Genomic DNA, 288358 nt, shown 5'->3' on the forward strand with positions numbered 1-288358 from the left:
GTTGTTCTTTTTATTGAAAGAAATCCATGGCTCCACTGAATCTGGAACAGAAACTCACCTAAGGCCAGTGTGGCTTAGAGATACCTGCTCTGGATAGGAATGCACTGACACACGGCACTGCTTGAATATGGGCTGGGCCTCCGTGGCTGTCGGCCAAATAGCTGCCAGCATAATTCACCTTTTTTTCCCTTTGAAGCTGTCAGGGTATAAGTACCTTAAGCATCTCCTGTCAAACTCATTCTCATTTGGCTCTGAAGGACAGGTGTAAGCAGGACCATCAAAAGTAAGTGATATTATATATATATATTTTTTTATTTCAGCTGTTATTGGTCTGTTTTATGCACAGAAGGAGCAATGGAAGAAGTGAAATGTTCCTGGTTTTGCAATGATTTGGTTTTTTTTCCCCATTTATTTGATATAATCCTCAACCATTCTAAGGAAATAAATCTGCAACCCAAGCCGACAACACAATATATGGACTGATTTTTTTATAAGGACCACATTCAATACAAAATAATAACAGCAATTTTTTTTTAATGGAAGACAAATTTAAACAAGGTTATATCACCTTGCAAAAAATGTTCCTCACCGTGGATATGTTGTAGAAATCAGGGCCATTAATGGATAATGCTTGGTGCCTTGTTTCAGATATTTTATTGATTCTTTATTAACTTGAATCATTTGCAGCAAGTTTGTTGCATTTCCCTTTGTTCCTTGGATGGAAAGGAAGCAATAAAATGTAGGATTGTCTCACGTTTTAGAATATATTTTGGAGTTTTGTTGGTGAATTTTGTTGGTGAATTTTGTTTTTAATTATATTCTTCTTGTTCTAATTTATTGATTAACCTTAAGGGTAATGGATAATCTGAGATACATGGGTGGAAAGGGTCAAATCTGCACTTTTCTATGAAAGCTTTGTAAATCACCTTTATTTACTTTTTGGTTGTAAGGGCAGAATGCAACTCTGCAGTTGCATTGTAGATGATAAGTCTCGGGGAAGGGACTGGGGCTGTGGGATAGCAGGTATAGTAGGGAGAGATGGTGCCTATAGTAGCAGTGGGATAATAGCCTCCGGGAAGGGACTGGGGCTGTGGGATAGCAGGTATAGTAGGGGGAGATGGTGCCTATAGTAGCAGTGGGGGGATAATAGCCTCTGGGAAGGGACTGGGGCTGTGGGATAGCAGGTATAGTAGGGAGAGATGGTGCCTATAGTAGCAGTGGGGGGATAATAGCCTCTGGGAAGGGACTGTGGCTGTGGGATAGCAGGTATAGTAGGGAGAGATGGTGCCTATAGTAGCAGTGGGGGGATAATAGCCTCTGGGAAGGGACTGGGGCTGTGGGATAGCAGGTATAGTAGGGAGAGATGGTGCCTATAGTAGCAGTGGGGGATAATAGCCTCTGGGAAGGGACTGTGGCTGTGGGATAGCAGGTATAGTAGGGAGAGATGGTGCCTATAGTAGCAGTGGGGGGATAATAGCCTCTGGGAAGGGACTGGGGCTGTGGGATAGCAGGTATAGTAGGGAGAGATGGTGCCTATAGTAGCAGTGGGGGGATAATAGCCTCTGGGAAGGGACTGTGGCTGTGGGATAGCAGGTATAGTAGGGAGAGATGGTGCCTATAGTAGCAGTGGGGGGATAATAGCCTCTGGGAAGGGACTGGGGCTGTGGGATAGCAGGTATAGTAGGGAGAGATGGTGCCTATAGTAGCAGTAGGGGGATAATAGCCTCTGGGAAGGGACTGGGGCTGTGGGATAGCAGGTATAGTAGGGAGAGATGGTGCCTATAGTAGCAGTGGGATAATAGCCTCTGGGAAGGGACTGGGGCTGTGGGATAGCAGGTATAGTAGGGAGAGATGGTGCCTATAGTAGCAGTGGGATAATAGCCTCTGGGAAGGGACTGGGGCTGTGGGATAGCAGGTATAGTAGGGAGAGATGGTGCCTATAGTAGCAGTGGGGGGATAATAGCCTCTGGGAAGGGACTGTGGCTGTGGGATAGCAGGTATAGTAGGGAGAGATGGTGCCTATAGTAGCAGTGGGGGGATAATAGCCTCTGGGAAGGGACTGTGGCTGTGGGATAACAGGTATAGTAGGGAGAGATGGTGCATATAGTAGCAGTGGGATAATAGCCTCTGGGAAGGGACTGGGGCTGTGGGATAGCAGATATAGTAGGGGGAGATGGTGCCTATAGTAGCAGTGGGGGATAATAGCCTCTAGGAAGGGACTGGGGCTGTGGGATAGCAGGTATAGTAGGGAGAGATGGTGCCTATAGTAGCAGTGGGGGGATAATAGCCTCTGGGAAGGGACTGGGGCTGTGGGATAGCAGGTATAGTAGGGAGAGATGGTGCCTATAGTAGCAGTGGGGGGATAATAGCCTCTGGGAAGGGACTGGGGCTCTGGGATAGCAGGTATAGTAGGGGGGGTGGTGCCTATAGTAGCAGTGGGGGGATAATAGCCTCTAGGAAGGGACTGGGGCTGTGGGATAGCAGGTATAGTAGGGAGAGATGGTGCCTATAGTAGCAGTGGGGGGATAATAGCCTCTGGGAAGGGACTGGGGCTGTGGGATAGCAGGTATAGTAGGGAGAGATGGTGCCTATAGTAGCAGTGGGGGGATAATAGCCTCTGGGAAGGGACTGGGGCTGTGGGATAGCAGGTATAGTAGGGAGAGATGGTGCCTATAGTAGCAGTGGGATAATAGCCTCTGGGAAGGGACTGGGGCTGTGGGATAGCAGGTATAGTAGGGAGAGATGGTGCCTATAGTAGCAGTGGGGGGATAATAGCCTCTGGGAAGGGACTGGGGCTGTGGGATAGCAGGTATAGTAGGGAGAGATTTTTTTCAAGTGTTGATGAATTACCACCTTCTGACGTCCACTAATGCTCTGAGGAGATTCTCAGATTTATAGTTCAACAACAGCTGAAGGGCCATAACCTGAAAATTCTTTAATATTTAAATAATGGGACTTTTGGCCCCCAGCAACACTAAAGACAGTCGTCCTAGACATTCTCTTATATTTACAAAGCTTTGCAACTGTTGTGTCCACCCAACAACAGCAGGTATTCCATGTGCAAAAAGGTACATTTGTTAGCGCCATAACTGCACTTATCAGATGACGGAATCCCCATTTGCAGACGCACTAATACATTTACTAATGTTGGATACATTGTATTTGTTTAATGTATTTACAGAGTGGGCCACAACTTACACCCAGACCACAGAGAGTCTGGAATGATGAAGACGAGGGACGCTGTGCCTATCTTATTTGCCTTAACAGGGTTACTGCTTTCGTGTAAGTTACTGTGTACACATGTTATCACCTGTAGCTGTATTTGCACCATTGTTACTAAATGACTTTTCTGCATAGTTACCTTTGCCTCCATACATGAGCAGTCTTGTGTCTCAAGGTTGCCATGTTGCTTGCTGTCTTGGAAATCAGTAGAGTTTTGTTATATATTTCTGTGCTCTAGATGGCGCTGCAACCAATATGGGAACAGAAATATGCTTAAGCATCGAAAATAATGATAAACAGCAAAATATTCTTCATGTTTGATTTTTTTTTATTTGCAGATCAATATGTGGGGGCCCAGCAGATGACATTTGTAAGTATTACTTTATACTCTTATCACGGGTATTTCCAGTACAGGTATGGGACCCGTTATCCAGAATGCTCGGGACCAAGGGGATTCCAGATAAGGGGTCTTTCCGTAATTTGGATCTCCATACCTTAAGTCTACTAAAAAATCAATAAAACATCAATTAAACCCAAGGGGATTGTTTTGCATCCAATAAGTATTATTTATATCTTAGTTGGGATCAAGTACAGGTACTGTTTTATTATTACAGAGAAAAGGGAATCATTTAACCATTAAATAAACCCAATAGGGCTGTTCTGCCCCAATAAGGGGTAATTATATCTTAGTTGGGATCAAGTACAGGTACTGTTTTATTATTACAGAGAAAAGGGAATCATTTAACCATGAAATAAACCCAATAGGGCTGTTCTGCCCCCAATAAGGGGTAATTATATCTTAGTTGGGATCAAGTACAGGTACTGTTTTATTATTACAGAGAAAAGGGAATCATTTAACCATGAAATAAACCCAATAGGGCTGTTCTGCCCCCAATAAGGGGTAATTATATCTTAGTTGGGATCAAGTACAGGTACTGTTTTATTATTACAGAGAAAAGGGAATCATTTAACCATTAAATAAACCCAATAGGGCTGTTCTGCCCCCAATAAGGGGTAATTATATCTTAGTTGGGATCAAGTACAGATACTGTTTTATTATTACAGAGAAAAGGGAATCATTTAACCATTAAATAAACCCAATAGGGCTGTTCTGCCCCAATAAGGGGTAATTATATCTTAGTTGGGATCAAGTACAGGTACTGTTTTATTATTACAGAGAAAAAGGAAATCATTTTTAAAATTCTGAATTATTTTATTAAAATGGAGTCTATGGGAGATAGCCTTTATATAATTCGGAGCTTTCTGGATAATGGGTTTCTGGATATCCCATACCTGTACTATAAACCGAAATAAGATCATTAGAAGGGGGGTTATTTATTAACATTGGACATAATTGCCTACTAATTGCCTACCATAGCAACCAATCAGAGAACTGCTTTCAGTATTCTGTTTGCAGCAGACTGCTCCAAGCTATTTGCTAAATGGTTCCTATAGCAAATATAGCCCCCCCCCCCCCCCCATGCATGGCTATTGGTACAGTCGATGACAATACCCATTTATTTCTGTCATTGTATAAAATTTCTTCAATAGAATTCAATAAACTAGGGTCCCAGAAGTTCTTGTACGCGGCCTATCAGTGCTAAGGTTCCCTCCACAGCTTTTAGGTGAAAAGCAGCGAAGTAGGTCTTTCAAGCTATAGCAACCAATCAGGTGTTTGCTTTCATTGTTCAAGTTAAGCTTCCCATACATGGGCCGATCCGCTCGCTTGGCGATCTTCTCCCGATATCCCCACCTACGGGTGGGCGATATCGGGAGAATCCAGGCTAATTCGATCGTTTGGCCCTGGGGCCAAATGATAGAATTATAACAACGGGTATAGGCAATAGATTTTTTAACCTGCCCAATCGAGATCTGCCCAATTTCAGGCCAGATATCGGTCGGGCAGGCCCATCGGGAGTGCCCATACATGGGCCGATTAGCTGCCGAATCAGTCTAAGGGACCGATATCGGCAGCTAGAATCGGCCGGTGTATGGGGACCTTTACGGGAGACCAATAAATAGTAACAGCGGATTGGCTGCTGGAGGTTTCAAGATCTGGGACAAACTTGGAATGTGTGGGAAGGGCAAGTAATATGTCCAAAAAGCTTTATTTCCAGTGGATAAGTATATATCCAATATGGCTACCTTGGGTTTCCCAGCCTACTCTTTTGCTTTAACTCTGTTGCACTGGGGGTAACTGCAGTGCCAAACTGCCATACAACTGACATATGTAGACGAAGGGACAAATACATCAATTATGCTGTTTTGAAGGAAAAGAATGTGAAGACGCTTTCCAGGCAGGGTGAGGCAGATTCCGCCAATACCATCTGTCTCATACTGCCTTGGGCAAGGAGGAATGGGAGTTCAAATTGATTTACTTTAAACATGTTAGAAAAAAGGCCATATTTTGGTAACACTTTCAAGGGGTCTGACATAGGTTTTTATCTAATATGACTTATCCTACCAATGAGAGTCTCTGCTTTTTTTGCCAACAAATCAAATCTGGTGGTATTAAATCCTCCCTAATTCTCCATCCTTGTCCACCCCTTCTACCATCAGTTATCTCAACCCACCCCATTTGTGGCCCTTCCTGATCCCTCGTCTTTCTCGGAACTGCATTCTCTAAAAGAAAAATGTCATCGATATAACTGCCCCCTTTGATTAGAATACTATAATATATATGTATGTAGTTTATAGGTTCAAGACACCTGTTTACTTTGCTTCTTGAATCTGTTATATTCTTATCTTTAAATTAGCTACAAATCAGATACAGTATTCCAGGCAGCAGCTCCTGAAGGAGCCAATCAGAAAAAGGAACTTTGATTTTGGGATAGTGGCTCTGATTTTATGGTTTATTTAGTATACAGACAGCCTGCCATAAATTACTGTTGCCAAAAGGGACATAGAAATAGTCACATGGGTGCCAGTAAATTCCTCCACGCAACCCGTTAAACAGCCAATAGATGGGCGTGGACCTATCAGCTGCCCAAGAGTTGATTCACATACTCACAAGGTGATAGGTTAACCAAGAACACCCTGATGCCCAACCTAACACGTCAGATTTTTTTAATTTTATTTGAGCCCTTTACATGTTTTACCAAATTGGGGTTTATGGGTTGATTTCCTAAAATTTCATTGGCCCATATCCGACTGGACTCATAGCAAAACATGTTTATGAAAACTAGAATAATCATCATGGCTACCGTCATCCACTTCATCATTTTTTAGAAATAAATGGCAATTAAAAAAACAGGCATTTATAAAGCAATCCCTAAATATTATTTTTGTGTAATTTGCAGAGTTTTGAAAGTAGTCAAACAACGCAGGTCCAATCAACAATCTTTGACAATGTTTTTCAAACGTCGGCGGAATTATTGGTGTCGAGCAACCAAGAGCCAGTAAGCCTCCTTACCCTTTATTGTTGTGCTTTTCTTTTGGCAGAATTTTTCAGCCCCGTTGTTTCAAAGAGTTGGAAAATGGGACAAAGGGGGGCATTTACTAAATACATTATACCCTATTTATAAATAGCCAATAAAGTATAAGCCATAGGTTATTTCCTGTATATTTAATTGTATATCAGTTGTTTAGCTTTCTTTTTTGCTTGTCTTGGCTGGAGTTCTTCTCCATCCACCTTGACAAAGGAAGATCAATCCTCTTCATCACTAGTGGTACCATTTTATGGATATCTTTGCAGTATGTCAAACCAATCAATATGACCATTCCCGCTCATGGGTATAAACATATATATGAGCAGAGAGTAAACTATTCTCTCATCATGTTGTGTTCTCCTTACAATAAAATAGATGGGGCAATACTGGTGCCCATTGAAGTACCTGGAGATATATCTATAATATGCCATGTTTTCCCAAGATACCTACTGGGTAATTACTTCATTTAGAGACAATGAAGAATGTGGGCGGAGCTTTATAATAGTACATTACCTATGATACAAAAAAAGGAAACCCCCCCCCACAATAAAAAGTCTTAGAAACCCTAATTTGTCAGATACTTTTCCTTAGACATTGAGCATTTCATTTATTTATGCTTTTATTTCTCATTCTAGTGCGTCTCCTATGCCGTCAGTCGTAAGTATACTTGACAGTGGTATGTTTACTATGTGGGTTAAAAGTAAGAGTGATGGCGTGACAAGGCACTAACTGCTGTTCCTGTGATTTACAGCTGACCAGTACTGCTCAGGAGTAGCTGGAATGTAAGTAGCCTTTTGACTTCCATTGGTCATAATCCTTCTGTAATTAAAATACTATTTAAACAAACAAATCTCCATTTTGTAATAATTAACTCTGTATTAACCAAACAGCTCCTTAACATGATGTTAAGTAGTGCATGGTACTCTAAAATACAGGAAGACCTCTTATATGGAAAGCCTCTGTGTCCTAAGCATTTCAGACAATGGGGCGGAGTCTATTCTTTGAGTAGAACAAAACTTCATGGTTTATCTCAAGGAAACTGAATTGAGGTCTACAGGGAATTTTGGAACTGATGTAGGAGAAGGTTTTTCTCATCCAACCAAATTTGGGCCAATGGATCCAATACCTTTATAGAGACAGTGTCATGGATTTTCAATACACATAGCTCCCATAGCCGTAGGGGGTAATAAAGAAAAGAATAGAGTTAGCTACTGGTTGGTAGGTAGCATTTACAGTCCAGCTGTTCTATGGTTGCTTGTTATTGGTTAATAGACCTGGTATATAGTTCCTTATCCTTTTTATTCCATTACTTGGAGGCTACTCTAGAACGTTAGAACATAAACTGGAAATATTGGTGGACCAGTAATGGTGTAAACCCTACAATTTTTCTTTGGCCACTTTCTGGTTCTTTTTTTAAAAGAATACATTTCCCAGAAGGCTCCAACTCAACCAGTTGAAACCAGTGCATAGTCTGTTAGTTCTGCACATTCAAGAACATATTTAAAAACATGTTCACGAAGCCTCAACTTTTCCTGAACACACTTGAGGCTTTGACTAGAACAGGGTTTAGAATCTCACTGTAAGAAAGTTGGGGGTTGAGACTGACTTTCTTTCCTGTTGACCCCAAATATTATTTATTATTATTTATTTATTATTTTAGCCAAGACTTGAACCTCCTCTTGGAAAGTGGTTTGACCAATGAAACTGCCTGTGAAAATACCCTGAGACAATATGCGTGTGCGTCGGTAAGTCTGGGCTTTTGTTGTTCGTTCTACAGAACCGTCGTCTACAGTAGTATCTACCTTGTTACTGTAGGTACTGTAGTTAGGGGCAGATCTATCAAAATGTGAGTTTAGAGTTTAATACATAAAAACTCCACCATGTTCTATTCATTCACATAAGATTTTTAGAAGGGTATTTATCAGTGGTTGAAAGTTAGAACTTCTCAATTGATAAATACACTTCTAAAAATCCAATAGGAATGAATAGAACATAGGGGGGTTTTTATGTATTAAGCTAAACTAACACTACTACTAACTACACTAACTACTAAACTCACATTTTGATAAATCTCCCCTTAGCCTAAGTACAGTAGAGATTATTATCAACTCCCTTTTCCAGGAAGGAATATATGTTCATTGCATACTTGCATTGCTATGGATATGGGAGTCGCCATATTGCTCACAATAATTCGCTGTAGACGTCAATAGAAAAGTCTAATTTATATATGACCTTGTTTTACTGAAACCTATGTATATGAGACTCCTGGCTCTACCTAAGCTGATCAGAAAACCCTGCACTACACTGATGAGCCCCAAGAAGGGCGAAACCGGTCTGTAGTTGGGAATCTGATCAGCTATTATCCCGGCTTTTGCTTTAAAAACCCAGTGGAAGAGCTTTAGCCTATAGGATAAACCCATGTAAATGGAATTTTTCTAAGAACCTTAAGGACTTTGTTCCCAGAATCCCTTTGACTTATTTGCATACGTATGAGTCGGTCTCCTCAATGCTTTTAGCTTGTTTATGTATTTGAGACAAACAATGGTGCATCCCAACTTCTACCAAATGTTGAGACTAAAAAACTTCACGGCCAGGTAAATTAGGGAAAATAGCCAATAAGCTCTGCTTATACATTTTTACTAAGCTCCCTTCAGATATGGCTGCCTTCTCGGATTAATAGGAAGAGATTCTTTGCTATTATGGCACCAATCTCTCATTAGTCAGGTGGTGCAGTGGTTATATATGGGGAAGTGATACATAAAAACCAATCAGCAGGTAGCTTTGACCAATCTAGAGCGCATACAATGGTAGAAGCAAATGTTAGAAGTCCATTATTGTGCCAAAAATGCCATTGAAACCTGCTCTTTAGGTAAGTATTGGGCAACTGAATGCTGAAGGTGGGCTATATTGAGTATTTAGAAGATACGTATTCATTTCTCTTTTATTCCAATCCCAGGTGGACAAGGCTTCCAACAGTACCGTTTTCTCCATAATGAAATGTTACATCACTGACTCTTCAAGCTCAACAGCCTTTGTCAGCCAACAATCCTTCTCCCTCTTCATCTCCAAACTGAGCCTGGATACACTCACAGATCTCTTGTATCAAATCGATGCTCAGGTAAGTAAGGGATCGGCAATAGCAAGGCTAAAACTATTATGAAGTGCAGCAGAAGCATAGAGTTGCACCAGAACATTCCCTTGCTTTGAACCAACGTACTCACTGTCCTTCACAAGGTGGAGTAATGTACCTCCCCAAGTGTCCTTCTGCCTAGACTGGGCTGTTCTGTGTCCCAGTTGTCCCAGGATCGCTCACATTTTCAACTGCTGTAGAAATGCCAAAATGTCCTAGATTTGACTTGTGTCCAGTTTCCTAGATATATTCTTTATTTTATAGTCTATATGATGACATAATATGTTATTATATGTTCATTTTTAGATCCCCACCTCATCAATTTCCCCAACTGTCAAGCTGTACTTGCTGAACGCCGTATGGGACAGAATCAGACAAGATCCTGATTGTGCTTGCTCAGTATTCCCTGGCTCTTGGTTCCAAAGGCTGTCTTCATTCCTCTCTGTTATTCACCCTGACATTCTGAACTGCATGATAAACATCCCTCTGACATGTGATGGCTTCCAGACAGTGTAAGTCTAGCATGGTGGGGCACCACTGAACTTAGTTTTTTGTGCAATTTACATAAATGAAAAAATATGCAGCCTTTTCATGATTTGTTAGGTAATAATATGGTTTCCCTAAGCCCCGCCCCCTGTTCCCCTGCTGATCTGGCTGGCTACTTTGAGACTCAAATAAAATGTAACAGTAGTCGACTGTCCTCAGCCTGCCTTCAGCCTGCCTCCTCCCAATCCCACAATTCCCTGCACACGTGATGTCAATAAGGAAAGGAACATCACAGTGCAATGCATTGTGGGTTATGTAGTTCCTGACTGTAAGCTGTGGAGAAATTGGTACAATTTGTAACATCAGTGTTTTAGTCCCTCCTCCCTAGCCAGCATTTCAAATGATGCAAAAAGAGAACTGTTTGGTAGCTGGATTTCGGCATATATAAATTGTATTTATTCATACTTTTTTTTTTAAAGATTACAGTGATAGGAATATTAGGGGTTTCCGTGTTTTGAGGAGCTCTATAACAAATTTTGGTTCTCCTTTACGAATGTTCTCTAATAATTATTGTCTGGTGTTTTTTTTCTCTCTCTCTATTACAGTGTTGATGCTTTAGAACTGGCATACCCCACCCTTAGCAACAGTACGAGAGAAATGGTGGGACACTGGATTTCACAGTTCCTGAGGAGATACAGTAAGTTATGAGGAGATTCTGGACAACATGGCTTCATGCACTGCTGGAACACACCAGTAATAACAAAAGTCCCTTCCATTTCTAGTAAATCAAGGCAACCAATAAGCAGGTAGTGTGTGAGTCCTGCTATTGGAAAGCCAACATCTGCCCATGTCTCCTTGGGTTACAAGACATGCAGCATACATGGTGCTTGTTATTCATTAACCCTTATGGTTTTCAAGCACAGTGGGTGCCTACTTGGTACTGGGTTAGTCATATAATCACTGAGCCAGCCCAAACTGGAATAGACTTGGCCAATACCTCATAACAAACCACAGTGACCAGTTTCAATACTCTAGGGCACGTGTCAAACACAAGGCCAAATCCGGCCCACCTGGCAAAAAGCCACCCCTGGTAAATATAAGAGCCGAATTTCCTTTTTTTAAAATGGAAATTCAGCTATTGCACTCTCTCCACTAGCAATGGGCCCCCCCCCAGATGGTTTGGAACAGTTCCCTAAGCCCCCCCCCCCTGTTCCCCTGCTGATCTGGTTGGCTACTTTGAGATTTAAATAAAATGTACTAGTAGTCGCCTGTCCTCAGCCTGCCTTCAGCCTGCATCCTCCCAATCCCACAATCCCCTGCACATGTGATGTCAATAAGGAAAGGAACATCACAGTGCAATGCATTGTGGGTTATGTAGTTCCTGCATGCTGTCTGTAAGCTGTGGAGAATTTGTTACTATTTGTAACATCAATGTTTTAGTCCCTCCTCCCCTACCAGGGTATTAAATAATGCAGAAAGAGACAAATATATCCAAGATGGGCAAGTTGCACAGAACTAAGTGTTTTGTTTCTACTTTATACAGTAAAGTACTTGCATCCATTTTGAGTGACATTAAATATTACTTTGTTTTCTTAGCGTGCCCAAAACCATCGGTCGCTGACTGGATTAACTCCAACTACCGGAGCTTTAAGAACAACGTTAACTATGCTGATTATGTCATTGCCTGGCCAACCATTGATGTGGTAAGTCTGAATTGGAATAAATGTTGGTAAGGATGACTGACATGTTTAGGCAATTATGGGAGCAATTTTTTAGTTATTGTCCAGCTGAAGGCCAACATCTCCCAGGGTTCCCTTTGCCTCATAGCAAGGTTGTAGATACAAGGAAACATTGTCATAACAATTTCTTTGCTATTATTCTAGAAGTAGAAGGGAAACAAAAAACACTCAGCTCTAATAGAAAGTCAAGTTTTCCCTTTGGCTGGGCTTCCAAAAATATTTAGCAACAGCAAATAAGTTGTGCCCCCCAATATTGGTCTTAAGGATTAGTCTACAGTGTTCCCCAACCAGTGGCTCGTGAGCAACATGTTGCTCACCAGCCCCTTGGATGTTGCTCCCAGTGGCCTCAAAGCAGGTGCTTATTTTTGAATTTCTGGTAAGGAGGCAAGTTTTGGTTATTATTATTATTAACATTTATTTATAAAGCACCAACATATTCCGCAGCGCTGTTCAATAAGTGGGTTTCATACAGAGTAACATATAAAGCAATCAATAACCGATACAAGAGGGGAAGAGAGCCCTGCCCAAAAGAGCTTACAATCTACAAGTTTATTATTATTAACATTTATTTATAAAGCACCAACATATTCCGCAGCGCTGTACAATAAGTGGGTTTCATACAGAGTAACATATAAAGCAATCAATAACCGATACAAGAGGTGAAGAGAGCCCTGCCCAAAAGAGCTTACAATCTACAAGTTTATTATTATTAACATTTATTTATAAAGCACCAACATATTCCTCAGCGCTGTACAATAAGTGGGTTTCATACAGAGTAACATATAAAGGAATCAATAACCGATACAAGAGGTGAAGAGAGCCCTGCCCAAAAGAGCTTACAATCTACAAGAGAGCTTACAATCTACAAGCTTGCATAAAAACCAAGTATAATGCCAAACAGAACCTCTGTAGGCTGCTAGTACACATAGGGGCTATTAAGTAGGCAATCATTGCTCTTATTTGGCACCCCCAGGAACCTTTTTCATGTGGCTCACGGGTCTAAAAGGTTGGGGATCCCTGGTCTACAGGATGCATTGGGAAAAAGAGTGCCAAGTTGGCCAAACTTGCCTTCAGTAGATACTTGTTATAGACAATGGCAGACAGGGACTTTGTTGGGTGGGTAACAAGGTAATCGGACCCCCTTACTCGAGCTATGGTCATTCAGTAACCCTATTGTATGTTCTTTTCCAGAGTTCGGCACTAGGTGTGCTGACTGATTTCCAAGTAGCCCAGTACTGCCTTCAAACCAACCTGTTCAGCAGCCCCGATAAATCTGCCGCAGTGTTGGACTTTCTGCAAAACAAGGACATTTTTTATCTTGTCACCTTCCTGGATACCATTTCACAGCTTTCTGCCTCAGCGCCCTTAGACAATGACTTACTCTTCTCTCTTCTGAGGATTACCTTGATCACGTTAGAATCTCCCGAATCACAGCTATGCAAACCCAGCTTTAAGGAGATCTTCCAAGTCAAAATTAAATTCCTGCTGGCGGCTGTCAATGCAACTGTCTTAGATCTCTTCCCTACCAACACTGACTGTTCTGATTACCAAGACATGTAAGTGACTGCTACTCTCCATTCAACTCAATATACATAGTTATAGGCTACTAGACTATACATATATATTAAAATAGCTAGGGTTATGCCTTACCCAATTGATGCATATTGTATATCCTATGGTGACTGATCTCTATAAAGTGATCATTAAATTTAAGCCTTCAGCTAGAGATACAGGTATAGGACCCATTATCCATAATGCTCGGGACCAAGGGTATTCCGGATAAGGGGTCTTTCTGTAATTTGGATCTTCATACCTTAAGTCTACTAAAAAATCAATAAAACTTTAATTAAACCCAATAGGATTGTTTAGCATCCAATAAGGATTAATTATATCTTAGTTGGGATCAAGTACAGGTACTGTTTTATTATTACAGAGAAAAGGGAATCATTTAACCATGAAATAAACCCAATAGGGCTGTTCTGCCCCCAATAAGGGGTAATTATATCTTAGTTGGGATCAAGTACAGGTACTGTTTTATTATTACAGAGAAAAGGGAATCATTTAACCATGAAATAAACCCAATAGGGCTGTTCTGCCCCCAATAAGGGGTAATTATATCTTAGTTGGGATCAAGTACAGGTACTGTTTTATTATTACAGAGAAAAGGGAATCATTTAACCATTAAATAAACCCAATAGGACTGTTCTGCCCCCAATAAGGGGTAATTATATCTTAGTTGGGATCAAGTACAGGCACTGTTTTATTATTACGTGATGGACGTATGTCTTTTTTCAACCCAACTTACTATGTTACTATGTAAAAGGGAATAATTTAACCATGAAATAAACCCAATAGGGCTGTTCTGCCCCCAATAAGGGGTAATTATATCTTAGTTGGGATCAAGTACAGATACTGTTTTATTATTACAGAGAAAAGGGAATCATTTAACCATGAAATAAACCCAATAGGACTGTTCTGCCCCCAATAAGGGGTAATTATATCTTAGTTGGGATCAATTACAGGTACTGTTTTATTATTACAGAGAAAAAGGAAATCAGTTTTAAAATTCTGAATAATTTGATTAAAGTGGAGTCTATGGGAGACGGGCTTTCCGTAATTCGGAGCTTTCTGGATAATGGGTTTCCGGATAAGGGGTCCTATACCTGTATTAGAGTTGACACAAACCTCAGAGCAGCCTTTTTAGATGCCCTTGGTTCCTTACTTTATGTTTTTCCCCAAATCTACAGGTCACAAGCATTAGACAGTTCCTACAGTAACTACACAGATGCCGTGAAATATGATGTGTTCCAATACAAGCTCAACTACATTACTAAAGAAACCCATACAGCAGGTAAAGCGAAACCATTTTTTTTTATTCCAAGATATAGGATTTGAAACAAGACAATCTTGCCAGGACTCATTTCTTTCTTGAGTGTAAGGCAGCAAGCTTTGATCAATATATGGAAACAGTCTAAGTCTAATCACCCAAAACAACATAGAATGATGGGAATATCACAATATCTATTGCATTTAGATGGTTTGTAACGTTGTATGTGGTTTCTACAGGATCTGGATGCACATATGGACTTACCAGCGCTACGTGGCTGACCTATAATTTTGGAATTTATAGCCGTTATCTCACCTTCGCAGATATGATCAAGCTGGACCCTACTTTCAATGGAGTAAGTCCTTTATCAAATATATTACCACTCTGTAGGGCAGTGATCCCCAACCAGTGGCTCAGGGGCAACATGTTGCTCTCCAACCCCTTGGGTGTTGCTCCCAGTGGTCTCAAAGTAGGTATTTTTTACATTTCAGGCTTTGGAGGCATAAAAACCAGATGTACTGCCAAACAGAACCTTCTATAGGCTGCCAGTCCATATAGGGGCTATCAAATAGCCATATTTGGCACCCCAGGAACATGTTTCATGCTTGTTTCGTTGTGCTCCCCAAGTCTTTTTTACATGTGGCTCATGGGTAAAAAAGTTTGGGGACCCCAGCTATAGGGGATAGCTCCCTAATAAATAGCATTTTTTGCTTAAAAACTCAAGTATCACTCTTCTTTCTCTCAACTAATGATTTCCCTGTTTTATTTCCATCCCAGTTTGACGCTATTGATCTTCTGACCGTTAATCAGACAATCGATCTGATCATATACTCCAACTTACTAACACTGGAAGCTCCTGACAAATATGCATTCGACATTACAGCTCTAGTAACTACATGGAGAACTAAAGGCTATGACTACATTCTACAATTCCTCACTGAATTTAGTACAACTCTACAGCAGGTGAGTTATTAATTAAGAGATACAATAGGCTGCAATGTAATTTAGAAGACTCTCATAGGGTGAAGACACACTGGGCTACTAGTAGCAGCTACTTTTTCAGGGCTAGGGTCGGACTGGGGGGTGAAGGGCCCACCGGGGCTCCCGACCCAGGTGCCCTGCAGGTGCCCCCGCCGGCCACAGCCCCTAATTGCCTTCCCAACCCCCCCACAGGGCCCCCCTGACCCCACTCGCAGGGCCCCCCACCCAACGTCCTCCCCCGAGCGTGTGTAATTTAACGTGTCAGGGGAGGACAGGTCCGGGCAGGAGGAGCACAGGCAAGGGTAGGGTATGGGCCGCTGGGGCCGAGGCCCACCGGGATTTTTCCCAGTGTCCCGGCAGCTCAGTCCGACCCTGTTCATGGCTACTAAACTCCAGAAAATCCCCTGCCATAGACAATAGCCTCTGCTAAAACACACATACACAGACAATAATCAGTAAATGATCAGCACTGTCTACACAAGTAGCTGCTAACAGTAGCTCTGTGGGTCTTCAACCTTAAGGCTGTCACATATGTCATAACTTTTTGCATTTGTCCAACAAAAAGTAAATACCCACAACATATACATCCCCAAAATGATATTATGTAGTCGTTAATGGTACAAGTCCCAATTCCATGCGATGCATATGTACCTTTGGAGTCTTTGAAATGTAATGCACTGGTACAATTACTCTACACAACGGGCTATGATAGTATGGTTAGTGGGATTTTGTGTATTTGGTCGTTACTCTAAGCAAGCAAATAATTAGAAAGCTCACGTAGATGACTTGGGAAGAATTCATGGAGTCATGGAAGCTGATTAAAATGAAAAGGTAGCCAATGATTACAGCCTGGAATGCTAAACATAATATTGCTCTATTGATCACATAGTGTGGTTTATTCATTTCTACCTTTACCTCTAACTTTTCTTCTATAGCACAACATACTTGTTATAAGGAACGCCGATGTACGTTGTTTACTTCTGGACGGTATCTGGCCAATACTGAGTGCCAGCTTCCCTCAATTCACCTTCAGTGACTGGGAAACCTGGTTCAATATTAATCTGCCCATCTTTCTGCCATGCATCAAGCCATCTCAACTCTCACTGCTGACTATTGGTCTGATAAAGGACTGCTCAAGCTTCCAAACCATGTAAGTCAGGGGGCTCAAACTCAATTTACCTGGGGGCCGCAGGAGGCAAAGTCAGGATGAGGCTGGGCCGCATAAGGGATTTCACAAAAAATTGGCTTTCAAGGGATAATGCAAGGCACGGCGGGCGGGAGCTGCTGATTGCGGAAATGACGTTATGCCATCATAACAGTTATTATGGGAAGACGTTCTGTGTGCACAATTAGCTCCTTAGCAGCTAATTGTGCACACAGAACGTCTTCCCATAATAACTGTTATGATGGCATAACGTCATTTCCGCAATCAGCAGCTCCCGCCCGCCGTGCCTTGCATTATCCCTTGAATCGCAATAAAAATCGCGATCCATTCATTGCTTTTAAGAAGGCGTTGGTGGGGGCCACAAAATATTGTACCGAGGGCCGCAAATGGCCCGCGGGCCGCGAGTTTGAGACCCCTGATGTAAGTAAAGGTGCAGGACAACATACGTGTCTAAAGGTGCCCATACACGGGCCGATTCTAGCTGTTGATATCAGTCCCTTAGACCGATTCGGCAGCTAATCGGCCCGTGTATGGGCACTAACGATGGGCCTGCCCGACCGATATCTGGCCTGAAATCGGCCAGATATCGATCGGGCAGGTTAGAAAATCTAGTCGGATCGGGGACCGAATCAGCTCGTTGATGCGGTCCCCGAACTGACTTTGCCTATACCCTTCGTTATAATTCGATCATTTGGCCCCAGGACCAAATGATCGAATTAGCCTGGATTCTCCCGATATCGCCCACCTGTAGGTGGGGGATATCGGGAGAAGATCCGCTCTCTTGGCGACATCACCAAGCGAGCGGATCTGAAGGTGTATGGCCACCTTAAGATGGCTGTCATTGTTTCCAGAACTATGATTAGATAACCTATCATACGTTTTAAACCACTAGATCTATTATATACTCTTTATATATTTTTTTGCTTATACGGAAATATGGGGAGGGCATCTACAGGTCTGAGCCATTTTCATCTATATCTCTTTTCTTGCTACTACAGCATTGCAGGACTTAATAAAGCATATACTTATATGAGCTCTGACACCCAACAGCAAGTTGCAGACTGGATTGGCACATTCTTGAGCACCACAAGTAAGTTTCCCGAATTTCTCCAAAGCACTGACCTATACAACTGATAATTAAAAAGCGAGCAATATCAGAATTTTTTTTTTTAAAGGCTTCATATTGATCAAATACCTGTTATTATCATCCAGTAATTCTAAAACATAGTTTTCTGGAGCAGAGATTGAAATTCTAATAACGTTTTTCTTTCTATTTTTGTATCCGTTGTTTTCAAGCTAACAATTTGTTCTGTCTTAGAATTAAATAAAGTTCAGGTTTTCTATTATTCCTAAACATAAACAGGTGCCTAAAAGGCCCATTTTCATTTTTTCAAGAGTGACCTTACATGGGTTGAGTTGCTCCTCCCACCAAGCGGAATGGTCCAATGTTGTGTGATTTATCCATCCACACTGATGCCAAACAAGCTTCCATTTGCCCAGGGCTCTAGGCCAACAACCCAAAGAGGTTGATCTATAGAGTTACAGGGAGGCGTAGCTTCTATTACTTGTACAGTATATTTGCAGATTCCCTGTTCACCTTCCCTACTCCCACCAATAGGTGACAATCATGGCCACACAAGGAAACTGAAGAAGGATACATGGATTAATTCAGCTACATACACAGATCAATTAACAAAATGTTCTTTCTTTTTTAGAATGTGACAGCCAGGACTGGTTAGTTGTCAACTGGCAACAGTTTAGGGCAGAGACCAACCTGTCCGTCATTTTACAGCTCAATCCAGACTTTAAACCAGTAAGTATATATAAAACATTTCTTAAAAAATACAACGGCTCACATTTGAGCTCACTAAGTTAGGGGCTCACTAAGTGGCCAATACAAAATGGGTTTAGCAACCTTTTTTGTATAATCGCGAAACATTGGAATAATCAGTTGCGGCTATTATTGGATCATTATCCATCATTTCTCCCTCTTATTTTCAAGCTTGATGTCCTAACTAAGCTCACAGCAAATCAAATTGGCGAGGTGGTCATATATGAGGATTCGGCTCGCACTAATGTAGATGTTATAGAAAGTGTCTTTAATGTGCTCGTGGATGTTCCGGCCCAAAAAGTAGTGAAGAACCTTGGCTCTTTCTGGGATACCTTCAATATCGTCTCAGAAAAGGTAAGTTAGGTGACTATGAAGATTTTCATTCATCCAGGTCATGGTATATCTAGTATAAATAAATCTAAAGCAACTGGACTTGTTAAGTAATCATTTAAGACGTTTCGCTACTCATCCGAGCAGTTCAACTGACTGGTATGGGAAGCCCTCAGCATATATACTCTTCCACTAATCCAATCACAAGTTAGGTGTTTAGCTTAGTATTGTCCCAAGTAGTTTTTTTTTATTTTTGCCCATAGATATATATTATCCTGTTCTAATTCAATGATGGAATTTACTACTTTTCAAATGACTTTAGCTCTATAGGCAAAAGTCCTTCAAAGATAAGCTGAAATATCTTTATAGGCTTGACATAGGCATGCACTTTTTCTCCGTGGGAGCTTATTAAGCCCCCATAAAAACTTATAATTAACTCTAGTATGATTAGAGACAATTTCAAGACTATTGGCAGTTTGTTTTCATTCATTGCCTTCATTCTAGCAACCAGGCAGTGGTTTAGACCACAGAATGAGAAATAAAAAAGAGAGGGTTTGGATAGAAAAATAATTTTGGTAATCAAAATCTACAGGGACATCTATTCCCAGGCCCCTTCTTGTAGGTATAGAAGATCTTTTAGATGGTTATATTGGGCTGCCTAGTTAGTAGCATAAAACTGTTTATTAAGAGCTGGATGACTTGAAACAGTAATATCTACATTTCTTGCCTCTATTTCTCCACAAAAGAGCCCTACATTTACTGTGACAGAAGAAGTAGAATACACCATGCTGAACCTTACCACCACGCAGCTGGTAAACTATTACCCCACCTTCACAGCGGAAGACTTTAATGTCTGGTTTGTGAAGAGACTGGGCTATGTGCTGCCCACTGTTAATACACACATCCTTGATGAGATTCCTCTTACCATCAACTGTGCATCTTATGAAACTTTGTGAGTAATTTATGGTATTATTCCTAGTCCGACGTACAAACAATCTACAGAGATACCTAAGATGCTCATTTTTACCAGGTTACAAAAGTTAAGGTCCCCATACACGGGCCGATTGTAGCTGCTGATATGAGTCCCTCGGACCGATTCGGCAGCTTATCGGCCCATGTAGGGGTAGAAACGAAGGCCATACCCTGAAATTGGCCAGATATCGATTGGGCAGGTTAAAAGATTCAGTCGGATCGGGGGCCGCATCGGCTCGTTGAACCGACTGCCCTATTGCCGCCATTATAATTCGATCGTTTGGCCCCAGGATCGAATTAGCCTACATGTTCCCCCGATATCGCCCACCCGTAGGTGGGGATATCGGGTGAAGATCCGCTCGCTTGGCTACCTCACCAAGCAAGCGAATCTTCACGTGTATGGGGACCTTTAGGCCTTGGAAATGTAGATAAAGTCTCATTTGATCATGCATACGATTACATTGAGATAAGATTTTAAAAAGGAATAAAAGAAAGAAGGATTGGTATGTGGAAATCCACTCAACATCAAGTGAGGTCTAAGGGTGAAGACACACAGAGCTACTAGTAGCAGCTACTTGTCGTGGCTACTAAAATAGACAATGCTGATCATTTACTGATAATTGTCTCTACGTGTGTTTTAGCAAAAGGAAATTCTCAGTATTGTCTATAGCAGGGTATTTTCTGGAGTTTAGTAGCCATGACAAGTAGCTGCTACTAGTAGCTCTGTGTGTCTTCACCCTAAAAAGTATAAGAAGACAATGAGAGCATGAGAAAACCTGACAAGTATATGACGAGTATAGCTATGGGTTCCAGATACTATAATTGTGCCTCCTTCACTTATAGCTGGTTGCCAAGTATATTAGGAGAAACACTGTTGGAAGTAGAACAGAGTAGAAGGAGAAAAGACAGACAGAGGTTTAAAGGAGAAGGAAAGGCTAATAAAGAGTTAATCTCAAGCTGCAGGCATACCTTCAGTTCTCTCAATAGTGCCCTTAAGTCTCCCCATATTTCTCCTGTTCAGATGTTAGAAGCCTCATAGGAAAAAAAAACACTGAGCTGTGTAAAGAAAGTTCCCATAATGCCTCACTCCTGCACCAAGACCAAGACAGGTGTATGCTCAGTTAGTAAGACTATGGGGCTGATTTACTAATCCACGAATCCGAATCCCGAATGGGAAAAAAACGGATTGGAAACGAACATTTTGTGACTTTTTCGTATTTTTTGCGATTTTTTCATCACCGTCGCGACTTTTTCGTAGCCGTTACGACTTGTGCGAATTGTCGCGACTTTTTCATAGCCATTACAAATTTCGTGAATTGTCGCAACTTTTTCATAGCCATGATGACTTTCGTGAATTGTCGCGACTTTTTCATAGCCATTATGACTTTCGTGAGTTGTCGCGACTTTTTCATAGCCATTATGACTTTCGTGAGTTGTTGCGACTTTTTCATAGCCATTATGACTTTCGTGAGTTGTCGCGACTTTTTCATAGCCATTATGACTTTCATGAGTTGTTGCGACTTTTTCATAGCCATGATGACTTTCGTGAATTGTCGCGACTTTTTCATTGCCATTATGACTTTCATGAGTTGTCGCGACTTTTTCATAGCCATGATGACTTTCATGAGTTGTCGCGACTTTTTCATAGCCATTATGACTTTCGTGAGTTGTCGCGACTTTTTCATAGCCATTATGACTTTCGAAAAAAAGTCGCAAAATACCGATCATTACGAAAAAAACGCATTCAGACGCTTTTCGGACGTTCGTGGATTAGTAAATGTGCCCCTATGAGTCAGCTTCCTGCTGATTGGCTCAGATCCACATTCGTAAGGGGGGAGTGAGTTCTTGGCATTCTTGAGAGGGGGGGGAGAGAGGAGAGAGCTGCGTGTCTCTGGCAGAGCAAAACAGACACAACAAATCTTTTGACAGAGGACTCAGTGCAGCGTTTCTGTGAGTGCTTATGGCTGTATTTACATAGACCTTTCTGATAAAGCTTACTGAGTTTTTACCTTTCCTTCTGCTTTAAGAACAATAGAGGGTTAGGAATTCATATAACAAGAGGCAGATTCATTATAATGGAAAAGATCTTTTTGTGTATTTGCAAAGTAAGACAGTTTATTTTTGTTTGCTCTACAGAGTCAATGCTTTCAACTTGAACTTCGCCAAGACTGCAACTAATAACAGGAGGGACATCTTCAACTTTTTTGCAAACTACAATGTAAAAGGTAAGAGAAGCTCTGTATTCATATAACATTCCACTACCATTTAGCTCATGTTAGGCGTCTTGGTATGAACAAAGTTGGGTGCCTTCTTCTCCAATAACGACATATATTATTATGTCCTTACTAACAGGTAGCGGTTGTGGCACCACATTGACCTCCTTCGAGTGGGTTCAAAAGACCTTAGCGAGTTTTTCCACCTTGGCAACCTATGAACAGATTATATCGTACAGATCTGATTTCAACCCTGTAAGTAATTGATGCTACTGAACATGTAGTGCAAAATAAAGGTAGGATAATAAAGTGAGCGTACCTGGGAGTTATAAACATGGAAAATGCCACAATGTGGTGTGTATGGGTCAGTGTATGGGGCAGTGTATGGGGCAGTGTATGGGTCAGTGTATGGGTCAGTGTATGGGTCAGTGTATGGGTCAGTGTATGGGGCAGTGTATGGGGCAGTGTATGGGGCAGTGTATGGGGCAGTGTATGAGGCAGTGTATGGGCAGTGTATGGGGCAGTGTATGGGGCAGTGTATGGGGCAGTGTATGAGGCAGTGTATGGGGCAGTGTATGGGGCAGTGTATGAGGCAGTGTATGGGGCAGTGTATGGGGCAGTGTATGGGGCAGTGTATGGGGCAGTGTATGGGGCAGTGTATGGGGCAGTGTATGGGGCAGTGTATGGGGCAGTGTATGGGTCAGTGTATGGGGCAGTGTATGAGGCAGTGTATGGGGCAGTGTATGGGGCAGTGTATGGGGCAGTGTATGGGTCAGTGTATGGGGCAGTGTATGAGGCAGTGTATGGGGCAGTGTATGGGTCAGTGTATGGGTCAGTGTATGGGGCAGTGTATGAGGCAGTGTATGGGGCAGTGTATGAGGCAGTGTATGGGGCAGTGTATGGGTCAGTGTATGGGTCAGTGTATGGGGCAGTGTATGAGGGCAGTGTATGGGGCAGTGTATGGGCAGTGTATGGGGCAGTGTATGGGGCAGTGTATGGGCAGTGTATGGGGCAGTGTATGGGGCAGTGTATGAGGCAGTGTATGGGGCAGTGTATGGGGCAGTGTATGGGGCAGTGTATGGGGCAGTGTATGGGGCAGTGTATGGGGCAGTGTATGGGGCAGTGTATGGGGCAGTGTATGGGGCAGTGTATGGGGCAGTGTATGGGGCAGTGTATGGGGCAGTGTATGGGGCAGTGTATGGGGCAGTGTATGAGGCAGTGTATGGGGCAGTGTATGGGGCAGTGTATGGGGCAGTGTATGGGGCAGTGTATGGGGCAGTGTATGGGTCAGTGTATGGGGCAGTGTATGGGTCAGTGTATGGGGCAGTGTATGGGGCAGTGTTGGGATCTGGCAGAGATACTTCATAGGTGGAAAACAAGATGGAAGAAAGTTCTTCCTAAAACCACTTCTACAAGGAGTAGCTGAACTTTGTGAGTGGGGCTCTCTGTTGTGACATTGGTCACTCCCATTGGACCACTAGACCAGATCCCTTATGGCTTTTTGAAAGAAAAATATGGGAGGTTAACACTTTCACAGAAACTATAGTAGAATTAGAAAAACCAAAAAATAATTGCAAACTGACCATTTATACAACCCTTTACCGAGGCAATTTATTAGTAAGTGTAACACTTGTTTGGCTATGAAAGGGTTAAAACCAGACTAGTAGTTGTATGGAGAGCATGTGTTACATGCGACTCCCTTTCTTAGGATTGGCCTTCGCTTAGGCGGAAGAGACCTGACCAGACATGAGGGTGTAGTTGGACTACGACTCACTGGAGCTGTGTAGTGCAGTTGGTCAAAATGGATGCCAGAAAGGTTCTTGTAGTGAACTATTAACAAGTTTATTGTCCAAGACAATGCAATGATGATGCAGGGTTATCATATACTCACAGATAGGCAGATATAGATGGTAAAGGGTAGCAGAGGAACAAGAGAGGATGCACACCGGTTTACCCCAAATCTGTTGGGAGTCTGGGCAGGGTAAATGCACCTGTCAGCTTGGCACCCCTTAGGAAACAGTCTGGATACCTTGTTCCTCAGGTTGATAACCCCTAGCGTGAGAGTCCTCCGTGTGAGTAGGGATCAGGGTTTGTTCTGGCCTGTCTCCTATCTCTACTCCATGGCCCTACGCGGAGGGTACTTTCAAATCTATTATCCTGGTGGAGCTGAGCTGCTCTTGCTAAATAAGCCTGACTACCTCACTCTTTGTGCTATGACAAACCTGCTGTTTCTGCCTAAACCTGGTTCACGGGGCCCTGTCCCCGACTTTCTCCAGAGGGATGATGTCCTTGGAGGCAAAAATGGCTTTACTGGGGCCTAAGGTCTGCTCCCAGGCTCGATGGAGCTCTGCTTGGAAGGCAGACTGCAGCCAAAGAGGAAGCCACTCCTTCTTGCAAGACACTATATCAGCCTGCAGGGGGCATGAACAACTTGACTAACCTATAGGGAATACAGTTACATAACTGAAACCTGAGTATAAGGGCTTCTGCCCAATAACAGTAAAGGTGTGAAGAGGTAGGGTATAATATAAAGCCATAGGGAACTTAACCCTATGGGTCCCTACACACATTTCATATATTTTTTCTTCTTTCATAGTACGAACCTGGGGTGATCAAAATTTTGACAATGGACCAAATCGGAGACATGATTGTAAATTCCAACACGCTGCAAAGCCCGGACGACAGTGTTTTACTATTTAATTACCTAAAAACACAGACAGTCACCGAGGTCGACATCGTTATGACGAGGTTTACAGCGACAGCGACACAGGTAAGCAGAGACTATTGAGTATTATTGCAGAATCAGGGTAATATTTACCACTAGTGACGAGCGAATCTGTCCCTTTTCTATTCTGAATCTATTCTGAAACCCAGGGGCACATTTACTAATCCACGAACGTCCGAAAAGCGTCCGAATGCGTTTTTTTTCGTAATGATCGGTATTTTGCGAATTTTTCGAGCTCAATACGAAAAGTCGCGACAATGCACGAAAGTCGTAATGGCTATGAAAAAGTCGCGACAACTCACGAAAGTCATAACGGCTATGAAAAAGTCGCGACAATGCACAAAATTTGTAATGGCTATGAAAAAGTCGCGACAATTCGCGCAAGTCGTAACGGCTACGAAAAAGTTGCGAAAAAATCGCAAAATGTTCGTTTCCAATCCGATTTTTTCCCATTCGGGATTCGGATTCGTGGATTAGTAAATCAGCCCCCTAATGTGCAACTTTTTCAAAATTGAGAACAATTTAAAAAAAAAAAAAAATTACCATCTGTAGTGATGAGCGAATCTATCCCGTTTCGCTTCGCCGAAAAACCCATGAATCTTTCAAAAGATTTGTGAAACAGCAAAAATGTTGCGTGGCAATTCTGTGCCAAAAAACGAGAATGCGTCAATTTTTTTTTTGTACATGCGCAACAATTTCTTTTTTTCCGCAGCAAATTTTGCCGCCCGTTTCGGGAAAAAAATAACCAATGGTGTAACGTAGAAATTCGCAGCGAATCCATGCCTGCCAGATTATTTCGCCCATCACTAACCATCTGTGAAATTCTAACTTCTATTGTTAAGAGCTGTCGTTACATAAATTTCAGGGGGTAATTTATCAACACTCAAATTCTAATTTTTCAAAAAAAATTGGCGCAAAAACTCCCAAATTCGAATTATGGTTTTCAGAACTCGAGTGTTAGAAATTCATTAAGCACAAAAAATTCCCCAAACTAGAATTTAAAACTTCACTATTTAAAAGCTTGCGAGTCTACTTAGAAGTCAATGGGGGTCATTTATCAACAGTGGGCAAATTTGCCCGTGGGCAGTAACCCATGGCAACCAATCAAATTGTTATACTCATTGTTCTGCCTACAGCTGGCTGAAAAAAAGATAATCACTGATTGGTTGGTATGGGTTACTGCCCATGGGCAAATGTGCCCACTGTTGATAAATGAGCCCCAATGAGAGTTGTACAGGTATGGGACCTATTATCCAGAATGCTCGGGACCTGGGGTTTTCTGGATAAGGAATCCCATCAATTTTTTTTTTTGAGAATTAGTTAGACCCATTGAAAATGAATATGAATTAGACGCACTGGAGTATTTATGGTTTTAGCCAAGCAAACATTGTATTTTTTAATATATAGTGATAGGCGAAAAAATTTGCCAGGCATGGATCTGCTGAGAAATTTCCGTATTTTGCCATTGGTGAAAATTCGCCGTAGAAAAATTTGCAGTGCGTCCAAAAATTGTTGTGTGCATCATAATAATTGGCGCTCGTCAAAAAGAATTAACAAAAACATTTTTTTTGACAAGTGACAGTTTTGCTGTATCGCAAATTTTTCGCGAATCTTTTGAAAAAAAATCGCAAATTCGCGAACCGGGACAGATTCGATCACTATTATTATATACAAAAACAAATAAGCCTTCCCGGCTTTGGCCGAATTCCCAATCCTTTGACGTGGAATTCGGCCGAATCTCCAGATATATATTTGATTTAGGGCATGAATAAATAATACATATAAATTCATTGTCCGTCTTTCACTTCCAGAAAAAGATTAACATTGAAAATGTGGAGGTGGGAAGTTACATCCTTCTGAATTATTTGCAAATTGAGGCTCCGCAGATGCAAAGCTTCACCACTGTGCAACTTGTGGAGATGTTTGAGCAACGGATCTACTTCTTTATCCAGTTCTTCACCCCCCAAACCCTTAATCTCATCCCTGTCCAAGACTGTAACACTCTCACTTCCATGTAAGTGTTGGCTGGGGGTAAAGTTGAGTGTAATGGCATCACCTGGAATTCACTAGAAATCACACAAGAAGCCTGTATTAGTGGCCCTACTATGTATTTGGGGTGTCTATGGGGCACATTTACTTACTCACGAACGGGCCGAATGCGTCCGATTGGGTTTTTTTCGTAATGATCGGTATTTTGCGATTTTTCGGAAAATTGTCGCGACTTTTTCGTAGCCATTCCGAAAGTTGCGCAAAATCTGGCGATTTTTTCGTAGCGTTAAAACTTGCGCAAAAAGTCGCGCCTTTTTCGTCGCCATTCCGAAAGTTGCGCAAAATGTTGAGATTTTTTCGTAGCGTTAAAACTTGCGCGAAAAGTCGCGCCTTTTAAGTTTTAAAGCTACGAAAAAAATTGCTTGATTTTGCGCAACTTTCGGAATGACTACGAAAAAGTCGCGTTTTTTCGTGCAAGTCGTAATGGCTACGAAAAACTCGCGTTTTTTCGCGCAGATCGTATTGGTAACGAAAAAGTCGCGACAATTTCCGTAAAGGCGCCAAAAAAAACCCGCAAAAAATACGAAAAAGTCGCAAAATGTTCGTTTTCCAATCGGAATTTTTCCAATTCGGATTTGGATTCGTGGGTTAGTAAATGTGCCCCTAAGCCTGTATTAGTGGCCCTACTATGTATTTGGGGTGTCTATGTGTAGAAGTCTTTATTTCCTTAAGAAGGAATCTTCACATACACTGTGAGATGGTATGGAAGGTTTTACAACATCTTTCAAGGGACACTCAACCCAACCATAAAGCTGTCCCACTGCGCCCCCCATAGTTCTCTATAGAAATTGATGAAAAACATAATTACACATGGAAACCAGTTCACCAATAAGAATTTTACTGACCAGAAACTGACCAATGAGAATGCTGATTCCCAGCACTGTGTCAGGCCCCTTGCTGGTACCTTACATATAGAGATAATTATGTCATTATTTCCCCTCATTATATGACACAGGAATCAGACATGGGGATAAAGGGACAGACTTGTTCAGTGCTGGGAAACTGGGCTTAATGCTCCCAACTCCAATTGCAGGAACAGAGAACAGGGAGCCGGATTTACACAGATCAGCTGGGATTCTCATTGGAGAGCCTGAAAAGTTTTATTGGGCAATACTGCTTTAAAAATACAACCCTGATGTTGCTGGACTACAGCTCCCAGCATGCCTCTGCCTCTATATGTTACATTATTCTGGGATTTCTAGTCCAGCAAAGTTTGGTTGAGCAGTGCAGCATATATCTTCCATATCTTCCATTACATTGCTGTCATACCCAGTTTCTCCCGTGCTTCAGCTCCCAGTATTTTGCTGCATATTATCGAAGTGTTTATGCAATCATAGAGATAGATCGTTACAGCAACAAGGCATTCACCAAGTCCTCCAGAGTTCCAACCAATTATTGCAGAAAGTGTTAAAATAGTGTTAAGCTCTGAACACCAAAAAATGCCCTTCTGAAGATCATTACATGACAGGTTGCCCCAGGGACTGGTCCCATTGCCATCTTGGAGTCAGGGAGGATTTTTTTCCCGTCTGCGGCAAATTAGAGAGGCTTCAGATGGGGGTTTTTGCCTTCCTCTGGCTCAACTAGTAGTTAGGCAAGTTATATATAGGCATTATGGTTGAACGTGATGGACGTACGTCTTTTTTCAACCTAACTTACTATGTTACAGAGTAACAGAGTAAAGGGTGAGGAGGGTAAAAAAGGCAAGTTTATAAGAATATATAACATGGTATAGTATATCAGGCATCCTAATAGGGACTCCCCATACTCATTGTCCAAAGCTACGTTTTATCGAAAGCCTTTATAAATCAAATAGTATTTACGTTACCTGTTAACCAGCATGTCTGCAATTTATGTATTACAGTGTGGCCATTTTTAACCAAGCATATGGCATCATGTCATCGGATACCAGGACGTACATTGTAAACTGGATTGTCAGTAGTCTGAAGAGCACAGAATTGCAAGGTAATTTCACAATAAGTATAGTATGGCCCAGTCAGTTGGACAGTACCAAGGCAGAATGATACAAGGAAGATGCTTGCAGTCTTCATTGTATGAAGGTGTTTATTACCAGCAGCAAAGTTAGCGTGTCCTATCTAACATCCATCTTGGTGGACCCTTGTGGCAGAGGATACCTAGTTTTAACCACATTATGCTACCCAAGGTGTAGGTCATGAAACGTGAATATCTTAATCCACATTACTGAAACAGAGCATAACCACTTTGGCCTTCGGCAATGGTTCTCAACCTACCATCACAGAAATCATGGCCTCAACCATTAAGTCGCTACTATAGTTTTGAAAACTAGACTTGGACTTCAAGTTGCTTGATGATGCCTTCCAGGAGGTTGTTATGGCCCCTAGGCTAAACATAGTAACATGACCAGCCAACCTAACATCTAATATGGAAGAGAAACTGCCCACTGTAGGGAAAACATGGGCAAACACAGCAATTACTCCATGTATGAGGAGCAAGATGTCCACTTGAGCCTCAGCAGATTTGCAAATTAGCCTCATAGTTATGGCTAAACACATATATCGACTGACCTCTTTGTGATAACCATAATATCTATTAATGTGTATGAAGATTTTCATTCATCCAGGTCATAGTATATCTAGTATAAATCTAAAGCAACTGGACTTGTTTGGTAATCATTGAAGACGTTTCACTACTCATCCGAGCAGCTTCTGAAGAAGCTGCTCGGATGAGTAGTGAAACGTCTTCAATGATTACCAAACAAGTCCAGTTGCTTTAGATTTATTTATACTAGAAATATCTATTAATGATAACATTTGTCTGATGAAGGTTGTTCCTTATCACTTATTTGTTTCCTTTCTCCGCCAGGCTGTTATAGTCCCGACCAGCCCCAGTTAGAGTGGATAGACATCACATGGAAAAGTTTCTTCTCAAATGTTCTCCTGGTAGATGTGCTTCAAGTGAACCCAAGCTTTAATATAGTAAGTTCTGGATACTGGAACTTCAAAGGGAACATGTAAAGGTCAGATGTTGTTAGATGCCCAGGAATGTGGGGATGAGCATTGATATTTTTCTTCCAGATTGCATCCATCCAGAATACCACCATTGAACAGAAAGTTGAAGCCATCATGATCTCCGATGCTTTGGTTAATGTAACTACAATGGAAATTGTGCTGCAAAGTCTAAAGGGGAGCTGCGTCCCTCTGAATTCCATCTTTGAATTTTTGCGTTATTTCAACATTGCATTCCAAAAGGTAACTATAGTATCAATCTTTCATTTCCTATTTCATAGGCGGAGCTTGCAGAACTGTAATGTCCCATGGCTCCAGGTTGTTTATTGGTGCTTGTTAATCAGAAATGTGGGGCCACAATAAGAACAAGGGACACTGGTAATGAAAGAAGGTCCCTATATGAGAGGTGGTATTAGTACAGGTATGGGACCTGTTATCCAGAATGCTTGGGACCTGGGGTTTTCCGGATAAGAGATCTTTCCGTAATTTGGATCTCCGTAACTTCAGTCTGCTAAAAATCATTTGCATATTGAATAAACCTAATAGGATTTTTTTTGCCCCCCAATAAGGGGTAATTATATCTTAGTTGGGATCAAGTACAGGTACTGTTTTATTATTACAGAGAAAAGGGAATCATTTAACCATGAAATAAACCCAATAGGGCTGTTCTGTCCCCAATAAGGGGTAATTATATCTTAGTTGGGATCAAGTACAGGTACTGTTTTATTATTACAGAGAAAAGGGAATCATTTAACCATTAAATAAACCCAATAGGACTGTTCTGCCCCAATAAGGGGTAATTATATCTTAGTTGGGATCAAGTACAGGTACTGTTTTATTATTACAGAGAAAAGGGAATCATTTAACCATTAAATAAACCCAATAGGGCTGTTCTGCCCCAATAAGGGGTAATTATATCTTAGTTGGGATCAAGTACAGGTACTGTTTTATTATTACAAAGAAAAGGGAATCATTTAACCAATAAATAAACCCAATAGGGCTGTTCTGCCCCCAATAAGGGGTAATTATATCTTAGTTGGGATCAAGTACAGGTACTGTTTTATTATTACAGAGAAAAGGGAATCATTTAACCATGAAATAAACCCAATAGGGCTGTTCTGCCCCCAATAAGGGGTAATTATATCTTAGTTGGGATCAAGTACAAGGTTTTGTTTTATTATTACAGAGAAAAGGGAAATCATTTTGTAAAAATAAAATAAGGGATCCTATACCTGTACTGTATATCAAGCTTGCCCATTGAAGTGGCTTCCTGATGATGTTGAGTTACAACTTTACACATCCCCCAATAGCCCCAAAGGCCCCTTCCAATACCTGATTGGGGGGTAAAAGAGCAAATGTTGAGATGTTCCTTTCTTTCTTGGGCAGCTTACAGTTCAGACCATGTCAGCAGATGTACGGCAACTGGTCATGGTCTTCCTCTTCGACAATATGGCAGTAAATTTCAAATTCATCACAGCGGAACAGATGGCAACTATTTCCGTTAGCTTCCAATACTTCCTCCCTGGCATTACCGCAGAGGTGCTGAATCTGATCCCACTGGATATCAGCTGCAGTTATTTTTCTGATTTGTGAGTAATTATTCATTGCTGAAAGAGTTAATTTAATGCCACAACGTTCACTTTTAGTATCATTCGGCCTCTATGCGATATTCTATGATCATTTGGGTTGGGTATGTTAATTCTCATGCTGGAAACGTTCTAGTAGCTGTACTGAAAAATAACGTATGATTACGTTACCAGGTTTATTACATGTAGTAACCAGGCATTTATTTATGGAGTTAAGGTAATGTAATAAATATAATAATATATAGCCTCCTTTCTGGTTGACTGGTTCAGTGAGTCTAGGAACTGGAAAACATTTCAAATTTCAGTTGGGAGAGAGGTAAAAATAACATAGGTTGGTTCCTTGCTCATTCATATAGAAATAAAGGCCACACCCCCTTCTTCTTTTGTATATACCCCCATGTCTGACACCTTCCTGGTTGCCTGGGTCAGTGCCCTTAGGTCAATCCACACTCACCAGCACACCCTGGCCTTTCCACTCTGTTCCACCTGGTGCACAGAACTTTTAGAGACGTCGGTACTCTCCACCACGATCCAAAATTGCACAAAATACCGGCACAACAGGATTTGTTTTAGCGGGATAAACCCTGCTGATTTTAATAGTAGCAAACCATGTAACGTTTCTGACGAAGGGGCGTGCCCCCGAAACGTTACATGGTTTGCTACTATTAAAATCAGCAGGGTTTATCCCGCTAAAACAAATCCTGTTGTGCCGGTATTTTGTGCAATTTTGGATCAGTGCCCTTAGGTACCATAAGGCAATTTAAGTGTCAGTTTGCAGAGAGGCTCCATATACATGCCTCGCAGGGACCCATTTAGACATAATTTGAGCTTCCAAGTTCCTCATTAAATGGAAGTCCTTCCTTGAATTCTGAATGTAACCCTTTTTCTAATCATTTTCTTCAGATTCTCTGCTTTCAGTGGAGTTTTTAGCCTCCTGAGCGATGACCTCAGGAATCAGGTATTCAACAGAATTATCAGTTACTTGAACTACAATTCTGCCCTCGCCAGCACCACAGGTACGGTTATACCTCCATCTGCCCAATAAACAATGCCATTTATTGCTTTAATTGGAACATGAATTACATGCTATTTCAGTAGTCTGTAGCTACTAATTAGATGTTTGCTTTTAAGGAACCAATGCAGTTAGACTAATGAAAGCAAACTGCTTATTGGTCATCAAAAACATTGGAAATCTTTATTCAGTTTTTGCATAATTAAATATATATATATATATATAGTGAATAAAGTACCCCCTATTGTAAAATATAGGGATTTTATAAGTCATTGAGGAGTTCCATGTGCCTATAAAGGCACAAGGCTGCAGGGTGAGTTATTCAGGGAACTCTGAGTATCACTCATGTATTATAAGGGATAATGTACCCCCTACTGTAAATGATAAGGATATTAGCAGTCACTGAGGGGTTCTGTGCCCATATAAAGGCACAAGGCTGCAGGCTGAGTTATACAGGGAACTCTGAGTATCACTCATGTATTATAAGGGATAATGTACCCCCTACTGTAAATGATAAGGATATTAGCAGTCACTGAGGGGTTATGTGCCCATATAAAGGCACAAGGCTGCAGGCTGAGTTATACAGGGAACTCTGAGTATCACTCATGTATTATAAGGGATAATGTACCCCCTACTGTAAATGATAAGGATATTAGCAGTCACTGAGGGGTTCTGTGCCCATATAAAGGCACAAGGCTGCAGGCTGAGTTATACAGGGAACTCTGAGTATCACTCATGTATTATAAGGGATAATGTACCCCCTACTGTAAATGATAAGGATATTAGAAGTCACTGAGGGGTTCTGTGCCCATATAAAGGCACAAGGCTGCAGGCTGAGTGCTTTTATACAGGTTATGGAGCTCAGCGGTGATATCCTCATATTTTACATGAGGGTTTACATTTTAACAGGGGTTACTTTATTTATTATAATATACAAGTTTCAGTGAGTCATGTGACAGAAATGACATCACTAAGCCCCAATTATAACTGATGACATCACCAAGCACCGTTTATAAGGATATAATTTACAGTTTGGTCCCATAGGGAAATGACCAAACTGTTCATGATATAAATAATCTATAATATAATAGTAATTATAATACAAGTATATAAAGTGTCTCTTGCTCTCCTTCCAGGCACAGTCTGCAGTAGCTTATACACAAACAGTGAAACTTACATGAACAACATTTTCTTCAACTTTTCCTATTACGCCACGATTTATCAACTGGACTTGTACTACGTTAATTTCAATGCGGTAAGCTTCTGTCTATGCTGTATGCCTAGCAACATGTTATTTTGCCTACCTAATGGGGACATAGACACCTAAATATACAATATAGAACTCAAGGGCTGATCCCACTCTCTCATTGCTGTAGCCATTGAAGGGATGGAAAGGCACTAGGGGGCACATTTACTAACCCACGAACGGGCCGAATGCGTCCGATTGCGTTTTTTTTCGCAATGATCGGTAATTTTGCGTTTTTTTCGGCGTCTTTACAATTTTTGCGTAAAAACGCGAGTTTTTCGGCGTCTTTACGATTTTTGTGTAAAAACGCGAGTTTTTCGTAGCCATTACAAAAGTTGCGCAAAGTCGCGATTTTTTCGTAGCATTAAAACTTGCGCGAAACGTCGCGCCTTTTAAGTTTTAACGCTACGAAAAAGGCGCGACTTTGCGCGCAAGTGTTAACGCTACAAAAAAATCGCGACTTTGCGCAACTTTCGTAAAGACGCCGAAAAACTCGCGTTTTTACGCAAAAATCGTAAAGACGCCGAAAAACTCGCGTTTTTACGCAAAAATCGCAAAGACGCCGAAAAAAAATCACAAAAAATACGAAAAAGTCGCAAAATGTTCGTTTCCAATCGGAATTTTTCCAATTCGGATTCGAAATCGTGTCTTAGTAAATCAGCCCCTAGGAGTTTTACCTTCCAAAGGATGTAAAATTCCTCTATTTTGAGCATTTTCCCCCCCTGTTTGTAGCTTTAATATCTTTGCTATTTAGACTTTTGGTATCTTTTACAGTATGACGTTCTGGAGGTGCTTTCTGCCACCCAACTGGCCAACCTGCTAATGAACACCACAGCCATTAGGAATCAGATGCAGGCTGTACCCATTCTGGTCGAGCTATCGAAACGCAACAGCTACAAAGACGTTTCTGCTTTCATGGTGGAGTGTAACAGAGTGGCACAAGAGGTTAGTATTCCAATATTCAGTGCTCCACCCAAAGACACATAAACCAGGAGAAGATTAAAGGAGAAGGAAAGGCTAATAAAGAGTTAATCTCAAGCTGCAGGCATACCTTCAGTTGTCTCAATAGTGCCCTTAAGTCTCCCCATATCTCTCCCGTTCAGATGATCAGAAGCTTCATAGGAAAAAAAAACACTGAGCTGTGTAAAGAAAGTTCCCATAATGCCTCACTCCTGCACCGAAACAGAGACCCCTGTACATGCTCAGTTAGTTAGACTAAGGGGCCCATTTACTTACTCACGAACGGGTCGAAATGAGTCCGATTGCGTTTTTTTCGTAATGATCGGTATTTTGCGATTTTTTTCGTATTTTTTGCGATTTTTTCGGCGTCTTTACGAATTTTTCGTTACCAATACGATTTTTGCGTAAAAACGCGAGTTTTTCGTAGCCATTGCGAAAGTTGCGTAAAATCTGGCGATTTTTCGTAGCGTTAAAACTTGCGCAAAAAGTTGCGCTTTTTTCGTAGCGTTAAAACTTACGCGAAACTTCGCACCTTTAAAGTTTTAACGCTACGAAAAAGGCGCAACTTTTCGTGTAAGTTTTAACGCTACGGAAAAATCGGGCGATTTTACGCAACTTTCGTAATGGCTACGAAAAACTCGCGTTTTTACGCAAAAATCGTATTGGTAACGAAAAATTCGTAAAGACGCCGAAAAAATCGCAAAAAATACAAAAAAAAGTCGCAAAATGTTCGTTTTCAAGTCGGAACTTTTCCAATTCGGGTCGGATTCGTGGGTTAGTAAATCAGCCCCCAAGAGTCAGCTTCCTGCTGCTTGGCTCAGATCCACATTCCTAAGGGGGGAGAGGGAGTTCTTAGCATTCTTGAGGGAGGGGGGAGCAGGAGAGGGGAGAGAGGAGAGAGCTGTGTGTCTCTGGCACAGGAAAACAGACACAACTAATCTTTTGACAGAGAACTCAGTGCAGCGTTTCTGTGAGTGCTTATGGCTGTATTTACATAGACCTTTCTGATAAAGCTTACTTACCTTTAAAGGCCCATGTAAAGGCTGAACTGGGCTTAGTGTAGAAGGATATCTATACATCTGTAGATTTATGGTATCTCTCAGCAAAATGAAGGGAAGCCATCTTGCAAGGGTATTGTAACACAGAAGAAGGGCTATGGGAGGTAATGACCAGATTAAGAAACAATAGCAGCTAAGGAAAGGCTAAAACTGCAATGTAGTTAAGTGAAAACAAAAAAGAAAACAAACTTTTTAATATTCCCATTACACAAAAGCGGAAAATAAGATAAAACATGATAGATGCCTGTATTGTTCTGTTTCATTGCAGAGGAACATTGTGGTGCTTCCAGACGCTAACGTTCAGTATCTGATATACCAAACAGTCTGGAGTGTCGTCTCTCTGAATCTGCAAACACCCGCGGATTATACCGCTTGGTTTGGCAAGAAGTTGGACCTTTTGCTGCCCAGTATGGCTGTACAGGAAATCAACCTCCTTCCTTTGAACGTCGACTGCACCGCCCAGTCCGCCATGTAAGGCTTCCCCCTTTGTAACCATTGCAGATAATTCTAAAATAAAATATGAATTCCTTATCAAACGCAGGTGCATATTCTAGCACAGTGTATCTAATATAATCATAATATACAGTTGGGTCATTTCCCTATGGGACCAAACTATAATTTAAATCCTTATAAATGGTGCTTAGTGATGTCATCAGTTATAATCGGAGCTTAGTGATGTAATTTCTGTCACATGACTCACTAAAACTTGTATATTATAATAAATAAAGTACCCCTATTGTAAAATATGAGGATATTAGAAGTCACCTCGGAGTTCCATAACCTGTATAAAAGAAAGAGGCCTTCGGCCTTGTGCTTTTATAGGGTCATAGAACTCTAAGGTGACTTATAATATCCCTATATGTTACAATAGGGGGTACTTTATTCACTATATATTATAAGGAACTCCTCGGGGGCTTATAATATCCCTATATGTTACAATAGGGGGTACTTTATTTACTATATATTATAAGGAACTCCTCGGGGGCTTATAATATCCCTATATGTTACAATAGGGGGCACTTTATTCACTATATATTATAAGGAACTCCTTGGTGACTTATAATATCCCTATATGTTACAATAGGGGGTACTTTATTCACTATATATTATAAGGAACTCCTCGGGGACTTATAATATCCCTATATGTTACAATAGGGGGTACTTTATTCACTATATATTATAAGGAACTCCTCGGGGGCTTATAATATCCCTATATGTTACAATAGGGGGCACTTTATTCACTATATATTATAAGGAACTCCTCGGGGGCTTATAATATCCCTATATGTTACAATAGGGGGCACTTTATTCACTATATATTATAAGGAACTCCTTGGTGACTTATAATATCCCTATACGTTACAATAGGGGGTACTTTATTCACTATATATTATAAGGAGCTCCTCGGGGGCTTATAATATCTCTATATGTTACAATAGGGGGCACTTTATTCACTATATATTATAAGGAACTCCTCGGGGGCTTATAATATCCCTATATGTTACAATAGGGGGCACTTTATTCACTATATATTATAAGGAACTCCTCGGGGGCTTATAATATCCCTATATGTTACAATAGGGGGCACTTTATTCACTATATATTATAAGGAACTCCTTGGTGACTTATAATATCCCTATATGTTACAATAGGGGGTACTTTATTCACTATATATTATAAGGAACTCCTCGGGGACTTATAATATCCCTATATGTTACAATAGGGGGTACTTTATTCACTATATATTATAAGGAACTCCTCGGGGGCTTATAATATCCCTATATGTTACAATAGGGGGCACTTTATTCACTATATATTATAAGGAACTCCTCGGGGGCTTATAATATCCCTATATGTTACAATAGGGGGCACTTTATTCACTATATATTATAAGGAACTCCTTGGTGACTTATAATATCCCTATATGTTACAATAGGGGGTACTTTATTCACTATATATTATAAGGAACTCCTCGGGGACTTATAATATCCCTATATGTTACAATAGGGGGTACTTTATTCACTATATATTATAAGGAACTCCTCGGGGGCTTATAATATCCCTATATGTTACAATAGGGGGCACTTTATTCACTATATATTATAAGGAACTCCTTGGTGACTTATAATATCCCTATATGTTACAATAGGGGGTACTTTATTCACTATATATTATAAGGAACTCCTCGGGGACTTATAATATCCCTATATGTTACAATAGGGGGTACTTTATTCACTATATATTATAAGGAACTCCTCGGGGGCTTATAATATCCCTATATGTTACAATAGGGGGCACTTTATTCACTATATATTATAAGGAACTCCTCGGGGGCTTATAATATCCCTATATGTTACAATAGGGGGCACTTTATTCACTATATATTATAAGGAACTCCTTGGTGACTTATAATATCCCTATATGTTACAATAGGGGGTACTTTATTCACTATATATTATAAGGAACTCCTCGGGGACTTATAATATCCCTATATGTTACAATAGGGGGTACTTTATTCACTATATATTATAAGGAACTCCTCGGGGGCTTATAATATCCCTATATGTTACAATAGGGGGCACTTTATTCACTATATATTATAAGGAACTCCTCGGGGGCTTATAATATCCCTATATGTTACAATAGGGGGCACTTTATTCACTATATATTATAAGGAACTCCTCGGTGACTTATAATATCCCTATACGTTACAATAGGGGGTACTTTATTCACTATATATTATAAGGAACTCCTCGGGGGCTTATAATATCTCTATATGTTACAATAGGGGGCACTTTATTCACTATATATTATAAGGAACTCCTCGGGGGCTTATAATATCCCTATATGTTACAATAGGGGGCACTTTATTCACTATATATTATAAGGAACTCCTTGGTGACTTATAATATCCCTATATGTTACAATAGGGGGTACTTTATTCACTATATATTATAAGGAACTCCTCGGGGGCTTATAATATCTCTATATGTTACAATAGGGGGTACTTTATTCACTATATATTATAAGGAACTCCTCGGGGGCTTATAATATCCCTATATGTTACAATAGGGGGTACTTTATTCACTATATATTATAAGGAACTCCTCGGGGGCTTATAATATCCCTATATGTTACAATAGGGGGTACTTTATTCACTATATATTATAAGGAACTCCTCGGTGACTTATAATATCCCTACATTTTACAATAGGGGGTACTTTATTCACTGTATAATATACAGTTGGGTCATTTCCCTATTGGACCAAACTATAAATGATATCCTTATAAATGGTGCTTAGTGATGTCATCAGTTATAATCGAAGCTTAGTGATGTAATATCTGTCACATGACTCACTAAAACTTGTATACTATAATAAACAAATGACCCCCCTGTTGTACTTTATAGAAGTCACCTTGGAGTTCCATAACCTGTATAAAAGCACTCGGCCTTCGGGCTTGTGCCTTTATATGGCCATGGAACTCCTCGGTGACTTATAATATCCGTATATTTTACAATAGGGGGTACTTTATTCACTATATACATATATACACTTCCTTCCTTCAGATCCTACTGATCTTCTGTCTTTCTTACCAAGATGTATCCAACTAAACATCTCAAGTCTGATGATGGTTTAGAGAAGGGATTGATAACATCTTGCCAACTCCTACTCTAAACCACCAGAAGGAATTCTGCATAGTGACTGAGGCAGCCTTTGCTTGTTGATTCCCCTAACCAACCGTCTCTACTCTTTCTATGTTGGCTACAGGGTAGAAGGCTTCAGTAGTGCATTCAGTAGACTCTCCGTGGATCAACGTATGGCTTTTCATACAAGAATCAAGACTTATCTCAGTGATATCAAGGCCTCTTCAGGTAATGTCATATGTAATAAAAGGCACAAGTTTGCCCAGGAGCAGTAACCCGCAGCAACCAATAGGATGCTTTCTTTTAAACAGGTGACCAGTAAATTCTACCTGCTGATTGGTTGCTATGGGTTACTGCACTTGGGCAAACTCAGTGCCTATATAGCACAAGTAATCTAAGACGAACTAAGCAAAGGCCAACTGGGTTGATGGCTTTGTGGGAAATAGTAATAGCCTGATCCTATTGATCCTAGTGGAGTTGTGGCCAATCTATACATATAACTGAAAAGGCATCATATATGGGCTTATAGCCCATTGCTTGTATAGAAAGACACTATAAAGCTATGTCTAACATAGGTATAATCTCATATTAACAGAGAAAATGTTTAGTGGGTCTATAAAATTGCTTTTTTTTTGGGGGGGGGGGGGTAATATTCCATCATTACATGTATAAGAAATAGTATTGCTTTGTCTTCCCGGCAGGCTCTACTTGTAACTCAGGGAAAAGCAGCAGTACGTGGATTGAAAGCAACTACGGGCAGTTTAGCAGCTACGCCTCCCTGCAGGAGTTCCAAAGCTTAGATGTAAACTTCAACACGGTAAGGAATAAGCCTTCTGATGTGTTGGAAAGATTTGTACAGCAGATACGCGAGAAATAATGTTGGTACAAACTGCAAGACCAAGACACTTTATAATACACAAAAGCTTAGAATAGCTGGTAAACAAACTATTATATCATAGATGTGATGTCTTTGGTTCTAATCAGTGCTTATTGATGGCACCAATGTCATGTGAGATATAGAAACTATTATAATGTGACTTCTAATATCCTTATCATTTACAGTAGGGGGTACATTATCCCTTATAATACATGAGTGATACTCAGAGTTCCCTGTATAACTCAGCCTGCAGCCTTGTGCCTTTATATGGGCACAGAACCCCTCAGTGACTGCTAATATCCTTATCATTTACAGTAGGGGGTACATTATCCCTTATAATACATGAGTGATACTCAGAGTTCCCTGTATAACTCAGCCTGCAGCCTTGTGCTTTTATATGGGCACAGAACCCCTCAGTGATACTAATATCCTTATCATTTACAGTAGGGGGTACATTATCCCTTATAATACATGAGTGATACTCAGAGTTCCCTGTATAACTCAGCCTGCAGCCTTGTGCCTTTATATGGGCACAGAACCCCTCAGTGACTGCTAATATCCTTATCATTTACAGTAGGGGGTACATTATCCCTTATAATACATGAGTGATACTCAGAGTTCCCTGTATAACTCAGCCTGCAGCCTTGTGCCTTTATATGGGCACAGAACCCCCGAGTGACTTCTAATATCCTTATCATTTACAGTAGGGGGTACATTATCCCTTTAATACATGTGATACCTAACCAACACACACTGAGTACAGCCTTCATGCAGATTTTATTTGGAAACTAAATTAGCAAATTTTGTTTCTAGATACCTAATGTTTCTTATTCCTTATTACCAGGAGGAGGCGCTGTCGGTATGCACAGGCACTCAGATTGCTGACTTCGTTACCACTTCAGGAGGTTTGAGGGATGAAAAGACCGTCACAACTGTCCTGGAATATCTGGATACCACCCAGGAGTTCCTTACTTTCTACACACAGATAAACACTGTTGCTCCGGTAATTCTACTTCTTATATTCAAGAAATATGGTCAGGCCAGATATGGGTCGGGCAGGCCCGTCGGTAGTGCCCATACACTGGTCTAAGGGACTGATATCGTCAGCTAGAATCGGCCCGTGTATGGGGACCTTTAGTTGAGATGTTTGCTCTCCTAGAGACACCTGAAAGCCCAACTTGAAGGTCATTTAGAGTGAGATTTGGGATGGACATTTATTCCCTGAACCAAACAATGGAGTAGAGAAGTGATCCCCAACCAGTGGCTCAGGGGCCACATATTGTTCACCAACCCCTTGGATGTTGCTCCTAGTGGCCTCAACGTAGGGGCTTAATTTTGAATTTCTGGCTTGGTGACAAGTTTTGGTTGCAAAAAACCAGCCGTGCCGACAAGTAAAACTTCCTGTAGGCTGCCAGTCTGTATAGAGGCTACCAAATAGCCAATCACAGCCCTTACTTGGTCCCCCAAGGAACTTTGTTTATGCTTGTTTTGCTCCCCAACTCTTTTTAAATCTGAATGTGGCAGAGTTTGGGAACCCCCAGACTGCACAAAAAGCTACTGTATGTGCCGTAATTTACTGCCCATTTATGGGGGTACAAATAAGCTTGGGTTCCCCATATCCAGATGCACCACAAGGGGTATAATGTACTAATACCTGCAATAATATATTTTATTACAGAATGACCTGAGGAACAGCCCAGCGATAGACTTGATTGTGCAGGACACCTTTCAGACCATCTCAGTCGATTTTAATAAATTCACCATGGACCAGTGGACACAATGGTTCCAAGTGACCCTTGTAAATGTCCTGTTTGCTGTCAACGTCACAGAAGTATCATTGATCCCATACCCCCTGCCTTGTGATTCCTTCCAGAAAATGTAAGTGCCCCAAATGTAACTGTGAGTCTGATGGATCTAAATGAATTCACACTTTTGCACTTTTACATTGCTCAGTACCAATATAGACCTGTCAATGAAGTGCTCTCTGTACAGAAAGTATCTGGGCGATAAGTAGCCATTTAGCATTTCAGGGGCAATTTTTAAGGTCAATCCTTAGGGTCAATCCTTGAATTAACAGTTCAGTTTCAAAATGCAACCAGGTAAAATGGATAAACTGCGCAAAATAAAAAACATTTCTAATATAGTTAGTTAGGCAAAAATGTAATCTATAAAGGCTGGAGTGCTCAGATGTCTAACATAATAGCCAGAACACTACTTCTTGCTTTCAGCTCTAGTGTTGGGCAACATTTTTTCGCCAGGCATGGATTTGTGGAGAATTTCCGCGTTTCGCCATTGGCGGATTTTTTCACAACAGTCATCACCCATTGGTGCTGTGGGCATAACGGCTTAGAGTTTAGACCATTATTAAGCCTAGGACAAGACTTATCCTATGTTGTACCCCTCCCCATTTTGACTTCTGAGAAGCCCAGCCCCATACCCAGTCATTTTACTGACTAGTTTCTGTACTATCTACAATTAAATATAGGGTTAAACTGATTTGCAAATCATCTCAATCTCTTTTTATTTACACTTCACACAGTGCCCCAGCTTTTTTTTTTTAAACTCACTTGGCTCTCTGGTTTAGAGCAGTTGTTGGACTTTTTCAGTTCAAGCCCCCTTTGAAGGTCCAACTATGGTTCAGGTCCCCATTAGATAATGACAAAATTACTGATATAGGAGATATATTTTACAGTGTCCCAATTGTTTTGGAAATGGGGATGTCTATCCCCTCTACTATCACCTTCCCAGGTCTTAAAACCCTTCTCCTTCTTCATTTGTGCTAATACATTTTCTATTATTCACAGAATTCAGGGTTTCAGCAATGCCGCACAGTATATGACAGAGGAAACCAAACAGATGATATATAACATATTAATCAAAAGACAATTTGACGCCACCCTTGCAGTCTCAGGTAAGCAGGGAATAGTGATGCATTTATGGATAAATGTAAAGTATTTACATTAAAGAATCCATTGTGTCTAAAGGGATTCTGTCATGACTTGGCTGAGCAGGACTTGGATTTTTACTATTGGGTGCTGTTCTCATATTCACCACCAGGCGGGGCACGGGAGCATATTTAGCAATAGAGGTGCAGGGTGTTATCTTGCTACCTTCCCATTGCTCGACTGATGGGCTACTGGGGGGTAAAGGGGGGCTAAAGTTTATCAGAGCACAAGTCACATGACTCAGGGCACCTGGGAAACTAAGAGTATGTCTATCAAAATGAAATATTCTTTTTCCCTTTTGAAAAATGGATTTAAGTGCAGGATTCTGTTGGCGAAGTGATACAATTTTGTAAACACATAATAAGGTAATCATGCTTAAGTCTTTTCTGCTTGTTTGTTTTCATATTCTTTAGGTGTTATCTGCGGTGACAACATCAAGAGATCACAGGAATGGCTGGACATAAACTTTGGGGTTTTTGCTGCCTATGCTGACTATACAGATATCATGAAATGGGACACAAACTTTGCTGTTGTGAGTATACAAAAAACACACATAGGTTTAAGTGCAAATTGAGCAGTCTTTATTGGTGCACCCAGTCTCTTTAATGTACACTGCACCATACTGATTTTAACAGGAAAAGGCCTTCATCTGGTCTCAACCCAACTTAACTTTGTGCATTGGGGATTGGTTGGAAGGGTTGAACTTGATCAGTGTCGGACTGGGACCCCAGGGGCCCACCAGAAAACCTTAGACCATAGGCCCCACTCTCCAAACGTTTTTCTCCAAGTCTCTTTTATTTACATGCTAGCTTATATCCTTCCATCTATTTCTCCTCTTTGTACCCATTCAGAAATAGGGAATGACCATGAAGTAGGCCAAATGGTCAGGAGCAGGAGGGCCCACTTACACCTGGCCCCCCCGGGAGTTTTCCTGGTATCCTGATAGGCCAGTCCGACACTGAACTTGATGGACTTTGGTCTTTTTTCAACCCAACTATGTAACCATTCTTTGACGAGGAAAAGAGTTGCCCAAAGACTAAGAAATGCTTTTGATTTCTTCTAGACGGAAGTCATCACGACGCTGAGTGTCCCTCAACTAGCAGAAGTTGCTCTCCAGAATGGGAACATCAACAATGAGGAATTCGCCTGTCAGATTGTGGGAAGGCTCGAGGGGGTTCAGATTAGTGATGTATATTCGTTCTTGGACCAGTTCAACACATTGTTCCAACAGGTATCTATGCAGCCATTCTCAATTGGGTTTCGCAAGGGGAACTAGAATTGCTTTGAGCCCCAGTAGAATGTCTTTGCAACACATACATAGTATTGTTACATGTAAGTGGTCCGGATTATCTATATCCCCCGTAGACTTACAGGCACTTACAAGTCACATGTTCTTCTGGAGGCAAGCTACAGTTAGCCAGAGCTAGCACATACAGCCTGTCTGGCTTTGGAACCATCCAAATACCTATTGTGCATACCCACCATGGAAGCATCCATATATATAATAAACAAGCGCACAAAGACGCTAAGTTGAGAATATTTACACACACTCAGCACAATCGATCCTCTTTTAGTTGAAAACACCAGCAGAGATGATAAAGTTACTACAATACACACAATCAAACAAAAAAATACCCCCAAACAAGATGGGATTTGAGGTTAATGGAAGTTAATAAAGGATCTTTCTCTTTCAGATGAACATTGGTCAAATAACAAAAGCTGACGTCCAACTGAAATACCTCTCTGGCAGCATAGACATACTCAAGAGTCAGCTGGCCGCCTATTCTACCAGCCAATGGGATTTGCTGTTTTCATCCAGGCTAAAACCTTTCCTCCCCTCCATAAATGCTGACCTATTAGGCACCCTACTTAACTCAGCCAACTGTAACAGCTACCCAATCATGTAAGTGTATAAAACCCAATGATCATCATCATCATTTATTTATATAGCACCTGCAAATCGCGCAGAGCTTTACATTAATATCCAATGAACAGAGACTTTACATAAATTTAACAAAGGGTTTACAGCGTAACAATAAGATCAGAAGGCCCTAGTTGCAAGAGCTTACAATCTAAAGAGGTTTGTCAAAACATGTATTGTTCAAATGCACAAGCCTTCAAACCTTTAGCTATGTCCAACTACTTGTGCCCATTCTCCTGAACTTACCCACATATTTGCTTATAGTTAGAAATTTAGTTTGGGGCCCATTTTGTTTGTGCTAGTCTTTTTCTGGGACTGGGCCCATTTCTCAATATTCTCATTTTCATGGATGTAGAAAAAAAACTCAATTTCTCCAGATGCCAAGTTTTAAAAATGACACTTGCCATTGACTTCTACATGACTTTAGGTGGTATTTTTACTTTTGGATTTTCATTAGATTGATTGCCATGGTGGGACATGTTCAGGAACTCATTTTGAAAGTCCATACTGTACTGCCATATCATTCCCTCCTGAAATGTTGGTTTGTCTCCTTATACAGTGTGAAATATTTGAATGGCGTATATGATGTCCTATCACCTGACACCCGCAGAAGCCTTTATAACACCCTATACGCATTCCTAAATGCCAAAGTCACTTCTACAGGTAGGAGCCCCCTCAACATCATTGCTTAAACAACTAGGGTGCTCAAATCAGCCTTTTGTATTACCCTATACTGCATGATTGAGCTACGGTACTCAAGAGCCTTGACTTAAACTCATTCCTCCCTTAATATTGCAGGAAATGCTTGTGTGGCAACTGGTGAGACTAATGAGAACTGGCTCATACAATCCTTCGGCAAATTTAGTGTGTATGCCTCATATAATGCCCTTGTTACCATCCAATCCAACTTTAATGGGGTAAGTTAACTCTTTTGAAACCATTATGTTCTTCAACATCAAGAGCAGGGTAACATTTGTGAGGAGCCTTGCTAAAGGGAAAGCACCTATTCTTTTCTGCTTACAGATGGATCTGCTCAGTAACCTGTCTCCCGACCAACTTGCTGGTCTACTGCTCAGTGGAAGTGTCATGTCCAATGAGAGTAACATCAACAGTATTGCTCTGGTTCTGCAAGGGATGAGCTTCAGTCAGCTGGACTCCTTCCTAAGTAGCCTCCAGTCCTTTGCAGCTACGGTAAGTAAATGCCCATCACTTCAAATGATGAAGAAAGTGGGGATGTCTCACAAACCACAATGAGTGCTTAATACACCCACTTTGGAACAGTTTGAAAATAATGTCTATCTTGATTTATCCACAGAACAATATCGTGTCCATTGCTAATGGCCAGAGTGTTTTACTGGATGCAGTCTTTGGCACCATTGCAAACCAATTTGCCGTCTTCACCAATGAACAGTACACAGACTATTTTGGATCCAAGCTCAGCCTGTTACTTGGTGGCCTCACCGAAAGTGACATTAATCTCATTCCTAACACCATCAGCTGCCAGAATTTACAAACCATGTAAGCAGAAATAAAAAGGTGTTTGTTCTCAAATTGTCAAGTCAATGGTTCCCAAACTTTGGGGCTGGCCGCTAAGTATTTGCTTTCTTATATCTGTACCCTTTGTATGAGCTAAGGCAGTGCTGTCCAACTTCTGTGGTGTGGATAATTTAAGCCAGTTTTGACCACTCCCCTTTTTAAACCACACCCACTTGAAACCACACCCCTGTTATCACATGACCATACCCATATTAATTGTTGTAGTACAGCAAAAACCTGCCATACTCTGCCTTCCCTACCCTGCCTTTGTGTGCTTTACTCTGCCTGCCCTATGCTGCCTGTGTGCCATACTCTGCCTGCCCTACCCTGCCTGTGTGTGCCATACTCTGCCTGCCCTACCCTGCCTGTATGCCATACTCTGCCTTCCCTACCCTGCCTGTGTGCCATACTCTGCCTGCCCTATGCTGCCTGTGTGCCATACTCTGCCTGCCCTACCCTGCCTGTGTGTGCCATACTCTGCCTGCCCTACCCTGCCTGTGTATGCCATACTCTGCCTGCCCTTCCCTGCCTGTGTGTGCCATAATCTGCCTGCCCTACCCTGCCTGTGTGTGCCATAATCTGCCTGCCCTACCCTGCCTGTGTATGCCATACTCTGCCTGCCCTACCCTGCCTGTGTGTGCCATACTCTGCCTGCCCTACCCTGCCTGTGTGCGCCATACTCTGCCTGCCCTATGTTGCCTGTGTGTACCATAGTCTGTCTTTCCTACCCTGCCCTGTCCAAAGGTTAGACTTTCATGGGGAGGTCTGAACTTTAAGAGGTGCTTAAACCAGGGGTGCTCCTGCCACAAGGCAAAGTGAGAACCATGCTTCAGACGGGAGCATCTCTTACCAGATGAGGCAAAAAGCCACTCTTGGTAACTTTAAGAGAGGAATTTCTAATGACTAAACCAGAAACTTGGCTCTTCTAGTGCAGAGAGTGCAATTGTCCTCTCTGCACTAACGACGGGGACCCCCACTGGACCCCCTCTGCTGCAGGAAAGGCAAGTGCCGGGTGGTAAGGGGGGTGTCATTGCCTAAGGATGGATCACCCCTGGCTTAAGCTGAGAAAGTTTGACAACCATTGCTTTATGTCAGAATCATGCAAAACAATTGTACAGGCATAACTAGATACAACAAACAAGCTCAAATACCACTAAGAAATGAAAAAATATACAAATATATTTCAATCCATTAAAAAACTTCAGTAACCCATTAGATGTATGGCCTGATGCGTTTCATGCTTCCCCAGCACTTAATCATAGGCTCATATCGCAGGTGAAGGTGCTGATTCTGTTTAAGTCTGAGAATTATAAGTGTAAGAGACAGCAAATTGAATTTCCTAAATAGAATAACATCCCCTTTCCATCTAACCAATACAGAGTCAATAATCTGAACAACCACCGCAATGAATATCTATCCAGCATCCAACAAGAAATCTACCTGAAAATAAAGAATATACTCTTGATTCAGCAGAGAAGCAGTGGTAAGAGAGACTTCATTTTGTGCAGCTTGTTCAGATATGTTTTCCCATGGTGTATCTCAATGTTTTATTTGTCTGTCATTTTACTCTTAGGCTCAGCCTGCAGTGTTGGTGCAGCTGGGAGTGCCGGGTGGCTCCAGAACAACTTCGCTTCCTTTAGTGCCTTTGCCTCATATAATGACATTGTCACGCTTAATCCAAACTTCATCTTTGTACGTATCATGGTGAAAAATGAAAAGTTTTTGTGATGTTTATGTTAAGTCTGAAGGCCAACTACACCTCTATAGCTTAAAGGGGTTCTGTCGTGTAGTTTTTATTACTAACTTACACCGTATACATTGAAAATAAGTTAATCTACCATTTAAAGATGTATTCTTGAACCATTCTTGTAATATTGATGTGTAGGCAGTCATCTTAGGTCATTGTGCCGGATTCTGAGCTTTCAGAAGGAGCCAGCACTACACAATAGAACTGCTTTCAGATAAGCTACTGTTTCTCCTGCTTAATGTAACTGGAGAGGTCATGACTTGGGAGAGCCGGACTTGGATTTTTACTATTGAGTGTTATTCTCATATCCACCACTAGGTGGGGGCATTGGAGCATTTCTAGCAATGCAGGTGTCAGGGAGCTGCTGCCTTGCTATGTTCCCATTGTTCAGCTGAGGGGGATTGGCGGAGGTGATATCACTCAAACTTGCAGCACAGTAGTAAAGAGAGACTAAAGTTTATCAGAGCACAAGTCACATGGCTGAGGGCATTTGGGAAATTAAGAATAAAACCACCTGACTCTATTGTTAGTATAAACTGTTTGAGAGACTACTGAAATGATTGTTACTGACGTGTTCTCACTTTCTTAACAGACGGATGCCATAACTTCTCTCACAGCCGACCAGCTTGGATGGTACGCTATAATGGGAGATGCCATCAGAGACAGGGATAAGATTGCAAAGGTCATGACTGGAATTAATGCGCAGAGTCTTGGTGCATTCTTGGATGCATTTAATACGGCAGCAAAACAGGTAAAATGGTTTTCCAGAATGTGCTTGTTCTTTGAGGGACCCACCAGCAGAGCAAACATTAACGGCACATTATATACTAAGATGGTGACAAATGCTGCCCAGGAGCATTGGACAGAGGGTGTGACATGTTACATGTATATATATATATTCCAGTTTACTATGATTCTTTAATAGGCCACTTGATATGATATAAACTGTCTGATGGTTAAATATTCATTCTGGAGCTATAGTTTTCATTTAAGAGTCCCAGAGGCATCCATTTTGTATCACACCTTTGATATTTGGTAGTAGTCCCCCTTACAGTGGATGTATTTCTGATGCTGTTTTGACCAATCCTTATGAATTGTTTTTTTTTCAGAACAATATTGCTCAGCTGCCAAATGCAGAGGTCCGAAAGTTCCTCGCTGGTGAGATCTTCTGCCTCCTTGGGCCTGTTTTCTCCAAGTTCACTCTGAACGACTACAGCATCTGGTTCACAGACCGACTGGCATTTTTCATTAGCAGCCTGGATGCAAAGTCCCTTGGCTCTATCCCTACGGACATTTCCTGTGATACACTCGCCCTCCTGTAAGAACACAAATACCTTGAATTTTTATAGATATATATACAATATTGTGTTACATAGACTGAATAGTAAATGTCATACTGCATAAGGAGATGCTGCTTTTCTGTAATGTTAGGTAAACCAAACCCAGGGTGTGCTCAAGGAACCTGTATATTAATTATTGCTATATTTTCCTTTGAGAGGGGCCCAATGGTACTCATCTGCCACAAGGTTACGCCACAAGGTTCCAAGACCAGCCACAAGGGAGTTAAATTTAGTATAGACAATTCAGTATAGATTGGACAGAACAGGGATAAACATAATAGAAATATAAGCTATAATGATCTCGGTGGCTAGAATAGTGCCAACAACAAGGCGTAAACATTAGTAGTTCAAGCGATGGACATCTGGGTGGATAGAACAGTACCAACAAGGCATAAATATTAGTAGTTCAAGCAATGGACAGAACAGTACCAACAAGGCGTAAATATTAGTAGTTCAAGCGATGGACATCTGGGTGGATAGAACAGTACTAACAAGGCATAAACATTAGTAGTTCAAGTGATGGACATCTGGGTGGATAGAACAGTACCAACAAGGCATAAACATTAGTAGTTCAAGTGATGGACATCTGGGTGGATAGAACAGTACCAACAAGGCATAAATATTAGTAGTTCAAGCAATGGACAGAACAGTACCAACAAGGCGTAAATATTAGTAGTTCAAGCGATGGACATCTGGGTGGATAGAACAGTACTAACAAGGCGTAAACATTAGTAGTTCAAGTGATGGACATCTGGGTGGATAGAACAGTACCAACAAGGCATAAACATTAGTAGTTCAAGTGATGGACATCTGGGTGGATAGAACAGTACCAACAAGGCATAAACATTAGTAGTTCAAGTGATGGACATCTGGGTGGATAGAACAGTACCAACAAGGCATAAACATTAGTAGTTCAAGTGATCGACATCTGGGTGGATAGAACAGTACCAACAAGGCATAAACATTAGTAGATCAAGCAATGGACATCTGGGTGGATAGAACAATACCAACAAGACGTAAATATTAGTAGATCAAGCAATGGACATCTGGGTGGATAGAACAGTACCAACAAGGCATAAATATTAGTAGTTCAAGTGATGGACATCTGGGTGGATAGAACAGTACCAACAAGGCATAAATATTAGTAGTTCAAGTGATGGTCATATAAGTGGATAGAACAGTATCAACAAGAAATTTCCATTACTTACACAAGCCATAATCATCTAGATGGAGAGAATAGTATTAACAAGGCATAAAAATTAATAGTTCAAGCCATGGTCATCTAGATGGCCAACAGTGCCAACAAGGGACCTACTTTAGTAATACAACCCATAATCATATATATTTGCCAGGCCAATCAAGTATCATTTCCCGGTCTTCATTCATGAGGATTTGCATTTATAGCACCTTCACCCCTGCATATATGTAGGAGAAAAATACAAGGAAAATTTCAACTTTTATATAAATAGTTTAGAATGAATTTAACCTAACTTCTTCCTTGTAATGTAAAGCAGATGTCCCCAACCTTATTTACCTGTGAGCCACATTTAAATATAAAAAAAAGTTGGGGAGCAACACAAGCATGAAAAAAAAAAGTTCCTAGGGGGGTGCCGATAAGAGCTGTGATTGGTTAGTTGGTAGCCCCATGTGGAATGGCAGCCTACAGAAGGCCTTCTTTAATACTTTATTGACATTTCCAGTCCAACATTGACTAATAGTTTCCCATTCCCCCAGATGAAAAGTCCCAGAAACTTTAATCGCAGGCAATTCTGAATATGACTTGGGTCCACTTTCATCATTTTTAAAAATGGTCAGAAAACCAACAAAAATATCTTCTTGTCTTCCTTATAGGGTGGAAGTCTTTACTAACACCTCGTACATACAGAATTATGGAGCCATATATGATTTCCAGCTTTCAGTTCTTCAACAACAGAAACAAATGTCTGGTAAGATTAATACCTTGATGGACGTATGTCTTTTTTCAACCCAAGTTACTATGTTACCTTGTGTTGGAAAAGTTGGACATCAAGACAGTAATAGAATAACAGGTGTAACATGGTCTAGTTATTGTAACCCATAGCAACCAAGAAGCAGGTATGACATAACCTCCATTTTTACTCAGATGACTTCTCAAAATTACTTTTGAGGTAGAGATAGAGGTAGAATAAGGAAGAGGTAGATGTAGAATAAGGTCCTTTCAATAGTAATTATCTTGGCATTAGGGATCATTAACCTTAAGTCTTTCTCTCTAGGATTTGCTTGTACCAGCCCTGATCTGTCCAGTAGAGACTGGCTTCTTAAATACTTTGGAAAATTCACTAAAGAAGTACAATGGGATCCACTGGTGGCTTTATACCCAACATTTGATATTGTAAGTAAACGTTTTTAACCAAGGAGTCTGTGCAAAGTGGCCTACAAAATGTTGTTAAGGATACTCTAGACCAGGAAACCCCAAGCATTTTTACTTGTGACACAGATGAAATAGTGTTGGGGAGCCACACAAGTATGAAAAAAAGCTCCTTGGGGGGGCAAATAAAGGACTGTGATTGGCTATTTGGTAGCCCCATGTGGATGGTTAACCTGCAGGAGGCTCTGTCTGGAGTAAAACTGTGCTTCTATTCTTCCAAAACGTGTCTCCAAGCCAGACATTTCAAAATGGGCACCTACTTTGAGGCCACCAACATCAAAGGGGCAGTTAGCGATATGTTTCTAACGAGCCACAGGTTGGGGATCACTGCTATAGATGCTGTATTTACCAAGAGGCCAACCTACAAGAAATACTTTAGAAATAGAGGGGAGCAACTTTGGAGTTGGGGATCAAACATTCTATTGATCTGCAACTTAATTGCTTTGACCATTTTAAGTTACTTTTGGATAGGTTATCTTGGATAACTGCAAATTAAAATCACCTTTCTGCCCACAAGAGTAAGAAGTTTGTCTTCTAATCTTCCTGTTTCATTCAACTTTGCTTGTAAGGAAGGGTTTACAAATAGTTATTTTGCTAAAGAATACATCTATGGCCAACGTGTGCTCATCTAGCCTTGAGAACTGAACACAGTCAATTGGTCTATACGTATATCTATAAGTGTATCTATACAGCTAAGACTATACGCTTCCAGCTAAGCACTTCTTTTACGTGTTCTTTTCTGCAGGCCAGTGGTTTGACGCTCCTCAGTGGAAACGAGGCTGGCACGGCCATTGCATCCACCTCCATCATTAACAGTGTTTTAGGCATCAACACCGTCTACAACAATGTTGGGTCCGATATTGCCTTCCTGGATAACATGACTGAATCCATAGCATGCTTTCTAATGAAGGTAAGTGAAATTTCAGGAAAGCCTCTTTCTGAAATTGGGAGGGAGTTTATTATATTCCCACTGGAAGAAGTTCTTATGGATCCATATTGGTACAAAACCAAGCCAAATGAATAGAGTAAAGATGGAGGAAAACAAATGCACTGTTGACAAATTGGCCCAGGCTCATTGGTGACCAGGGGTACATAGTGATTAGAGCTCTCTTTAATGGACAGGAATCACTTCTGAGCCCCAAATATAATGGGGCACCACAGAAGAGAATTTAAAACAAGGTGGAATAATGTAGAGCAAGATGATGGCAGTAGAACTTCATATCTTTCTTGCCCAGCCTTGCGTGCAAAATGCAGATTTCTGTGCTTGATTTGCTCCAGATAGTTACATAGTTACATAGGGTTGAAAAAAAGACCAGAGTTCATCAAGTTCAACCCTTCCAAGTAAACCCAGCACACACAACCCACACCTACCAATCTATACACTCACATACACAAACTATATATACAACCAGTAATACTAACTGTAGATATTAGTATCACAATAGTCATAACTCATCCAGGCCCCTCTTATAGGCATTAACAGAATCTGCCATTACCCCATCACTAGGAAGGGCATTCCCCAACCTCACTGCCCTCACCGTGAGGAACCCCCTACCCAACATCCCCCGGCAGGGCATTCCCCAACCTCACTGCCCTCACCGTGAAAACCCCCTACCCAACATCCCCCGGCAGGGCATTCCCCAACCTCACTGCCCTCACCGTGAGGAACCCCCTACCCAACATCCCCCGGCAGGGCATTTCCCAACCTCACTGCCCTCACCGTGAGGAACCCCCTACGCTGCTTCAAATGGAAGCTCCATTCCTCTAATCTAAAGGGGGGGCCTCTGGTGCGTTGATCGCTTTTATGGGACATGATAGCTTAAACCAGGTACAAAACATGTAACTGGAAGGAACCAGCCAATTTTAATGACTCAATAATGGGCAGACTAGATGGACCAACCAGTTCAGTCCGTTCAGTGTTCCTGCCACTATAGGCGCTATACAAGCCTGCTTCCTATCTGCTGAGTGCCCTAAGCTTATTGTGGTGCGTTGATTGTTTTTATAGGAAAAAAGAACCCCCCCATCTGTCTATAATCCCCCCTAATGTACTTGTACAGAGTAATCATGTCCCCTCGCAAGCGCCTCTTTTCCAGAGAAAACAACCCCAACCTCGACAGTCTCACCTCATAGTTTAACCCTTCCATCCCCTTTACCAGTTTAGTTGCAGTCTCTGCACTCTCTCCATCTCATTAATATCCTTCTTAAGGGCTGGAGCCCAAAACTGCACTGCATACTCAAGGTGAGGCCTTACCAGGGACCTATAAAGGGGCAAAATTATGTTCTCATCCCTTGAGTCAATGCCCTTTTTATACAAGACAGCACTTTATTTGCTTTAGTAGCCACAGAATGACACTGCCTGGCATTAGACAACTTGCTATCTACAAAAACCCCTAGATCCTTCTCCATTAAGGATCCCCCCAACACACTACCATTTAGTAGATAGTTCACATCTATATATTCTCATTTTCTTGTCTTTTTTTTGTAGCAAGGAGCATCACTGTCAAACAATGTGAGAGATGCCATATTGATGAGAACGTTTGAAGCTCTCTTTAGTAATCCAGACACCCTCTCCGTAAGCGGCGCTCAGAGGTGGATGAATCAGATTGCCTTCTTGCTTCCCGGAATTAATGGGACCATGCTGGAAACTATTTCCATGGACATTAGCTGTCAAGTCTACGAAGTTATGTAAGTAGTCAAATACGATTTGTTGTCCAGTCTTCGACTATTCTGCCATGTCTTTTATACAAGTCCAAGGATAATCATCAACATGGCAATCAGGAGTTCAATAAATAACTTAATACCAAGCTTTAAAGGAGACATATGGGATAAAGGGAAAACCCCTAATCCTGTAGGCAATTATGAAAAATATACTGTGTTGGAGCCCCCTATAGATCCTATCACTGTGTTTGAAATGAAGAGTGGGCGTGTCCTAACGGTCCCTGCCAGAAGCACAGTAGGAGGGGGACAGCCAATCACAGCCCTGCACTCACACAAGCCAAGGCAGGCTTCAGTTCCCTATCAGGTCAGCCTAGCTGCTGATTGGTTCCTATCCTACAGAGCTGATTACGGAGGGCCGCCGGCCCCCTAGCTCATCCAGAGAATTCAGCCAGCAGGAAGTGGCACAGATGGGCGGGACTAGTGGGGGTTTTGGTGGAATTTCTCAATAAATCAGTCTGAAACACAACTTTTTTAAGCACAATCCTTCTATATCTAGAGGAGTATAATTCACTGGTACATTCATAATTTTTATAGGATGTGTCTCCTTTAAAACACACTTTTACAAAATCCATGTATAACCAGTAAAATATATGTAGGGAACAATGTACCCCCATTTTAGAATAAATAACAAGGAGTTGACTTTTTGATTTCTACCACAAGTTGGGTCAGTCGCTTCATGCCCCATAAACAGGCAAGTTGTGTGAGGTCTGTAGGGAGAGACAATGACATCTGTATGTGTTTGCAGTATTGCCTCGCTGGACAACATATACACTGTTCTGTCACCACAAAGAAGAATAGACGTGTATAATTTCGAGAAGAGTTTCCTGACAAATAAATTCACAGGAAGTGGTAAGTCAACAAAAACAGGGGAAATATCAAAAAAATCTGTGGGGTTGTGTATTACGCCTTGAGAGTTATTGTGTCTCACTTGCCTGACTAATATTCATGGTTTTGGAGGAGAAACAATTGCTGTGCCACAATAAAATGGCTTCCGAAGAAACCTATGTGGGTAATGCCATCCTTAGCAAAATGTCTGCAGAGGTTCTAGGCACCCATAGCAACCAATCAGAAGGTAGCATTGAATGGTATGCTGTAAACCGGATTGGTTGCTATACATTACTAGACCCTGGGTATAATTTTTGCTTGGTATTATTAAAGGGGAACTCCACTCAAACACAACTTGAACTTTTTGAATAGTAAACATAGTTTCAAGCAACTTTGCAATATACGTCAATTAAAAATATGCAGCCTTTTCTTGGTTTTTCATGTAATAATATGGTTTGGAACAGTTCCCTAAGCCCCGCCTCCTGTTCCCCTGCTGATATGACTGGCTATTTTGAGACTCAAATAAAATGTAACAGTAGTGGCCTGTCCTCAGCCTGCCTTCAGCCTCCATCCTCCCAATCCCACAATCCCCTGCACACGTGATGTCAGTAAGGAAAAGATCCCAGTGCAATGCATTGTGGGTTATGTAGTTCCTGCATGCTGTCTGTAAACTGTGGAGAAGTTGTTACAATTTGTAACATCAATGTTTTAGTCCCTCCTCCCCTGCCAGGATTTCAAATGATGCAGAAAGAGAAGAACTGTTTTGCAGCTGGATTTCAGCATATAAAAATGGTATTTATTCCTACTTTTTGAAGGAACAGATTACAGGGATAGGTATATTAGGGGTTTTCTGGGGCTCAACTTTTGATTCGGAGGCCGGAGTTCCCCTTTATATTAACCAATCCCATATTGGCCTGAATAACTGAGTAAGCTGGGGGCTGATTTATCGATAGTTGAGAGAGTTATTATCCATTATTATCCAATAACAAACAGCATTTCTCTTGTAGATCAAGATTTTTTATATATTTTCATCAGTATTTTTTCAGTCAGAAAATTGTATGAGCTCAGGATCTGCTGAGATCCATTGCAACCAAATCATCATTGGTTTGAGTGAAATTCTTTCTATCACTCAATTTAATTCTCCAATAGCAAATTATTTCCATGACTGGGGGGGAAAAAACAACTTTGGGGGACACAATGCTTGGTGAGACTAAAGCAAACCTTCTATGGCTCTATGAAAGTGAGCTGTTTTAAAGGATAAGTAAACCTTTTCAATAAGTAAAAATGAGTGAGAGTGCTATTCTAAGCACTTTTGCAATTTACATTCATTATTTATTTTTTATTATAAGATATTAAGGGTTAATGTATTGTTAATATGAATGCATTTTGATAGAACAGCGCCGCCTGCTGGTCACTTTGAACTGACGTAGTCAAGGAAGTAGTCGAGGAGAAAGAAAGAGGGACGATCTGATGTTCTTCTGGGTAGGGAAATCATTAGAAACCTCAGACAACTTTTCTCATATCTACCGAACCAGAAGAACATCAGACCAGCCCTCTTTCTTTCTCCTCGACTACTTCCTCGACTACGTCCTCGACTACTTCATGTTGGGAAAGTGACCAGCAGGTGGCGCTGTTGTAACCAAATGCATTCATATTAACTGCACTTTAACCCTTAATATCTTGGAATTCTGAAGCATTCTAAATCCGCTATGACAAGTAGGACCATATATTATACTATATATATATATATATTTCTCTTGCCAGATATTCCATGCTCCTCCGGTTCACCAGACCAGTACAAATGGCTGCTTTCAAATATGGGCCGATTCTGCGAACAATCAACCTATAATGACACTCTATTATATTATCCAAATCTCGATGAAGTAAGTTACAACAGATATTGCGTCCTGTCCTAGGACCTGACCTGATTGTGGATTGAAAGGTCCTAATGGAAGACATTTACTTTCTTTTGTTCATTTGTTTTCTCATTTCTCTTTTTTCCTGATAATAATGTATGGGGGTCTAAATGTGATGAACTCACCCACCTTACTTGTCTCTGGGTATGATATAGTAGGAATGGCTCAGTGGATCTGATATGAGAGTTGCATCTAGACCCTGAAAACCTTGCACCATTTGTAACTATATTCACCCCATATTCACCCCATTTCCCCCCCAGTCTTGGTCCCGCTGGTCCCTTTGGCATCTCTTTGTTTGCATGATGGAATGTTCTTTATGCTGATAGAAGTATTCCTTACCTTCTCCTATGTAACTCATCAAGCTCAGCTAATACTATATAATATTGTACAGGTATAGGACCCCTTATCCAGAATGCTCGGGACCAAGGGTATTCCGGATAAGAGGTCTTTCCGTAATTTGGATCCCCCATACCTTAAGTCTACTAAAAAATCAATAAAACATTAATTAAACCTAATAGGATTGTTCTGCCCCAATAAGGGGTAATTATATCTTAGTTGGGATCAAGTACAGGTACTGTTTTATTATTACAGAGAAAAGGGAATCATTTAACCATGAAATAAACCCAATAGGGCTGTTCTGCCCCCAATAAGGGGTAATTATATCTTAGTTGGGATCAAGTACAGGTACTGTTTTATTATTACAGAGAAAAGGGAATCATTTAACCATGAAATAAACCCAATAGGGCTGTTCTGCCCCCAATAAGGGGTAATTATATCTTAGTTGGGATCAAGTACAGGTACTGTTTTATTATTACAGAGAAAAGGGAATCATTTAACCATGAAATAAACCCAATAGGGCTGTTCTGCCCCCAATAAGGGGTAATTATATCTTAGTTGGGATCAAGTACAGGTACTGTTTTATTATTACAGAGAAAAGGGAATCATTTAACCATGAAATAAACCCAATAGGGCTGTTCTGCCCCCAATAAGGGGTAATTATATCTTAGTTGGGATCAAGTACAGGTACTGTTTTATTATTACAGAGAAAAGGGAATCATTTAACCATTAAATAAACCCAATAGGGCTGTTCTGCCCCCAATAAGGGGTAATTATATCTTAGTTGGGATCAAGTACAGGTACTGTTTTATTACTACAGAGAAAAAGGAAATCAGTTTAAAAATTCTGAATTATTCGATTAAAATGGAGTCTATGGGAGATGGCCTTTCCGTAACCTGGAGCTTTCTGGATAACGGGTTTCTGGATAAGGGATCCCATACCTGTACAGTATGTTAAACTTTCTAGAACATTCCAACACCCTCTTATAAAATTTTTATACGCTAGAGAAAGGGTGTTGAGGGGCTTTCAATGGGACTATTGAGCTCACCTTAAACATTTTTATATGAAGAGAACGATAAAGTGGGGGTGCATAATTAATAGAGACAAAAAAATAGGTGCACTCCCCTCATGTCCCCCTGTTAATGAAAAGGACCCATACATTTGGTATTAAAATGTCATTTACAAATAGAAGAGACTGGGTTGTAATTGTGTGCGCCAGATGCATCCATTGAGTCTACTTTCTCTATATCATTTATTCTTACTTGTATCCATAACTGTTTACACCCTCTTGGTATTATACATGTTTCATTGGCCCCTCCCCACGCATACCTATGCAAACAGATTAAGCCAACCAAATCAAGTTATTACCTTCTATTTCTGTCTGTGCAATATGACAAATTTCTATATGAAACGCAATCATTACGCTGATTAAAACAACTGCTGACACAACAAAAAGAGAATTTATAGATTATATTAATGTCCGGTACCGACACTTTTGGCTGCAAGCTTCAATGCCTTCTGTTAATACAGACATGTTTAAAAGGAAAGCAGGGGGTATAATTAACAGAGACAGGAAAAAACAGATCCATAGCAAAATAAAAAAAAAATGCCCTCCTCCTTAAACAAAAGACTGGTCCTGAAAAATGACCCTAAACCCATTCATTTGCTATGAAAAAATGTATTTACAAATGGAAAAGACTGGGGTGTGGTTGTGTGTACCAGATGCATCAGCTGACTCTGCTTTTTCTATATCGTTTAATATTAGTAACTGTTCACCTCCTATTACTACAGTACAAACACATTGAAAGTTAAGGTTCTAAAGTGTCCCAGTCCATCCTTCTTCTCCTAAGAGCAGTGGTTCTCAACCTCCCTAATGCCGCGACCCTTTAATACAGTTCCTCATGTTGTGGTGACCCCCAACCATAAAATGATTCCTAAGACCATCAGAAATACGATGGTCTTAGGTGACCCCTGTCCCCCAAAGGGGTCCCGACCCACAGGTTGAGAACCGCTGCCTTAGAGATATAGGTTATTGTTAAGATTATTTTTATATCAAATTATATTATGGGTAACAATGACTTTAAGATCCATGTAGGAATCATCATCAGGGTCAACTGATGAAGATCCCTGTGTGGATCAAAATGTTATACAGATGATTGTATTCACACGGTTGAGAGTCTGTGATTGTTATTTAATTTACTGCTCTGGTTCTGTGCTGATACTCTTCATAATTGCACATCTGGATGTATATATATGGTCATTATTTATGAGCGGGCCCACTTATATTTTGAGTTCAGGTTTGGGAGAAACAACAGTCTAGATCAGGGATCCTCAACCTTTTTTACTTGTGAGCCGCACTCAGATGTAGAAAGTGTTGGGGAGCCACAAAAGCATGAAAAAAGTTCTTTGGGGATGCCAAATAAGGGCTGTGATTGGCTGTTTGGTAGCCCCATGTGAACTGCTGGCCTACAGGAGGCTCTGCTTTGAGTAAAACTGTGCCCCAGTGCTTCCAAAACTTGTCTCCAAGCCAGACATGTAAAAATAGGCACCTACTGGGGAGCAACATCAAAGTGTGTGGTGTGGAACATGATCCTTACAAGCCCCTCGTTGGGTATCACTGTTCTAGATCATGAAGGATGTTGGAACATCTTGGGTATTGCTTCTAAAATAATGGTTCATATTCACCAGTTGACTGTATTTATATATTTACATTGCTGTATGAAGAGAGGACCAGCACACCAGGATCGCAGTTGAAATAGGTCAGTCGCCACAAACTCAACCAGAAAACACAGATTCAACCATGTTTAGTTTGATCAGTAGCAAGACTTTCTTTGTTCCTTGATAGTGAAGAACTATTTAAATGTTTAATGTCTAAAAAATGTTGGGCTTGTTTGGGAGCCACCCGTTGACTACCTGATGAAGACAACATGCTGGCTTAGACGCCTAAAGCACCTTTGTTTACAAGCCAAAGACTTCAAGTTCTTCTGCTTGCCTACAGTAAAGCAGATAGGAATCTGGAATCACATGATATCTACTTCATTGGTAGAGCCAAGCTCTTTAAAACTGGAACTAATCCAGACTATTGTGAAGTGCCTATGATATAAAACATTTAAACCCCGCCCCCCCGTAAGAACCCTAGCATCAAAAGACCTTGCAACCCCCATTCTGAAGATATATACGTGCTTTGGCATTTATTTGATGGTAATATTTATGTAGTGTATTTGTTCTGTAATATTTTATTTACCTGTATGTAAAGTTGGAAATCTGAGCCAGTTGGTCATAGACATGTTTGTCTTGTAACGGTGCACAAGGTTCTTTCAAGGTCAAAGCACCTTTCCTACCTGTGTCTTTATTTGCTTTCAATAAATATTCATTTGAAACCCTATTGTTTTGTGGGCTTTTGAAGTTTTTAAGCCTTTCATTTCTGGCTTTTTTTTTTTTTATTTTGGTACTAATTTATGTTAGGGGCAAAAAAATAACTAACAGGACTGCTACTGGTTGGACTAAACTGTATATACATGTACATAACTAACACCACTCACTTCCACTCATAATATTGTACTATTTACAAGACACTGAAACGGTTCTTGTCCATTTAATCTTTTCAAGTCTATTTTCTGCACAAGGTTTAAAGGAAAACTAAACCCCTAAACAATGTAAGTCTCAATAAAAATATATATTGCATAAACCAGCTCATATGTAAAACCCTGCTTCATCTAAACAAACCATTTTCATAAAAATATACTTTATCTAGTAGTATGTGCCATTGGGTAATCCTAAATAGAAAGCTGCCATTTTAAGTACTAAGGGCCACCCCCTGGGATCATAGGATTCACAGTGCACACAAACAAGCCAAGGCACACATACATACTGGGCCCCATCAGCCAATGAATGGACAAAGTTCTGTTTTTGACTCCCACACTACTTCCTGTTACAGTTAGAGCTGCATTATTTCCTGTCAGGTGATCTCTGAGGGAGCACACAGACCAAAATGGTGGCTCAAGGTAAACAATGTAAATAGGCAATATTTACTGATATATATATATATAGGAGTCTTTAATAGGGTTAAAGAAAAACTATATCCCCAGCATAAATACCAACAGATAGTTTGTATATGTATATTAATACATATACAAACTATCTGTTGGTATTTAGCTGGGGATATATTTTTTCTTTAACCCTATATCTTAGTATATAGTATAACCCTAATCAAGGAGCTAATAATTTTCTTATAGCACTGTAAGAACAATGTGCTATAAGGCACATTACTACATTGAGAGGAACAGAAATAGGCTGTTCTAAAATAAAATAATACATTATATATATATATATATATATAACGTCTAAAAAAATGATGTTTGAACACTAGTACTGGTAAAATGAGTTGTCTAATGGATCACAGAAGAGATAAGGCCTACTCTATGCAAAGCAACTGTGAATATCAAAAGCAATGTTACTAAAGGCAATTTATAGACTGCCTGAACAACAGACTTTACCCAGAAAGCACCGAGAGCAGGGGAGCAGTAGGTTATTCTCTGGCATAAATGACATTGCTTCCTTGCACCAAAGGGTCAACTAAACTAACTTAAACTATTAGCTCAGATTGCCCGAATACGGCACAGCTGATCCTGGTGCTCCCTATGGAATGTTAATAATGACTGTAGTGGAATATAACATTCTAACCTACATTACTAAACCATATTATACTCCAACCTGTGTAGTCTGCACCCGTAATAGTTGGATTTTTGTTTCTGACACTCAGAGCCACAGTTTCAGGCAAAGGAGAAGACCTTACACTTCAGCTTGTGTGTGTGAGAGAATATTCCACAGCCCCCTAACGTACACGATCAAAAAGCCTTACTATGGCTTTAACCTCTGATCTTTACCCAATGGAGCAATATAAGCAATTATTTCCTTCCTGAGTATATGATATCATTCCGCTTTCATTAGAAGAACTATAAACAAAAGGGGTGGGATTTCAATTATTTCTCCTCTTAATGGCTGAGATTGTCTTCTGTCTTCATTTTACTCTACTCATCATAATAGTGGCACATGATATTATTACATTTATTTTAAACACCATGACACTCATTTTTAGGTCACAGTGACTTCATTGTAATGATTCTACAGCCCAGGGACAAAAATATCCTAAGCGATCAAAACCAGTACAATGATACAATCACTGAGGCCTTTCCCTGATCACTGAGCATCTCCTGTTCCAGAAGGGATAAGCAAGGCAGTAAAATCTCTGGAGATATACTGTTCAAATAGACTGTATGGAAATGGTAGAGATGGTGAAGACTTTATTGATGCATCTGGGGGTTGGCACATACTGTAGCACACCATATAGTTCACTGGGATATACCTCTATGTTCCAGATGCACCAAGTAAGCTTCACGTGAGAACGTATTGCCCATGAACATACCCTAGTACCTTATTCATCCTCTGGTCTCTCCATGGCTCGTCTACCAAGCATTATCTCTGTTTATAAAACATATAGACCCCATAGCAGAATAAAACATAACATATGATATGTATATGTAACACTGCTCACTATACATTGCCGTAGGCAGTCACAGAAAGCCAGAGATAGTGTAGGCATGAAAAGATCATGTACATCAATCAAATACATCACGATTCAAATATAAATAAAGGGGGTAATGTACAGGTTACAGGAGTGACATAGTTACATAGGGTTGAAAAAAGACCAGAGTCCATCAAGTTCAACCCTTCCAAGTAAACCCAGCACCCACAAACCCACACCTACCAATCTATACACTCACATACATAAACTATATATACAACCACTAGTACTAACTGTAGATATTAGTATCACAATAGCCTTGGATATTCTGATTGTTCAAGAACTCATCCAGGCCCCTCTTATAGGCATTAACAGAATCTGCCATTACCACATCACTAGGAAGGGCATTCCCCAACCTCACTGCCCTCACCGTGAGGAACCCCCTACCCAACATCCCCCGGCAGGGCATTCCCCAACCCCCTCACTGCCCTCACCGTGAGGAACCCCCTACCCAACATCCCCCGGCAGGGCATTCCCCAACCTCACTGCCCTCACCGTGAGGAACCCCCTACCCAACATCCCCCGGCAGGGCATTCCCCAACCTCACTGCCCTCACCGTGAGGACCCCCTACCCAACATCCCCCGGCAGGGCATTCCCCAACCTCACTATCCTCACTGTGAGGAACCCCCTACCCAACATCCCCCGGCAGGGCATTCCCCAACCTCACTGCCCTCACCGTGAGGAACCCCCTACCCAACATCCCCCGGCAGGGCATTCCCCAACCCCCTCACTGCCCTCACCGTGAGGAACCCCCTACCCAACATCCCCCGGCAGGGCATTCCCCAACCTCACTACCCTCACCGTGAGGAACCCCCTACCCAACATCCCCCGGCAGGGCATTCCCCAACCTCATTGCCCTCACCGTGGGGAACCCCCTACCCAACATCCCCCGGCAGGGCATTCCCCAACCCCCTCACTGCCCTCACCGTGAGGAACCCCCTACCCACCATCCCCCGGCAGGGCATTCCCCAACCCCCTCACTGCCCTCACCGTGAGGAACCCCCTACCCTGCTGCAAATGGAAGCTCCGTTCCTCTAATCTAAAGGGGTGACCTCTGGTGCCCTGATCCCTTTTATGGGACATGATAGCTTAAACCAGGTACAAAACATGTAACTGGAAGGAACCAGCCAATTTTAATGACTCAATAATGGGCAGACAAGATGGACCAACCAGTTCAGTCCATTCAGTGTTTCTGCCACTATAGGTGCTATACAAGCCTGCTTCCTATCTGCTGAGTGCCCTAAGCTTATTGTCCAATATGAAGATCACATCATTTCTACAAACCCCACCCTCCACAATATATCAGGAAAGGAAGAGTTCTTGGAATACAAGAGGACACCTTGATAGTGACACATGTATCTGTATCACAATTATAAGATTATAAGCCTCCTGGAACTAATCTAATTTGCTAAATCTTCTCATATCTGTGTAGGCCACATCCACACCCCCTTTTCATGGCTGCTTCAGCAGTGGCGCTATCAGACTTGGGGGGCAGGAAAAGGCCCAATAGGCTGAGTCACTACCCTACTTTGGGTCTGTGCTCCGCCCCCCCCCCCCCAAGCTGGACATAACATCAGAGGCAGGGTGGAGACTAGGTGTAGATTATGACCAGGAAGTGATACTGACACTTCCTGCTTAAAAAATGGAATGTGCCTAGGGTTGCCACCTGTTTTTGACCTGGAAGGCTGTCTGGGTCAAAACTGCCTGCCTTGTTTTTTCCAGTTTGGAAAACCGGGCAGGACTCTCTGAGACTGATGCGGTGATCTCTGATCACCACGTCATTGCCCCTGTGATGCCATCACCTCACCCACGTGATGTCACTCCCTGCCCAGTGATGTGACGCCCTGAAGCCCAGCCTGGAATTAGGGAAAGTTGCAACCTTAAATGTGCCAATGAATTATTATGACCTATATATTTATCCAAACAAGACTCTGCCAACTAAAGTCTTTGGCCTATGAAGATAGATTTTTGCCCCTCCCGCTCTTCACTATGGTCACCTTCCCTGTGTCCGTGGCTCTGTACTTGTGTAGAGCAGACCCATCAACCAAGGAGCCCATTGGGCATTTGTTTGTTCCTATACATTTCCATTACATGCCAATAAGGAGTAAAGGAGCCACAGAAGAGAGCACCTGGATGTACAAGAACAAGCTTGAGGGCAAATATTTCTCATGTTCCCTTTAATCACTGCTACACACAACTCGCAGGGAGCATTGCTTCGTTCATGCTGCAACCTTTTCCTACATGTTAGAAGATATAAATATCATAGACGTCCCTCAGGGCCAGGGCCCATTATCTGTCAATACAGCTGCAAAAATCACCTGTCGATGTTTCAGGTCCCCAAACCATGTGGCGGTTCACAGGTTCATATGTCAAAGCAATAAGATTAATCAAAAGGAAAAAGAATTACAAAGGGCCCTTTGCGAGAAAAGTCTTTGTAAAATATAAGCTTTACAAATTAATGTTTAGATTCAAAGTCATCATAAAATGATAAAACTAAAGGCAAAGAAACCAAACCAAACACATTAGTCTCTATTAGTAGAGACAATGGTACATTGATCCCATTCAATATTTTACCAAATTCATTTGGGATCCACCCAATGACCCTCTTTGTCCACCCTAAGGAATCAAAGCCAACTAACTTAAACAGCATTCCACAACCAGCCATATTCATCCCTTTTAAAATCCCACATTAACCCATTCATTACAAATTACAATACCCAAAAATGTTTTGACCTTATAATGCTACCATAAACCATAAGCCAAAACCAACAAGAAATCATTCCTTGTCCCTGCACTTAACAACCCGATCCCAGAATTCTAGACTCAGAATCAAAAAGTATAAACATAGGCAAGCTTCCCCAAACATTTGGTTATTTTTTGCAAAATGTCTATATTTTTCTTTAATTCAAAAATGATAGCGATGAAAAAAAATTCAATCCCCTCCATCAAATCTAGGGTTTGGGGGACAGTTGGTGGCATTCCAAACCAAGCCAACAAACACTCAGCAGGTAGGGTTGACAAAACTAAAGTACGTCCAACAGTATAGTGATTTGCTATTGACAATATAAATGTATGTATGTATATATATATCTTTATTCATAAAGTGCTACTTATGTACGCAGCGCTGTACAGTAGAATACATTAATACAAACAGGGGGTTATTATAATAATAGATAAATACAAAGTATAACAGTAAATACAAGATAAATACAGTTGCAACAAGTTAAGAGTCAAAGACACAAGAGGATGGGGGTCCCTGCCCCGTAGAGCTTACAATCTAGATGAATAAAGTCTATTCTAGTGTATTCTAGTGTATTCTAGATGAATACATAAACTATGTATAATATGGAGAACTATTTATGCCTACAAAGTTAATATTTGCCCATATAGTAGAATAAGAAGTCCATCCCCACGCATTTTTACCTTTCCATTTGTTGGACGCAAGGTGGACATGTGTCCCTAAAGCTTTATTTGCTGCAGGACAACACAAAAGAATTAGGGTTGGATCCTTGCTTCCTCCTGGGCACAGATGATTCCCCCAAAAGATTGTATCTCCTCCACCTTTATCCACCGAGTATGTGCAACAGTCTGTTGGTCTTGTTGCTCTGCCACTGGTGGCACATTGGCTTGTGATGAAATGGGATCACTTTGAGTGGGGATATTTGTTGACTGATCGTAGTTATACAGTGGGGGGCATCAGCTGTGAACTGAAAATGGTTTTGTTCCCGTATATAACTAACAGATTTGTTGTTTTTTTTGCCAGTTTCAGGTCTTGGATATAATGTCTCCAGCACAAATGGCTGAACTGATGGTCAGGGTGGCGCTCAATGACACTCTGCGCTCCACACAGATTCTGGCTCTCGTTCGAAGAGCCGAATATAGAAAAATTGTGGAATACATCACTCAGTTTAATGTTGCAGTCAATGAGGTAACGGCCACCAATAACAACATCATGATACATGTATTCCAGATACAATGCTAGGCTGCACTAAAATATGAGGTACGGGTATGAGATCTATTATCTGGAAACCTTTATCCCAAAAGGTCCAAGACAAGAGAAGATCATTATAAGCAAATAATTACTATTTTTTTAATGATAACCCTTTTCTCCGTAAAAAATAATGTAGTTCCTTCTATTGATGGCAACCAAACAATCTCTTCAGAATATATAATAAATCTAAACATTTAGGGGTATAATGACCCTTTATATAAGAATGTTGTAGCTCATACAGTATGTGTGCGTGTTTGTGTGTAATTATTTGATGATACCATTGGCTTAAGTATCTGGTTAACCTTAGTTTTGTTCTGTTAATACGTAGGCTCACATTGGCATTCTGCCCAACAATGAGATCCGGGACGCCATGCTAGCCTTATTTCTAGATAGGCTGAGCCCCTACTTCCGGCGCTTTCCACCAGAACTCTGGGGAGAATGGTTTGAAGACTATTTACCATACCTTCTTCCAGGTATAAATGCAGCCCAGATTTCATTGCTGGAGACCAACATTTCTTGCAGCTCCTATCAGTCTGTGTAAGTATCTCAGACCAACAGTTGGCTAATGCAGCCCCAACTGATAGACATGGTTTAGTAGCTTTCTTTCATATTTTATGAATAACACAAATGACATTGACTTGATAAATAAATGCATGAAAATGAACCTGCACATTAATCTGTATATAAATATGGAGTAGCCATGCTTGTTCATCTCTCAAGGTCACCATGAGATATCTACTGAAACTAACTTTTTAATATGCTCTTTGCTGCCTCTTATATTGCCATTAAATGAACTGTTTAGGATCTACTATCCAGAAAACCTATTCAGAATGCTGTACAAACCAGTAGAGCCATTCCACACACTCTTCATACAAGATAATGCTTTGTAAATGGCAATGACTAACCCAGCATTAATCTATGTGGATGGTAAAACATTTATACATGGTCAACACCCCTGAGATCCTGGACTTTTATCTTACTGTCCACCCAGGTCCCTGGGGGATGGGCCCTGCCAACTAAGTAGTATGGTGCCCTTCTTGCCCTAATCTACACCTACCATACGCCATTATGCCCAAGCATGCCTTGCTTCTCCCAACCCCACGCACATAACTAACTTTACTCCATGTGACCAAGCCCCCGGTCTGACAAGGATCCTGTTTGTGCACCACTGATGGCAGCCCTGTATACATATATAAGAAGACCCTTTCTAACAAAGGGCACTGTGGGAAATTTAATACTACATATTTATTTGTGGCATAAACAGGAAACACTGGGGCTGATTTATGACCATTGGGAAAATCTGCACCTGGGCAGTAACCCATAGCAACCGATCAGTGATTAGCTTTTTTCAGTCAGCTGTTGGTAGAACCAAGAAAGCAAATACTTGATTGGTTGCCATGGGTTCAGGGGCATAATTTTGATAGCCTGGGGACTTTGTTCGGGTCATGGGTAGTGATGAGCGAATTTTTTCGCCAGGCAAGGATTTGCAGCGAATTTACGCATTTCGGCATTGGCAAATTGTTTCGCAAAACTTCCGTGAAAATTAGCTGCGGAAAAATTTGTCAAAAGCTCGTAAAAATCGGGAGCGGTCATGTCAAATTGGGCGCGGACGCATCAAAGAAAGGCACGGGTGCATCAAAATTGGGCGATGTCATGTTAAAAAAGTGCGGGCGAAAAAAATAGACACGGGTGACAAAATAAAATCGTGCAACAAATGCGTTTCGCGAATTTTTCTCCGTTTCGCGAATTTTATGCCGAATCAAAACACAGACAGATTCGCTCATCCCTAGTCATGGGTCCCTCGTGACCTCCCCCCATAAAAGTCGCTAGTAAATACCAAGGAAGCAGACCCCCACTGGCCCTCCCTGTGTTCTTCTGGGTCTCTGCTGGTTCTTCTCAGTAGTTTTGCCACTGTTTGGGTAGCTACCCAGGTGCATATTTGCCCTGTGTTGATATATTCAATTTTATGACTTTTTTTCTATTTTTACCACTGCTCCCTAATCCTGCTTGTTATAAATTTTAGGTTAAGAGGTTTTAACAAGATCTATAATAATCTACCTCATGTCACGAAACGCAGCCTCTACAATCTCTATATCAAACCGTTCCTCAATAATAAAGCTATCGCTGGAGGTAAGATTGTGCTTTTATTCATCCCTCACTCTGCATGAAGCAAACACGCTCACAATTCATTATATCTGTTTGCAGGGGAATCCTGTAACTTTACGAGTTTCATGCAATGGGTCTCCGACAACCTGGGAAATTTTACGAATCTGGCAACGTTCCACGATCTGCTTATATTTCAGAGCAATTTCAGCAAGGTAAACGTGTGCCCATATGACTGATTATTTGCTCATAACAAAAGTGGGCATTTACTACAGGTATGGGATCCCTTATCCGGAAACCCATTATCCAAAAAGTTCCGAATTACGAAAAGGCCATCTCCCATAGACTCCATTATAAGCAAATAATTCTAATTTTTATTTTTTTTTTCCTTTTTCTCTGTTATAATAAAACAGTACCTGTACTTGATCCCAACTAAGATATAATTACCCCTTATTGGGGCAGAACAGTCCTATTGGGTTTATTTAATGGTTAAATAATTCCCTTTTCTCTGTAATAATAAAACAGTACCTGTACTTGATCCCAACTAAGATATAATTACCCCTTATTGGGGCAGAACAGCCCTATTGGGTTTATTTAATGGTTAAATGATTCCCTTTTCTCTGTAATAATAAAACAGTACCTGTACTTGATCCCAACTAAGATATAATTACCCCTTATTGGGGGCAGAACAGCCCTATTGGGTTTATTTAATGGTTAAATGATTCCCTTTTCTCTGTAATAATAAAACAGTACCTGTACTTGATCCCAACTAAGATATAATTACCCCTTATTGGGGCAGAACAGCCCTATTGGGTTTATTTAATAGTTAAATGATTCCCTTTTCTCTGTAATAATAAAACAGTACCTGTACTTGATCCCAACTAAGATATAATTACCCCTTATTGGGGCAGAACAGCCCTATTGGGTTTATTTAATGGTTAAATGATTCCCTTTTCTCTGTAATAATAAAACAGTACCTGTACTTGATCCCAACTAAGATATAATTACCCCTTATTGGGGGCAGAACAGCCCTATTGGGTTTATTTCATGGTTAAATGATTCCCTTTTCTCTGTAATAATAAAACAGTACCTGTACTTGATCCCAACTAAGATATAATTACCCCTTATTGGAGCCAAACAGGGTCGGACTGGGGGGTGCAGGGCCCACCGGGGCTCCCGCCCCAGGGGCCCTGCAGGTGCCCCAGCCGCGTCCCCTAACCCCTCCCAGGGGCCCCCCTAACCCCCCCGCAGGGCCCCCGCCTGACGTCCTCCCCGAGCGCGTATAAATTGAATGCGTCAGGGGAGGAACAGTCAGTAGGGGGAGCGCCGGCAAAGGTCGGACTGGGCCGCTGGGGCCCACTAGGGCCGGGGCCCACCGGGATTTTTCCCGGTGTCCCAGCGGCCCAGTCCAACCCTGGAGCCAAAACAAGCATATTGAGTTTATTCAATATTTAAAAGATCTTTAGCAAACTTAAGTTATAGAGATACAAATTACGGAAAGGTAAAATCTAAGGAGGGGTGTTGGGCACCCCCCCAGTGATTGTAATTGCTTACCTTATACCCCAGGGAAAACCACACCAGCCCCCCGTTTAGCTGTGAGAGAGCCATCCTCTTCCTCCTGCCTTCAATAAATATCTATTTCCCATTTTCTAAATGGTACATTACCCCCCTAAGTTACTCTAAATCTAAATGCAATACCATTACAGGTAGAAGACACCGCTGTGCTTACAGCTGAAGAACTGGCTGATTTAACAGTAATATCGGATAGTCTGTGCAGCGACACAATGACAAGCATTGTGTTCCAAAAGGTTGGCAGTCTGGAATCCTATGAAGAAATAATGACATATCTGGAACGTCTAAAGGAAAATATGGGACAGGTATAGTATAAAGTTTGAATTTATTGAATACTGTACATAAGCTATATGCCATTTTATTGCTACACACCAGCATAAAGGTGCTCATACACCTTCAGATCCGCTCGCTTGGCGACATGATCTTCTCCCGATATCCCCACCTACGGGTGGTGGATATCGGGAGAATCCAGGCTAATTCGATCGTTTGGCCCTGGGGCCGGGGACCGCATCAACGAGCCGATGCGTTCCCCGATCCGACTAGATTTTTTAACCTGCCCAATCGAGATCTGGCCGATTTCAGGCCAGATATCAGTCGAGCAGGCCAGTCGGTAGTGCCCATACACGGGCCGATTAGCTGCTGAATCCGTCTAAGGGACTCATATTGGCAGCTAGAATCGGCCCATGTATGGACACCTTTAGCCATTGCGTATGTTTCCAGTGAAGGTAAATAATGTCTTTGAATCAGAGCTCTGAAGGTAAGTGTCTAATTTATCATCTCTGATGAGGATGATTGGAGCAGATTATGGAGGTGAAGATTGTATAATCTAATCTGAATGGTAATGTATATTTTTGTTCACTAGATGGTGGATACTATGCTGTAAAATAAGGGTGTAATAATCAGTAGTGACCAAAAGAAGGGGCCCAGAAAGGTATAACACAAAGCAGAGCACAGTTGAGGACCTCTTTGGCCAAATGGTGTGACAATTGTAAGCAAGACTGAGGAGGTATGTAAAGGTGGCCATACACGAGGCGATTTCGCTCGTTGTGCGATGAACGATTATATCGACAAACGATCGTATGGCGATCGAGTTCCCATACGATATGCCATCCACGGGCAACGATAATTCGGGAAAGATTTTGTCGCATCATTATCGTAAAATACCTACGATCGTACATCTACGTACGATCGATGTCGTTGCTGGCAATCGTGACATGCGCAGAGAACAATCGTTGAAAGACAAATGTCTGACACTCACACCAACTGGCAGATTTTATCGTTAAACGACCAAAATTTTTAAACCTGGCCGATCGATTTTGGGGACGATAATGTCGGCTCGTTTAGTGGGCCGACGATCGTTCGTACACCACCAACTATACGATAACTTAACGATAGCATCGGATCGTTCGGGAATCGGTCGTTTGTAAGTAAAAAATCGGTCCGTGTATGGCCACCTTTAGGCTTAGCCAGAGTAGGTAGTTGTCATAGGGAATTGTAGCAGTGGGAGATACAAAAAAAACAGTGGACAAGGAGAGCTGAAGCCCCACCAAGAAGCAAGAAATGTAATTACCTCTTCCAGTTAGGATTATAGCTGAGGGAACAGGTTAGAAAAGTTGACCATGGTGTGCTTATGGCAAGTAGTGCTGAGAAGGGTGTTCAGAGGCCAAATGAATGCTGGTAAGGGGTTCTGTCCTGGTAAAGGATGTGAAACCCCCATGAGAAATTAGAGTATTCCAAAGGTGAGAGTACAGGGATGGGATTTGGGAGTAATTGTGAGCCTATTGCGACAACTTAACGTGTCTTTAATGTTAACTGCAATCACTAATAGCTTTCAAGAACTACATAACATGCTGAAGGATTCTGGGAGTTCCATCTAAGGTTTCTTGTGACTTACATTCCAGGTTACTGATCAGAGAGTGACTATATCTCGATGTGTTGACCAAAAACTTCTCAATCAGCTCAGTGTTCAAACACAACAGGACGTGTTAAGCAGCATATTATCTGAGGAAGGGGTTGGGCCCAACATCACAAACTGGCTGCAGGTCTTTACAGTTCTGCTGGAGGAGTTTTCTTCTGCAATCAACGAATCTCACATTTCAGCCCTCCCACTTAACATATCTTGTGGCAGCTTCCATGAAATGTAAGTGACAAAAACTACACCTACAAAGTCAAGAGAGAGTAATTTCCCTTAGGTTTACTCTTATGAGGTGGAACACTACAAAAATATGTCCCTTGATAAACTAAGGAGGAACTTTTTTTATAGCAATGACAAGTCACCACTGGAGGTTACTCTTTCATTAAAGAATATATATATATATATATATATATATTGTCATCAAATTATCAACCAGTATAATAGCTCCTACTCATAAGAGGGAAAAGAATAGAACATTGTGACGGCACCGAGCCACGTGAAGGACGTGGACATAGGGTCGGACTCACACACACAATTCCTTTAGAAAATGAGGCTCTTTATTGTAGCTTCAGCATTACCAGTTCCTATGGTAGCCAGCCTGCACTTAGTGGTTCTACCTGCGGGGGGTGCCACTGCTGGGCACTGCTACTTCTAGGCACTGGAACTTGTGGGTACAGCTGTGATGGTTACAGCTGGGCAGCCTCTGTGATCTTCCTTGTGTATAAAAAAGAATAACAAATTGGAATTGTTGGCGGCCAGAAAGGGAGCAGCCCAGTGGCGTAGCGTGGGCTTTCGTCGCCTAGGGCCGACCGGAAATTTGCCGCCCCTCTATTTATTTATTCTTAAAAAAAATCAGCATTAAATTTTTTTTTTTTTTTATTGAATTTGAAATGCGGTGCGCATGTCATAATTGTCAAAAGTGGATTCAGCTGTGCGTCCGTGGCTGCCCATGGTGGCAGGGCCGCCATCAGAAATCACGGGGCCCCTCCCATCAGTACAGGACACACAGACATAAAAAGTATTAGGGTCACCCTACCACAGTGCCCCCTAACACTATGCTGACCAGGCCCCCCTAACGCTATTCTGGCCACGGTCCCCCCATACAACTGCCCCATAGACAGTACCCCCATACACAGTGCCCCCAATTGCCCCATACACAGTGCCCCCCACACACATTGCCTCCAATTGCCCATAGAAAGTGCCCCAATTTCCCCATAGACAGTGCCTCCAATTGCCCCATACACAGTGTCCCCATAGACAGCCCCCTCCACACAGTGCCCCCAATAGGAAGTGCCCCCATACACAGTGCCCCAATTTCCCCATACACAGTTTCCCCATAGACAGTACCCCACAAAGACCTTGCCCCCCCACAGAAAGTGCCCCCATACACAGTGCCCCAATTGCCCCATACACAGTTCCCCCAATAGAAAGTGCCCCCATACACAGTGCCCCCATAAACAGTGCCCCCAATTGCCCCATACAAAGTGCCCCTAATAGGAAGTGCCCCCATACACAGTGCCCCAATTGCCCCATACACAGTGTCCCCATAGACAATACCCCCCAAAGACCTTGCCCCCCAATAGAAAGTGCCCTCATACACAGAGCCCCAATTTCCCCATACACAGTGCCCCCAATAGGAAGTGCCCCCATACACAATACCCCACAAAGACCTGGCCCCCCCCAGAATAAATGTAATTTTTAGCCGCGAGGCTCTTCCAAACTAAATCAGAGAAGCACAACCTGTGGCTCTGCAGCTGTTCTAGACCTACAGTCTTAACCCTTAGTAACTCAACAGCTGGAGAAATGTACACTCAACTTCCATATAATAATCTGATATTTAGCCAACAGACACAGATTTGCTCATATTTTCAGTGATGATGGAATATAGGATCTTTGTTCCTTTATTATACTGTTGTACAACAATGCAGCAAATGAGCTCAATTTCTGGATAATTGAGATCACAACCGAAGGCTCTGTTGATGTGCAGTTAAAGATTAAACAACAAAGATTACGCCCTCATTACTAGTAAAATCCTTGTATGGCTGAGCTAATGCATTAATAATTTCATTTATTTGTACCGTTCTGAATCTGGCTTTAGATAAATGTCATGAGTCATTGGGATTATCCCAAATCCTCGACACAGACCATCGGCGGCGGCTCCTTCTCTCTTACAGGCAACAGGCACTTCTATAAGGTTGCGCCTCGTCGCTGACGTGTGACGTCATACGCACGGGCGCAACCTTATAAAAGCGCCAGTTGCCTGTAAGAGAAGGAGCCACCGCCGCCCCTTCTGATACGCCGCCCGGGTCCATGGCCCCCTCGGCACCCCCCTCGCTACGCCACTGGAGCAGCCCCTGTCGTAAATGCAGAACAGTGTTTGATTCCTTCTGCCAACCCAAAGGCAGCTTCCAGAGGGGCCAATCACAGCTGATACCACTGGGCCAATGAGCTGCCATTTAGTGAGCATGCCCAGTTTAGTCTGTATGCAGGATCCAGACAGGGCACAGCCCTTACAGGAGGTCTTGGTGCCAACTATGTGTATTGGAATACAGAGGGTCCGGGCTTTGTTTGCCCTCACAGCAGGGGTCAGTTACCTTGGGAGAACGGGAATTCATAACATTAAACAGACATGAACACAGGCTGTACCATTTGCCCCACAGTTACATTATAGCAGAAGAGGTAACATTTTTTTCTCAGATTACATAAAAAGTGTTTTTTTTATCATAAACATGCCTATTGCTGTTGAACCAGTACTGACAGCCTAAGCACTACAGGTTGGGCAGAACTGTTACCTTCTTTATCATGTCCTACTCCTGCTATGTTACCCTGCTATACCACCTAATACCCCTCCCCTTCCTACCTATACCTGTTGCTTTTGTGGAGAGTCAAATCATCACGCGAAAATTCCTTTGGGGCAATTATGTGTAATGGAGAGGTATTTGGGGAGTCTAAGTGCCTCTGTGTGCCATCATCCAAAAATTTACTAGGTAGAATTCACTCTTTATGTTACCATTGTTTCTTTGACTCCCCAGAATCAAGCTGTTAAATAACCTCTATACCAGAATGAGCAAAATGGAGGTGGAATCCACTTTTATCTACTGCAAGTCCTATCTCCTGCAGCAGCGCATGTTAACAGGTAAAAAAAGAAGAAACCTTCAATACTGGACTCTAACATTCAGTTGCTTTATGTAGTATATTCCAACATTGCTCTTATGGAAAAACAAGCCAATGGACCCAAAAGAACTAGGCACAGGGATTATTGGACTCAAAGAACCATATTATTATTGTGAATATTGCTGACTTTTTATGTTTGTATGAAAACTAGCGTGACGAGTGTTGAGGGCTTTTGTGCCTGCCTGAGGTGGGACAATATAAATGCAGACCCATCTGGTTTCTCACTACTAATTCCCTTGGTGAGATTTATCTGAAAGGCAGATCATAATTTACTACTGTGGAGTAACTTCAAATTCATGGAAGAAAGTCCAAGGTCCCGTTTCCAAGATTGATTATATAGTCATTAGTGATGAGCACATTTTTTCGGCAGGCATGGATTCGCAGCGAATTTCCGCATTTCGCCATTGGCGAATTGTTTTGTGAAACTTCCGTGAAAATTCACTGTGGAAAAATTTGCTGCGAGGAAATGTTTTTTGTTGCGTGTCAAATTGAGCGCTGTCACATCAAAAAAGGGCATGGGCACATCAAAAAAGGGCGCAGTTGCTTCAAAAAAAGCGCAGGTGACAACAAAAGACATGGGAGACAAAAAAAAAGCATGACACATGCATTTCGCGAATTTTATGGCGAAGACAAGAAAATTCCCAAAATGGCGAAAATTTCACAAAACGCATTTGTCACACTTTTTTTTTTGTCGCCTTTGTTTTTTTGACGCGACCGTGCCCAATTTGACGCGACCGTGCCCCTTTTTGACTTAACCGTGCCCTTATTTGACACGACTGCGTCCAATTTGACGCGCAACAAAACAAATTTCGAATTTTTACGGAAGTTTTGCAAAACAATTCGCCGATGGCAAAATGCGGAAATTTGCTGTGATTCGCTCATCACTAATAGTCATTTCAGTTGTTTTAAAAAAAGACATCTGCCCATCAAGCTCAACCCCTCCGAATGATCCCCAGGGCAGGAACTCAGTTCAAGGCTCTGTCCAATTGACTATCTCCATATAGTTAGATCTTTTTACAATACAAGCCCTTTCTCCTTAAGGATCTGCATGTGCTTCGGACACACTAAGCAGCACTGAATGGATTACGCTGAACTTCCGTGGATTTTTGACCAGAGCTTCCATCTCAGACCTCCTCGATTTGAATCCAGATCTTGACATTGTAAGTGCTGAAGCCAATGTGTAAATTATATATATATATATCAGATAAATATTGAAGGAGGCAGTTCCATAAATGTTCTCCTTTCTAATTCCAGGCTGTTCTTTTTGGTCTGTTAACGCCAAATGAAATGGCAGAAGTCCTTGTAAAAGAAGACGTTCTCGCTAATTACACGCTGATGACCAGAGTCTTAAACCTCATCGACATTAAAAACGTCTCTGAATATGTGACTTCTATTACGGTTGTGGCCAAAGAGGTATAATTTGAAGAATGTTGTAAATGTATTATCAATTAAATCATCGATTTCTGTTCTTATGAAGATGGAATATTATATAATTATATAAGGAATACAACCATGGGGCTTCTAGGATAGCAGAGAAGGGCGCCACTGTTCTTATTTCTTCTCATAGTTGAGTTTCGTATTGGACTGTTATCAATACACATCAGTGATGGACAGTTATAAATAGCCATCAATGGCCAGCGAAACCCCACTTATAAAAATATAAAACCCCCTCCTCCTGAAGATGGAACTTACCCCCTGCTTAAATATGAACACACTATGTAGTATTTAGTTTTAGATTGTTTGAGTTATGAATGCTGTTGGAGATAGAGACTCACTGAAGGTCAATAATAGAGATGTTTAAGCTAGATAAATTCCACTGAGATATGACATGAGAGGACCAATGAGAGGTCCTGTTTAGTGATGAGCAAATCTGTCCTGTTTCGCTTCGCCATAAAATTCACAAAACGGCAAGAAAATTTGCGAAACGGCGAAAAATTAGCGAAACTCATTTGTCGTGTGATTTTTATTTGTTGTCTGCATCTTTTTTGTTACCTGCTTCTATTTTTGGTCGCCTGCGCTTTTTTTGATGCAACCACACACAATTTTGACATTGATTGGTCTCCATTGCTGAAAAGTCTTTCTTCATTTTTCCCCATAGGCAGACTTGTCAGCTTCCCAGTTAAATATGATAAAGGAGACACTGCTATCCATTGTGTTCACCAAACTCAGTTCCAACTTCTCTACTTATGAAACCCAAGACTGGGAGGTGCTGTTCCAAAAAGATTTGACCATTTTGCTTCCAGAGTTTAACAGAACACTTCTTGAGCTCCTTCCTGTTACCATGAGCTGCTCTTCCTACCAGGAAATGTAAGTTTGCCATAGCCTCCATCTTGTAAAGGAAGGATCAAAACAACAAAATTGTACAAAACATGGTACAGTCCCAAGTGGTTATGTATTTCTATGTAAAGGTCCAGTTCACAATGTAAAACAAAAGATAATATCAGAATTATCACACAATGTTTAATATGTTGCCAGCACTTGTGCCTTGCTACACTGGGTCCTGTGTTCATTTCCAGCTTGGGCACTATCAGCAAGATGTTTTTATGTGTTCCCCATAGGTTTCCTCTGTACAATCTTGTTTTCACCCAAAAACCTACAGGCAGGTTCACTAGCGCCTAATAAAACTGTATAACGCAAAAATGGACTTAGAGTTCAAGACCTCCAACAAACAGCCCAAATTATAAAAAAACAAAAGTAAACAATCCAATAAAAAGATATCCATCAAAAGCTTCACGCATTTCATGTCCATAGGCTGTGATTAAATGCCCTAGAGTGCCAAAAATATAAGGCTTTTTATGGACACCTTTGTGGAATAGAAAAATGTTTATTAGAGTTCCTGGAGCACATCTACTTTTTTGCATTTTACAGTGTTTCTTTCCCCAAACCCAACATTTGTATTGGTGACTTGATTTACTTCATAAGCATAAGCATTCCTTAAGGTGCCCATACACCTTCAGATCCACTCAATTGGCGATGTCGCCAAGTGAGAGGATCTTCTCCCGATATCCCCCACCTACGGGTGGGCGATATCGGGAGAATCCAGGCTAATTTGATCGTTTGGCCCTGGGGCCAAACAATCGAATTATATCGACAGGTATAGGCAAAGTGGGTCGAGGGACGCATCAACGAGCCGATGTGGTCCCCGATCTAACTAGGTTTTTTTACCTGCCTGACCGATATCTGCCCAATTTCAGGCCAGATATCGGTCAGGCAGGCCCATCATTAGTGCCCCTACACAGGCCGATTAGCTGCCAAATCAGTCTAAGAGACAAATATTGGCAGCTAGAATGGGCCCGTGTATGGGGACCTTTATACTGTATATGTATTCCTTATCAAACTGTCCATTCTGTGTGTAAATGTGAGAAGGACTTCAGACTTGAGCAGATGAACTGATGTGAATGCTGTCTAATCTCTGTAAAGTCCTTCATACATGTGGAGGCTCCATATTTATTTTTACAGAGATAATTAATAATTAATTATATATTTTTTGTCTTTTTGAACAGAATACAAGGATTTAGTACTGCTTATCCTTCCATGACAACAAGGACAAAAGAGGACATTTACAACTATTTTACAAAACGCTACTTTGTCGCCAATTCTCTTCCTGGAGGTTTGTACTGAGTGTAGTTCTCAGTAGAAAAAAAAAGCCTAATGTGTACTGGCGGGCATTAATTTCCTTTCTTTTGTTGGTTTAATTTGCAGGTTCAGTGTGTGGCACAGTAGATCTTAGAAGCTGGGTCATTTTCAACTTGGGGAATTTTATCCAACAATCAAGTCCACAGGATCTCATTCTGTTTAATACGAACTTCACAAAGGTAAAAAATCTACAGTTTAAACCAGGGGTGGGAAAACTACGGGCCGCTGGTCTTTTTAATCCGGCCCTGATTGGCTGTATGGAGGATGCCGCAGGGAGCCGCAGGTCCCTGGAGGGGTGGGGGAGGATTCTGGGAAGGATGCTGGGGAATGGAGCTTGAGGATGCTGGGAAATGGTGCTTGAGGATGCTGGGGGTGGAACTGGAGGATGCTGGGGGTGGAGCTGGAGGATGCTGGGGTGGGAGCTGCAGGAAGCTGGGGAATGGAGCTTGAGGATGCTGGGAAATGGTGCTTGAGGATGCTGGGGAATGGAGCTTGAGGATGCTGGGGGTGGAACTGGAGGATGCTGGGGGTGGAGCTGGAGGATGCTGGGGTGGGAGCTGCAGGAAGCTGGGGAGTGGAGCTGGAGGATGTTGGGGAGGATGTTGGGGGGGGAGCTGCAGGATGCTGGGGAGTGGAGCTGTAGGATGCTGGGGAGTGAAGCTGGAGGATGCTGGGGAGTGGAGCTGGAGGATGCTGGGGGAGAGCTGAGAGATCCCGTGATTTCTAATGGCAGCCCTGGGCGTAACGCTGGCCCGGCTGTAAGTGAATGTGGCCCCTGAGTCAAAAGGTTTGCCCACCCTTGGTTTAAACCATATTTATTTAATGTTATATATTTAGAAAAGGTATAAAAATAATGAAGACTGAACTTTTCCATCTCAACTTAGTATGACATGGTGAGAGAGTAGCCTTACACTTACCAACGAATATGGAGGGGCCAGATGCTCTGCCGAGGATCAACAGCTGTAGGAGCAGATGAAGGGCAAATCTCAATATGGGGTCACACTGCAAGAACAGTGATAAAGTTGCTGTTATTCACAAGTGGCAGCCTAATGCATTTTGTGCCTGAAAAGGTTTTTACTCATTGTTATCCATGAAACATGTTATGCCGCAACCTGGTGGATTTTATCCATCCTGATATTTAAGAGAACCAGATTTAATACAATTCTTAATGGAAGCCGCCTCCTTAATGTATTCTGAACAACTGTATATATCGCTGTTTTATCTCAACTTAGTTATATGTTATGGGGGGTTCTCTTTGTGCATGTAGGCAGAGAACCTACACGGGCTCCCTCCCACAGAACTGGCCGACATGACTTTCATTTTTGATGAGCTGCAAGACTCAAATATGTCCGCCAGCATCTTCAATGAAATTGAACTATTGAAGGATTCTGAGTTGCTTCTGGAGTATCTAATGAGAATACAAAGTTTGGCTTGTCAGGTAGGCATTTATTGTTATTTATAATTTATATTTAGTGGCGTTATATTGGAGATATTTTATTTTCTTTACACATGCTTAGCCATTCCAACCTAACCAAGTTGTTTTTTTCTGCCAGAGCTCAAATTTCTCACCCAACATGTCTTCATGCAACCAGCCCCTCGGACAGCTGAGCAACTCCACTCAACAGACCCTGCTAACTACTATTATGACAGTACTGAGTATGGAGTGGAGTTTGACTGATATGCCGGCATGGTTACAGGCTTTCAGTATTATCACTCAGAACTTCTATGTGGCTCTAAATGAAACCCATCTGTCCCATCTGCCGCTCAACATTTCTTGTGAAGACTACAGAGCAATGTGAGAGAGGATTCATGGCTGAGTATACTGTAGAGACACAGTATTTACTTCCCCTTAGATGATGGGATTTATTTTCATTATAAGGCTTTTTCTCCATAGATGACCTTCCTTTATACTGTAAACCTTATGCACCAACTGTATTTCCCTTGTACAGTGCTTGGTTATATCAGTAAACTATTGTAACACTTGTTTAGCTATATTCAGGTAAAACCAGGCTAGTGTGGATTAGAGAGCATGGGTTACATGCGACTCCTTTAAACAGGATGGGCCTTCGCTTAGGTGGAAGATATCTGGATGGAGCTGAGGGTGTAGTTGAAATACAACTCACTATAGCTGTGTAGTAAATATGGACGCCAGAAAGGTTCTTCCGTTGAACTATAATACAAGTTTATTTGTCCAAGACACGATGGTAACAGGGTTATCAGATACTCACACACAAGCAGAGGTAGCTGTTACTTGATAGTACACTCTGAGGAAGAAAGAGAGGGTGTACACCGTTTTATCCCACCTCTCGGTAGAGTCTGGGCAGGGTAAATACACCTTTCAGCTTAATACCCCTGTAGAGGTAGCCTGCTAAGATATCTGATCCTTCAGGTTGATAACCTTTAGTATATGAGTCCTCTGGGTGAGTAGGGATCAGGGTTTATTCTAACCTGTCACTATCTCTACTCCGCGGCCCTACACTGAGGCAACATTGCCAGATAGGAGAAATACTCCCAGAACTAACTCTCCTTTGTTGGGGCTATTAATCTGCCCTTTCTTACTAGAGCCCACTATCTCACCTCTCCTAGAAAGTGCTATGACAGATCTGCTGTGCTGGATAAACCTCGTTCATGGGGCCCTGTCCCCGACTTCTCCAGAGGGATGGTATCCTCTGGGGTAAAATGGCTTCTGGGCCTATGTTCTGCTCCCAGGCTCAATGGAGCTTTCACCTGAGAAGCAGAGGCAGCCAAAGAGCTTGCTAGACACTATATCAGTCTGCAAGGGGTGTGGTCAACCTAACTAAACCAATAGGGAATAGTGACTTAACTGTAACTAAGTACAAAGGCTTTGCCCAATAACATTAGAGATGTGAAGAGGTAGGGTTTAAAGCCATAGGGAGCTTAACCCTATGGGTCCCTAGACTATACTCCTTATATTCTTAGCATTCTATAATAACATTATTTACCCTTGTATATTTGTCTACAACTTATACAAGTATGGGAGTCAACCTTAAGCAAATAATTTTGATTTTGAAAATGTCCTTTTCTCTGTAATAATAATAAAACAGTACATTGTACTTTATCCTTAGATGCATGAATCCATATCGGTGGCAAAACAATCCTAGTGGGTTTAATCAATGCTTTAGCATACAAAATATTATGATTTTTTTGGAAAAAACATTCTGGATAATAGATCCCATACCTGTATAGGTCACGTGATAGTATAAAAACCACCAACGTTTTCACCTCTTCTTTTGCCACAATTTACAGAATTAAGATACTCGGTGGCCTCTATTTCAAACTTAATGAAGCAGAAAAGACAACAGTTTTCACGTACTGTAAATCCTACTTAAGCCTCCAGCAAAGATACACAGGTAAATATCAAGGTATACATCAACGGAAGATCTAGTTGGGAAGGAACTATATTGTATTAGTAAACAGAAGTGGATAAATTGTGTTATGATATTCACATCCTAGATAATAAAATTCAATTTATAAACTATTATTAATAAAACCAGTAGGATTAATGTCAACACCTACATATATGCCGTTATGTCATCGATATATCTGCCCCTATCAATGCGCCTGAAGAAAATTACAGTTGGGAGGTCTATCCCATCAATGATATCTAATAGCAGTTCTTTTACTGCAGAGTCTGCTTGTATCATTAACGTCAACAATACAAATGAATGGATTATGGCAAATTTTGGACCCTTTTCCACCACTGCCACCGTTACTGAACTCCAGGAACTCTATCCGAATCTTGAAATAGTAAGAACCCTACTGCTTTGTACTTAGATATTCTTTACTTTAAATTCTAACTAAATAACTGATCCCAATATATTCCAGGAGGCCCTAGTGAATCTCTTGACGCCAACTGATATGGCTGTGCTTCTGACCAAAGCTGATGTCCTTACTAACAGCAGTTTACTCTGGGAAATACTGGGATTTATTCAACCTCGGGATATATCTAAATATGTCATCTCTATTACATCAGCAGCTGCAATGGTAATAGCAAAAAGCAAACTGCATTATTCCTCTTATTCAACAACCAACCAGATTCTAAATCCCTCCATGTTTTTTCTTCTTTAGGCCAACCTATCTGAGAGCCAGTTGGCCACTGTAAAGGCTACTTTGCTGGAGTCAATATTATTTAGGCTTGATGCCACGTTCTCCATTTATAAAGCTGAAGATTGGAAAATATTGTTCCAAAGAGATTTGGTTTTGTTGCTTCCAGCTTTTAATCAAACACTTCTTGGTCTTCTTCCAATGAACATCAGCTGCTACTCCTACCAAGAGATGTAAGTTTTGCATTAAATCAATATCAAATCAATATTATATATTATATATATAGTAATATAATATGGGTATTAATCCTAGCAAACTGTCATCTCTTACTTGTTTATATTTCCATGTCATCTTCATATTTTTCTGTATCACATTCTCTTCTATACAAGAAATGTTTCTCTTTGTCGCCAGTTTTGGATCATGTAATGTTAAAAATCTCTTGGATGATATAAGAAACTGTTATTGTAACTATTTTATTGGAAGAAGTATTCATATTATCATCATTATCAGGAAAAGCAACAGATTACTATTAGTGATGAGCGAATCTGCCCCTTTTCGCAAAACTACCGAAAAATTCACAATTCTGGAAATATTCTGCCGCGCGTGACTATTTTGTTACATGGCCACGTCTATTTTGAAGCGGCCACGCCCATTTGTGACACGACCATGCCTATTTTGATGTGACGCACCACTTTTCACACTTCGCACATCCCCTGAGGGTTGCGGGTGGGCTTGGGCTAAACTCTCCCACCCAACGCCCACCCCGCCCGCAACCTTACACTGCCAGCAGCTCTCTTCCGGGTTCTCTATTTATAGGCGTGCGCCTGGAACCCCCCGCCCATTTTGTGACGTCATTGCGGGGCAGGTCTATAAATAGAGGTAGGAAGCTGGGTTGGGTAGGGTTCGTGTTGAGAGCAGGCGGGTTAGGGTTGGGTGCGGGTCAAGAAAAATCTCGACCTGCACATCAGTAGTGACCGCAACATTTTTTTGACGCACAACTAATTTTTTTGCGGCAAATTTTCACTGAAGTTTCACGAAACAATTCGCTCATCACTTATCACAACCGCACCTATGTTGATGCGACCACACCCATTTTGACACAACAGTGCCTATTTTGACCACAAGGGTCCCTGTAAATATGCATCTAAAACAAATATGGCAACCCAATAATATGATATTTGTTACATAAATGTTTATTTTTTAGAGTAAGAGGCTTCAGCGTGGCATATGGATCCATTTCAGCTGGAACCAGAGAGGACATCTATACAGTATATTGCAAGGAGTATCTCAAAGAGCAGGCTCAGTCTGCAGGTACAGTAGGCAACGGGGCAAAACACATCGATATATTCACTAAATATTGACCCGAGTTTCATTAAGGTTAAAGATAATGATAACAAAGTTGGCTCATAGTGGAATTGCTCAGAAAGTTGGAACTGACTGTATTTTTAATCATTATCTACAGCAAATACAGTTACTTTACTTAAATCATGAACTGGCGAGACCTACAGCGTCCACCTGGTTTTTGAATAATGTCAACCGAAATCAACCTCAAATACATTTCTGATAACACTTCATTTGGATGTTGACCATTTTCAAAAAGATAAATTGACAACAAATTGAAGCAATTCACCAATGAATTATACAGGTATGGGACCCGTTATCCAGAATGCTCGGGACCTGGGGTTTTCCAGATAAGGGATCTTTCCGTAATTTGGATCTCCATATCTTAAGTCTGCTAAAAATCATTTACATTTTGAATAAACCCTATAGGCTTGTTTTGCCCCCAATAAGGGGTAATTATATCTTAGTTGGGATCAAGTACAGGTACTGTTTTATTATTACAGAGAAAAGGGAATCATTTAACCATTAAATAAACCCAATAGGGCTGTTCTGCCCCCAATAAGGGGTAATTATATCTTAGTTGGGATCAAGTACAGGTACTGTTTTATTATTACAGAGAAAAGGGAATCATTTAACCATTAAATAAACCCAATAGGGCTGTTCTGCCCCAATAAGGGGTAATTATATCTTAGTTGGGATCAAGTACAGGTACTGTTTTATTATTACAGAGAAAAGGGAATCATTTAACCATTAAATAAACCCAATAGGGCTGTTCTGCCCCCAATAAGGGGTAATTATATCTTAGTTGGGATCAAGTACAGGTACTGTTTTATTATTACAGAGAAAAGGGAATCATTTAACCATTAAATAAACCCAATAGGGCTGTTCTGCCCCCAATAAGGGGTAATTATATCTTAGTTGGGATCAAGTACAGGTACTGTTTTATTATTACAGAGAAAAGGGAATCATTTAACCATTAATTAAACCCAATAGGACTGTGCTGCCCACAATAAGGGGTAATTATATTTAGAATTATTTGCTTAAAATGGAGTCTATGGGAGATGGCCTTTCCGTAATTTGGAACTTTCTGGATAACGGGTTTCTGGATAAGGGATCCCATACCTGTACCAATGAAAAATACCAAATGGAAGTCAGTATATGTTAGGGTGTGCATCCAATGGCACTTGGATGTGTTCTCACCACATGGTACATAAAGGATTTACCTGCTTCCAAGTGAAGGAATTAGTCCTACTCATCTTTAAGGCTCTATACCAATTGTTTGTGTTCAACTCATGCTGGGTTTACTTGGAAGGTTGAACTTGATGGACTCTGGTCTTTTTTCAACCCAATGTAACTATGAATATTTAAGAACAGGCTCTTTCTTTAAAATACCCTTTTTTAGTAATTAATTCCATGGCCTTGTCCTCTACAGCCTCTACAGCCGCCCCTTGTGATGACACTGCCAACGTTATGTGGGTTGAAGAAAACCTTGGGAAGTTCATATTACAGTCTTCCTTTGAAGATCTCATTCAATTCAACAAAAACTTTGAAAAGGTGAGAAACATGAATAAAAAAAATGGAACTAGAAATATGAAAAGGCAACTGCCATACTTCTTGCCTTGGCTGAGCATCCCCCCCACAGCAGCACTGGCTATAGGCATCAAAAGGCCTATAAGTAGTGATGAGCGAATCTGTCCCGTTTCGCCGAAAAATTTGCAAATCTTTCAAAAGATTCGTGAAACAGCGAAAATGTTGCCGGCAAAAAAAAAAAATTGGCTTCTGCGACTATTCTTTTGACGCCCGTGACTATTCTTGAGACAATTTTTGGCCGCGCGACTATTCTTTTGACGCCCGTGACTATTCTTGAGACAATTTTTGGCCGCGCGACTATTCTTTTGACGTCCATGACTATTCTGGAGACAATTTTTGGCCACGCGACTATTCTTTTCACGTCCATGACTATTCTGGAGACAATTTTTGGCTGCGCGACTATTCTTTTCACGTCCATGACTATTCTGGAGACAATTTTTGGCCGCGCGACTATTCTTTTCACGTCCATGACTATTCTGGAGACAATTTTTGGCTGCGCGACTATTCTTTTGACGCCCGCGACTATTCTTGAGACAATTTTTGGGTGCGCAACTATTCTTTTCACGTCCATGACTATTCTGGAGACAATTTTTGGCCGCGCAACTATTCTTTTCACGTCCATGACTATTCTGGAGACAATTTTTGGCTGCGCGACTATTCTTTTGACGCCCGCGACTATTCTTGAGACAATTTTTGGACGCGCGACTATTCTTTTGACGCCCGTGACAATTCTTGAGACAAATTTTTGGCCGCGTGACTATTCTTTTGACGCCCGCGACTATTCTGGAGACAATTTTTGGACGCGCGACTATTCTTGAGACAATTTTTGGACGTGCAACTATTTTTGAAACAATTTTTGGACGCGCGACTATTCTTTTGACGCCCGTGACAATTCTTGAGACAAATTTTTGGCCGCGTGACTATTCTTTTGACGCCCGCGACTATTCTGGAGACAATTTTTGGACGCGCGACTATTCTTGAGACAATTTTTGGACGTGCAACTATTCTTGAAACAAATTTTGGCCGCGCGACTATTCTTTTGATGCCCGCGACTATTCTTGAGACAATTTTTGGACGTGCGACTATTCTTGAGACAATTTTTGGACGTGCAACTATTCTTGAGACAATTTTTGGACGCGCGACTATTCTTGCAACAATGTTTGGACGTGTGGCAAATTTTTTAGCGGCAAAATTTTTCATCTGATTTGCGAAACAATCCGCCAATGGCGAAACACGGAAATTCGCTGTGAATCCATGCCAGCCGAAACATTTCGCCCATCACTACCTATTTGAATGGGAATGAAACCACAAGTGCACCGTACATTTGACTGTGATAAACTATTCATTGACTTTTTCACTTTAAAAATGATCTTCTGCTCACTAACTAGTCTCCTTGCAAGTTACATGACTCTTTTATGTCTTTATAACAACTTTAGGTGGAAAGTCCCAATTCCCTTATGGCTACAGAACTAGCCGACTTCACGTTTCTGGCAAATACTTTAAAAAGCGCAACCGTGACTACCGCTCTTGTCAATCAGATCAAAGCATTTGAAAATTGTGGAGAACTTGTGGAATATCTTTTCAGAGTACAGAGTATGAATTGCCCTGTAAGTTGGTTCCTATTTATGCGCCTTTATTTATATTTTTTGTCATGTTGAAGAATAAACCAATATTATTGACTTATTTATTCTGCTCTAAGAAATCAAGTCCTTTGGTCATTAGTGAATTCAATATAAGCTATACATTTGGAAATGATTAAAGTAAATTCAAATGAAAGTTGTATTAACACGCCACATAATGATTTAAAACATGATAAAAGAGGCTTAATTGGGTACCATGTCTTTATTTATATTTCTGCTATGGAGCCTAACTATGCCTAAAATGCATTTGTCTCTCTCAGGCTAACTGGGCCAAGTTTCCTATTACCACCCATAGCCCTCCTATTGGTTTATACATTTCAGTACAAAAAGCCAGAAGAAGCCTTGACTTGGCAGTCCTAGGGACATGGTATGATGGCAGCGGAAACATGGGTTGTAAATGGAACTTCCCATAGTACAGACAACCAGGGTTGGACTGGGGGGTGCAGAGGGGGGGGGGAGCAAGGTGCCCCCGGCAGCCGGGTCCCCTGCCACACCCCCCTAACCCCCCACTGGGGGGTGATAATTTTCGAACAGACTAATGCGATATTTAGCGTGTCTAAGTGTTTGCGAATCATGCGTTAGTATTATTTCTGTGCGAGAATTAACGCAATGCGGTAAAATTAACGCATGCGGTTGCATGCTATTTAACGCACGCAATATGTGACTTAACGCATGCGATAATACTTTAGCGAATCATGCATTTTTTTTGTGTGTCAATTTTAACGCAAAAAAAGCATGCAATAAGCGTTATCGCACTTTATTGAATCAACCCTATTGGGTCTGGGCCGCTGGGGCCCGCTGGGTTTTTTCCCGGTGTCCTGGGGGCCAAGTCCAACCCCGCACACAACCCCCTAAGTTTTCTCATAGCCTATATAGAAAGATACATTTGTGGGATCCTACAAGTAAACACCGTAGAAAATATTGTGATAGTGACCCCCTTAAACAGAGAGAATTAAGATGCAATGTCAATGTAATTATCAGCTGTTTGGTTTTCCTAGAACACAAACATCAGCAGCTCTGTATGTGGAGGGCAACACGTTATCAGCCAACTGAGTGTTACGACCGAGCAAGAAATATTCAGCAATATTTTCACCTTACTCAGCAAGTTGTGGAACTGCCAGAACATGTCGACTTGGCTGCAGATCTTCAACCTTCTGCTCAGCAGCTTCTCAGTGGCACCAAACCCACTGGAGCTTTCTCAGCTGCCACTAAATATCTCCTGTGACTATTTCCAAGCGATGTGAGTAATGCTGGAAAACAAAATCTGTTTTGCACAGAATTCCCATTTTCTGTTGTCTGATTTTTTTTTTAATCAACAGCATAAAAGATCTGAATGATATCTACTATAAGTTCACTACAGAGGAAAGCGAATTGATATTCACCTACTGCAAGGCCTACCTCACTCAGCAAGAGAAATATACAGGTACAGAGAACATTATGGTGTATTAATGAGATGTTTTTTGGGAATAGGAACCAAAAAAACGCAAATAATTCACATTTAAAAAACTGCAGTTTTGTAATTGTTGTTGAACCTCCAAATACATTGTGGTTTAATTGCTGTGATAATACTTGACATCAGCTTGATCCATTTCCAACAAAATGCAGTGTTCTTGTGCAGTGATGGGCAAAAAAATTCGCCAGGCATGGATTCGCTGCAAATTTCAGTGTTTCATCATTGGCGGATTTTTTCGTGAAACGGCTGACAAAATTTGCAGCGGAAAAATTTGGGGTGCATCCAAAAATTTTGCGAGCGTCAAAAGAATTGTCTCGCTCATCAAAGAAATTGTCTCTCGCATCAAAAAGAATTGTCTCTCATCAAAAGAATTGTCGCCCGTCAAAAAAGAATTGTCTCTCATCAAAAGAATTATCGCCCGTCAAAAAGGATTGTCTTTCATCAAAAGAATTGTCTCTCATCAAAAGAATTATCGCCCGTCAAAAAGAATTGTCTCTCATCAAAAGAATTGTCTCTCATCAAAAGAATTATTGCCCGTCAAAAAGAATTGTCTCTCATCAAAAGAATTATCGCCCGTCAAAAAGAATTGTCTCTCATCAAAAGAATTATCGCCCGTCAAAAAGAATTGTCTCTCATCAAAAGAATTGTCTCTCATCAAAAGAATTATTGCCCATCAAAAAGAATTGTCTCTCATCAAAAGAATTATCGCCCGTCAAAAAGAATTGTCTCTCATCAAAAGAATTATCGCCCGTCAAAAAGAATTGTCTCTCATCAAAAGAATTATCACCCGTCAAAAAGAATTGTCTCTCATCAAAAGAATTATTGCCCGTCAAAAAGAATTGTCTCTCATCAAAAGAATTATCGCCCGTCAAAAAGAATTGTCTCTCATCAAAAGAATTATCGCCCGTCAAAAAGAATTGTCTCTTATCAAAAGAATTATCACCCGTCAAAAAGAATTGTCTCTCATCAAAAGAATTATCGCCCGTCAAAAAGAATTGTCTCTCATCAAAAGAATTATCGCCCGTCAAAAAGAATTGTCTCTCATCAAAAGAATTATCACCCGTCAAAAAGAATTGTCTCTCATCAAAAGAATTATCGCCCGTCAAAAAGAATTGTCTCTCATCAAAAGAATTGTCACGCGTCAAAAAGAATTGTCTCTTATAAAACTTATCGTTAATGCTCAGTTAATTCACTTGATGCATTTTTTTTTAAACCCTCACCACCCCAAACATAATTACATAATCTGAAAATCCCAATTCTTTCACATTACCTATACGTCTCTATTCTATATTCCTATAGGTTCTGCTTGCGTAGCACCATTTAGTAGTAGTGAAGATTGGATCAAGAGAAATTTGGGTTTATTCTACATAAGAGGGACCCTATCTGAGCTCACAGAACTTTATCCAAATATTGACATAGTAAGTAACAAATATATGTTCTCTCTATTTAATAATGTATACAGGTATCGGACTCCTTATCCGGAAACCCATTATCTATAAAGTTCTAAATTACGGGAAGGTTATCTTCCATAGACTCCATTTTAATCAAATAATTCACATTTTTAAAAATGGTTTCCTTTTTCTCTGTAATAATAAAACAGTACCTGTACTTGATCCCAACTAAGATATAATTACCCCTTATTGGGGCAGAACAGCCCTATTGGGTTTATTTCATGGTTAAATGATTCCCTTTTCTCTGTAATAATAAAACAGTACCTGTACTTGATCCCAACTAAGATATAATTACCCCTTATTGGGGCAGAACAGCCCTATTGGGTTTATTTCATGGTTAAATGATTCCCTTTTCTCTGTAATAATAAAACAGTACATGTACTTGATCCCAACTAAGATATAATTACCCCTTATTGGGGGCAGAACAGCCCTATTGGGTTTATTTCATGGTTAAATGATTCCCTTTTCTCTGTAGTAATAAAACAGTACCTGTACTTGATCCCAACTAAGATATAATTACCCCTTATTGGGGGCAGAACAGCCCTATTGGGTTTATTTCATGGTTAAATGATTCCCTTTTCTCTGTAATAATAAAACAGTACCTGTACTTGATCCCAACTAAGATATAATTACCCCTTATTGGGGGCAGAACAGCCCTATTGGGTTTATTTCATGGTTAAATGATTCCCTTTTCTCTGTAGTAATAAAACAGTACCTGTACTTGATCCCAACTAAGATATAATTACCCCTTATTGGGGGCAGAACAGCCCTATTGGGTTTATTTCATGGTTAAATGATTCCCTTTTCTCTGTAATAATAAAACAGTACCTGTACTTGATCCCAACTAAGATATAATTACCCCTTATTGGGGGCAGAACAGCCCTATTGGGTTTATTTAATGGTTAAATGATTCCCTTTTCTCTGTAATAATAAAACAGTACCTGTACTTGATCCCAACTAAGATATAATTACCCCTTATTGGGGGCAGAACAGCCCTATTGGGTTTATTTAATGGTTAAATGATTCCCTTTTCTCTGTAATAATAAAACAGTACCTGTATTTGATCCCAACTAAGATATAATTAATCCTTATTGGAGCCAAAACAATCCTATTGGGTTTAATTATGGAAAGACCCCTTATCCGGAAAAGCCCAGGTCCCAAGCATTCTGGATAACAGGTTCCATACCTTTATTGAAAAAATGATAACCCCGAGCCCTTATTGAATATATATAAATAAATAATTGATCTGCTTTGTGTCCTTCAGGCTCTTGTACTCGGGATACTGAAGCCAAGTGATGCCCCATTGCTCTTCTCCAACCCAGAGGTTCTTTTAGATAATAATTTGTTCAAAATAGCTGCAAATTTTGTGGAAATAGAACAAATCCCAGAATACATGAACATAATAACAGAGACTGGAAAAAAGGTATGGTAGCCTTTTTACTACTATTACTAAAATAAGTGCTAACCAACTGGAAATTCAATATAACCCCTCTGCATAATGCATTTGTGTTTGATTGCCCCTTAGGCCCATATGTCCGACTTGGAATTAGGGATTGTGAAGAAAATTCTGTTGGAATCGGTCTTTGAGAAAATCAGCTCAAACTTCTCTACGTACGACACAAATGACTGGAGGGTATTGTTCCAAAACGACTTGCTCCCATTGCTTCCCGCCTTCACCCAGGATCTGCTTTTGGAGCTGCCAATCAATCTCAGCTGCCCTTCCTACCAGCAAATGTACGTTGGCAAAGGCCTCATTGTGTTTTAATGGTAAAATCGGAGGTGGAAACCATAAAGCCATATATACATGATCTCAGCTCTGTATTTTGGAGCTACTGTATATTCCAACTCATAGGATTCTGGAGCAACATTCTTATCTAGTGTCATTCTAGCATTGTAACCATACGGAGGCCATTAGTTTATAGTCACATGACTCAGAATCCTGGTCCTAATTCTGGTGCTAGAGCAAAAAAAGTTGCAATTTCTTGTCTTAAATGCCTTTTTTTGTGAAGTTGAAGAACATAAAACGTCAAATAATATATCTAATGTGTAATATAGTACAGGTACGGGATCCCTTATCCGGAAACCCATTATCCAGAAAGCTCCGAATTACGGAAAGCCCGTCTTTCATAGACTCCATTTTAATCAAATAATACAGAATTTTAATTGATCCCAGCTAGAATATAAATAATCCTTATTGGATGCAAAACAATCCTATTGGGTTTAATTAATGTTTTACTGATTTTTTAGTAGCCTTAGGGGGAGATATACTAATCCACGACCCGCTTTTTTGTAATGATCGGTATTTTTGCGACTTTTTTGTCGCCGTCGCGAAAAAATTGGTTTTTCCGGCGTTTACTATTGCTCAATGCGAAAAAAATTGCGACGGCGACGAAAAAGTCGTGCAAAATACGATAAAGTCATGACGTCACCGAAAAAGTAGTGACAAATATGAAAAATCGCGAAATTTTCGTTTCCAATACGCTTTTTTCCCTTTCGGGATTCGTATTCGCGGATTAGTAAATCTGCCCCTTAAGGTATGAAGATCCAAATTACAGAAAGATCCCTTATCCGGAATACCCTTGGTCCCGAGCATTCTGGATAATGGGTCCTATACCTGTATGAGCATAATATTCTCCTTTTATCTCTTATTGTTTTACAGTGTTAAAGGGTTTAGCATGAGCTATTCATCATTATCATCGCAGACAAAGGAATATTTCTTTGATTATATTAAGCGATACCTGGGCCGGCAACTTTCTTCTGCAGGTTGGTCCCCTTTTTCTGAAGACCGATAAAGATAAACAATGTACAGGATGAATGTGCTAAGTAGGGTCCGAGCTGTGGAAGGGGCAGCTACTAGGCTAACATTTGCTTTGGAAGACTAATTGCTGCCTTCAACATTACTGTCATTATAGGAATGTGCCTGCTACATAGTTGGGTTGAGTTGAAAAAAGACTATCAAGTTCAACCACAGACAAGGCAGACAGGGTCGGACTGGGGGGGTGCAGGACCCACCGGGGCTCCCGCCCCAGGGGCCCTGCAGGTGCCCCAGCCGCGTCCCCTAACCCCCCCAACCCCCCCGCAGGGCCCCTGCCTGACGTCCTCCTCGAGCGCGTATAAATTGAACGCGTCGGGGAGGAACAGTCAGTAGGGGGGAGCGCCAGCAAAGGTCGGACTGGGCCGCTGGGGCCCACTAGGGCCGGGGCCCACCGGGATTTTTGCCGGTGTCCCGGTGGCCCAGTCCGACCCTGAAGGCAGAACTTGAACTCAAGAAATTTGAAAACTACTGCTTTCATTTTTATCAAAACAGGGCAGTTTACCGTTCAGTCCATTTTTAATCTAATTCAATATGCAGTTGGTCTTTATTTTTTATATTTATGGTTAATGGATTACATTATACATGATTACCGGGTATCTGGAACCTGACAGCAGGTTGGAATTAGGAATGGAATATGTAGGGGGTAAACATATCTGAGCAGGGAAAGCATTAGAAATAACAATAAAATTGAAGACTCGAGTTGATCTGTATTTTTGGGGGGCTGGGGGGAGTCATTGACTGTTACAAATGATGACATAACCACAATATATTGGGAAACTATACCCCCAAACAATGTAGGTCTCTATAATAATATATTGCACAAACAGCCCATATGTAAAACTCTGTTTCATCTAAACAAACCATTTTCATATAAATATACTTTTCTAGCAGTATGTGCTATTGGGTAATCCTAAATAGAAAACTGCCATTTTACGAATTAAGCACCGCCTCCTGGGATCATAGGAGTCACAGTGCACACAAACAAGCCAAGGCACACATACATGCTAGGCCCCATCAGCCAATGAATGGACAGAGTTCTGCCTTTTACTCCCACACTACTTCCTGTTACAGTAAGAGCTGCATTATTTCCTGTCAGCTGATCTCTGAGGGAGCACACAGCCCATCACAAAATGGTGGCTCAAGGGGAAAGATGTAAAAGGGCAATATTCACTGATATATATATATATTCCAGTTTGGTGAGATTCTTTAATAGGCCACTTAACATGATATAAACTGTTGGTTAAGTAATCTCGGGGGGTATAGTTTCCCTTTAATCAGCATTCCTTTGCTTGTACACGCAGCTCCTGCTTGTGGCACTGAGGATCTAAGAAGTTGGGTTACTCTCAACATTGGGAATTTCATTTTGCAATTAACAACTGAAAACCTCGTCGCCTTGAACCAGGACTTTACTAAAGTAAGGCTTCGCTTATTGGTACATTTAGCAAAGTAAAAGTCACCTAAATAGATAAAGACCCCCCTCCTCTGACCCCCCCTCCTCTCCTTTTTCTTTTATTTATAGCTGGAAAACATATCTGCATTAACTGCGACAGACCTAGCGGATTTTACTGTTATTGCCGGGGCGCTGAACAACTCCACCTTATCCGCCATTTTGCTCAGCCGCATTAGCGAATTTCAGCATTATGATGATCTACTGGAATATTTAATGAGGATTCAAATGGCAATTTGCATAGTAAGTATTTGTTTTATTTTATTCCTATGTCCTTCAACAGTGGGACACACATGTATTTATTTATCCTCTTCATACCAGACACAGGATTTCTAGAATTTCTTATCTTCTATAAGAAAATGATTCAAAAACAAAGGATCAGCTGACATAATAAAATGTGACAGATAGTAGTGATGTGTGGGTCGAGATTTCCTCACTCCCAACCCAAACTGGCTCCCTCCCTGTATTTATAGACCCGTGCCTGCCCCACAATGACGTCACAAAAGGGGCGGGGCTTCCGGGCAAGCGCCTATAAATAGAGAAGCCGGAAGAGGAAGCCAGCAGTGAATTTCCGCATTTCGCCATTAGCAAATAGTTTTGCGAAACTTCAGCCAAATTTTGCCACAGAAAAATTTGTCACCCATCAAAAAAAGCTGCAGTCATGCCGAATAGGACGGGTCGCGTCAAAATGGTCGCAGTTGCATAAAAAAAGACGCGGGCGACTACAAAAAGATTTCACCAAAACAGCTGTACTGGTGTAAGCAAATCCTGTTTCCATGGTGCTAATAGTGCGAATTAGCAAAAAACGCTGCGTATTTCCGCTAGGTCTGCCAGCTGCCTTTGCGGTTTTACGCAACGCTGTGTCAACAACGTATTTTTCAGAGAAATTTTTGCCCTTGATCCCCCTCCTGCATGCCACTGTCCAGGTCGTGGCACCCTTTAAACCTGGCTTTTCTAGGTTTTAAAGTTCGCCTTCCCATTGAAGTCTATGGGGTTCGCAAAGTTTGCGAATATTTGGGCTTTTTGGCGTAAGTTCGCGAACACATTCACAAACTTTTTTTTTGAGGTTTGCTACATCCCTATTTATTTATCCTCTTCATACCAGACACAGAATTTCATCAGAAATTGATTAAAAAACAAAGGATCAGCTGACATAATAAAATGTGACAGATAGCAGTGATGTGCAGGTCGAGATTTCCTCGCTCCCAACCCGAACCAGCTCCCTCCCTCTATTTATAGACCGGTACCTGCCCCACAATGATGTCACAAAAGGGGCGGGGCTTCCAGGAAAGCACCTAGAAATAGAGAAGCTGGAAGAGGAAGCCAGCAGTGAATTTCCGCATTTCGCCATTAGCAAATAGTTTTGCGAAACTTCAGACAAAATTTGCCACGGAAAAATTCGTCACCCATCAGTTGTGCCGAATAGGACGGGGTCGCGTCAAAATGGTCGCAGTTGCATAAAAAAAGACGCGGGCGACTATAAAAAGATGCAAAGATGCTCCCGACCATAACCCACCCGCTCCCAACCCCAACCAGCTCCCTCCCTCTACTTATAGACCCATACCTGCCCCACAATGATGTCACAAAAGGGGCGTGGCTTCCAGGCAAGCGCCTATAAATAGAGAAGCCAGAAGAGGAAGCCAGCAGTGAATTTCCGCATTTCGCCATTAGCGAATAGTTTTGCAAAACTTCTGCGAAATTTCACCACAGAAAATTCATCAGCCATCAAAAAAAGACACGGTCACTGCAAATTGGGCGGGGTCACGGCAAAATGGTCACTGTTGCTTCAAAATATATGCGGGCGACTACAAAAAGATGCAAATTTGCCGGCGAAACGGCACAGATTCGCCCATCACTAGTGATAGAATAGAAACCATGGGGAAGAAACTAGGCAAAAGAATACAACAAGATCTAACAGATGAATATTTCACTGTATAAACTGTATTAAGGATTAATAACGTTCAATTTTTCATTTACAATTCATATTTTTTTAACAAAAATACTGTTTTGTTGAAGAAAATAGATGATTTTTCACCATTATAAGCTGTCAATATCATGTACAAGTCAATGGCAGGTGTCCTTTTTACAAGCGGAAGATCTTTCTTTGCTTGATTTGTGTGACAATACAAAAAAGTTGCAGTTTTTACATTTTTCCCTGCCTTTTTTCGTTTTTCTCAATTCAGAACTTTTTCCAGTGTTTTTTTCGTGGTTTCAAAGAATTCTAAAAACGCGTTATCCTGCAACTATTTTGTCGCACGTGACCACACCTATTTTGAAGCGCCCACGCCCATCTGTGACACGACCATGGCTATTTTGATGTGACCACACCACTTTTGACACAACCACACCCAATTTGACGCAACAGCACCTATTTCGATATGACTGCTAGTGATGTCCGGGCCGGCCCATTACCCGGGCGGGTTTGGGCCGACCTCAGCATATTACCTGCGGGTTACGGGCCAGTTCAGGCTGAGCTCTTCCTCTCACCCTCCCCTCCCGCAAGCTTACACTGCCAGCAGCTCTCTTCCAGCTTCTCTATTTATAGTCGCGCACCCGGAAGCCCCGCCCCTTTTGTGACATCATTGTGGGTGAGGGCTGGTCTATAAATAGAGGAAGGAAGCCGGGTTGGGAGCGGGTGGGTTAGATCGGGCGCACTAATACATAGGTTGGATAAGCCAAGGAAATGCAAGATTCCAAACAGTTTTTGTGTGGCGTTTTCCTTTGATAAAGGTTCTGGCGAGTATTAGGATAGCGCTTACTGGGGGCTCAAACTTGTAAAGTGATATTTGGGGTGAATAGTTATCTGCTTCTCTGGTTACCAATGAAATCAATTTGAAGCAAATTTAATTTGTCAAACTGAATGGTCAGACAATATCATGTATATATTTCATGGGATAAGGCCAATAAAAATGATTATGAAAAGTCACATTTTTAAAACATATTTGCCACATGTTATGTTTGTTCCTTTTCCTTTAGATAACAGATTCTTCCTCAAACAAATCATGTGACCAGCTTCAGCCAATGGCTCAACTGACTGCCCGACTTCAGAAAGCAATTGTTACTGACCTCTTCATAGTCCTCCATCAACAATGGAGTTTTGTAAATATGTCAAAATGGTTACAGGTTTTTGACATCCTTATTACAGACTTTCTTTTTGCTTTGGATGAAACCCAACTTTCTCAGCTGCCCCTCAACATTTCATGTGGAGACTACCAAGCAATGTAAGTGTTGGGAAGCTTGAGTTGGTTATGTTTATACCAGTATGTACCAGTTTATCCTTTTCCTCTCTAAGAACAAAGAATAGAATGCAGCACTGTATACAGGTATGGGATCCCTTATCCAGAAACCCATTATCCAGAAAGCTCCAAATTACCATAGACTCCATTTTAATCAAATAATTCAGATTTTTAAGATTGATTTCCTTTTTCTCTGTAGTAATAAAACAGTACCTGTACTTGATCCCAACTAAGATATAATTACCCCTTATTGGGGGCAGAACAGTCCTATTGGGTTTATTTAATGGTTAAATGATTCCCTTTTCTCTGTAATAATAAAACAGTACCTGTACTTGATCCCAACTAAGATATAATTACCCCTTATTGGGGGCAGAACAGCCCTATTGGGTTTATTTAATGGTTAAATGATTCCCTTTTCTCTGTAATAATAAAACAGTACCTGTACTTGATCCCAACTAAGATATAATTACCCCTTATTGGGGGCAGAACAGCCCTATTGGGGTTATTTAATGGTTGAATGATTCCCTTTTCTCTGTAATAATAAAACAGTACCTGTACTTGATCCCAACTAAGATATAATTACCCCTTATTGGGGGCAGAACAGCCCTATTGGGTTTATTTAATGGTTAAATGATTCCCTTTTCTCTGTAATAATAAAACAGTACCTGTACTTGATCCCAACTAAGATAGAATTACCCCTTATTGGGGGCAGAACAGCCCTATTGGGTTTATTTAATGGTTAAATGATTCCCTTTTCTCTGTAATAATAAAACAGTACCTGTACTTGATCCCAACTAAGATATAATTACCCCTTATTGGGGCAGAACAGCCCTATTGGGTTTATTTAATGGTTAAATGATTCCCTTTTCTCTGTAATAATAAAACAGTACCTGTACTTGATCCCAACTAAGACATAATTACCCCTTATTGGAGGCAAAACAATCCTATTGGGTTTAATTAATGGTTTATTGATTTTTTAGTAGACTTAAGGTATGGAGATCCAAATTACGGAAAGACCCCTTATCCGGAATACCCTTGGTCCCGAGCATTCTGGATAATGGATCCTATACCTGTATAGAGAAAACTAGTGTTTCTCCAATTGAATAAATCAGTTACCCAAGCAGAAATACCTACTTAGGTAGGGAAAATCCTTCTTTCATTACTTAGAATAAAGTTGCCCCTATAGATCAGCCATGCTTTAATAACATCTCTATTTTGCTTTATTAATAATAATTTATTTTATGCCCTGTTATTTTGATCAATGGCTTTCTTTCAAAATGAAGAATTATGATGTTGAGTAAAGTGTTCCCCAAACTAAATGACTTGGAAGCAAAAACAGTTTATACCTACTGTCTAACGTACCTGAGCCAACAACAAGAATCCACAGGTAAAAATCTAATTTATATGCTTTATGTTATTAGTAATAATGTTTTTTCTGAGAGCAGAATTTTTTTACTTTGATAAAGGAATAATTATTTTACATTATATTATGCATATTTTGGTATGAGCCATGGCATTTTACCTCCTAAAACTGCCATTATATGAGCGCTGCATACACAAACTCACTGATCAGAAGCCAGAGCCAAATGAGACATGGGGGTGTCCTTCAGTCTCCCACAGGAAGTGGTCACAGAACTGACTGACAGGCTTTACTCAGCAGCAGCAGGGAAACCCCTCCCACCTTCTGTGTCTCTCTGCTTGTGCTGCTGAGCGAGTAGAGCAGGAACGACTGCCTGTGACATCACTAAGCCCCGCCCACTCGATGAATCTTCACTTTAAGTAGGTGAGGGTGTCATAGAAGTCTATGAGGGCCGGCGGCTCTGAGCCGATATACTGAAGAGTCTAAACCGGAAGCTGGCATAAGGTCTGGGTAGAGCATAGTTTTCAAGCAGTTATGGACATATTTGAACCCAAAGGTATTAAAATAAAAGCACTTACTTCTATTTTACAGTTTTTTACATGATTTAGGGCATTGTAAAAATTTATGCTATACATCCCCTTTAAAGCTATATAATGTATCAGCCAGTACGACTCGGGGAGGGAATCCCACAACTTCACAGTAAAAAATCCTTTCCGAATATTTAGACGGAACCTCCCTTCTTCTAAACGGAGTGGGAGCGTTGGAAGGACCTACTGGTAAATAAAGCATTAGAGAGCTTATTATATGATATAATAATTTATATATTTATACATAGTTATCATGTCACCTCAACCTATTATATTTTTTTACATTTTTATAATAACTAACAGTGGCAACTTATGAGCTAAAAGACTCCAATAGCAACCAATCAGCAGTTTTAAAGGCAAGTGCATTACATTAGTGCAGTGGCCCCCAAACTATGGCCTGTGGGCCCCCCAGAGAAATTTACCTGGCCCCCGCTGCGTCCTCCCACCTGCCAGTGGAGAGAGAGGACTCAGCGGGGAGCGGCACAGGGGAGCTGAGATGAAGGATGGACCAGGGAAACTGGTACAGGTAGGACACACCGGGGGGGGGGGCGGTTGGAGTTGTGAAAAGTCTGGTTTGATGGCTGCGGCGGGCGGGATATGAAAGGGGATGTGGGCTAATTCACCAGTAACCGCCACCCACCCCCCTGGCGGCAGCAGGGCCGCTGGTGATGGCGGTCCGGTCCCCCAACAGTCTGAGGGGCCCTTAATCCGGCCCCTTGGGTTAGAAGTTTGGGGACCCCTGCATTACTGGAATTTAGCTCCTATGTAGTAAAGAAGTACTTATCTCAAAATTTACAATGCTGGAAAAATGATACTGGATAAATGGTCATATGGGCTCAATAACCATATTGCCGAACATTGCCATTAGAAACCTAATCGAAATATATGAATGACTGAATTGCTACAAAAGGCACCAATCACAATCACTGTACAGTATAATAAGCTTATTTTCTAGTTTTGGTTCATATTCAATATTTATATAGTGTTCACATATAAAGTTTCCAAGAACAAGTCTGTTGAGGAGAGAGCCCTTGATAATGGGCCTAGGTAAAAATAACACTTACATTTACTACTTTTTGTTTACTAATAATGTATATTTCTCTTTGTAGGATCTGCGTGCACTGCCGGTATCACTGACATACAAGACTGGATCAATATGAATATGGGGCCTTTTTCCAAAAGTGCCACAATCTCTGAACTCCTGAAACTTTATCCACATCTTGACATAGTAAATATGATTTTGTCTTTCAAGTATAGTCTAATGAGCTTGAGCATTTGGTCTCCTAACTGACAAGAGGATATTATTGCCTTCTAGGGAGGTCTTCTCAATGCTTTGACTCCAAACGATGTACTTGAACTTTTGACCAAACCAGATGTCATTTACAATGCCACCTTACTGCAAGAAGTTCTGAGTGTTCTTCATCCATGGAATATACTAGAATATGTGATGGGTATTACTGCTGAAACATCAAAGGTAGAACCATCTGGGCTTTAAAGGGAAACAAAAATGAGAAATATCCAGGCTGTAAATAATGCCAGTATACAGTCAGAACATATTCATGTCTCTCAGACTCCTTGTACCGTCCAATCCTTCTGATTTACTCCATCCCTCTCCCAGGTTCTCTTGGGAAAGCACCTTTAGTATCCAAGAGAACCTGGGAAAGGAATGGAGTAAACTCAGGGCAAAATTGCATGCTAAAGGGACACATGAACAGTAATGGGGGGAATCTTTTTGGAAACATATGCCTTCAGAGTGGCACAACAATTATAAAAAAAATATATAAATTAAATAAATCACTTTTTGCCCAATGCTGTTTGAATGCTCCTTTAGAGCTATAATATGCCAAGACATACAAAATCATTAGGATATTTATGCATCTACAATTTAGCAATACAGGTATAGGATCCCTTATCCAGAAACCCGTTATCTAGAAAGTTCCAAATTACGGAAAGGCCATCTCCCATAGCCTCCATTATAAGCAAATAATTCTAATTTTTAAAAATGATTTATTTAATGGTTAAATGATTCCCATTTCTCTGTAATAATAAAACAGTACCTGTACTTGATCCCAACTAATATATAATTACCCCTTATTGGGGGCAGAACAGCCCTATTGGGTTTATTTCATGGTTAAATGATTCCCTTTTCTCTGTAATAATAAAACAGTACCTGTACTTGATCCCAACTAAGATATAATTACCCCTTATTGGGGGCAGAACAGCCCTATTGGGTTTATTTCATGGTTAAATGATTCCCTTTTCTCTGTAATAATAAAACAGTACCTGTACTTGATCCCAACTAAGATATAATTACCCCTTATTGGGGCAGAACAGTCCTATTGGGTTTATTTAATGGTTAAATGATTCCCTTTTCTCTGTAATAATAAAACAGTACCTGTACTTGATCCCAACTAAGATATAATTACCCCTTATTGGGGCAGAACAGCCCTATTGGGTTTATTTCATGGTTAAATGATTCCCTTTTCTCTGTAATAATAAAACAGTACCTGTACTTGATCCTAACTAAGATATAATTACCCCTTATTGGAGGCAAAACAAGCCTATTGGGTTTAAATGATGTTTAAATGATTTTTTTAGTAGACTTAAGGTATGAAGATCCAAATTATGGAAAGATCCCTTATCCGGAAAGCCCCAGGTCCCGAGCATTCTGGCTACCAGGTCCTATACCTGTATTTATTTCTCCATAATACTTTATAAACTAAACAATTATCACTTACTGTTTAAAATAATGAAGCCACACAAGAGTATAGGGAACCATCAGTGTTGGACTGGCCCACCAGGATACCAGGCCCTCCTGCTCACCCAGGATGCCTATACCATACTCAATTCTATAGAGGATAGATAATAGTATGTAAAAAGAAGCAATTAAGGGACTAAAGAAAGTGAGTGAACAGAGAAGGGGGGAGTGGGCCTAAGATCTAAGGTTTTCTGGTGGGCCCTTGGCACCTCAGTCCGATACTGGGAAGCATAAATACGCAGGAGGCAATTAAATGTTAAGGCAGCAGTCCATTCCTAGCCACTATTTAGAAGCCCTGTCATTAAGATCAACAGTTTTATTTAAAGATTCTCTTATGATGTGTATTATATTTATTAATACTGATAGAATATCCATGCTTTTATTTAGCTCAATCTTACGGATGTGCAAATAAGCAATGTGAAGACAACGCTACTGGAAGCCTGCCTCGATAAACTGCAGTCGAACTTCTCCGTTTATGAAGCTGAATCCTGGAGAACATTGTTCCAAACAGATTTGGTCTTGCTGCTTCCATATTTTAACCATGACCTTCTTCTACTCTTACCGCTAAACATCACCTGCTCATCTTACCAAGAAATGTAGGTGCCAAACACATCTTGTTAGCAGTATAACCTCATTACTAGGATGTATTTTCTACATATTCTAGAAGATACAATTAAGAATATATATTTCACTAACCCTTTCTATATTGAGAACAATAGTGAATTATGTAGGCCTGGGCTTCTAGGACCCAAACTATCAGCTGCTTTACACCAACAAAAATAAAAGCCATTGTCAGTGCCGGGTCTGGCTGGCCGGGCGCCCTAAGCAGCCCAGCTGGCTACCTTGCCTACCACACCACCCCTCTTCAATTGCATTACCCTACTCCCAGTCAGTGGACGTGCGCTGGCAGCGATGGGAGGGGGAACTCAAAGAGTGCACTAGGATAAGTGCAAAACCTGTGCTACTACCAGTATGGAGCATACTGTGGGGGGACAATATGGGAATAGGAAAGTAGAAGAGACACGTGCCCCCCCCTAGCATTGTGCCCTAGGAACATGCCTCTTCTGCCTACACATAGTTCCAGCCCTGGCCATTGTGGGTGAATACTGTAGGGTTTTCTAATGACGAAGAAAAAATCCTAGTTCAAAACTACAAGACTGGAAGGTATTGTCCTATGATGGAAAATCACTTTTCTGATTAAACAATTAAAAATATTTCATATATTAAACTGAAAAAAATCCAAAATGCACCAATGACCATATTTAGACATATTCTCTAACATTAAGATTCCTGAAAAGTTTAAGCTGTCTTTCTTTTTGTCTCACTAAAGAGTAAAGGCATTTAACAACGTTTACACATCTCTATCAGAAGAAATCAAAAATGAGTTTTACAATGATTTTATCAAGCTATACCTAATCCAGCAATCATCTATTACAGGTATGTAAAAAAAAGTATGGAAGCCAAAGATGTGGTTCTTTTAATATTTATAGTGGAGTATCCCTTAAGATGTTTATTTCTCTTATTCTTTTCACAGGAGTAGCTTGTGACACCATAGATTTCAGGACCTGGGTTAACTTGAACCTTGGCAACTTCATCCAGCAATCATCATCACAAGACATCGCTGAGTTCAATAAAAATATAACAAAGGTGAGAATGCCCCTCTAGGCTCCCCTCTTCTTAACAATCCAATCAAAACCTTTCTTGACCCCTTGAATCAACTAATTTTCCCATTTTGGTGTCTTCCTTTGTAGTTGGAAAACCCGGAGGAACTCACAGTTACAGAACTGGCCACATTTACATTTACTGTGGATACGCTGAACAACCAAACGTTAGCCACAATCCTATTAAGTAGAATCAAAGAATTTAACAGCTATGAAGAAATCCTGGGCTATCTAACAACAATACAAAACTCTATTTGCCAGGTAATAGCTTCACGCACAGAATTTACCTTGACACAACTTGTTTATTCTTATACATGAACTCATCTGCTCATGTCTTTCTCAAAATACCCTTACAATGTATCCCTACAGACGTTCTTTAGTTTCGGATGTATTTTGTTCCAAAATGTTTTTAAATACCGAAAAAAAACACAAAACAAAAATAATATCCTTATACGTATTTATTTGCTCCTTCATTTTCTTCAGCCGAATGACTCGGCACCAAGCGCCTCATCATGTGACCAACCGCTAAGTCAACTGAGCCTCCACACTCAACAAGAGATTCTTACAAACTGTTTCATAGTACTCAATGAGGAATGGATTTCTGCCAACATGACAATGTGGTTACATATTTTTGACATCCTTGTTGAAGTTTTCCTACCTGCTTTTGATGAAACTGAAATCTCCCACTTACCACTTAATATTTCATGTGGAGAATACCAAGCAATGTAAGTGACTGTTTAGCAGATGTCTGGAAAATTGTATTGGATAAAATTCCTCTTTTATTGAAGACCTTCCATGTCATGTTCTTTTCTGTTTCTTTGGAAATTTTTAGAATAACCACGCTGAGTAACGCACACAGCCAAATCATCGAAGGCCTGGCAAAATCGGTCTACTCCTACTGCATAGCCTACCTTACCGCACAGCAGAAATCAACAGGTGCATTACACAGCTTCAAGACAATGACCTCCCATAGATGATAGCGGGATCCTTCACTTCTTATTCTTGTAAATTCTACATAAAAGCCTCCCTTTCTTCCATTCCATGCAAAACTAAAAGTCTTTCTTTCTCTTCTTTTGTTTGCACCAATAGGCTCTGCTTGCCTTAGCGGAATAAAGGATAGTACAGAGTGGATCACAAAGAATTTCGGGGCATTTTCCTCCAAAGCCAATGTGCCTGACTTTGTGGCTTTATATCCAGGGTTTGACATAGTAAGTACCTCAGAAAGGAGAGGGGGGTCTGACTGTGTTTATTTCTGCCTTAAATTTTCTAGAGGTAGTTTAGGAGCGAAGGCTATAGCTCTGTTTGTGTTTCAGGGTGTCCTTCCCGGTGTGCTAACACCAAATGATATGGCTGAACTTTTGATCAAAGCAGATGTTCTCTCTAATGAAACTCTATTGATATCCATCTTGAGTCGCACAGACACGGGAAATGTAACCGAGTATGTGACCGCCATTTCAACAGCAGCACAAAAGGTTCAGTATATAAAAGCTTCCCTACACTCTGTACAGCGATGGCCACACCTTTGTTTTCATCCAGATACTTACAATGTGCACTGGCATTTCCTATCTTTGACAGTATTTTAAATCTTATTCTTTCAGGAGAATGTGTCTGATTTGCAGATAGCCATGGTAAAACAGACCCTGTTGGCAGTCGTACTTGACAAAATTAGTTCCAATTTCTCATCTTATGGAACGCAAGACTGGAAGATATTGTTTCAAGATGACTTGACTCTCCTTCTTCCGAGCTTTAATAAATCTCTTCTTTTGCTTCTGCCCATCAACATCTCATGTTCTTCCTACCAGGAAATGTAAGTTTAGTAAACTTTGCACAATAAAATACTGGGGGGGGGGACAAAGGTCGATGCTTCACCTGTTACACTTGATGCCTCAGAATTGTATTAATGACCATATAATGACATTCTATTATATCACAGGAGGATTTTTACCCTTTTTTCTTTGTGTCTGGCTTCACAGAGTAAAGGCCTTTAGTAACGATTATACATCTCTAGCAGAAGAAACCAAAAATGATTTCTACAATGATTTTATCTACCGGTACATGGGCCAGCAGGCATCTCTTACAGGTATGACCCTTCAAAATTAACCATCAGCGAATTGAAGACAAAGACATTCTGCTGTCTTGCAATTCTATCACAAACCATTAATCTTTGTTGTGACTTATTCCTGTTGACAGTTATGTTCATGCTTTCTTTCTCAGGAGTAGTTTGCGACACCATAGATTTCAGGACCTGGGTTGACTTGAACCTTGGAAACTTCATCCAGCAATCATCATCACAAGACATCGCTGTGTTCAATAAAAATATAACAAAGGTGAGAATGCCCCTCTATGCTCCCCTCTTCTTAAACATCCTACCAGAACCTTTCTTGACCCCTTGAATCAACTCATTTTCCCATTTTGGTGTCTTCCTTTGTAGTTGGAAAACCCGGAGGAACTCACAGTTACAGAACTGGCCACATTTACATTTACTGTGGATACGCTGAACAACCAAACGTTAGCCACAATCCTATTAAGTAGAATCAAAGAATTTAACAGCTATGAAGAAATCCTGGGCTATCTAACAACAATACAAAACTCTATTTGCCAGGTAATAGCTTCACACACAGAATTTACCTTGACACAACAAGTTTATTCTTATACATGAACTCATCTGCTCATGTCTTTCTCAAAATATCCTTTCAATGTATCCCTTCAGAAGTTGTTTAGTGTCGGATGTATTTCGTTCCAAAACATTTTTAAACACTGTTCGCTAAAAGAAAAAAACACAAAACAAATATAAAATCCTTATACGTATTTATTTGTTCCATCATTTTCTTCAGCTGAATGACTCGGCACCCAGCGCCTCATCATGTGACCAACCGCTAAGCCAACTGAGCATCCACACTCAACAAGAGATTCTTACAAACTGTTTCATAGTACTCAATGAGGAATGGATTTCTGCCAACATGACAATGTGGTTACATATTTTTGACATCCTTGTTGAAGTTTTCCTACCTGCTTTTGATGAAACTGAAATCTCCCACTTACCCCTTCATATTTCATGTGGAGAATACCAAGCAATGTAAGTGACTGTTTAGCAGATGTCTGGAAAATTGCATTGGATAGAATTCCTTTTTTTTCAAGATCTTCAATGTCATGTTCTTTTCTGTTTCTTTAGAATAACAACGCTGAGTAACGCACACAGCCAAATCATCGAAGGCCTGGCAAAATCGGTCTACTCCTACTGCATAGCCTACCTTACCGCACAGCAGAAATCCACAGGTGCATTACACAGCTTCCAGACAGTGACCTCCCATAGATGATAGCGGGATCCTTCACTTCTTATTCTTGTAAATTCTACATAAAAGCATCCCTTTCTTCCATTCCATGCAAAACTAAAAGTCTTTCTTTTCTTTTGTTTCCACCAATAGGCTCTGCTTGCCTTAGCGGAATAAAGGATAGTACAGAGTGGATCACAAAGAATTTTGGAGCATTTTCCTCCAGAGCCAATGTGTCTGACTTTGTGGCTTTATATCCAGGGTTTGACATAGTAAGTACCTCAGAAAGGAGAGGGGGGTCTGACTGTGTTTATTTCTAAATGTTAGCTTACAAATGCTGCCTTAAATTTTCTAGAGGTACTTTAGGAGCGAAAGCTATAGCTCTGTTTGTGTTTCAGGGTGTCCTTCCCGGTGTGCTAACACCAAATGATATGGCTGAACTTTTGATCAAAGCAGATGTTCTCTCTAATGAAACTCTATTGATATCCATCTTGAGTCGCACAGACACGGGAAATGTAACCGAGTATGTGACCGCCATTTCAAAAGCAGCACAAAAGGTTCAGTATATAAAAGCTTCCCTACACTCTGTACAGCGATGGCCACACCTTAGATTTCATCAAGAGTCTTACAATGTGCACTGGAATTTCCCATCTTTGACAGTATTTGAAACATTTATGAATACAATCTTATTCTTTCAGGAGAATGTGTCTGATTTGCAGATAGCCATGGTAAAACAGACCCTGTTGGCAGTCGTACTTGACAAAATTAGTTCCAATTTCTCATCTTATGGAACGCAAGACTGGAAGATATTGTTCCAAGATGACTTGACTCTCCTTCTTCCGAGCTTTAATAAGTCTCTTCTTCTGCTTCTGCCCATCAACATCTCATGTTCTTCCTTCCAGGAAATGTAAGTTTGGTAAACTTTGCACAATAAAGTACTGCGGTGGGAATAAAGGTTGATGCGTCACCTGTTACACTTGATGCCTCAGCATTGTATTAATGACCATATAATGACATTCTATTATATCACAGGAAGATTTTGAACCTTTTTTCTTTGTGTCTGGCTTCACAGAGTAAAGGCCTTTAGTAACGCTTATACATCTCTATCAGAAGAAACCAAAAATGATTTCTACAATGATTTTATCTACCAGTACATGGGCCAGCAGGCATCTCTTACAGGTATGATCCTTCATAATTAACCATCAGCCAATGAAAGACGAAGACGTTCTGCTTTCTTGCAATTCTTTCACACACCATTAATCTTTGTTGTGACTTATACCAGTCAACAGTTATATTGATGCTTTTTTCACAGGAGTAGTTTGCGACACCATAGATTTCAGGACCTGGGTTGACTTGAACCTTGGCAACTTCATCCAGCAATCATCATCACAAGACATCGCTGTGTTCAATAAAAATATAACAAAGGTGAGAATGCCCCTCTAGGCTCCCCTCTTCTTAAACATCCTACCAAAACCTTTCTTGACCCCTTGAATCAACTCATCTTCCCATTTTGGTTTCTTCCTTTGTAGTTGGAAAACCCGGAGGAACTCACAGTTACAGAACTGGCCACATTTACATTTACTGTGGATACGCTGAACAACCAAACCTTAGCCACAATCCTATTAAGTAGAATCAAAGAATTTAACAGCTATGAAGAAATCCTGGGCTATCTAACAACAATACAAAACTCTATTTGCCAGGTAACAGCTTCACACACAGAATTTACCTTGACACAACAAGTTTATTCTTATACATGAACTCACCTTCTCATGTCTTTCTCAAAATACTGTTACAATGTATCCCTTCAGAAATTGTTTAGTGTCGGATGTATTTCATTCCAAAATATTTTTAAATACTGTTCGCTAGAAGAAAAAAACACAAAACAAATATAATATCCTTATACGTATTTATTTGCTCCTTCATTTTCTTCAGCCGAATGACTCGGCACCCAGCGCCTCATCGTGTGACCAACCGCTAAGCCAACTGAGCCTCCACACTCAACAAGAGATTCTTACAAACTGTTTCATAGTACTCAATGAGGAATGGATTTCTGCCAACATGACAATGTGGTTACATATTTTTGACATCCTTGTTGAAGTTTTCCTACCTGCTTTTGATGAAACTGAAATCTCCCACTTACCACTTCATATTTCATGTGGAGAATACCAAGCAATGTAAGTGACTGTTTAGCAGATGTCTGGAAAATTGCATTGGATAGAACTCCTTTTATTTAAGACCTTCCATGTCATGTTCTTTTCTGTTTCTTTGGAAATTTTTAGAATAACCGCGCTGAGTAACGCACACAGCCAAATCATCGAAGGCCTGGCAAAATCGGTCTACTCCTACTGCATAGCCTACCTTACCGCACAGCAGAAATCCACAGGTGCATTACACAGCTTCCAGACAATGACCTCCCATAGATGATAGCGGGATCCTCCACTTCTTATTCCTGTAAACTCTACATAAAAACATCCCTTTCTTCCATTCCATGCAAAACTAAAAGTCTTTCTTTCTCTTCTTTTGTTTGCACCAATAGGCTCTGCTTGCCTTAGCGGAATAAAGGATAGTACAGAGTGGATCACAAAGAATTTCGGGGCATTTTCCTCCAGTGCCAATGTGTCTGACTTTGTGGCTTTATATCCAGGGTTTGACATAGTAAGTACCTCAGAAAGGAGAGGGGGGTCTGACTGTGTCTATTTGTAAATGTTAGCTTACAAATGCTGCCTTAAATTTTCTAGAGGTACTTTAGGAGCAAAAGCCATAGCTCTGTTTGTGTTTCAGGGTGTCCTTCCCGGTGTGCTAACACCAAATGATATGGCTGAACTTTTGATCAAAGCAGATGTTCTCTCTAATGAAACTCTATTGATATCCATCTTGAGTCGCACAAACACGGAAGATGTAACCGAGTATGTGACCGCCATTTCAACAGCAGCACAAAAGGTTCAGTATATAAAAGCTTCCCTACACTCTGTACAGCGATGGCCACACCTTTGTTTTCATCCAGATACTTACAATGTGCACTGGCATTTCCTATCTTTGACAGTATTTTAAATCTTATTCTTTCAGGAGAATGTGTCTGATTTGCAGATAGCCATGGTAAAACAGACCCTGTTGGCAGTTGTACTTGACAAAATTAGTTCCAATTTCTCATCTTATGGAACGCAAGACTGGAAGATATTGTTCCAAGATGACTTGACTCTCCTTCTTCAGAGCTTTAATAAATCTCTTCTTCTGCTTCTGCCCATCAACATCTCATGTTCTTCCTACCAGGAAATGTAAGTTTAGTAAACTTTGCACAATAAAATACTGGGGGGGGGGCAAAGGTCGATGCTTCACCTGTTACACTTGATGCCTCAGAATTGTAATAATGGCCATATAATGACATTCTATTATATCACAGGAAGATTTTTACCCGTTTTTCTTTGTGTCTGGCTTCACAGAGTAAAGGCCTTTAGTAACACTTATACATCTCTATCAGAAGAAACCAAAAATGATTTCTACAATGATTTTATCTACCGGTACATGGGCCAGCAGGCATCTCTTACAGGTATGACCCTTCAAAATTAACCATCAGCGAATTGAAGACAAAGACATTCTGCTGTCTTGCAATTCTATCACAAACCATTAATCTTTGTTGTGACTTATTCCTGTTGACAGTTATGTTCATGTTTTCTTTCTCAGGAGTAGCTTGCGACACCATAGATTTCAGGACCTGGGTTGACTTGAACCTTGGAAACTTCATCCAGCAATCATCATCACAAGACATCGCTGTGTTCAATAAAAATATAACAAAGGTGAGAATGCCCCTCTAGGCTCCCCTCTTCTTAAACATCCTACCAAAACCTTTCTTGACCCCTTGAATCAACTCATTTTCCCATTTTGGTGTCTTCCTTTGTAGTTGGAAAACCCGGAGGAACTCACAGTTACAGAACTGGCCACATTTACATTTACTGTGGATACGCTGAACAACCAAACGTTAGCCACAATCCTATTAAGTAGAATCAAAGAATTTAACAGCTATGAAGAAATCCTGGGCTATCTAACAACAATACAAAACTCTATTTGCCAGGTAATAGCTTCACACACAGAATTTACCTTGACACAACTTGTTTATTCTTATACATGAACTCATCTTCTCATGTCTTTCTCAAAACACTGCCTTCTAATGTATCCCTTCAGATGTTGTTTAGCATCTAATGGGTTTTGTTCCAAAATAATTTTCAGTACTGTTCGTTAGAATAAAAAACACAAAACAAATATAATATCCTTATACGTATTTATTTGCTCCTTCATTTTCTTAAGCCGAATGACTCGGCACCCAGCGCCTCATCGTGTGACCAACCGCTAAGCCAACTGAGCCTCCACACTCAACAAGAGATTCTTACAAACTGTTTCATAGTACTCAATGAGGAATGGATTTCTGCCAACATGACAATGTGGTTACATATTTTTGACATCCTTGTTGAAGTTTTCCTACCTGCTTTTGATGAGACTGAAATCTCCCACTTACCACTTGATATTTCATGTGGAGAATACCAAGCAATGTAAGTGACTGTTTAGCAGATGTCTGGAAAATTGCATTGGATAGAATTCCTCTTTTATTTAAGACCTTCCATGTCATGTTCTTTTCTGTTTCTTTGGATATTTTTAGAATAACAACGCTGAGTAACGCACACAGCCAAATCATCGAAGGCCTGGCAAAATCGGTCTACTCTTACTGCATAGCCTACCTTACTGCACAGCAGAAATCCACAGGTGCATTACACAGCTTCAAGACAATGACCTCCCATAGATGATAGCGGGATCCTTCACTTCTTATTCTTGTAAATTCTACCTAAAAACATCCCTTTCTTCCATTCCATGCAAAACTAAAAGTCTTTCTTTCTCTTCTTTTGTTTGTACCAATAGGCTCTGCTTGCCTTAGCGGAATAAAGGATAGTACAGAGTGGATCACAAAGAATTTCGGGGCATTTTCCTCCAATGCCAATGTGTCTGACTTTGTGGTTTTATATCCAGGGTTTGACATAGTAAGTACCTCAGAAAGGAGAGGGGGGTCTGACAGTGTTTATTTCTAAATGTTAGCTTACAAATGCTGCCTTAAATTTTCTAGAGGTACTATAGGAGCAAAAGCTATAGCTCTGTTTGTGTTTTAGGGTGTCCTTCCCGGTGTGCTAACACCAAATGATATGGCTGAACTTTTGATCAAAGCAGATGTTCTCTCTAATGAAACTCTATTGATATCCATCTTGAGTCGCACAGACACGGAAAATGTAACCGATTATGTGACCGCCATTTCAACAGCAGCACAAAAGGTTCAGTATATAAAAGCTTCCCTACACTCTGTACAGCGATGGCCACACCTTAGATTTCATCAAGATTCTTACAATGTGCACTGGCATTTCCCATCTACAGTGGTGTGAAAAACTATTTGCCCCCTTCCTGATTTCTTATTCTTTTGCATGTTTGTCACACAAAATGTTTCTTATCATCAAACACATTTAACTATTAGTCAAAGATAACACAAGTAAACACAAAATGCAGTTTTTAAATGAGGGTTTTTATTATTTAGGGAGAAAAAAAATCCAAACCTACATGGCCCTGTGTGAAAAAGTAATTGCCCCCTGAACCTAATAACTGGTTGGCCACCCTTAGCAGCAATAACTGCAATCAAGCGTTTGCGATAACTTGCAACGAGTCTTTTACAGCGCTCTGGAGGAATTTTGGCCCACTCATCTTTGCAGAATTGTTGTAATTCAGCTTTATTTGAGGGTTTTCTAGCATGAACCGCCTTTTTAAGGTCATGCCACAACATCTCAATAGGATTCAGGTCGGGACTTTGACTAGGCCACTCCAAAGTCTTCATTTTGAGGTGGATTTGCTGGTGTGTTTTGGGTCATTGTCCTGCTGCAGCACCCAAGATCGCTTCAGCTTGAGTTGACGACCAGATGGCCGGACATTCTCCTTCAGGATTGTTTGGTAGACAGTAGAATTCATGGTTCCATCTATCACAGCAAGCCTTTCAGGTCATGAAGCAGCAAAACAACCCCAGACCATCACACTACCACCACCATATTTTACTGTTGGTATGATGTTCTTTTTCTGAAATGCTGTGTTACTTTTACGCCAGATGTAACGGGACACGCACCTTCCAAAAAGTTCAACTTTTGTCTCGTCGGTCCACAAGGTATTTCCCCAAAAGTCTTGGCAATCATTGAGATGCTTTTTAGCAAAATTGAGACAAGCCATAATGTTCTTTTTGCTTAAAAGTGGTTTGCGCCTTGGAAATCTGCCATGCAGGTTGTTTTTGCCCAGTCTCTTTCTTATGGTGGAGTCGTGAACACTGACCTTAATTGAGGCAAGTGAGACCTGCAGTTCTTTAGATGTTGTCCTGGGGTCTTTTGTGGCCTCTTGGATGAGTTGTCTCTGCGCTCTTGGGGTAATTTTGGTCGGCCGGCCACTCCTGAGAAGGTTCACCACTGTTCCATGTTTTTGCCATTTGTGGATAATGGCTCTCACTGTGGTTCGCTGGAGTCCCAAAGCTTTAGAAATGGCTTTATAACCTTTACCAGACTGATAGATCTCAATTACTTTTGTTCTCATTTGTTCCTGAATTTCTTTGGATCTTGGCGTGATGTCTAGCTTTTGAGGTGCTTTTGGTCTACTTCTCTGTGTCAGGTAGCTCCTATTTAAGTGATTTCTTGATTGAAACAGGTGTGGCAGTAATCAGGCCTGGGGGTGACTACAGAAATTGAACTCAGGTGTGATAAACCACAGTTAAGTTATTTTTTAACAAGGGGGGCAATCACTTTTTCACACAGGGCCATGTAGATTTGGAGTTTTTTTTCTCCCTTAATAACGTAAATCTTCATTTAAAAACTGCATTTTGTGTTCAATTATGTTATCTTTGACTAATAGTTAACGGTTTTTGATGAGCAGAAACATTTAAGTGTGACAAACATGCAAAAGAATAAGAAATCAGGAAGGGGGCAAATAGTTTTTCACACCACTGTATGTAGTATTTGAAACATTTATGAATACAATCTTATTCTTTCAGGAGAATGTGTCTGATTTGCAGATAGCCATGGTAAAACAGACCCTGTTGGCAGTCGTACTTGACAAAATTAGTTCCAATTTCTCATCTTATGGAACGCAAGACTGGAAGATATTGTTCCAAGATGACTTGACTCTCCTTCTTCCGAGTTTTAATAAGTCTCTTCTTCTGCTTCTGCCCATCAACATCTCATGTTCTTCCTTCCAGGAAATGTAAGTTTGGTAAACTTTGCACAATAAAGTACTGCGGTGGGAATAAAGGTTGATGCGTCACCTGTTACACTTGATGCCTCAGCATTGTATTAATGACCATATAATGACATTCTATTATATCACAGGAAGATTTTGTTTTGAACCTTTTTTCTTTGTGTCTGGCTTCACAGAGTAAAGGCCTTTAGTAATGCTTATACATCTCTATCAGAAGAAACCAAAAATGATTTCTACAATGATTTTATCTACCAGTACATGGGCCAGCAGGCATCTCTTACAGGTATGACCCTTCATAATTAACCATCAGCCAATGAAAGACGAAGACGTTCTGCTTTCTTGCAATTCTTTCACACACCATTAATCTTTGTTGTGACTTATACCAGTCGACAGTTATATTGATGCTTTTTTCACAGGAGTAGTTTGCGACACCATAGATTTCAGGACCTGGGTTGACTTGAACCTTGGCAACTTCATCCAGCAATCATCATCACAAGACATCGCTGTGTTCAATAAAAATATAACAAAGGTGAGAATGCCCCTCTAGGCTCCCCTCTTCTTAAACATCCTACCAAAACCTTTCTTGACCCCTTGAATCAACTCATCTTCCCATTTTGGTTTCTTCCTTTGTAGTTGGAAAACCCGGAGGAACTCACAGTTACAGAACTGGCCACATTTACATTTACTGTGGATACGCTGAACAACCAAACGTTAGCCACAATCCTATTAAGTAGAATCAAAGAATTTAACAGCTATGAAGAAATCCTGGGCTATCTAACAACAATACAAAACTCTATTTGCCAGGTAATAGCTTCACACACAGAATTTACCTTGACACAACTTGTTTATTCTTATACATGAACTCACCTTCTCATGTCTTTCTCAAAATACTCTTACAATGTATCCCTTCAGAAATTGTTTAGTGTCGGATGTATTTCATTCCAAAATATTTTTAAATACTGTTCGCTAGAAGAAAAAAACACAAATTCAAAAATAATATCCTTATACGTATTTATTTGCTCCTTCATTTTCTTCAGCCGAATGACTCGGCACCCAGCGCCTCATCATGTGACCAACCGCTAAGCCAACTGAGCCTCCACACTCAACAGGAGATTCTTACAAACTGTTTCATAGTACTCAATGAGGAATGGATTTCTGCCAACATGACAATGTGGTTACATATTTTTGACATCCTTGTTGAAGTTTTCCTACCTGCTTTTGATGAAACTGAAATCTCCCACTTACCACTTGATATTTCATGTGGAGAATACCAAGCAATGTAAGTGACTGTTTAGCAGATGTCTGGAAAATTGCATTGGATAGAATTCCTCTTTTATTTAAGACCTTCCATGTCATGTTCTTTTCTGTTTCTTTGGATATTTTTAGAATAACCACGCTGAGTAACGCACACAGCCAAATCATCGACGGCCTGGCAAAATCGGTCTACTCCTACTGCATAGCCTACCTTACCGCACAGCAGAAATCCACAGGTGCATTACACAGCTTCCAGACAATGACCTCCCATAGATGATAGCGGGATCCTTCACTTCTTATTCCTGTGAATTCTACATAAAAACATCCCTTTCTTCCATTCAATGCAAAACTAAAAGTCTTTCTTTCTCTTTTGTTTGCTCCAATAGGCTCTGCTTGCCTTAGCGGAATAAAGGATAGTACAGAGTGGATCACAAAGAATTTCGGGGAATTTTCCTCCAAAGCCAATATATCTAACTTTGTGGCTTTATATCCAGGGTTTGACATAGTAAGTACCTCAGAAAGGAGAGGGGGGTCTGACTGTGTCTATTTGTAAATGTTAATTTACAAATGCTGGCTTAAATGTTTTAGAGGTACTTTAGGAACAAAAGCTATAGCTCTGTTTGTGTTTCAGGGTGTCCTTCCCGGTGTGCTAACACCAAATGATATGGCTGAACTTTTGATCAAAGCAGATGTTCTCTCTAATGAAACTCTATTGATATCCATCTTGAGTCGCACAGACACGGAAAATGTAACCGATTATGTGACCGCCATTTCAACAGCAGCACAAAAGGTTCAGTATATAAAAGCTTCCCTACACTCTGTACAGCGATGGCCACACCTTTGTTTTCATCCAGATACTTACAATGTGCACTGGCATTTCCTATCTTTGACAGTATTTTAAATCTTATTCTTTCAGGAGAATGTGTCTGATTTGCAGATAGCCATGGTAAAACAGACCCTGTTGGCAGTTGTACTTTACAAAATTAGTTCCAATTTCTCATCTTATGGAACGCAAGACTGGAAGATATTGTTCCAAGATGACTTGACTCTCCTTCTTCCGAGCTTTAATAAATCTCTTCTTCTGCTTCTGCCCATCAACATCTCATGTTCTTCCTACCAGGAAATGTAAGTTTAGTAAACTTTGCACATTAAAGTACTGGGGTGAGCGGGGGAAAAGAGAGGAAAGGTCGATGCTTCACCTGTTACACCTGACCCCTCAGAATTGTAATAATGACCATATAATGACATTCTATTATATCACAGGAAGATTTTAACCCTCCTTTCTTTGTGTCTGGCTTCACAGAGTAAAGGCCTTTAGTAACGCTTATACATCTCTATCAGAAGAAACAAAAAATGATTTCTACAATGATTTTATCTACCAGTACATGGGCCAGCAGGCATCTCTTACAGGTATGATCCTTTCAAAATGACCCATCAGCGATTGGAAGACAAAGACATTCTGCTGTCTTGCAATTCTATCACAAACCATTAATCTTTGTTGTGACTTATGCCTGTCGACAGTTATATTGATGCTTTCTTTCACAGGAGTAGTTTGCGACACCATAGATTTCAGGACCTGGGTTGACTTGAACCTTGGAAACTTCATCCAGCAATCATCATCACAAGACATCGCTGTGTTCAATAAAAATGTAACAAAGGTGAGAATGCCCCCCTAGGCTCCCCTATTCTTAACAATCCTACCAAAACCTTTCTTGACCCCTTGAATCAACTCATCTTCCCATTTTGGTGTCTTCCTTTGTAGTTGGAAAACCCGGAGGAACTCACAGTTACAGAACTGGCCACATTTACATTTACTGTGGATACGCTGAACAACCAAACGTTAGCCACAATCCTATTAAGTAGAATCAAAGAATTTAACAGCTATGAAGAAATCCTGGGCTATCTAACAACAATACAAAACTCTATTTGCCAGGTAATAGCTTCACACACAGAATTTACCTTGACACAACAAGTTTATTCTAATACATGAACTAATCTTGTCATGTCTTTCTCAAAATATACTTTCAATGTCTCCCTTCAGAAGCTGTTTAGTGTTGGATGTATTTTGTTCCAAAACATTTTTAAACACTGTTCTCTAGAAGAAAAAAAACACAAAACAAATCTAATATCCTTATCCGTATTTATTTTCTTCAGCCGAATGACTCGGCACCCAGCGCCTCATCATGTGACCAACCGCTAAGCCAACTGAGCCTCCACACTCAACAGGAGATTCTTACAAACTGTTTCATAGTACTCAATGAGGAATGGATTTCTGCCAACATGACAATGTGGTTACATATTTTTGACATCCTTGTTGAAGTTTTCCTACCTGCTTTTGATGAAACTGAAATCTCCCACTTACCCCTTGATATTTCATGTGGAGAATACCAAGCAATGTAAGTGACTGTTTAGCAGATGTCTGGAAAATTGCATTGGATAGAATTCCTCTTTTTTTAAGATCTTCAATGTTATGTTCTTTTCTGTTTCTTTGGAAATTTTTAGAATAACCACGCTGAGTAACGCACACAGCCAAATCATCGAAGGCCTGGCAAAATCGGTGTACTCCTACTGCATAGCCTACCTTACCGCACAGCAGAAATCCACAGGTGCATTACACAGCTTCCAGACAATGACCTCCCATAGATGATAGCGGGATCCTTCACTTCTTATTCTTGTAAATTCTACATAAAAGCCTCCCTTTCTTCCATTCCATGCGAAACTAAAAGTCTTTCTTTCTCTTCTTTTGTTTGCACCAATAGGCTCTGCTTGCCTTAGCGGAATAAAGGATAGTACAGAGTGGATCACAAAGAATTTCGGGGCATTTTCCTCCAGTGCCAATGTGTCTGACTTTGTGGCTTTATATCCAGGGTTTGACATAGTAAGTACCTCAGAAAGGAGAGGGGGGTCTGACTGTGTTTATATCTAAATGTTAGCTTACAAATGCTGCCTTAAATTTTCTATAGGTACTTTAGGAGCGAAAACCATAGCTCTGTTTGTGTTTCAGGGTGTCCTTCCCGGTGTGCTAACACCAAATGATATGGCTGAACTTTTGATCAAAGCAGATGTTCTCTCTAATGAAACTCTATTGATATCCATCTTGAGTCGCACAGACACGGGAAATGTAACCGAGTATGTGACCGCCATTTCAACAACAGCACAAAAGGTTCAGTATATAAAAGCTTCCCTACACTCTGTACAGCGATGGCCACACCTTAGATTTCATCAAGATTCTTACAATGTGCACTGGCATTTCCCATCTTTGACAGTATTTTAAACATTTATGAATGCAATCTTATTCTTTCAGGAGAATGTGTCTGATTTGCAGATAGCCATGGTAAAACAGACCCTGTTGGCAGTCGTACTTGACAAAATTAGTTCCAATTTCTCATCTTATGGAACGCAAGACTGGAAGATATTGTTCCAAGATGACTTGACTCTCCTTCTTCCGAGCTTTAATAAATCTCTTCTTCTGCTTCTGCCCATCAACATCTCATGTTCTTCCTACCAGGAAATGTAAGTTTAGTAAACTTTGCACAATAAAGTACTGGGGGGGAACAAAGGGTCATGCTTCACATGTTACACTTGACGCCCCAGAATTGTATTAATGACCATATCAAGACATTCTATTATATCATAGGAAGATTTTTACCCTTTTTTCTTTGTGTCTGGCTTCACAGAGTAAAGGCCTTTAGTAGCGCTTATACATCTCTATCAGAAGAAACAAAAAATGATTTCTACAATGATTTTATCCACCAGTACATGGGCCAGCAGGCATCTCTAACAGGTATGACCCTTCAAAATTACCCATCAGTGAATGAAAGACAAAGATGTTCTGCTTTCTTGCAATTCTATCACAAACTATTAATCTTTGTTGTGACTTATCCCTGTCGACAGTTATGTTCATGCTTTGTTTCACAGGAGTAGTTTGCGACACCATAGATTTCAGGACCTGGGTTAACTTGAACCTTGGCAACTTCATCCAGCAATCATCATCACAAGACATCGCTGTGTTCAATAAAAATATAACAAAGGTGAGAATGCCCCTCTAGGCTCCCCTCTTCTTAAACATCCTACCAAAACCTTCCTTGACCCCTTGAATCAACTGATTTTCCCATTTTGGTGTCTTCCTTTGTAGTTGGAAAACCCGGAGGAACTTACAGTTACAGAACTGGCCACATTTACATTTACTGTGGATACGCTGAACAACCAAACGTTAGCCACAATCCTATTAAGTAGAATCAAAGAATTTAACAGCTATGAAGAAATCCTGGGCTATCTAACAACAATACAAAACTCTATTTGCCAGGTAACAGCTTCACACACAGAATTTACCTTGACACAACTTGTTTATTCTTATACATGAACTCATCTTCTCATGTCTTTCTCAAAATACCCTTAAAATGTATCCTTTCAGAAGTTGTTTAGTGTCGGATGTATTTTGTTTCAAAATATTTTTAAATACTGTTCGCTAGAAGAAAAAAACACAAAACGTATATAATATTTTTATACGTATTGATTTCCTCCTTCATTTCCTTCAGCCGAATGACTCGGCATCCAGCGCCTCATCATGTGACCAACCGCTAAGCCAACTGAGCATCCACACTCAACAAGAGATTCTTACAAACTGTTTCATAGTACTCAATGAGGAATGGATTTCTGCCAACATGACAATGTGGTTACATATTTTTGACATCCTTGTTGAAGTTTTCCTACCTGCTTTTGATGAAACTGAAATCTCCCACTTACCCCTTGATATTTCATGTGGAGAATACCAAGCAATGTAAGTGACTGTTTAGCAGATGTCTGGAAAATTGCATTGGATAGAATTCCTCTTTTTTAAGACCTTCCATGTCATGTTCTTTTCTGTTTCTTTGGAAATTTTTAGAATAACCACGCTGAGTAACGCACACAGCAAAATCATCGAAGGCCTGGCAAAATCGGTCTACTCCTACTGCATAGCCTACCTTACCGCACAGCAGAAATCCACAGGTGCATTACACAGCTTCCAGACAATGACCTCCCATAGATGATAGCGGGATTCTGCACTTCTTATTCCTGTGAATTCTACATAAAAACATCCCTTTCTTCCATTACATGCAAAACTAAAAGTTTTTCTTTCTCTTCTTTTGTTTGCACCAATAGGCTCTGCTTGCCTTAGCGGAATAAAGGATAGTACAGAGTGGATCACAAAGAATTTTGGGGCATTTTCTTCCAGAGCCAATGTGTCTGACTTTGTGGCTTTATATCCAGGGTTTGACATAGTAAGTACCTCAGAAAGGAGAGGGGGGGTCTGACTGTGTTTATTGTTAAATATTAACTAAAAATGCTGCCTTCAAATTTCTATGTTAGGAGCAAAAGCTATAGCTCTGTTTGTGTTTCAGGGTGTCCTTCCCGGTGTGCTAACACCAAATGATATGGCTGAACTTTTGATCAAAGCAGATGTTCTCTCTAATGAAACTCTATTGATATCCATCTTGAGTCGCACAGACACGGGAAATGTAACCGAGTATGTGACCGCCATTTCAACAGCAGCACAAAAGGTTCAGTATATAAAAGCTTCCCTACACTCTGTACAGCGATGGCCAAACCTTAGAATGTGCACTGGCATTTCCCATCTTTGACAGTATTTAAACATTTAGGACTGCAATCTTATTCTTTCAGGAGAATGTGTCTGATTTGCAGAAAGCCATGGTAAAACAGACCCTGTTGGCAGTCGTACTTGACAAAATTAGTTCCAATTTCTCATCTTATGGAACGCAAGACTGGAAGATATTGTTCCAAGATGACTTGACTCTCCTTCTTCCGAGCTTTAATAAGTCTCTTCTTCTGCTTCTGCCCATCAACATCTCATGTTCTTCCTACCAGGAAATGTAAGTTTAGTAAACTTTGTACAATAAAGTACTGGGGTGAGCGGGGGAACAGAGAGGAAAGTTTGATGCTTCACCTGTTACACTTGACGCCCCAGAATTGTATTAATGACCATATAACGACATTCTATTATATCACAGGAAGATTTTAACCCTCCTTTCTTTGTGTCTGGCTTCACAGAGTGAAGGCCTTTAGTAATGCTTATACATCTCTATCAGAAGAAACCAAAAATGATTTCTACAATGATTTTATCTACCGGTACATGGGCCAGCAGGCATCTCTTACAGGTATGACCCTTCATAATTAACCATCAGCGAATGAAAGACAAAGACCTTCTGCTTTCTTAAAATTCTATCACATACCATTAATCTTTGTTGTGACTTATCCCTGTTGACAGTTATATTGATGCTTTATTTCACAGGAGTAGCTTGTGACACCATAGATTTCAGGACCTGGGTTAACTTGAACCTTGGAACCTTCATCCAGGAATCATCATCACAAGACATCGCTGTGTTCAATAAAAATATAACAAAGGTGAGAATGCCCCTCTAGGCTCCTCTCTTCTTAAACATCCTACCAAAACCTTTTTGACCCCTTGGATCAACTCATTTTCCCATTTTGGTGTCTTCCTTTGTAGTTGGAAAACCCAGAGGAACTCACAGTTACAGAACTGGCCACATTTACATTTACTGTGGATACGCTGAACAACCAAACGTTAGCCACAATCCTATTAAGTAGAATCAAAGAATTTAACAGCTATGAAGAAATCCTGGGTTATGTAACAACAATACAAAACTCTATTTGCCAGGTAACAGCTTCACACACAGAATTTACCTTGACACAACAAGTTTATTCTTATACATGAACTCATCTTCTCATGTCTTTCTCAAAATACCCTTTCAATGTATCCCTTCAGAAGTTGTTTATTGTTGGATGTATTTCGTTCCAAAATATTTTTAAACACTTTTCGCTAGAAGAAAAAAACACAAAACAAATATAATATCCTTATACGTATTTATTTGCTCCTTCATTTTCTTCAGCCGAATGACTCGGCACCCAGCGCCTCATCGTGTGACCAACCGCTAAGCCAACTGAGCCTCCACACTCAACAAGAGATTCTTACAAACTGTTTCATAGTACTCAATGAGGAATGGATTTCTGCCAACATGACAATGTGGTTACATATTTTTGACATCCTTGTTGAAGTTTTCCTACCTGCTTTTGATGAAACTGAAATCTCCCACTTACCACTTCATATTTCATGTGGAGAATACCAAGCAATGTAAGTGACTGTTTAGCAGATGTCTGGAAAATTGCATTGGATAGAACTCCTTTTATTTAAGACCTTCCATGTCATGTTCTTTTCTGTTTCTTTGGAAATTTTTAGAATAACCGCGCTGAGTAACGCACACAGCCAAATCATCGAAGGCCTGGCAAAATCGGTCTACTCCTACTGCATAGCCTACCTTACCGCACAGCAGAAATCCACAGGTGCATTACACAGCTTCCAGACAATGACCTCCCATAGATGATAGCGGGATCCTTCACGTCTTATTCTTGTAAATTCTACCTAAAAACATCCCTTTCTTTCATTACATGCAAAACTAAAAGTCTTTCTTTCTCTTCTTTTGTTTGCACCAATAGGCTCTGCTTGCCTTAGCGGAATAAAGGATAGTACAGAGTGGATCACAAAGAATTTCGGGGCATTTTCCTCCAGTGCCAATGTGTCTGACTTTGTGGCTTTATATCCAGGGTTTGACATAGTAAGTACCTCAGAAAGGAGAGGGGGGTCTGACTGTATTTATTTCTAAATGTTAGCTTACAAATGCTGCCTTAAATTTTCTAGAGGTACTTTAGGAGCAAAAGCTATAGCTCTGTTTGTGTTTCAGGGTGTCCTTCCCGGTGTGCTAACACCAAATGATATGGCTGAACTTTTGATCAAAGCAGATGTTCTCTCTAATGAAACTCTATTGATATCCATCTTGAGTCGCACAGACACGGAAAATGTAACCGAGTATGTGACCGCCATTTCAACAGCAGCACAAAAGGTTCAGTATATAAAAGCTTCCCTACACTTTCTACAGCAATGGCCACACCTTTGTTTTCATCCAGATACTTACAATGTGCACTGGCATTTCCTATCTTTGACAGTATTTTAAATCTTATTCTTTCAGGGGAATGTGTCTGATTTGCAGATAGCCATGGTAAAACAGACCCTGTTGGCAGTCGTACTTGACAAAATTAGTTCCAATTTCTCATCTTATGGAACGCAAGACTGGAAGATATTGTTCCAAGATGACTTGACTCTCCTTCTTCCGAGCTTTAATAAATCTCTTCTTCTGCTTCTGCCCATCAACATCTCATGTTCTTCCTACCAGGAAATGTAAGTTTAGTAAACTTTGCACAATAAAGTACTGGGGGGGGGACAAAGGTTGATGCTTCACCTGTTACACTTGATGCCTCAGAATTGTATTAATGACCATATAATGGAATTCTATTATATCACAGGAAGATTTTTACCCTTTTTTCTTTGTGTCTGGCTTCACAGAGTAAAGGCCTTTAGTAATGCTTATACATCTCTATCAGAAGAAACCAAAAATGATTTCTACAATGATTTTATCTACCGGTACATGGGCCAGCAGGCATCTCTTACAGGTATGACCCTTCATAATTAACCATCAGCGGATGAAAGACAAAGATGTTCTGCTTTCTAGTAATTCTTTAAGAAACCATTAATCTTTGTTGTGACTTATGCCTGTTGACGGTTATGTTGATGCTTTCTTTCATAGGAGTAGCTTGCGACACCTTAGATTTTAGGACCTGGGTTGAATTGAACCTTGGCAACTTTATCGAGCAATCATCATCACAAGACATCGCTGTGTTCAATAAAAATATAACAAAGGTGAGAATGCCCCTCTAGGCTCCCCTCCTCTTAAACATCCTACCAAAACCTTCCTTGACCCCTTGAATCAACTCATTTTCCCATTTTGGTGTCTTCCTTTGTAGTTGGAAAACCCGGAGGAACTCACAGTTACAGAACTGGCCACATTTACATTTACTGTGGATACGCTGAACAACCAAACGTTAGCCACAATCCTATTAAGTAGAATCAAAGAATTTAACAGCTATGAAGAAATCCTGGGCTATCTAACAACAATACAAAACTCTATTTGCCAGGTAATAGCTTCACACACAGAATTTACCTTGACACAACAAGTTTATTCTTATACATGAACTCATCTTCTCATGTCTTTCTCAAAATACCCTTACAATGTATCCCTTCAGATGTTGTTTAGTGTCGGATGTATTTCGTTCCAAAATATTTTTAAATACCATTCGCTAGAAGAAAAAACACAAAACAAATATAATATCCTTATACGTATTCATTTGCTCCTTCATTTTCTTCAGCCGAATGACTCGGCACCCAGCGCCTCATCATGTGACCAACCGCTAAGCCAACTGAGCATCCACACTCAACAAGAGATTCTTACAAACTGTTTCATAGTACTCAATGAGGAATGGATTTCTGCCAACATGACAACGTGGTTACATATTTTTGACATCCTTGTTGAAGTTTTCCTACCTGCTTTTGATGAAACTGAAATCTCCCACTTACCACTTGATATTTCATGTGGAGAATACCAAGCAATGTAAGTGACTGTTTAGCAGATGTCTGGAAAATTGCATTGGATAGAATTCCTCTTTTTTCAAGACCTTCCATGTCATGTTCTTTTCTGTTTCTTTAGAATAACAACGCTGAGTAACGCACACAGCCAAATCATCGAAGGCCTGGCAAAATCGGTCTACTCCTACTGCATAGCCTACCTTACCGCACAGCAGAAATCCACAGGTGCATTACACAGCTTCCAGACAATGACCTCCCATAGATGATAGCGGGATCCTTCACTTCTTATTCTTGTAAACTCTACACAAAAACATTCCTTTCTTCCATTCCATGCAAAACTAAAAGTCTGTCTTTCTCTTCTTTTGTTTGCACCAATAGGCTCTGCTTGCCTTAGCGGAATAAAGGATAGTACAGAGTGGATCACAAAGAATTTCGGGGCATTTTCCTCCAGAGCCAATGTGTCTGACTTTGTGGCTTTATATCCAGGGTTTGACATAGTAAGTACCTCAGAAAGGAGAGGGGGGTCTGACTGTGTTTATTTCTAAATGTTAGTTACAAATGCTGCCTTAAATTTTCTAGAGGTACTTTAGGAGCGAAAGCTATAGCTCTGTTTGTGTTTCAGGGTGTCCTTCCTGGTGTGCTAACACCAAATGATATGGCTGAACTTTTGATCAAAGCAGATGTTCTCTCTAATGAAACTCTATTGATATCCATCTTGAGTCGCACAGACACGGAAAATGTAACCGAGTATGTGACCGCCATTTCAACAACAGCACAAAAGGTTCAGTATATAAAAGCTTCCCTACACTCTGTACAGCGATGGCCACACCTTAGATTTCATCAAGATTCTTACAATGTGCACTGGCATTTCACATCTTTGACAGTATTTTAAACATTTATGAATGCAATCTTATTCTTTCAGGAGAATGTGTCTGATTTGCAGATAGCCATGGTAAAACAGACCTTGTTGGCAGTTGTACTTGACAAAATTAGTTCCAATTTCTCATCTTATGGAATGCAAAACTGGAAGATATTGTTCCAAGATGACTTGACTCTCCTTCTTCCGAGCTTTAATAAATCTCTTCTTCTGCTTCTGCCCATCAACATCTCATGTTCTTCCTACCAGGAAATGTAAGTTTAGTAAACTTTGTACAATAAAGTACCGGGGTGAGCGGGGGAACAGAGAGGAAAGGTTGATGCTTCACCTGTTAAACTTGACGCCTCAGAATTGTATTAATGACCATATAATGACATTCTATTATATCACAGGAAGATTTTAACCCTTTTTTCTTTGTGTCTGGCTTCACAGAGTAAAGGCCTTTAGTAACGATTATACATCTCTATCAGAAGAAACCAAAAATGATTTCTACAATGATTTTATCTACCGGTACATGGGCCAGCAGGCATCTCTTACAGGTACAACCCTTCAAAATTAACCATCAGCAGATGAAAGACAAAGACGTTCTGCTTTTCTTTCAGAAACCATTCATTTTTGTTGTAACTTATGCCTGTTGACGGTTATGTTGATGCTTTCTTTCACAGGAGTAGCTTGTGACACCTTAGATTTTAGGACCTGGGTTGAATTGAACCTTGGCAACTTCATCCAGCAATCATCATCACAAGACATCGCTGTGTTCAATAAAAATATAACAAAGGTGAGAATGCCCCTCTAGGCTCCTCTCTTCTTTAACATCCTACCAAAACCTTTCTTGACCCCTTGAATCAAATCATTTTCCCATTTTGGTGTCTTCCTTTGTAGTTGGAAAACCCGGAGGAACTCACAGTTACAGAACTGGCCACATTTACATTTACTGTGGATACGCTGAACAACCAAACGTTAGCCACAATCCTATTAAGTAGAATCAAAGAATTTAACAGCTATGAAGAAATCCTGGGCTATCTAACAACAATACAAAACTCTATTTGCCAGGTAACAGCTTCACACACAGAATTTACCTTGACACAACAAGTTTATTCTTATACATGAACTCACCTTCTCATGTCTTTCTCAAAAAACCCTTTCAATGTATCCCTTCAGATGTTGTTTAGTGTCGGATGTATTTCGTTCCAAAATATTTTTAAATACCATTCGCTAGAAGAAAAAACACAAAACAAATATAATATCCTTATACGTATTCATTTGCTCCTTCATTTTCTTCAGCCGAATGACTCGGCACCCAGCGCCTCATCATGTGACCAACCGCTAAGCCAACTGAGCATCCACACTCAACAAGAGATTCTTACAAACTGTTTCATAGTACTCAATGAGGAATGGATTTCTGCCAACATGACAACGTGGTTACATATTTTTGACATCCTTGTTGAAGTTTTCCTACCTGCTTTTGATGAAACTGAAATCTCCCACTTACCCCTTGATATTTCATGTGGAGAATACCAAGCAATGTAAGTGACTGTTTAGCAGATGTCTGGAAAATTGCATTGGATAGAATTCCTCTTTTTTCAAGACCTTCCATGTCATGTTCTTTTCTGTTTCTTTAGAATAACCACGCTGAGTAACGCACACAGCCAAATCATCGAAGGCCTGGCAAAATCGGTCTACTCCTACTGCATAGCCTACCTTACCGCACAGCAGAAATCCACAGGTGCATTACACAACTTCCAGACAATGACCTCCCATAGATGATAGCGGGATCCTTCACTTCTTATTCTTGTAAATTCTACATAAAAGCATCCCTTTCTTCCATTCCATGCAAAACTAAAAGTCTTCCTTTCTCTTCTTTTGTTTGCACCAATAGGCTCTGCTTGCCTTAGCGGAATAAAGGATAGTACAGAGTGGATCACAAAGAATTTTGGGGCCTTTTCCTCCAGTGCCAATGTGTCTGACTTTGTGGCTTTATATTCAGGGTTTGATATAGTAAGTACCTCAGAAAGGAGAGAGGGGATCTGAGTGTGTTGTTTCTAAATGTTAGCTTACAAATGCTGCCTTAAAGTTTCTAGAGGTACTTTAGGAGCGAAAGCTATAGCTCTGTTTGTGTTTCAGGGTGTCCTTCCCGGTGTGCTAACACCAAATGATATGGCTGAACTTTTGATCAAAGCAGATGTTCTCTCTAATGAAACTCTATTGATATCCATCTTGATTCGCACAAACACGGAAAATGTAACCGAGTATGTGACCGCCATTTCAACAGCAGCACAAAAGGTTCAGTATATAAAAGCTTCCCTACACTCTGTACAGCGATGGCCACACCTTAGATTTCATCAAGATTCTTACAATGTGCACTGGCATTTCCCATCTTTGACAGTATTTGAAACATTTATGAATACAATCTTATTCTTTCAGGAGAATGTGTCTGATTTGCAGATAGCCATGGTAAAACAGACCCTGTTGGCAGTTGTACTTGATAAAATTAGTTCCAATTTCTCATCTTATGGAACGCAAGACTGGAAGATATTGTTCCAAGATGACTTGACTCTCCTTCTTCCGAGCTTTAATAAATCTCTTCTTCTGCTTCTGCCCATCAACATCTCATGTTCTTCCTACCAGGAAATGTAAGTTTAGTAAACTTTGCACAATAAAGTACTGGGGGGGAACAAAGGGTCATGCTTCACCTGTTACACTTGACGCCTCAGAATTGTATTAATGACCATATAATGACATTCTATTATATCACAGGAAGATTTTTACCCTTTTTTCTTTGTGTCTGTCTTCACAGAGTAAAGGCCTTTAGTAACGATTATACATCTCTATCAGAAGAAACAAAAAATTATTTTTACAATGATTTTATCTACCGGTACATGGGCCAGCAGGCATCTCTTACAGGTACAACCCTTCAAAATTAACCATCAGCGGATGAAAGACAAAGACGTTCTGCTTTCTTGTAATTCTTTCAGAAACCATTCATTTTTGTTGTAACTTATGCCTGTTGACACTTATGTTCATGCTTTCTTTCTCAGGAGTAGTTTGCGACACCATAGATTTCAGGACCTGGGTTAACTTGAACCTTGGCAACTTCATCCAGCAATCATCATCACAAGACATCGCTGTGTTCAATAAAAATATAACAAAGGTGAGAATGCCCCTCTAGGCTCCCCTCTTCTTAAACATCCTACCAAAACCTTTCTTGACCCCTTGAATCAACTCATTTTCCCATTTTGGTGTCTTCCTTTGTAGTTGGAAAACCCGGAGGAACTCACAGTTACAGAACTGGCCACATTTACATTTACTGTGGATACGCTGAACAACCAAACGTTAGCCACAATCCTATTAGGTAGAATCAAAGAATTTAACAGCTATGAAGAAATCCTGGGCTATCTAACAACAATACAAAACTCTATTTGCCAGGTAATAGCTTCACGCACAGAATTTACCTTGACACAACAAGTTTATTCTTACATAGTTACATAGTTACATAGGGTTGAAAAAAGACCATTGTCCATCAAGTTCAACCCATCCGAGTAAACCCAGCACACAACCTATACTAACCAATCTATACACTCACATACATAAACTATATATATACAACCAGTAATATTAACTGTAGGTATTAGTATCACAATAGCCTTGGATATTCTGCTTGTTCAAAAACTCATCCAGGCCCCTCTTAAAGGCATTAACAGAATCTGCCATTACCACATCACTAGGAAGGGCATTCCACAGCCTCACTGCCCTCACAGTGAAAAACCACCTACGCTGCTTCAAATGGAAGCTCCGTTCCTCTAATCTAAAGGGGTGACCTCTGGTGCGCTGATTGTTTTTATGGGAAAAAAGAACATCCCCCAACTGCCTATAATCCCCTCTAATGTACTTGTACAGAGTAATCATGTCCCCTCGCAAGCGCCTCTTTTCCAGAGAAAACAACCCCAACCTCGACAGTCTAACCTCATAGCTTAAATCCCCCATCCCCTTTACCAGTTTAGTTGCACGTCTCTGCACTCTCTCCAGCTCATTAATATCCTTCTTAAGGACTGGAGCCCAAAACTGCCCCCCATACTCAAGGTCAGGCCTTACCAGGGACCTATAAAGCGGCAAAAATATGTTCTCATCCCTTGAGTCAATGCCCTTTTTTATACAAGACAGCACTTTATTTGCTGTAGTAGCCACAGAATGACACTGCCTGGAATTGGACAACTTGTGATCTACAAAAACCCCTAGATCCTTCTCCATTAAGGATACCCCCAACACACTACCATTCAGTAGATAGTTCGCGTTTATATTATTCCTACCAAAGTGCATAACTTTGCACTTGTCAACATTGAACCTCATTTTCCAGTTTGCTGCCAAGTTTTCCAATTTTGTCAAATCGCTCTGCAAAGCGGCAGCATCCTGCATGGAACTTATAGTTTTGCACAATTTAGTGTCATCAGCAAAAATAGAAACAGTACTGTCTATGCCCACCTCCAGGTCATTAATAAACAAGTTAAAAAGCAAAGGACCAAGGACTGACCCCTGCGGTACTCCACTAACCACACTGGCCCAATTAGAAAATGTTCCATTTACCACCACTCTTTGTACTCTATCCTTCAGCCAGTTTTCTATCCAATTACAAATATTATGTTCTAGGCCAATATTCCTCAATTTGATCATTAACCTTCTGTGAGGTACTGTATCAAACGCTTTAGCAAAATCTAAGTAGATGACATCAACTGCCATTCCAGCATCAAGGTTCCTGCTCACCTCCTCATAAAAGGCAACTAAATTAGTCTGGCAAGATCTGTTACGCATAAAACCATGCTGGCACAAACTAATAGTATTGTGAACTGCAATGTATTCAACTATCCTATCCCTTATTACCCCTTCCAGAAGCTTTCCTACTACTGATGTCAGACTAACAGGCCTATAGTTTTCGGGCTGAGAAGGAGATCCCTTTTTAAATAATGGCACCACATTAGCAATCCGCCAGTCTCTCGGCACCATGCCAAACCTCAACGAATCCTGAAAAATTATGTGAAGAGGCTTGGCAATCACAGCGCTCAGCTCATTTAATACCCTGGGATGAATCCCATCCGGTCCTGGACCTTTGTTTACCTTTACATGTTCATTCTTATACATGAACTCATCTTCTCATGTCTTTCTTAAAATACCCTTTCAATGTATCACTTCAGAAGTTGTTTATTGTCAGATGTATTTCGTGCCAAAATATTTTTAAATACTTTTCGCTAGAAGAAAAAAACACAAAACAAATATAATATCCTTATACGTATTTATTTGCTCCTTCATTTCCTTAAGCCGAATGACTCGGCACCCAGCGCCTCATCATGTGACCAACCGCTAAGCCAACTGAGCCTCCACACTCAACAAGAGATTCTTACAAACTGTTTCATAGTACTCAATGAGGAATGGATTTCTGCCAACATGACAATGTGGTTACATATTTTTGACATCCTTGTTGAAGTTTTCCTACCTGCTTTTGATGAAACTGAAATCTCCCACTTACCACTTAATATTTCATGTGGAGAATACCAAGCAATGTAAGTGACTGTTTAGTAGGTGTCTGGAAAATTGCATTGGATAAAATTCCTCTTTATTTAAGACCTTCCATGTGATGTTGTTTTCTGTTTCTTTGGAAATTTTTAGAATAACAACGCTGAGTAACGCACACAGCCAAATCATCGAAGGCCTGGCAAAATCGGTCTACTCCTACTGCATAGCCTACCTTACCGCACAGCAGAAATCCACAGGTGCATTACACAGCTTCCAGACAATGACCTCCCATAGATGATAGCGGGATCCTTCACTTCTTATTCTTGTAAACTCTACACAAAAACATTCCTTTCTTCCATTCCATGCAAAACTAAAAGTCTGTCTTTCTCTTCTTTTGTTTGCACCAATAGGCTCTGCTTGCCTTAGCGGAATAAAGGATAGTACAGAGTGGATCACAAAGAATTTCGGGGCATTTTCCTCCAGAGCCAATGTGTCTGACTTTGTGGCTTTATATCCAGGGTTTGACATAGTAAGTACCTCAGAAAGGAGAGGGGGGTCTGACTGTGTTTATTTCTAAATGTTAGTTACAAATGCTGCCTTAAATTTTCTAGAGGTACTTTAGGAGCGAAAGCTATAGCTCTGTTTGTGTTTCAGGGTGTCCTTCCTGGTGTGCTAACACCAAATGATATGGCTGAACTTTTGATCAAAGCAGATGTTCTCTCTAATGAAACTCTATTGATATCCATCTTGAGTCGCACAGACACGGAAAATGTAACCGAGTATGTGACCGCCATTTCAACAACAGCACAAAAGGTTCAGTATATAAAAGCTTCCCTACACTCTGTACAGCGATGGCCACACCTTAGATTTCATCAAGATTCTTACAATGTGCACTGGCATTTCACATCTTTGACAGTATTTTAAACATTTATGAATGCAATCTTATTCTTTCAGGAGAATGTGTCTGATTTGCAGATAGCCATGGTAAAACAGACCTTGTTGGCAGTTGTACTTGACAAAATTAGTTCCAATTTCTCATCTTATGGAATGCAAAACTGGAAGATATTGTTCCAAGATGACTTGACTCTCCTTCTTCCGAGCTTTAATAAATCTCTTCTTCTGCTTCTGCCCATCAACATCTCATGTTCTTCCTACCAGGAAATGTAAGTTTAGTAAACTTTGTACAATAAAGTACCGGGGTGAGCGGGGGAACAGAGAGGAAAGGTTGATGCTTCACCTGTTAAACTTGACGCCTCAGAATTGTATTAATGACCATATAATGACATTCTATTATATCACAGGAAGATTTTAACCCTCCTTTCTTTGTGTCTGGCTTCACAGAGTAAAGGCCTTTAGTAACACTTATACATCTCTATCAGAGGAAACCAAAAATGATTTCTACAATGATTTTATCTACCGGTACATGGGCCAGCAGGCATCTCTTACAGGTACGATCCTTCATAATTAACCATCAGCGAATGTAAGGCAAAGACATTCTGCTTTCTTGTAATTCTTTCAGAAACCATTCATTTTTGTTGTAACTTATGCCTGTTGACACTTATGTTGATGCTTTCTTTCACAGGAGTAGCTTGCGACACCATAGATTTTAGGACTTGGGTTAACTTGAACCTTGGCAACTTCATCCAGCAATCATCATCACAAGATATCGCTGTGTTCAATAAAAATATAACAAAGGTGAGAATGCCCCTCTAGGCTTCTTAAACATCCTACCAAAACCTTTTTGACCCCTTGAATCAACTCATCTTCCCATTTTGGTATCTTCCTTTGTAGTTGGAAAACCCGGGGGAACTCACAGTTACAGAACTGGCCACATTTACATTTACTGTGGATACGCTGAACAACCAAACGTTAGCCACAATCTTATTAAGTAGAATCAAAGAATTTAACAGCTATGAAGAAATCCTGGGCTATCTAACAAAAATACAAAACTCTATTTGCCAGGTAACAGCTTCACACACAGAATTTACCTTGACACAACTTGTTTATTCTTATACATGAACTCATCTTCTCATGTCTTTCTCAAAATACCCTTACAATGTATCCCTTCAGAAGCTTCAGTATTTAGTGTCGGATGTATTTCATTCAAAAATATTTTTAAATACTGTTCGCTAGAAGAAAAAAACACAAATTCAAATATAATATCCTTATACGTATTTATTTGCTCCTTCATTTTCTTAAGCCGAATGACTCGGCACCCAGCGCCTCATCGTGTGACCAACCGCTAAGCCAACTGAACCTCCACACTCAACAGGAGATTCTTACAAACTGTTTCATAGTACTCAATGAGGAATGGATTTCTGCCAACATGACAATGTGGTTACATATTTTTGACATCCTTGTTGAAGTTTTCCTACCTGCTTTTGATGAAACTGAAATCTCCCACTTACCACTTGATATTTCATGTGGAGAATACCAAGCAATGTAAGTGACTGTTTAGTAGATGCCTGGAAAATTGCATTGGATAGAATTCCTCTTTATTTAAGACCTTCCATGTCATGTTGTTTTCTGTTTCTTTAGAATAACCACGCTGAGTAACGCACACAGCCAAATCATCGAAGGCCTGGCAAAATCGGTCTACTCCTACTGCATAGCCTACCTTACCGCACAGCAGAAATCCACAGGTGCATTACACAGCTTCCAGACAATGATCTCCCATAGTTGATAGCGGGATCCTCCACTTCTTATTCTTGTAAACTCTACATAAAAGCATCCCTTTCTTCCATTCCGTGTACAACTAAAAGTCTTCCTTTCTCTTCTTTTGTTTGCACCAATAGGCTCTGCTTGCCTTAGCGGAATAAAGGATAGTACAGAGTGGATCACAAAGAATTTCGGGGCATTTTCCTCCAGTGCCAATGTGTCTGACTTTGTGGCTTTATATCCAGGGTTTGACATAGTAAGTACCTCAGAAAGGAGAGGGGGGTCTGACTGTGTTTATATCTAAATGTTAGCTTACAAATGCTGCCTTAAATTTCCTGGAGGTACTTTAGGAGCGAAAGTTATAGCTCTGTTTGTGTTTCAGGGTGTCCTTCCCGGTGTGCTAACACCAAATGATATGGCTGAACTTTTGGTCAAAGCAGATGTTATCTCTAATGAAACTCTATTGATATCCATCTTGAGTCGCACAGACACGGAAAATGTAACCGATTATGTGACCGCCATTTCAACAGCAGCACAAAAGGTTCAGTATTCAAAACTTTTCCTACACTCCCTGCAGCGATGGCCACACCTTAGATTTGTGCACTGGAATTTCCCATCTTTGACAGTATTTTGAACATTTATGAATGCAATCTTATTCTTTCAGGAGAATGTGTCTGATTTGCAGATAGCCATGGTAAAACAGACCCTGTTGGCAGTTGTACTTTACAAAATTAGTTCCAATTTCTCATCCTATGGAACACAAGACTGGAAGATATTGTTCCAAGATGACTTGACTCTCCTTCTTCCGAGCTTTAATAAAACTCTTCTTCTGCTTCTGCCCATCAACATCTCATGTTCTTCCTACCAGGAAATGTAAGTTTAATAAAACTTTTGGGGAGGGCCAAAGAGTAGAAAGGTTGATGCTTCACCAATTACACTTGGCACCCCAGAAATGTATTATTGACTGTATTAAGATATTCTTTTATATCACGGAAAGATTTTTAACCCTTTTCTCTTTATCTGGCTTCACAGAGTAAAGGCCTTTAGTAACGCTTATACATCTCTATCAGACGAAACCAAAAATGATTTCTACAATTATTTTATCTACCGGTACATGGGCCAGCAGGCATCTCCTACAGGTATGAGCCTTCAGAATTAACCATCAGCGGATGAAAAAAAAAAAAGACTATCTTCTTACTATTCTTTCACATACCAATTATCTTTGTTGTGCTTGTTGATGTTTATTTTCATGCTGTCCTTCACAGGAGTTGTTTGTGACACCATAAATTTCAGGAGTTGGATAGACATCAATCTTGGCAACTTTATCCAGCAGTCAACATTAAACGATATCGCTTTGTTCAATAAAAATATAACAAAGGTGAGAATGCCCCTCTAGGCTCCCCTCTTCTTAAACATCTGACCAAAACCTTTCTTGACCCCTTGAATCAACTCATTTTCCCATTTTGGTTTCTTCCTTTGTAGTTGGAAAACCCGGAGGAACTCACAGTTACAGAACTGGCCACATTTACATTTACTGTGGATACGCTGAACAACCAAACGTTAGCCACAATCCTATTAAGTAGAATCAAAGAATTTAACAGCTATGAAGAAATCCTGGGCTATCTAACAACAATACAAAACTCTATTTGCCAGGTAACAGCATTAGGAAACACTCTTTTCCATTGCTTTTTCCTTTTTCAAATGGTCATTTCACGTACACCAGACTTTTCTAAAATTTATAACAAAGTAATATCAGTTTGAAAAACTCACAAATCAAATAGTATATGTTTCTATATTATCATTTTGTCTTTTATTCTCTTTAGTCGAATGACCCTTTATCCAGCATTTCATCCTGTGGCCAACTGAGCATCCACACTCAACAAGAGATTCTTACAAACTGTTTCATAGTACTCAATGAGAAATGGATTTTAAACAATATGACAATGTGGTTACATATTTTTGACATCCTCGTTGAAGTTTTCCTGCCTGCTTTTGATGAAACTCAACTCTCCCAGTTACCACTTAATGTTTCATGTGAAAACTATCAAGCAATGTAAGTGATGTATATGTGTATGTGATATTTTATCACTGATCATAATTTAGTGGGATGATGTTGATGTGCTCAAGCCTTTCATTTATTTATTGATGTTATAATCTAGAATAAAGACGCTAAGTAGCAAGTACGCCCAAATGACTGACGCGGTGGCAAAATCAGTCTACGCCTATTGCAAGTCCTACCTCATCCAACAGCAGAAGTTAACAGGTACAAATCATGTCTTTGATTTATTCTCAGAGATGAAGTTTGAGGAAAGCCCACCCAGTTATAAAAAAATCTTGCTTAAACGTAATTGTAAATGTCAATACAATTGACTCTGTTGGACCACCTATGTTTCCAAGTTAGGCATAATACCTTGCTCCTCTTCAAAAGCCTGAACCACATGACTGTGGACCCCAAAGTTGCTCTATTTGCTGACCATTCAAATGTAATTATATTTTCTAGCGTCACATCTACTGCATCTTTACTTTCATTCTTCATTAATCATTATGAAGACCACAATTATTGGACCCCCCAAATAGAAAAGTTACAGAACTGCTATTTGTAATATATACTGTATAGAAGAACTCAAAAAAAATCCAGTTTAAATTATAGAGAGAATACCGTTAAGTTCCCTGACCCTATAAAGGCTCAAAGCTGAAGACCTTTTATACAGATCATAAACCTCCGATGTGACATTTAATAATAGGGGATCCATGATTTATTCTAATAAAAAAATTCAAAAAAGCAAATCATACTATACCAAACAACAAATAGGTGCTTCCCAGTGCTTCATGGTACTCATACTCTGCCCTCCTTACGCGTTTCGTGCGATTGGTTGCTTCATCAGAGGAGGTCTCCTTCTGTTAAAAATTTGAGCCAATAAATGGTTGTTTGTTCACTGTTCAGTTTGTTGACTATTTATATTCAGGGCCTATCAGTGAGATATAACTATTAGATAGTCTCTTTCTCAGTCCATTACTTGTTGTGCATTTGTTATAATACATTGGCTTCACTAAAGCATGTTACAGCACTAATTATAACTGATGACATCACTAAGCACCGTTTATAAGGATATAATTTACAGGATATTCATGGCTCCTATGTATTATATACAGTTTGTACAGTACCTAGAACCTATTGACATACTTTACTCTATAATTCAGGGCAGGCTTGTTACACCTCCAACTTTGCAAAGTGGATGGATGACAACTTTGGGAATTTTGGGCAGCTAGCAGCTCCTGGGGATCTCTTAATGTTCAATAAGAACTTCACTCAGGTAAGAAGTTATGGGTATATACTACAATACATCATCCAAATAATGGGCAGTCTCTTTAAAAGAATAAAAAGAATAATTATCATTATCTTCCACAGCAGTTTTGTTTCCCTGTTTTTTTTTAATGTATTTTCAGCTTCAGCAGATGGTGGGTTGACATAGGTTCCCCTTGTATGTACATTCTGTGCAGCATGCACTTGCACGGTGATGTCACAGAAAGGAGGCGGGGCAAAAAGACAAAACTGCATAAAGCACGATTAGCAGAAACAGACCTCTAATTGCTTATAGCCTTCCAGACTATAAACCTATTCCAGCACAGTATTTTTTTTTATTCACCTGCATTGTCTCAACCAACTCCAACCCTGTGCTAAGGCAGGAGAGATTACAGAACCTCAAAGTTCCATGTTTATTAATCCTCCTATCTTCCAGGATCTAAACACACTGAAACCACAAGAATTTCTGAACCTCCTGGAACTTGACGTGAATATAACTCTATGGGAGATTCTTCTCTCGGGCTACACTAATATCACTCAACTGGGACAAGTCATGGATGGCCTCAACATTAAAATGGTATGTTCATTGGAGGGGACACAGTATGAGCCATTTACAGGGTTGGACTAGGCCGCCGGGACACCGGGAAAAATCCCGGTGGGTCCCAGCGGCCCAGACCCGACCCTTTGCTGGCGCTCCCCCTGCCCGACAGCTCCTCCCCTGATGCATTAAATTTACACGCTCGGGGGATGCCGTCGGGTGGGGGGCCCTGCGAGGGGGGTTAGGGGGGCCCTGCAGGACCCCTGGGGCGGGAGCCCCGGTGGGCCCTTCACCCCCCAGTCCTACCCTGGCCATTTATAAAACATAAGCAGTGGGCTGTACATTGGCTGACATAGGATGAAGGCAGCATTCTTCTTGTAATTAAATGATGGTTCCTGGAAGCTTTTGAAGAGGGCCTCAAGAGGGCCTATCTCTTATATACGTTCATGGCCGTATTTTGTGCAGTATGTTGGCGCTTTATAAATATGTGCTTCACCAAGAAACACCAAGATCTTGCAGTTAACCCTCAGACCTCCAACACCGATGGTTTCTATCTCCTGTAGGTGAACTTGAGCCAAGAGGTGCACCAGGGGGTCTTCCGGGTAGTCTGGCCCACCTTCCTGACTTCACTGACGTTTCTTGATGCTACAGATTTGAGCGATTGGCTTAACATTCGATTTAGTGACTACTTGCCTTACCTGACGAAAGCTCAGTTGGATGTCCCAGAGGTTATCAGTGCAAGCTGTCTCTTCTACAAGAACTTGTAAGCGCTCTCTCCATTTCTATTGTGATACAGCCCACCTAAATATTAATGTTTTCATTCTATCAGAATTTTATTAATTTTATTCTTAAGAATTGTAAGAGAGCATAGTCCTTCCATAAAGATTTCCATTTCATGCCCCACCTCTCCAAAGTAGGCAGTTCGAAATTGATTATAGTTGCAAGAGGATTCCCTAATATGAATGCTACTTAAAGGAGAAGGAAAGGCTAATAAAGAGTTAAGCTCAAGCTGCAGGCATACCTTCAGTTCTCTCAATAGTGCCCTTAAGTCTCCCCATATTTTTCCTGTTCAGATGATCAGAAGCCAAACAGGAAGAAAAAACGCTGAGCTGTGTAAAGAAAGTTCCCATAATGCCTCACTCCTGCACCAAGACCACGACCGGTGTACATGCTCAGTTAGTTGGACTATGCTAATTGGCTCAGATCCACATTCCTAAGGGAGGGAGGGAGTTCTTAGCATTCTTGAGGGAGGGGGGAGCAGGAGAGGGGAGAGAGGAGAGAGCTGCGTGTCTCTGGCACAGGAAAACAGACACAACAAATCTTTTCACAGAGAAGTCAGTGCAGCGTTTCTTCTGTGAGTGCTTATGGCTGTATTTACATAGACCTTTCTGATAAAGCTTACTTAGTTTTTACCTTTCTTTCTCCTATAAAAATGCTTAATCCAATTCTGTTGCTTTAAAAAATCCCTCCCTAATGTTGCTGGGACAACAGCTCCCATCAAGTTTAAGCCTTAATAATATGCTGGTGAATCCTGGGAATTGTAAACCAGCAGCATCTGAGTGGAATAAAGGAGTTATAGAAGGTTCAATTATCTCTTAATTCAGTGTTGTTTAATCAAGGTCTGCGCATTGTTGAAATCAAGATTTATAGCTATTAGGATATATAGATGCCTTACATTTTTTTACTTGCTTACTTACCAATCCCTAAATTTTCCATGTGTTAAATTTTGCCTCGCTAGAGTTAAGACTCTGTCTAGAAACTACGGGAAATTCACGGACAATACAAGGCAGGATTTCTACAGTGTATTCAAGGCCTACCTGCTGAACTCGGGTGAGTAAGCCACTTGTGTTAATTCAGCTCTGTATATTTGAATAACAACATGGCATTTTGGATATATTTTGTGTTGAATGCAGTAAAATATTCCTTACTTTCAGCTAGATCCACTCATTTGGCAAGGTGGCCACCCAAATGGATATTTTCCCTAATAGACAACCTAAAAGCCAAATCATTTGGCCTTCATGGTACATGTCAGAGCGTGTTTACAGCCAATAGCCTAGGACCTCATTAATGTGGTCCTCAGTTAATAAGATTTCCAATATGCATTTAATACATCATGCAGAGCTCAGAATAGATTGCTTTGATTGGGTCACGTACGTGAAACAAGAGGCTCAGTCAAGTGTGTCCACATTGATATTCAGTGTCTGGCCATTAATGCATGTGTTAGGGTAATGGCAGACAGAAAGCATCAAAATTGCATCCCACTTGCAGGTTGTATCCTGCCTATAGCACATGGTATAGTGCGCCTATGCCAACTGGCACTCTATATCTTGCTCATGACTGGTGTGTATGTTAGGGAGCAGGTATAGGCCAAAAAGGGGGGCTCCTATGTGCCTGTGCCAACTGGCACTCCATATCTTGCTCATCTGAATGATGTGTATGTTAGGGAGCAGGTATAGGCCAAAAAGGGGGGCTCCTATGTGCCTGTGCCAACTGGCAATCCATATCTTGCTCATCTGACTGATGTGTATGTTAGGGAGCAGGTATAGGCCAAAAAGGGGGGTTCCTATGTGCCCGTGCCAACTGGCACTCTATATGTTGCTCATCTGAATGATGTGTATGTTAGGGAGCAGGTATAGGCCAAAAAGGGGGGCTCCTATGTGCCTGTGCCAACTGGCACTCCATATCTTGCTCATCTGAATGATGTGTACGTTAGGGAGCAGGTATAGACCAAAAAGGGGGGCTCCTATGTGCCTGTGCCAACTGGCACTCCATATCTTGCTCATCTGAATGATGTGTATGTTAGGGAGCAGGTATAGGCCAAAAAGGGGGGCTCCTATGTGCCCGTGCCAACTGGCAATCCATATCTTGCTCATCTGACTGATGTGTATGTTAGGGAGCAGGTATAGGCCAAAAAGGGGGGTTCCTATGTGCCCGTGCCAACTGGCACTCTATATCTTGCTCATCTGAATGATGTGTATGTTAGGGAGCAGGTATAGGCCAAAAAGGGGGGTTCCTATGTGCCCGTGCCAACTGGCACTTGATATCTTGCTCATCTGAATGATGTGTATGTTAGGGAGCAGGTATAGGCCAAAAAGGGGGGTTCCTATGTGCCCGTGCCAACTGGCACTCTATATCTTGCTCATCTGAATGATGTGTATGTTAGGGAGCATGTATAGGCCAAAAAGGGGGGTTCCTATGTGCCCGTGCCAACTGGCACTTGATATCTTGCTCATCTGAATGATGTGTATGTTAAGGAGCAGGTATAGACCAAAAAGGGGGGCCCCTGTGTGCCTGTGCCAACTGGCACTCCATATCTTGCTCATCTGACTGATGTGTATGTTAGGGAGCAGGTATAGGCCAAAAAGGGGGGCTCCTATGTGCCACCCCTACATTGCTGCAAAAGGTAAACAGCAATGGCTGTAGTCCAACAACATCTCAGTGGAGCAAAACTGCTATAGAAAGTTCATGTCTTCTTAAAAGGACATAGTGCTTCTAAGCATACTTCTCACACACACAAATCCTTTTGAGTGCGTAATTACGTTTGCAATGGCTATTTTGTGCACAAAAGAGACTTTTAAAATGATTTATGTCCCCCTTTTTGTGTTGATAATCTAAGGATAAATTATAGCATGCTTGGATGCTTAGGGTGGACTAATTTGCAAAGTTGCCCATTACTATACTTATGAAAATAACCATGTCTTTTTTTGTTGGCAGCTTCCATACCCCGATGTTACAACAGTGCGGAAGCCAATGCCAATTCCTGGATTTTCTATTACTTAAATGACTATTTCACTTATTGCAGCAGCAGTGATCTGAAGTCCTTCTGTGGTGACGAACTGTTGGTAATTATTATCATCCACTAATAAGCCCACTGTATTCTTAGCATTAGAATGTTATTGTTTTACAGCTTAAGCTTGAGTTGACTATATCAGTGATAATGGTGAGTTTCACTTTATTTATAGCTGGAGGAGTTTTCTCTGGATCCATTGACCTTGGAGTTGGTGGGAGGGCTGAAACTGTCGGAAGATCTGAAGTCTTACTATGCAGAGCTTATGGCAGCCGGGGACCCTTCCATCTCCCTGCAGATGTAAGTCTCCATGTCATGTGCAACAATTTGTGTTGGGGCTCTAACACTTAGCAAATTATAATGAATTGATACGTTGGACTTATTAATTGTGGCAAAACTTTGCCAGATACCCATTATCCAGAAAGTTCAGAATTATGGAAAGGCCATCTCCCATAGACTCCTTTTTAATCAAATGATTCACATTTTTAAAAATGATTTCCTTTTTCTCTGTAATAATAAAACAGTACCCGTACTTGATCCCAACTAAGATATAATTACCCCTTATTGGGGGCAGAACAGCCCTATTGGGTTTATTTAATGGTTAAATGATTCCCTTTTCTCTGTAATAATAAAACAGTACCTGTACTTGATCCCAACTAAGATATAATTACCCCTTATTGGGGGCAGAACAGCCCTATTGGGTTTATTTAATGGTTAAATGATTCCCTTTTCTCTGTAATAATAAAACAGTACCTGTACTTGATCCCAACTAAGATATAATTACCCCTTATTGGGGGCAGAACAGCCCTATTGGGTTTATTTAATGGTTAAATGATTCCCTTTTCTCTGTAATAATAAAACAGTACCTGTACTTGATCCCAACTAAGATATAATTACCCCTTATTGGGGGCAGAACAGCCCTATTGGGTTTATTTAATGGTTAAATGATTCCCTTTTCTCTGTAATAATAAAACAGTACCTGTACTTGATCCCAACTAAGATATAATTACCCCTTATTGGGGGCAGAACAGCCCTATTGGGTTTATTTCATGGTTAAATGATTCCCTTTTCTCTGTAATAATAAAACAGTACCTGTACTTGATCCCAACTAAGATATAATTACCCCTTATTGGGGGCAGAACAGCCCTATTGGGTTTAATTACTGTTTAAATAATGTTTTTAGCAGACTTTAGGTAGGAGACCCGAATTACAGAAAGACCCCTTATCCGGAAAACCCCAGGTCCCGAAACATTCTGGATAATGGGTCCCATACCTGTAGTACATTACCTTCATGAAATCCATCACAAAGCTACTTTTTAAAACTGGTTTAATAGTGCTTTGTACTGGTTTAAAACCCTAATTAGTAGTAAGGATAAACATATTATTCTGCCGCTGACACTCTTTTACCCCACAGAATCCCAGATAATCTTCTCTGCTATGTCATTGACATGATAAGCATTGATATAACCAATCAGAATCTGGCGCTGTCCACATTGATGTCTCTTAAGAAATGTAACAAAACCAGTGGCAACGTTGGGGCTGACGTAAGTTGTTTTGGTTGGTTTTGGTTTGGATTTGAACATGCAAATGTTAAACATGTGGATTAGTTCTTACTACAACTTTGTCATTGCATTAATGTAATGTGATGATGTAATTTCTGTCACATGACTCACTAAAACTTGTATATTATAATAAATAAGTTACCCCCTGTACCCCCAAGGAGTTCAAGGAGTACCCCCTGTACCCCTGAGTACCCCCTGTATCCCCGAGGAGTTCGAGGAGTACCCCCTGTACCCCTGAGTACCCCCTGTACCCCCAAGGAGTTTGAGGAGTACCCCCTGTACCCCTGAGTACCCCCTGTATCCCCAAGGAGTTCAAGGAGTACCTCCTGTACCCCTGAGTACCCCCTGTATCCCCGAGGAGTTCAAGGAGTACCCCCTGTATCCCCAAGGAGTTCAAGGAGTACCCCCTGTACCCCCGAGGAGTTCGAGGAGTACCCCTGTACCCCTGAGTACCCCCTGTACCCCCAAGGAGTTCAAGGAGTACCCCCTGTACCCCTGAGTACCCCCTGTATCCCCAAGAAGTTCAAGGAGTACCCCCTGTACCCCCAAGGAGTTCAAGGAGTACCCCCTGTACCCCCGAGGAGTTCAAGGAGTACCCCCTAGGAGTACCCCCTGAACCCCCTGTGGAGTTCTGAGGAGTTCCATGACCATATAAAAGCACAAGGCCTTTGGTGACTATATATTGGTGATAATATTCCTTTATTCACTATATAAATAACTTTAAAACCACTGACTATGGGTCATTGGTAAGTCGCTTAGAATGACAATTTCGTTCATTAGGCAAAATGTATTTTGAGTTCACATCCCCAATAAGTAATAACTGTTATAAACTAGCTATGTCACCGCATTTCCTGTGTTGGATTCTTACACAATATTGTATAGTGTTTCTAATTTTACTGACTTTACCTATTGGCTATGCAGGTACTTGCATCTATTCTTACCTCCGTGGATAATTTCACAGCGGAGACGTTTCAGACCCTTGGTCAAATAGCTGTAGCATTGCTTCCCTCTGTGATCATGGAAAAGACAGACGGAGCTGTTCTACTGCAGAGCCTGTCATCTCTGTCCCAGGTTAATGACTGGAATCCCACGCAGGCATCTGTCATAGTCACAAAGCTCCAAGGAGTTGGTTTTCAGGTAAAATTTGTGGAAAGACTTAACATTAATAGGCGATATGGCTGAACAGGCTACTTCCATTTCATCTCTATCATTTCTATTGTACTCTAGTTCAATGCCACCACTATGGAAGCTCTGGGAACGCTGGTGATCGGTGTAGGCGTGAAAGACATCGATAAGCTCAAAGCATCTGATTTTCTAGTTTTGGCCAACAACGGAACATTCGTCAGCCAAATGCAACAAGCTCCTCCTGCCCTGCAGCAGAGATTTGTACAGTTGGTAAGGCTCTTCAGTTTATAGAAGGAAAGTCATTTTGGCATTTTACTGCCAATAGATTTGCCACATTAGTGCCACCTAGAACACTATATCTATTCTGCAGAAAGCTTTACCATACCTGAGTAAAGAGCCCTAGAAACTCCCTCTGTTTGTTTAAGATTGCAGCTGCCATTTTAGCTTGGTGTTCATAGCTTCCTGCTTTAGCCGTTATAGCTCAGATTACACATTCCTAAGGGTGGGAGAGTGAGTTTTATGAATTCTTATGGGAGGAGGGAGCAGGAGAGAGGAGGGAACTGTGCAGACCCGGGAATTAAGGGTTTTTCTGAGAGAGGAAGTTAGATACCCTAAGAACATGTTTACAAAAAAGGAGACAAGAAATCCTGTGTTTCTTTTGATAGAGGACTCAGTGCAGCATTACTGTGAGTGCTTATGGCTGTATTTACATAGACCTTTCTGATAAAGCTTACTGAGATTTTACCTTTCCTTCTCCTTCAATCTTTATGAACTTCTGCTGCAGTTTCACCTTTTTCAGATTTGTTTACTAATGTGAGAGCCCCAATTATTATGACTTTTTCATATATGTGAAATTAATACTCTCCTACCCAGTTAGAAGCCCAGCACCTATAGGTAATAAAAGGCACTACGTTTGCCCAGGTGAAGAAACCCGGTACCTCCTGATCGATTGCTATGGGTTACTGAATGTGGGCAACTTTAGGGGCAGATTTATCAATGCTTAAGATCAAGTTTCTACCACAATTCAATTTGTGGCAAAAAAAAGCTCGATCTTGGCTAGTTTCGTATTTGAGTTCCTGTTTGAGATTTTATAAGCACAAAAAATTCTTAAAAACCTTGGCATCTAAAAGCTGGCAAATTCATGTTAAGTCAATGAGAGTTGTCCTAGCAAAATTCAAGCAATTTTTACAATTCAAGTTTTTCCAGTCTTTTTTTTTAAGTTGTTAGATTGAATAGAATTGCACTGCATTTAGGTTTATGTTTTAGTTTGTAAGGGATCAAGTTTTTGAGATGATGATGAGTTTTTTAATAGATAAGTGCACATTCAAGGTTGGTGAATTTTTGTTTTCAAATAAAAAAAAAAAATAAACATTTCGTAATATCAAAATTCAAAGGTGTCTGACCAAGAGTCCAAAAGATTCTAGTGTGAACACGACCACTTTAGTGGTTACTGATGACTGCACCAACAACATGAAAGCCTCAGCACCTCCTTGGACCTTTCTCCATTAGGACCTAATAGTAAAGCCCATTAAACCAGATTTCTTATACAGAGCAAAACCTCCCACCCACTGATTCTATGACAATGTGGTGAGCGGAGTATCTAATCATTACATACTATAAATGTGCTCCTGATACACAGTGGATTATCATCTACCTGTAGCCTTTCCTGCTGGAAATCAATTCTGGAATGGGTTAGGTCCAACCTGTAGCCAATCAGAGAATTACATGACACAATATTAGACCAAAAGTATCAGACTTTTTGCAGGCTTAGGTCTTCCTTTAACCAATCATTGGATAGAATATTAACTGACAGGACCACACCAAGCACCACTCACAGGACAACACCAAGTTGTGGCCAGTTAAGGGATAGGAACTTTCATGCAGCCTTCTTACCATGTAGTGAACATCAGAAGAAAACCTGTTATGAATATTCCACCACAATGCCAGACAGACATCACTCTTAAAGGAGAAGGAAAGGCTAATAAAGAGTTAATCTCAAGCTGCAGGCATACCTTCAGTTCTCTCAATAGTGCCCTTAAGTCTTCCCATATTTCTCCTGTTTGGAAGATCAGAAGCCAAACAGGAAGAAAAAACGCTGAGCTGTGTAAAGAAAGTTCCCATAATGCCTCGCTCCTGCACAGACACGGGACCAAGTGAACATACTCAGTTAGTAAGACTTAAGGGCACATTTACTAATCCTAGAATCCGGATCCTGAATGGGAAAAAATCGGATTGGAAACAAAAATTTTGCGATTTTTTTTTCGTCGCCGTCGCGATTGTTTCATATTTTGCGCGACTTTTCCGTTGCTGTCACGACTTTATCGTATTTTGCGTGATTTTTTAGTCGCCGTTGCGATTTTTTCTTATTGAGCACAATTGTAAATGGCGGAAAAACCAATCCGAATTTTTCGGCGACGAAAAAGTCGCGGAAATTATACGATAAAGTCGTAACGCCGACGAAAAAGTTGTGCAAAATACGGAAAAATCGCAACGGCGATGAAAAAAATCGCAAAAATACCGATCATTACAAAAAAAACGCTTTCGGACGTTCGTGGATTAGTAAATGTGCCCCTATGAGTCAGATTCCTGCTGATTGGCTCAGATCCCCATTCCTAAGGGGGGGAGTAAGCTCTTAGCATTCTTGAGGGAGGGGGGAGCAGGAGAGAGCAGGAAGCAGAAAGCCGCGTGTCTCTGGCACAGGAATTACAGACACAACAAATCTTTTGACAGCAGCGTTTCTGTGAGTGCTTATGGCTGTATTTACATAGACCTTTCTGATAAAGCTTACTGAGTTTTTACCTTTATTTCTCCTTTATGAGAAGTAACTTCTGACCTTCTTTTTATCTCTGTAGCTCATTAATAGCACAACAGATAGTATCCTTCAGGCAGTCCCAAGCAGCATGGCAAGCGCGATCCCACCATCAGTACTGGTGAAAGCTGCTACCAACATCACTGATATAAACAATATGCAATGGACGGCTAACCAGGTAGATGTGCAGATCTCAAGGCAACCAATCAAGAACTTGCTTATGGGCAACCAATGTATAGTTGTCAAGGTCCAACTAATTGTGTTTACTTCTGTTTTCTCAGGCCCAAGTTTTGTTCCAGACAGTGCTGAATCTGACTCAGGATTATTCAGTGTAAGTTTCTGCATTTGGTGCTACGCAATAGCAATGCACGGATCAGGGATTTATTAAACCACATATTTTTAAGTAGCAAAATGCATGTAGAAACCTTGAACTACCATTATACCTACACTGAACTATCATTGATGTACCATGGAATGCTTCTGTGGAACGTTATAACTAAAGGTGGCCATACACGGGCTGATTTTAGCTGCCGATATCTGTCCTTTAGACCGATTCAGCAGCTTATCTGCCCATGTATGGGCACCAACATCAGGCTGCCCCAACCGACATCTGGCCTGAAATTGGGCAGGTTCGATCTTTCGGATCAGGGACTGCATTGATGCAGTCCCCGAACCGACGGCACCTATACCCTATACCCTAGGGCCAAAACCACCGAATTAGCCCAATATCACCCACCCATAGGTGGGCATATCGGGAGAAGATCCGTTTGCTTGGATATTTATATATATTTAAAATTAAAGTATGCATGTACGTTTAACATGATTTTAATAAAATGATTTTCCTTCAGCATACAAAGCCATTTGCCCTCTACACATCCATTCCGTATATTATATGTTCAGTTTAAAATAAAGCACAGCAATTTTCCTTTTAATCCTTTTATCCTTTAGTCTTTCCACCAATGTCCTAAAAGGATTCACATGTGGAGCCGCTAATATGCTCGGGGATACGCAGTTTGTAGGACTTATTAAAGCCATGAAAGGAAAAACAGCGGCGCTGGATTATACCCAGGTATGTGACCATTCAAGTCTATTAAACCTATTGTAGCTTCCAAGGGGCAGTTTTATTACAATTTGAGTTGTTTCTTTGCCTCGATTTGAGGGAGGGAAAAATCTCAAATAGAGTTTGAAAAAATTTAAATTTTCTACCTAAAACCAGTCAAGACTCAGTCGGACTGGCCCACCGGGATACCAGGAAAACTCCCTGTAGGCCCATGTGTAAGTGGGCCCTCTTGCTTCTAACTATTTAGCTTTATTAATGGTCATTCCCTACTTCTGTATGGGAATATGGAAGCTTGATAGCTGGAACAATAGAGTATAGTATGTAGAGAAAAGAGATTAGGATAATAAAGTTTGAAAGAGGAGGGGAGGAGTTAAAGTTTTGAGAACAGGCCAATTGTACAGGGTTTTCTGGTGGGCCCCTGCCTTCTCAGTCCCACACTGGCATTACCTGAAGCATTTAAACAAGTCCCATGGATATTATTTTCATCAACTAGTGGAATACCAACAGCTGGATCACCAACCCCATTTCTTATGGGCTTTTTTTGTGTTTCCTTTCAGTTGAGCTGTATTGGCAAGCGTCTCACCCTGCAGAGCTACCCGTCGGACTTTGCAAGTTATCCAAGTGACGTTCTGCTGTACATGGGGTAATTAGATTAGTGGCAGACCGCCATTCACATACAAATATATGTATTTATACATCTAACCAGTGGTAATACCAATGCCTTCAGGATCCAGGCTGGCACTGTCTATTCAGATAACTCTATTTATGTACTGTTCTTTGTTCTTCAGTCCCAGTCCATCAAACTGCACGCAGTATTACAGCCTTGTGGGAAAGTCCAACACTGGGGCACTCCCTGCAGGCTCTTCAATATTAGGATCTCTACTCAGCAGCGCAAGGACATGTTTGGTAAGGCAAAGAAGTGATACAGTTCTCTAGAAGGTCCAACCTTTGTTTTAATCCCGTTTTTGGGGTCGCTGTCAGCATTACCTTGTACGTTGTATAACACAACAAGAATTTCCCCGGTTACATAAGAAAAGCTAGCTTAGATACAACTCCCTGCTAATTCATCCTAGCAGTCCTGTCATCAATATATCTGTTCTTTCTTCATTTAAAAAGGCAGAGGTTTCTTATAGTAATGTTTCTAGATTCCCTAGCATATTTTCTTATATATAAAACATGGCAGTCCATTTCATGTTGCTTCCAAAAGCCTTCCAGTTGGTGCTTCCTTTGGATGTGCCATGGGGAATTTATCCTGCTGAAATAGACAAAAATAAAATAAAAAAACAAAAACAGTCCACAGCCAATCAGAGGCTGCTCCAGCCTTGTAGCTGACATAGGACAAACAGTCAATCATAGCACTTATTTGGCAACCAGTGGGAACATTTTCATGCTTATGTGGCTCCCCAATACCTACATTTGAAGATGGTTCACTGCTATATAAGATTGGGGTGCCCCGAATGTAAACCATGTCCCATCCAGTCTTAACTATCTAAGAAATTAAGGTGGCGTTCATTAAATGTCAAAGTATTATTGGTATAAATCTTAAAGTGTCATAACTCTTGTTTCAACCCTTTTCAAATATCTAAGACCTTAGTACAAGCATGGGACCCTTTATTTAGAAAGCTTAGGACCTGGGGTTTTCTGGATAAGGGGGTCTCTATGTAATTTGAATCTTTATACCTTTAGTCTACTAAAAAATTATTTAAACATGAATTAAACCCAATAGGGGTGTTTTGCCTTCTGTAAAAATGAATGATATCTTAGTGGGGATTGAACTTTCTACATAATGGGTTTCCAGATATAAGATCCCATAACTGTATTAGTTTATTTTGCAAAAATTGTATTTATTCTAAATAATGGACCTCTATGATGCTCCACATTCATGGGCATGGGCTAACATATATATTAAGTCCATTTTAATCCTAAATTCAAATGTTATCCAGGGAATAAGAAACTGTTGACATGCTTGGTTAATAGGTGTATTGATATTTTTACTGGGTGTGATAGTACATATATATGACTTGATTTTTGTTTCCTTAGGGTATCAATGGAACATCCCTTACAGTGCAAAATCTACAAGTTCTGGGTTCTCTGTCGTGTGGACTCTCGGCTAACGAAATCAATAATTCCAACCCATTTATATTGTCACTATTACAATCTTGTCCCTCCTTCGGCACTGGACAGGCAGCGGCAATTGAAAGTCAAATTCTTAGGCTATATGGGTAAGCACTCGCTTCTTAAATTGTTTATACATGTATAATGCATAGGAGCTTGTCAGCATTGCAGAGGAAAGCACCTATTATTTTATTCTGTTTAATCTCCTTATCATGGACAGACCAGCCAATCAATAGATTGTATAAGGTAGGCACAATTCTTGCAACAGTATAGAGGATGAACCCAATGTACTGGCTAGACTTACAAACAGACTTCAGAGTAGCCTTGCCCTTGGCATACAAATATATAAATAAAAGGGCAGCTGTCCTATTCCTCAAATCTCCATTGGCCTTCAGCACTACATACATAAAAAAATGAGCAAATTATTAATTACTAATCAGCTTTATATGGTGATGTTTAAATATATGCTGTATACTGTGAGTTGGTCCCTAAGCTCAGGTAGCTGCCAGCAGGAAAGAAGATGGGGAGCTACTGGGGGTACCTTCTGATTCAAAGATCTTTGCTAAAGGGCTGTGGTTGCCTTAGGCTGGTGCAGAACCCCAAAATATAATGTCCAGTATTTCTAGCCTTCTTCTTTGTTAGGTTTTAGTTCTCCTTTAGGGGGAACATAGGTATTACTGGCCCACTGATGTAGCTTATCCATTCAACTAATAAGAAAGCAGCTGCACTAATCTAAAAACACAATGTCAATGGAGAAAAAGTACAAAACCACTGCCAACACTGAACAATTTCCATTTAACAGTGAGCTACCCCAAATATCAGCCACTGCATGTCTTTCCTGCCCATGTACATAATATAAAATCTGTGTTTCAGACCTGCCAGTCAGTGGACGGTGATCACAATGAGCGAAATCGGAAACCTTTCCAGCACCTTGTCAGCCAGCACCCTTCAGAAAATCCCACAGGTAACAATACTAATTTACTGGGGTCATTTACAGTTGCTGGGGTCATTTACTTAATGGCATTAATGCATTCATTTAACTGTCTAAAGGTGGCCATACACCTTCAGATCCGCTCGCCTGGCGATGTCGACAATCGAGTGGATCTTCTCCCGATATCCCCCACCTACGGGTGGGTGATATCGGGAGAATCCAGGCTAAATGATCCCTGGGGCCAAATGATCGAATACCCGTCGAATGAACGACGGGTATAAGTTGGTCCAGGGACCGCATCAACGAGCCGATGCGGCCCCCGATCCGACTAGATTTTTTAACCTGTCTGATTGATATCTGGCCAATTTCAGATATCGGTCGGGCAGGCCCGTCGGTAGTGCCCATACATGGGTCGATTACCTGCCAAATTGTTCTAAGGGACCGATATCGGCAGCTAGAATCGGCCCGTGTATGGGCACCTTAAGGCGGCAGGCATTTGGGTTTTTTGTAGTCTGCCTATTAACTGCCAGATTATACTGGGTCAGGTGCTTTGCATGGTGATCAGTCTACGGGGAGTCATATGACACAGCAGCCAATGGGACTAAATACTATTGTACAATTTGGTTATGTAGTTGGACCTAATAGCATTGCCACTGGGCCAACCAGCATGTTTTTGGGGAAGCATGAAACTGCCCATGTGTATTGTTTCCATTGGTTCCACCAAGGCAATAAATGGCATAGACTACAGTGACGCCATAGCTGCTTAAATTATACGCAGTAAATAAATCAGTTCCCAAGGAGCATAATTCTGTAACACAGAATTTTGCTATGAATAAATGTAATTAAAATACATGTTCAGGCTTTAGTTTTCCTTTAAAGTATTTATACTTCACTATACTATAACTAAGGGAAAAGGAAGAGATACAATGCCACGTATGGGTAGGCAGAGCTATATATGTTATACGTATATGTATATAAGATTGTAGTCCACCTCAGAAGGAAGGGAATGTTTTAGATTATGGATTTGCAATTGCTCATCAGTATCAGTGTTTTTTTGTGTCATTTTATTTCAGATCGTAAAAATAAGTTTTTTCCCTGGATACCTGACTAAGCTGAAAGCCTTGAATATGACCTTGTTTAAAATGGTACTGAAGCAGCTAAAGCCAGCCAGGGTAGCTCGTCAAACTGCAATAAGTGAGTGTTAATATTTCTTTATTTACAAAGCTAAAGTATCTTAAATTATATTTATATTAAATTATATTACAGAAAAACGCACTATAATCCTGTACTGTAATACTGGGAAAAGAGACCTTCCTAACAACTCTAAAGCTGGGCAAATACATAAAGCTTTTTGGTAGGGCTGATCCCATAGGATCACAATGAGAGCCGATACAATCCTTGTTCAATGGGATTTTAAATCGTGGGGCCTAGAGGTAGGGCATACCCCCTACATAGTATAATAAGGTGCTCACTTCATCTGGAGGGGCTTATATAGGCCTGCATACAGATAATTTTATTTGCCAGGGGTCAATATCTCACTTACCAGACAATTACTTAGGGGCAGGTTTATCAAAATTCAGATTTTTGTGGTTTTAGAGGTTTTTGAAACCACGAATAAACTATTTTCTTCTAAAACCACTAAAACCAAGTGATTTATTAAAACAGTCTTTTGAAAAAAAACCCTGAATGAAAAAAACACAAAAAAAGTGAAAGACGCAATTTTTTCCTTTTTTTGCACAAATATGTCAAAATATCCAGATAACCACAAACCCCCGAAGCAGAGAAACATTAGTCAATTGCAGCTGCCACTGACTTCTACATGACCTCGACAGCTTTTAGGAAGCGTATTTTAAATTTCGGATTTGCCGCCGTTTAGACGCATATAAATGGTGAAAAAAATATGTTTTTGCGCAAAGAAAATAAATATGTATTGTGAAAAAACGACGACCTTTAGTAAATGGGCCCCTTAAGCTGGCCATACAAGGGCAGATCCGCTCGCTTGGCGATGTCAACGAGCCGATGCGGTCCCCGATCTGGCTGGATTTTCTAACCTGGCCGATCGATATCTGGCCAATTTCAGGCCAGATATTGGTCAGCCAGGCCACTTGGTTCTACCCCAACACGGGCCGATAAGCTGCCGAATCGGTCCAAGGGACCCATATCGGCAGCAATAATCGGCACGTGTATGGGGACCTTTAGTCTTAAAAGTAGAAGTCTATGTTCAAACAGGGAGATAATCTTGGCAGAAACCATAGGCCGAGCATAGGGCAACTGCCCCACACACAGGGAAACAGGGGGAATAAAGACTGTGGGTAGAAGTGTCAAGTCTTTCAGTTGTATTTTACTGAAATTGCTGATATTTTGGAGGTGCCGTTATCACTTTCACTATTACTCCTAATAATGTAGAAATAAAGAACATCACATTTTAGGGATGCACTGAATCCAGGATTCGGCCAAGATTCGGCCTTTTTCAAGAAGATTTGGATTCAGCCGGATCCATGCTCCTAGCCTAACCGAATCCTTAGAATCATGTGATGTTTTGTCACATAGACACGGATCATGTCGGCAGTGTCGGACTGGGAACCCAGGGGCCCACCAGAAAACCTTAGACCATAGGCCCACTCTCCAAACTTTCCTCCTTTCCTCACCCAACCTCTTTATTCTCCTAGTCTCTTTTATTTACATGCTAGCATCTATTCTTCCATCTATTTCTCCTCTTCCTTGCCATAGGGAATGGCCATGAAACAGGCCAAATGGTCAGGAGCAGGAGGGCCCACTGACACCTGGGCCCACCGGGAGTTTTCCTGGTATCCCCAAATCTTTCCCAAAGGATTGGGGGTTCAGCCGAATAGTGGATTTGGTGCATCCTTAATTAAATTTGAAATTGTTTCATTTCAGACTGCACCACGCCTCTCACAACTGATATAATATCAAAGCAGACAGATCTCATAGTCATCAGCTACAGTGCGGCAGATCTGGAAAACTGTCTGAGCAATGACATTTTGAACGAAAACCTGCAGACTCTCGGAGAGTTAGCGTTTGAGGGAGACCAACTTAACGTTTTAAAGACAAAGCTGGATATGGTGAGGCTTTTATTGTTATCCTCGGCCCTGTATTTCATTTAATTCTACATGGTAGATGCAAGAAATGGTGTTTTGATCACTTTAACTGGTATATTTTTGCAGCTTGATGCTACCCTATAGTCCCCATTGCACCCTGTGGTGTTTTTAGATGCAGGCTAACTTACCCTTTCTGTTCCAACAGCTGTACCCTGGAGGCATACCAGAGCAATACCTTCTCCAGCTGGGAAACATTGCCATGGTATACAGCACCGATCAGATTGCCAAATGGAATATTACTAAGCTGGACACCCTAGCAACTCTGCTACAAATGGCACCCTGGCAGAGCAATGATGTAAAGGTATAATAACATTCCTCACAAACAGAAAAATGTGCTAAATATGTTTTTTCACCTCAGGGTTACTGAACCAGCAGCCCAGAGGTTTAATGGTGGCATTTCCAGTGAGACAGCACTCTGTGCAGTGGGAATTTTACAGCAAAACTGAGGCAGAAAAGAGAAGAAAAAGAAAAGAGCTGTCCCACTGCGCCCCCTAGTTTTGCTATAGAAGCTGTCGAAAAGCATAGTTATAGATGCAGGAAAATTTACCAATGAGAATTCTACCGACCAAAAACCTTATTATAAATGCAAGAGAAGTAACCAATGAGAACACTGATTCCCAGTGTCAGGCATCTTGCTGGTACCTTACATATAGAGATAATTATGTCATTATTTCCCCTCATTATATGGCACAGGAATCAGACATGGGGATAAAGGGACAGACTTGTTCAGTGCTGGGAAACTGGGCTTAATGCTCCCAACTCCAATTGCAGGAACAGAGAACAGGGAGCCGGATTTACACAGATCAGCTGGGATTCTCATTGGGGGATTCTTTTGCATTTTAAAGCAGTCGCTGGCTGTGGAGATTTAGGGAAAAGTGTAATTGTGCAATATTGCTTTAAGAATACAACCCAGATGTTGCTGGACTACAGCTCCCAGTATGCCTCTACCTTCATTATATGTGACATTATTCTGGGATTTGTAGTCCAGCAAGTTTGGTTGAGTAGTGGAGTGCAGCAAGGTTTAGTACCCCTTTAAAGGGCTATGTACTATGCTGTAGGCCATAGTCAGTTCTCACCAAAGTGTTGTGGTTTCTGTTGTGCATTGAATTGATATCCAAGAAAATTTCACTTTGATAAAAAGTTCCATTTTTTTGAAAACCATAGAGTTGACCTGTAGAATCATATCATAAAACGTATGTGCCGACGTGGCAGTGAAACTGAAGATTCTTCTGACTGCCTTACAGGCTGAATGTTTAGTGTGTGACATGCACTGATGTGACTTTCTATGTAAGAGAGAGTAGTAGTGATGAGTGATGTTTTTAGCCAGAGTTTGCCGTGAAAAAACACCAGCATAAAAAGTAGCATGGAAAAAGTCACAGCTAAAAAACACCCACTGACTTCAATTGCAGTGTAGAATAAGGGGTTCAAAGACTTTTCCTTTTTTCACCTTCAGGTCCAGGCTATGGTTGATCGATACCTACAAGCACCAGGTGCTACTTTAGATGGCACTGCCCTCACTATTCTGTCTCCGTATCTCTGTGCCCTAAACCAAAGCCAAATTGAAAGTCTTCAGATTGCAGATATCAGGTATGATTGGCCTTTGTTTAATGGAGAGTCCAACCATTATGTCGTTATTACTGCCATCATATAAAGTACACCCTAAACTTTTTGTTTTTTTTAGCGGTTTTTAACCATTTTACAATAACATTGGCTATAAGAAGGCAAATGAACACTTCTGCATTAATATATTGTTTCTTATTTCTTTCATTATTACAGAGCGAGCACCAGTTTACCAGACACATCCACATGTTCACAAAGCATGAAAAACGTTATATTTAACAAAATGAAATCCGCCTACCAATCATCTGCTAGATCTCAAAACGCCTACTACCAGCTCCTGAAGAGTGTTATAGGTGGGGTTTCCAAGCACATAGAAACACTGTTACATTAGCACAGGAAAACTGTGATATTGCAATTAAATCTATGGGCCAGTCCATCAACTGTACAACTGTGAATTGTCCATCTCTGAAGTTAAAAGGGTTTGTGTTGCTATGGTCATAAGGCTGATGCCACAAGGGGCTTATTCTCAGCCTGACAAAAACCATAGGTTGAGAATCAGACCCTCCGCTGGCTTCAGCCTCCTACCCTTCAGGTACTGGCAGAACTTAGTTTTTTTTGCTTGATAATTTGTGACGATCCCTAAACTTAGCTTCTCAACAGCTGCCCAGAGCGCACTGAGCACGTGCAGTGCAGCTCCCGTGACAACTGTAAATGCCTATAGCTATATTCATTTTTCATGTCTTCTGCTGTTGACTTACTTTGCACCTTTGCTCCATCAAGGATTCCCTTCTTGGCACCCTTCAAAGCATCAAATAAGGACCCATCTTGAAATTCATGGACAACAATTTGACATCTCTAGTTACACAAAGTCATATTGTGTCCAGTTTAATGTGGATTTGTAAATGATTTTTTGTGCATATTTTGTTGTGTTCAAATGTATCATGACGAGGCAGGCACAGATTCCAGGGATAAATGAGTGAAAGCCATTTTTGTGTCTTCTTCTGCAGGTGGAGCAAGTTCTGCCGATCTGATCCAGTTTGCCAATGGCAGTCCAGAAATGGACATTGACATATTTCAGAACCTGAATCCTAATGAAGTAAAGGTAATGTACAATAAAAACCTGTTTGACTCGACAAGCATCTGCTGTTCATATGAAGTCTTTTTGATACTCTAATTTCACTTTCATTCTTTATTTTTTATTCAGTTTCTCCCTCGTACTAAGTCTGCCTCAGCATCTCGCTCTCCTTCATTTTCCTGTCCCTATTGCTTTATTACACACACTTTTATTCAACCTCCTAAAGCTGGCTGTCTCTAGATCTTTACTAAGCCCTTTTTTGCCTGTCTTAATCAAACTGGACTTTCAGCTTCAGTACTACTTTCACTAGAACTCAGCAATGGCTGGACCCATCAACAATACAAAGTTCAGTATCAGCTTAGCCGTGCTTCCATCATAATCAGTTTTTACTTCAATATGTTTCTTCTCCTTTGGATCTTATTTAGATGTTAAGTGCACAGAATATAGTAGACCTCATGGGAGTGAATTTGCCAGATCTAAGGTCCATATCTGATAGTAACATTGTACAGCTCTGGGCATCTGTACACACACAAGCGGAGGTCAACTCTTTAGGGCTCAACATCTTGGCTGGAGTCAAGGAAACCACACCTCGAGGCTTCATTATTATTACTCTACGTAAGTGAAATTATAAGACTGTTGTAACCTCCTTAACAGGATTAGAGACCGGTGCATTTGAGAAAGTTTTGTTCCCCTGCTCTCCATGGCTGAGATAGTGTCTAATACTATTTCAACTAACTCTCCAAGATTTAGGAAAATAAGATAAACATGAGAGCCCTACACAATAAACTAAAAACATATGGCCGCTTCAGAATGGACAGGGGCCCAGATACACCTCTGCATAGTTCATTTTTGTCTAACACAGAGTTTTTACAACATTATCTATTAAAAAATTACAAAGCAGTTTCCATTTAATTACACTAAAAAAGAATATAATAGAATACTAAACACAATGATGTTCAACTACTGATGCATCAATACATCCCTACGACAGTAGAGCAGGGGTCTCCAACCTTTCTTACTTGTGAGTAACACAAGCACCATAAACGTTCATGGAGGTGCCAAATAAGGGCTGTGATTGGCTATTAGGCAGCCTCTATGCACACTATCAGCTTACATGGGGCTTTATTTGGTAGGAAATCTTGTTTTTATTCAACCAAAACTTGCCCCCAAGTCAGGAATTCAAATATAACTCCCTGGTTTGGGGGCACTGAGAGCAACATCCAAGGGGTTGGGGAGCAACATGTTGCCCCTGAGCCACTGGTTGGGGATCACTGCAGTAGAACATAAAGAACAAATTAATCATTTGCACTTTCTGCTCTAATAAAAGCCCCTAATAAATGAGCGCAATTGTGTCCAGTGAGCAGGACCAATAAGCCAGACAATAACAAACCACTGATTTATCATAAGTAATAACTAGGTAATAGAAACTTGATTTTCAACACAATAGAATTGGTTAAATATTTTATATTAAATTGCATTTATCTCTATCTTTTAGAATCAACGACACCAGCCTCAGGAGGCGATTCACCAAAGCATCACAGCTTCATCCTTGCGCTTTGCACGCTGTTCGCCATGCTTCTCTCTTTGGACTCATTCCATTAACTGAAAACCTGTGTCAATCTCCTACAACGCACATCTGGCTTTTGAACCCGACAAAGATGCTTCTTCTTGAGAATTATTGAGAATGTATGGATAGTCCTGTGGTTATCTCCCACAATGCACATCCTGCGTGTAAACCCATCTAAGACGCCACCTATGTTTCTAGTGGCCAATCAGCAATAGCCGCCGATATCGCATTCTCCTTTCTGGACATGAACAAATCAAGATGAAACTGAAATCCTCTTATGTAAACTTGTGATCTACTGCCTGTATCAAGCACTTGCTCAGATTTTAATTTGCACCTTACGTATTTAAGAGTAATTAAACAATCGTAGCTAATGAACAAAATTATGTTAACGGCCAACCTAAAACCAATACAGTATATTTAAGAGAAAGCAACAGCGATTGATTAACCACATATTGTATTTTCTCCTATTTTTTTTTATCTTCAAGTAATGCAAGGTAGACTAAACCATTAAAATGAGTGTTTATATTAATCTTCTAATGTTATTTTGGGGGTTTATAACATAAACAATGTGAAATCAAAATGCAGACATCCACTTCAGTTGAACGAAGTGTGTTGGAGAGTTGTTCTTCAATGCACAACAACACAATTTTAGCACTTGGCAACCACAGTGTGGGCTCTAATTAAAGCTCAAAGCACAATGATGTTACCTGTAGGATTATTAGCTATTGTGGATAAAGCATACAGTTTGCTGCTAATGTACAATTTGCACTGAAAAAATGGTCATTGTCTCATACACAAACAACCATTTATCATCTTCTACTTTATGAAGAACCAAGAATACCTTGCCATAGATGTGAAATCTCTGAAGACTGAATCCTTTACATGTGCATATTATTATGTATAGTGAAATATGATGTTTACAGCAAGTGTTATTAACAAGATGCCAAACGCCTACTATATCATATTAATTACAAAATATCTAATCAACCTTAATTATTATTCAGAAAAACTAAAAACAAAATAATTTGTGTCATTGTTATAGAACTATAGAACTGGGTGGGTATTAATTATACAATTAATCATCAGGGACTTAGGGTACTGCTCCAGCTCTAAACCAAGCCTATGTTTGAATATTAGGCACAACTATGTTATACAGGTATAGGACCTGCTATCCAGAATGCTCGGGACCTGGGGCTTTCCAGATAAGGGATCTTTCTGTAATTTGGATCTCCATACCTCCATACCAAATCTACAAAAGATTATTTAAACATAATTTAAACCCAATAGGATTGTTTTGCCTCCAATAAGGAGTAATTATATCTTAGTTGGGATCACATACAAGTACTGTTTTATTATTACAGAGAAAAGGGAATCATTTAACCATTAAATAAACCCAATAGGGCTGTTCTGCCCCCAATAAGGGGTAATTATATCTTAGTTGGTATCAAGTACAGGTACTGTTTTTTATTACAGAGAAAAGGGAATCATTTAACCATTAAATAAACCCAATAGGGCTGTTCTGCCCCCAATAAGGGGTAATTATATCTTAGTTGGGATCAAGTACAGGTACTGTTTTATTATTACAGAGAAAAGGGAATCATTTAACCATTAAATAAACCCAATAGGATTGTTCTGCCCCCAATAAGGGGTAATTATATCTTAGTTGGGATCAAGTACAGGTACTGTTTTATTATTACAGAGAAAAGGGGATCATTTAACCATTAAATAAACCCAATAGGGCTGTTCTGCCCCCAATAAGGGGTAATTATATCTTAGTTGGGATCAAGTACAGGTACTGTTTTATTATTACAGAGAAAAGGGAATCATTTAACCATTAAATAAACCCAATAGGGCTGTTCTGCCCCCAATAAGGGGTAATTATATCTTAGTTGGGATCAAGTACAGGTACTGTTTTATTATTACAGAGAAAAGGGGATCATTTAACCATTAAATAAACCCAATAGGGCTGTTCTGCCCCCAATAAGGGGTAATTATATCTTAGTTGGGATCAAGTACAGGTACTGTTTTATTATTACAGAGAAAAGGGAATCATTTAACCATTAAATAAACCCAATAGGATTGTTCTGCCCCCAATAAGGGGTAATTATATCTTAGTTGGGATCAAGTACAGGTACTGTTTTATTATTACAGAGAAAAGGGAATCATTTAACCATTAAATAAACCCAATAGGATTGTTCTGCCCCCAATAAGGGGTAATTATATCTTAGTTGGGATCAAGTACAGGTACTGTTTTATTATTACAGAGGAAAAGGAATTATTTGCTTATAATGAAGTCTATGGGAGATGGCCTTTCCATAATTCAGAACTTTCTGGATTAAGGGTTTTCCGGATAAGGGATCCTATACCTGTACTTCTAGGATTTTTCATTACTTTGGGAAAAACATACAATTTGCTGCTAAATATGATATTCAATTTGCACTATAAAATGACAAGCTTCTCATGTAATGTACAAATATGTTACATTATGAAAAACACATTTACCTTTACTGCAGAAAATGTAATCACTTATATGACTGAATAATCTATACTGTAATCGCTTGTTACTATGTAAAGATACATAAGAAAATTATTTTGTTTAAAAAGATATTTTATGATACTGTCAAAAATGTATATATATATATATATCTATTGTATCATGTTGATTAACATAATAAAATACTTGCATCCTCCTTCATTAGTCAAAAATACATCTAAATGTATCTAAAATAATTAGTCATTTCTTTTATCTTTCCAATGGCTTTTGGGAACTTCCAGCACTGCCCAACACGAGCCACTGTGGGATGTTTTGGTTCTGGGTTCAGTTAAAGGATAAGTAAACCTTTAAAATAAGTGGACGTAAAATTGATTTCTTACGTTTTTCGTAACCAGAAGAACATCAGATTAGCCCTCTTTTTTCTCCTGACAATGTCCTCAACTACGTCATTTTCGGAAAGTGGCCAGTAGGTAGCGCTGTTGTGACAAAATGCATTCATATTAACAGTATTTTTAACCCTAAATATCTTGGAATAAATATAAATAAATAAATGTCAATTGCAAAAGTGCACTCTCATCAATTTTACATCAACTTGTTTTTAAGCGTTTACTTATCATTTAAATTAGACACTGGAAATGCTTTCTGGAAATGCCTGTAGAGACTTATGTGCCTATGAGGTGAGTTTTAGCTATCAGCCCTGCCATATACATACTGGAAAGGCTGCTTTATATGAAGTCTTCCCAGAGGCTATTATCGCCCCCTCCCCACTACTATAGGCACCGTCTCTCTCTACTATACCTGCTATCCCACAGCCCCAGTCCCTTCCCAGAGGCTATTATCCCCCCCACTGCTACTATAGGCACCATCTCTCCCTACTATACCTGCTATCCCACAGCCCCAGTCCCTTCCCAGAGGCTATTACCCCCCACTGCTACTATAGGCACCATCTCTCCCTTCTATACCTACTATCCCACAGCCCCAGTCCCTTCCCAGAGGCTATTATCCCCCCACTGCTACTATAGGCACCATCTCTCCCTACTATACCTGCTATCCCACAGCCACAGTCCCTTCCCAGAGGCTATTATCCCCCCACTGCTACTATAGGCACCATCTCTCCCTTCTATACCTGCTATCCCACAGCCGCAGTCCCTTCCCAGAGGCTATTATCCCCCCACTGCTACTATAGGCACCATCTCTCCCTACTATACCTGCTATCCCACAGCCCCAGTCCCTTCCCAGAGGCTATTATCCCCCCACTGCTACTATAGGCACCATCTCTCCCTACTATACCTGCTATCCCACAGCCCCAGTCCCTTCCCAGAGGCTATTATCCCCCCACTGCTACTATAGGCACCATCTCTCCCTACTATACCTGCTATCCCACAGCCCCAGTCCCTTCCCAGAGGCTATTATCCCCCCACTGCTACTATAGGCACCATCTCTCCCTACTATACCTGCTATCCCACAGCCACAGTCCCTTCCCAGAGGCTATTATCCCACTGCTACTATAGGCACCATCTCTCCCTACTATACCTGCTATCCCACAGCCCCAGTCCCTTCCCAGAGGCTATTATCCCCCCACTGCTACTATAGGCACCATCTCTCCCTACTATACCTGCTATCCCACAGCCCCAGTCCCTTCCCAGAGGCTATTATCCCACTGCTACTATAGGCACCATCTCTCCCTACTATACCTGCTATCCCACAGCCCCAGTCCCTTCCCAGAGGCTATTATCCCCCCACTGCTACTATAGGCACCATCTCTCCCTATTATACCTGCTATCCCACAGCCACAGTCCCTTCCCAGAGGCTATTATCCCCCCACTGCTACTATAGGCACCATCTCTCCCTACTATACCTGCTATCCCACAGCCCCAGTCCCTTCCCAGAGGCTATTATCCCCCCACTGCTACTATAGGCACCATCTCTCCCTACTATACCTGCTATCCCACAGCCCCAGTCCCTTCCCAGAGGCTATTATCCCCCCACTGCTACTATAAGCACCATCTCTCCCTACTATACCTGCTATCCCAAAGGCACAGTCCCTTCCCAGAGGCTATTATTTTGATTTGAAAGGGGGGCGGCCATGTAGCACAAGTTAAATTAAGAGCATAACTTTTGTATAAACCTCAATGACTTTCTAGAAACTAGTGTAGCAATGACAAGTGAAAGCAGTTCGACAGGGACAGGAAGAAATTACAATGACCCCCAATGAGTTAACTAACTGTATTAGCACAATGGGCCCCAAAACTTTGGGAACAAGACATTTTCTATGAATTATATTGCAGCTGATTATCAGTTCCACGGGGCCCCCTTAAGATTGCCACCCTTCTAAATAACTTTTACCAGCCAGTAAAATGACTTGTGGCTCTGTACCATTGTAGCTGTGGTTGAAAAACAAACACTGTACAAGTTCAACCATTTGTCCAAGCAAAAACAACCTACCTTCTAGTTAATAGTTTAGCCAGCACTGAGCATGTACAAAAATGTTGCTACTATGCACTTGTTTTCAGGGCCGCCATCACTGTACTGTTGCGCGGGGCCCCATGAAAATCTGCGCAATCTTACGCAATTTAGGTAACTTTTGCAAAAGTTGCCAAGAAACTTAAGACACTGATGTATCTTGCCTAGAAAATTAACAAACAAGCAAAGGACAATGCAGAGAAGGGGCAGACACCACCCACCACCAATGAATGAAACAACTGAAGGGAAATTCTACTTCCCCCCAATGAACTGACTGACTTATTAGCACATTTATTATTTATTTAAACTATTTAAGAGATGGAGACTTTTCCAGTTGTGTACTCTGCATAACACAATAATTTATGAGGAGAGCGTACAGTTCTTAACTCTTAGCAATTGAATACAACTTCATTAGTTGTAGTATTAGGTGTAGTTGTAGTTATAGTTTTTACTATATGTATACTTCCTTATTGGGATATATCAATTTATTATAGTAAAATATTGCTCTATATTTTTGGTGAAGCAAAATTTCTTAATGATACAGCTTGACTATGTTCAATCAATCCTTAGATGGATGCGACCCCTAGGATCTCAGTAGTGTCAGTTTATACGTGTTTTGCACGTTTTCAACGCGTGATTAGTATACGGGTATAAAAATACGTGTACATAACAAATTTCTTAACCAACAATATTAAATTATATTATATCATATTTTATCATATGTTGACCAATACTGAATGTATACGTTTTCAACGGCTGTTATTATTTGTACTGCAGATTATTTTTCTGCATCATGTAAATATTAATGTTTGAAAATATTTTAATGCCTTTATTTGGCTATAATGTTTAAAAAATCCCAATAAAAATGATTGAAACTATTTAAACTATTTATATGAACTGCTTATTATATTGAAACACCAACTGTTCATTTTGGAAGCTATTTACTAAATTTTATTAGTGTCTCCGACATGAACTTTCCAGCAGGGGAATGACTTGTTATTGGGCCCCACAGCAACATCATAGGGCCCCTGCACTTTTAATGCACGCCACATTAATGATGGCAAGTGATTTATCTCCAGATTTTAATGGTTCTTGTCTTATTTTGGAATCTCTGCTAAATCCAGAATGTTTGTGTGGCTTTGTACTTTGGTTTCCAAACTTACTGAGGTTTTTTTTTTTTTCCTTCTGTGAACTTGTAGCTGAAGCGCAGCGCCAAAGGCCCAAAGTGCAGGAGAGGCAAGAGACCCGGCAACAGACGCCGCCAGAGGCAGAGGAGCAGCCCCAGGATGTCGGGGGGCAGGTATATCGGACCCCTGCAATTTAAGTAATTACACTACTTTCAAAGAAACTCACCTAATGTACATATAAACTCCACTGACCCCCCCCCCACCAAATTAAAATACTGACATTTATTATTTTTACTATTTTTATGAACTACTTCTGTTTATTGGGCCCCACAGCAAGATCATTGGGTTTACAGTTTGCATAACTAATGCAAAAACATCCATATCAAGCAATGACAGCAGGGGGGGGGGGGGGGGCAGGTAGGTGGGAAGGGGTTAAACTTAGGGCAAACTCCACTGACCCCCTATAAACTAAATGACTTATAAGCACATTAATCAATATAACTCTTTATACAACTGCTCATTAGAGAGTAACATCAGCTGTTTATATTGCACAAACAAGGCACATAGCCAAAATGTTGGTACTACGCGTTTATTCACTGGGGGGGCCCATATAAATAACCTGTGTGGGGCCCCACAGTTTCTAATGGCGGCCCCGCTTGTGTCAGTCAGGGGAGCCAATTTCTACCGCCAAAAAAGTTTGTAATTGAGGACTCGGTTACTATATGAACCCTCCCTTCATACCACACAGTCCCTTCTACAATACCTGCTGAACTGTCTCTATACCCCCTTCTACTATTTCTTTATTTCTTTATTTATTTTTTCAGCTACTGTATACCCCAACATCCCCTTGAGCTCTGTGGGCTGCCTGCGCTGCCACACGCTTATATTGCCAGGTAACCCAAGGGCAGTCACATGGTGCAAGGAACACGTGTGCCAGCTGGCCAATCAGTGAAGGGCCCGGAAGTGGCTTCTGTCAGGCTGCTGGAGTTCCCTTGTCATGGCGTCGTCCTTCAGTGGGGTGCTGCAGCTGACTGATCTGGATGATTTTATCGGCCCTTCGCAGGTCAGTGACCCTGGGGCGGGTTGGCAGGGGATTGGTACGGGTTACAGGAAGGGTTCTCCGGGAAGTAGTAGTGGCTAAAGCGCAATGCTGGGAGTTGCAGTCCAGTTGCAGTTGGAAGCCACAGTCCTTTTTTAATAGTTTGGGGGATAATAGAGAGCTGGTTAGTTATTCCCTGGGAAGGCTGCGTTTGTATTTGACTTGCAGTTACCTGAGTAATGTTGTGGGGTCCATTACATGGGGGCTGTGCCCATTCCTGCTCTGGGTGATTGGAGGGACATTGCTGGTTGTCTCAGTAGCACAAACATGTTCCTTACATAGAATTGTCACCCCTAAAAGGAGTTGGTTAGAAAGAGAAGTGTCAGCACTGGGCTCTGCCCGCCCAATCAGATTGCACCGTGGGAAGTGCTTTGCCTTGTGCCTCCTGCGCTAGAAAGATAACACATGTACCATGTGGCCGGGCTCTGGAGTCTTGGGACATTTTTGTCTGTGCCACCAAAATGCCAGAGCCAATAGTGTGTATGGGAATGTGATAGGGACCTTAGATTGTAAGCTCACTGGGGCAGGGACTGATGGGAATGTGATAGGGACCTTAGATTGTAAGCTCACTGGGGCAGGGACTGATGGGAATGTGATAGGGACCTTAGATTGTAAGCTCCACTGGGGCAGGGACTGATGGGAATGTGATAGGGACCTTAGATTGTAAGCTCACTGGGGCAGGGACTAATGGGAATGGGATAGGGACCTTAGATTGTAAGCTCCACTGGGGCAGGGACTGATGGGAATGTGATAGGGACCTTAGATTGTAAGCTCACTGGGGCAGGGACTGATGGGAATGTGATAGGGACCTTAGATTGTAAGCTCACTGGGGCAGGGGCTGATGGGAATGGGATAGGGACCTTAGATTGTAAGCTCACTGGGGCAGGGGCTGATGGGAATGGGATAGGGACCTTAGATTGTAAGCTCCACTGGGGCAGGGACTGATGGGAATGTGATAGGGACCTTAGATTGTAAGCTCCACTGGGGCAGGGACTGATGGGAATGTGATAGGGATATTAGATTGTAAGCTCCACTGGGGCAGGGACTGATGGGAATGTGATAGGGACATTAGATTGTAAGCTCCACTGGGGCAGGGACTGATGGGAATGGGATAGGGACCTTAGATTGTAAGCTCACTGGGGCAGGGACTGATGGGAATGGGATAGGGACCTTAGATTGTAAGCTCCACTGGGGCAGGGGCTGATGGGAATGTGATAGGGACCTTAGATTGTAAGCTAACTGGGGCAGGGACTGATGGGAATGTGATAGGGACCTTAGATTGTAAGCTCCACTGGGGCAGGGACTGATGGGAATGTGATAGGGACATTAGATGGTAAGCTCCACTGGGGCAGGGACTGATGGGAATGTGATAGGGACATTAGATTGTAAGCTCCACTGGGGCAGGGACTGATGGGAATGTGATAGGGACCTTAGATTGTAAGCTCCACTGGGGCAGGGACTGATGGGAATGTGATAGGGACATTAGATTGTAAGCTCCACTGGGGCAGGGACTGATGGGAATGGGATAGGGACCTTAGATTGTAAGCTCACTGGGGCAGGGACTGATGGGAATGTGATAGGGACCTTAGATTGTAAGCTCCACTGGGGCAGGGGCTGATGGCAATGTGATAGGGACCTTAGATTGTAAGCTCACTGGGGCAGGGACTGATGGGAATGTGATAGGGACCTTAGATTGTAAGCTCCACTGGGGCAGGGACTGATGGGAATGTGATAGGGACCTTAGATTGTAAGCTAACTGGGGCAGGGACTGATGGGAATGTGATAGGGACCTTAGATTGTAAGCTCCACTGGGGCAGGGACTGATGGGAATGTGATAGGGACATTAGATGGTAAGCTCCACTGGGGCAGGGACTGATGGGAATGTGATAGGGACATTAGATTGTAAGCTCCACTGGGGCAGGGACTGATGGGAATGTGATAGGGACCTTAGATTGTAAGCTCCACTGGGGCAGGGACTGATGGGAATGTGATAGGGACATTAGATTGTAAGCTCCACTGGGGCAGGGACTGATGGGAATGGGATAGGGACCTTAGATTGTAAGCTCACTGGGGCAGGGACTGATGGGAATGTGATAGGGACCTTAGATTGTAAGCTCCACTGGGGCAGGGGCTGATGGCAATGTGATAGGGACCTTAGATTGTAAGCTCACTGGGGCAGGGACTGATGGGAATGTGATAGGGACCTTAGATTGTAAGCTCCACTGGGGCAGGGACTGATGGGAATGTGATAGGGACCTTAGATTATAAGCTCCACTGGGGCAGGGGCTGATGGGAATGTGATAGGGACCTTAGATTGTAAGCTCACTGGGGCAGGGACTGATGGGAATGTGATAGGGACCTTAGATTGTAAGCTCCACTGGGGCAGGGACTGATGGGAATGGGATAGGGACCTTAGATTGTAAGCTCCACTGGGGCAGGGGCTGATGGGAATGTGATGGGGACCTTAGATTGTAAGCTCACTGGGGCAGGGACTGATGGGAATGTGATAGGGACCTTAGATTGTAAGCTCCACTGGGGCAGGGACTGATGGGAATGGGATAGGGACCTTAGATTGTAAGCTCCACTGGGGTAGGGACTGATGGGAATGTGATAGGGACCTTAGATTGTAAGCTCACTGGTGTAGGGACTGATGGGAATGTGATAGGAACCTTAGATTGTAAGCTCACTGGGGCAGGGACTGATGGGAATGTGATAGGGACCTTAGATTGTAAGCTCACTGGGGCAGGGACTGATGGGAATGTGATAGGGACCTTAGATTGTAAGCTCACTGGGGCAGGGACTGATGGGAATGTGATAGGAACCTTAGATTGTAAGCTCACTGGGGCAGGGACTGATGGGAATGATGTATAACCTCTGTACAGCTCTCTATGTCAGAACTGTATAAATAAAGAATAATGAACTGCAGGCAACTTTGCTTAGAGCATACATTTGTTCATATATTATTATCACATTTCTCATTCAGGAGTGCATCAAGCCAATCAAGGTTGAGAAGAAGGCGGGGAGAGCTGCCGCTAAGATCCAAATTGAAGATGACGGAAGCTACGTTCAAATTAATCCGGTGAGTGTTTTTCTTTGTTCCCATGCGCTCACATTTACATACATTTACCAAGGCGTGCTATAATATGGCAAGCCCGATTCACCATCCTGATCACTTGGAGTCTCTTCTAGTGCAGAGAGCACAATTGCACTCTCTGCACTAGTGATGCAAGCCCACTCACCCCACTCTGGTGCTTGAAAAGGTAAGCACAGGGTGCAAGGGGGGCATCTATAAGGCGGCCTCAGGGCACCCAGCATCCCAGGAATGCCCCTGCACATCTCTGTATTTGCATTAATACTCTTATTAGGGACTGGAACCCAAAACTGCATTGCATACTCAGGGGGAGGCCTTACCAGAGACCTATAAAAAGGTAAAATTATGTTTTCATGCCTTTCGTTAACTCCCCTTTTAATGCAAGACAGCACTTTATTTGCTTTAGTAGCCACCAAATGACACTGCCTGGAGTTGTACAGCTTGTTATCCACAAAAATCCCCAAATGCTTCTCAAAACACACTAGATGGCAGACTCTATTAATGCCTTTAAGAGTGATTTTAGTAAAGATATTGGTATATAGTTCATATATGTGAGATAATGGTATATATAGTTATATATGTAAGTGTGTATATATGTGCACTGGGGTTCATTTGGAGGGGTTGAATCTTTGCTTTTGTGCAGGAAGGGGCTGCCCGGAAGCTGGAAAAAGCAAAGATCACTCTTAATGACTGTCTGGCCTGCAGCGGCTGCGTGACGTCGGCAGAAACCATCCTGATCACTCAGCAGAGCCACGAGGAGCTCTACAAGATTCTAAAGCAAAACAAAGTGAGTAGCTTCCCCTTTGCTTCTAACTGCAGTCCTTGTGCTATGTGCTCTGTACGATGAAGCATGTGAAGAAAATGATCATTTCCAACTCTGTGATGCCAGCAGGCAATGTGTAAGTTGGTTATTCCAAACTAAAATCCCATTTGGCCAGTGGTGACCCGATATGTAGTTCCAGAAGTGCTGTACTTGATCTGATGGGTTTGGTGTTTCCTTATGGCAGCTACAGTTACGCTTCATATATTTCTTTTTGTCCCCAGACAGAGAATCCATCGGAACACAAAGTGGTGGTGGTTTCTGTGTCCCCACAGTCATGGGCTTCTCTGGCTGCAAGATTTAACCTGAGCATGCAGGACACGGCACAGAAATTAACTGCATTCTTCAAACAGTTAGGTAAGTGGCTAATGCTCTCTCCATCCTCACTACCTTGGTGATTGGTTGAGCCAGGCTTCAACTCAGTGATTGCTTGAGTGAGGCTTCCACTCAGTAAGTGGATAAATGGTTGAGCGGGGGCATCCACTCAGTAATTCAGTGATTGGTTGAGCCGGGATTCCACTCAGTAATTCAGTGGTTGTTTGAGCCTGACTTACACTTAGTAAGTGATTGGTTGAGCCGGACTTCCACTCAGTGATTGGTTGAGCCAGGATTCCACTCAGTTATTCAGTGGTTGTTTGAGCTGGACTTCCACTTAGTAAGTGATTGGTTGAGCCGGACTTCCACTCAGTGATTGGTTGAGTTGGGCTTCCGCTCAGTAATTTAGTGATTGGTTGAGTTGGCCTTCCACTCAGTAATTTAGTGATTGGTTGACTTGGGCTTCCACTCAGTAATTTAGTGATTGGTTGACTTGGGCTTCCACTCAGTAATTTAGTGATTGGTTGACTTGGGCTTCCACTCAGTAATTCAGTGATTGGATGAGTTGGGCTTCCACTCAGAAATTCAGTAACTGGTTGAGCCGGGCTTCCACTCAGTAATTCAGTGATTGGTTGAGCCGGACTTCCACTCAGTAATTTAGTGATTGGATGAGTTGGGCTTCCACTCAGTAATTTAGTGATTGGTTGAGTTGGGCTTCCACTCAGTAATTCAGTGATTGGTTGAGCCGGGCTTCCACTTAGTAATTCAGTAACTGGTTGAGCTGGGCTTCCACTCCGTAATTGAGTGATTGGTTGAGCTGGGCTTCCACTCCGTAATTGAGTGATTGGTTGAGCCGGGCTTCCACTCAGTAATTCAGTGATTGGTTGAACCGGGCTTCCACTCAGAAATTCAGTAACTGGTTGAGCCGGGCTTCCACTCAGTAAATCAGTAAGTGGTTGAGCTGGGCTTCCACTCAGTATTCCACTCTGAGTGAGGCTTTATCACGTGACTGTTATGCTTGTATATTACAGGCCATTGGGCTGCCTAAATCATCTTTTCTTCCCTCAATTCCAGGAGTTCACCATGTGTTTGACACCAACTTCTCCAGGAACTTCAGCTTGTTGGAGAGCCAGCGAGAGTTTATACAGAGATTTAAAAGACAGAAGGAGGATAAAAAATCCCTTCCCATGCTGGCGTCGGCCTGCCCAGGTACCCAGGCGGCTAAAGTGCATAGAGCGAGTGTTTTCCCACCTTACATTGTAATACATTGCTATCATGGAGGTTTCAGCACTCTGGATCCTACATTCCATAAACTGCTTGTCACTGATATGCTTATATTCTAGCTCTTCTTTTATGCTATTATACTACCAGGAGATGTTTGCCCCACAGTTACTGCATTAGGGCCCCTTGGGGCAGCTCCTTACATGCAGTTTGCTGTAGCTTCCTGTGAATTAGCGTGGAGGAATTCAGCCATTGCCAATCTTTTCTATCTTCCCCCCAGGCTGGATCTGTTATGCTGAGAAAACCCACGGAAGCTTCATTCTCCCATATATCAGCAGCACAAAGTCTCCCCAGCAAGTGATGGGCTCGCTGGTCAAAAGCCATTTTGCAAAAGAAAAGGTGACTGCATGTTTGTAGCACTTTCTGCTTTAAGTGAGTAAATCTCATTCCGGGCTCATGTTCTCTTCTTTGTCTCTCCAATGCCTGCAGAACCTGAAGCCCAACCAGATCTACCACGTGACAGTCATGCCTTGTTACGACAAGAAACTAGAAGCCTCTAGGCCGGACTTCTACAATCAGGAGTATGAGACCCGGGAGGTAGACTGCGTGATCACCACTGGTGGGTTTCCCTTCTGTATCTCTCACTCGCACTGCTGAATTCTGCCCCCTGACTTGGCTCTGTGGGACACTGGGCTTCTGCCATAGCACTTACTTTTAATCTTGTAGGAGAGGTGCTGAGGATGCTGGAACAAGAGGGGCTGTCCTTATCGGATGTAGATCCATCCCCACTCGACACTTTGTAAGTACTAAGATCACTGCCACCCACTGCATGCCCCCCGCTGGCATCTTCTGCCTACCTGAGTCTTCCCTCCCCAATGCTCTACTACTTGCTAGTGGGGAGGGAAGACTTAAAGGGGACCTGACACTCTAAGAAATAATTCCAAAACCTTTCCTATCGTGTTAGTCAAGCAACACAAAACACGCCATTTTGTGAACACTGTTGATGAAAGTTTTGCATAGCCATAAAATCTTGTGTATGCACCATCTAGGTAGAAAAGGCTGAATGGACAGTGAAAGTAGTTGTGGTTAAAAATCTGATCTGTCAATCATATATTGCCTGCCCTGCCTCTATGCCTGCGGCATAGAGGTGGGGCAGGCAATATATGATTGACAGATCAGATTTGAAAATGCATTTATTACAGGTATGGATGATTTAATAAAAAAACAAATTTGGGTTTCATGTTTGATAGCTTTTTATATATGGGTGACTGGTCACCTTTAAAACCTATAGAGGATGCAGACCATACAGATCATGCAGTCCAGGCTCCTCCCACAAACACTGGGTCTGTAGTTACACCACTGCAGCCTTTTATTTTATGGCTATTTCACTCCTTCCCATGCCTTGCTTTGTCCAATTGCCCTTGGCCACCATAGGATATGGGCTGGATAAGAGGAAGGGACAGACCTATATGAATAGCATGGGGGTGGCTTTATTGAACAGAGTTAAGGTGCCCATTCACGTGAAGATTCGCTCACTTGGCGAGGTTGCCAAGCGAGCGGATCTTCTCCTGATATCCCCACCTACAGGTGGGCGATATCGGGGAACATGTAGGCTAATTCAATCGTTTGGCCCTGGGGCCAAACAATCAAATTATATTGGCGGCAATGGGGCAGTCGGTTCACAATTCAGTAACTGGTTGAGCCAGGGATTCCACTCAGAAATTCAGTAACTGTTTGAGCTGGGCTTCCACTCAGTGATTGGTTAAGTGAGGCTTTATCAGGCGACTGTTATGCTTGTATATTACAGTCCCTTGGGCTGCCTAAATCATCTTTTCACCCACATATAAAAAGCTGTATAATAAGTCCTTTGCAAATTACACATGAAACCCAAATTTGTTTTTTTAGGGCTGGCTGATGCATTTCTGTATGGAGCACACTAAGTGGCAGTAAGGCTCCTCTCTCCCCCAGCTCTCTACATTTTCTCTCCATCAATTTACAAATATAGTGTTTGCCAATAATTATGCAGCTATAAATATTATAGAATTAGAGGCCGTACTTTCTGTTACTTCCCCTTTGATTGTTATTTCCACGCATTCTTTTTGGACAGGTTCGGCAGCGCGATGCAGGAGGAGCCGGTGGGACACCAGGGCGGTGGATCGGGGGGTTACCTGGAGCATGTGTTCAGACACGCAGCACAAGAGCTCTTTGGTGTCCATGTGGATACAGTGGTGTACAAACCCTTAAAGTAAGTACATTGTTATCCATGTGTGTGTCCTGGGTCTACCTGGGTCCTGTAAACCTCTGCTGCCACACTGGGTTCCTATACAAGCCTGCCATGTTGATAGTTTATTGTACAGCGGGTGAGACCAGGCACTTCTAGATTTACTACATTGTCCCCATTGTGAGAATGAACTATATTTCCCAGAAGCTGCATATTGGATGTCCCCTATCTTATAGTTTGGGGCCCCTGCATTACAAATCCCCCCTCTCTTTTGATCCCATTATCCATAACCAGCAGCCAACTAAAGGTGGCCATACACAGGCTGATTCTGACTGCCGATATCAGTTCCTTAGACCGATTCGGCAGCTAATTGGCCCGTGTATGGGCACTGATGGGCCTGCCTGACCGATATCTGGCTTGAAACCGGGCAGATATCGATCGGGCAGGTTAAAAAATTTAGCTGGATTGGGGACCGCATCGGCTCGTTGATACAGTCCCCGATCTGACTTCGCCTATACCCGTCGTTCTAATTACTAATTAGGCCTATACCCGTCGACCTAATTAGCCTGGATTTGCCCAATATCGCCCACCCGATTGAGTTGATATGTTATGGGGGGGGGGGTGCAAATTCATTTTTTATTGCCCCTTTCATATTTTAGACACCACTTGTAAATAACCAGTCAGATAACCGCATATAATTTCTCTCTTCTTTTTACTGCTCTTCCTTAGAAACAAGGACTTCCAGGAGGTGACTCTCGAACAAGATGGCAATGTCGTATTGCACTTTGCTCTGGCCTACGGCTTCCGGAACATTCAGAACCTGGTGCAGAAGCTGAAACGTGGACGCTGCCCGTATCACTATGTGGAGGTGATGGCCTGTCCCTCAGGTAATGCACTTCTTTATTACTGCATTGCTCAGGGTCTCATGGAGCTGCCATAGGTACCAAACGCAGGTTTCCCTGACTCAGAATACAGCACTGCAGCCCGGTATCTTCATCCCTCAGCTGTAATGAAAGATTTTATTTCATTGGCTCGTTATCGTGGAAGGCGTTTTAATCAGGGGCCTTTAGTGCTAATAAGTCACAGCCAATTGGCTCTAAAAGCAAAAGAGTTGGTCACTAATATGTTACCAGCAGTGGCACTGCTCTAGGGACCTTTAACCCCCAAAACTCACGTTCATCCCTGAGTTCCCTGTGCTCCTGGGAGTTGTAGTTTGGCAGCAGTGGGAGGTCCTTGCCCTAAATGCATTATTCTGCTTGTGTTTAGGCTGTTTGAATGGCGGCGGTCAGATCAAGGCAGAAGGAGAAGGCAGCAAGGATTTACTCCAGAGGGTAGAAGAGCTGTACAACACAGTGAGGACTGAGCAGCCGGAGGAACGGGAAGAAGTCGCGCAGCTCTATGGAGATTGGCTGGAAGACAAAGACTCGGCCAAGGCCAGACAGGCGCTGCACACACAGTACCACGCGGTGGAAAAAATAAACAGTGGACTGACCATCAAATGGTGACGGGTGGCAAGGCACAGGCAGAGACAGCAACACAACTTTTATGCATCATTTCTGATGCAGTTCAGACATGTAAAGGGGATGTAAACCAGAAAATGAATGGAAACCTACTTGAGTGCCGCTGCGAGCAACTTTGCAATTCACATTAATTTTCTGTTTTGTTCAGTAGATCCTGAGATATCGGCAGTATATAACTGCTATTACTACTCCGTGTCGGGGCGCCTGTGTGTGGCTTTGTGCAGTCTGCATGTAAGTAACTGCTACTGTCTCAGCAATATTGACTCCATTTGTATGTAAGGCAGTTATGGACAGGATGGCTCTCCCCAGCCTACTCATACGAGGAGACTTTAATGACCCCCATGCTGGACATGACTGCTGTCTCTTTACTGGGCTGCTTGTTGGTTGCTATTGAGCAACTGTAGCTGGAATTCAGCAGCAGCATCATGCACCCATTGGGATCATTTATAAACCTGGGGGCGCAAGTGTACAAGCCCTGCACTCATCGCCAGAAAAAATCCAGTGGGAAAAAAAAATGGGCGATGGCATGGAACATTGTAATTCAGCCCTTCTCTCACCCATCAGCAGGTTGTCATTTCTCCTACATCCATATGGGACACATGACATTAATAAAAATAAATCTATATTTATAATAGTTTGTTTGCATGGCGTGTGTGTGCGTCTCCGCACTGGTTTCCTCCCACTGTCCCAATACAGACTGCTGCATTGGCTCTTGGTGCAGTGGAAGTGCGTGTCGGGGACCCTTTACTGTCAGAAGGCAGAATGTGATTGGCAGCTATGGGGAGGAGGGAAATCTCTTTCCGTGGGGCAGTAGTTGCCGCATATTCAAAGTTTACTGTAGCAAAGGGACCCAACCACTGAAGTACCGTGTGCTGCCCAACCATTAGCCAACACAGACACCAGCGGCACTGCTAGAGGGTCCGAACGCTCTGTGCCGCCACAGAGGACTTTGTAGGGAAACATTGAGGATAATGAGCTGTAAAGATAAGGGCATGCTTGGCAATATATAATCCCATTCACCGTGAAACCTTTATAGAAGCCAAGGAAAGACCTGCCATAGGAATATCCTCATAATGTACCCTCAGGTAAAGGACAAGGATAGGCTTAATCCCCAGGGGGTACCAGTTAGTGATGGATCCCCTGCCCCCCTAATGAGACCTCATGCCGGAAAACGCACGCGCCTAGAGTACTATATTACAGAGCACCGCACCACCATCTTGCCTGCTGTGGCAAACGTACTGGCACCCTCCAGCGATTTAGCCATTACTTGTCCTTGGTCTCAGATACACAAAGGACGCATCCAATAAAAATAAGATAATTTTATTTCTGGCTGAAGCCTGACACAGTGCCGAGCAGTTTAAAGTGCAAAGTGTAAAAAAAAGTTTAGAACTTTCCCGTAATTTGGGGATTTTTTTTTTTTTTTTGCATCAAGATGTTGTGATTCTCACTGGTTGATTCCTAAGGTTTGGGAATTGTGGAAGTGGAAAAAACACACAGGGGAACATCTCTTGGCTCTTGAAGGTTGCAGGGAGTTTTTGAGGCAGGACAGGAAGTGAGAAAGTGCAGATCCGTCTCTCGTGAGTCCATTGGAATTCTGTGGAAGCTGGAGAGGAATCATGGGTAATTCTAGTGCATGCCATCTCATAAGCAAAGTCACCCCCTAAAATTAAGCAGCTCCCCAATAAAGGTGCAGAAGAAGCCTGGAAGAGACTACGTTTTTGGTGCTGATTCTTCATCAGAGGACGACTGACTGAGCATGCCCAGCTGGAATGCAAGGATGGCGGGAATTGGCAACCGATCCTTTGGCTTTTTAAAGGCATCCTTTTCTTTCCGCAGGACCCGCGTAACTTCCACCGGGTTGGTTTTTCCCGTGAACTTCATCACAGTCTCCTCCCTGAAATAGGGGATAAATTGGCGAGCGAGTTACTCGTGTATTATAAGGGATAATGTACCCCCTACTGTAAATGATAAGGATATTAGCAGTCACTGAGGGGTTCTGTGCCCATATAAAGGCACAAGGCTGCAGGCTGAGTTATACAGGGAACTCTGGGTATCAATCCTGTATTATAAGAGATAATGTACCCCCTACTGTAAATGATAAGGATATTAGCAGTCACTGAGGGGTTCTGTGCCCATATAAAGGCACAAGGCTGCAGGCAGAGTTATACAGGGAACTCTGAGTATCACTCATGTATTATAAGGGATAATGTACCCCCTACTGTAAATGATAAGGATATTAGAGGTCACAGAGGGGTTCTGTGACTATATAAAGGTGCAGCATTTTGCATGCATGTAGGTTGGAGCAGAAATCTGAGCTGCGACCACTAGTGTCTTTATCTAATAGAACAGTAGGGTGTTATGCAAGGTTTGGGGTGGGGGAATAACATATTACCTCACTCTCATGAAGGGGTTGTAAAGAAATTCCTCCTCAAGGCTGGAAGGGACAGTGGGAATATCATCTTCATCTCGAGCCTGAATGAGAAAACCAGACCATTCATTTTCTGCATGTAACCATGTGAGCTAACGATCTCATTCAGATTGAAATGATCTGTCCACATTCGCAGGAAACTGAATAGTCAGGTGTCAAAGGGAAAGTTTGCCTTTAACCTGTTAGTGTGTTACAGGTAGACCTATTTTGTGCCATGTTTAAAGTTTTTGCCTTCTTATTCTGCCTTTCTGGCCTGCAACTTAAAATGCCACCTGTTATGGGGGTCACTGACCCCAGCAACCATTCTGCTAAATACTTCATAGGCAAAGATCAGAGATTTACAGCAAGCAGTATGTGAATAAGACGCCGATACCTTGGCCCACGCCAGCTTCTCCTTCACCTTCTCATTGCTTGGTTCTACCTTGAGCGCAAACTTCAGGTTCCTCACCGTATATTCATGGCCGCAAAATACTTTCTGCAACAATAAACACAATAAAGGAGGTTACTAAGGGTGGAAGGGGTGTTTAATCGCTCTTCCTGGGGAGGAAGGGGCTTCTGCTACACAATATGGATCTTCTGAACATACTCGGTACCGGTAGGAAGGCTTGCTTATGGTACAAGAGCAGCCATGATTTGACGTACGGTGTCTTTGGGGAGAGATCCAAGTGTCTCCGAGAGGTTCTTGTGCATCTGCTCTGCTGTCCCCTCATAAAACATCCCACAGCCTCCAATAAACAGTGTGTCCCCTGCGTAATGGAAATAAACTGTAATAAAAGCAATTCAGTAGTAAAGGGGCAAATGGCTGCCCATTATTCATTGTTGGACTGGGCTGCCAGGCAACCAGCATATCTCCTTGTGGGCCTCACTGTGGGGCAACGGCTTCTGGCTCCTTCCTTCCTACCACTTCTTATTATAGAGCCATGTCAGGCCAATGCCAGCAGCTCCCTCATTCCTACCATAGAGCCATGTCAGGCCAATGCCAGCAGCTCCCTCATTCCTACCATAGAGCCATGTCAGGCCAATGCCAGCAGCTCCCTCATTCCTACCATAGAGCCATGTCACGCCAATGCCAGCAGCTCCCTCATTCCTACCATAGAGCCATGTCACGCCAATGCCAGCAGCTCCCTCATTCCTACCATAGAGCCATGTCACGCCAATGCCAGCAGCTCCCTCATTCCTACCATAGAGTCATGTCAGGCCAATGCCAGCAGCTCCCTCATTCCTACCATAAAGCCATGTCAGGCCAATGCCAGCAGCTCCCTCATTCCTACCATAGAGCCATGTCACGCCAATGCCAGCAGCTCCCTCATTCCTACCATAGAGTCATGTCAGGCCAATGCCAGCAGCTCCCTCATTCCTACCATAAAGCCATGTCAGGCCAATGCCAGCAGCTCCCTCATTCCTACCATAGAGCCATGTTACATAATTTGGCCATAGGATACCCAGTCCAACACTGCTATTATATCCTAATAATAAACTGCCCAATGTGCATGAGTTTTATAACATTGTTAAACAATGCGCCAAAGTCTTTGACGACAGGGCCCAGTCTGAAGACTACATTAAGAGGCTTTGTTTTCCTTACCTGAAAATAGCGCTGGTGCATCAGGGCAGCCATCCTCCCACATGTAGAAACACATGTGCCCGGACGTATGGCATGGGGTGAAAAGGCATCTCACGTTAATACCCCCAAACTGTAGGGAAAAACAGGTCACCCCATAAAGCGTGTTTTATCACAAACAGGTTAATGGTGGGACTTTAACATACGCTCGGTGACATGGATAAGGGAAACCCAATCGCCACATGGGTGACTAACCAACCTCCAGCATTGGCCAGTGGGCAACGGTGGAGATTATAGACTCAATGCTCCTCAAGTGCCGAGCGGGAATGCCAGTAAATGCCTTTGGTGACAAGTCACTATTGGGCCACAGGGGCCTGGTGCGGAGACTAATCCACTTTCTTGCTTTCAGCCTCTCAGTGCAAGTGATTGGTGCATTTGCTATATATAATGGCCAGGTCTCATTTAGGTTTGGACAGTGCCAGTTCTGTGTGCAGCCACAGGGCAGGCTGTAGATTCTGGCAAATGCCCGAGGGGCTGCTGTAAGATACCATAGACTATTTATTGGGCGGGGGGGTGGGGCTGTTTGGGCCTCTGAGTACTGGAATGCCAGGGCCTATTTTGAAGTCACACCCCCTATTGTTGACATACTGGTATTAGAAAGCTAAGCAAATGAGGAGCAAAGCAAACCATATTTCTAAAAAAAGACATTACCTACATGCATTGGAACTACCCCCCCCCCCACCCCTTACCTTCAGTTCTTGGTTATGGACAACCCTGTGGGTCAGCCCTCCTATCCTGTCATCAGCCCCATACACCCGCAGCTCAGGGAATCGCTGGAGCAGATCCACGTTCCCTCGGGAATGATCCCTTCAGGAAGGAAACAATAATAGATAATAATAATAACAGAACCCCTACCTGCTGGGGGATGAGCTACAAGCTGTGTTATGGCACTTATAGGCATTATCCTCAGGGAATACACAGCACCGAGCAACCAAGCCGACCCATTAACATTTCTAAAGGGAACATTATATTAATATATTATTGATGATTGACCAACTGCAAGTTGTCATTGTTTACAGACATCCTGCCCAACCGATTCAATGTAGTGAATGAATAATCTGATAGGGTACCGGCCCGCAGTTTTAGCCAGGCAGATGTCTCCCTCTGAAAATCATGCTGCAAGGAATGCTGGGATACTGGGTGCAGGGGGGCTACTCACAGGTGGTGATGGGTAGTCAGAATAGCTTTCAAGTTGGCTCCTTCTTTTCGGACGATCTCCAGCAACTGGAAGGGAAAATGAACACTGGTGCGTAAGATTTTCCCCAATAATAAATGGTATTGTTATACAGGTATAGGACCCCTTATCCAGAATGCTCGGGACCAATGGTATTCCGGATAAGGGGTCTTTCCATAATTTAGAACTCCATACTTTAAGTCTACTAAAAAATCAATAAAACATTAATTAAACCCAATAGGATTGTTTTGCTTCCAATAAGGATTATTTATATCTTAGTTGGGATCAAGTACAGGTACTGTTTTATTATTACAGAGAAAAGGGAATCATTTAACCATGAAATAAACCCAATAGGGCTGTTCTGCCCCAATAAGGGGTAATTATATCTTAGTTGGGATCAAGTACAGGAACTGTTTTATTATTACAGAGAAAAGGGAATCATTTAACCATTAAATAAACCCAATAGGGCTGTTCTGCCCCCAATAAGGGGTAATTATATCTTAGTTGGGATCAAGTACAGGTACTGTTTTATTATTACAGAGAAAAGGGATCATTTAACCAATAAATAAACCCAATAGGGCTGTTCTGCCCCCAATAAGGGGTAATTATATCTTAGTTGGGATCAAGTACAGGTACTGTTTTATTATTACAGAGAAAAGGGAATCATTTAACCATGAAATAAACCCAATAGGGCTGTTCTGCCCCAATAAGGGGTAATTATATCTTAGTTGGGATCAAGTACAGGTACTGTTTTATTATTACAGAGAAAAGGGAATCATTTAACCATTAAATAAACCCAATAGGACTGTTCTGCCCCAATAAGGGGTAATTATATCTTAGTTGGGATCAAGTACAGGTACTGTTTTATTATTACAGAGAAAAAGGAAATCAGTTTTAAAATTCTGAATTATTTGATTAAAATGGAGTCTATGGGAGACAGGCTTTCCGTAATTTGGAGCTTTCTGGATAATGGGTTTCCGGATAAGGGGTCCCATACCTGTATCCAATATATACGGAACTAAAGGTAAATAGGAAATTTCCATGAGGAACTATGGGATTTTACCTTTTTAGCCACAGAAGCGTCCACCGCAATGGCATCTCTTGTGTGCTCCTCTATCACCAGGTACATGTAGTTATCATCCAGCACGGATATCACTTTCACCTTCATGGCCCATTGGCCAGCGCCTACTGAAAACCAAATTCCTCCCCCGGCGTCGCTATCGGCAGGCTGCTTACATTAAATAACAAAATCGGTGCTGTTAAAAGGAACGTTAATCCCTATAAAACAAATGTGAGATTGTCTAGAGCGCTCTTCTTAGCGCTTGCTATTTTCTGCACTGCTGGTTCCGACTGTGTGAAAAAGTATGCAAGACATTGTGGGAATCAGGAGTCTCAGCTGCAGGGGCTGGATTTTGATTTAATACTCAGAACCAATAGTGAGTCTTTACAATAGCAATTACACAAAACTTTAAAATAATCTAAGAAGCGTAGAAAGACACTCAGATATGACTACAGAACCCCTGTGCAAGATGAGTGCACAAAAAGACACTGTTTGTGTCAGTAAAGTACAATTACATGAAGTAATAGCGCCCCCTGTGACTGCCAGTGGAACTACACCCATAAAGAGTGACAAAATTAGCGAGAAGAACCACGGTCTCTGCCATTATCAATAGAAACGCACAACAAACGGGGAGCCTTCCCACGGCGAAAAAAATGTTCTCTCCAATTACCTAGAACAGCGGCATTATGTCTGTAGCCTCCAACCTGGGCCATAAATAGGAGGCTCGCTATTGGAGGAACGGGCTAAATTCCCTCTGTGGCGATTGGCTCCCTTACGCGACTCCGCCTTCTTCCTCGTTGTTGGAACGCACACTTTTGGATCTGCGGTCCACTCATTGACGTGAGTGGAATATGCTTAGGCGGCCATTTTTGTTTGGGGCAAAAGCCGCTTACTGTAGTTTAGTTTGTGAAGCGATAGACTCAAACCCGATTCTAATTATTCCCACGATACAGCGACAGATCAATTTGTCTGTTGTCAGGCGACACAACAACAAACAAATTCCCAAGTAAAAAAAAAGTAATGTTCCCATTTTTTTTGTTTCACGTTTCCATTTTTTTATCATATTTTTGTGAGGCGTTAGTTGTTATTGACGTAGTTATAACACATATTGGGCATTTTCCCTTACGATGCATGGCGGAATGAGGCTTAAGGCATTTTGCGCTTCCGGCATCTTTTAAGGCGTTCGGCGACTTGATTGGTTGGTTTCGGTAAGACGTCAGCCTGGTTGGCAACATGTGCCCTTTCTGGTGTAGCGGGCCCGTTTGGTTGGCGGAGGATATCTCGCTGCTGATTGGCTGCCTCTGGAACGGCGAGACAGATAAAAACCCACGCGTGTGGAAAAACCCACCCGAAACGAGAAGCGTTTTCAATTGGCTAGAGTGCAGCCCCGCCCTCCCAGGATGATGCTGTTTGGGTGCAGGAGAAGTCTGTGGTGCGCACTGTCCTTCCTGGGTGCTGCGGCTGGCTACAGAGTCGGTATGTGGCTGTGGGGCAGGAAGTAACCCAATTCACACTTTATATAATGCACAGGCGGCCCCCCTGCTGCTATGGCGCTACATTCCCCCCCCCCCCCCCCCCACTTGCTTTAGTTCTCACGCAATGCAGGGAGTTGTTGTTCTGCAACAGCTGCTTGGAACTTGCTTCCTTCTTCTATTCAAAGGGCAACCACCCCTAAAAACTAGTTTGAAAATGAAAAGCAACTTTCTACAGGGGCCATAGCCTCCCATTGGGCAGCAGAGCTGTCACTCAGCTTTATTATGGGGCATAGATATAAAAGGTGTTTAAAAGAGATAAAATGCATTGGCATACGCCTGTCATTGTGGGTAAAATAGATACTTAAACCCAGCCTCTGCCCTATGGGTGAAGACACACGGAGCTACTAGTAGCAGCTACTTGTCACGGCTACTAAAATAGACAATGCTGATCATTTACTGATAATTGTCTCTATGTGTGTTTTAGCAGAGGCAATTCTCCGTATTGTCTATGGCAGGGGATTTTCTGGTGTTTAGTAGCCATGAAAAAGTAGCCGCTACTAAGTATGTATGTATATCTTTATTTATACATACATACTTAGTAGCAGCTACTTGTCATGCCTACTAAACTCCAGAAAATCCCCTGCCATAGACAATACTGAGAATTGCCTCTGCTAAAACACACGTAGAGACAGTTATCAGTAGCTCTGTGTGTCTTCAGCCTTATGCACTTTTAGTGCATCTTTTCAGTTGGTCTTTTCAGCTCGGTCTGATCACAGCCTTAGGGGATAAAAAGGTAAAATGCTAGGGATGCAGCCATATAAAGCCCAGCTGAAGTGGGCACCCTGAGAGAGGGGGGTCGAGCTCTGCTTTATGGCAGCTTTATGCTCTGGGCTGACCTGAAAGAAATGAGTCCTGAATAGGACCTAACACTTGAAGGGGTTGTTCACCTTTGAGTTAACTTTTAGTATAATGTAGAGAGTCATATTCTGAGACGCTTGCAATTGGTCTTCATTTTTTTTATTACGTTTAGTTTTTTTGAATTATTTCACTTTTTGTTTAGCAGCTCTCCAGTTTGAAATTTAAGTAGCTGTCATGTTGCTAGGGTCAAAATGAACTTAGCAACTAGGGAGTGGTATGAATGAGTAATAGGAATAGAAGAGGGCCTGGTTAGTAAGATAGGTAATAAAAAAAAATAAATAACAAACAATAAAATTGTAGCAAAACAGATCTAAAGTTTCTTGTCTGCCGGGGTCAGTGACCCCCATTCGAAAGCTGGAAAGAGAAGAAGGCAGCAAATACTTCCTAAACTATAAAAAATGAATAACGTCCAATTGAAATGTTTTTTCGAATTGGCCATTCCATAGCATTAAAATTTAATTTGAAGGTGAAGCACCCCAGGCTGTTGGAAGTGGCACAGACAAAACCCTTATGCCATAATACTAATTCAGCCCCCAGCGTTAAATGTGCCCTTTACTTGCCCTTTAAAGAATGTTACAACATGCCGTAGCGCTGCGATCTCCAACCTTTGGTCCTTGTTCTACCCCTATGGTTTGGAACCAGCTACAGGCGGAGAACCACAGGCTGGAATTGCTGCTGTAGGGAAGAAATAAACAACTTGCACTGGGTCTGTGCTGCCTGTGCAAAGGTGGAAACCTTCCTTGGTAAGAGTAAGTATTGCACTTTATGGCTGCTGTTGAATATGTGTACTCTCTCGAGATTAAAGGGGAACTGTTACAATTAAATGAAAATCTTTATCTCATGGAAATATGCAACTTTGCAATTATAATCAAACATTCTGTACTGTTTTTGAAATTAAGTTACAGGTATGGGAACTGTCAATCAGAATGCCTGGGATCTGGGTTTTTCTGGATACTGGATCTTTCTGTCATTTGGATCTCCATATCTTAAGTCTACTAAAAAATCGTTCAAATATTAATTAAACCCAGTAGACCTGTTCTGCCCCCAATAAGGATTAATTATATCTTAGTTGGGATCAAGTACAGGTACTGTTTTATTATTACAGAGAAAAGGGAATCATTTAACCATGAAATAAACCCAATAGGGCTGTTCTGCCCCCAATAAGGGGTAATTATATCTTAGTTGGGATCAAGTACAGGTACTGTTTTATTATTACAGAGAAAAGGGAATCATTTAACCATTAAATAAACCCAATAGGGCTGTTCTGCCCCCAATAAGGGGTAATTATATCTTAGTTGGGATCAAGTACAGGTACTGTTTTATTATTACAGAGAAAAGGGAATCATTTAACCATGAAATAAACCCAATAGGGACTGTTCTGCCCCCAATAAAGGGTAATTATATCTTAGTTGGGATCAACTAAGATGACCTTCCCATAATTTGGAACCTTCTGGATAACAGACTTCTCAATAATGGATCCTATACATGTACTCTTTACTAACCCCCTCTGTCTCTCTTCATACAGCTTTGTGACAGTCGGATATTGTTATTGTTTTAATACATTGTCTTTGCAAAGGCACCACACACCCATTGTATTAGACCTAACTGTCGATCAAAATCTGACTCTGACATAAGGAGAGAATGTAGAGAGACAGATGGCTAAGAGGGGATAGCAAAGAGCAACTTCATCAGTTCAGAAAAGGCACAGAATGTTTATTATAATTAGAAAGTTACTCTTTTTTATGAGATGAAATTACACTAATATTGAATTGTCGTTTTCCCGATGGTTCCACTTTAATCCACCTCAAGCAAAGGGCTGTTTCTGGGTGGGTATGGAGATTCCTTGCAGTTTGCTCCACGCTATCCATGGGACATGACTGCACGCAAAATCCCTTTAGGAGTGTGAAGATCCTGATATTTGAGATGAATTGCTGTCATTCATAGATTCTTCTTCGGAATGTGCCCTTGGCCGTCTCTTGTGAAACTTGATTAAACTGTTGTCTGCGTAAAACGCATTAATCAGTAACTAACTTCCTGGGGTTGTTATTGCTGCTCCCAATGGATCTCTAGATATAGAAGAATAGGATGACGGGGGGAGAAACAGATCATTTCCAATAATTGTAGCCCAGTGGGGCAACTCCACCTCAGAAATATGGCGTCCATGTTTTTGGCTGAGGATCAATTCAGCTAAGCAATAACTTTCCTACTAATTACATAGTGTAAAGGCAGGTCAGTCACCTCAGGTTGCCGCTCCCTTGCTTTATGGCAGTGTAGTGGAAGGTGTGTTCACGTTGGGGCAATAAGGCGCGGCGCTCGCTGCAGTCCCTTTAGAAATGCTGAGTCAGTGGAAAAACCAGCACGGGCGGAGGGGATGTGGTAGCGATAACTGCCTGCCAGCTGGATGATATTTGTTTGAAAACAACGTGGCCTTGTCTGACACAGATTAGCTCCATGTTCGGGAACCATTAGTGCATGGGAGACGGCAAATGCCCCGCGGATACTTTTTTAAGTCGCTTGTAAGTATTGTTATTTGTTTAAGCAAAAGTGACATGGGCAAACAGTAGCGCCACATAGTTACAGCGTGATGGAGATACACACAACAAGTAGCAAATAATAGTCACCATTAGTGGAAGGGAGAATTGGAATTAAACGGGTGGTTCCCCTATTAGTTGATATGTTATAGAAAGCCCAATTCTAAGCAGTTGGTCTTAATTTTTTTTTAATATTTTATCATTTCTGAATTATTTGCCTTCTTCTTCAGCTTTCAGATGGGGTCACTGACCCCGGCAGCCAAAAATTATGTTATTGTTACTTTTTATTACTTATCTTTCTATTCAGGCTCCCTCCTATTTATATATCAGTCACTCTCTCAAACCACTCCTTGGTTACTAAGGTAAACTGGACCCTAGCAACCAGATAACAGCTGAAATTCCAAACTGGAGAGCTGCAGAACAAAAAAGTAATATCTAAAAAAAAATAAACTACCAATAATAAAAAATTGCAAGTTGTCTCTGAATAGCACTCTCTACATCATACTAAAAGTTTATGTAGTGAGCAGCCCCTTTAAGGTAACAGCCCAAACAGGCAAGACTGGCACAGAACAGGTACGGCAGGTTTCACTCTTGTTTTGGGACAGGGAGGACAAACTGGAAGAAAACAAAATACTGAACGTCAGGGTCACGTGGAGCTACAGTAGGGCCGGGCAGGGTGCTCAGGAGCAAGGTAAGGTGGGCTTACAATCAAAACAGTAGGGGGTAGGACTGGGGGTTTTCACAGGTTCAGCACATCCTACAGAGAGGTCTGTGTCTAATAGAGACTGGGGAGGAGGGCCATAACCAGGCAGCAAGCATCTGGGCTGGCAGTTGAATGCCCAGTCAGTACCTGTGGTTCATTTTCCATAGGTGAGTGAGTAGGAGACACACAGGCTGTACTTAGGGCCCCCTATAGGTCACTGCCAAACCCCATTCTGTGTTACCTTAGAGGTCTCGGGTTAACAGGCACTATTTATATAGTAGTAATAGAATAAAGTCCCTTTTATTCCGCTCTCTTCCAGGCATGGGATCAGGGTGAGACTAGGGTGAGCGGGGCCCACGTGCTACCCACCCAAACATGCACGCCTCCCTCATACTTACCTAGGCGCAATTGGGGGAGGGAGGTGGGCGAGCGCCATTGCACCCTGGCAGGGTTTGGATCTGGGTCGCGTGGGGCCCATGAATGCTGGCTGGGATTTTCCTGGTGTCCCATTGGCCCAGTCCTGCATGGGATTCTAGGTCTGTGTGTAGCAGAAAATGAGGCTTGGTCAGTGTAAACCTCTAATTATTGCTTTAAATCCTTACAGTCTGGGAAGATAAGCTATTTAGATTGTAAGCTCTACGGGGCAGGGACCTCTATCCTCTTGTCTCTTTGATTCTTAACTTATTGCAGCTGTACCTTGTATTTATTTTTATTATCATACTTTGTATTTGTCTATTTATTATTATTGAATGTATTGGTTTGCTGTACAGCGCTGTGCACATAAGCAGCTCTATATATAGAGAGATATATATATATACATACGTACAAATATGTATATATACAGAAGCAGCTCTATATAGAGATAGATATATTTTCATACATATATATGTATATATACATAAGCAGCTCTGTATATATATATATATATATATATATATATATTATATACATACATACATAAGCAGCTCTATATATATATATATATCAGAGAGAGAGAGATATACATACATTACATACATATACACATAAGTAGCTCTATACACAGAGATAAACATACTGTACATACATCACATACAAGTATTATTACCAATTTACCATTGCTTCTGTTTCCCGTTCTTCCATTGATACAGGCTCAGCCTATTTAGGGACTAGTGTCCTGCAGAATCAAACGCCGTTTGAGCTCAGAAACTCCAAGGTGGTCACTCAGTGCACCATGAAGGTCGAGCTGATCCCGGCCCTCACTGACAACTACATGTACCTGCTCATTGATGAGGAGAGCAAAGAGGCAGCCATTGTGGATCCCGTGCAGCCCCAAAAGGTGAACCTTGAACCCAGATAACTGATGCCAAATAACTTGTTCGCTGAGGTTTATGGGAACTGGAGATTAAACCAGCTTGGGGCGGGGCAGTTTGCAAGATATTTATCAGGCTTTCATTCTCCCCCATCAGGTTGTGGACGCAGTAAAGAAACATGGAGTTAAATTGACCACTGTCCTTACAACACACCACCACTGGTAGGGAGCCATTTTCTATCTATACTTTTTATTGCAAACAGTCATTGCTTGCCTCTTGGTCATGCACTGTACAGGCTTCAGAACCAAAATCTGCTCTAGAGCCCCACACAACACAAAAACCCCTAATATACTTATGACTGTCGCTTCAAAACGTATGAATAAATACCATATTTATAGGCTGAAATCCAGCTGCAAAACAGTTCTTCTCTTTCTGCATCATTTGAAATCCTGGCAGGGAAGGAGGGACTAAAACATTGGGGTTACAAATTTCTCCACAGCTTACAGACTACATACAGGAACTACATAGCCCACAATGCATTGCACTGTGATGTTCCTTTCCTTATTGACATCACATGTGCAGGGAATTGTGGGATTGGGAGGATGCAGGCTGAAGGCAGGCTGAGGGCAGTCGCCTACTGTTATATTTATTGAGTCAAATTAGTCAGATCAGTAGGAGAACAGGGGGTGGGGCTTAGGGAGCTGTTCCAAACCCTTTTATTACATTAAAAATTATTCTTTTCACTGGGGATTTCCTTAAAACGAAGAGCGTCCGAGGGGGATAAATCACAGGTCCAACATTGTTCCGTAGGGATCACGCTGGCGGAAATGAGAAGCTTGTGAAGATGGTGTCTGGTTTAAAAGTATACGGAGGGGACAGCAGAATTGGGGCACTAACACAGAAAGTTTCCCATCTAACCACCTTCCAGGTAAGCTTGATGGATCTGCTGAGTCCAACTTGAGGAGTCCCTGATTATAAACTGCTCGTGTTGGAGAAGGAGAGTTGCTAAGAACAAGTATTGTGTGAAGATGTCTGATTAGGTCATGTGTTGGGCTTTAGGGTTCCTAAGGAGCCTATGACTTGGCCGGGTTCTTCAGGGTCTCCCATTGTAGTACAAAGTGATACATGGCCGTCATTCCAAAAGGAAGTGTATTGCTATTTCCCTGGAATGATGGCCATGTATCACTTTGTACTACAATGGGAGACCCTGAAGAACCCGGCCAAGTCATAGGCTCCTTAGGAACCCTAAAGCCCAACCAATGACCTAATCCAACTTCTTCCCACAATACTTGTTCTTAGTAACTCTCCTTCTCCGACTTGGTATTGTTGCGGTGTCAAAATCTCCAACATCTTTTTAGACACTTTTTTTTTTTTCACATTTTTCACCCTAGGTGGGATCCCTCCACGTGAAATGTCTCTATACCCCATGCCACACGTCGGGGCACATCTGCTACTATGTCACAAAGCCCAACAGCACCGAGCCACCCGCAGTGTTCACAGGTAAAGCTCCACTGGTGCTGGGAATTCGGAAGAAATAAGAATAAAACTAGGAATTTGGATGGCAAGGTGGTGGGGAAGGTATCTGACTTTTAAATAAGAGTAAATACTTGTTGAACAAATCACTCCACGTGCCGTGCCCAGTAGCAGGAACCCATAGCAACCAATAAGATGTTTGTTTTTAAACAGGTGACTAGTAAATTCTACCTACTGATTGCTATGGGTTACTGCTCCTGGACACTTAGGGGTGTATTTATTAACACTGGAGACAAACCTCACCAGTGATGTTGCCCATAGCAACCAGTCAGTAATTAGATATGGACGATCACCTACAAGCTAAGGTGGCCATACAAGGGCAGATTTCAGCTGCCCGTGTATGGGGCCCTCCAACAGGCCTCTCCGACCAATATCTGGCCAAAAATTGGCCATATGTCGATCAGATAGGCTTGATTTTTAGTCGGATCGGGGACCAGATCGTTGACGCTCATTGATACAGCCCTCGCTCCAAATTTTCCTATGCCCTTCATTAGCACAATGTTGCCCACCCAAGGTGGGCAAATCTTGCCAACTTGCAGCTCAGCAGTAAAGTGTGACTGAAGTTTATTAGAGCATAGGTCACGTGTCAGCTGGGAAACTAAGAATATGGTAGTCACATGTCCAATTTCAAAAATGAAATATAAAAAAATCAGTTTGCTCTTTAAAACAAAAAAAAAACGTATTTCAATGCAGGACTTTGTTGGAAAAGCTCTATTAATTGGTACAATCATGGTCTATAAACCATGATGAAATATTAATCCAACACCGTTCTTTGGTTTATATAACATGGTTGCAGTGACTGTGCCCTAGGAGCCAAGTAATAAGGGGTGTCCTCTCCCGGCAGGTGATACCCTCTTTGTGGCAGGATGCGGGAAGTTCTTCGAAGGGACACCAGAGGAGATGTACGCTGCCTTGATTGAGGTCTTGGGCCGCCTTCCACCTGAAACGGTAAATGTGATTGGATGCAATCACAGTCATCCATGTTAATAACCCCTGGTCCATAAAGCAAACATATAAATCATAAATCCACCTATTACTCACATCTTCTGTCTCCTACAGAGAGTCTACTGTGGCCACGAGTACACAATCAACAATCTCAAGTTTGCGCGGCACGTGGAACCATGCAATGACGCAATAAAACAAAAGTTGGCTTGGGCGAAGGTAAATCACTTTTCCCTTTTAGAATGATTTATCTGCATTCTCTGATGAGTCCTGCTCAGTACAGAGGAATACATGTTATATAGATACAGTATACTATAGTTTCTGTACATTCTGACTTCTGCTACATTGTTTCAGCAGTCAGAATCCGCACAGACAGACTGATAATGCTTTTAATTGCCATTATATTTACAAAAACAAAAGCTTGTGAAGCTTGTGTAAGATTTGCTTATTATACATGTAAACATATATAATATATATATATATATATATATATATATATATAACAGGGTAATGTAAAGTTTATGCTGCTATAAAAGTGTGTCACTCTTTGATGTAATGCAGTGAGCTTTTCAGCAGGACCAGAACCACAAAGGTTTTGGGTTCTACACTAGACAAAATACATTTTTTTTTTTTTTTTTTTTTTTTAAATTGTCTTTCTAGGAGACTTACAACAGTGGAGAGCCTACTATCCCTTCTACTCTTGCCGAAGAATTCACATTTAATCCTTTTATGAGAGTGAGGTATGTGAGTTTTTTTTGGTTCAGTCTTCTTGGTACAAGGGGTACCCTCTAAATAATGATAGAGGTGCAGTTCACCGGAGAAAACCCATTCAGCAACTCCAAAAGCACTCACCCCAAATCTCCCCCTAACTGGCCTTCAGGCTGAGCACCCTTATTTCATAACAAGGTTACAGATATATAGAAACATTGGGGTAACAGTCACCCTGCTATAGTTCCAGGGGTACCCAGGGTACAAATAAGCACTCACCCCAAATCCCCCCCTAACTGGCCTTCAGGCTGGGCCCCCTTAGCCCATAACAAGGTTACAGATATATAGAAACATTGGGGTAACAGTCACCCTGCTATAGTTCCAGGGGTACCCAGGGCACAAATAAGCACTCACCCCAAATCCCCCCTAACTGGCCTTCAGGCTGGGCCCCCTTAGCCCATAACAAGGTTACAGATATATAGAAACATTGGGGTAACAGTCACCCTGCTATAGTTCCAGGGGTACCCAGGGCACAAATAAGCACTCACCCCAAATCCCCCCCTAACTGGCCTTCAGGCTGGGCCCCCTTAGCCCATAACAAGGTTACAGATATATAGAAACATTGGGGTAACAGTCACCCTGCTATAGAAACACACAAATAAGCCTCATTACATGGTTTATATACAAGTATATAGTGACTAAGGTAACTGTAAAAATATAAGGATAAGTCATGGGGCAGTTCCATGACCATATAAAGATACGAGTGCAAAGGCCGAGTGCTTTTATACAGGTCATGAAACTAAGCACAGATTATAACTGATGACATTACTAAGCACCATTTATAAGTATATAATTTACAGGATATTCAAGATACTTGATACTGTTCGTGCTTGTGAGTTATAGTTCTGTATGTATTTGTGTTGGCAGAGAGAAGTCGGTGCAGGAGCATGCTGGGGAACGAGACCCCATCTCTACGATGGGAGCGATCCGTAAGGAAAAAGATCATTTCAAGGTGCCAAAAGACTGAAAAAAAACAGAATTTCCTTTTTGTGTCTCACCAGCAGCTCTACCCCCCCTTATTTTGTGGGACGCTGACCCTCTCTTGCACTAATTATTTGGTTATTTATCCTCCCTTTTAGAACATTTATTTTGCTATTGAATTACAAAAGCAGGGGAAAAGCATTGGTCGGACCGACTGGCCAATCCCTGGCCTGTGCATACAGTGGGGAGGATTTTCCCCTTTCCTGGGTGATTGCTGTTCAGATAACAATTAGGGCGGGTGGAGAATCCAGTAAGCCAAGGACTGCAGGGCATTGGCCCAAGTACACAGGCCACTGTGATGCCATTGCTGGCCCGAGGGCTAAACACTCAGCAATATGCGTCCCAAACAAGTTCCAAACAAGGATGCCTATATATCAGCTTGGATTTCATTCAGACCAAACCATTATAAATGCTACTTCAGGGAACGTTCTTCCGGTCGTGGTCAGTCGGCTTGACTTGGACCTGTCTGAGCGTGGCTGCTAGGATGTTAAGGTCTGAACACTTTTACCCCCATATGTAATAAAAGGCACTAAGTTTGCCCAGTAGCAGTAACCCATAGCAACCAATAAGATGTTTGTTTTTAAACAGGTGACTAGTAAATTCTACCTACTGATTGCTGTGGGTTACTGCTCCTGGCCACTTAGGGGTGTATTTATTAACACTGGAGACAAACCTCACCAGTGATGTTGCCCATAGCAACCAGTCAGCAATTAGATATGGACGATCACCTACAAGCTAAGGTGGCCATACAAGGGCAGTTTTCAGCTGCCCGTGTATGGGGCCCTCCAACAGGCCTCCCCGACCAATATCTGGCCTAAAATTGGCCAGATGTCGATCAGATAGGCTTGTTTTTTTAGTGTGATTGGGGACCACATCATTGATGCGGCCCTTGCTCCAAATTTTCCTATGCCCTTCATTGGCCCTAGGGCCAAACGATTGTATTAGCATGATGTTGCCCACCCAAGGTGGGCATATCAGGGGTAAGATTCGCTCGTTTGTCCTTGCCAAATGAGCAGATCTTACCGTGTATGGCCACCTCCCCCTTTAGGAAACAAAGGCAAAGATCTGATTGGTTGCAATGGGCAACATCACCGATGATGTTTGTGTCCAATGTGTTGGCAGTATATAAATAACAGAAAAGAAATAAATAAAATAATGTTAATAAATACACCCCCGAGTAACCCCAATAGTGTGTGTGACCCGGAGGTGCTGAACCCTTTGGCGGCTGAACAAATCTGGCATGACTGCGCGCACATATATATGCTTTATTAATTAAACTGTAATTTATGTCTTTTGCTTAATAAACATATATATAAATATTTATATATAATGAGGGTAGGAGAATTGTCAAAATAATGTAAAAAAAAAAAAAAAATGCTGCCTTTGAAAATTCAGCATTGTGGGGGGTTTTGATTGTGTAATTGCTCCATGCGTCTCATTGGCTCATCTCTTTTTCATTGTTCTTTTATATTAGTGCTCATATAGTGAATTAGGGGCAAATCACCTCTATTTCTGCTTACAGCTTATTTCCAAAGGCAGAAAGCTGTGTGACAGTCAGTAGCACCGCGGGTACAGTTTGTGCCTGGCAACTGGGGGCCACAGTGTGTACCCCCTTATGCTTTATCACAAGGCAATAGCTGCCTATACCAGTGCACATGGGTGCAGCAGGGGCAGGGCACAGGGTGGCAATGCCCAGGCACAAGAACTATTTATTACCATTTGCCCCACGGCATAGTCACTCAGTCCCCCATGTCCTACACCAGCAGCGTTTGCTCAGCCAGAACGCCACGTTTGATTGTATGCCATTTATTCTTTCTTTACTTGAATGTATAGGAGCCAAAGGCAGTGCCCAGGGGATTCTCTCTAACCCTCTATAACCACTTCCTGGCCCTGTGGCATCACGTCTTAATGGGTTGGTTCACCTTTAAGTTAACTAAGTTATAGAATGCCCTATTCCTAGCAACTTTGCAATTGGTCTTTATTATTTTTTTATTATTATTATTATTATAGTTTTTGAATTATTTTCCTTCCTCTTCTGCCACTTTCCAGCTTTCAAATGGGGGTCACTGACCCCGGCAGCCCAGAAACTATTGCTCTATTGCTCTTCGAGGCTACAATAATACAATATATTACAATATAAGTATTATTGTTACTTTTATTACTTATCTTTCTATGCAGGCCCTCTCCTATTCATATTCCTGTTCCTCATTCAAGCCCCTCTTGGGTTATTAGGGTAATTAAGACCTGATATACAGGTATAGGACCCTTTATCCAGAATGCTCGGGACCAAGGGTATTCCGGATAAGCGGTCTTTCCGTAATTTGGATCTCCATACCTTAAGTCTACTAAAAAAATCAATAAAACATTAATTAAACCCAACAGAATTATATTTATAAATTATTTGGGATCAATTACAAGGTACTGTTTTATTATTACAGAGAAAAAGGAAATCTGTTTTAAAATCCTGAATTATTTGATTAAAATGGAGTCTGTGAGTTGGAGCTTTTTGGATAATGGGTTTCTGGATAAGGGATCCTATACCTGTACCAAACGGGAGAGCTGCTGAACAAAAAACTAAAAAAAAAAACAAAAAAGCATACGAAATAGATAATGAAGACCAATTGCAAATTATCCAAGAATATCAATCTCTGCTTGCTACTAATTTAGTTAATTTAAAGGTGAAGTACCCCCTTTAACAAATATATATAGATTGACTGTTTTATTTCTATTTGTGCTTTGTGGCAATTCAGGGAACAATTTCATTACAAGCCAAATAAAGATTGTCGGATAATATCTTCTAGAAGGTGAAGATTATAAGTGGGGAGTTACAGTTTAGTAAACTATAAACACCCTGGGGCTCAGTTATTAACACTGGGCAAATTTGCACCTGGGCAGTAACCCATAGCAACCAATCAGCGATTAGCTTGTTTCAGCCATCTGCAGGTAGAACAACGAGAACAACATTTTTATTGGTTGCTATGGGTTACTGCCCAGGTGCAAATGTGCCCAGTGTTAGTAAATGACACCCTCTCCCCGTGCCTTTGTTTGGCAGGAGAGTCAGAGGATGTTGCAATAATGCAGATGGTACATGGGCTTCCAGCAATAGGGACAGAGAATGTATAAGAAACACATCTACTCTATTCAGATATTTATTATATAATAGGAGCAAAAAGCAGAGAATCCATTTCCTGCATGTTCCATAACATTCATAGGCTAACACGAGGCTATTGGGCGCAGCGGGGGTTTGTTTCAAGCAATAGCAGCCAGAGAGACCCCCGCAGCACTTGCAATATGTTGTCTTTATTCAGAATTAGCTCCCATTACTACAGGCTTTATAGCTTGGGTGCCGGATATTTCTGCTGTTTTGTTCCACCGACGGCTCTGCTTCTGTGTGTTATGTATGTTCTGCAATAAATATGGGAATTGTTTCACTTGTATCTCTTTATTCCTAATGCATTATACAGGGAACTCATGTATTATAAGGGATAATGTACCCCCTACTGTAAATGATAAGGATATTAGCAGTCACTGAGGGGTTCTGTGCCCATATAAAGGCACAAGGCTGCAGGCTGAGTTATACAGGGAACTCTGAGTATCACTCATGTATTATAAGGGATAATGTACCCCCTACTGTAAATGATAAGGATATTAGAAGTCACTGAGGGGTTCTGTGCCCATATAAAGTCACAAGGCTGCAGGCTGAGTTATACAGGGAACTCTGAGTATCACTCATGTATTATAAGGGATAATGTACCCCCTACTGTAAATGATAAGGATATTAGCAGTCACTGAGGGGTTCTGTGCCCATATAAAGGCACAAGGCTGCAGGCTGAGTTATACAGGGAACTCTGTATTATAAGGGATAGTGTACCCCCTACTGTAAATGATAAGGATATTAGAAGTTCCGTTATAGAGCTTAGTGCTGCTGCTGAGCTCTAACACCCCACAGAAAAACATGAATTCAGCAGCACAAAGCAGTCGTACCTATTTGGACAAATTGGGATGTTCATGATTATTTTGCAGGATGAGGTGTAAAGACATCATACCTGAGCCCCCCGTTAGCCCCGTGTCTGTTACTTGTATCATGTGTGCTCTGCTATCTACTAATACAGCAACTCCCCGCAGCCCTCAGCTTCCCGGCTGTAGTGAGAACCACCAGTGCCTTCAATAAACTGCCTCGACTCCTGCAGTCTTCACGGTCCGTCCTTCCGTCCATCTTGGGCTAACTGCCAGCCTTATCCATAACCCAAGCTGGGCCTGAGGATTCGCTCTGACCTGGGCGCTGACAGAAGGAACACACCGATGATTCGTCTACTTAATAATTGCACTGGAAATTCTTTTTGTTTCTTTGTAAATAAATTCAAATTTGCCCTTTATCTGTGAAAAATAGGGTCTTTCAATAAATTGGCTTTAAGATATTTTACTTATGATATTGTTGATGAATGGTGGGGGGGACGAGAGCCCACACTAGGGTTAGGCAGAAAAGATTGGGGGTCTAGCCCCTCCACCATTGCTCCCTAGGAAGGTGCCTCTTCTGCCCACACCCAGTTCCAGCCCCGCTACCACATCTTCTGCCTCCTCTCTGCACGGAGCACTGGGATGGGGCGAGTGTGAGCCGGAACGGGGTTGGCCAGGTCTGGTACCAGGGTGGCTTCAAACGATAGGACGGAGGGTGGGGGTTCGCCTTGGGCGCCCATATCTTTTATACTGGCTCTACATATGTTTAATGTTTAGTGGAGCAAAAAAAAATTTTGATATGGATAAGTGAAGTCATTTTCATATGTAGAATTCAAACAGTCAGGCCGTCCTTCCTTTCTCTCACAAAGCAGCAGTTCTGTCATGCTTTATGGTTAAAGGTTGGGTTTGATAAAGACCTGTGATACTCCATGCCCCCAGCGCCAAACGTATATGCATGGGGGAATTGGTTGGATAAATCATTTATAGGTGGCCTACACCCTACAAGTAAAAATTATTAGATGCTCCAAATTAGAGTGGGGGGGCCTGAGGGGTAAATTTCAAAGCCAAAGCAACAATACTCATATTATACAGCCATATTAATGGACAGATACTTAATAAAAAGGCAGACATTATGGGTGATATAAATATATTTTGCTGGGGAGATTGGGGAGGCCGGGTTACGCTTCTGGCACAGTAGCAGGGAGCAATTGCTTCCCCCCATGCAGAGTGGGAGCCTGTCTGTAGTAGGGGAGGGTAAGTACAGGAGAAGGGGCTGAAATAAAATGCTCCAGGCTGCTCTATGTAGGATTAGCCATCTGTAATGATATAAATTGTTCCCTGTTGGCTAGTTATTTAACATAGCCAGGCCCGGACTGGCAATCTGTGGGTTCGGGCAAATGCCAGAGGGGCTGCTGTAAGATGCCATAGTCACTATTTATTGGGCTAGTGGGGGGGGCTGTTTGGGCCTCTGTGTACTGGGAATGCCAGGACTAAGGCCCAGACTGGCAATCTGTGGGTTCGGGCAAATGCCAGAGGGGCTGCTGTAAGATGCCATAGACACTCACTATTTATTGGGCTGGGGGGGGGCTGTTTGGGCCTCTGTGTACTTGAAATGCCAGGACTAAGGCCCAGACTAGCTGTTTATGGGTTCTGGCAAATGCTAGAGGGGCTGCTGTAAGATGCCACAGACAGTCACTATTTATTGGGCTGGGGGGGCTGTTTGTGCCTCTGTGTACTTCAAATGCCAGGGCCAATTTTCAGTCCCAGCCCATGGCTATATATTGCAGTAAAATGCAGACTGAGAGAACCAGTTTGTGCCTGTGCAGTCGGTCACACAAGGGATATCCGACAGACTGACAGCCATCAGGGACAGCCGGCCAGTTGTTGCCCAGTTGTATTAGAAGCCCATTATTGTGTTAGTCCCTGGCACCCACACTGACAGTAACTAGCCCTGCTATTACAGGCCCAGGGGAATGGCTTGTGGCTTCTGTAGCAATGTCCCAGCTTATATTACCTGCCCTTAATAGCTAACCAGCCCCAGGCTTGGGCAAAGGCCACATGGACCATTTCCTACACACAGAATGCAGGGGAATCCCGCTCTTACTGAAGGTGAGCACAGAAACCCCACAACATTCTACTCTTCATTGTAGGGAAACATATGGGATATCATTTCCACCTATCATTTTCAACTGTGGTCTCTGTAGAATTTTATTTAATAATAATTACACGCCATTTATCCAACTCCCAGTCAGCCCACAGGGACTCTATCTGACAGACCCAGTGCGAATACATGATCATGTGACTACAGTTCCCTCCTCCCCTCGACTGACCCCGCCCCCCTTCCCCTCCTAAGTGCCACTTCCTGTTCTTGTCAGAGCGCTGGAAGGTGAGCAGGTTGTGCCGGGCACAGGCTCCGCTATGGGGGCTTTCGGGTTTGAGGGCGAATGGCAAGAACAAGTAGCAAGTTAAGGATGGAATACTAAGCCATTAACCCTGCTATAGCTGCTTGCTGCAAATGTGTAGGATGGCAACTATCGAGTTAATATCAGAATAAAGTATGGGGGGTGGGTCTGCACTTACATTTCCTATTCAAAGGGGCAGTTCCATATACAGGGGGTACAGGGGCAGTTCCATATACAGGGGCAGTTCCATATACAGGGGGTACAGGGGCAGTTCTATATACAGGGGGTACAGGGGCAGTTCCATATACAGGGGGTACAGGGGCAGTTCCATATACAGGGGGTACAGGGGCAGTTCCATATACAGGGGGTACAGGGGCAGTTCCATATACAGGGGGTACAGGGGCAGTTCTATATACAGGGGGTACAGGGGCAGTTCCATATACAGGGGGTACAGGGGCAGTTCCATATACAGGGGGTACAGGGGCAGTTCTATATACAGGGGGTACAGGGGCAGTTCCATATACAGGGGGTACAGGGGCAGTTCTATATACAGGGGGTACAGGGGCAGTTCTATATACAGGGGGTACAGGGGCAGTTCCATATACAGGGGGTACAGGGGCAGTTCTATATACAGGGGGTACAGGGGCAGTTCCATATACAGGGGGTACAGGGGCAGTTCTATATACAGGGGGTACAGGGGCAGTTCCATATACAGGGGGTACAGGGGCAGTTCCATATACAGGGGGTACAGGGGCAGTTTCATATACAGGGGGTACAGGGGCAGTTCCATATACAGGGGGTGCAGGGGCAGTTCCATATACAGGGGGTACAGGGGCAGTTCCATATACAGGGGTACAGGGGCAGTTCCATATACAGGGGGTACAGGGGCAGTTCCATATACAGGGGGTACAGGGGCAGTTCCATATACAGGGGGTACAGGGGCAGTTCCATATACAGGGGGTACAGGGGCAGTTCCATATACAGGGGGTACAGGGGCAGTTCCATATACAGGGGGTACAGGGGCAGTTCCATATACAGGGGGTACAGGGGCAGTTCCATATACAGGGGGTACAGGGGCAGTTCCATATACAGGGGGTACAGGGGCAGTTCCCTATACAGGGGGTGCAGGGGCAGTTCCATATACAGGAGGGGCAGGGGCAGTTCCATGTACAGGGGCAGTTCCATATACAGGGGGTACAGGGGCAGTTCCATATACAGGGGGTGCAGGGGCAGTTCCATATACAGGGGGTACAGGGGCAGTTCCATATACAGGGGGTACAGGGGCAGTTCCATATACAGGGGGTACAGGGGCAGTTCCATATACAGGGGGTACAGGGGCAGTTCCATATACAGGGGGTGCAGGGGCAGTTCCATATACAGGGGGTGCAGGGGCAGTTCCATATACAGGGGGTGCAGGGGCAGTTCCATATACAGGGGGTGCAGGGGCAGTTCCATATACAGGGGGTACAGGGGCAGTTCCATATACAGGGGGTACAGGGGCAGTTCCATATACAGGGGGTACAGGGGCAGTTCCATATACAGGGGGTACAGGGGCAGTTCCATATACAGGGGGTACAGGGGCAGTTCCATATACAGGGGGTACAGGGGCAGTTCCATATACAGGGGGTACAGGGGCAGTTCCATATACAGGGGGTACAGGGGCAGTTCCATATACAGGGGGTACAGGGGCAGTTCCATATACAGGGGGTACAGGGGCAGTTCCCTATACAGGGGGTGCAGGGGCAGTTCCATATACAGGGGGTACAGGGGCAGTTCCATATACAGGGGGTACAGGGGCAGTTCCATATACAGGGGGTACAGGGGCAGTTCCCTATACAGGGGGTGCAGGGGCAGTTCCCTATACAGGGGGTACAGGGGCAGTTCCATATACAGGAGGGGCAGGGGCAGTTCCATATACAGGGGGTACAGGGGCAGTTCCATATACAGGGGGTACAGGGGCAGTTCCATATACAGGGGGTGCAGGGGCAGTTCCATATACAGGGGGTACAGGGGCAGTTCCATATACAGGGGGTACAGGGGCAGTTCCATTTACAGGGGGTACAGGGGCAGTTCCATATACAGGGGGTACAGGGGCAGTTCCATATACAGGGGTACAGGGGCAGTTCTATATACAGGGGTACAGGGGCAGTTCCATATACAGGGGGTACAGGGGCAGTTCCATATACAGGGGGTACAGGGGCAGTTCCATATACAGGGGGTACAGGGGCAGTTCCATATACAGGGGGTACAGGGGCAGTTCCATATACAGGGGGTACAGGGGCAGTTCCATATACAGGGGGTACAGGGGCAGTTCCATATACAGGGGGTACAGGGGCAGTTCCATATACAGGGGGTACAGGGGCAGTTCCATATACAGGGGGTACAGGGGCAGTTCCATATACAGGGGGTACAGGGGCAGTTCCATATACAGGGGGTACAGGGGCAGTTCCATATACAGGGGGTACAGGGGCAGTTCTATATACAGGGGGTACAGGGGCAGTTCCATATACAGGGGGTACAGGGGCAGTTCCATATACAGGGGGTGCAGGGGCAGATAATAAGGGGCCCAGGGATGGGACTGTACATTTCCTGTTTGTACAAGATATAAACAAATATTTTGTAATGTTTTATCTCAGAGCCAATAGGGACATTCAGCAGCTGTTCCTTCACATTCTCACAGCATCTTGCTGGGCTTATAGACTTTTATTTCCTGGTGTCACAAGAAATTTGAACGCAATATTTAGAACTTCCCAGATATAGATTAAAGGGGAAGTACTGGTGATGTTATAATCAATATAATGCAGGGAATTGTGCCCTTTACCCTGTACTTTAAAGTGCTTGTAAACCCAGCCATGATGCGCCCCCTAGTTTTGCTATAGAAGCTGCCAAAATACATTATAGATGCAAGAAAATTCACCAATGAGAATTCTACTGATTCTATTTGCATCTGATAATTATAGATGCAAATAATTGACCAATGAGAATGCTGATTCCCAGCTCTGTGTCAGGCATCTTGCTGGTACCTTACGTATAGAGATAATTATGTCATTATTTCCCCTCATTATATGGCACAGGAATCAGACATGGGGATAAAGGGACAGACTTGTTCAGTGCTGGGAAACTGGGCTTAATGCTCCCAACTCCAATTGCAGGAACAGAGAACAGGGAGCCGGATTTACACAGATCAGCTGGGATTCTCATTGGAGGATTCTTTGCATTTAAAGCAGTCGCTGGCTGTGGAGATTTGGGGAAAAGTTTAGGAAAAGTGTTATTGTGCAATATTGCTTTAAGAATACAGCCCTGATGTTGCTGGACTACAGCTCACAGCATGCCTCACTCTTCATTATATGTTACATTATTCTGGGATTTGAAGTCCAGCAACAACTGAGTAAAGTTTACAGTCTTTAAAATACAAGAATATTAGAAGTCACCATGGACCTCCAAGGGAGGCTTGAACTGAGAGGTCCCACAAGCACCTTTCTTATGTTTCTGGTAAAGAACGTTAAAGGAGACATATCCTATAAAAATTAAGAATGTACCAGTGAATTATACTCTAGATATAGAAGGATTGTGCTTAAAAAAGTTGTGTTTCAGACTGATTTATTGAGAAATTCCACAAAAACCCCACTAGCCCCGCCCATCTGTTCCACTTCCTGCTGGCTGAATTCTCTGGATGAGCTGGGGGGCCGGCAGCCCTCCGTACCCTGCACTGTGGGATAGGAACCAATCAGCAGCTAGGCTGACCTGATAGGGAACTGAAGCCTCTCTCTCTGTGCTTGTGTGACTGCAGGGCTGTGATTGGTTCTCCCCCTCCTACTGTGCTTCTGGCAGGGACCGTTAGGACACGCCCACTCTCCATTTCAAACTTGGACAGAGAAGTGATAGGATCTATAGGGAGCCCCAATAAATGGGCCATTACAGATAGGGTTAATGTTTAGCCCAAAGGGAAACCAGCACCGGATATTATTCATAATTGCCTACAAAATTAGGGTTTTCCCATTTATCCAATATGTCTCCTTTAAGCTGGATTTCCATGGGCTACAAGGTTGCTAAGCCTTTGACCCACTGCTGGAAGCCTTCAAAGATAGCCCTTCCTTTGACATCTATTTTTTCTTATCATAGGCCAGCCTCTACCAAGGCACACAATGGCCTCTAGAAACCTGAAGAGGTTTTGGGAATGGGGCAGGAAGATTATCTGTGTCGGGAGAAACTATGCGGACCACGCCAAGGAACTTAAAAACGCCGTCCCTACAGAGCCGGTCTTGTTCCTGAAGTCCCCGTCGGCCTACGTGAAGGAAGGGTCCCCGGTGGTCATGCCCTACTACTGCAACGATCTGCATCACGAAGTGGAGCTTGGGCTTGTGATTGGCAAACAAGGCAAGGATATAGCGCAGTCTCGGGCCATGGAACATGTGGGGGGTTATGCGCTGTGCCTGGATATGACTGCCAGAGACACGCAGGACCATTGCAAGAAGAAAGGACTGCCCTGGACTTTAGCAAAGGCCTTCGACACCTCCTGTCCAGTCAGCGACCTCATCCCCAAAGAGAAAATACAAGACCCGGGCAATGTCAGCATATGGCTGAAAGTGAATGGCAGCCTGCGGCAGGAAGGCAACACCTCGGCCATGATCTTCCCCGTCCCGTTCCTCATTAGCTACATCAGCAAAATCATCACCCTGGAAGAAGGAGACCTCATTCTAACGGGAACGCCGGCCGGGGTCGCCTCCGTGCAGGAACACGATGAGATGGAGGCAGGGATCAATCACGTAATCAGCATGAAATTCAAAGTTGAAAAACAGTCGTGATGAGTTGAACTTATTCAATGGGGACTTTAATGTAGAGGATTTTGTAACGATGCAAAGGGGAAATCAAGCGCAGTAATGGCAATAACCACTAGGTGGCACATCTGTCTTACAACCTGTTTTTATGCTTTTACCAGAGATAGAAAGCATTCAATATTATAATTTTACGTTATTATGATGAAAATGATCAAATTATTTTAATTAGAAATAGCCCGTTATCTTACTAGAGTTGTGTCTTCACCGGCCGCTCCCTAGGCTGTAACCTCCAATGCGCAGAATGGTTATGGCTCCTGCGGGAGAAAGGTAATAAACTCTTTATGGGAAGATTTCTTTCAGTCTCAGTCTACTGTATAAGGACACAGAATAGACAAAAAAGCCATGTCAAGTACAGGTACTGTTTTATTACTACAGAGAAAAGGGAATCATTTAACCATTAAATAAACCCAATAGGGTTGTTCTGCCCCAATAAGGGGTAATTATATCTTAGTTGGGATCAAGTACAGGTACTGTTTTATTACTACAGAGAAAAGGGAATCATTTAACCATTAAATAAACCCAATAGGGCTGTTCTGCCCCAATAAGGGGTAATTATATCTTAGTTGGGATCAAGTACAGGTACTGTTTTATTACTACAGAGAAAAGGGAATCATTTAACCATGAAATAAACCCAATAGGGCTGTTCTGCCCCCAATAAGGGGTAATTATATCTTAGTTGGGATCAAGTACAGGTACTGTTTTATTATTACAGAGAAAAGGGAATCATTTAACCATTAAATAAACCCAATAGGGCTGTTCTGCCCCCAATAAGGGGTAATTATATCTTAGTTGGGATCAAGTACAGGTACTGTTTTATTATTACAGAGAAAAGGGAATCATTTAACCATTAAATAAACCCAATAGGGCTGTTCTGCCCCCAATAAGGGGTAATTATATCTTAGTTGGGATCAATTACAAGGTTCTGTTTTATTATTACAGAGAAAAAGCAAATCAGTTTTAAAATTCTGAACCATTTGATTAAAATGGAGTCTATGGGAGACGGGCTTTCCGTAATTCGAGCTTTCTGGATAATGGGTTTCCAGATAACGGATCCCATACCTGTATATATATATATATATTTTTTTTTTTAACAATCGTCTTTAAAGGGTCAGTATACCATGCCTTTTTAAACATGAGCTCAGTCAAGGCCTTATTATCTATACAGGAACCTGAATACATTCGTCTAGAGTGTCAGCTTTAGGGGGTAGCCCTTGGGTGCCTATATCTGGCTAAATATGGAGGTGGAGCTGACGAGCTACCCTCTCCTGATGCACGCAGGACAAGGACCAGGGAGAGATTTGGGTATAAAACTGTTTCCTATGAGTGCTGTATAATAGCAAACATTGGGAAAGTAGTGGAATTTATTGTACTCAGACTGAGCAATGGTGTCTATAGGTGTATCTGGCCCTTTAAGCTTAAAGCGACACTGACATAATTGAGTCATTATAATTTAGCTTGTGATGTAGATGGATAGAAAAGGACTAGAATACCAAGTATAACATACTGAGGAGGTTTCTGGTTCTGTTCCATTCATTATTGGAGCTGGTACAGTTAGTTCCCCATGGCTAACCCAAGTCATGGTTGGACCTGTAGTTGAAAGGATAAGTAAACCTTTAAAATAAGTTGATGTAAAATTAATGAGAGTGCTATTCCAAGGACTTTTGCAATTTACATTCATTCATTTTTTTTAATTCCAGTAAATAAAGGGTTAAAAGTACTGTCAGTATGGAAGCATTTTGTTACAACAGCGCCGCCTGCTGGTCCCTGTCCGAACATGAAGCAGTCGAGGAAATCATCAGGAGAAAGAAAGAGGGCTGATCTGATGTTGTTCTGGTTAGGGAAATCATTACAAACCTCAGATAACTTTACTCACGTCTTTCCTAACCTTTTTCTCCTGACAACTTGCTCGCCAGTCCTTCACTACTTCATGTTGGGAAAGTGACCAGCAGGTGGCGCCGTTGTAGCAAAATACATTCATATTAACAGCGCTTTTAACCCTTAATATCATGAATAAAAAAATGAACGAATGTAAAGGATAAGGTTTACTTATCCTTTTATCGGAAGGGGCCAGATAATGGAGTTCCATGAGCTGTACCAATGCATTTATATACACGATTACGCCTCGGCCAGGTCTTATATGCAACAATCATGGAGATGTTCCTTTTTGAAAGTATTCGCCAGTTTACTCTCTCCCTGCTCAGTCGATTTAAATTAAAGGGTAACTAGGACCAGCTGTGGGAGTTACTACACGGAATAATCAGAACTGATGCATGTAAGCCCTGTCTTGTATAAACCCGAAAAGCTTTTGTCTTTCATCATCGGCGTGGGGTTGGCACTCGGTGGTTTGTTGAAAAGATCTTCCTGAAGGAAACATAAATAAATCCCAGCGGTTTAGTTTCAGGAAAGGAGTCGTTTCTGATGTTTAGGGGCAGCACTCATTCACAGTGAGAGACAGTCTGAAAGGGACCCCGGGGCCTCACCCAATCACTAACGATTCATAGTAGGAGTTCTGTGCCTCCCTTTATGTGCATTGGTGATTTGGCTCCCTGTGAGTCTGAGCCCAAATCCACTCCACTGGGTCTTCCTGGGATCTTGAGGAGAAGTCCTAGTCATGTGACCAGGTGGGAGTGGTATAAAGGTGCAGGGGAGAAACAAACAGGTCTAGAACCGCCAGCCTGAAACTGCCGCCCCCTCCCCTTTTGAGAACTGAACCCACATGGGTTTAGGAGGCACTTAGATATTAATATGACTTTGCACTTACAACTAAAACAACCAGAAAACGTTGCTGCTCTTTATTCAAACTAATACAATTTAATAACAAGTCACATTAAACAATTATGGATACAATACCACATCCAAGGTACATCTGGAGTCAAATGTTGCCCGGTGGTTCTTTTGAATGACCCCCAATCTAGCTTTAGAGGTTTAAACCATTGTTTGGGTACTAAGGATTTCTTATCACATCTGAGAGTTCTGCTCTGATAACCTATTCTTGGTACAGGAAAGTTTCAGTATCTAGTTAAAGTAATTAGATCATTACAAAAAAATCAAGGAATCAGGGATGCTTCTAATAAATGCAGTTTCCAGGGTGAGAAGTATCTCCACCTTACTGGATCCTTGCACTCTTATTCCAGCAGGAATGTGGGTCAGGTGTTTAAGTGTAGGTATCAGAACAGGTGGGGCCAGGGTTCTGGAAGTTTATGGAGGCCTGCTAATGCCATCTGCTGGTCAGTTCCTGTAACTGTACAGTCAAAGACAGTGAGATGTACCTTCAGAAGGAAAACAGAGAACTGTTATAACGTTGCTCTGCTTAGGAAAGAGATAGGAAAGGGTATCCAAGGCTCCTGATCTCTTTCCTTAGCAGAGCAACATCAAGGACAGTTCTCTGTTTTCCTCCTGAATGTATCTCTCTTTGACTGCGCAGTTACTGGAACTGACCAGCAGGTGGGGATGTGATTAACCTAATACATTAACAAAAAAAATAATGTATAAACTGCAAATGTGCTTACAAAAGCACCCTGAGTAATCTTACATTAAATTCGTTTAGGTTTACTTATTACTTACTTTCGGTAAGGTTTACTTATTCTTTAACTGGATTAAACGAAGAATAAAGAATGTGTCTTTTAAGTGAAAAACATTAATGAAAACAGTAATGAGTGCCAGAGGGTGAGGAACAAAGCACGTATGTAATCGGGTAGATAGACCAGTGCAGATATATCTCGCTGAATTAATTAGTTCCTTTCCCGCACAGACTTGTACATGCTTCCAAGGGATCCGCCATGTTGCAGGAAAGCACATTGATCCTCAGCCCGCTTCTTGCATTGGTTGAGGGAACCATCTGTAACATCAGCAGAAAGGTTTAATACGATGAATCAGGGAGTAACTAAAGTGGCTGACAAATATCAAAGGGATCAGAGGGGGTCAACACTGAACAATTTTGTACCTGGGAAGGAACCCATGGCAACCAGTCAGATGATTCATATCAATGTTCTATTGGCAGCTTGATATAAAAACCTAATTGTAATGGTAATGGGTTGCTATGGGTTACTGCCCTGGCGCACATTTGCCCAGTGTTAATAAATGAGACCCAATGTTAACTGGCCATGCAGGTGATGTAGTCAGTTTGGGTCACTGACATTGACTCTGGTAGAGAGCTTGTAACAGAAAGCCTGATATTAGTCTAAAACTGCACATATTTCAGAAACCACTAGAAATAGAAATTTGAATGTGAATTGGCAAAAGTGCTCCAAGAAGCACTGTAAGTTCAATTTATTTGTCTCATCTATATTATGGTGTCTTGGGGTCTTTCCATTGCTATACGCAGGCCCGGACTGGGATTCAAAATAGGCCCCTGACATTCCAAGTACACAGAGGCCCAAACAGCCCCCACCAGCCCAATAAATAGTGACTGTCTATGGCATCTTACAGCAGCCCCTCTGGCATTTGCCAGAACCCACAGATTGCCAGTCCGGGCCTGGCTATACAGTTTGTACTTAGAGAAACAGTGTAAATCAATTTGATAAGTGGTTAGAGCATTGTTTAGTAGCCAAACTCTATGAACCTCTCTAGCATCTCCCGACTCTTCTAAACCCCAGTGCCCAATGGGAAGCAGCATGGGCTGTTTGGCCACTCAATTTCTGCCAGGGCAAATATGTCCAAATCCTCTCGAGCCAATTCCCCTTGAGAATAATAGAAACCCAATGTCACCACTAAACAGGTGGCTTTACTGCAAAGATGCTCAAGTGCACATTTTTGAGCCCAAAACCGCCTTTTTAAATGGAACCAAATTGGTTGGATTTGATAAATATTTTTGATGCATTATGGGAACTAAACTGATAAAGATGGGTGTTAAGCCAGGTGTTTTATAATAACTATGCCACTGTTTCATAGTAACATAAGAACATACCCACAACTGTATTTGGGTCCAGTGTTGCCCTAGCCCCTCCCACTAAAGCTCCCACCCAATAAAGCTCCCACCCTAGGCACAGGTCCATGGGTGCATATAGGCTTGGTACAGCCCTGAGCTTTTAGAAAAAAAATGACTTGTATGAAATAAACCAGAATATTGAGCTTTATTTATACTATTACTTGCTACCTTTCAAGCCAGTGTCATCTGTGCCATTTCATAAAACTGTTAACTTTTAATTGAGGTTAAAACCGAGGCCCTTAATAAATAGTAACCGCCGAGTCTGACGCATCCAGCAGAGCATTCTAACCTTTAAATAGATTTTGCAGCGTTCCAGTAGAAAATTCCATTTCAACGCTGTCTTCTGGTCTTCAGTTAAATTAAAAAATCCATCAACCTAAATCAATAATATGAAAATTGTCCTTTGAAAAAAATAGTTTCTAAAGGTGAGAAAGAAACAATGATTTGTTCTTGAAAATATTATGGTCCTAGAGCGTGTTATGTATTTGTATATGCAGTATGGTGAACATGAAACTGCAATGGAATGCAATGGTGCTAGAAACCAGGTCTGCAAGCTCCGGTGTACAATCAGGCAAGGTGAAAAGAAATCAAGGGAGAGATGGTGCCTATAGTAGCAGTGGGGGGATAATAGCCTCTGGGAAGGGACTGGGGCTGTGGGATAGCAGGTATAGTAGGGAGAGATGGTGCCTATAGTAGCAGTGGGGGGATAATAGCCTCTGGGAAGGGACTGGGGCTGTGGGATAGCAGGTATAGTAGGGAGAGATGGTGCCTATAGTAGCAGTGGGGGGATAATAGCCTCTGGGAAGGGACTGGGGCTGTGGGATAGCAGGTATAGTAGGGAGAGATGGTGTCTATAGTAGCAGTGGGGGGATAATAGCCTCTGGGAAGGGACTGGGGCTGTGGGATAGCAGGTATAGTAGGGAGAGATGGTGCCTATAGTAGCAGTGGGATAATAGCCTCTGGGAAGGGACTGGGGCTGTGGGATAGCAGGTATAGTAGGGAGAGATGGTGCCTATAGTAGCAGTGGGGGATAATAGCCTCTGGGAAGGGACTGGGGCTGTGGGATAGCAGGTATAGTAGGGAGAGATGGTGCCTATAGTAGCAGTGGGGGGATAATAGCCTCTGGGAAGGGACTGGGGCTGTGGGATAGCAGGTATAGTAGGGAGAGATGGTGCCTATAGTAGCAGTGGGGGATAATAGCCTTTGGGAAGGGACTGGGGCTGTGGGATAGCAGGTATAGTAGGGAGAGATGGTGCCTATAGTAGCAGTGGGGGGATAATAGCCTCTGGGAAGGGACTGTGGCTGTGGGATAGCAGGTATAGTAGGGAGAGATGGTGCCTATAGTAGCAGTGGGGGGATAATAGCCTCTGGGAAGGGACTGGGACTGTGGGATAGCAGGTATAGTAGGGAGAGATGGTGCCTATAGTAGTAGTGGGGGGATAATAGCCTCTGGGAAGGGACTGGGACTGTGGGATAGCAGGTATAGTAGGCAGAGATGGTGCCTATAGTAGCAGTGGGGGGATAATAGCCTCTGGGAAGGGACTGGGACTGTGGGATAGCAGGTATAGTAGGGAGAGATGGTGCCTATAGTAGCAGTGGGGGGATAATAGCCTCTGGGAAGGGACTGGGACTGTGGGATAGCAGGTATAGTAGGGAGAGATGGTGCCTATAGTAGCAGTGGGGGGATAATAGCCTCTGGGAAGGGACTGGGACTGTGGGATAGCAGGTATAGTAGGGAGAGATGGTGCCTATAGTAGCAGTGGGGGGATAATAGCCTCTGGGAAGGGACTGGGACTGTGGGATAGCAGGTATAGTAGGAGAGATGGTGCCTATAGTAGCAGTGGGGGGATAATAGCCTCTGGGAAGGGACTGGGACTGTGGGATAGCAGGTATAGTAGGGAGAGATGGTGCCTATAGTAGCAGTGGGGGGATAATAGCCTCTGGGAAGGGACTGGGACTGTGGGATAGCAGGTATAGTAGGGAGAGATGGTGCCTATAGTAGCAGTGGGGGGATAATAGCCTCTGGGAAGGGACTGTGGCTGTGGGATAGCAGGTATAGTAGGGAGAGATGGTGCCTATAGTAGCAGTGGGGGGATAATAGCCTCTGGGAAGGGACTGGGGCTGTGGGATAGCAGGTATAGTAGGGAGAGATGGTGCCTATAGTAGCAGTGGGGGGATAATAGCCTCTGGGAAGGGACTGGGGCTGTGGGATAGCAGGTATAGTAGGAGAGATGGTGCCTATAGTAGCAGTGGGATAATAGCCTCTGGAAAGATGATATATGATTTTAAATATGAACTTCAACCAAAAACATATGTATTTACCGTGCAGGATAACATTTCCTCGGCCGCACTGCCAGACACGTTAGCAGACAGAGTCCCGGTATGATCAGTCAGGTCAATGCTCAAATCCAAGCAGGCGACCACAGATTTAGGCTCAGAAGACATCTCATTGCAGAAAGTGTAGGTACACAGCTCAGTTAGGTCAGTTATCAGGTAATGGCATCGGGAGCTGGATGAAGACATGAGTAATGAAACAAAAATCAAAATCACCCCTTTGTAGATTTGCTTCTTTGTGGGATTCCAATGAATTATTCACATTTAAGTAATGAAAGAAGAAATATTGCATTGTGGGTAAACAAATTGTTTTTTTAGTGAGTCCTTTTGTCCTAGAATAAGAGTAATATTCTGAGACAATTTGCAATTGGTCTTAATTTTTTATTATTTGTAGTTTTTACTTAATAATTGTTCAACAACTCTCCAGTTGTTCTGGTTACTAGGGTCCAAATTACCTTATCAACCAGGGAGTGGTTTGGATGAGAGACTGATATATGAATAGGAGAGAGATTGAATAGAAAAAAAGTTACAAAAATTAACAACAACAATAAAACCGTAACCTCAGAGAGCAATAGTTTTTGGCTGCCTGGGTCAGTGATCCTCTATTTGAAAGCAACAAAGAGTTTGAAGAAGAAGGCAAATAATTAAAACAACTATAAGCAATAAATAATCAAGACCAGTTGAAATGTTGCTTAGAATTGTTCATTTTATAATATACTAAAACTTGTAAGTATTATACTTTATATCAGTGATCCCCAACCAGTGGCTCGGGGGCAACATGTTGCTCCCCGACCCCTTGGATGTTGCTCTCAGTGCCCCCAAACCAGGGAGTTATTTTTGAATTCCTGACTTGGGGGCAAGTTTTGGTTGAATAAAAACAAGATTTCCTACCAAATAAAGCCCCCTGCAAGCTGATAGGGTGCATAGAGGCCCCTAATAGCCAATCACAGCCCTTATTTGCCTCCTCCATTTATGGTGCTTGTGTTGCTCTCCAAGTCTTTTTACATTTGACTCGCGACTGAGAAAGTTTGGGGACCCCTGCTTTATATGACAGTACATTATAACTTATCTACTTGTCATATAAGGTCAATATTGTACCCCCTACTGTAAAATATAAGTATATTAGAAGTCACCAATGATATTCATGACCATATGAAAGAACGGAGTCATGCAACTCTGAGGTGACTTCTAATATCCTTATCTTTTACAACGGGGTGTAGATTATTTTTTATAAACACAAGTTTAAGTTTGTAGCGTGACACAATTTGCTCCACGAGCACTTATTATAACTGCTGAGATCACTAAGCACAGTCAGTGAGAGGGACAAAATGCTTCACATACTTTGCTATGGGAAGTGCTTTCGGACCATTGTCATCCAAGAGAACAGTGGGGTCAACATGCCCAGTGGGGCATGCCAATCTATTATCAATAACACTAATCTCATGCCCCAGGCTAGTGCACTTCTTTTCTAAAAAATCAACCACCCTGAGGTACATTGGTGGGGAGCCCTGTGCCGCCATTATTCTTCAGCTCCCAGGAATTCCTTGGCTTGCTGGGCTTGGGCTGGGTGCATGTATAGTATAACAATGGTAAGTCAGAAAGCTCTACGTATGCAGAATATCCAAGGCTACTGTGATACTAATAGCTACAGTTAGTATTAGTGGTTGTATATATATTTTATGTATGTGAGTGTATAGGTTGGTAAGTATAGGTTTGTATGTGCTGGGTTTACTTGGAAGGGTTGAACTTGGTGGACTCTGGTCTTTTTTCAACCCTATGTAACTATGCCCCACCCCAAGCCCATTCAAGACGTACCCAGGAGCTGAGGAATATGGTGGTATAGTACACCCTGCAGTGCTCCCCTGGAATGGTTCCTTTTCAGAAAGGGAGCACACTGGGCAATAGTGATGTGCGGGCCAGGCGAATTCGGCCCGACCTGTGCACATCACCTGCGGGTTCGGGTGAGCTCTTCCTCTCGCCCTCACCTCCTGCAACCTTGCACTGCTGGCTTCCTCTTCCGGCTTCTCTATTTATAGGGGTGTGCCCAGAAGCCCGCCCCTTTTGTGACATCATTTCGGGGCAGGCACGGGTCTTTAAATAGAGGAAGGAAACCTGGTTGGGTAGGGTTCGTGTTGGGAAGGGGCGGGTTAGGGCCCAGTGCGGGTCGAGAAAATCTTGACCTGCACATCACAAGTGACAGAGGGGCAAATCACTGGTTTTGCTTACTGGCACCTGTCCAGTAATTTTAGGTTTTGTTTTCCTTTAAGATTATTGATGTCAGTAGTGTAATGATACTGGCCCAGGCCCCAAGCCAAAAAGAAGTGCTTCACTGCCCTTAGTGCCTTGCCACTTCCACACACATATCTTCAGCTGCTGCGAGCCTGCACCCACCCCGGCCTGTGCTCCTCTCCACCCACTTCTGTTTGACCACAAGGGGCAGGCGAGGTAATCATACATCAGACCCCCCCAACTATCCGGGCCTTCCTCTCCTTCGGGTCCCCCCTGGGTCGCAGGGTCCATTGTACATAAATTACACCAGTGAATGGCATTGTCATAAAAGTCTATTCCCCATTTGTAATAAAAGGCACTAAGTTTGGCCATGGGCCTATAGATACCGATGAGATGCTTGCTTCTGATTGGTTGCTTTGGGTTACTGCTGTTGGGCAAGCTATTTATTATATAACCCCATATGAGCCCCTAAACGCTAGTGATGTGCAATGGAGCCCAGATGTGGTGGCGAGATTGTAATGCACGGTATTCCCGAATCTGTCATAACACTGGTAACAGCTATATCTGTATGCTGGAATCTGAACCCAATCGCATCTGCAGATAAAATAATTGGAATTCCACGTCTGACATTTGTGTGAATAAATGGGACTGTAGAAAAACGCACAAAGGTAGCGAGTAGAGTCCATTATATTCCGCTAAGTAGCGAGGAAAGGGAATCCACATGCGGACACCAGCTGGAACAAGTAACTCAAATAAATATCATCATTCTTTGCTTATGTGTAAGAATTTAATTATGACCAAAGGCAAACATATGAAATATATATTTTGTAAAGGCAATTTACCTTGGATTGAGGAGAATGCAAGCTTTTCTCAAAATGAATTGTTTATGTAAAAAAAAAGTGTTATTCATTGGCATCATTAAATCTTCATTTATGTGGAATAAAGGGATTGTGTTTACATGAAATGCTCTGCATACAGAAAAACAGAACCTCTGCACTCACCCATATCACCATATTAAATGACATAGGAAATATTTTTCCCCTGCTCCGTGGGGGGAGGATTAGAGAAGGACCCAAAGGACAAAGGAGTTGGATACTGTAACTCCCAGTATTCCTCAGAAAGTTCCAATTTTAAAGGTGTTGTTAATCTTTAAATAAACTCTTAGTATGTTGTTAAGGGTGCTATTCTGAAAAAAATTGCAGTTGGTCTTTATTTTTTATGATTTGTGGTTGTTAGGGTGAAAATTACCCTAGCAACCAGGCATAAGAAGCTGGAAAATGAATAGGAGTGGGTCTGAATAGAAAGATAAGTAATCAAAAGTAACAATAACAATAAATTGGTTGCAGGGGTCAGTGACCCCCTTTTGAAAGCTGGAAAGAGTCAGAAAAGGAAATCAAATAATTCAAGAATGATAAAAAATGAAGACCAGTTGAAAAGCTACTAAGAACTGGCCATTTTATCACATACTTAAAATTAAAGGTGAAGAACCCTTTTGATTTCCTGGGGCCAACAATCTGATTGGGGTTTGTGTAGCAGACCTGTCAATTTAGGACTGATAAACAGCCTTATATTATTTGTCAGCAATCCCACGTACTAAGGCCTGATAACATATCAATCAGGGAAGCCATATTTTTGTACTCAATAGGTCAAAAGTGGCTGATTTATCACATGTATGTGCCAGAGAGGCCATCTTTTGGCCCCTTACATGGGCAAATAAGCTGCCAACTTGGGCAAAGGTTGCTAAGTCAGCAGAAAGCATTGTACCAATGTATGGCCAGTACCCAGAACATGTTCCTGATAAATCTTACAGTGGCCTTGACAGTCCAGTGGTATGGATGGGTTAACAAAGAGATGGGCCAAATTAATGCCCTCTGGGTCTGGGAGACAAACTAGGCCCTGTCAAGGGGGTGGAGTTATGACATAAATGGGCGGAGTATGGGTGGAGTCACGTCGGCATGCTGGATATTTGGTTAATATGAAAGCTAGGAGAGGGCTAAAGGGGCAGTTTGGAGGCATGCCAGGGTCATAGTTATTACAGATTTACCGGCAAGTACATTGCTGGTAAATTTGTAATACCGGCCCCAGGCTTGGCTGGTATTTTACTAGCTAGACCGGTAAAATACCAACTGGGTGGCAACCCTAGTATAGGCTTATACCAGATTTGGCTGATTCAGCCCCAGCCCCTACGGTGGCATTAGCTTTTCCCTGTGGCGTAATTGCACTGAACATGGTGGAGGATGGAGCATGGAACATGGAGTGGATTTCGGCACAAAAAGCATGAGTATGCATTTTGGAGCCAAAGTCTGCTCCATGTGCCTGCACCGGGGCTGACTCAATGGCTCTGGGTACAGGCAAAGGGAAAGGCTGATTATTTCCTGTGTTTATCCACAAGCCGAGAATCATCCACGTCTGGCATAAACCTTCTTTGACAAAAATCTAAAATGAGTGGAGCTGAGGATGAGGGTCAGCTCACTGAGTAAAGTGGTTAAATAGTGCATTTACATGTAATTATCGCTGACATGCAAGCTGATGGACATAAACACGTGTCATCTCCCTTTCGCTTTTTATCTGACAACATAATCAGCTGGTCGATCGGCATCGGCAGCCAAATACTATTGTTTCCTTTCTCCCATTACAAATAAAAACCTGTTGCATGGATGAAAATGAAAGGCTTACCATCTGTTTCGTATTATTTTGCTGGCATCTGAATCAACATTGAACCTGGAGATATAAGCGTAAACTATCCCGTAAAGTGGATCGTTTTTTTCTACGCCTTGTGTAGCCTTTTCTTTTATCTGCTGCACTGTGTATATATCTTTTATAGACTCCACTAAAGGCGGGGGGGAAAAAAAGTTGACATTCATGAAAGCGTTTATGTGGTAAAACCACGAGATATGCTGCTTTAGGGGTTGTTAAAATAAATAATCGTTACATTTATGCTGAAGAGCAAGTTGTACCATTCAGATGAATATGAAACCTTAGGCCACAAAAAAGCTAGCTACTTCTTTAACCAAAGAGAAGGCTGCAGTACAACAAGGGTTGGATAAAGGACCATGTCCTTCAGTGCTCTAAATACACCATCAGGGTCGGACTAGAATGGCGGGCCTCCAGGAAAAAATCCAGTGGGCCCCGCCAACCCAGACCCCATCTCCACCAGTGTTTCCCCACTTATGTCCATCACTAATAAGTAATATGGGGGCATGGGGCGTCTGCGGTGGGGGTCCCTGGAAGGGTCTGGGGGCCCCTGCAGCAGCAGCCCCGGTGGGTCCTGCACACCCCAATCCTACCCCGAACACCATGGTTTACTGGTTTACTAGACCAGGACCATATTCCCCATATATAGGCACCTGAAGGCCAGTGCCTAGAAAGGCAGCTTTAGGGGTTCCTATATATATACATATATATATATATATATATATATATATATATATATATATATATATAAAGTTCACATTCATGAAAGTATATATATATATATACGGTATGTGATATAATAGAAAGAGTGGCCGCACGCACAGGGGCTTGATACAAAAGAAAAAATGTTTTAATTGAAAAAATTGCCAAAAATATTGTCTGCACTGCTAGAAATCTAAAGCTGGCCAAACACAGGCCAGTATTTATTATGCTGATCCCATACACAAGTCAATACTCAGTAAGAAATCACTGGTTTTGCAGCTTATTGACCTGAGTATGGGGCCAAAACAGTGGCCTCTCCTATCAATATCTGATCTAGGCTCAGTCTGATATCAAACCTTGATGCTGGAAATTTGTGAAGGGGCAATATACGGACTCCATGTTTGCCAACCCTTTTGCCTGGCTCCTAAATATTAGATCAGGCTTGGTCCGCCACAAAGTGCAGAATTCTAGCAAGTCACAGTAAGGAATAAGCAGGTAGCATTTATTGGTTACTAGAACTAGAGCATCTGTTCCTACACTGGTCCTCAAATCAATCCTCAGGACCCACTGAAAGCATATGGATCTGTCTATATCACCCATCAACATATTGACCCATGTGGGTGGGTCTGTATGTATACAGAAAGCTGGCGGTGGGTCAAAAGGACGAGCTAAAGAACCCACATTGTAATAAATAGAGACAAACATATGCCATATGTTTCAAACAAATCTGGGGCAGCATGCAAATCACATCACACGAGTATATACAAATATGATATTCTCTGTACAAATTCAAACCTACTGTGTGGCAAATGGAATAGCTAAAGCAATGCTGGCATGGAACTGCAGCAGATGTTCTTCCTTTGCCCTTTTCCTACTCTTACTGCTGGTAGATAAGGAAGATTAGTATTCTAAGCAAGAACCCTATTGCTTTTTCATATTTTCGGTATTAAGTTTTCCCAAGCCATTACAAAAAGCGTAGCCGCTCCGATTGATATGTGACTAATTGAAACTGGGTGTCGCTAAGGCTGGCCTGTGTAGAAGACAAAACATTACATCTGTTGAACACATTCCTCTGTTTAAAGCTCCTGATAGGGATCAGTTCAACCTTACGATACATCAGAGCTAAATAAGTGGAACTGCAATGACTTCCAGCGTATGAAAGAAATAAACAGGGAGTATTGTTATCAGTGATTTAGCAATAAACCATGGAAAATGATAAGAATGTACAAAATATGAGTTTGGAGGATAATCTGTATATAAATGAAACATGCTGACATATGTGCAAGATGCCATGAATATACAGTAAAGTCATGGCCATATTCCCCTGTATAATATATATTGTATACTGTGATTATTGATTACACATCAAAGATATACTGATGGATTTGAAAGAGCCTTACAGCCCTATCCCTAGGATTAGTATGGTTAATATAAATGCACTACCTGTTCAGTGTTATGTTCATAATGTGACCAGCAGGTGGCGCTGTAACAAAATGCATTCATAGTAACAATACCTTAATATCTTAGAAAATTTTAAAAAATGAATGTAAATAGCAAAAGTGAGAGGAGACCTCTGTTGATAGCAGCTGTCAAACCCACTCTGGAGGCTTTATGACTTTCAAAGAAAGAGAGTCAGCCTTTTGAAATTAAAAAATGTGCTTGGTAACTTAAAGAGCCGGATTTTTAAATCAGACGTAAGTCAGTATTTAGGCTCTTCTAGTGCAGAGAGCGCTATTGCACCCTCTCCGAAGCAAAAAAACCTAAGTGCGGAAGGGTGGGGGTAAGGCAGCACCCCCTAGGCCCCCCCCGCCAGGGTGGCATTTGGAGCTGAAGAGCCCTTGCCAAAGCTGACTGCCATGGTAAAGATATTGTTGTGCTTTAAAACTTAACTTTAATACATACATTTTACAGAATCTTTTGACAATTCTTCATTTTCTTCACAAAAAACTCCAGTTTCGATGCAGTCTCTGGCATAGCTCAGCAGTGCTTGGGCCTCTGGTGTATCTATGGAAAATAAATATTTATATATAGATTAATGCATATGTCCACTTTGAATTGTATTCTGTTTTTTGTTTTTTGTTTTAAATCTAACTTTGCTCCCATCATACTCTAAAATTCACTATGGGTAAAGTATGAATGAGTACAATTAATACTAGGACAAAAACTGTTGACACCACGGTCAGACTAGGGTGTCTAGGGCCCACTGGGAGTGCTGTCCGGTGGCCCCCTACCCCAGTTGCAACGTTAAACCCCTTCCTTCCCCACCACATACTGCACTTCCTCCTGGCAGCCATGATGTAGGGGGAGATGCAACGGTGCCGAGATGCATCGGCACCCACAGTTAGTAGGGAGTGGGCCTGAGCCGCTGCGGGGATCACAAGGGTCAGAGCCCACCAGGTTTTTCCCTGTGCCCGCTGGCCCAGTCCAACCCTGGTTGACACAAGTGTACTTACCTGGACTGGTTGTAAGAATTGTCTTTGACACAACAGTTGCAACCATAGAGTTCCGGAATGAATCATAATTAATTCTTACATCAGCAGCAAATATCACTATGTGTAGAAAAAAAAAAATAATTCACAATAATTTAATGTGTTTTATTGATAGTTTGCAAAACATTGAGCATTTTATACTACTTGATTTAATGTAAGTAAATTACTCATTTCACATATAAAGGTCACTGGGGTATTTAAAAAAAAAAGAAAAGAACAAAAGTACCTGTTTCTCTTGGTATCCAGCTCTGCGTAACTTGGATGGATTCATTGTCCCAGCTAAATACAAAGTAATTCATTAATTATTTAAGGTCACTAGTTAAAATGCAATATAAAGGGGACATATATCCACCCAGAAGAGCACTTCGAGCAATCTGACATGCCTCTGGACATGACAAGTAGGGGTTAAAGATCATAGGCCCATGGGAGCTAAATATTTGTAGAGATGTAGCGAACTGTTCGCCGACAAACTAATTCGCGCGAACACCAGGTGTTCGCGTTCGCGAAAATTCGCGGACTTTTGCCGATGTTCGCCACTTTGGGGTCGCCGCGTTTTTTTTTGGCGCCGCGTTTTTTCTTGGCGCCGCGTTTTTTCGCCTTGGTTTTTCCGCCACGTTTTATCGCCTATGCATATACATAGGAATAGCTTGCGTTTTTTTTTTTTGCGTTATTTTTTGGCGTTTTTTTTGGCATTTTTTTTACAAAGTATTTTTCAGAGAAATTTTTGCTTGATCCCCCTCCTGCATGCCACTGTCCAGGTCGTGGCACCCTTTAAAAAACTTTAAACACCAACAACAACTTTAGTTTTCTGGCCAGAAATGGCTTTTCTAGGTTTTAAAGTTCGCCTTCCCATTGAAGTCTATGGGGTTCGCAAAGTTCGCGAATATTCGCGAGTTTTGGCGAAAGTCCGCGAACGGGTTCGCGAACATTTTCGGCGATGTTCGCTACATCTCTAAATATTTGTATATGTAGATTGTTTTGGGTGGCAACACACATAGAAAGCTTGATCAGAAATGTAACAAATTGTGGGGCCAGTTTAAACCCAGTGTTGCAACATAATGGGTTAGAAATACTAACCCTATTTTTTCAGCCCAACTGAACAGGGGTGATTCCTGCAGGGTGCTGAGGGAACCCTGGAGCTGTCGCCTGGTCAGGAGGTGGCAGTAAGTCCAGGGTTCCCCTGCATCAATAGGTGTCGCAGTGGAAGGCAGGAAGGACTGAGTGGCACTGAGTGCAACTATACAATTCAAGGAGTGCATTATGATGAAAGTTGTTTTACGCACCACTAACTGCTGAGAAAATGTCTGAACTTGGGGACATACATGAGCCCTTATGTCTGTATTCATTGACCATATTTATATCATAAATTCTACTCACCATATCATCCCAAATGAAGGAACCACATCGTCATACAACTTAACTTCGCATCTTTGGCCTTTTCTTTTGTCAGACGTAGTGAAATGTTTTATTTCTCCAACCTAGCAAGACCGTAAGCTGGTGTAAATATGACTATACAGAAAGTTCAAATGATTCAAGTTGAACAGCTCTGATGTGAATAGGTTCCTTTCTTGCAGTGCCATGCAATAGGATATGAGAGAAGTGTGCAGAGTAAAGTCTGTGCTGCAAGCGGTGAAACTGATAATGTTTGTTCTTTTGTAAAGAAGAATGTTTCCCCCAGGCTACAAGGACAAAGAGACATGAGTTCTGATCCACAGCAGAACTGGCACTGCTCTTACTCCCAGAAACAATAGTTTCATACAACACTACTATGAAGATTGCTTCAGTGTGCTGGCTGCTGGGGATATTTTGGCCCTATGGACAAGTCCAAGAGGTCTGACTGTTAGGAATGATGGGCATTGAGAGCAGACAGGGAGGCAATATTGTGGCTATGCCAGGGTTTGCACCACCTCCAGCTAGAAGGCCGGGGCTCATACCATTTCCATTGGCAAAAATACCACTGTCCTCCAACAGTGGAGGCATGGCTGAAGCTAAAGTTTAATGTGCCCCTTGTTAATTGCTCCAGCATTCTTAAGCTGGCCATACACGGGCATACTACGGGTGGCGATATCGGGGAGGCATGTAGGAGAGGGGAGAAAGGAAACAGCCAGGGTCGGACTGGGCCGCTGGGACTCCGGGAAAAATCCCAGTGGGCCCCGAGGGCCCAGATCCAAACCTTGGGGTGCTCCCCCTGCCTGACCGTTCCTCCCCTGACCAGGGGCGGGCCAAGCCTACCGGGAGCCCTAGGCAACCAGGTCGGGCAACTCAGCCCACCTCACCTCGTGGTGCGATTAGATCGGTCATTGCCTCCACCACTAATGACAAGTGGCGGAGGCAATGACAAAGTAGCACTAGGGGTAGGCAGGAGAGGCTCCTGCCTGGCGCCCCTCAATCGTTGCGCCCTAGGCAGCTGCCTCTTCTGCCTACCCCTAGTTCCGGCCCTGCCCCTGACACGTTAAATTTACACGCGGTCAGGGGAGGACGCTGGGTGGGGGCCCCTGCGGGGGGTTAGGGAGGTTAGGGGGGGGTTAGGGGACGCGGCCGGCGGGGGCACCTGCAGGGCCCCTGGGGCGGGAGCCCCGGTGGACCCTGCACCCCCCAGTCCGACCCTGGAAGAGCAGACAGGGAGGCATTGAGAGCAGACAGGGAGGCAATATTGTGGCTATGCCAGGGTTTGCACCACCTCCAGCTAGAAGGCCGGGGCTCATACCATTTCCATTGGCAAAAATACCACTGTCCTCCAACAGTGGAGGCATGGCTGAAGCTAACGTTTAATGTGCCCCTTGTTAATTGCTCCAGCATTTTTAAGCTGGCCATACACGGGCATACTACGGGTGGCGATATCGGGGAGGCATGTAGGTGAATTCGATCATTTGGCCCTGGGGCCAAACGATCGAATTCTGCACGCGGGCAATGGGGCAGTCGGTTCGGGGACCGCATCAACGATGCGGCCAGTCGGCCAGTCCCCTCGTTTCTGCCCCTACACGGGCCGATAAGCTGCCGAGTCGGTCCAAGGGACCGATAACGGCAGCTTCTATCGGCCCGTGTATGGGGACCTTTAGCAACAAATACTGGGAGCACTGTAATCTAGGGGCGAGGGGAACAGCATTTGTTTGTAACCAGAGAACTTATCTAAGAATCCTGTAGGATTTGGGTACGTGCCACAGAGCAAGAGTTTCCACAAAGCTCTACAGATATACATCATTTACCGAAGTAGTTGTGGAGTTTACAATCTAAGGTCCCATTACATTCCCACAGTGGGCAGTCTTTATCAGGAGCCAAATAAGCTGCTTGTATGTTTTTGGACTGTGGAAGAAAACCCCTTTTCAGACAACATACAAACTCCTTGCAGATAGTGCCCAGGTTGGATGCTTTGTGGGGCACAGGCAGGTTTGGGCCAAACTTTTCTTTCTGGCCACCCCCCCTGTGACCTTACAACGCTTTTGCCTCTAGCAGTCTGTATTTAGAGGCACGCGCCTGCCCCACCCTTTTGTGACATCATAGATGGGCGGGTATATAAATACAGGTGACTTGCTGGGTTGAGTTGGGCGCATGTGGATTAGACAAAAATTCAACCTGCACATTACTACTAGGGTTGTCACCTGTCCTTCTGGCCTGTACTGGCCCATGACCTTGTGCAGTATTGGAGTGGCTGCCACCCCAGGGACCCCCCACCACAGATGTAAAGTCTGCTGGCCCCCACCCCTGTGTGCTCCCCCCTTTGCGCAGCATCATGTCAGGTTGTTTTATTTATATTGATCAGGGGTAAAACGGGCAAAAGTCAGGCAGGGACTGAGTTGGTGGGTCCCACCAGGTGTTTCTCCCGGTGTCCCGCCAGCCCATGAGAGAGACCCTAAAGGGGTGAGGGTGGATCTGAAAAGGGTTGAAGTTGCTATGTTGCCAGGGCAGAGTTGTAATGTTACAAGGATGGAGCTTGATGCAGCTAGTGCAAATTCTGTCAGTAGGCAGGGGCGTTTTCAGCCCCTGAGCCTCCTAAGGAGGCCCCTCCAATGCCGCCCCCGGCACTTACCTTTACAGTGCCTTTTTATGCCACCCCTGGTAACTTTGGGGGCGCTGCCGCCCGAGGCGAGTTTCTTAACCCCCTGGGGGTCTGGGAGCATACGGGGGAGGATTGGAGCATTTTGGAGGTGTAAGGGGTCGAACATCTAGGGATTACAACTTGCCAGTAAATTGTATTGCTGACTCTGCTCTTGGCTGGTATTTTCTCAGCTAGGCTGGTGAAACACAGGCTATATGGCAACCCTAAACACTGCATTTCTGTACTTTACAGCAGCCATAGTCAAGTGGTAAGAAAAAAGCCCTCCTGCATTTTGCATTTGTAGCTTGCACATAGGAATAATGTGTATGATATGAATACTGCGCTGCCGAAGGGCATAACCTGTGGCGCAGGGTTCAAAGTGCAAAAAACATGGTGCCTTCTTTACCGATTTTACTGCTGCAAGAACATTAATCATTTTCCCGTTAAGGCTTTGACCGTTTGCGACAATATCGCCCAGCGAATAGTAATCCTGTGGATCTTTGGTCGGCAAATGCAGCACAGAAAGAAGGCTGTTGTCCACTTCACACGTCGAGCAAATCTTGACTGCCGAGTGAACTTCGCTGATTAACAACCTGTAATAACTAGAAAAATAAATAGCCTAGGCTTATATACAAATACTGCTACTAAAGGGAACTTTAACCCATTTGTATCATTCATCCCACAACGCCGACATTCACTCTTTGTCATGGAGTTTTAATCACTTTGTGATTGTAGCCATGCTTCACATATTTCACAGGAATCCTGATAATGTATATACATACAGTAGTCTCAGCGGAACGCAAGCGTGTATCAAATGACTCAGTCATTAAAGGGCCAGTAACATCAGGAAATGAAAATACCCTAAAACCATTTACACATTCTATTGACTTTGAAGGGGATTTATCAAAGGTTGATTTGGGGGTTTCTGAATGTTTACTGGCAGTGTTCCAGCAGTTCAGATTTGATTTAATTTATCAGAAATTTCCTGTCTGAATTTTTTTTTTCATCAGAAAGTATTATATCTAATTTGAAAATGCTTGTTTTTTTTCCCTCTGGTTAGGATTATGGGGGGGGGGAATATGTATGATCTAAGGTTCTATTAAAGGAGAGGGAAAGGCTAATAAAGAGTTAATCTCAAGCTGCAGGCATACCTTCAGTTCTCTCAATAGTGCCCTTAAGCCTCCCCATATTTCTCCTGTTCAGATGATCAGAAGCCTCATAGGAAAAAAAAACGCTGAGCTGTGTAAAGAAAGTTCCCATAATGCCTCACTCCTGCACTGAGACCGAGACCGAGACCAAGTGTACATGCTCAGTTTGTAAGACTATAAGGAATCTTCCTGCTGATTGGCCCAGATCCACATTCCTAAGGGGGGGAGGGAGTTATTAGCATTCTTGAGGGAGGGGGGATCAGGAGAGGGGAGAAAGGAAACAGCCAGGGTCGGACTGGGCCGCTGGGACTCCGGGAAAAATCCCAGTGGGCCCCGAGGGCCCAGATCCAAACCTTGTGGTGCTCCCCCTGCCTGACCATTCCTCCCCTGACCAGGGGCGGGCCAAGCCTACCGGGAGCCCTAGGCAACCAGGTCGGGCAACTCAGCCCACCTCACCTCGTGGTACGATTAGATCGGTCATTGCCTCCACCACTAATGACAAGCGGCGGAGGCAATGACAAAGTAGCACTAGGGGTAGGCAGGAGAGGCTCCTGCCTGGCGCCCCTCAATCGTTGCGCCCTAGGCAGCTGCCTCTTCTGCCTACCCCTAGTTCCGGCCCTGCCCCTGACACGTTAAATTTACACGCGGTCAGGGGAGGACGCTGGGTGGGGGCCCCTGCGGGGGGTTAGGGAGGTTAGGGGGGGGTTAGGGGACGCGGCCGGCGGGGGCACCTGCAGGGCCCCTGGGGCGGGAGCCCCGGTGGACCCTGCACCCCCCAGTCCGACCCTGGAAAGAGCTGCCCAGACGCTGGCACAGAAAAGCAAAGAGACAAGAAATCCTGTTTCTTTTGAAAGTCAGTGCAGCGTTTCTGTGAGTGCTTATGGCTGTATTTACATAGACCTTTCTGATAAAGCTTACTGAGTTTTTAACTTTACTTTTCCTTTAAAGCAGAACTAAAAAAGAAGTTGGGCATAAATGTTGTACATTATGTTTTGTGCTTCTGTACCAGCCCAAGGCAACCACCACTCAGGGAAGATCTGTGCCCCCAAACATGCCTCCCATCTTCTTTTCTGCCGATTCCCAGCACATGGTCTGTGCCGCTATCACTTACCTGAGCTTAGGGATCCACTTACAATATAGTATATATACAGAATATATATAACAGTATATAGGCTGATTAGTAATTGAGATGATTAGTACAAAACAGCTCTGAAACCAGTGCATTTAGTATCAGAATTTAACATTCAGCCCTGTAGCATCTCCATTTTCTGCTTGATGATTCACAACAATCCCTAAGCTTAGCTTCTCAACAGCTGCTCTGAGCGTCACTGACAATTGTAACTTTTTAAAGTCAGAATTTTGACTTTTCACAATCAGAATTATGAGGTTAAAAGTCAGAATTTCGACTTTTTTAAATCAGAACTATCAGTTTTAAAGGAGAATTTTGACTTTTAAAAGCCATAATTCATCAGAATGTGTTTTATTTTTTTTTTTGCTGGTCCCAGGGCCCCGCCATACATTAGTACATTGTTGCTTGCAAACAATTCATTGGATTCTATACTCTTAACTACTAACCGATAACCAAGAACTTTAACTCAAGTGGGAAATAATGAATGGTCATTGGTGCATTGTAGCTTGCAAACAAACCTAGTGCACCCTTCACCCTATGGGTAATAAGCACAGCTCATTGCATTCATAGCTAATGCTGCAAAAATGAACGATTATGAAATTCCATTTCTGCCAAAACTGTATTTATGGGATAAGTGTAGTCAAGTGTAGATAAGTGTGCTCATGTTTTCAGAGAAATGTTGCTCATGATGAAAAACAACTGAAATTAAACCTGCAGAAAAGAAGTTAATATTCACCTTGGTGTGGAAGGATTAAATTTTTCTTCTCTCTCCACGTCTTTTGTTTGCACGAGAGGATTTTCAATTAGAACTGCAAGAAAATGAGATTATTATTCCAAATCACTGGCATGTTCCTGAATGATAAATGTGGATCATTTAAGCGCTGCGTTCAGATTAGATGTATGTTCTCGTTGCAGTCTAAACAAAGCACAGCTGAATGAATGCGACTTGCAATCGCGCGTTCTAAATCTCTGAGGTAATGGAGACACACGAGGCAACACCTTGTTCGGTCTTTTGATAATAGGGAAAAGTCACGTGCAAATAAACATTCCTAATTGCACATTACTGTATGTACTGTATATCAGCGTGTGTCTAAATATACATACTAAACATATCCATCCAGTCATATGCAAGGTTTATTGCAGGACCCTCCTTATTCTATTATACAATGTAGTACAGGTCTGGGATCCGTTAGCGAGAAACCCATTATCCAGAAAGCCAGGAAGGCCATCTCCGATAGACTTCATTTTAATCAAATAATTCAGAGAAAAATTATATCCTTTTTCTTTGTAGTAATAAAACAGTATCCCAATTAAGATATAATTACCCCTTATTGGGGGCATAACAGCCCTATTGGGTTTATTTAATGGTTAAATGATTCCCTTTTTTCTGTAATAATAAAACAGTACCTGTACTTGATCCCAACTAAGATATAATTACCCCTTATTGGGGCAGAACAGCTCTATTGGGTTTATTTCATGGTTAAATGATTACCTTTTCTCTGTAATAATAAAACAGTACTTGTACTTGATCCCAACTAAGATATAATTACCCCTTATTGGGGGCAGAACAGCCCTTTTGGGTTTATTTAATGGTTAAATGATTACCTTTTCTCTGTAATAATAAAACAGTACCTGTACTTGATCCCAACTAAGATATAATTACCCCTTATTGGGGGCAGAACAGCCCTATTGGGTTTATTTAATGGTTAAATGAGTCCGTTTTCTCTGTAATAATAAAACAGTACCTGTACTTGACCCCAACTAAGATATAATTACCCCTTATTGGGGGAGAACAGCCCTATTGGGTTTATTTAATGGTTAAATGATTCCCTTTTCTCTGTAATAATAAAACAGTACCTGTACTTGATCCCAACTAAGATATAATTACCCCTTATTGGGGGCAGAACAGTCCTATTGGGTTTATTTCATGGTTAAATGATTCCCTTTTCTCTGTAATAATAAAACAGTACCTGTACTTGACCCCAACTAAGATATAATTACCCCTTATTGGGGGCAGAACAGCCCTATTGGGTTTATTTAATGGTTAAATGATTCCCTTTTCTCTGTAATAATAAAACAGTACCTGTACTTGATCCCAACTAAGATATAATTACCCCTTATTGGGGGCAGAACAGCCCTATTGGGTTTATTTAATGGTTAAATGATTCCCTTTTCTCTGTAATAATAAAACAGTACCTGTACTTGATCCCAACTAAGATATAATTACCCCTTATTGGGGGCAGAACAGCCCTATTGGGTTTATTTAATGGTTAAATGATTCCCTTTTCTCTGTAATAATAAAACAGTACCTGTACTTGATCCCAACTAAGATATAATTACCCCTTATTGGGGGCAGAACAGCCCTATTGGGTTTATTTAATGGTTAAATGATTCCCTTTTCTCTGTAATAATAAAACAGTACCTGTACTTGATCCCAACTAAGATATAATTACCCCTTATTGGGGGCAGAACAGCCCTATTGGGTTTATTTAATGGTTAAATGATTCCCTTTTCTCTGTAATAATAAAACAGTACCTGTACTTGATCCCAATTATGATATAATTAATCCTTATTGGGGGAACTGTCTATACAGGAACAACTGTATTTCTTATATTCTTGGTTCACACAGCAAATTTCTTGTGGTATCTCTATTCCTGACAGTTCCAGCTTACTTAAATAATATATATAGATGACAAATCTTCAGTGTATGGGTTCAACATGGCATTTTCTTCAACCTACCACAATCGCCAACACGGAAACTGTCAGAGAGCGATTTTATGTATTCTTCTGTGCCCCAAGAGAATGCATTGATGAAGAAGGCTGGAGAATCTCTCATGGTAAAGCTGAATGTGTACCGTTCCGATCCAATGTCTGATCACAATTGAAAAAGAGTTGTAAGAACTGTCCCTCAGGCATGGTAAAATAAATGGCAACTAACAAACTGTATCACCCATAGCCATGGCTAATGCATGGGCTCAGGGGCCCGCACCCCCCTCAGGGGTCCCCGGCTGCTCACCTACTGCCAGGCCCCTGCGTGTGTACCTTATATTTTGCCGCTAACGGGGGAGGGCAGTGGGGGAATGACAGGTGGGTCGGTGGGGCCCAAGAAGGCTGGGGCCCATCTGTTAATTTCCCGGTGTCCTGCCAACCCAGTCCAACCCTGCATGGGCTTCACTGACTGATTAGTAAGACATAAAGGTAATTTACGAATGCAGACAGCCAGTGTATAATATTTACATTCAGTAACTAACTGATAAATGCCAATGTTTATACAATTATGACTTTTGTTCCCACATGTAGGGTATAAATACAATTTGGATATAAATCTCCAAGTTTTTGACCCAGTGATTTTCCCAGACTTCTAGTCTCCTCATGGGAGTTTCGGCCACCACAATTGCACCCAATGCATAAAAACAAAATTGGAGGTATCTTTGGGAATGGGGTACAGGTTGTGGTTAACATTTTCACAGTGGGAATTGCAGCCAACCCACCCCTCCCAGCTGCCGGACCGTTGCATGACTCCCCCCACCCCATGTCTCCGCCATTGATTACTCACCTCTTACACCACTGCTGTTGCCTAATGGTTGCTCGCTCCATCACGCCCCCTGTGCCGGTTGCCTCAACCAATTTGTGCCACCTATCCCCTTGCACCCTTGGCAGCTGCCTATTTTGCCTACCCCTAGTTCTGACCCTGCAATATCAATATGCACTCCTTGCACTTCCCTACAGTTGCCATTGCCTTCCTCCTCTCAGATTTTTAGTAGTTGCTCTTATTGATGCAGGGGAACCCTGGAGCTACTACCACCTCCAAATCAGGCAGTAGCTCCAGGGGGTAAGCAGAAGAGGTACATTCCTAGGGCGCAAAGGTAGGTGCTAGGCACATACAACTTCTGTCTACCTACCCCTAGCTCGGCCCTTGGGTGAGGGTAACAGCTGGCACCCTGTAGGATGTGGCATTTCCTGTAGGATGTGGCATTTCCTGTAGGATGTGGCATTTCTTCTCGCAGTGATGAGGGGATGTGCCAACGAGGGACGCCATTGCATGCAGGATCAGGTAAGTAATATCACCACACAGGGTCTGACTGGGGGGTGCAGGGACTTACCCAACCCCCGAGTGCGCATATTTAGGCGTGTCAGGGAAGGGGGACCTGCGGGCCTTGGCGTGCCCAGCAGGAATTGGTTCCAGTCCATGGGCCCAGTCCAACCCTGTCACCATACAGGGGGCAAAAATATATGTCAGGGGTCCCCAGCCTTTCTTACTCGTGAGCGACAGTCAAATGTAAAAAGACTTGGAGAGCAACACAAGCACCATAAAAGTTCATGGAGGTGCCAAATAAGGGCTGTGATTGGCTATTGGGCAGTCTCTATGCAGCCTATCAGCTTACAGGGGCTTTATTTGGTAGTAAATCTTGTTTTTATTCAACCAAAACTTGCCCCCAAGTCAGGAATTCAAAACTAACTCCCTGGTTTGGGGGCACTGAGAGCAACATCCAAGGGGTTGGGGAGCAGCATGTTGCCCCCGAGCCAATGGTTGGGGATCCCTGATATATGTGAATATGAAAGAGGGATATTTGGAAATGTATTGCCCCATTTCACCTTTCAACCCTGAATTCCTCAGCATGAGAAACAGATGCACTTGTGTTTCCTGGTAGCAGAACCTTCTATAGTTTAGGACAGGAGCTGTTAAATACTAGGCTCAACTAATGGAAAACATTTCCAGCGTCCGTTGAAGAGATGGACCCCAGTCGGCAGTGGAACACAGAATTTCAGGCTGCCTTTCACCTCTCTCCATCAGGGCCAGTCACTCAGGGTTTGTTCATTAATAGAATCTATCAATGAAATGGATGCTGTAAATGAAATCAGTGCCGAGGTTGCTGGCTTTTCCCACATGTAGATGTGCCTTTGACTGCCAACTATACATCGCAATCAGCTCGATCTAAGGAATGGCCCGCTGAAAGCTGGCGTTTCACAGCCTGTCAGCATTTGATAGAGATGCTGAAACATAACTTCACCAACTCTGTCTAAAGGGAGAATAGAATTCTCTGAGATTTCTCTGTTCCCATAAGTAATTATTAACCTTTGCTTATCTGCAATATGAAGCTGTGCATGTGTAGAGGTTACCAGTTCTCCTATAGAATCAATGGAATATTTAAAGGGTAAGTAAACCTTTAAAATAAGTTGATGTAACCTAACCAGACGAGCATCAGATCGGCCCTCTTTCTTTCTCCTGACAACGCCCTTGACTACTTCATGTTCTAGAACTGACCAGCAGGTGGCGCTGTTGTAACAAAATACATTCATATTAACAGTACTTTTAACCCTTAATATCTTGGAATTAAAATGTAAATTGCAAGCAAGTAGTGCTTAGTATAACACTCTCATCAATTTGACATCAACTTATTTTAAAGTTTTAATTATGTTTTAAAGGTTTCTTTTTTTTCCATAAACAGTTAAAAGAACAAGAAACATTTTATACAACATGTAACAGGGACTAAATCCCTGCATCCCTAAAGATATTTGTCTCAGAATATCACTGTCTACATCATACTAATTTAAAGGTAAACTACTCCTTTAACCCTCCAAACTATCTTTATGTAATAAAAGACATTAAGTTTGCCCAGGACCCTATAACAACCAATCAAATGGTTGCTTTTAAACAGGTGACAAGTAAATTCTACCTGCTGATTGGGAATCGGGGGGTCCAGTCCAAAGGGGCTGCTTTCTCTATAGCCACTGAAAGATTGTGTGTCTGGTGTAGGCAGACGCGTGCACACCTTCACTTGCAAGTGTGTCTCCCAGCAGCAAAGGGGGCAGGTATGCTTTGGTTCATGCCGGGCCCCTCCAAAGATTTTTTGCAGGGGGGCCCAATGGCATTGTATTGTTACACAATAACATATTAAAGGATAAGCTGAAAACTAGGGGGAATTGCTTACAGTATTGGGAGACGAGCAGCGGCGGATTTAAAATCGGGATGCCCCGAGTCCGCCCCCCCACCCCCCCAGCACATGCGCGAACAAGCTCCCCAATCACACATACGTAAACATCTCTTCTTCCCCCGCCACTACGCCGCCGCCACCAGCAGCGCACGTGCGCAGGCATTTAAACTCCCATATGGAGCTGTGGGGAGAAATCCCCCTTGCTCCGTATGGGAGCGAAATGTCAAAATTTCGTTGCGGCGGGGCGGCATACCACCCCTAAATTTTTGCCGCCCTAGGCCCGTGCCTTTGTGGCCTCGCCACAAATCCGGCCTGAAGATGTGTGAGGACTCCAAGGGTAATAGGGACGCACAGAACCCAGTTTTTCGGGTTCTGACAAACCCCCGAGGGATTCGGCCAAATACCAAACCAAAAACAAATCCTAATGAGCATATGCTAACTTGCATTGAGAAGGAAAACATTTTTCACTGCCGTGTTTTTGTGGCGACATTAACCCTTCCAAATACTAAAATTAGGATTCGGTTCGGCCAGGACCTTGGATTCGCCCGAATCCGAACCCTGCTGAAAAAGGCCAAATCCTGGCCGAATACCGAACTGAATCCTGGATTCGGTGCATCCCTACAGGGTAACTGGGGCAGTTGACAGCTCTGCTTACCTGATCCCTCATGCGATGATGTGACTTGTTGGCATCACTCATCACTGTAAGAAGAAATGCCACATCTGAAGATCCTCCATGATGCCAACTGTTACCCGTACCCAGGGCCGGAACTAGGAGCAGGTAGACAGAAGCAGTACGTGCCTTAATACCTGCCCCCCACCTTGGCACGTGCATCTTTTGTCTACCCCTGCTTCCTGGCCAAATGGTTCTCACTTGCTAACGCCAGAGAATTTTCGACCATGCCCTATAAATCTGTTAGAATTAGTTCATTTAGGCCACATAGTGATTGAAATTAATAATTTACACCGCTTTGGATTTCAACACAAAAAGGGGCAAATTGCATTCGACACAAAACTCTTAAGATTTCTAGAAATAATAACGGAGGCTTAACTTTTTCTGTCTGGAAATCCTTTGACATCTGTTTTGCCAATTACGACGCCTATTACGCTCTGAAAAATAAAAATGGTATGTTGTACACAAATAAAACACAGATGTAGACAGAAAATTAGATTTCATGGTCTTGCTCCCCCACTAGTTAAAATACACATATTTCTAAATAGCAATTATACAACTATGCTGGTTCCACACCAGCCCGTAACTCAGTACCATCTAGGTTTTATGGAAACTATTACAAACCATAAGCACAAAAGCTGACATTTGCAGAAAGAAACACGATACTGACACATTTTTTTCTTGTTTCACTTAATCATGAAATTGGCAAAAATAACTAAAGCTTCATTGCCGGTGCTTTCCTTAACTGTTTTAATTTCCTGTGTCCCTCTGGTAATTCGAGGGGCATGTAAGTCTTCTTGCGTCTTTAACACAAGAATCACCTGTATCATAAAAATTACATTTACCAACTGCTCTTGATAAAGGATCCTGTTAAAAAAAAACCCAAAACATTATAGTTGCATCATCATTTAGTCTCTATTTTAGGGTTTATTGGGGCATGCTCTTTTTATGGGGCATTTTATATATGGGGTACTTTATATAGAATGGGTCAAAACAAAGAGACTTTGAGATGTTTAATTACATGTAAAAATGGAAAAATTGAAGATAATTAATGTAAGATCAAAAGTAGAAGAGATGAAAAACTATAAACAGTTCCTGGGGGGCCGGGGGGGGGGGCCTCTGCTTTCCTTGAAATACATTTCCTGTTGAAATAAAGGTCTCTATAGAGCTTAATGCAATTTGAGAGCCTGCAGGGTAGGTAGGGTCTCAGCCTTCCCAGAAGACCACACTTCTACCAATAAGTAAACTGCTGCTTTAAAAGGGGCAGTATACCCCCTTAATTAAAATAGAAACTCCACCCAAACACAGATTGAGCTTTTTGGAAAGTAAACATAATTTTTAAGCAACTTTGCAATATATATCAATTAAAAATATGCAGCCTTTTCCTGATTTGTAATGTAATAATATGGTTTGGAACAGTTCCCTAAGCCCCGCCCCCTGTTCCCCTGCTGATCCGGCTGGCTACTTTGAGACTCAAATAAAATGTAACAGTAGTCACCTGTCCTCAGCCTGCCTTCAGCCTGCATCCTCCCAATCCCACAATTCCCTGCACACGTGATGTTAATAAGGAAAGGAACATTAAAGTGCAATGAATTGTGGGTTATGTAGTTCCTGCATGCTGTCTGTAAGCTGCGGAAAAGTTGTTACCGCTTGTAACATCAATGTTTTAGTCCCTCCTCCCCTGCCAGGATTTCAAATGATGCAGAAAGAGAAGAACTGTTTTGAAGCTGGATTTCAGCCTATAAAAATGGTATTTATTTATACTGTTTGAAGGAACAGATTAAAGTCATGGGTATATTAGCGGTTTCTGTGTTGCGTGGGGCTCTTTTTGGTTCAGAAGCCAAGTTTAATGAATAGGGCTTGGGCAAAACATACTTTTTTGTCTTGATGATTAAAAAATCTGTGGTTCTTGATGTTTTTTAAAAAAAAACAGGGCGAACAGGGAACATAAAGTTACTTTATGTTGGTCCTTGAGATTCAGAAAATTAGATTACCGGTGCACAGATAATCCTCCTGCACAATGGACTCCTGCTAACAAAACAGTCAGAACAAAAGGCGAATGGAAGTAGTTGTATACTGGTTATCTAATTATTTACCTAGAAAAGACCAAGCTTCAGTTTCCCTTTTCAGTTCAAAGAATGATAAAATAGATATTTCATAATGAAAACTGCAGGAAAAAAGTATGCTCAGCACAAGCCCTATTCTTTGAACTTTTTAAACTTCAGGGTATAGTCCAGCTTTAAGATATTGTAATCATCCTTTTTTGTTTTGCATCATTCACATCACTAGAAATAACAGCAGATGAACACCTGCAAATAATCTCCAGCACATCTGTCTTGGTAACTGAGTGGAGGCCAGGAACAAAGAGCCCAGCGCTTTAATCAGGTGGAACATAAAAAACCCAAGGGGACCCTAGCCACTTTTGCTTCCATAAGTTGACAGGCATATTCAAAATACAGAAGAGTTGACAATCTATAAGGAAGAAGTGCATAAGTCAATGGTGTGTTGCAGCAGAGAAGGACTAATGAAATGAAAGGGTCAATGTTCTGACAGAAAGGAATGTATTTTTACAATGTTCCTAAGAAAGGCATGTCCTGATCAGGGATAAAACTTGGGCTGTGAAGGTGAGGGAGAGGATTAATATCACACCATAACTAAAATGTATTATTAATAAATGAATATGGCCATTTCCCTAAATGTGTTGGTAACACTTGAGCACCAGGGTTCTCAGACTAAAGGTAGTTACACACTGGCCGACCCTCCATGGAAGTCCTGATCTGCAGAATGTGAAGGCATGGTGCATCGGCATGTAAAAATTTCAAGTTGGACAGATCATCTGCAGGAGAAATACAGGACGGTCCACAGAAACCATCCCCCAAGCTGACATACTACATGTTGCTGACAAAACATGGTTGAAATGAAACTGCCAATGACCAAGAATGATGATTTTAAGTTGTCTGACAGATAAAAGAGTCTAAAGGTGGCCATACACGAGGCGATTTCGCTCGTTGTGCGATGAACGATTATATCGACAAACGATCGTATGGCGATCGAGTTCCCATACGATATGCCATCCACGGGCAACGATAATTCGGGAAAGATTTTGTCGCATCATTATCGTAAAATACCTACGATCGTACATCTACGTACGATCGATGTCGTTGACTTCTGCTGCTGGCAATCGTGACATGCGCAGAGAACAATCGTTGAAAGACAAATGTCTGACACTCACACCAACTGGCAGATTTTATCGTTAAACGACCAAAATTTTTAAACCTGGCCGATCGATTTTGGGGACGATAATGTCGGCTCGTTTAGTGGGCCGACGATCGTTCGTACACCACCAACTATACGATAACTTAACGATAGCATCGGATCGTTCGGGAATCGGTCGTTTGTAAGTAAAAAATCGGTCCGTGTATGGCCACCTTAAGGCTAATACAAGCCAAAACGCAGACCAAGAATTAGCCCCGATACTGACATAAGTCTGAACCCCGAACCATTGCGTTTGGCTAGAGTTTGCGTTGGTAAGAGCCATGTGTGCCTGTGTGACACAATGGTTTGGGGTGCAGGCAGGCTGATGCCAGGGTTGGGGCTGAGTTGCGGCCATGTGGCATCAGCCTAAGGCTTTAGTGATGGCCCAAGGGTGCAAAACTATTAAAAACTAGGGTGTTGGGAACTAGTATGTCTGGTATGACTAGTATGCTTCCAGGTAATGCTCACAGTCATGCCAACCTTAGTGCTTCATCCAGTTTCTTCTGTAGGAAAAGTGTAAATTCATGCAGGGTATGATTTTTGGTTTTGCTTGTATTCGTTCTTGCACAATAGGTTTTCGATAAGCGCATTAAGTAAAATAATTCTTTTTAAACAATAGAAAGGGATTCTTTTATGAAGACTGGCCTTTTCCATGAGATTCATTTCCAACCTGACCACTTTAACCAGTTACCTTATCTCTAACACCTCCTAAATCTAAGAATGATCAATAGGTACATTTCTTTTGAAATATATATATATATATCCAAAAAAAGACCAGCAACACTGAGTTAAATTCCAAAAAGATCAATTGTGTATTAAAAACGCATGAACAGCCTGGCTGTTCATGCGTTTTTAATACACGATTGATCTTTTTGGAATATAACTCGGTGTTGCTGGTCTTTTTTTGGATATTTAAATCATTTACCTTGCACCCGAGGTAAGAGCTGAAGCAGAGTGCCACCCTGGGTTCGCTATATATATATATATATATATATATATATATATATATATATATATATATATATATATCATCAAAAATAAAAAAAACACCATTTCAACTGTAAACTCATGAAAACATTTGGTTACCTACAAATCCGAGGTCACATCTGGCTCAGAGGAAAAACAGGCATACCATTTCAGCGATAACACATCCTGCCTAGGTTACTACCTTGTAGTGATTATGATAACAGATGCAACTGTGCTACTATGTTACTCCTTGGAATCCATCCCAAGACGAGGAAAACAGTGTAGGAAAACTTGCTACATACAATACATAGGCTAGGCATAAAAAATAAAGGAACTTCCTTGGTCCAGCCTTCAACTAAAAAGGACGTTAATAACTCAGTCTGAAAGTGCTGAAATAACCCAAGCTGTAGAACTAAAGGAAGAGGTCTTTCTGAAATAGTCCCATGCCCATTTATAAGAATATAACATATAGTAACAATGGCTAAAAAGGAGTATTTAGAGGAGGTTAGTTGTTGTTTCTGTCTCAAATTAGAGGGGCAAATCTTACAAAGCAGGGAAGCCTGGAAAAGGGGCAAAAGTGTTGGTGAGCATTAAAAAAAAGTTATTTTAGTTGCCAAATAAGAGCTGTGATTGGTTATTTGGTAGCTCCATGTGGACTGGTGGCCTACAGGACCCTCTGCTTGGAGTAAAACTGTGTCTCTGTGCTTCCAAAACTTTAAAATGTAAAATTGGGCTCCTACCCTGAGGCAACTGGGAGCAACAGCAAATGTTGCTCACGAGCCACTTGTTGGGGTTCACTGCTCTAGAACATAGAAGTATGAATATAGTCAATATAAGTAAGCTAATATTAGGAGATCTTAGCTGACATGAATATTTTTTTCTTTATTTACATTTTCCATAGTTTTATATTCCTCTGAAATGCATCTTGTTTGCCCCTGAGCTCTTCTGAATAAGTAATTTAGTCTTCTCTGCCACAATAAACAGACTGTCTTGCCTTCTAAACAAACATAGGAATCCAAAAAACATAACATAAACATAATTTACTGCGTTTCAATTGTTTGATGATCTTCAATTTTATCACTTCACACTTTAGATGAGGATTAGAGAGTTTTAATTGGCAGGAAATGACAATGTCAATGAAGACGATAAAGCTGGCAATACACGGGCCAGTATTAGTTGCCGGATATTGTCATAATTTTTATGGTATACTTTTAATTTCTAAATCACACTGTTTACAAATAATTCACTCTACCATTTAAAATTTTATTCTTGAACCAACAAATGTATTTTTGTTTAGCTGTAATATTGGTGTGTAGGCGCCATCTCAGTGCATTGTGCCTGAGTCTGAGCTTTCAGAAGGAGCCAGCGCTACACATTAGAACTGCTTTCAGCTAACCTATTGTTTCTCCTACTCCCATGTAACTGGAGGAGTCCCAAGCTGGACTTGGATTTCTTACTATTGAGTGCTATTCTGATACCTACTGGGAGCTGCTATCTTGCTCCCTTCCCATTGTTCTGCTGATCGGCTGCTAGGAGGGGGGGTCTCACTCCAATTTGCAGCACAGCAGTAAAGTGTGACTGCAGTTTATCAGCGCACAGGTCACATGGCTGTGGCACCCTGGGAAATGAAGAATATGGCTAGCCCCATGTGAAATTTCAAAATTAAATAAAAAAAAATCTGTTTGTGTTTTTGAAAAACAGATTACAATGCAGGATTCTGCTGGAGAAGCTCTGTTGACTGATGCATTTTGAAAAAAACATGTTTTCCCATGACAGTTTTCCTTTAAGCTGGCCATACATACACCAAAATGTTTCATATGTTTTTTGGACCATGTGCGTTCGAGAGGACAGGTTAGAAAATTTTGGTTGGATGACGATAAAGTCTGTGCATGTATTGTGTACCTGACGAATATCCTTGGGGGACCTACTGTACAATGCATTTCCAGGAAGTTGCTTTTGTACGATTGGTGTCTGTCAACTATTTCATGTTCAGAACACCCAACCATTTGTATTTTAAGGGCTTTATCCTACAATTTCAGTCTGAATGTTAGTTGCATTTAAGCGTACGATTGATATCTGAACATTCGTTGGAAGATGACTAAAATCTGAACATGTATGGCCAGATTTAACCGTGCAAGACTAAAGGTGGCCATACATGTTAAGATCCGCTCGCTTGGCTAGGTCGCCAAGCAAGTGGATCTTCTCCCGATACCCCCACCTACGGGTGAGCGATATCGGGCAAATGTAGGCTAATTTGATCGTTTGGCCCCAGGGCCAACTATAAAGGTGGCAATGGGCGCAGTCAGTTCAGGGACCGCATGAACGAGCCGATGCAGTCCCTGATCCGACTAAATATTTTAACCTGCCCGATTGATATCTGGCCAATTTCAGGCCAGATATCGATTGGGCATGCCCGTCGTTCCTGCCCCCTACACGGGCCGATAAGCTGCCGAATCGGTCTAAGAGACCAATATCGGCGGTTTCAATTGGCCTGTGTATGGCCACCTCTAGTCTGTAGGTTAATGACCCATCTAAGTGACCAAATTATGGCCTGTTCAAATAATATCTTGCCAGAAATTGCCTAAATATCTATCTTGCTGGTTTAAAAAATAATTGTCGATGCAGTCCTTTCCAATGGTAAGCTATTTGCAATTTATCTTACACAAAATACAACATGCATCCGCCAATCATGCATTCCAAAACTGAACAACTAACCCACTATAGATTTGGTATTATGCTTTCAAAAAAAAAAAAATAGGGATCATTTTCTGAGCATTTTAATAAGTTGCTTGCGAGGAACTGGGGTCAAAATACCAGCTCAGTATTTTAATCAACCATTTCTTTCAAAGCTTTTACCTTTCAATTCTCTTTTTGTTACTTAAGGAATGTGCATCTGCTTTTCTGCATTTTTAGTTAGTTATTAAAGCAGGCAGCTTCCCTAAACATCTCGATTTTAATTGATGCAAAAGCAAACAAACGTTCCTTTTGCTTGACAAAAACTCTGCCAGGAACGTGGATGTTGCAAGTATAGTTTTTGTTTGGGAAAGTTGCTGAAGCTATAATACTTGCCCCTTTTTGACATTCGTAGTCATGACTGCTGATGAGAGCATAGATAAGGAAATGGAATCAATGTGAAAAAGGTCCTCAGAGATGAAAGATATAATGGGGTCTGTTTACTAAAGGGGAATGAGAATATTTTCCATAAAAGTCACCACAAAACTCTCCGAAAATAAACTTACATGTTTACTAAGGCTTTCATATTTTATCTCTATACACTGCTTGTTTACTCCTCTGTCTTCACATGTACTATGATACGGAAGAGACTAGGGCCACCAAAAAAAAAATAATTCTGTTGAATTATGACTTTTAAAAGTCGAAATTATGACTTTCAATTTCATAATTATGACTTTAAAAAGTCAAAATTCTGACTTTTAAACTCATAATTATGACTTTCAAAAGTCAAAATTCTGAGTTTTATCAGCAGGTTTTGTACAAACAGAAAAAAAAAATCTGACTCTTTGAAAAGTCATAATTATGAGATTAAAAATCCTAATTTTGACTTTTTAAAGTCATAATTTAAATTTTTTAAAGTCATAATTCAACAAGGTTTTTTGTGTTTTTAAACAATCTAATACAGTGCATTTATGGTTTTAAATGGATGTAACTATATGTGGTTGTGAATAAGGTAGGCTGGCCAGCCAAGTTTTTAATTTGATTTTAATGTGATATATCAATACTAAATAAATTTTATATAATTAAATTTTGCCTCTTTCTATAGAAAGTGGTAGAGGAGGGAGGGGTCTCCACCTCTTAGTATTGATATTGAGACAACACTCTGTTGAAAGAAAAAGCTTTGGAATTATAATCATAATTCAACAGAATTTTTTTTTTTTTGTGGCTCCACTTGCTCTTCCGTATTACGGAGTTCAAAAGCTACGGCACAAAAATTAACAAGGAAAGCTGTTTGGGATAATTTTCCATCAGTGAAAGGTAACTGAAACAATAATATATACAGGTATAGAGCCCGTTACCCAGAATTCTCGGGACCAAAGGTATTCCGGATAAGGGGTCTTTCCATAATTTGGATCTCCATACCTTAAGTCAACTAAAAAATTAATAAAACATTAATTAAACCCAATAGGATTGTTTTGCATCCAATAAGGATTATTTATATCTTAATTGGGATCAATTACAAGGTACTGTTTTATTATTACAGAGAAAAAGGAAACCAGTTTCAAAATTCTGAATTATTTGATTAAAATGGAGTCTATGGGAGACGGGATTTCCGTAATTTGGAGCTTTCTGGATAAGGGATCCCATACCTCTACATTTTTGTAGGTGATAATTGTCTTGAGACAGATCCAGGAACTGTGTCTCTAGTAGGGAAAACTGGCAAGGAAAACAGATTTTTCTTGGGAAAGTAAGAGAATTGAGTTGAGTTTTTTTTAACATGTTTGAGAGCTGCCCCTCTGCATCGATACATTTAAAAAGAAAAACAGGCATGGGGTACTTCAGCCAAAACAGGCCTTACTAACAGCCGTCACTATGTATAAAACATGGCATGTGCTAAAAAGAAAATGTCCATGTCTATAAATATTGCTTCCATTGCATTTGACAGACAAACACACTAGGGCTTAGCCTATTTCCAACTCCCCTAAACTTACCAAGCAGGGAATAAAATTTTAACAGACCGAAGGGGAATTGAATGGCGCTGTAACATACAACCATTGAAGCAAATTACTAGGGACAGCTATAACAGCTCAAATTTTGCTGTCAAGAAAGGAAAATACCAGACGTCCCTTGCTGCATTATGATTTTTGCTCTGCTGAGTCTTGGCAATTATCTATTCAGCATTTAATCAGTCAGATACAAAAGGGTCTCTCATATGCTCGAACAAAGACTTGGCTAGTCAAAAAGTACAGGTCTGGGTACCATGACACAGGCCTGGACAGCATTGGTCGCATCGGTTTTCATCCCCTGCAATGTACATAAAGAACTGTAACAATTGGAGTATTGTAATCCCAGAAACATCGGTATCGCTGTGGGGAAACATGGTGACAATGTGACAATGATGCCGTTTGTGCCCAACTATAAGTGAATGAAACTGTACGGGATTGGAGAGTGATAACAGTGTCATCGATACCCACCGGGCGGTTGAGATTAGGGTGTAGGTCGGAAATGTTGACAAATCCCGGATTGAAAGTACACGCCATCCTTATACCTGGAAAGATAACAGACACAGAAAGAAAATTTAGTGCAAATAAACGTAACAATTTCTATCACAGATTTTAAAGGAGAAGTAAAGTTAGAATCAGTGTGTGTGGGGGGTGCTAAACATTAGGCACCCCCAGTGAATATGGTAGCTGACATCAGTGATCCCCAACCAGTGCCTCGGGGGCAACATGTTGCTCCCCAACCCCTTAGATGTTGCTCTCAGTGCCCCCAAACCAGGGAGTTATTTTTGAATTCCTGACTTGGGGGCAAGTTTTGGTTGAATAAAAACAAGATTTCCTACCAAATAAAGCCCCTGTAAGCTGATAGGGTGCATAGAGGCCCCTAATAGCCAATCACAGCCCTTATTTGGCACCTCCATGAACTTTTATGGTGCTTGTGTTGCTCTCCAAGTCTTTTTACATTTGACTGTGGCTCACAAGTAAGAAAGTCTGGGGACTCCTGGCTTACATGATACCATGGGCCAGTGCTCCTATTTGATCAAAACTGCGCCAGTCTAGGGTTCTTCTGTTGAAGCACCACAGTGTCACGATCTCCCTGAGGAGACGCCGTGGAGTACCAGGAAGGTGGGAGCCTGAAGACTGGGTAACCCGGAGTGTAACCATATGTAGGGACCCATAGGGTTAAATGGTCCCTATGGCTTTAAATCCCTACAGGTTCAATTCCCTTAGTTGCTGGGCAGAAGGGAATGTATCTAAGTGAGTTCATTAACATGTGTGTGCTATTGGTTAGAAGGTTTAGTGACCACATCCTGCCTGACTTTGGTATAGTGTTGGGAGAGGAGTGGCACCTTCCTGTTGTTTGCTTCCACCTTAGGGACAAGGTGGATGTGTGCTGAGAGCCCAGGGCATGGGCCCAGGCCCAGTGAAGTCGGGGAACAGGGCCCCGTGAACGAGACATTAGATAGTGGCAGGTGTAGCTCCCTTTATAGTACACTCTAGGAGTGTAAGGCAGTTAGGGTTGAGCTAGAATGAGCAGCATTGAGCTCCTGCATAGGATTTACAGTTTTTCTGGAGATAGCTCTCCCAGGCCACATTGCCTGTAGTGTAGGGATCCAAGTGAATAGGGAATCAGGATAGAGAATTCCCTGAGGGATCCACTACAGGGTGTGTTGCAGAGGTGAAGGGAGATTCCTGCCAGTCTGCCAGCAGGAGAGTGTTAGTCTGAATATACACTCGGTATGTGTTGCATGTACCAATGGCCTCTGAAGCTGTATTGTGAGTAACCCTGTGGATGTTCAATAAACACTTATTATTTTGTTATTTGCAAGAACCTCTGGCGCCCTCTGTTTTCATTTTTCTGCATAGCAGCAAGAGAGGTGTAGTTGCACAACACCCTCGCCTTCCTCTTCCACTTAGCGAAGGCCCATTCTGGGTAAGAGAGTACAGTGTAACCCATGTTCTACTGGTACTAGTCCGGGAAGGCAGCTGTTGAGCTGAAATAGAGGTTACACATAGATCACAGAACTGGTGTCAGAGGCCATGATGATAATGAAGAACTTTAATAACTAGTGATGTAACAGTGCACACAATGGAAATACACACTGCATATGTAAGACGGCAGGCAGAGGCGGAATCCAAACCAGGCAAAAGGTCAGGGCAAGCGGCAGTCAAGCGAAGTCGAGGACAGGCCAAGGTCAAAACCGGGAAATCAAGGCAGAACTAGGAAGGGCACAGGAACAAGGCAGAAAGCAGGATCAGGACACGGAACTGGAGCTTGGAACCAGCAAGAACAAGAAAGTCACAGGAACAGGGAACACGGAGGCAGGGTCACGAGAAACAATTAATGACCAGGCAAGGGGCAATGGTCAGGGAAAGGCTTATAAAGGGTGAAGATTAGGAGATGGGAAACACATGAGGTTAATGAGGTGGGCGGAGGAAAGGGAGCAGACAGAAAGCAGATGACAGACAAGAGAAGAATCAAACTGACCAGAATGCCTCCAGTGGCTACAGAGGCAAATGCATGCCGCCAGGAACACCCCGAGTGGTGTTCGAATCCTGGCCGATCCTGACACACAGATTTTCTTCTGCTTCTTAGTGAAAAGCCAGACAAAATGCTGTCTTTTTCACTCTGCGTGCATTATTCCAGGGCTATTTAAGGCTGATGCCAGACGTGGCGTAGGGCTGATATTTTCGGCAAGCGGAAAATATCAGCCCTAATGAATGAGATATGCTCGGGTGCAGGCACATGTAGCCGATATACGCAAAAAAACGTGAGAGAAAGCAAAGTCTTGCGTGTTTATGCGTATATCGGCTACATGTGCCTGCACCCGAGCGTATCTCATTCATTCGGGTGCAGGCACATGTAGCAGGCGTAAGGCTGATGCCACACCAGGCGTAGGGCTGATTTTTTCGGCAAGCGGAAAAACGCTTGCCGAAAATTCAGCCCTACGCCTGCTACTTGTGCCTGCACCCGAATGAATGGGATACGCTCGGGTGCAGGCACATGTAGCCGATATACGCACGAAAACGCGAGAGAATGCAAAGTCTCGCGTTTTCGTGCGTATATCGGCTACATGTGCCTGCACCCGAGCGTATCCCATTCATTCGGGTGCAGGCACAAGTAGCAGGCGTAGGGCTGAATTTTCGGCAAGCGTTTTTCAGCTTGCCGAAAAAATCAGCCCTACGCCTGGTGTGGCATCAGCCTAAGGCTGTATTTTCGCCAAGCGTTTTTTCCGCTTGCCGAAAATATCAGCCCTACGCCACGTCTGGCATCAGCCTAAGAAGATGATAGTTCCTTGGTGCTCCTACAGAAGTACCTCAGGTCGGTGCAGTATTTAAGTTAACAATAGCACCAGCCTGAGGTATCAGGTAAGTGATTATAATCAATAAGGAGGGATGTCATATCTAACATTTTTTTGCAAAATAATATTTTTTCTGTTACTTAGTTTGCCAGTGCCTGTACTCTCAGACAATAAAACAGTTTGACAGAATGTATATAAGTGCCTGTGTATAGTGAATTTGTGTAAAAAAGCTAATTAATATATATATATATGTGATGTGCTTACACTTCAGTGTCTGTATGACGTTTCTTCCACACTATTGTTTACACATTGTTGTCACTTACCAATCACTTTTTTTCCCGCCTTTTTCTGGGGGAAGAGTTTAAATGTGGTATTTTGTGTATGTAACCTTGACAAAAGCCTTGGAGGAGACTGAAACATTGGTTCTTTAATAAAATAAGAGTTTTCCACTTTTCTATATAGTTCAGTGAGTGCCTCACTTTTTGCCCCCCTCTCTCTTTTTCTCTATTGATATATCTATATTTACCCCCCAGGGCCCCTGCTGTGGTCAGAATTCCACACAGTTTATATATTATATTATATATATAAATGGCTCTTAATGAGTCAGGCTAGGTATTTCAGGTTTTTTTAATGCTAAAAATCAGGTGTTTTTAATAATAAAAACTCTATTTGTGTAAAACTGTCAGAAATGCCACAGATTCTATGTTTCTGGGGTCTGTTGAACCTGCTCTTATCTTCAATGTATTGATTTATTGAATTATTCTCCTTATATTGTGTATGGTTTTTGGTTTTCATCAAGCCACTAACACATATCCATAGATTTACACAGCACATATGTTCCCTCCTACTAGTCATGCACCCGTGGCCTCGCCACGTCACCAGCGACACTATAAAGGGTTAAAGATTAGATTCTGCTCCTTATTCAGAGAAATCTTTTGTGGCAAAACTGTTGTGCCACTGAAAGATGAAGTAACATTTACCTGTCTCCCTCACTGCTGTGCTGAGTTTCCACTAACCAATCCCAACTGCAGGTTGAAGCACATGACTATATAAGAGATTTACGCTGCTTTTTCTTTTATCTGCCTCAGTCTTCTGTGTGAGTGTCCCGGTAACTTCATTGAGCTATGACAGAAAATTGATTTAGTTATACAGGTATGGGACCTGTTATCCAGAATGCTCGGGACTTGGGGTTTTCCGGATAAGGGGTCTTTCCGTAATTTGTAACTCCATAACTTAAGTCTGTTAAATATAATTTAACAATTGAATAAACCCAATAGGATTGTTTTGCCTCCAATAGGGATTAATTATATCTTAGTTGGGATCAAATACAGGTACTGTTTTATTATTACAGAGAAAAGGGAATCATTTAATCATGAAATAAACCCAATAGGGCTGTTCTGCCCCCAATAGGGATTAATTATATCTTAGTTGGGATCAAGTACAGGTACTGTTTTATTATTACAGAGAAAAGGGAATCATTTAACCGTGAAATAAACCCAATAGGGCTGTTCTGCCCCCAATAAGGGGTAATTATATCTTAGTTGGGATCAAGTACAGGTACTGTTTTATTATTACAGAGAAAAAGGGAATCATTTAACCATGAAATAAACCCAATAGGGCTGTTCTGCCCCCAATAAGGGGTAATTATATCTTAGTTGGGATCAAGTACAGGTACTGTTTTATTATTACAGAGAAAAAGGGAATCATTTAACCATTAAATAAACCCAATAGGACTGTTCTGCCCCCAATAAGGGGTAATTATATCTTAGTTGGGATCAAGTACAGGTACTGTTTTATTATTACAGAGAAAAGGGAATCATTTAACCATTAAATAAACCCAATAGGGCTGTTCTGCCCCCAATAAGGGGTAATTATATCTTAGTTGGGATCAAGTACAGGTACTGTTTTATTATTACAGAGAAAAGGGAATCATTTAACCATGAAATAAACCCGATAGGGCTGTTCTGCCCCCAATAAGGGGTAATTATATCTTAGTTGGGATCAAATACAGGTACTGTTTTATAATTGCAGAGAAAAGGGAATCATTTGACCATTAAATAAACCCAATAGGGCTGTTCTGCCCCCAATAAGGGGTAATTATATCTTAGTTGGGATCAAGTACAGGTACTGTTTTATTATTACAGAGAAAAGGGAATCATTTAACCATGAAATAAACCCAATAGGGCTGTTCTGCCCCCAATAAGGGGTAATTATATCTTAGTTGGGATCAAGTACAGGTACTGTTTTATTATTACAGAGAAAAGGGAATCATTTAACCATGAAATAAACCCAATAGGACTGTTCTGCCCCAATAAGGGGTAATTATATCTTAGTTGGGATCAAGTACAGGTACTGTTTTATTATTACAGAGAAAAGGGAATCATTTAACCATGAAATAAACCCAATAGGGCTGTTCTGCCCCCAATAAGGGGTAATTATATCTTAGTTGGGATCAAGAACAAGGAACTGTTTTATTATTACAGAGGAAAGGGAAATCACTTTTAAAAATTAGAATTATTTGCTTATAATGGAGTCTATGGGAGATGGCCTTCCCGTAATTCAGAACTTTCTGGATAACGGGTTTCCGGATATGGGATCCCATACCTGTAGCAATGTCTATATAATAATGTTTGTTTGCCAACTGCTGCTGAACTGGGTTCAATGCCAGTTTTAGGGTTGTCCAGAAGGGGTAATTGTACTGGCCCTCAGCACCTGGACCAGGGCTTTGATGGGAACAAGTCAATTTATGGGGTGTATTTATTAACATTGGAGACAACCATCACTGGTGATGTTTCCCGTAGCAACCAATCAGCAATTAGATTTGATCAGTAAGAAAACAAAAGCAAAGATCTGGCTGGTTGCTATTGGCAACATCTCTAGCGATTTGTGTTTAAAAATACACCCCTTAGTGTTTAACAACGTATTGATATTTTCAAGTTTATACATTAGTAATGTCCAGCTTGAAGTCTTCCCACTGTGGTGGGGTTGCGTTTATCCACAGGTGAAGAATCAGCCCTGTGTGGCCTTTGCCTAAAAGTATTCCAAAATGTATGTAATTATGGCCAACGGGGTAACTACCGGTGAGGCTGGGACTATGTCTGCATCTGTTTCCACCCCTCCCATGGGATTTTATGGCATAATCTTAGCAGCCCATTCCCTCTTTTTTCCCCCCACTGATCCCCAGTCCCTCATGTAATGTCAGTAATGGGTAAGGGTAGGCCGGGCATCGGTATATACATTTTTGTGGCAAGCCCGTTTGGATGAGCATAGGTTAGGGTCAAAACTTTTTCCACCACTAGTAGGAGGCCATGCTAACAGAGTCATTTAGATGACCCAATGAGAAATCTTGGGGTGAGGGATTACTGAAGACCCTTGACCATGTTGCTGCCTTTTGCAACAGTACAGTAAAGAAGCATCCCCATTTTTCTGTGGTCCAAAAAACTCCAACATCATTCTTCCTGCTTAATCTACCAGCATTCTTAATGTTAATGTTTTAGATCTGAGGGCTTGATCTGATATAGGATTTGGCATTTATGTTTGTTGATACATGTAACAACTCCCTGTTGCTGTGCAGCAACAAAGCCATTAAGCTGCTTTGTTTTTTATTTCATTTCCTAGGATGTGCCTGACTAGCAGATATCCTAGATTAGCTGGAAAGCTTTGCCTTCTTTATATCCGACCCTGCCTGGCATTCATTCCAGGGCTATTTTCCATTTAAAAGAGCCTAGCCAATAATGCCATGGGATTCCGTGGGGTAAAAATCTGCCAAATTCTTTCATTAGTTAATATTTTCCAAATGGTTACAGAGAGCTGTATGAGGGCAATGACCAAATCGAGTTTGGATAAGAGATAAAATGCATGAATATCACTATATCCCCTCTAAAATCTCACCATTGGCTGCCTGACATTTCTGCTTTAATCAAAACAGTTGGACAAAGCAAATGAGGGCATTTTATGATGTGTCCTTGTATGTGGGGTCTACCTAAGCTCAAAAATGATCTGCATGGGGCTGTATAGAGTGCTCTTTTGAGCACCTTTGCAATTGACATTCATTTTCTGTTTCTAGTTCTTAAAGGGGTCACTGACCCCGGCAGCCAAATAAACTATTGCTCTTTAAGGCTGCAATTTTATTGTTATTGTTACTTTTTAAACCATGTCTTTATAGCTTTATTTTACTTTTTAAACCTTGTCCCTTTTATATTCCAGTTTCATATTCAAATCACTGCCTGGTTGCCAGGGTAATTTAAACCCTAGCAACCACATAGCTGCTAAAATTTGGAGAGCTGCTGAACAGAAAGCTAAATAAAGACCAGTTGCAGATTGTCACTCGCGTCATAATACTAAAAGTTATTTTATAGGTGAACAACCCCTTTAAGATATTTGCATGTTTTACGCTGCCAGTACAATGGATTTGAAACAACAGCGCCACCTACTGTTCATTTCAGCTGGCTGGACACAGTTGGTAGAAAAGTTAAAGGGGATCTAGACCTATATAACCTCTATTTTTAGCGGTTTTAGAGATATTTGTATTAGTAGGGATGCACTGAATCCAGGATTTAGCCGAATCCTTTTTGGCAGGATTTGGATTCGGCATTATCCAGATGCCTGGCTGAACGGAATCTGAAACCTTTGTGATTAGCAAGGGCACTTTCGCACCTAGAGCCACCCTTAGGCAGCCTATGGGATACTGCCCCTCCGCACTTGGTCTTTTTGCATTGAAGGAGGTCAAGGGGGTGGGGCTGCATTGCTAATGCAAAGAGCACGATAGCACTCTAATACTAGAAATTTCGATTTAAAAATCGGAATTTCTGGTCTTGAAGTTACCAGGAGCGGATTTTTGATGTCCCTTGGGCACCGATATTCTTAGTTTTCCCCAAGGCAGCAGTGCCCCTGGCAAACTAGGATTTGGATTTGGTTGAGCAGATTCTGTCAATTCATTTTTTGGGCGGAGTTGGATCCCCTTGAAGTTAATGAGAAAGGAACACCTTGTGATGTTGCTCTGCTTAGAAATGACCCAAGAAATGTCAGAGGATTCCTCTCTGCTCACTCACTTCTTTTTAGTGCTGCATTTTGGGCTGGCCCTAGGGCCTTGGCACCGGACCACTGTGCACCCACCCACAAATCCCAATGCACATGTGTGGGAAGAAATGTAGTGTGCATGTGTGGCAGGAAGTGACATCATATGCATGCATATGTACACGCAACATGCCCCTCCAGGTACCGCCCCCCCTCTGCCACTGCATTTAGTAGGAGAGTATCCAGCGGCATTTTTGCTGACTTTTCTTTTTATCCGTATAGGTCAGACCCTTCAAGAGGACTTGTCACTGTAAGAAATAATTTCAAATTCTTTTCTGTTGGGTTAGATAAGAATAACAAACATCACTTATACTATATAGATTATTTAAATTTTGTTTCCTCCAGTCTTGAAATTCACAATCACAGCCAGCTTTGAGCCATGCCAGAAGTGCTGAACGGAAAGCAAAAGCAATTGTCTTCCCTTCTTCTATGCCTAATGCCTAATGCAGTGATCCCCAACCAGTGGCTCGGGGGCAACATGTTGCTCCCCAACCCCTTGGGTGTTGCTCTCAGTGCCCCCAAACCAGGGAGTTATTTTTGAATTCCTGACTTGAGGGCAAGTTTTGGTTGAATAAAAACAAGATTTCCTACCAAATAAAGCCCCCTGTAAGCTGATAGGGTGCATAGAGGCCCCTAATAGCCAATCACAGCCCTTATTTGGCTCCTCCATGAACTTTTATGGTGCTTGTGTTGCTCTCCAAGCCTTTTTACATTTGACTGTGGCTCACGAGTAAGAAAGGTTGGGGATCCCTGGCCTACGGCATATAGGTGGGGCAGGCAATATATGACTTACAGCTGGGATTTTTAAATGGTTTTATGATTGGTATGGATGTGTTAGTAAAAAAAAAAGGTGTTTGGATTTCATGTTTAATGTAAAAAATTACTTTTTGTCATACAGCATTTTAAATCTGGGAGACAGATCCCCTTTACAGCTGCCACCCTAGGCACAGGCCCTCGAGTGCCTATACAGTAAATATGGTCCTGCTTCATTTCCTAAGGTGGAACAGGGAAGACTTTCCTTTTCTCGACAGACTGTGTCCTGGTGGCCGAAATGAGCAGAAGGTGGCGCTGTTGTTTTAATTTCATTATGCTACATGTATAAAAACTGCAAATATATTAAAAATGAGAAAAAAAAAACAATTGCAAAAGTGCTCAGAAGCATTTTATGTGACTTTGTTTCAAAGTGTTTGGCCCACCAGGGTACATTGGCAGGCAGGGGCAGCTGAAACGGATAGTTGGTAAAAACCCAGAATCACTGTGTCTCTCATTTCAGTATGATAGATCTGTTCCTTTTTAGTGCTGTGATGATAGACAAAGCATTGCTGCCATCTGCACGTCTTTGTAGGTTTCGTTCAAAGCAACTGTTGCAGTTATATTAGTGATGACACGCTGTTTGCTAATACACGACAGGCTTTTCATATTGCAGCAATAAAACATGTGAACGTAGTCAAAATGGATTTGCAATGTGTGTCTTACAATTTGGGGGCCCATTCATTAAAGCACAAATTTTTGCTACTAAAAAGCACGATTGGAAGAAATTCGGAGTAACTATGATAATTTCTGGCGTGCAAAAATTGTGCAAAATATTGTGCAATCCGAAGGTCACAAAATTTTCATATCCGAACGATCGTATGTGGTGCAAAAACCTTTGAAACAAAATGTATGATCTTGGAAGCCTTCCATGGGACTCAATGGCACTCTACAGACCCAACCTGGCGAAAAGATACCAAAGCTTGAATGAATAACAACATTTTCGTACTTGGTGTGAAAAGTATGACTTTTTCGTGGTACGTGAATGAAATTATCGTGAATATTAAGAAATGTTCTATAAGTTAGAAAAAATGCGAATTTTTCTCAATCGTGGTCAATCGGGCTTTAATGAATGGGCCCCTTGCTCTTTGTATGACCCAGTGGTGCGGATATTAATAGTAAGTTATCGCCCGTATGTAATGAAAGGCACTGAGTTTGCCCACTAGCAGTAGCAACAACCCATAGCAACCAATAAGATGTTTGCTTTTTGGACAGGTGACCATAAAATTTGTACCTTTTATTGCATAACAGGTTGGAGTATAGTTTATGTTCGTAACACCAAATAGTAGAAGAGTTAGTAATTCAGTAGGGATTCAGGCCATAGGCAGTTTTCTGCACCAAATTTGGAAAATCCAATCACAAATGCATGTTATGCCCCATCAGCAGTATAACTACTCTGGGTCGGGCCCCTCTGCAGTTTGTGAATTGGAGAGATTTTTTTTCTAATTCGATTGCTTGCTCATTTATTAATATGGAAAACTTGTTCAAATAAAGAACTTGAGTACCTCGAATTTGTCAGTTTACAAACTCAAAAATCTTGAATTGAAAATATGGCGTGACTTTTGCCTAACTCCTATCGACATCTACATTAGCTTGCAAGCTTTAAGAGGCAGAGGTTTTACATTCTAGTTTTGGGGATTTTTGTGCACTTAATAAATACTGGACATTAAAGTTTTTGAACCATAATTTCAAATTTTGGGAAACAAAATTGTGGAAAAAATGTTGAATTCGAACGTTGATAAATCACCCCCTTAGTGTTTAGTCGATCCACATTCAAACCCTTGCTGCCATTTTACTTTAAAGCTCAGAAAAGCAATTTTTTTTTCCATGTCCTCAGCCTGCCTTCAGCCTGCATCCTCCCAATCCCACAATTCCCTGCACACGTGATGTTAATAAGGAAAGCAACATCCCAGTGCAATGCATTCTGGGTCATGTAGTTCCTGCATGCTGTCTGTAAGCTCTGGAAAAGTTGTTACAATGTGTAATATCAATGTTTTAGTCCCTCCTCCCCTCCCAGGATTTCAAATGATGCAGAAACAGAAGAACTATTTTGCAGCTGGATTTCAGCATATACAAATGGAATTTATTCATACTTTATGAAGGAACAGATTCCAGTGATAGGTATATTAGGAGTTTCTGTGCTGAAACAAATTTTGGTTCAGAAGCCAGTGTTCCCCCTTAATTTCTCCATTCAACCAAATCTTTAATGCACCACAGGGATATATTTACTAACCGAAACCAAGTTTGAGGTTACACAATATTTACCAGTCACGATAATAAGTGTGTTATACGGAACAGTAGGCCCATTTTGGGATGTCTACAGTTCTAAATCCTGGAGTTATCCAACATCATGCCGGCCCCCGTCATTTGTACACAACATTAACTCTTCTTCATTCTAGCCAGATGGATGGCCGCAATGATCTGAACAGGACTGTAATTTTATTTCATTAACCTGCCATAGGCTATTCATATATTGCAGGCATTTAGCATCCATTGCTGACACATGAGCTCGGTGGGAAATCAACGGTGATGACTGAGTAATGAAGATATTTCAAACAGCGGTGCTACAGGTGCTGCCGCAATGAAAGGCAACGGCATTGTCTTTTTTGGGTTATTCCGTTTCATGAGTTCCATTCATTGGCCTGCTGAGTAAGCCATTGTTGGCATCTCTCAACAGTTCAATGTGTACAGCAGCAAACAGCAATAAAACAGCATGAAAGGACAGGAGAGGCAAGCTTGGGGTTTCTTATGGCTCGCTTAAAGGGACAGGAGTGGTAATGGGCAATTTTGTACCTATAGGGAGTGTGCTACGGTATTAAATGTATATTTCGATACTCTTAGGTCAATAAGCTTCAGTTATTATGCAATTATGATAACAGCTGTTTTGTATTTTTATTACACAATGAAATTCCATTCATTAAAGGTACCTGCTTCAAAAGGTGCTCCTTGCACTTGGGTGCAGTTGCGAGCAGTTGCTCCTATTGACCTATTGACAGGGTCGGACTGGGGAGTGGAGGGCCTACCGGGGCTCCAGCTCCGGGGGGCCTGCAGGTGCCCCCACCGGCCGCATCGCCTAAACCCCCCCTCCCCGCAGGGGCCCCCACCCGACGTCCTCCCCTGAGCGCACATAAGCAGCGCCGGATTTCAAATCTGGGCACCTCGAGGCTGCCCCCCCATTAGCGCCCCCCCCCATTCGCACGCATGCGCGCACAAACCTACTCCCCCTGCGGCTCTGTGTAGTGCGCAGTGGCGGCGGGGCAGCATCAAAACCCTAAATTTGTGCTGCCCTAGGCACGAGCCTTTGTGGCCTCGCCACAAATCCGGGCCTGTTCATAAGTTTAACACGTCAGGGGAGGAACTGTTGGGGGGGGGGAACGCCATTGATGATGGAGAACCCTGGAGGTACCGCCACCTCCAAATCAGGCGCTAGCTTTGGGGTTTCCACAGTGGCCTGTGTCAATCACCATAGTGTAGTTGAGCAGAGCTCTGTTTGTATATAGGCACCAGAGGGCCCGTGCCTAGGGCACAGCTATAGTGGGTAGCCCTCTTGGTCCATATAATAGATTAAAGGAAAAGGAAAGCTAAAATCCCTGGGGGGGTGCCCCAGCAATACAGACATTTTTCACTTCTGCCAGAAAAAAGTGACATCTTTAGATCCTGTGCTTTGTATTAGCTGTCGTTATTGAGAAGTAAAGTTGTTTGTACAAACTGAACACTAGAGGTCAATCTAAGAACCACAAATACAGATGCAGAATGGGTTGGCGCTTTATAAATATGTCTTAATTATCATAACAATAAGAACCAGAATTGACAAGTAAAATTGAATTCTTATAGAAATATATATTTTTCTTGTGCAATGCTAATATGAACTAGCTAAAATCCCTTTCACTGATTTCTTTTGGCTGCAAAAAATACTTTCACTAGGCAAATAGTAAAGTATATATATATATAGCAGATCTATAGGGAGCTCCAGTAAAGGGGTCACTTTTACAGATAATGTTTTAACCAAATTGAAACTAGCACCATAAATTATTCAGAATTGTCTACAAAATTAGAAGTTGTTAAGTTCATCCTGTATGACTCCTTTAAAGTACTTTTAGCAGGGTCGGACTGGACCGCCAGGGCACTGGGAAAAAATCCCAGTGACCCAGGCCTGATCCCTGTTAGCGCTCCCCCAGCCACCATTGTCCCTCCCCTGATGTGTCACTTACACGCACTCAGGGGAGGATGTTGGCCCCTGTGGGGGGGGGGGGTTAGGGGGGTGCAGGGCCCCCGCAGTTCGACCCTAACTTTACACTATTATTTTCTGCCATTTAGTTCACTTCTCTCATGAATACACTGCTGCCTGGATTCAGCAGTGCTGTATTCATGAGGAACAGGCTCGAGGCAATATATGGTTTTCCCCTTGGACGCCCCCTAGCTAGCCCCTCATTCAGAAGAGCAAACAGCACAGAGGGAAGGGGGTATGTGCTAAAATCGGAGGCCATGGGCTGCTCCCTTGCATTATACAAAAATACCTTTTTGGGCGAAGACACACAGAGCTACTTAGTAGCAGCTACTTGTCACGGCCACTAAAGACTAGAAAATACCCTGCCATAGACTGATACTGCTAAAACACAAGTAGAGACAGTAAATGATCAGCAATGTCTATTTTAGTAGCCATGACAAGTAGCTGCTACTAGTAGCTCAGTGTGTCTTCGCCCGTAAGCATTTTCCATGAACATATTCATCAGATTTTATAGGATTTCTATGAGTGCTGTGTTTCTCCGTCACTGATACTTGGATCTGTGTATTCCCCCGACAGCGCCAGTACCAGAGGTGTTTAGGGGGGAGCTCGATCCTTCAGCTGCCATTAATGTCTGACGCTATAGCAGTCTGCAGACAGCTCCAAAAGACAGCCAGTCCGTCCCTGCGTTGAAAATACAAGGAAAGCAACAATAATGTCATTTGTATGGCAGGGGATTACAAATAGGTATAATAACTTCACTGCACATTTGCCAAGGAAGCACTTAGGCTACATGGTTGTATTTATAAATGATTTTATCATGTGGCTCCTTATAATTGAACTCTTTCATATTATACAGGTATGGGACCTCTTATCTAGAATTCTTGGGACTTGGGTTTTTCCGGAGAAGGGGTCTTTCCGTAATTTGGATTTCCATAGCAGTGATGAGCGAATCTGTCCTGTTTAGCTTTGCGGAAAAATTCTGTGCAAAAAAACGCAAAAATAACAATTGCAAATTGCCTCAGAATATCAATGTCTACAATCATAGTAAAAGTGAACAACCCGAAAAACCCTAGACTAAAATACAATCAGCTTATCTTACCTAAGGAAAAAGGAGGTAGGGGCCTACCAGATGCCTATCTCTATTATACCTCTATTCACTTAGTCCGAATCCTCAATAGGGTCCATGAAAGTAAAAACAAAGATTGGTGTATTCTGGAACAGCTGTTTCTACCAATTCCCTTACTTTATGGTTAGATAATGACCTTATCTTATCAGAAGCAAAAAAACATCCGTTAGTCTTAGCAACACTGAAAGTGTGGCAAAACAATAAAGACAAATACTCACTTACTAAATCACCCCCAATCTTACAACATCTCATATCGAATCCAAACTTCACCCCAGGTCTAGAAAGAAGGTCCTTTGATAGGTGGGCAACCTGTGACAATAGGCAGACAAGAATCAGTGATTTTATCAAGGGAAGTAAAATGATAACTTTGGCAGATATACAGAAAAGATGGGGCTACTACAACCAGTTACACCACTATATCCAAGCTAACAAATTTAGAAATTGGAACAGATCCCTAACCCCATGGGAACTGATATTAACAGAGTCAAGACCCCCGGAAAAACCTTTATCTAAAATATATAGAGCTCTGATCAATGCAACCCCGGTACCGCCTAGACCATACTGTCAGGCATGGGAAAAAGAGCTCAATATTAACTTACCTGATGAAGCCTGGAATAGAATCCATAGCACAATTCACAAAACCTCCAGAGCCTCTAGGACAAACAAAGCCACATTTAAACTGGTTACAAGGTGGCATTACACCCCAGTTAAATTGCAAAAAATGTTCCCTAACACTTCTGACCTTTGCTGGAGGTGTAATTGTCACAAGGGCACCCATACCCACATCTGGTTAAAATGTCCAGGACTCCAACAATACTGGACAGAAGTCCTACAAGCTATTTACCAAATCACAGATTATAAGTTTTCTATTGATGAACCTGTTCCAATCCTGTTGAATATCTACCCGGGTAAAAATACTATTATCTCAGATCCCCTTACACTTCACCTATTACAATCAGCTAAATCCCTCATACCTAGAAAATGGAAAACCACAGATATCCCCACTTTTATGGAATGGTTAAACAACACAAACGAAATTAGACAATTAGAGGAAATCACATATATGATCCATAATAAAAATGCATATTACTGGAACATCTGGACACCTTGGCTCAACTATATAAAAAACTTATAACCCAATACTCAACTCCTGCCATTCAGGCTCACCCCTCTATAGATAAACACGTTTACAAGGTCAATCTTTGGCGAGATGAACACTAGATATGACTTGTTGAATGTTGTTTCTTTAATAAACAATATTATGTTAACTGGAGAACCTCTGTAACTGAAATGTTCCCCTCCCCTTTACCCCCCTTTTCCTTTCTGTACCCTTTCCCCCATGAAAATACTTTGGAAAAATAAAGAATTGTTAAAAAAAAAAAGTGAACAACCCCTTTAAAGTAAATGCATTTTGTTGCAATAGCGCCACCTGCTGGTCACTTTCTGAACATGAAGTAGTCGATGACATTGTTGAGGACGTGTTCAGGAGAAAGAAAGTGGGCTGGTCTGATGTTTTTCTGGTTGTCTGTGGTTTCTCCCATCACTATTTAATACAGTTCTTAATATTCCATATTAGATAAATGCAAAACAAGCAGAAAAAATAAAGGTACAGTGAACCTCCAGTACCAAGAACATAAACTGGGGGCATCCAATCAGCAGAAGACATTTGTTGGCATCTCTAACAAAGGACCAGAACTAGAGAATACGTTGAGCAGATCAGTGTGAGCTTCTTTATTTAAGAAAAGGCTTGGAATATGAGCTAAGGTTAAGGCTAACTTCCCTGCCAATTGCCTTTGTTAATTTTTAAAATATGTAGTGAATTTACATAAAAAATAGCCCCCCCCCCCCCACATTATCTCTAGCTCTAAGTAGCTTTCAACCAAAAAGTATGGGGCAAAAACAAAAAAAGCTCCTTATATTTCACCAAGGTCTATGAAATCCCTTAATCAAGAAGTGTTGTGACGAATGGTGGTTTCTCAATGGTCTCATGATCAAAGCGGTTGAATGGCCGGTTGAATGGCTGTCTTCTCTCCTGGTGAAAAGGAACAGGCTTTGCACACACAAAAGTTCCTTCCCAGCTTGAAGCTTCTCACAATGTCAACTCAGATGACATGGTTGGATCCAGGACTGAACCACTTTCATTCCTGTGTTTAATCTTCCTTTTAAGAAAATATCTGAAAGGCAAACCCCAGAGCTGAACAGAAGAAATCCATGCATGGTGCATGTTTTCCGACGGTGAGTGCCATTTTGGATCTCGTACAACATCTCTGAGCTTTCTCAAACTGTCTAGCGAGCACAAAGAACACGCTTCCTTGCCGGGGGAAAAAAAAAAGTGAAATATTGACACTAATGTTTTAATGGAATATGTGTTTCTGTTTGAAGGCCCAGCCGAAGAAAGCCAGAGCGAGTTTGTGAGCAACAATGGTCTGCCAGAAATGTCTGATATGCCAAGGCTCATTTAGGATCATGGCGAATGGTGACCAGTGATATTTTTCAGACATAAAGAATATAATTTTTGCTTGATAAAATAAAACAAAATTCGAACCAACTTTGCAATATACATTCATTACACATTTGTTATGGTTTCTGAGTTATTTTTTTTATATTAATGCTATTAAAATCAGTGTTTCTCTGTCCTTTTCTATTCTCTGCCCCGGTGGCTCTGACTCAACATTGTTTAAAAAGAAACAACCAGGAGTTCAGCAATAGCAATTACATTTACTAATAACTGGGGCACGGACTGATGCGAATGTGATAGGGACCTTAGATTGTAAGCTCCACTGGGGCAGGGACTGATGGGAATGTGATAGGGACCTTAGATTGTAAGCTCCACTGGGGCAGGGACTGATGGGAATGTGATAGGGACCTTAGATTGTAAGCTCCACTGGGGCAGGGGACTGATGGGAATGTGATAGGGACCTTAGATTGTAAGCTCCACTGGGGCAGGGACTGATGGGAATGTGATAGGGACCTTAGATTGTAAGCTCCTCTGGGGCAGGGGCTGATGGGAATGTGATAGGGACCTTAGATTGTAAGCTCACTGGGGTAGGGACTGATGGGAATGTGATAGGGACCTTAAATTGTAAGCTCACTGGGGCAGGGACTGATGGGAATGTGATAGGGACCTTAGATTGTAAGCTCCACTGGGGCAGGGACTGATGGGAATGTGATAGGGACCTTAGATTGTAAGCTCCACTGGGGCAAGGACTGATGGGAATGTGATAGGGACCTTAGATTGTAAGCTCCACTGGGGCAGGGACTGATGGGAATGTGATAGGGACCTTAGATTGTAAGCTCCACTGGGGCAGGGACTGATGGGAATGTGATAGGAACCTTAGATTGTAAGCTCACTGGGGCAGGGACTGATGGGAATGTGATAGGGACCTTAGATTGTAAGCTCCACTGGGGCAGGGACTGATGGGAAATGATAGGGACCTTAGATTGTAAGCTCACTGGGGCAGGGACTTATGGGAATGTGATAGGGACCTTAGATTGTAAGCTCCACTGGGGCAGGGACTGATGGGAAATGATAGGGACCTTAGATTGTAAGCTCACTGGGGCAGGGACTGATGGGAATGTGATAGGGACCTTAGATTGTAAGCGCACTGGGACAGGGACTGATGGGAATGTGATAGGGACCTTAGATTGCAAGCTCACTGGGGCAGGGACTGATGGGAATGTGATAGGGACCTTAGATTGTAAGCTCCACTGGGGCAGGGACTGATGGGAATGTGATAGGGACCTTAGATTGTAAGCTCACTGGGGCAGGGGCTGATGGGAATGTGATAGGGACCTTAGATTGTAAGCTCCACTGGGGCAGGGACTGATGGGAATGTGATAGGGACCTTAGATTGTAAGCTCCACTGGGACAGGGACTGATGGGAATGTGATAGGGACCTTAGATTGTAAGCTCACTGGGGCAGGGGCTGATGGGAATGTGATAGGGACCTTAGATTGTAAGCTCCACTGGGGCAGGGACTCATGGGAATGTGATAGGGACCTTAGATTGTAAGCTCCACTGGGGCAGGGACTGATGGGAATGTGATAGGGACCTTAGATTGTAAGCTCCACTGGGACAGGGACTGATGGGAATGTGATAGGGACCTTAGATTGTAAGCTCCACTGGGACAGGGACTGATGGGAATGTGATAGGGACCTTAGATTGTAAGCTCCACTGGGGCAGGGACTGATGGGAATGTGATAGGGACCTTAGATTGTAAGCTCCACTGGGGCAGGGACTGATGGGAATGTGATAGGGACCTTAGATTGTAAGCTCCACTGGGGCAGGGACTGATGGGAATGTGATAGGTACCTTAGATTGTAAGCTCACTGGGGCAGGGACTGATGGGAATATGATAGGGACCTTAGATTGTAAGCTCCACTGGGACAGGGACTGATGGGAATGTGATAGGGACCTTAGATTGTAAGCTCACTGGGGCAGGGACTGATGGGAATGTGATAGGGACCTTAGATTGTAAGCTCACTGGGGCAGGGACTGATGGGAATGTGATAGGGACCTTAGATTGTAAGCTCCACTGGGGCAGGGACTCATGGGAATGTGATAGGGACCTTAGATTGTAAGCTCCACTGGGGCAGGGACTGATGGGAATGTGATAGGGACCTTAGATTGTAAGCTCCACTGGGACAGGGACTGATGGGAATGTGATAGGGACCTTAGATTGTAAGCTCCACTGGGGCAGGGACTGATGGGAATGTGATAGGGACCTTAGATTGTAAGCTCCACTGGGGCAGGGACTGATGGGAATGTGATAGGGACCTTAGATTGTAAGCTCCACTGGGGCAGGGACTGATGGGAATGTGATAGGGACCTTAGATTGTAAGCTCCACTGGGGCAGGGACTGATGGGAATGTGATAGGTACCTTAGATTGTAAGCTCACTGGGGCAGGGACTGATGGGAATATGATAGGGACCTTAGATTGTAAGCTCCACTGGGACAGGGACTGATGGGAATGTGATAGGGACCTTAGATTGTAAGCTCACTGGGGCAGGGACTGATGGGAATGTGATAGGGACCTTAGATTGTAAGCTCACTGGGGCAGGGACTGATGGGAATGTGATAGGGACCTTAGATTGTAAGCTCACTGGGGCAGGGGACTGATGGGAATGTGATAGGGACCTTAGATTGTAAGCTCACTGGGGCAGGGACTGATGGGAATGTGATAGGGACCTTAGATTGTAAGCTCCACTGGGGCAGGGACTGATGGGAATGGGATAGGGACCTTAGATTGTAAGCTCCACTGGGGCAGGGACTGATGCTAAGGCATGAAGCCTTAGCATGTAAAGCAATGTAGTTTTAGTATGGGAAAGCTAGCTACTGAAGTAAATGCACTTATAAACAAAAAGGTAAATACAAATCAGTGTGTGCTTTTTCCCCCTAAAAAGCAATAGGTCTGTCAGGAAAAGACATATAATTGCAGTGTTTCTGGCTGGGGGGAGAGCACTCTGACATTTGGAAATCCGGCACTGACCTTTCACAGAACTGGCATACTTTATATTTTAACCTTTTTATGTTCTAGAAATGACCTTAACATAGGATTAATCAGCCTTTCCTTGTGCTTTTGCTCTTCAGACTATCTGTTTGTTATAGATCACTGTACCGTTTATTGTATGAATGATAACTGGAAACATCATTTAAAGGGGTGGTTCACCTTTAAATTAACTTTTCATATGTTATAGAATGGCCAGTTCTAAGCAACTTTTCAACTGGACTTTATTATTTATAGTTTTTGAATTATTTGCCTTCTTCTTCTGACTCTTTGCAGCTTTCAAATGGGGGTCACTGACCCCGGCACCCAAACAACTATTGCTCTGTGAGACTACAGTTTTATTGTTATAGTTACTTTTTATACATTTCTATTCTGGTCCTCTCCTATTCATATATCAGTCTCTCATGCAAACCACTTCCTGGTTGCTAGGGTAATTTCTACCATAGCAACTGAATAGATGCTGAACTAAAAGATAAAAAAAACTGGAAAACCTTAAGTATTAAAAAATGAAGACCTCAGAAGTCTCAGAATAGCACTTTATACATCATACTACAAGTTAAAGAAAATGGACTGCAAGTTGTGACTGCAAGTTGTGTTTCAGCCCTCCATTCACAGTGCCCCAGACTAAAGAGACAACTGGTAGGGACAAGGTTTGCACCAGATTTTGCCAATATGCATGTTGCCCCACTTTTAGAAATGTAAGGGGTTATGTAATAAAAGGCCCAGGAGAAGTAACCCGTAGCGACCTATCAGCAGGTAGAATGAACTGGTCACCTTTTTAAAAGCAAACATCTTATTGGTTGCTATTGGTTACTGCTGCTGGGCGAAATTAGTGTATTTTATTAGACATGGAAGTTTAGTAGTCATTTACTTTCCACACTGCAATGGGCAGTTTTGAGAATGACTGTTGGGGTTTTTTTTCCCACAGTGCAGCGTTTTCCCTCCATACACCACTGCCATTTCTAAATGACACTGTTTACATAGCAAATAATTCACTCTGCCATTTAAACTTTTATTCTTGAATCAACAAATGTATTTTTAGCTGTAATATTGGTGTGTAGGCGCCATCTCAGTGCATTGTGCCTGAGTCTGAGCTTTCAGCCAGTGCTACACATTAGAACTGCTTTCAGCTAACCTATTGTTTCTCCTACTCCCATGTAACTGGGGGAGTCCCAAGCCAGACTTGTATTTCTTACTATTGACTGCTATTCTGATGCCTACTGGGAGCTGCTATCTTGCTCCCTTCCCATTGTTCTGCTGGGAGGGGGGGGATATCACTCCAACTTGCAGCGCAGCAGTAAAGTGTGACTGAAGTTTATCAGAGCACAGGTCACACGGCTGTGGCACCCTGGGAAATGAAGAATATGGCTAGAAATTTCAAAACTAATTATAAAAAAATCTATTTTTTCTTTTGAAAAACAGATTTCAATGCAGGATTCTGCTGGAGAAGCTTGATTAACTGATCTTGACTCTTCCAAAAGGAAGTGTAGTACCCAGGGGTGCCCTTGTGATGCTGCAAACAACGCTTTAAACAAAGATGCACACTAAGAGAGGGGCACTGAATTATTTTGCACTTTGCCCTTCTTTAGCAAATTAGCCCTAAAATATTTTCTTTGGAACTGTAAGAAATATGGTGACAAGATTCCACTATTGGGTACATCCCTTTATTGAGTTTAGATCAATACTTATCTACAGCATAAATATCAGCACTTAATAAGGGTTGGATTGGGAAAGGAAATGCCGTCAATATTTATAGTTTCTCAATATGCAATAACAGTAACTTGCTCCCAAGGCCTCTTGGCGCGATCACCTGAATGCTCGCCTACCCACTGAATCAAAGCTCAGAATGCCGGCACTGACAGCAATAGTTATCCCTGCAATTGGCTTCTACAAGTTTTTAGATTGTGTATTTTTTAGGGATGTACCGAATCCACTATTTTTGGATTTGGCAGAACCCCCGAATCCACTATTTTGGGATTTGGCTGAACCCCCGAATCCACTATTTTGGGATTTGGTTGAACCCCCGAATCAACTATTTTGGGATTTGGCTGAACCCCCGAATCCACTATTTTGGGATTTGGCTGAACCCCCGAATCCACTATTTTGGGATTTGGCTGAATCCCCGAATCCACTATTTTGGGATTTGGCTGAACCCCCGAATCCACTATTTTGGGATTTGGCTGAACCCCCGAATCCACTATTTTGGGATTTGGCTGAATCGCACTATTTTGGCATATGGCTGAACCCCCGAATCCACTATTTTGGGATTTGGCAGAACCCCCGAATCCACTATTTTGGGATTTGGCTGAACCCCCGAATCCACTATTTTGGGATTTGGCTGAACCCCCGAATCCACTATTTTGGGATTTGGCTGAATCGCACTATTTTGGCATATGGCTGAACCCCCGAATCCACTATTTTGGGATTTGGCAGAACCCCCGAATCCACTATTTTGGGATTTGGCTGAACCCCCGAATCCACTATTTTGGGATTTGGCTGAACCCCCGAATCCACTATTTTGGGATTTGGCTGAACCCCCAAATCCACTATTTTGGGATTTGGCTGAACCCCCGAATCCACTATTTTGGGATTTGGCAGAACCCCCGAATCTACTATTTTGGGATTTGGCTGAACCCCCGAATCCACTATTTTGGGATTTGGCTGAATCCCCGAATCCACTATTTTGGGATTTGGCTGAACCCCCGAATCCACTATTTTGGGATTTGGCTGAACCCCCGAATCCACTATTTTGGGATTTGGCTGAACCCCCGAATCCACTATTTTGGGATTTGGCTGAACCCCCGAATCCACTATTTTGGGATTTGGCTGAACCCCCGAATCCACTATTTTGGGATTTGGCTGAACCCCCGAATCCACTATTTTGGGATTTGGCAGAACCCCCGAATCCACTATTTTGGGATTTGGCTGAACCCCCGAATCCACTATTTTGGGATTTGGCTGAATCCCCGAATCCACTATTTTGGGATTTGGCTGAACCCCCGAATCCACTATTTTGGGATTTGGCTGAACCCCCGAATCCACTATTTTGGGATTTGGCTGAACCCCCGAATCCACTATTTTGGGATTTGGCTGAACCCCCGAATCCACTATTTTGGGATTTGGCTGAACCCCCGAATCCACTATTTTGGGATTTGGCTGAACCCCCGAATCCACTATTTTGGGATTTGGCTGAACCCCCGAATCCACTATTTTGGGATTTGGCTGAACCCCCGAATCCCCTATTTTGGGATTTGGCTGAATCCCCGAATCCACTATTTTGGGATTTGGCTGAACCCTTGAATCCACTATTTTGGGATTTGGCTGAACCCCCCAATCCACTATTTTGGGATTTGGCTGAACCCCCGAATCCACTATTTTGGGATTTGGCTGAACCCCCGAATCCACTATTTTGGGATTTGGCTGAACCCCCGAATCCACTATTTTGGGATTTGGCTGAACCCCCGAATCCACTATTTTGGGATTTGGCTGAATCCCCGAATCCACTATTTTGGGATTTGGCTGAACCCCCGAATCTGCTATTTTGGGATTTGGCTGAACCCCCGAATCCACTATTTTGGGATTTGGCAGAACCCCCGAATCCACTATTTTGGGATTTGGCAGAACCCCCGAATCCACTATTTTGGGATTTGGCAGAACCCCTGAATCCACTATTTTGGGATTTTGGCTGAACCCCCGAATCCACTTTTTTGGGATTTGGCAGAACCCCCGAATCCACTATTTTGGGATTTGGCTGAACCCCCGACTCCACTATTTTGGGATTTGGCAGAACCCCTGAATCCACTTTTTTGGGATTTGGCAGAACCCCTGAATCCACTTTTTTGGGATTTGGCAGAACCCCTGAATCCACTATTTTGGGATTTGGCTGAACCCCCGAATCCACTTTTTGGGGATTTGGCAGAACCCCTGAATCCACTATTTTGGGATTTGGCTGACCCCCGAATCCTTGCGTAATAGATTTGGCCGAACACTGAACCAAATCTAAATCCTAATTTGCATATGTAAATTAGGTTACATAAGGGTTACTCTGCATTTTTTCACTTCTCTGTTTATATGATGAAACGCGACATGATTTAAAGGAGAAGGAAAGGCATTTTACTGCCAATAGATTTGCCACATTAGTGCCCCCTGGAACACTATATTTATTCTGCAGAAACCATTACCATACCCGAGTAAACAGCTCTAGAAGCTTTCTCCATTTGCTTAAGATAGCAGCTGCCATTTTAAGTAGCTTCCTGCCTGCAGTCTAGCTGTTATAGCTGAGATCACACATTCCTAAGAGTGGGGGAAGGAGTTTTTAGCATTCTGGTGGGAGGAGGAGCAGTAGAGAGGAGAGAACTGTGCAGACTCTGGCCACAGGAATTAAGGATGTTTTTGAGAGAGGAAGTCAGACACTGGAACATCATGTTTACAAAAAAAGAGACAAGAAATCCTGTTTCTTTTGATAGAGAACTCAGTGCAGCATTACTGTGAGTGCTTATGGCTGTATTTACATAGACCTTTCTGATAAAGCTTACTTAGTTTTTACCATTCCTTCTCCTTTAAGGATCTGGGTGCAGTTCAGCCAGGCACATGGGTTCTGAATCCAAATCCTTATGACAAAATCTGGTTCTGGCATTAACAAAACCCAAACCAAAAAAACTGAGCATTAGTGAATGCTCCACTTTGGGATGATATAGGGGTTATTTACAAAAAAAGGCACTGTTTTCCCTGGAGCAGTAACTCATAGCAACCAATCAGCTGGAAGCATTTACTGGTCACCTGTTGAAAAGCAATTATCTTATTGGTTGTTATGGGTTACTGCTCCTGGGCAAAATTAGTGCTTTTTATTACATATGGGGGTTTGAGTTTTAGTCTAACATTATACAGGACGGGAGGTTTAAAAACCTGTGAGGGATTGAAGGAATACTCTGTGATTCCAATTCAGACTGCCTGCCATGATTAATAAATAATCAAGTAATCAACATCTTGGGACTGGCCATACCTGACTGTTACTGACACAGACACAATAAGCCCTGACAAGGAAATCAATATCACTTCATTACAGTAACTATTCAGGTGAGGGCTTATTTACGGGCGCTAAATGTTGCTTTAGTTGAATGTATGTTAATGGCCATGTCTTGTCCCTTCCCAGGCAAGTGCGAGCTGAACCCACTTGCCCCCACATGTAATAAAAGGCACTAAGTTTGCCCAGTAGCAGTAACCCATAGCAACAAATAAAATTTTTGTTTTTAAACAGGTGGTCAATAAACTTCATTGTATGACATCATCAGAGGTTCCATAGACTTCATTGTATGACATCATCAGAGGTTCCATAGACTGCACTGCATGACATCATCAGAGGTTCCATAGACTGCACTGCATGACATCATCAGAGGTTCCATAGACTGCACTGCATGACATCATTGTTTTAATATAAAAATATGAATATGCCATATGAGAAATAAGCAGCTCACTACATGTAATAAGTTGGAAAGCACTGACCTAGAGCATGTTTTTTTTTAAGGGGTTATGAATAGTGATGGGCGAAATGTTTTGCCAGGCATGGATTCGTGGCGAATTTCCGCGCTTTGCCATTGGTGGATTGTTTCGGGAAATGGATAAAAAAATTTGCTGCGGAAAAATTTGCCGCACGTCCAAAAATTGTTGTGCGACAAAATAATAGCCGCGGGCGACTAAATAATAGCCGCGCGGCAAAATAATAGCCACGGCGACGAAATAATAGCTGCGCGACAAAATAATAGCCGCGGGCGACGAAATAATAGCCGCATGACAAAATAATAGCCGTGCGACAATAATGATGGGCGACAAAATAATAGCCGCGCGACAAAATAATAGCCGCGGGCGACGAAATAATAGCGCATGACAAAATAATAGCCGCGGGCGACGAAATAATAGCCGCATGACAAAATAATAGCCGCGGGCGACGAAATAATAGCCGCATGACAAAATAATAGCCGTGCGACAATAATGATGGGCGACAAAATAATAGCCGCACGACAAAATAATAGCCGCGGGCGACTAAATAATAGCCGCGGGCGACTAAATAATAGCCACGGGCGACAAAATAATAGCCGCGGGCGACGAAATAATAGCCGCACGACAAAATAATAGCTACGCGTCGAAAGAATAGCCGCAGGGGACAATTTTTTTTTGACGTGCGTCATTTTCACCTTTTCACAAATTTTCTTTTGAAAGATTCGCAAATTTTTCGGCGAAGCGAAATGGGACAGATTCGCTCATCACTAGTTATGAACCCAGCCATGATGCTGTCCCACTGCGCCCCCTAGTTTTGCACTATAGGAGTTGCCAAAAAACATCATTATAGATAGAAAATTCACCAATTAGAATTCTGCTAATAAAAAACATGATTATAAATGCAAAATAATTGACTGGTATCTTACATAGAGATAATTATGTCATTATTTCCCCTCATTATATGGCACAGGAATCAGACATGGGGATAAAGGGACAGACTTGTTCAGTGCTGGGAAACTGGGCTTAATGCTCCCAACTCCAATTGCAGGAACAGAGAACAGGGAGCCGGATTTACACAGATCGGCTGGGATTCTCATTGGAGGATTCTTTTGCATTTTAAAGCAGTCGCTGGCTGTGGAGATTTGGGGAAACGTTTAGGAAAAGTTTTATTGGGCAATATTGCTTTAAGAATACAACCCTGATGTTGCTGGACTACAGCTCCCAGCATGCCTCTACCTTCATTATATGTTACATTATTCTGGGATTTGTAGTCCAGTAACAGCTGTGTAAAGTTTGGTTGAACAGTGCAGTGCAGCAGGGTTTACGTCCCTTTTAATGACCAAAGTGTTTAGCATTACTGACTTGTAGCGCTGGGTCCTAAGTTTGATTCCAGCCAGGCCACTATTTGCAAGGAGTTTGTATCTATTCCCTGTGTGTGTGTGTGTCTGGGTTTCTAATTACACTCCAAAAACATGCAGGCACATTAACTGGCTCCTGATATAACTGACAGTAATGTGTGTGAATGCATAGGGCTTTAGATTGTAAGTTCCATTGGGGCAGGGACTGATATAAATGATGTACAGTATAATCTCTGTAAAGCTCTGCAGAATAATTCAGCACTATATAAATAACAATAATAATAAAATAATAATAACGTGCAGTGTCAGGCATTGACTAGAGTTGAGTAAAGGTTGTCACCATAATAATATGGAGTATGCATATGGCTATATAGTCTCTGGCATGATATTTTGAGCAACTAGGAAGTGCTCTCCATGCTCTGGGGCAGCGGAAAACCGGAAAAAAACCCAGTGGGCCCCGTTCCTAGTGGGCTTGCAGACCTACATACACCAGCATTACCACCACGATTGTGAAGGGGGTGCGGTATGTGGCATGGGGGGGGGTGAAGGGAGCAGGACCTTGTGTACAGGGTGGGGGGCCCTCAGACAGCAGCCCTAGTGTTAGTTTGTTATCCACCCTCCAGGACCCTGGGTCTGTGCTCAGGGTCAGACTCGACCCTTGCGGCGCTCCCCCTGCCCGACACACACTCAGGGGAGGACGTTGGGTGGGGGATCCTGCGGGGGGGGGGGGTAGGGGGGCCCCTGTGGTGGGTGGGGCGGTTAGGGGACGCGGCCGGTGGGGGCACCTGCTCGACGTGCACTCAGGGGAGGACATTGGGTGGGCCCTGCACCCCACAGTCCAACCCTGTCTGTGCTCCTCAAAACTATCCCATTGAGTGCCATGCCGCCCCACTACTGGCTTCGCCCAGGGATCCCTTGGGGCTGTTCCATGCCTGACACATGCCCAGTTACAAAAAGTAAGAACTTTTTGCGTAAAATCTGGGAGGTTTACCTTTAAAGTTGACTATTAGTATGTTATAGAGTGACCAATTAGCAACTTTTACATTGGTCTTCATTATTTAATTGTTATAGTTTTTTAATACTTTATCTTTTTCAGACTCTTTTTCTTTGCGAGCACCCCCTGCACCCTGGTAGTTCCGCCCCATGTCTTTCATTCAAACCACTCCCTGGTTGCTAAGGTAATTTGAACCCTGGCAACCCCATAACTGCTGAAATTCCAAACTGGGGAGCTGCTGAACAAATAGTGAAATGATTAAAAAACCCAAAATAATAAAAATAAATACCAGTTGCAAATTGTCTTAGAATATTACGCTCTACATTAAACTAAACAACCCCTTTAATGGTGAAACCCTTCAAAGTTAAACAACCCCTCTAAAGCAATATACATATACCTATAATTAAAGCAATAACAACATCATTTCACATGTTTAGTTCTCCATAATTGCTGTGCAGTGATGTAGTTCGTTATCTTCTATCTTTCTTGGCTTTCATTACATTGATGCATTGACCCCTTAACAGATATTCATGATATGAATAAATGCTCCCTGGGAGTACGTCCCGTCTGTCACCGAGCCCTCCGTTCCCTCATTTTTGATAGATTCATGTAAAGTCATTCTGGGGGTCGGAATGTCTAACTGTAAAGCAGAAAGAGATGCTAAAAAGCATCAATATTCAAGAAGAGATTTCCAGCCTATGAAAAGGAAGATTAGATAGAGCCAAATAAATGAGCAGAGGGCAGGAATCTATCATTTAGCCTGCCTCACACATCCATTTGTAAACCTGTTTGTAATTGCTAAAATCTGACAGAGGTGCACTATGGAATGACCCCTCCGTAACAGCCCACTTGATGATGGCCGCTGATTACCGACGCGCAGATGGTCGCCCATTAGATTGTTTGCTTTAAGAAGAGCTAAATACTCATTCGTCATGGCGAGGGGAACGTGATTCATAGACTTGTTTTCATCCCGCCAAAGAATGAAAAATGTATGTATAAAGCACAGTATTGGACTCTATGGCTCTGCCTGTGGATGAGTTTGTTGACCTTGAATCAGCAGTTGCCTGTATAGGGGCGCTGGGACCAGGATGTGAGGCCATATGGAAGCAATGAGCTTGGGCGGTTCCTGGATTGGTTGTTTTATCTGTCAGTCAGCGTCAACATCTCAAATAAAGGATGTCTGTCCGTGTGTTTGAATTCTATAGCGCATTTGTTTTACCCCATACAATGTCGGTTTAACACTGATTATTGTGGGCCATATCTTTGCCTTAAGGCTGATGCCACACGTGGCGTTTTTACGCTGCGTATTTTCTAATTCTCTCAGCGGCTGAAAAACGCCCGATATCATCATCCATAGAAATAACTTGAAAAGACTCGAAGCAAACCACACAATGCGGAAATACGCTAGAAAACGCCTTAGCACAGATTTTTTAAGCGTTGGCCGAAATACGCCAGTATTTGCACAGCAAGCTATTCCTATGTATACACAAAGGCAGCTGCCAGACCTAGCGGAAATACGTGGCGTTTTTTACTATTTCACACTATTAGCACCATGGAAATGGGATTTGCTACGTCACCAGTACTAGGCTGAAAAACGCCATAGTCAGGGGCTGTGTGGCTTGTGCTGCGTTTTGAGGCTGAGAAAAAACGCAGTGTAAAAACGCCACGTGTGGCATCAGCCTTACTTTTGCCTTAATGCAAAACTAAGCATTAAGGTACAGAGAAGTTCTTTTAGTAGCATGTTTATCATCCAGAGAAGAAACTTGTTGCTAGCTTTATGTATAGTAATTTTTTACTCCATGATGTGCTCATGACAAACAATCTACAGTAAAGCTACTATTGATGTCAGTTATCATTATGAAAATAAAGAGGGCAGCTCCCCAATGCACCATCATGGCCTGCCTATATGTATGCCTAAATGAATTCCCCCTTCTACCAGTACCAATTTCAGCTCATCCATTAAAATTGTCTCTATGACCATGGACCAAGTGAAAGCACAACTGGTACAGGAACAGTCTTCTTTAGGATTTCTGGTACAAGCAGGTCATTATGGTGCCTTGCAACTGATGCCCATCTCCAGAAGATATCAATATAGTTGTATATACATATACGTGTGTGTGTTTGTGCCCAAGTACAGGTACTTTTTTATTATTACAGAGAAAGGGGAATCATTTAACCATGAAATAAACCCAATAGGGCTGTTCTGCCCCCAATAAGGGGTAATTATATCTTAGTTGGGATCAAGTACAGGTACTGTTTTATTATTACAGAGAAAGGGGAATCATTTAACCATTAAATAAACCCAATAGGGCTGTTCTGCCCCCAATAAGGGGTAATTATATCTTAGTTGGGATCAAGTACAGGTACTGTTTTATTATTACAGAGAAAAGGGAATTATTTAACCATGAAATAAACAAATAAAATAGGGCTGTTCTGCCCCCAATAAGGGGTAATTATATCTTAGTTGGGATCAATTACAGGTACTGTTTTATTATTACAGAGAAAAGGGAATCATTTAACCATGAAATAAACCCAATAGGGCTGTTCTGCCCCCAATAAGGGGTAATTATATCTTAGTTGGGATCAAGTACAGGTACTGTTTTATTATTACAGAGAAAAGGGAATCATTTAGCCATGAAACAAACCCAATAGGGCTGTTCTGCCCCAATAAGGGGTAATTATATCTTAGTTGGGATCAAGTACAGGTACTGTTTTATTATTACAGAGAAAAGGGAATCATTTAACCATGAAATAAACCCAATAGGGCTATTCTGCCCCCAATAAGGGGTAATTATATCTTAGTTGGGATCAAGTACAGGTACTGTTTTATTATTACAGAGAAAAGGGAATCAATTAACCATTAAATAAACCCAATAGGGCTGTTCTGCCCCCAATAAGGGGTAATTATATCTTAGTTGGGACCAAGTACAAGGTACTGTTTTATTATTACAGAGAAAAAGGAAATACTTTTTTAAAATTAGAATTATTTGCTTGTAATGGAGTCTATGGGAGATGGCCTTTCCGTAATTTGGAACTTTCTGGATAATGGGTTTCCGTATAAGTGATCTCATACAGTGCAGAGTGAGTCTTTCCCAACAAACCACCCCCTCCTTCCACATAATCTCTTCCAACCCTCGCTCCTTGCAAAACAACCTACTGTTTAACATGCAACACATTACCCTATCGACCTTTCTAATAATTGAAGCTTTTTATTATCCTGTTTGGCCTTCTGAATACTGTAAAACTGCTGGAAAATTGGCAAAATGTTGAAAAGTCAATAGGCTTTTTTTGCAGCTACCATGCAACTTTTTTTTTTTTTTTACGCAAAATACATTGAAGGTATTTTTCTCAAGTTTTTTCTCACTCCAAATGCAATAAAGTCAATGGGGTCTTTTTTCTCAAGTTTTTTCTCACTCCAAATGCAATAAAGTCAATGAGGTCTTTTTTTCTTAAGTTTTTTTCTCACTCCAAATGCATTAAAGTCAATGGGTGTTTTTTCTCGCTACAAATGCATTGAAGTATATGGGTATTTTTTTGTTGCACACAATTTATTTCCGCAACAAATGTTTTGCTGCAGTTTCCCAAAAAAAGTTGCCGATGACGAAATGCGCAACGAATCCATGTCTGCCAAAAAAATTCGCTCATCATTGTTCATAAGACTTTTATTCCTGTAGAATACTGGTTGTATAGCTTACACATTTGCTAGGCAGAGCCTGACTTACAGTTCAGGTGAGGTTTCAAACCCATGGTTTATATCAGAACTCAACGTGTGAATTATCATAAGAAAGAGAACCCTACTACAAAGCCCTTTGGACACAGATGGCGGAAACCTTTACTGCCAAGTCCTTTTGGTGACCAATCAGCTGGTAGAGCAAGTAGTTAAACATGGCAACTGAAAGACCCCTTTCAACTCTTCAAGCATAAGTCCATCTTCTCGTCTGTATTGCTAAGCTCCAGTGACAGATGTTTTTACATACCCGGTAGAACATCAACGGCAATTTCTGCAGATGTTTCCCATGTGTCGCAGAGGGAAAAAAATGCACAGCATTATTTATTCTTACGGAAACATAATCAGCCGGGGCCAGTCAAGGCAAAGCGAGTCCGACCCGAGGCTGAGATGTTATGATGCTGTTACCTTTGAACTGACAGGGCCCGTAAACAGGAAATGGAGTAAAGCTGAATTTGTAAGGGTTAATAAGATGTTTTTGTTTCAGACCCAACCGTGTTTATGTGAGGGGACATTGTGGTGACTTTGTGCATATTAGTGTTGCTTGCTGTGCTGACAAAAGAATGAACTGAATGAATGAATATCCTGAACAAAAATGTCAGTGTATGGAATAAGGTTAGCCAGTGTGTCACAGATTTACTTTCCAGAATCTCTGCAAAAGATTTCTTTTTGTCACCCTACACTTTATATTTTTGTATTTTTACATTTTGGATCTGGTGAAATAAACCCCTGGGCTATGAATTGATCTAGGTCAGAAATGTAGATTGTAAGCTCTTTTGGGCAGGGCTCTCTTCACCTCTTGTATCGGTTATTGGTTGCTTTATATGTTACTCTGTATGTCCAATGTATGAAACCCACTTATTGTACAGCGCTGCGGAATATGTTGGCGCTTTCTAAATAAACGTTAATAATATCTATCTATAAACTATCTATCTATCTATCTATAAACTATCTATCTATCATCTATCTATCTATCTATCTATCATCTATCTATCTATGATCTATCTATCTATCTATCTATCATCTATCTATTTATCTATCTGTATGTCTATAATCTATCTATCATCTATCCTATGTTGGCGCTTTATAAATAAATGTTAATAATAATGTGTGGCCATTAGGCTCCTTCTTCCACTGAAACCTGGCCCCTCAGTGTCCCAAATGATGTTGGGTTCTTTTCAGAGGTCCTTTTTGTATTTGTGACCCCTCATATGCCTTTGGACTGGAGGGGGAAGGATAAAGGGACTCCTCTAGCCTTGTGGTGAAGGGGGTCTGAAGACCCTTGCCTTTTGAGGACCTTTTGGCCAGGGAGATTGGTGACAAAGGGGTCTGCCCTAGTCTTCAGCCCTTTGGCTGAGCGACCTTGGAGTTTTGGGACTTTGCACCCTTCTGCACTTGTGTTGCACTTTTAGTGTTTGCACGTTTTGCACGTTATACTGACACGTTTCTAGCAAAAACTGCTTTTCTGATAAAATCTCACCAACCCAGGATTACCTGACACTCACAGATACTGTTAGTTATTTTGGTTTGATAGCAGCAATATCTTCCTGTAGTATTTTCCATTATTACTCCACCCAATAGGAGGATTAGTCTATACAGTCTAAGCCAGTGATCCCCAACCAGTAGCTCGTGAGCAACATGTTGCTCACCAACCCATTGGATGTTGCTCCCAGTGGCCTCAAAGCAGGTGCTGATTTTTTGAATACTTGGCTTGGGGGCAAATTTTGGTTGCATAAAACCCAGTGTAAAGCCAAACAGAGCCTTCTAAAGGCTGCCAGTACACATAGCCAGTAGTGATGGGCGAAATGTTTAGCCAGGCATGGATTCGCGGCGAATTTTTTGAAAGCGCAGGAGCACTAATGGGTTCAAAAGCATGGCCTTTATTCCTAGAGCATTAACATCTGTCTGTACTCTGCTCCTTGCACTGGATAATAAATGAATACAGTGCTGTCGAAAGCAGACACTGAGGTATTCATCTGGAGAATGCAGACACCAAATTATGGCAGATCAGCTTGTTTTTTGCACTTTGCACCCTGCCCCCTCTCAAACTCATTAGACTCTAAAGCTCTGGACGACCGAATGTGACAATTATTTTCCCGGCAACAAATGCAATTTTGACATTTTTCTCAGATTTTAACATGGATTATGGATTGACTATATATTAATGTTTACATAGAATACGAATACAGAAGGAAATCGTAAAGCTGAAGGCACAGTGCCACGTGCGCTGCTTCCCATTGACTGTAATGTGAACCACCTGAAAGTGCCAGTACTGCTGGTTGCCAAATAGAAACAACCACCCCTACTGCCTGCTTTTGACTGTAATGGAAACAGTCTGAACTCACCAGTACTGGCAGTAATTGGACTGAAAACATGCACTTTACAACAGAGAAAGCATCCCTATGTGCCTTCAGCCTTAACGATACTGATAAATATAGCCATGCAGTGTACTTTTATAAAGGAGATCTGATAAACATAGTGAAACCATTAAAATATACAGCGGATGCACTCTGGGTTTATTTTTTCTGCTTTGATTATCCATCCTTGTCTTTTGTGCTTCTTTGCTCTCTGTAAAGGTCAATATACATGTGGGTTCTCTAATGCTGTCCACATGTGAGCCAAATGATTACACTCGTACTTTGGCCCCTCATAGGGATGGCCACACTGCCGTGCAACTATCGCTCAGCCTGGGGTTTAGCTGATTCAGTTATTGGGGGATTATGGAGAGACTTTCCTATTGTCCAGTGATCAGATGGGGATCGTTCAAAACAGTCACTCCAAGAACCTCATCTGCTGACCATCTCAAATCTCACAGCTTGTTTAGGCCCGACTCATAAGTTAGGCTCTTCCTTCATCGTTTAAGGACATAATACAGTGTGTGAAACATTATGAACACTGTTGTCCCTCTAATATGTGTTTTCAGTTTATAAAAACTACTTGTGAACCTCAATTTATTAAATCAGGCATATGCAGAACCTAAACCCTGGTACTCTGGGGTCTAATGAAAAGCCTCTTGGGATGATCCCACCTTTCTTTTATATTCTTTTCCTTTCTCTCTGGCCTAGGGATACCCAATAATATCATACATTAGACAGTACAACCTTTATAAGAAGTGCTAAAAGTTTCACAAATCATAGACATGAGGTAGAGCCATATTAACGATCCAGGTTATTAGTCCTAGCCCAGTGATCCCCAACCAGTGTCTCAGCAACACGTTTCCCACCAACCTCTTGGGTGTTGCTCCTAGTGGCTTCAAAGCAGGTGCTTATTTTTTATTCCTGGCTTTACATGCCCAACAGTGTCTCCTGTAGGCTACCAGTCCACATAGGGGCTTTGAATAGCCATATCTGGCATCCCTAGGTTCTCATTGCATGATTATGTTGCTCTCCTTATATACAGCCACTAAGTTAGCCACAGTTATTGTGCATACATCTTTCATTAAAATAATTTTTATCTCAAAATGTTCCTTGCACTCCCATATGGTTGTGATTGGCACCATTTGGTCTGTCCTGTCTCCTGTCCCAAATTGTGCCTATAGTTGACATCATAGATGATGTCATGGGGGTGGGCTCCAGGAAGTTCCACTATCCCATCAACGATGAGAGAGCCCAAAAACAAAATTATGTGAGCTGCGACAGGGCAAGTACAACCTGCGCCCAAATGTGCTGGCCCAATTTTTGGTCCTAGGGATGGGTGGGTTTTTGGCCAACCTGTACATCATTACCTTCTGTAACTGACCCATTAAATTTCTTTAACATAAGATACAATTAGGATTATAGTCTTTTATATTTTTTATGTTGGTTTTAGAGATAAGCTATCAAAACAGAATAAAATTGTGTTCCGGCAGACTTGGGCAAGTTGTGGGGGAATTAGAACTGATAATAATATATACATTATCCAAAAGTGTTCTGCCGAAATAAGAAAGGAGAAAAAAGATCACTTAAATCTGTCATTAAAAAAATGTAGAAATCTTTTAGAAATAGGGAACAAATTGACATAATGGAAAAGGTGGTCAAAATGTGTTAAAAATTAAGATTCTGTACAACAATAGTAAAGAGAAAAAATATGTGAATATGAGCAATTTTTCCATTTTGCAGACTTATAATTGGGGACCAAACTCTTCCCTTAAGTATAACTTCAATTATTCCTTTTACCTGTCCATGTGTTCCCAATACACACACCCCAGCCTTTTACATGCAATGAATAGCACTTCATAAAAAGTAATAATGATTTAGTTTGGTTAGTAGTAATGGGGGCTGAGCTGCAGCACTTCCAGTATGGTGAGGGGCCTGATGGGCAGGTCAGGTTGGCCCATCTGTTCTGAGGAATCAGCATCAATTAGAGAGATCATTTACAAGCGGTTCCCATGTAGCCTAACCAGTAAAATACCAACTAGGGCTGAGGCTAATATTACAAATTTACAAATTTGAAAATGTACTTAAATTTGTAATAACTCGTCCAGCCCCGACCAGCCTCCAATCCAACCCTTTTTTTTCTGATACTTACCTAACTCCATATTGTCCTTGAATGCCTCGCTCTGCCCCTTTTGACATTACAACGCCGCCCTGTGACATCACTACCCCTCCTATTTGTGTCACTGCCCGCCCAGTCATGGCCCTGCCCCCGCCCTGCTGGTATAGATTTTATAAAAAGGTGGCAGCCCTAGTTCCATGCAGATGATTACACAGTTAAGTGGAAAATCGAACCCTGGACAAAAACGCAAGAGCACCAAGGGAATGTACCCTGAGCTTTCTGTAACTTCTGAACGTCGCTGACTGTATGTGCCTCCTCCAGCCCTGCCATTGTGAATACAGTGTTACCAAACACAGGGAGCACTGTATTCATGGGACAAATGTAGGCAGGTCTGAGTGACTAGTGAAAAGTCGTGGTTTTCATGACTTTTGTTTTAATTTGTGCTTTTTCAGTTCAGATATTTTGATAAATGTTGTGGCTTCAAACAAATATAAATCAGAATTTATTTAATCTTTTTATAGTTTTTGAACTATTTGCCTTCCTCTTCCAATTTGTGCCTGTATGTTACCCAACCACTTAGATTGTAAGCTCTACGGGGCAGGGACCTCCCTCCTACTGTGTCTCATACCACATGGCACTTACTCCCTGTGTATTTATACTTATTTATTGTATTTATTATATCACTCAGGGCCGGAACTAGGGGTAGGCAGAGTAGGCGCCTGCCTAGGGCGCAATCGCTTGGGGGCGCAGTCGGCGCACATTAAAGGGGAAATGAAAATATTTTTTTTTTGTAGTTGTAGCTGGCGCTACCCAAACCCCCCTCTGGCATGATTAGCTTTTCTTTAATTGTCCCAGACTCCCAGGAACCGAGCGCACCGCCACCCCACCCTTCCCTATGCTTACCTCTGCGCCGCCTGCGCATGCGTATTGGGAAGTGGCGCGCACGCCCCCCTACGCATGCGTGTCATTCACAGGGCGCCAGAAGAACAGAAGGCGATGGGGTGCGGCGGTGTTCGCTTGTGCCGTCGAGACCTGGGCTGGCTGAGTTAGCAGGACTGCTGGCCTTGGCTGACTGGGACCTGGGAGTGGATTTCGCTGAGACACTGCTGCTGCTGACACAGGTACAGATGGGGGCAATATGAGGGGCTGGGCTGCTGGCACAGGTACAGATGGGGGCAATATGAGGGGCTGGGCTGCTGACACAGGTACAGATGGGGGCAATATGAGGGGCTGGGCTGCTGGCACAGGTACAGATGGGGGCAATATGAGGGGCTGGGCTGCTGGCATAGGTACAGATGGGGGCAATATGAGGGGCTGGGCTGCTGGCATAGGTACAGATTGGGGGCAATATGAGGGGTGGCTGGGCTGCTGGCACAGGTACAGATTGGGGGCAATATGAGGGGTGGCTGGGCTGCTGGCATAGGTACAGATGGGGGCAATATGAGGGGTGGCTGGGCTGCTGGCACAGGTACAGATGGGGGCAATATGAGGGGTGGCTGGGCTGCTGGCACAGGTACAGATTGGGGGCAATATGAGGGGTGGCTGGGCTGCTGGCATAGGTACAGATGGGGGCAATATGAGGGGCTGGGCTGCTGGCACAGGTACAGATGGGGGCAATATGAGGGGCTGGGCTGCTGCCACAGGTACAGATTGGGGGCAATATGAGGGGTGGCTGGGCTGCTGGCACAGGTACAGATGGGGGCAATATGAGGGGTTGGCTGGGCTGCTGCCACAGGTACAGATTGGGGACAACATGTTGGGTGCTGCTGACACAGGTACAGATGGGGGGCAATATGAGGGGTGGCTGGGCTGCTGGCACAGGTACAGATGGGGGCAATATGAGGGGTGGCTGGGCTGCTGCCACAGGTACAGATTGGGGGCAATATGTTGGGTGCTGCTGACACAGGTACAGATTGGGGGCAATATGAGGGGTGGCTGGGCTGCTGGCACAGGTACAGATGGGGGCAATATGAGGGGTGGCTGGGCTGCTGCCACAGGTACAGATTGGGGGCAATATGTTGGGTGCTGCTGACACAGGTACAGATGGGGGGCAATATGAGGGGTGGCTGGGCTGCTGGCACAGGTACAGATGGGGGGAAATATGTTGGGTGCTGCTGGTACAGATGGGGGGCAATATGTTGGGTGCTGCTGGCACAGGTACAGATGGGGGCAATATGTTGGGTGGCAATATGATGGCTGTTGGCACTGGTACATAGGAGCAATTGGGGGGCTTATTTTATGTGGCATGATGATGGCAGCCAGTGTCGGACTGACCAGGATACCAGGAAAACTCCCGGTGGGCCCAGGTGTCAGTGAGCCCTCCTGCTCCTGACCATTTGGCCTGTTTCTTGGTCATTACCTATTTCTGAATGGGAAGAGAGAGGAAGAATAGATGCTAGCATGTAAATAAAAGAGAGTGGGAGAATAAAGAGGTTGGGTGAGGAAAGGAGGCAAAATAGTTTGGAGAGTGACCCTAGGGTCTAAGGTTCTCTGTGGGGCAATACATGTAACTTTGCTGTGACTGGGGGGTGGGGGTGGTTTCTGCTGTGCTGGAACTGATTAGAGTTGTGTGCTGTGATTATTAGGTTTTAATTTTGGGCTGATGTGCTGCCTGTGACTGTTTTGTGTGATTTATTATAAAAAATTATAAAATATAATACTTTAAAATGCAAAAAAAAGAGATTAAAAAAACTGATACCGTTATCAGGTGGGAAATTGTAATGGGGGGGCGGTAATTTAAGTCCTTGCCTAGGGTGCCAAAATACCTTGGCCCGGCCCTGATATCACTTGTCCTCCCTGTGTGTAATTGTGTATATTGTAAGATTGTACAGCGCTGCGTACCCTTGTGGTGCTTTATAAATAAAGTTATACACACATACATACATTGTACATCTTTCCAGATTTCAAATAGGGGTCACTGACCCCGGCAGCCAAAATGTATTGCTCTGTGAGGCTACAATTTTATAGTTATTGTTACTTTTTATTCCTTATCTTTCTATTCAGATCTCCTATTCCTATTCCTGTCTCTTATTCAAACTACTTCCTAGTTGCTAGGGTAAATATGACCGTAACAACCAGATAGCTGCTGAAATTCCAAACTGAAGAACTGCTGCACAAAAAAACCCTAAATAACTGAAAAACTATAAGAATAAAAAACGAGGAACAGTTGCAAATAGTCTTAAAATGGCTCTTTCTACATCATACTAAAAGTTAATTTAAAGATAAACTACCCCAATTAATACATTACCTGCTATGTATCTGGTTGGGGCATGAGGTTTTATATGAGAAAATATGAAATCTTTCGCATTTTTGTCTCTCTAAAAATACTATAGGCATGAGTGAAAAGAAATATATCAGCATTTTTTAGCGAATTCAGCATTTTTTTCCTTCAAGCGCACAGTATTGCCTTTATTTATTACCTTTTCTCTCTCATTTTTAATTTAAAACACGAATGTTTGAATAAATAACCCCAGTGCTCATTTCGGATTGCCAGTGTGGGTGGTGGTAGATTAATAAATGTGCTGTAGCAAAAAAACCATAGAGACACAAAGGTGTCAGGGGTGTCGTTCTCTTTTCCAGCTCATCAATATTTTATTACCCTTACTTATAATTTCCTATTGATTCCTGCAGCTCCTGTTAAGCACTCCTCAGTCCCCCATGTACGGTCGGAAGGAAAGTCTCGCTAGCGATCTATATGTGGGACACGATTAAAACACATTTAGGGAAATCAATGTAATGATTTATGTCTCCATATGCCACACAAGATGGAAATGGTGTTTAAAGAATTATATGAAACTTAAAGGGTAAGCGTCACATTTAACTTGGCTTTTCCTCTCTCTCAAAGATGGCAGGTCATGAGAAGTCCCAATTGCTAATGATGGTTGGGCTCAAAACCTGTAGGACTGGTAGGATCCTGGATAATGATTTCAACTGTGGAGCTACTGGGAGCAGGACTGTATGTATAGTATGTATAACTATTAATAAAGCCCCATCAGTATATGCAGCCCTTTACAATCTTACAATGTACAATAATAAAGACAATGAATAAGTATAAATACACAGGGAATAAGTGCCATGTGGTATGAGACACAGTAGGAAAGAGGTCACTGCCCCGTAGAGCTTACAATCTAAGTGGTTGGGTAACATACAGGCACAAATTGGAGTATAAAAGTGCACAAGGTTTGGGGGTTGGCCTTTAAGTACAGGACTAGACAAAACCCTAAAATAGTGCTCCAGAAGGTAGAATCTGAGTTTTTTCTTAAAGAGATTGAGGGGTTGTTCCTTATGGAGGAATTCAGGGATAGAATCCAAGGAGTAAGGAGCAGGGAGATAGAAAGGTTTAAAGAAGAAGGAAAGGCTAATAAAGAGTTAATCTCAAGCTGCAGGCATACCTTCAGTTCTCTCAATAGTGCCCTTAAGTCTCCCCATATTTCTACCGTTCAGATGATCAGAAGCCTCATAGGAAAAAAAATGCTGAGCTGTGTAAAGAAAGTTCCCATAATGCCTCACTCCTGCACCAAGACCAAGACCAGTGTACATGCTCAGTTAGTTAGACTATGAGGAAGCTTCCTGCTGATTGGCTCAGATCACACATTCCTAAGGGGGGGAGTGAGTTCTTAGCATTCTTGACGGTGGGGGGAGCAGGAGAGGGGAGAGAGGAGAGAGCTGTGTGTCTCTGGCAGAGGAAAACAGACACAACAAATCCTCAGTGCAGCGTTTCTGTGAGTGCTTATGGCTGTATTTATATAGACCTTTCTGATAAAGCTTACTGAGTTTTTATCTTTCCTTCTCCTTTAAAGAGATCGAGGGGTTGTTCCTTATGGAGGAATTCAGGGATAGAATCCAAGGAGTTAGGAGCAGGATAGATAGATGGTTTAAGATGAGAGATGGCAGTGGGTGTTGGTGGTGTAAAAAGATGGTGGCCCTGAGAGGAGTGGAGGAAATGGCCAGGAACACACAGTGAGACAAGTGAGGAAATGTTGGTTGGAGGGGATTACAGTAACTATATGTATAGATTTGCAGGTGTGGGTTGTGTGTGCTGGGTTTACTTGGAAGGGTTGAACTTGATGGACTCTGGTCTTTTTTCAACCCTATGTAACTATGTAACAGTAACCTAAATGGGAAAGGATAAGGGCATGGATTAATGTTTTAGCAGTAACTTGTGAAAGGAAGGAGCGTATCTTGGCAATATTGTGGAGAAAACAGCAACAGGTTTTGGCAGTGTTATTAATATGATTAGAAAAGGAGAGGGACTGGTCAGAGATAACAAGGTTAATGGTCATGCCATCAATAGTTATTGTGAATGGAAGAGAAGGGCTAAGTTTGGGGGAGAAGACTAAGAGTTCAGCTTTAGCTCGGTTAAGTTTAAGGTGGTGTTGGTTCATCCAGGAGGAGATAGCCAGGAGGCAGCTAGCAAATTGGGTCTTAACATCAGTGGTTAGGGCAGGGTGTATATCCGGATGTCATCTATGTGTGAGTGATATTTAGGATTAAATACAGAAATTAGGTCTTCTAAAGAAAAAGTGTATGGGGAGAACAGCAGAGGACCTAGCACCCCGAGGTGCTCCCACATAAAGATAAACAGGGGAAGAGGCTTTGTTAGCAAAAGTGATAGAGAAGGAACGGTTAGAAAGGTAGGAAGAGAACCAGGATCCCAGATACTGCAGAAGACTTTAAACCTTTAAAATAAGTTGATATACAATTGATGAGAGAGCTATTCTAAGCACTTTACATTCATTTTTTATTTTATTTTTTAATTCCAAGATATTAAGGGTTAAAGTGCTAATAAAATGAATGCATTTTGTTACAATAGTACCACCTGCTGGTCACTTTCTGAACTGAGGTAGTCCAGGACATTGTTGAGGAAGTTTCCAGGAGAAAGAACGAGGGCTGGTCTGATGTTCTTCTGGATAGGAAAATCATTAAGAACTTTAGATAACTTTTCTTTCTTCTTCCCTAACCAGAAGAACATCAGACCAGCCCTCTTTCTTTCTCCTTGAAACTTCCTCACCAACGTTCTTGACTACAAGGGAACCTATTGGGGTTTTTGGGTAGACGATAGTAGAAAAGTTCCTTGTACCAGACATGAAGGGCATCGCATTGCTTGAAGGTGGATCAGATATGAGACTGGTGCCCCAATCCCGGGGGGAAGAACAAGGTCACTCTTTATTATAGTTTGGCAACTGCAGGGAAACAACCGTCTCATTGCATTGTGTTAATGCGGGAAACAAAAAGATTTGCAAAGCATGTTTGTGGAAATGTGAATAATGATCTGTAACAGTAACACTCATAAGCTGTGCAGCAGACTGTGACAGATATACAGATACGCGCCGCTCCGGAAATATGGAATGAGAAACAAAACTTCTTTCTCAGCTGAGGGAGGCTGGGTAATAATGTTACAGCCCCGGAATGCATCAGAATTAATACGCAGGTTTGAGGGCTGAGGGCACTTATTATAAGTCATGAGTAGTGATGAGCGAATCTGTCCCGTTTCGCTTCACTGAAAAATTTGAGAATCTTTCAAAAGATTCGCAAAATGGCGAAAATGTCACGCGTCAAAAAAAATTGTCGTCCATGACTATTCTTTTGTCGCGCGGCTATTCTGTTGTCTCCCGCAACTATGCTTTTGTCGCGCGGCTATTCTTTTGTCTCCCGCAACTATTCTTTTGTCACGCGGCTATTCTTTTGTAGTGATGTAGCGAACATCGTCGAAAATGATAGCGAACCCGTTCGCGGACTTTCGCCAAAACTCGCGAATATTCGCGAACTTTGCGAACCCCATAGACTTCAATGGGAAGGCGAACTTAGAAAAGCCATTTCTGGCCAGAAAACTGATTTTAAAGTTGTTTAAAGGGTGCCACGACCTGGACAGTGGCATGCAGGAGGGGGATCAAGGGCAAAAACTTCTCTGAAAAATAACGCCAAAAAAAAACCGCAAACTATTCCTATGTATATGCATAGGCGATAAAACGAAGCGAAAAAACGCGGCGGAAAAACCAAGGCGAAAAAACACGGTGCCAAAAAAAAACGCGGCGAACCCAAAGTGGCGAACATCGGCAAAAGTCCGCGAATTTGCGCGAACGCGAACACCCGATGTTCGCGCAAATTAGTTCGCCGGTGAACAGTTCGCTACATCTCTATTCTTTTGTTGCCCGTGACTATTCTTTTCTCACACGGCTATTAAAGTTTAGAGACTGGGCCCATAGCCCAGGGTTCTCTGGTGGGCCCCTGCCTTCTCAGTCTCACACTGGATGGAAATAAGAGTGGACTGATGGGAATTGCCCTAACATGGGTTCCACTGAGACCATCAGATCTGCTTTTACTCAGGTAGGCCAGGTTAAACCTGACACAGTGTCGGACTGGCCCATCAGGATAGCGGTAGGCCCAGGTGTCAGTGGGCCCTCCTGCTCCTGACTATTTGGCCTGTATCATGGTCATTCCCTATTTCTGAATGGGAACAAAGAGGAGGAATAGATGGAAGAATGAATGCTAGCGTGTACATTAAATAGACTAGGAGAATAAAGTGGTTAGGTGAAGAAAAATAGTTTGGAGAGTGGGCCTATGGTCTAAGGTATCCTAGCGGGCCCCTGAGGTCCCAGTCTGACACTGCAGAGGGTGAGGGGAGTTGGTGACCAGGGGTGGGAGGAATGATTTTAGCTAGGGGAACACTGCTCTGATAGTATACAGTACTTTACAAGGGGAATCTCAGCGCTAATCACCAAGGAACACTGGCCCTTCAGCATACCTCCCCACTAACTAATCTCCCTCGTTCACTCACACACCTTTCCTTATGTTTAATTGACTTGCTTATTCTCTGTAAAATTAAGATATCACCTTGTAACTAAACTCACGTAAATCCCAACTGATGCTAAAACAATTCTATGGGGTTTTCCATATTGATTTTTTATCAGCCTTAAGGCCTGCTGCCACACATTACAGGAACAGATGCCAAGTCCAAGCATTCTTGATAATATATCTCATACCCGAATTATTATTATTGTTATTTTTAATCCCTGATAAATTTAGCTACTTTCTAACCTCGTGTAAGAATCGGCCAAATGGGTGGTCTAGCAGTGGCACAAGCTCCGAAAATAAAATATGTTTTCAATTATCTAATACTAATATTCAATACAACACTTGTTTTTATCGTTTTTTTTATATATCTACAGTATGTGTTTTTTAATAACATTCAAAGGTGTTAAATCAGACCTGTATAGCATTTTATCAGGTAGGTTTATTGTTATATAGATATAGAAGTGCCCTCTTCCACAATCTCTCATGAATAGTGCCCTCCAGTGGCCAGATTGGTATAAGGCAATAATGGAATGCTTCCTTAGATTGGTGTTGACTCTTGAATTAACTGGTACTCATGGGAGACATGGGAGCTCTCCTGATTTCTCCCATTGTGTCCCCACCCCTTGCAGCATCAGATTGAATGCACTTGTAGGGTGTGGGGGCCCTAGGGTGCCTGGCCTGGTTGGCCCACCTCTGTTTTCTCCTCCATTCTTCGCCATTTTTTCCTTCTCTTTAACCTTGTCTGTTTTTCTGTCTTTAGTCCTTCATTATAATTTTATTTTTCCTTCTGCCTCTTCACCGACCTTGTCCCTTCATTTTCTGCACATGAATTAATGGGGGTGCTTCCCCTTCAGGTTAACCTTTAGTATGTTATAGAATAGTCATTTATAAGCAACTTTTTCATTGGTCTTTATTTTTTACTTCCTATAGGTTTTTAATTACAGGTATAGGACCCGTTATCCAGAATGCTTGGGACCAAAGGTATTCCGGATAAGGGGTCTTTCCGTAATTTGGAACTCCATACCTTAAGTATACTAAAAAATCAATAAAATGTTAATCAAAACCAATAGGATTGTTTTGCATCTAATAAGGATTATTAATATCTTAGATGGGATCAATTTTGATTAAAATGGAGTCTATGGGAGACGGTCTTTCCGTAATTTGGAGCTTTCTGGATAATGGGTTTCCAGGTAAATGGTCCGATACCTGTATTGGCCCCAGCAGCTGAAAAACTGTTGCTCTGTGAGTCCCAAATTGTATTCTTATTGTTACTTTTCATTTACTTATATTTTTATTCGGGCTGTCTCCTTTTCATCTTCCAGTCTCTCATTCAAACCACTCCCTGGTTGCTAAGGTAATTTAAACTCGAGCAACCAAATAGCTGCTGAAATTCCAAACTGGAGAGCTGCTGGACAAATAATGAAATAATTAAAAAAAAAATACAAATAATAAAAAATGAAGACCAATTGCAAATTGTCTTAGAATATTACTCTCTGTGTCATACTAAAAGTTAACTCAAAAGTAAACAGCCCCTTTAATGTACAGGAAATACGGTGTGGGCAGGACAACATCGGCCCAGGGCATAGTTAGTTCTAAGCGTGGGCATTTCCCCTTAAGTAAACAAATTCTCGTAAGAACGGAACGTTGCCCTCGGGCTCAGGGACTGACAAGGTCACGGCTGAAGAGCGACTGACACAACTAATAGGGTCTCATGATTGGACAACACTGACACAAAGACTTCTGAAAAGCCATTAGTTAAAGCCCATTGATGCTGCTCTGGGCCGTCTGCATATTTCTACCTTTTATTCCCTAATATGCAGAGCTGGGGAGTGGGGGGGGGCTGCTGAAGGAAATGCAAAGCAACAAAAAAAACAATTCCCA

The 288358-nt window shown here is 41.9% G+C and overlaps 7 protein-coding genes across 37 annotated transcripts; 5 read left to right on the forward strand and 2 right to left on the reverse strand.

Moving 5' to 3' along the window:
• The first annotated feature begins 204 nt into the window (after positions 1-204).
• On the forward strand, positions 205-58277 carry LOC101733326. The gene is made up of 54 exons (XM_031893419.1): positions 205-283; positions 3182-3282; positions 3561-3592; positions 6522-6620; positions 7286-7307; positions 7402-7432; positions 8311-8395; positions 9607-9768; positions 10087-10292; positions 10872-10963; positions 11863-11969; positions 13197-13561; positions 14753-14856; positions 15072-15187; positions 15610-15795; positions 16749-16963; positions 17977-18068; positions 18694-18791; positions 18981-19163; positions 19886-20091; positions 22248-22336; positions 22464-22579; positions 24921-25094; positions 26861-27063; positions 28960-29060; positions 29940-30052; positions 30152-30325; positions 31469-31671; positions 32572-32684; positions 33817-33935; positions 34701-34871; positions 36213-36415; positions 39715-39818; positions 40292-40407; positions 41312-41470; positions 42146-42345; positions 43272-43378; positions 43826-43944; positions 44476-44643; positions 45107-45315; positions 45893-45996; positions 46132-46250; positions 46357-46524; positions 46649-46851; positions 48249-48352; positions 48443-48561; positions 49209-49367; positions 49726-49934; positions 51808-51902; positions 52209-52327; positions 53109-53273; positions 54849-55048; positions 55827-55930; positions 57671-58277. The coding sequence occupies exons 2-54, from the start codon at positions 3222-3224 to the stop codon at positions 57820-57822; spliced, it is 7443 nt and encodes a 2480-aa protein (XP_031749279.1). The 5' UTR covers positions 205-283; positions 3182-3221; the 3' UTR covers positions 57823-58277.
• A 9235-nt stretch (positions 58278-67512) lies between these two features.
• Positions 67513-160935, forward strand: LOC101733470. Of its 21 annotated transcripts, none has more exons than XM_031893233.1 (159): positions 67513-67671; positions 68063-68271; positions 69758-69864; positions 69940-70052; positions 71544-71714; positions 73311-73549; positions 76357-76460; positions 77540-77658; positions 77753-77911; positions 78597-78805; positions 80002-80108; positions 80201-80313; positions 81402-81572; positions 81688-81929; positions 83402-83505; positions 83784-83902; positions 83981-84139; positions 84224-84432; positions 85404-85510; positions 86973-87094; positions 88567-88737; positions 89769-90010; positions 90090-90193; positions 91523-91641; positions 92939-93097; positions 93200-93408; positions 94334-94437; positions 95791-95903; positions 96009-96179; positions 98913-99157; positions 100456-100559; positions 102229-102347; positions 102435-102593; positions 104265-104473; positions 105208-105314; positions 105412-105524; positions 105629-105799; positions 106022-106263; positions 106371-106474; positions 106628-106746; positions 106852-107010; positions 107137-107345; positions 107512-107618; positions 107753-107865; positions 107970-108140; positions 108373-108614; positions 108711-108814; positions 108964-109082; positions 109209-109367; positions 109509-109717; positions 109883-109989; positions 110123-110235; positions 110340-110510; positions 110743-110984; positions 111090-111193; positions 111347-111465; positions 111592-111750; positions 111877-112085; positions 112251-112357; positions 112492-112604; positions 112709-112879; positions 113113-113354; positions 113462-113565; positions 113719-113837; positions 113964-114122; positions 115865-116073; positions 116244-116350; positions 116484-116596; positions 116701-116871; positions 117105-117346; positions 117454-117557; positions 117708-117826; positions 117953-118111; positions 118238-118446; positions 118625-118731; positions 118867-118979; positions 119084-119254; positions 119476-119717; positions 119824-119927; positions 120081-120199; positions 120326-120484; positions 120626-120834; positions 120999-121105; positions 121240-121352; positions 121457-121627; positions 121860-122101; positions 122207-122310; positions 122464-122582; positions 122703-122861; positions 122983-123191; positions 123370-123476; positions 123611-123723; positions 123827-123997; positions 124230-124471; positions 124577-124680; positions 124834-124952; positions 125079-125237; positions 125364-125572; positions 125738-125844; positions 125979-126091; positions 126196-126366; positions 126598-126839; positions 126936-127039; positions 127193-127311; positions 127437-127595; positions 127737-127945; positions 128124-128230; positions 128357-128469; positions 128574-128744; positions 128976-129217; positions 129314-129417; positions 129571-129689; positions 129816-129974; positions 130116-130324; positions 130489-130595; positions 130730-130842; positions 130947-131117; positions 133002-133243; positions 133350-133453; positions 133607-133725; positions 133851-134009; positions 134151-134359; positions 134538-134644; positions 134779-134891; positions 134988-135158; positions 135397-135638; positions 135735-135838; positions 135992-136110; positions 136237-136395; positions 136519-136727; positions 136887-136993; positions 137120-137232; positions 137337-137507; positions 137678-137907; positions 138014-138117; positions 139056-139168; positions 139595-139735; positions 140260-140459; positions 141435-141526; positions 143411-143538; positions 143659-143783; positions 144898-145027; positions 145967-146182; positions 146273-146440; positions 149023-149157; positions 149261-149310; positions 149928-150048; positions 150597-150682; positions 150828-150945; positions 152080-152261; positions 153028-153118; positions 154159-154279; positions 155984-156168; positions 156350-156505; positions 157658-157791; positions 157981-158117; positions 158772-158866; positions 159265-159454; positions 160335-160935. In XM_031893233.1, exons 1-159 carry the CDS (start codon positions 67525-67527, stop codon positions 160439-160441), a joined length of 23892 nt encoding a protein of 7963 aa, XP_031749093.1. In that variant the 5' UTR covers positions 67513-67524; the 3' UTR covers positions 160442-160935. The 21 variants fall into 21 exon arrangements, with proteins under 21 accessions (XP_031749093.1, XP_031749094.1, XP_031749111.1 ...); XM_031893234.1 differs by having other exon boundaries at positions 86982-87094; XM_031893251.1 differs by lacking the exons at positions 134779-134891; positions 134988-135158; positions 135397-135638; ... (3 more) ...; positions 136519-136727; positions 136887-136993.
• Positions 160936-167453: 6518 nt separating this feature from the next.
• Positions 167454-177406, forward strand: ciao3 (cytosolic iron-sulfur assembly component 3). The gene is given in 11 exon segments (NM_001113086.1): positions 167454-167553; positions 170573-170668; positions 171324-171467; positions 171725-171857; positions 172890-173024; positions 173317-173435; positions 173526-173655; positions 173763-173835; positions 175144-175281; positions 175987-176144; positions 176524-177406. Coding segments are annotated over 11 exon segments (1431 nt in total). The 5' UTR covers positions 167454-167487; the 3' UTR covers positions 176763-177406.
• Positions 177407-178081: 675 nt separating this feature from the next.
• Positions 178082-184234, reverse strand: haghl (hydroxyacylglutathione hydrolase like). 4 transcript variants are annotated; one of them, XM_031892505.1, is made up of 9 exons: positions 183728-184234; positions 183061-183228; positions 181983-182047; positions 181513-181630; positions 180788-180896; positions 179848-179951; positions 179579-179680; positions 179170-179249; positions 178082-178671 (listed from the first exon to the last, which is right to left on the reverse strand). In XM_031892505.1, exons 2-9 carry the CDS (start codon positions 183163-183165, stop codon positions 178488-178490), a joined length of 867 nt encoding a protein of 288 aa, XP_031748365.1. In that variant the 5' UTR covers positions 183166-183228; positions 183728-184234; the 3' UTR covers positions 178082-178487.
• Positions 184235-184352: 118 nt separating this feature from the next.
• hagh (hydroxyacylglutathione hydrolase) lies at positions 184353-198576 on the forward strand. 7 transcript variants are annotated; one of them, XM_031892547.1, is made up of 11 exons: positions 187786-187966; positions 188587-188672; positions 189815-190002; positions 190133-190197; positions 190787-190904; positions 191368-191476; positions 192354-192457; positions 192569-192670; positions 193112-193191; positions 194087-194171; positions 198326-198576. In XM_031892547.1, exons 1-11 carry the CDS (start codon positions 187923-187925, stop codon positions 198344-198346), a joined length of 1002 nt encoding a protein of 333 aa, XP_031748407.1. In that variant the 5' UTR covers positions 187786-187922; the 3' UTR covers positions 198347-198576.
• A 1647-nt stretch (positions 198577-200223) lies between these two features.
• fahd1 (fumarylacetoacetate hydrolase domain containing 1) lies at positions 200224-205690 on the forward strand. 2 transcript variants are annotated; one of them, XM_004918062.4, is made up of 2 exons: positions 200224-200266; positions 204682-205690. In XM_004918062.4, exons 1-2 carry the CDS (start codon positions 200239-200241, stop codon positions 205362-205364), a joined length of 711 nt encoding a protein of 236 aa, XP_004918119.2. In that variant the 5' UTR covers positions 200224-200238; the 3' UTR covers positions 205365-205690. The 2 variants fall into 2 exon arrangements, with proteins under 2 accessions (XP_004918119.2, XP_002935896.2); XM_002935850.5 differs by lacking the exon at positions 200224-200266 and adding an exon at positions 200479-200543.
• Positions 205691-208174: 2484 nt separating this feature from the next.
• On the reverse strand, positions 208175-243137 carry meiob (meiosis specific with OB domains). Its single transcript, XM_031893663.1, has 13 exons — positions 243060-243137; positions 234071-234128; positions 229825-229956; positions 227822-227894; positions 225215-225410; positions 222150-222250; positions 220999-221051; positions 220737-220832; positions 220186-220287; positions 217564-217717; positions 212647-212833; positions 210614-210700; positions 208175-209235 (listed from the first exon to the last, which is right to left on the reverse strand). The coding sequence occupies exons 1-13, from the start codon at positions 243123-243125 to the stop codon at positions 209125-209127; spliced, it is 1416 nt and encodes a 471-aa protein (XP_031749523.1). The 5' UTR covers positions 243126-243137; the 3' UTR covers positions 208175-209124.
• Between the last annotated feature and the right edge of the window lie 45221 nt (positions 243138-288358).

The sequence above is a fragment of the Xenopus tropicalis genome, chromosome 9, assembly GCF_000004195.4.
Source record: "Xenopus tropicalis strain Nigerian chromosome 9, UCB_Xtro_10.0, whole genome shotgun sequence".
Lineage (NCBI taxonomy): Eukaryota > Metazoa > Chordata > Amphibia > Anura > Pipidae > Xenopus > Xenopus tropicalis.

Excerpts from the sequence above, each read along its gene's own strand:
- LOC101733326 (XM_031893419.1), top strand. The coding sequence starts at position 3,222 with ATGATGAAGACGAGGGACGCTGTGCCTATCTTATTTGCCTTAACAGGG. Across the intron at positions 11,970-13,196 it reads CCTGGCCAACCATTGATGTG|AGTTCGGCACTAGGTGTGCT; the intron begins GTAAGTCTGAAT and ends GTTCTTTTCCAG. Across the intron at positions 15,796-16,748 it reads TTAGTACAACTCTACAGCAG|CACAACATACTTGTTATAAG; the intron begins GTGAGTTATTAA and ends TTTCTTCTATAG.
- LOC101733470 (XM_031893233.1), top strand. The coding sequence starts at position 67,525 with ATGTCTCCAGCACAAATGGCTGAACTGATGGTCAGGGTGGCGCTCAAT. Across the intron at positions 131,118-133,001 it reads TACAAAACTCTATTTGCCAG|CCGAATGACTCGGCACCCAG; the intron begins GTAATAGCTTCA and ends CATTTCCTTAAG. Across the intron at positions 133,726-133,850 it reads TATATCCAGGGTTTGACATA|GGTGTCCTTCCTGGTGTGCT; the intron begins GTAAGTACCTCA and ends TTTGTGTTTCAG.
- haghl (XM_031892505.1), bottom strand. The coding sequence starts at position 183,165 with ATGAAGGTGAAAGTGATATCCGTGCTGGATGATAACTACATGTACCTG. Across the intron at positions 182,048-183,060 it reads ACGCTTCTGTGGCTAAAAAG|TTGCTGGAGATCGTCCGAAA; the intron begins GTAAAATCCCAT and ends TTTCCCTTCCAG. Across the intron at positions 179,952-180,787 it reads TGCACCAGCGCTATTTTCAG|GGGACACACTGTTTATTGGA; the intron begins GTAAGGAAAACA and ends TCCATTACGCAG.
- hagh (XM_031892547.1), top strand. The coding sequence starts at position 187,923 with ATGGGAGACGGCAAATGCCCCGCGGATACTTTTTTAAGTCGCTT. Across the intron at positions 188,673-189,814 it reads GCAGGGTGCTCAGGAGCAAG|GCTCAGCCTATTTAGGGACT; the intron begins GTAAGGTGGGCT and ends CCATTGATACAG. Across the intron at positions 192,458-192,568 it reads GCCGCCTTCCACCTGAAACG|AGAGTCTACTGTGGCCACGA; the intron begins GTAAATGTGATT and ends TGTCTCCTACAG.
- fahd1 (XM_004918062.4), top strand. The coding sequence starts at position 200,239 with ATGCAGGGGAATCCCGCTCTTACTGAAG. Across the intron at positions 200,267-204,681 it reads GAATCCCGCTCTTACTGAAG|GCCAGCCTCTACCAAGGCAC; the intron begins GTGAGCACAGAA and ends TTCTTATCATAG.
- meiob (XM_031893663.1), bottom strand. The coding sequence starts at position 243,125 with ATGGCGTGTACTTTCAATCCGGGATTTGTCAACATTTCCGACCTACAC. Across the intron at positions 225,411-227,821 it reads TTTAATCCTTCCACACCAAG|TTATTACAGGTTGTTAATCA; the intron begins GTGAATATTAAC and ends TTATTTTTCTAG. Across the intron at positions 210,701-212,646 it reads AGGAAATGTTATCCTGCACG|GTTGATGGATTTTTTAATTT; the intron begins GTAAATACATAT and ends TTATTGATTTAG.